Source organism: Cryptomeria japonica, chromosome 6 (genome assembly GCF_030272615.1).
Source record: "Cryptomeria japonica chromosome 6, Sugi_1.0, whole genome shotgun sequence".
NCBI classification, from domain to species: domain Eukaryota; kingdom Viridiplantae; phylum Streptophyta; class Pinopsida; order Cupressales; family Cupressaceae; genus Cryptomeria; species Cryptomeria japonica.
Window position 1 is genome coordinate 559,354,372 of NC_081410.1, and position 288,358 is coordinate 559,642,729.

General features: G+C 36.9%; 1 protein-coding gene across 1 annotated transcript; it reads right to left on the minus strand.

Annotated features, from left to right (window-relative positions):
* Positions 1–121,246: 121,246 nt before the first annotated feature.
* On the minus strand, positions 121,247–123,133 carry LOC131079352 (protein SHORT-ROOT). Its single transcript, XM_058017269.2, has one exon. The coding sequence runs from the start codon at positions 122,811–122,813 to the stop codon at positions 121,524–121,526; it is 1,290 nt and encodes a 429-aa protein (XP_057873252.2). The 5' UTR covers positions 122,814–123,133; the 3' UTR covers positions 121,247–121,523.
* Positions 123,134–288,358: the final 165,225 nt, after the last annotated feature.

Here is a 288,358-nt window from a genome sequence, read left to right on the forward strand (position 1 = left end):
TTTGTGTAACCCAAGAGGGCTTTTTCCATCATACCCGAATTTTTGTAGAATCTTGAATCCTTTGCCATATTTCTCACAGGGTATATTGATCTGATCTTGTGTGTCATCTTCAATGTCTTTGTAGAGCATTTTGTATAAACCTTCCTCTTCCAATTCGCCCCATCTTTGAAAGGTAGTAGGATCCCATTTGAATACCATGATGGATATTTGCTTGTTAGAATGTGGCCTTCCATATTCTTTTGGAGAGCTCATGACTTGTCGTAAATACATGGTCTGATTTAAAGTGTATTCTCCCATGCCTTTGTCCTGAAATTTGCCTTTAAGTTCACCTTGTTTTGATGTCGACGGTTTCAACGACTCAGGGTCAATGTATGCCAAAGAAGGAACAGCTTCACGATTACTGGGAATGATGGTCTCAGTATGTGATCTCAAGTTATTGCAATATATGAACGGATTAGGATCACCGTTAACTGTTACCTCGACTCTGTTGTGAGGAAACTTAATGCATTGATGATATGTCGATGGGACCGCCCTCATTTCATGAATCCAAGGACCTCCTAGAAATATATTATAGGTGAGATCTAGATCTAGGACCTGACAAACCACATCCTTTGTGACTGGCCCAATTCTTAGAGGTAAGGTGACTGTGCCCTTGGATGAGCGCTCTTCATCGTCATATGCCTTGATGGTGATTTGATTTGTTGAATTCACGGCTTTATCAGAATATCCCAATTGTTTAATGGTGCTCAATGTACAAATGTTTAGACCAGCTCCTACATCTATCAGGACTCGCTTTATTCGATGTTTGTGTATGAAGGCTTCAACATGTAGTGGTGCATTATGTGGCTGACTTACGGAGGCGTCATCGGCTTCTGTGAATGTAAGGGAATGTGGAATGGAAAGGTAACCCACCATGGCTTGAAACTGGTCCACGTTCAGATCAGTAGGAACGGCGGTGTCTCTCAAGATTTTGTCAAGAATATCTTTATGAGCGGGGGATATGCGTAAAAGCTCAAGGATGGAGATGAGCGCGGCTGTCTTCCCTAACTGTTCTACAAGGTCATACTCAGGTTTGGTTGATGAAGAAGCGGTATTTTTAGTGGAGGCACCTAGCAACGTAATTTTACCTTGACGAGTTATAACATGACATTCAGAGGTATGTTCGGAAGAAGTTCCAACACCTCTTAGGACAATCTTGGGTCTCTGAGGAGGATTCTCAGGGTTTTTGTTCTTGATGGTAATAGTAGAGATACGATTGTCCATCGAGATATGATTGATAGTTGAATCATAGTTGTAAGGTGCTCTAGTATAGTTGGCCTGATCATATGTGACTTTGGCTTTTCCCTTGTCATGCTTTGGGAATGGTTCCTTAAACATCTCATGTTCTTGATTAGATGAGTGTCCCTCAATCTCAATGTCACCTCTATCAATGAGATCTTTCACAATGTTCTTCAGTCGATGACAATTTCCTGTCTTATGACCCTTGCTTTTATGAAATTCACAATATTCATCATCATTCCACCAATTTGGTTTGACCTTTGGTTCATATGGAGGAAAATCTAGAACTATGATCACTTTGTTTGCCACAAGCTTTTTGAAGACTGATTCAAGTGGTTCTCCCAATGGGGTGTACTTCCTTCGAGGTCTAGAAGTTGTTTGAGTATTCACTTGATTGTTTGTAGAACTTGATCTCGAAAAGATGAATTTGGGTCGCACGGTATTGGCATCAACAACACCATCATTGACTGTGCTCTTGTTTTTATTCCAAAATCTTGGCTTGTCTTTTCGTTTAAAGTCATCTTTATTCTCCTTGAATATCTTAATAAATCCTTGCTCAATTAGGACCTTTTCTGTTGCTAAGCCTTTTTCAATGACGTCCTTGAAGGTGGACAAACAAGATTTCCTTAGATCATAGCCAATGTCCCTGTTAACATTTTGTGTGAACATCTCTACCATTTGTTTTTGTGGAATTTCACAAGAGCATCTGCTAGCTAGATTTCTCCATCTTTGTAAAAATCATGCAAAATATTCTCCCTCTTTTTGCTTAGTGTTGCACAAAGTAGTGATTGATATGTCTGTCTCTATATTGTAGGAGAAATGTTGGATAAATGCCTCTGCTAAGTCACCCCATGATTTAATACCAGGTGGGAGTTGGGAGAACCATTCCATAGCTTGATCGCCTAAGCTTTGTGGGAATAATCTCATCAAATATGTCTCTTCTGCCGCTACCTCAATGCAAGCTAGGAAAAATTGTCTTATGTGTGCCTTGGGGTCCCCTTTTCCTCTATACTTGTCAAATTTAGGCATCACAAAGTGTGCAGGAAATGGAGGCATTGGAATGCTCTTGTCAAATGGATAAGGACATATGTCTCTCATTGTGTATGTTGGCTTTGGTGTATTTATGTCCTCCATTTTCTTTTGTAAATCCCTGATTTGTTGTTCCAAATTGCTCTTAGGTGGAGATCGACTTCTTGAAGCATACCCCATGTTTGAGGCACCAATTGAAGGAGGAGCATATTGCATATATGGATGATATTGATCATACACATGTTCATATGGAGGAGGTCTATATTGATGCGGCATATATGGAGCACTTGGTATAGATTCACGTTGAGGAACCCCATATCTATTTTGTGCATGTATACAATATTCTACAGGCATGTCATGTTCTATTGTGTTGCCCCCAAATTTGACACGGGGTTTTCTTGTGTCCAAATTTTGAGCATGCCTTTGAATGTCCAATTGTTTTGGTTGATCCATAGCTTGAGCATATCTATCTGCATAAGATTTCCATAATGGTCTTCGAAGGTAAGTATCATATGTTTGAGCATGTGTATGTGGGACTTTTGGTTTTTGAAGCAAAGCTGATGGTGATTCAGGTACCATATGTGGTCCTCCATTTCCTCCACTATTAGGTCTCCTTTGATCCATGTTGGAGTGAGTTTGTTGCAAAGGTCAGTTTTCCATTATTTGAGACATGTCAAAATCATGAGGTATCTTGGCTCCACTTTGTGCCATCATGTGTAAGAAGTATTGTCTATCCCTCCTCATTATTTCTTCAACCAACCGATTGAAATGGGGATTCATAATGGATTCTTCTACATCTGCTGAATGTATTGAAAAGTTGTCCACATTGTCATTGTGTGTAGCATTGTTGTTTGTAGTGTCTGCGTTTTCCACATTTGGAATGTTTCTATAAACATCCATGTCAGGTAATGTAGTGTGTTCAGGATTGAAAAATAAATCATTGTCATACTCATAAGAACTCATGTTTGCAGACTCTTGAGCCTCTTTAGTTTCCCTCCTAGATTTTTGAAGACGGGTTTCAACCATGAACCAGGTATTGACCAAGATGTGTGAGACTAGATGAAAATGGAAAGAGTATGGAAGACCAAGAGTTGTATGGAGTGTAAATGAATCTGAGGTGTACTTGCAATGTCCAAAGTGTAAGACCAAGTATGTATGTAGTAGAGTAGGTGTGACTTCCAAAGAGAGGATAGTTTCTTTTGATGAGGTAAGCTGACCTTGACTCCAAGTAAGACCAAATGATACCCAAAGGTAAGAAACCTCGATGAGGGGCCACTTAGCAAAGTGTTGTTGTATGCAATGTGTTGACAAAGTATGATGAGGACAAGCAAGTGACCTTTTGACCCAAGTTTAGACAAGTATGAATGTAAAATGAGATGTGAAGCAATGATGGACTATGTGAGACCCAAAGACAGGTTGAATGCTAGATGAAACCTGAAGAAACAACCTAGGAAGCTCAAGAATTCTGAAATTGATTTCTTTTGTTTGCTGGACTATGAAATTTTTCAATTTTGGACACAGACGCTTCTGTATACTTCACAGATGTGATTCCCAGACACATACGTGTCTCTGTTCGACACAGATGCTTCTAAACACACAAATGCTATTATGCCCTTCACAGACGCGTTTAGATGACCCAAACATGGTTAAAACAGAAATAGACGTGTTTCTGTAAACTTTGTACAATTTTTTTCCAATCTGTGAAGTCATTTTGTTGTGACCAAATCTGACTGTTTGACTATTTTTCGTGACAAGAGGACACAATGTTGATGAGGACTCAGTGTTTGCAAGTGTTTAGACTCCAAATGACTCCAAGAAAAGTGTGTTGTTTGATGTAAATGTTTTGCATACACTTGAAGACACAAAAGACACAATGTTTTGTTGTTTGGTCTTGATTGTTTGAATGTTTAACATAAGTCAAGCACAATTTTTATGGCTGGCCAAGACAATAGTTGTTGATCCCACATGGGGTTTTACCCCCGAGGCTACGCTATTCAGAGTGGATACTTAGATGCTTGACCTCACTAGCTCCACCCTCAGCACTCACTTCTCGGGTCAGCCAAGCATCAGTCCCCATGAAAACTCCCCATGGCGAACTTTGTATCTCTACTAAGAACCGTATGTGTGTGGGCCACTACCAGAGGTCTGACCTCCTGCCCCAACAACTAGAAGGATTTGGGCTTCTAAAACAAAAAGGTGCTACTAAGGGCATCCGCTCGTGTGGCCATACATGTGGCACTTTCAGCTCTGTAAATATAGAAGGCTCCCAGCCAGTAGGGGTTACGCCCTACAAATGGTCAAATAAATTTGATCAAACGGGTTTATGGGGAGACATAGTGTCGGTATGAACTAATGAGCACACGTTATTCATAGTTTTCACCATGAATACATTTGATTATAGTGGTTCGGAAGAGGTGGGTTTTCCTCGCTACCACTTGGGTCGTTCTCTTCTCACTAGTAGTCCTAATGACCACACGGGAAGACAGGCCCTCTAAAGATTAAACAAAAAGAGCCTATTGCTCAAGACACAAAAGACAATGATTCAATTTTGGTGCACCAATGGAAGTGTTTGCTATTCTATGAAAACAAAGCACACAACAAAAATTCAAAACCCTAGCCAAGGACCTACAACAAAAGTTGTTAGTAGTTTGGGTTGTTTGACATAATCAACCCTTCCTACAAACACACAAGTTAGGTACATTTTAAAAACCCAAAAGACTTTGTGACATGGGGGCCTTCAACAAAATGTTTTTACTTCCAAGACAAGCTGCACCAATTTAGTTAGCTAGATCTGAAAGTGTTAGTCCAAAAATAAACCAGATCTGAAACCCTAAGTGCAAAATCCGAAAATTGAATAAATGAAAATTTCAAAATTTCGAAACAGTATATACATAAACACTGTTACCCTCAATGCAGATGCATCTAGATAACACAGATGCAGTTCTGTGATGCATAGACATGCCTAAAAATCACAGATGCTCCTTTCCGATACAGACGCGGGTAGAAATAACACAGACGCGTTTCTGAAACACAGACGCTCCTTTCTGAAACCTGCAAAATAAATTTTTTTGAAAACACAGACGCGATTCCAGATTCCGCAGACGTGCCAGAAAATCAAAGACGCGATCCGAAAGTTCGCAGACACGGAAAAACCTAAAATGCTGTCGAAAATGTCCGATCTGCAATTTCAAAAACGCAAAATCTGTAACAAGGAGGTTAAATGCAAAGGGACAAGAGTCCCACCGGGCATGCCAAAATGTATATGGTGAAAATGGATACAATAATAACAATATTGAAAGGCTAAATGAACTCAACCACAAAACCCTAGCCTAACAACAACAAAGATCCACCATAACATATGAAGATTACCTAAGACATTGTAAATAAAACAAAATCACAAAGATTATACCATCACATGTCCAACAGGGTTTTTGATCTCCATTCTTCCTATCTCCATTGATCTTGCTTGATATATTTGCTCTCAGATTTTATGTGCACAAGAGCTCAACAAAGAATGGAATGTGGTTGCAAGTAGGATCGTTGTGTAGTCAAAATGATCATTAGGGTTTGATAATGAAGGAAGCATCTCCTTAAATAGAAGACACAATATGAAATGGAGGGATAAGATTGAGAGGTGTGAAAAAAAGGAGGTCGACTAGGATTAGAGGGTAGGTAGAAGAAATAATAAAATAATGAAAGAGGTAGGCAGTGTAGGAATTAAGAGATGAATGGCATGTGTCATGTGTAAAAAAAAGATAATGAATTAATTAAATAAATAAAGATTTATTTAATTAATAGAAGAAATGGGATAATTAAATAAATAAAATATTTATTTAATTTAGGAAAAGGATAATTTAAATAAATAAATGTATTTATTTAAATGAGAAATAACGCTAGAAGAGGATAAATGAATTAATTAAATAAATAAATATTTATTTAATTAATAGAAGAATTAGGCTTAAATAATTAAATAAATAAAATATTTATTTAATTAGACTGGACAATTTTGAGTGTCTACAGTATTAACCAGCTAGAGTATATAGGATGACTTTGGATATAAAACTAATGACAACTTAGTAAATAGTAACAATCTCTCCTTTTGACATTAGTTTTGAAATGTTTGACAAAACTCCTTTCAAAGTCATAACTCAAAATCTATATACTTACAAAATTTGACTAAACTGACAGTATATACAATAGTCAATACATAGTATACTCATATATACTCCCCTTATCAATATACTGTACATAATTCTGATTTTGCATGCTCGATGATCAATGTTCTGTGTTTACTGCACTTGTTCTTTGCTCTTTGATCACTACTCGGTGTTTACTGCTCCCCTATCAAATTCAACTGTGCATATGGATACTCTGTTCTTCTTGGTATACTCCCCCTATATACTACACTCCCCCTTTGATACTTTACTATACTCCCCCTTTTTGACAAACATCAAAACTAGTTACGATTTGGTGGAGGCAACTGGTCAAAAATGGATTTATACTTTGTCTTTGCATCAGTGAGACCGATAGAGAGGGCATCCTTGACACTATCCATGAGTGAATTTTGAGCTATAATGTCAACTAGGAGTGAGATTAGACCATCTAGTGTGCTTCCCTCTAGTTGAGTGGATAAATGAGTGGCTCAGTTGATCTGCTCTTGAACAAATGAGAGATGAGGAATGAATAATGTCTAAAGAGTCATTATATCCATCCTGATCTTGTGCTCTTCATTTTGAAGTTCCAACTGTTGAGCCATAAGAGTTTGCAATTTGGTGTAGAAATTTTGAATAGAATTTGGCTCAGTAGTCAATGTATTGGAGAGATTGGTGATCTCTTGTTCAATGACTTTGGTTTTATTTTTGATATCCTTAATGAATGAAGAGAATGTACAGAGCTTTTGAAATAAATAAAGAATATGCTAAAGTTGAGGGGACAACTCAGCTATGAATTTGACTAGTTTGACTTTACCGATAGCAATCGCTTTCTGTACCTCTTCAATCATTTTTGCAATGAGCTCTTTATCCTTCAGCTTGCTGAGGTATTCAGATGCATCTACTCCTAATGCTTCTAATTGAGTGAGGAGTTCATCCAGTTGCATATGGATGGTAGCATCTTTATTCATGGTAGCTTCAGGTAGCATGTCTGACAATAATGCCTTAACCTTCTAAAGTACACGGTTCTTTTTCTGAATAGTCATCTGTCTTTCCTGTTCAGCTTTGGCTTTGCATAGCTCACCAAATTCAATAAGTGCTTGCCCTTTTAATTTAGAAATGTTAACATTTGACAGCATAATGGGCTTAGACATATCTATCTTGGAACTATGCCTTTTCATTTTCTTTTCTTTAGAGGAGGAGGCTTTCACTGGTTGAACTAGTACAATGGCTTGGGAGGCTTGTTTACCCTCAGTAGGTTGCTCGGTAGAGGCAACACTTTTGTCAGTTCCTATAGCCTCTGTTGTGTCCTTCGGTGCTTCTATGCTTGGGGTCTTGGTGGCAACAGTTTATGTGCTTGCAGGTGCTTGAGAAGTCTATTCCCTAGTGGTCTCAAAAGTAGATTCTCCTTCGGTAGATTGTTGACCCCCTTTCCCTTGATCATTATCCTTAGGATGCTCGGTTGGGACTTGTTGAGTGACTGGAGGATATGACTTGACTTGTTCCAAAACTGATTCACTGGATACCAGTTTCGCATAGGCATTGCCTTCTATCATTTCTTGTCCCTGATCCTTAGAAGCCATGACATCCTCATCTAATTGAATAGTTTTAGCAGGATCTTGTTCGGTGATGTCAACTATTTCAACTTCACATTGAGGTTCAGCATGAGGTTCATCATTCTTGAGTCGGAATATTTCTTGTCATTTTTCCTTAGTTTCATTCTCGACTTCAAGATAAAGACCGCTCATCATTTTTAATGCTCTCTGCTTTACTTGAAATTTTGTCTGTGAGGTCTTTAAATGTTCTTTGATGTCATCTACCGACATGTTTGGAAGAGATGTACCAAAACTCTTTCTCTAACCTATTTCTCTGAGTCAATAGCATATTGCCACCTGGTGTCAATATGTCAATACAATATTTTAGGAAGGAAATCAGTCACTTCCAATGGGACTATTCAGAATTTAAGTAGTGTACATACTACTTCTTCTTCTATTTGCTTCTTTTCATCTTCATTTCTGGAATCATATTTCACATATCTAAAAGCTCCAAATCCACCATATTGTTTCAGATTAGCACAAAAATTATCAATGGTATGTACATCTTCCTTTTGACTCTTAACAATTTGAAATTTGCTTGCGTCTTCAGATTCGGGGTCACTAGACTCTTTACTCGGAATGAGTCTCTGAGGTGTTTTCTTATAAGTCCTTGTGACCTTAGGCATTGCAACATTTTTCTGCTTCTTACTCAGTGACACTACAGATGATCTAGTATTAGGTCACTTTGCTGGAAGAGTCGGTGAAACTTGTGATGAGTCCTATTTCTTCCTTTTCAAAATTTTGCCTTTTGGCAACTTGGTGCTCAAAGTAATAGCAGCTTCATGAGCTTCATATTCCTCCTTAATTGCAAGTAGTTCACTCTTGATAGGAGTGGAGGAAGAACTTTCTCCAAATTTCTCAGTTAACACTTTAATCATTTTCATTGCTTTCCTTGTAGCCTTATGTACTGCAATGCTCATCTTAACTTTTTCTTTAACCTCTTCATAGGTTCCGTACCTGATTTCTTTAGCATGCCTTGGAAGTGCAAGAAAGGCATCTATCTACTATTGTGAAATGTCAAAGTCCATCTCATAACCCATAGGTGGCAAAGATTGAGTTCTTGGTTCTACCGCATTCACATAGTAGTAGTCGGTGTCTACTTCAAAGCATATATTATCCTTGTATTTCTCCACTAACTTGGGTGGAATTCTATACCTGTTATGCATCCTTTCTTGAAACTTGTTGAAGTTATCATCCATAATCTCATTAAAGTTATCACCTAGCTGTTTGATGAAGTCATTGATTTGATGGGTGATTGGTCGGTGTAGCTCCCAAACTACGTTACTGATAGATGGAAAGAATTTCTGAAAATAGAAAAACATGCATATCAAGAGTGATGCAAACTTCAGTGTGTTAGCCGAGTTGTTCTTCTTTGGCTTCCTTATGGTGTTTACATTTTTAAATAGATTCTTCAACAACACTTCACAAAGATCAATCTTCATTCCCTTCTTCACAATTTTATATGCTAAATCAATAGCTACACATGGTACACTGTTTTCCCTTGCCGATTGAAATAAACAATAACCTATTACTCTAATGACAAACTTCAACTCTGCATCTGTGACATTATTCAGTTTTAGACCTCTACAATCGGATTCAACTCCAGTTAAAGTGATCAATTCCTTCTATGAAATCATTTTCTGAGCTCGGGCATGGTCATAAATAGGGTATCCGATTATCAAGTGAATGATTTACTTGGTGATCTTGAATGGTTGCTCCTCTAACCACATGAAATCATCATGAACTTTGCTCAGAACAAACTTGACCCATTGGGGTTTGAAGACACGGGGATAGGTTAGGGCTTCAGTCAATTCCTTGACTTTAATGTGTTCAAACTTGTTATCTAGTTTTCCATTGGTACATAATTCATCATATGTGTCCTTGATCTCAACATGACCTAGTTCCTCAACACAAAATTTGGTGAAAAATCTAATATCCTCAACCAGCAAAACCCTATCTGGAATGAGTGAAAATGTCATTTTATCATCCAGTTCAGATGCTACTTTGGGAGGTAGGGAGTATTTCAATGAGGGCTTCTCAATGGTTTCAACAACAGTGGGTTTCTGAATCTTTGGAGCCATTGCAAACTTAGGATATCTACTAATGAAAAAGGCTTAGGGTTTGAAACTTAACCAACAAACGCTTTCTCTTAGTAAATGTAAAACAGATAATCACACTGATATTTCCCGGTTAGCTAGCTCTTAGAAATGCTTGAGATCGATGTGTAAATACCTTGAAATTCACTTGGAAGTTGTTTGATCGCTTTTGAATCGCTTAGCTCTGCTCTTTGAAAAACTTGGTAAGTGTAAAATGACTGTGCAAAGTGTTTTAAGTACACATTATACCTTGTCGGGCTCTATGTGGTTAGGTCAAAAAATATTAAATGCACTCGGTTCCACTTACTTTTTATGCTTTTACCGAGTAGCCGGACTTCCTGTATTTACCGACTTTACTAGTGCACTAGAAAAAAAACTTTGATAGAATTTCAAACTTGCTAATGCATCTTAGCTATGCAGATTTTGAATTAAGTACATGATAAAATAGGAACTGTTTAAGATTTAACCTTGATAAAATGCAGTCCCTCCATACCTTTACTGATTAATTTGGAATAGGTGCACCTAACTCGGTAGGTAAGGTGCTTTCTTCATTAGTTGATCCATTTTCCTTCTTTTTCCAAATCATCTATAATTTGCTTCTTATTACCTCAGTATATCCTCTGGGTTGATCTCTGCAATCTCCAGCCAAGTGTCCAACTTTGTGACAATGAAAACATGCCATACCAAGATTTCTCCATGATCTTTGGTTGTTCATTCCAAACCTTATAAAGCAGTTGGCACTTATATGTCCATATCTTCCACAGCATTCACACCATATCCTTGTATTGTAATCCCATGGTACTATAGCATATTGTCAGTTAGGATCTATGTGAGTTCAGTAACTTCTAGTATTTGCTCCGTGTGCAGACCACATATAGTTCTATTGCTTAAACCAACACTTCTCTGTACTATGTCCATATCTATTTCAGTTTTTGCAAAACCCCTTGAATTTTGCCTTCTGATAATTGCTAACAAACTTTGTCCTACATTTATTAGATGTGTGACCATACTTATTGCAATTATAACAATAACCATCAGACCTAGTGACATTCGGTTGCTTACCTTTTCTGATTTGGCACATGTTGGCAGTATGAGCTTGATTTCCATAGTAGTTGCAAATAATTTTCTTTCCTTTGTTGTTCTTCTTGTTTCCAGCTTGCTTTGATGATTCTCCTCTCTCAGTGATCAAGATTCCTTTCTCAATAGAGTTCTTTCTGTTGTAACCGAGTCCTGCATCTTTTTTGGGTCTTCTTATATTCAGTTGCTCATCCAACATCCTTGATGCTTCATAACTTTTCATCAGTGATTCTTTGGCTTTCTTCTCTGCTTCAAGTTCATTAGTCAATCTTGATAATTCAAGTTTCAATGCTTGGTTCTCATTATCCTTCAGATTTGCTTCATAATGTGCATAACCCAATTGATTAGACATATTGTGTTGAATTCCAGTCATCCTTGTGATTTCATCATTCTTTTCAGTCACTAATACTTCAAGTTGATGTTTTTCTCTTTCTATATCTCTTATCTTATCCTCAGTTGTTCTCAATGCATCAAGATTTTCAATCATCTGTGTGTTGAAATGTTCATGATCTCTTTTCATTTCTCTTAGCTATTCAATCAGTGCTTTGTTCTTTTCTTTCAATTCTCCAATCATCTCTTCAGTCTCTTCAGATATACTATTCTCAGATGATGTCTCAATTTGTTCCACCAACTCTTGTGAGTCCTGTAGATCATCAAATAACCTTCTTCTGACTTTCAATGATTTTTGCATTTGTCTTTGCATGTCTACAATCACTTGATTAGCATGATCCAACTCTTCTTGCAAATATACAATTCTCTGAGATTGTTTATATCCTTTCATTGATAAGATCTTTTTCTTTAGGCTATTAAACCCTTTCCCAAGATTGAAGCTCTGATACCAATTGTTAGGCCCAATATGGAAAGCTAATGTACTGAGAGGGGAGGGGTGAATCAATACTTCAAATCTTTTCTTCAACAATAACTTTACTATTAAGCATAAACCAAAAACTGTTGTAACATAATATAATGCTAAAACAAATAAATAACAATCATACATGATTCACTCCATAACACATATATTTTGGTTACGCAGAAACTCTTGGTTAGAGAGAAAAAATGCGGTGGGGATGGCACCCACAACTTCACTACTACAATAATAAAGGTTGCTCAGTTAGAGCTACATGTTTAGCTATTTCTGATAGCTTACCCTGTTAGGAGTATCAAGATCTTTAGATCTACCTTGCTAAAGGATTTTACAACACTTAAACTAAATGGTGCACCTGGTTAAAGGCTTTACAATTTATAGACTTTGTTAGAGTCTTTTACCATGTTAAAGGTTTCTCTTACAACTCAAAATATTACAATAAAATCTTTACAAATATCTGCAACTTTACATCTAAAATGTTATAGCAGATTATATGTGCTCAAAATGAGATTACCTTGCTTATAGCATACCTTGGTAATCCATAGATTAACTCGGTAAACCCTTCTATTTACTCTGTTCCTTTACTGTTCTCTAAAATCCTTCTCGGTGACCTCTGTGTCTCTAACAGTCACAATACTCAGTGCTTCCTTATCTATTACACATGTCTTGCTTCATACAACTCTATATCTGATCCTTAAATCATTCTGCATATAAATAGATCTCTTAGGACAGTGATCTTGTTCATGCATCGATCTTACAAACAAGATTCATAGAATGAATAACTATACAGAATATTTCATTAGATAGATGACCTCAAAATCATACACAATCTAGAAGTGCAATTTCCTATGTGATAATGGTTCTTTGTTCCTCGATCTTGTAACACGTTTCCACATATGTGTCCAGGTTCAATGAATCTGGTAACACATTTTTACTCAATGTGTGTTCACTCAGTATATCATTTTTTCTGCTTGGTAGACATATAGTGTTACTTAGTAGACAGCTCAGTGTATACTAGACTCTGTGACTTCTATCTTCTGTAACTTAGGATATACAACTAATGACAACTTAGTAAATAGTAACAACCATCACTTCATCACCGACTTCAAATTCCTTATGTCTCCTCTTCTCATCTGCCTTCTCCTTATACATTCTATTCATGTCCTCTAAATGTTTCTTAACTTTAATATGTAAGTCCTTCATGTGATCTGCAAATTCTTCTTCTAGTGAACTTTTCCAGTCTTGACTGCTAATATCTCTTAATTTTGATAGACGTCTAGGATGTACTTCGGTAACAATCTCAAAACGTGTTCTTCCGATACTCCTTTTTACTGAATTATTGTAGGAAAAATCTACTTGTACAAGAATCAAATCCCAACTTCTGGTTTTATCTCCAACTAAACATTTTAACAAATTTCCCAAGCTTTGGTTAACTACTTTTGTTTGTCCATCAGTCTGTGGATGAAAAGTAGAACTGAACTTCAAATCTGTTTTCATCTTCTTCCAAAGTGTTCTCCAAAAGTAGCCAACAAATTTAGTGTCTCTGTCTAAAACAATTCTCTTAGGTAATCTATGTAATCTCACTACTTCCTTGAAAAATAGGTCTGCTATATGTAATGCATTTGATATCTTCTTACAAGGTATGAAATGTGCTATCTTTGAGAATCTATCCACTATCATAAATATAGAATCATTCCCTCTTAGTATTTTAGTCAATCATGTATGAATTCCATGCTTATATCCTCCCAAGGTCTTACCAGTACTCTCAAAGGTTTATACAATCCCACATTTTGACTACTACCCTTTGCAACTTGACACACTCTACAACTTTGCACATATTTCCTAACATCCTTATGAATTTGGGGCCAAAATCAAGGCTCACTCACCAATGCTATTGTTTTGTCAATACCAAAATGTTCGACTAATCCTCCATTGTGTTTCTCCTTTATCAGATTCTCCCTTATAGAACTCTTAGGTACGCACAACTGAACTCCTCTGAATAACATCCCATCCTGGATGAAGTAATCCAACCACTTTCTTCTATCTACTGTAACCAGTTCTCTACATGCTCTCCAAGGTTTTGCAAAATCTAGGTCATCATCATACAAGGTCTTCAATTCCTCAAATCCTAATATTGTCACTCTCATCTCTATCAGAAAATTCCTTCTCCTACTCAATGCATAAGCAACTTTGTTAGATTTACCACTTCTATGCTTCAACACAAAGGTGTAACTCTGTAAATATTCTACCCATCTCATATGTCTCTGATTCAACTTACTTTGACTGTTCAAATACCGCAAAGCTTGATGATCCATATATAACACAAACTCCTTAGGTAATAGGTAATGTCCCCACTTCTTCAAGGCTTGAACTATGGCATACATCTCCTAATCATACACTGAATATCTTATTCGAGCATCATTCAATTTCACACTGAAATAAGCTATTTCTCTCCCTTCCTAACTCAAGACTACTCCTATTGATGTTCCACTTGAAATACTTTATTGAAATCCAAGAAAGCTAACGTAGGCTACTCAGTCACTTTTTGTTTCAACAGATCAAAAAATTTGTTTCCTCCAGTGGTCCACTTTAATTCCTTCTGATCTCCCCTTGTGGTCTTAGTCATAGGGTTATAAAATGAACTAAAATTTCTAATGAACTTCCAATAGAAAATAGTCGATCCATGAAATGATCTTACCTCTCCAATGCTTTCTGGTGTAGGCCACTCAAAAATTTCTTTTACTTTCTCAAGGGCCATCTTCAAACCATCTTCAGATATCACAAATCCCAAATAGACTAACTCATCTTTCATGAAAGTACACTTCTTAAGATTTATTAGCAACTTTACTTCTCTCAACCTTTGTAAAACTTGTCTCAAATGCAACAAATGCTTCTCTTTTGTCTTACTAAAAATCAGAATGTCATCCAAATATACAATAACAAACTTACCCAATAATTTATTCAATATCTCATTCATCAGCCTCATGAATTACTCGGTGCATTAGTTAACTCAAAAGGCATCACCAACCATTCATGCAGTCCTTCATATGTCTTGAATGTTGTCTTCCACTCATCTCCTTCTCTGATCCTGATCTGATGATATCCACTTTTCAAATATATCTTTAAGTATTTGGCTCTACTCAAATAGTCCATTATGTCATCCATCCTAGGCAAAGGAAGCTGGTATTTCACTAAGATCTTTTTTATTGCTGTGGAATCGGTGCACATTCTCCACTCTCCATTCTTCTTAGGTGCTAATACTACCGGTACTACACAAGGGCTTAGACTTTCTCTGATCAAACCTTTCTTCAATAGCTCCTGCACTTGTCTATTTATTTATTCATTCTCTGTTAGTATCATCTGGTGTGCAGCTTTATTAGGCAAACTAGCCCTGGGAACTAGGTCCATGCAATGACTGATACTTCTCATAGGTGGCAATCCATCAGGCACATTATCTAAAATGATGTCTTCATATTCTACTAGAAAATCTTTTATCTCTTCCGGTTGTTTCTCTTCATGCTCTAGTTTCTTAGTCTTCCTATGAACTAAAGAAAAACACACATTCTCATGTCTCAATCCATCTAGGAATTTCCTTCCATCCACAAAATAGATTCTAGAATTTGTATAGACTTCACTCTTCAAAGGTTCCTCCAAGGGCAACAAGGTTTGCTTCACCCCATTGGCCATAGTAGTGTATGTATTCTTCCTCCCATCATGTATTTCCTGTCTATCAAACTGCCAAGGTCTACCCAACAAAAGATGACAAATATCTATAGGCATAATATCACACAAGACTTCATCATGATAATTCCCAATTTTCAATTTCACCAAACATTGCTCACTTACTCACAACTTATGTTCATCCTAAATCCATGCTATCTGATAAGGCTTAGGGTATTTCAATCTTTCCAAATTTAACTTATTCACCATCTCTTTTGAAACAAGATTATTTGAACTACCACTATCAATAATAACTTTACAGAACTTACTGGATACCTTACATCTGGTCTTGAACAAATTCTTCCTCTGCAAGGGCTCTTCATCTCTCCCGATATGACACAAAGCTCTCCTCATCATCAATAGTTCTCCATATTTTGGTTTATTATCTGATCTGGTGGGGTTTTCTTCCACCACTACTTCTCTTCTAGTATTCTCTTCCTTCTTACACTCAAAAGAACGATGTCCTTCTCCTCCGCACTTATAGAAATTTCCTATAAATGCTCTCATGTCTTGTCCTCCAATATTCTCATTCTAGTAGCCATCCAGTTCTCTCCTTTAGTAGAAATTTCTATCATCTTTCTGGTATGAATTACCTTCATTGTTCACTTGTTTGTCCTTGTTCTAATCTGTATAGGGTTCCTCTACCTCTGGTATATCCTCTTCCTCCTTGAAATCTTCATCTAGAAAACCTTCCACCTCTGCTCATGTCTTTTGTGTAGCTTCTCTTATGCTTTCATGGCATATTGGAAAGCCTCTTCAACACTCTATAATTTGATCAAACTGAGTTCATATTGTATAAACACCCGCAATCCATTCAAATATCTTGAAACTTGTTCAACTTCATCGTCAACATGTCCGGATCTGATATTCAACTTCTAAAATGCTTCGGTGTATTCCTTCACACTGGATTCCTTCTGTCTCAAATTCTGAAACTTTCAAAACAGATTCACTTGATAATCAGTTGGCATAAATTTTTATTTCAACTTAGCAACCATCTGATCCTATGTCTTTATCTTCTCTTTACCTCTTCTCTATCTATCAACCTGCAAATGCTCCCACCAAAGAGATGTGTGACCTTTCAACTGGGTATAGGCATATTTCACCTTCCTTTCTTGTGCAGTGTTTTAAAAATCATAATATTTCTCCATCTGCGAGATCAAATCCATCAATTCATCTGAATCCAACTTTCCATCATATTCGGTGAGGTAAAATGAGGTTTAGTATTCACCCTACTCAAAACCCTCAAAAACCTTTCCTAATCTGGATCAACCGCCAATGGATTTACTTGTTCTACTGAGGCTTCTTCTCCTTCATCTTCACTTACATCTTGAATTTTTTGGCCTCTTCTCTGGGCTGGCTCCACGACTTCCAACCAAGATGCTATTCCTCACATCATTTCCATCACAACAGAGTCTGCATTCCCATGCACTCCACCATTTCTAGTTCCTCTTCATGCCATCTTTATGCTAGTCCTCTGTAGCTGGAGGTTGGATCCAGAGTTTGCCACCCTACAACAAAATTCTCAGGACACACAATCTCCAAAATGAAAGCTTGCTTTGATACCACTTGAAGTAGTCACCGGCTAGGAGGGACCTCAAAGATATCAGTCCAAACCGGTCAGCAAGAGTAAACACAATGAAAACACATGGACATGATGGAGGTAATCTAGAACTGATTGAATTATAACATGAAAACTAATTACAACCAACCGGTAACAACTGGGTTATAGAAAATGGCTCACAGGCCTGGTAAAACATGCCCAAAATACATAACAAGTCACAACCAGGACCTCAAATCTTAAGACCTATCTTCTATGCTCAGTCTAACTTCTTGGTTACATTCTAATACTCTATTAAAATAATTTAGATGATCCAAGAGGATCCGATCGGCCCAAAATGGGATCAAAACCCAAAGAACAAGACCTAACTTGCAAAACCAACAAGGTCTGCCTCTGCCAAATAAATTCCTCTGAAAAATCCAAAGGATGAAGTGTAGATAATGGTGAAAGGGTGGCCACATGCCAAGAAAAATCATAATCAACACCCAGGGCTCCACAAGATATGGAAGGGGATTTGGTAGATCACCAATGCAAATAGGTCCAAGCAACTGGTAATAGTAAACTGTCTCAAAAACCAGTAACAAAAAACTGTCTCGAAAATAGGTAGCGGTAACATGCTAGAAAATGATCCAAATGCTCCATGGTTTGGGAATGAAGAAGATGATCAATTTTTCAAGTAAAATCCAACTCCACAGGTTCCGATGAGCCAAATCTGGGACACGTAGAAAGAAATGTTGAAACTACAAATAGAAAGAAAAATAGAAAGGAAATGTTTTTGGTTGATGCAAGATTTCTATGAACCGAGGATGCTCCTACATCAAAAAGAGAAAGAATCCACCACTGGTGCACTTCTACCACTTTAAGAGCTATAGATACCTTTGACTCACTGTGTCTAGTAGATAACACATGAAAGTTCACACTACTCAACACTTTTCACAAAATTAAAACACCAGTCATCAAACAATCAAGAAGATAGATCCTCTTTCATACACCTTCATCACATTTCACTTTCTTTCACATACATACACATATTATCTTTTCATATACCTTTATTTATATCATCCACACATATGCAAAGTCTCCCATGGTTGGCAAAGCATCTCAATTGAACACAATTTAAATTAGGATGGCACTAAACATTCTCATAGTGGAAAATAATGTAAAGCAGACCACAACACATTTTAATTAGGACCAAAATAAACATCAAACATGTTATACAATGATCCATAATCATCGATGAAATATATGAAGTGTAAACACCATCAAACTTTGAAACCATGCTTCCAAAGATTGATAACATGTGCCAACTAAATAGAATGAATCTACAAACATTATCAACTTAACTCCAAAACAACAACCCCATAAACCATAACATGGGGAAATGTGGAGCATGCATTTCATAAGGAATTGTCAAACACTATCAAACATCCTATAAACACAATTTTCTTATCACAATAATCTGGAGCACCAAATCCAAAATATAACATCTCTAAACATACCTTAAAAACATATCCAAACTACATGAATAGATGTACAATAGAAGATATGTGGAGAAAATCTCTCAACATAACTACATAGAAAACTCAACATCACTTATACCAACCAATCATTAACGATAACCAATGTTGTTGACTATGTTGAAGGGATCAAAATACTAAGATGGGGGGTGAATAAGTATTCCCACATATATATCTATATATATTTTACCAAACTTTAATCTTCCGCTTAAATATTGAACTTCATCAACTATGCTTAACAAATGTAAAACAACAATTGTAGAATGGACATGAAAAAGCACAGCCACAAGAGAAACATTGAATTTTATATGTGGAAAACCCAAATGGGAAAAAATATAGAGAGTGTTACCTCTTGGGATAATATAACTAGTTATATGGTGGTTTACAAAAGGGTGGCTCACCATTGAGTGGCTCACTACCAGATTGCAAAAACAACTCACTGCAAGATACAAAAGATGACTCACTATTGGAATGCTCACAACAATAGAAAAGATTGAACTGAAAAGGGTTGCATCTCCAAATTCATGAGATTGGTTCTAAGGTTAATCTTAGATCACAATTCACAAACCCTATAGAATATCCAGTTAAGATCTTTGTGCATCTCTCCTACGGTGGGTCCGATGAAGGACTACTGCACCACTATAACACTAACTGCACTTTGTTTTTACCTTCACCATCTACAACTCACACTTTACACTCTGCTTCTCTGCTATCTTCATTTCTATTTCTCTTTCACATACACACCTCATATACTTCTGTAATCTCTTGTATATCCCACAACACATTCTACTACATATATATACCAAAGGACAAAAACACGGAATAGTGTGTGGGCCAAGCCCAACATGTTATCCAATAAAAAATAAATAAGATAACCACATCAGCCTCCACATGTTGGAAATTGGTTGATGTGTTGTCATTGATGTCAATATATTCTTTTGTGTATTCTAGTGTTGCAGTTTGGTTGGATGATTTGGTTTTGTAGATGAGGTTGATGCAATTTAATGGGTTTTGAGATATGTATGTCTAGTTAATTCAACAAAAGTTTTAGAGGTCCACATATTGATGTGTTCAAGTTATGAGATCTGGTATTGAGGATGTTATTCATTTGTTCATGTTATTCAGTATTCTGGTTTGTACTATGTATTGCTCCAGAATTGTTATATCTTTAGTTGTGGATGTGTAGGATGTGTCCTAGATGTTGATGTGTGTCCTCAGTTTGACTGGTTCATGATTTGGAAATCCACAAGCGAATCCACAATCGGTTATGTTGGTGTTCTCGAGATTCGGTAGTGAGATGATGATGATCTGAGTTGTTGTGGTTATTGTGGTGCAATTCATGTTGCTTGTGAATATCTCTAGATCATGTTCTATGTGTATTGGTGGTCCTCATTGATTATTGTGCACGTTATTGAAGATTTTATTTTTATAGTGATGTTCTTTATGTTATGCGACATTCTTGGAGGTTGTAGCATCTTGTGGATGATTGAGGTGTAATTCTTGGAGGTGTTGCATTTTTGTGGTATTGATTTGGGTCTAGACTATGTCTTGGTCGACATTGTTTTAGTCCACATGTATTGTTGTAGCGTGTGAGGTTATTATTTTGTTATTTGTTTTAAAGGTTTAGTTGAACTTGTAATATAGGTTGATGACTTGTATAAATGAATGAAATAATCATTGAGAGATATGATGCTATGTGTGAATATTGTATAAATTATTCATTAGCAGGGAATTTGTGTGAAAGTGTGTGAAGGAATGTGTTGCAGAGAAGATTTGACAGTGAGTTTAATAGAAACTATACTCAAGCATATGGAGATGTTATTTTCAGAGTTCATGTAACCCAGATTGTTGTCTAAATTATTTTGTAACTCAATACAACTTCTTGTAAGGCATTGAGCCTTCCCTAAAGTTTGTAGCCTTTCAGGGTTTCTTGTTTGAGCAATGAGCTCTAGGTAGTGTGCCTAAATTCATGTGCATTCCCTTTTATAATATTTACATTTACTCCCAACAGGGTATTATCTCATTGTGGGTAGGTTCCCACCATGGTTTTTCCCTTAACTGGGTTTTCCATGTCAAAAATCTTGGTGTTATGTGTGTCATTGATGTGGTGTTGTTTCATGCTTTAACTGTTAACTATCAGATCTGATTTGTGGTTTAAGTTGCAATAAGTTTTTGTGCAAACTAATTCACCCCCCCTCTTAGTTTGTTGAATTGTTGCCAACAATTGGCATTAGAGCTAGATCCTCCAGAAGAAGCTTAATCATTGGAGGAGATTCGGGATGGCAACCTTTTCTTTCAAGAAGGATAGTCTGAGATTTGATAGAATGAACTACACTCTTTGGAAAAGCTAGATGCAATGTCATTTGAGATGCATTGGAGAAGAGTACTAGAATATTACTAAGAATGCATATAATATTCCTCAGAATGGTGCTACTACTCCAGATGAGTTAAAGGAAGAAGAATACAATATTGGAGCTAAGGAAGCATTGTTGAGTGCCTTGTCAAATTCTGAAATAACTAATGTGATAGACTTAGAAACTGCTCATGAGATTTGGATTAAATTGGAGACCTTGCATGAAGGTGATAGCCATGTGATCAAGATTGCTAAGTTACAAAGCTTGAAGGGTAAATATGAGAACTTGAAGATGAGAGAAGATGAGAACATTACTTCTTTTATGCAAAAAGTGAATGAGCTTGTGTGTGGAATCTAATGTGTCATTGGAGTATTAGAAGAATCTAAGATTGTTACTAAAGTGTTGAGATCCTTGTCCCCTACTTACAAACATAAAGTTGTTGTTATTGATGAGATCCAGACTATGACAAATGTGACAAGAGACATGTTGATTGGTAAGTTTGTTGCTTTTGAGATGAGTGAGTTTGGAGACTCTCTTCCTAAGACTAAATTTGCATTCAAAGCTATTATTTTTGGGAAGCAGAGATATGATTTGGGAGAAATTTCTATAAGAGTATCTAGATATGAGAAAGATATGGAAGATGAAGAAAGAGAACTTGAGGAGCTTGAAGAACTTATTGCCAGAAGATTGCCTAAAGGTGTCAGTATGTATGAAGGAAAGTTACCTCTTAATGGTTTTTCATGTAATAAGATAGGACATTTTGCATCAAGGTGTCTGAAAAGAGAGAGAAATACTAAGAAGCCATTTAAGCCATATAAACCTAAATATTGGAAGAAGTTCTATTATGCTATTGATTAAGGTGTGATAGATGATGAGTCAGCTAAGGTAAATTCAGGAGATGAATTTGTGTTCATTGCTATCAAGGATGATGATCCTGCAATTACATATTCTACAAGCTACATTAATGAGGAGAAATATTTGGCTGCTAAATTTGAGGAGAAAGATGAATGGGTAATTGACAATGGTTTCTCTCATCATATGATAGGTGATAAGAGTAAATCTATAAACTTTGAAAAGTATGATGGTGGTATAGTAATATTTGGTGATAACAAAGCTTGTGTAATCTATGGTAGAGGTTCTATTTCTCTTGATGGTAAGCACAATATTGATGATGTGTTGTATATTGAAGGTTTAAAGAAGAATATTTTGATTGTTGGTCAAATGGTTGATAAGGGATATAACTTGCAATTCAAGAATGGAAAATGTGAGATCTTGGGTAGCTCCGGAATTGAGATTGCATCAGGGACAAAGACTAAGGGTAATTAATATCTTTCACTTGAATGTTGGTGGTAAAAGTTATTTGATTGTTTAGATAGATGAAAGTTAGTTATGGCATAGAAGGATGTGTCATGTAAATTTTGATTGCATGGTTAAGATAAGTTCTACTCAAGCATTAAGAGATATTCCAAAGTTAAAAATGCCTTCTAATCTGGTATGTAAGGAATGCCAATTAGGGAAGCAAACAAGAGTTACTTATAAGAGAAAACAGTATCACTCTAATGGATTTTTGGATCTTGTACATACTGATTTGTGTGGTCTTCCTAGAGTGAGAAACTTTCATGGTGACAGTTATTTCATGTTGTTGATTGATGATTATTCAAGAATTGTGTGGGTTACCTTCTTAAGGGAGAAGTTTAAAGCAATGGAGAAGTTCACAATTTTCAAAGCTAGAGTTAAAACTGAGATTGGATTGAAGATGAAGTGTTTGAGATCTGACAGAGGTGGAGAATTCACTTCAGGTGAGTTTAATGCATATTGTGAAGAGCATAGATTTAAGAGATAGTTACCTGCTCCTAGGACACCACAGTAGAATGGTGTTGTGGAAAGAAAGAATAGAACAATTCAAGAAGCTACTAGAATCATGATGATTGAAGGAAATGTTTCACATGTGTTTTGGAGAGAAGTTGTGAGTACTACAGTATACACTCTTAATCGGGTAAATGTCAAAGGTGATACTAGTAAGACTCCTTATGAGTTATGGTTTGGTCATGCTCCTACTGTTAGATATTTTAGAATTTTAGATAGTAAATGCTATATCAAAAGAGATGAAGATCTTGGAAAGTTTGATGCTAGATGTGACAAAGGAATATTTCTTGGTTATTATACAAAGAGTAAGGCCTACCAATGTTATAATAAGATTAATAAATATATTTGAAAGTGCTAATGTGAAGGTTCATGAAGGTAATATAAGACAGATCAGATCTTGTAGATATGATTCTGATGATCCAGATGCCAAATCGATAAAGGAAAGTAAGTGCAAACCCAAAGTCAAGTTTTGATTGCTCCAAAATGCCTAAGAATGAAGGTGCAGATGCTAATGCAGAAGAAAGAGTTAAAGAGCTTGAAATTCAAGAAAATCCTGAAACTCTCAGGTATGTAAGGTTGAATTATTCAAAAAATCATTTTATTGGTGATAAGAATCAATGTGTGATGACTAGGAGAAGACTTGCTGAAGAAATTTGTTTGATTTCTAAGATTGAGCCTAAAAATGTTGATGAAGCATGTAAAGATGAAAATTGGATTAAAGCTATGGAAGAAGAATTGAATTGGATTGAGAAAAATGATACATGGATTCTTGTTCATAAACCTAAGGATGAAAATGTAATAGGAGCTAAATGGGTATTTCAGAATAAGTTGAATGAATAGTGTGAAGTTGTTCAGAATAAATCTAGACTTGTGTGTAAGGGTTATTCATAGATGGAAGGAATTGATTATGAGGAGACTTTTCTCTGGTAGCTAGAATTGAAGTTGTTAGATTATTTCTTTCCTATGTTGCTCACAAAGATTTCAAGGTTTATCAAATGGATGTCAAATCAACCTTTCTTAATGGTGAGTTGGAAGAATTCTACATTGAGCAACCAGATGGATTTTGTAAGGAAGTTGAGTAGTGGAACAACTTCCTACACTAACCTTGAGAGGGTAATGCAAAAAAAATTACAGATCATCACAATAGTTACAGAATACATAATTGACATAATAGCATTCAAACCATAACATAATGATTTATGTGGGGAAAACCCTTTCAGGAGAAAAATCCCACACTCTAAAGGTCACCCAATATATTATTCAGTAATCAAAGTAGATTACAATATACTTGCAGAGAAAACTCTTCATTGGAGTAAAACTAATCAAAGATTCATAGGTAACTCAATAGCCATAAGAATCTTACACACAACCTCTATCTCGCGCACCTCATATATAGGAAATACAATACAAGAAATTGTCAAACGGTATTACAACACTATGGGCTAAAACCACCCAATAAGGTGTAGCCGACCTTATCTCCCTTCTAGATGCCCTATGATGTGTCCCTCCCTTTTTACAGCTCATTTATGTGTCTGATGTATTTTATATTTCCTATTTCAGGAGTACAAACTTCCAAAGGCCATAACTTGAGAACCGTGTGTCCTATTGACGAACCATTTGAAGCACCAAAACGCTCACAAAGTGCTATGTTGCCTCATAAACCACTATATCATTTATGCCCACTTTTCAAGGTGTTTTGGGCCTCTCAATTCCTCAAAATTAAATTTAAACCTTTCATTGGACCCCTCCAAAAAGAAAAAAATTAATATCTTCAAAACCAGCTCTGATCTTGCGATGTAACTTTACCAGAATGCTTATCTAGCCAACCAGAAGATTTGGGGAGAATTTCACACCATTTCATGACCAAATGAAAACTTACTATAAATAGTAACCTTATGTAAATACAAGGTTGAGACAACATTTCCCAACAGATTTCACCTGTCAGATGAAAAGGACATGGTTTGTCGGTTGAATAAAGCATTGTATGGATTAAAGCAAGCCCCTAGAGCCTGGTATGCCATATTGGATAAGTATTTGATGAAGCTTGGATTCAATAAAGGTGCTACTGATAGTAATTTTTATTTCAAGATTGGTTAGAATAACATCTTGATCGTTGAATTTTTTCTTGATGATATTACATTTGGAGGAAATGATTGCCTATGTAATAAATTTGTTGAAGAGATGCAAAATAAATTTGAGATGTCTATGATTGGTGAAATGAAATTCTTTCTGGGATTGCAAATTAATCAGTTGGATAAAGGTATTTTCATATCTCGGTCCAAGTATGTGAAGGAAATGTTGAGTAAATTTGGTTTTGAGGACTCTAACCCAGTTGGTACACCTATGGTGACCAAATGTAAGTTGACAAAAGATGATGATTCTCCAAAAGATAATCAGACCAGATATAGATTTATGATTGGTGGTTTGTTGTATTTGACTCAGACTAGACCTGATATAATGAATGTTGTATGTCATGTTTCTAGATTTCAAGCTGATCCTAAGGAGTCTCATGTTACTACTATAAAAATGATATTCAGATATTTGAAAGGGATAATTGATTTTGGTTTGTGGTATTCTAAGAATGATGACTCTACCTTGAGTGTTTTTACAGATGTTGATTGGGTAGGTGATGTTGATGACTAGAAGAGTACTATTGGTGGTGCATTATTTTTGGGTTAGAATTTGGTCTCTTGGGAAAGTAAGAAGCATAATTCTATTTGTTTATCTACTGCAGAGGCTAAATACATTGCTGCTACTAGCAATTGTACTCAGGTAATTTGGATGAAGCAGATGTTAAAGGATATAGGAGTTATATATGATTAGCCTATTTCTATATACTATGATAATTGAAGTGCTACCAATATTTCAAAGAATCTGGTGTTGCATTCCAAAACAAAGCATATATCAATCAAGTTTCATTTCTTGAGAGAGAAGGGGAATGAGAAATAAGTTAGATTGGAGTATGTATCTACAAAGGAACAAATTGCAAATATCTTTACGAAGCCTTTTCCTAAAGATACTTTTGAGTATCTGAGAGATAAGTTAGGGGTAATTTCCCCTCTTGATGAGAACTAAGATGCATGGAATTTCATTAGTCTACTGAACTTCGCAAAGATATTTTGTGATCCGGATTGATGAGTGACGCTGCTACTTAGGGGGAGTAGTCAGTATTGGTGTTCAATTGCTTAGATGTACAAATTTGTAGGGGAGGGAATACTGATTCTTGAGCCTTTGTCATTAATGTCAAAGGGGGAGAGAAGCATGTGAAAAAATCTATGGGAAAGAAGAGCATTTTGAGATTTGGTATTTGAGTTGTGTGTCTAAGGGGGAGATGATCCTTGTGATTGCTAAGAGTTGATTTATTTCTTTGCATTGATTTTTTTCATATTCATATGTTTCCATCAATGCCAAAGGGGGAGATTATTGAACATTGGTTGATGTGTTCTCATTGATGTCAACATATTCTTCTGTGTATTATAGTGTTGCAGTTTGGTTGGATGAGTTGGTTTTGCAAATGAGCTGATGTAGTTTAATAGGTTTTGAGATATGTATGTCTAGCTGATTCTGTAGAAGTTTCAAAGGTCCGCATATTGATGAGATCAAGTTACGAGATCTAGTATTAAGAATGTTATTTAGTTGTTCGTGTTATTCGATATTTTGGTTTGTTCTTTGTATTACTCTGGAATTGCTATATATTCATCTGTGAATGTGTGGGATGTGTTCTGGATGTTGATGTGTGTCCTCAATTCAACTGGTTCATGATTTGGAAATCCACAAGCGAATCTTTCAGGTTGATAGTCAATTATGTTGGTGTTCTTGAGATCTAGTAGTGAGATGATGATGATTCGAGTTGTTGTGGTGCAATTTGTGTTTCTTGTGAATATCTCTAGATCATGTTCTATGTGTATTGGTGGTCCGCATTGATTATTGTGCGTGTTATTGAATATTTTCTTTGTTCGGTGATGTTCTTTGTGTTATGTGACATTCTTGGTGGTTTTAGTGTGTTGTGTATGATTGAGGCGTAATTATTGGAGGTTTTGCATGTTTGTGATATTGATTTGGGTCCAGACTATGACTTAGCCGACATTGTTTTGGTCAGCATGTATTGTTGTAGCGTGTGAGGTCATTATTTTATTTGTTGTGTTGAGGGTTTAGCCGACCTTGTAATACAGGTTGATGAATTGTAGGGAAGCTGTGTGAAAGTGTGTGGATTGTGTTGTAGAGAAGATTTTACAGTGAGCTTAACTAGAACTATACTCAGGCATATGGAGATGCTATTTTCACAGTTCATGTAGCCCAGATTGTTGTCTAAATGCTTTTGTAAGTCAGTGAGACTTCTTGTAAGGTAGCGAGCCTTCCCTAAAGGTTGTAGCCTTTGTGGGTTTCTTGTTTGAGTAGTGAGCTCTAGGCAATGTATTTGAATGCATGTGCATTCCCCATTATAATATTTAGATTTACTCCTAACAGGGTGTTATCTCATTATGGGTAGGTTCTCACCTTAGTGTTTCCCTTAACCAGGTTTTCCACGTCAAAAATCTTGGTGTTATGTGTGTCATTGATGTGTTGTTTCATGCTTTAACTATTAATTTTCAGATATGATTTGTGGTTTAAATTGTAGTAAGTTTTTGTGCAAACTGATTCACCCCCCTCCTCTCAGTTTGTTGCATTGTTGCCAACACTGCAAGATCTCTACATGCTTCCTTTTTCACACTTCATTTGTCAATGCATATACTAATATTACTGGAATGGGATAGGGTCATTCAGACCCAAGATACTAAACCATTATCAAAAAACTTAAGCATGACATCTTCAAACTCCAAAGATAGAGAATCCATGCATACCAAGAATACCACATCATGAAACATGAAGAGATACAACTGACATGACCAAAACAGCTTATATTGGAACACATAACTCATACTAGAACCAATGTAAACTTAGAATTTCAAAACAAAGATAAATCACTTCATAAGTCACTTCACAAATTATATCACCTCCATCTTACTACATCGTAACATTTACCCATAACAAAAACATCTATCCATAACCAAAAATACACATACCGACTACATACAACATCCAAACCAATCCGGATAACACTGAACTACATATACTTTCTGATCCAAACTAGAAAATTGGTTTGACATCAATGACAACAATATTCACACAAGTCTAACAATCCCCCCCTTTGTCATTGATGGCAAAACATATCCAAAATATATCTGCATATGACTCAACTCCCCCTTACTCATGCAACTCCTCAAATCCAAAAACCACATTCTTTTCTCCCCCTTTTGACATCAAGGATAAAGGATTCCTTTGATAAAAAAGAAAAAGAATATAATATATACATAATTGTAAAAATGTCAAAAACTGAATTGAACTAGTCACCGCTTAGGAGGGACCTCAAAGAGATCAGTCTAAACCAATTATAAAGACTAGTAAACAAAATGGAAACATAAAGACATGATGGAGGCAATGCAGATTAGAGTGAATTATAATATGAAAAGTGATTACAAGCAACGGGTAACAACTGGGTTACAAAAACCAGCTCATGGGCCTGCTAAAACATGCTCAAAATATAGAACAGGTCACAACCGAGACCTCAAATCTTAATATCTATATTCTATGCTTAGTCTAACTTCTTGGTTACATTATAATGCTCTATTAGAATGATTTATATGATCCAAGAGGTTCCAGTCGGCCCAAAAGGGGATCAAAACCTGAAGAACAAGATCTAATGTGCAAAACCAACAAGGTGCACCTTCGCCAAGGAAATTCCTCCAAAAAATCCAAAGGATGAAGTTAAGATCACAGGAAAAGGTTGGCCACATGCCAAGAAACATCAAAATTAATACTCAGGGATCCACAAGCTACAGAAGGGATCTGGTAGATCACCAATGCATATAGGTCCAAGCAACTGGTAACTGGAAACTATCAACCGGTAACAGGGAAATGGTCTCAAAAATTGATAGCGATAACTTGCCGAAAAATAATCCAAATGCTCCATGCTTTGGGAATAAGGAAGATGATCAAGTCTTCAAGTAAAATCTAACTCCATAGGATCTAGTGAGCCAAATCTGGGACAAACATAAATAAATGTTGAAACCGCAAATAGAAAGCAAAACAAAATAGAAAGGAAATATTTTTGGTTGATACAAGATTGCTATGAACCGGGGATGCTCTTGCATCAGACATCTTGGGTTGTTGAAAAAGTGAGTCTCTCACTTTGTTGGGGTTGGAGGAAAACCAAGATGGTCTACCTCTACCTAAGAAATCCAAGATGAATCTTCAAGTGGTATGTCCTTCCCCTTCACAAGATACTCCTTATACTGACTGCTCTGGGTACTATTCCCAATCTTACTATTCAAACTATCTTCAATCTGGTCAGGTTTCTTCCAAGGAAACTATTTCTCCAAGTCTCCAATATGGTCCTCATTGAATTTTGGTTCATGATACTAATGAAGATCTGCAATGTTACACATAGGTGAAATACTTAGACTATCCTGTAACTCCACTTCATATGCATTCCCAGAACTAAACTTTCTCAAAATCCTGCAAGATCCAAACTTTCTCATCTGCAATTTGTTATCAGTTCCAACTGGGAATCTTTATTTTCTTAGATACATCATCACTTCATCGCCAACTTCAAATTACTTATGTCTCCTTTTATCATCTCCCTTCTCCTTATACTTTCTATTCATGACCTCAAAATGTTGCTTAACTTGAATATGTAAGTCCTTCATGTGATCTGCAAATTCTTCTGCTTCCAAACTTCTCTGGTCTTCACTGCTAATATCTCTTAATTCTGATATACCTATAGGATGTACTCTGGTAAGAATCTCAAAAGGTGTTCTTTTGATACTCCTATTTATTGAATTATTGTAGGCAAACTCTTCTTGTGCAAGAATCAAATCTTAACTTTCAGTTTTATCCCCAACTAAACATCTCAACAAATTTCCTAAGCTCGGGTTAACTATTAACGTTTGTCCATCAATCTGTGGGTGAAAAGTAGAATTGAACTTCAAATTTTTTTTCATTTTCTTCCAAAGTGTTCTCTAAAAATAGCCAACAAACTTAGTGTCTCTGTCTCAAACTATGCTCTTAGGTAACCCATGCAATCTCACTATGTCCTTGAAAAATATCTCTGCTACATGTAATGCATCTATTATCATTCTTACAAGGTATGGAATGATCCATCTTCCTGAATCTATCCACTGCTACAAATATAGAATCATTCCCTCTTGGTGTTTTAGGCAATCCAAGTATGAAATCCATGCTTATATCTATTGGCAATTGACACTCATTGGATTCATTTTGTTGTCATTAATGGCAACAAGATTGGATGGAAGTCTTATACTAGCACTAGGAGGCATATACTAGCAATCACCAGCATTGGAGTATCCAAGATTTTGCCAGCACTGACATCGACACCGACACCGACATCAGTACTTGAAGGAAGCTGACATCAAGAAGGATTTATTTGGTAAATCATTTTGTAATTATTGTTGAGGCTGACATTGAATAACTTTTGTAATACATTGTAAGCTGACATAAGGCATATGGTTTGTAATGGGTATATAGGTCAAACTAATAGGTCATTTTGAATATAATAGATGATAGACGATGTGACATAAGTGTGATAGAATATAGCAGAACTGCATAATGCAAAGTATATGTATGTAGATCATTTGTATGTGAATGTCATATCATGCAATGATCTGTAGATAGTTTGGGAAGCATTCTTGGAGGAGAAAAGATACTGCTATTAGTGTTTAGGGTTTATGAACTGGTACAAAGAAGAGCTATAACCAAAACTCTATTTAGCATAGCATATGCATTTTGTGAGTTCATTTTCATTGTTTTACTTCAACGAAAGCTTTTAGTTAGTGAGGCTCTTTAGTGATGAGCAGTGTGCTCTAGGCAATGTGCCTTCCTGCAAGTGCAAGCCCCCATTATATGTAATATCCTTTCATATGGCCAATGAATTGATATTGTGGGTCACAAATCCCACCGTGATTTTTCCTCTTTGAGGTTTTCCATGTATAAATTATGTGTTATGGCATTCAGTAATGTGGATGGTTTATTTGCTTCAAGTTATATGTTTATTTGTTTACCGGTTTATATGTGTTCGGTATAAAGGCATAAAATTTTATTTTACCGACAGAACACTAATTCACCCCCCTCTCTCAGTGTTCTTGGATCCTAACAATTGGTATCAGAGTTTGGTACCTCAGAACAAGTTTAACAGCTTGAGGAAGATCCTAAAACTAGAATCTTTGAACATGGCTATGGAGAAGCAACTTGAGATGGCTCTTGAGGATTATGATGCTGAAAGGATGAAGAACTTGAAATTGCAAGAAGAATTGAATTTTTCTAATGAGTTCATTCTTATCCTACAAGAAAGGTTATCATAAACTCAAGCCAAGAGAAAAGAACTTTTGCAAAACCCGAATGACGAGGAGAAGAATGCACTTAAGAAACAATGTCATAAACTAAGTCAAGAAAACATGCTCATGAAGAATGAAATGCAAGATCTGATTATGAGGTTATCAAAAGATATTGAGGACAGAAAGAAGAAGGAAGATACTCTTGTTATATCTCTAAAGAACAAATTTGATGAATGTGGTAGATTGACTCATGAGAATAATCTGTTGAGAACTAATTTGCCACACTCCCAGAACAATGAACAAGAACTTGAAAGACAAATAACTACTCTGGGAGATTATCTAACTATTGCAAGTGAGTATAAAGAAAAGTTCAAGAGTAGTGCTGCATAGTTGGATGGCTTATTGAAAAGACAAAGGTAGGTTGATGATTCTAGAGGACTTGGATTTGTACAAGGGGAAAGCTTTGGTACTACAAATGAAGATCAGATAACCGGTATGCAGAACTCATCAAAACAGAGGAAACCGGTAAGGCAATCTAATGCTTATAAATTTAATGGTAGATGTTTTGTTTGCAATAAATTTGGGCATATGGCTAAACAATGTAGAAATAAAGCAAATCAAAACTACAATTTTGTTCCTGATCAATGCACAAATTGTAAGAAATATGGTCATAAATCAGAAGATTCTAGAATGAATGTTAAATGTCATGCATGTGGAAAGTTTGGACATTTTTCTAATCATTGTAGGTCAAGGAATGACATCAGATTTGTCAAAGAAATTTAGAAGAACAATATTACATGTTATGCATGTAACAAAATAGGTCATATTGCTAAATACTACAAAAGCAAGAATCAATCGATTAGCAATGATAAAGATAATGAAAAAGGAAAGCAGAAGGTAGATGAAATACAAAACAATCACACCAAGAGATGGTTTAGAAAATCTGAAGAGCCAAGTGAAGATGGATCTACACTGGTAACTCTAGTGGTAAGGCATAAGCCTTAGGGGTTGTCAAATTCATTGCAAAATTTTGCATATTACCTCATAGGAGATCTAAGGAGATCTGGAAGAGATCTGGAGAATCATTGTTGAAAGTTCACCCAACACAAGACTATGAAACTGGCATCCATAGGGTTGTTCGTGAAGCATTTATTACAAAGAAAGATTAGGATTTTATTCAGTGATAAAAAGGGTAAGTGAATTCATTTTCACTCACCAAGCATTCAAACATTTAGAGTGAAGAAAAGGCAAATTTTAGGCAAATTAAGAGTGTGCAAAGGCATTGTGAAAGAATTTCGAGCAGTTATCTGAGAAGCACTCAATCTTCCAACCGGCATTCACTTTCAGGTATTCTTCAAAATGGCATCTAGATCTTCAGCTCCTACTTTCATTGCAAATCTCACCATTGTTGAAGTCAAGGATAGGTTAAGCCCCGTATTCAAGGAGGTTCCCAAAATTGCTAAGAAAGAAGACTCTGCGAGAGTATTTTCTAGGGTTCCTGACGGTGTGATGTATGTTGAAGATGTGAGGGCATACATTCACTACACCCTAGAGGATCTAGGCATAGAGGACATCAAAAGCATGTATCAATCTGTGATACTGGGAGACTCCAAAACCATCAAACTAGAATTCAAAGCAATTGAGGATCTAGGGTTAATCGATATTCTGTACATACTAGAACTCAAGGATGAAGTCATTAGATACGTTCTAAGAAGGGTTCACAATGAATTTATCTAGTTGGATGGACCTTACAAGATCATGAAGGAGGCTATTCAAGTAGTCATCGACTTACCCAAAGTCGGACAAGAACCTGGCAAGAAAATTTCCAACATAGAGGTCGAGAAACTCACCGGTGCAACTCTTGATAATAGATCAATGAGGATCAGCACAATCACCAATACTGATGTGAAATTTGCAAGTATGGTAATAGGTTATAAGGTAGCTCAATCTAATTGATTGAATTTTGTTTCTAGTTCATGCATTCATGATGCATATCAGATGTTGAGGAATAATGAAAAATATGATTTATGTGAATGGATGAGGAGTGAATTGATGTTGAACCTTGGAAAGATCAAGGAAATTAAGAAAGGAACTTTTAGATATGGTAATATCATTGTATGTTTGATGCTTTACTTCCTAAATGAGATACCTGGTCTTGGAAAGAAGCATTAGGCTCATGACATACCAGTAGGTATGTAGATCAAGAAAGCAATCACTGGTCTTGGTACCGGCAGAGATGAGAACTTTGGGGGTACTTAAAACAATTCCAAGAAAACATGAGGCAAAGGGAGAGAATATCAAAGAACATTGTGGAAGCAGTTGAACCTAGGACCATATGGGTTACTGAGCTTTGATATGAAGTGGATGATAGCAGTTTTAAACTCTATGCAAAAATGCTACTTGAAGCTCCATTGGATGACAAAACAGAGCATTTTGGTACAAAAAAAGAGAAGGCCTTTAAGGTCAAAACTGGCCTCAACAAGAAGAGAAGAGAGAAGAAAATAGAAAAGATGTTTGCATATATACAGGATGTAATTCATAAGAGAGACACTCAACTAGGTTCTGGATCCAAACCGATATAAAAACTAACAATGACCAGTACTATAGAGGTGAAGAAGCCTGAAGCTTACATTTCTACCATCACTTCTGATTCTGACCCTGAGGACAATGAACCTCTAGCTTTCAGAAGAGTACAAAGGAAGAAAGTAGATCAACCACCAGTAGAGCAGAAGAAAGCAGAGCCTAGGAGGAGACTTGTCAGAAAGGCAACTAAACCGACTACACCTCCACCTCCAAAAAGGAAGCCTATACAAAAGAGGAAACCAGTCACATCTACTCCGACAATCACAAGCAAAAAGAAGAAGAATGATGACATTGAGTCTGGTAAGACTAAAATGACTTGTGTTGAGCTAATTGATGAAATTACAAAAGATAGAATTTTGAAAAATATATCTAAGTATTATGAAGATTTAGAAGAAAATGAGCAAAATTAAATAGAAGAGGCTATTTTGTTACATATAGACATTTATAAGAAAGCCTTAGTAGAAATTTTGAAGGAGATATCTCTATCTTTGTATAATAAACTTGATGCTAGAAGACTTGACGCTGTTAAGAGGGATAGGGAGATTAAGGAAGTAGCACTTTTGGAAATGTGTGGTTCAATAAACAATGAGGAAATGAAAAGATGCATAAATGTTGCAAATAGAATAGTTTTCAATAGAAAACCTCGACAGATAAGCCTTATGATAGGCAGAGTAAATGAGGTGATAAATGAGACCAGTATGGGATGGACCAAATTATTCCAGAAGAATCTATATTTTCTCACATCTCATGAAGAATTTTTTAAGGATACATCTTCCACCATTCTTGACAAATCAAAAGGGAAAGGTATTTTGGGTAGTTCAACTCCAATTTTGACTAAACCAGCAGTAACTATAGATATACAAACACAACCAGCAGTAAAGGAAAGTGTACAATCTATACCAGCACAAACTAGTTTTTATGAAGGAAATGTACATGATACTGTAAATATTGTGGATAATACTCCACCGGCAATAATTGACACTACACCTAGTGGTGAAGCCACTGGTGCAAAAGAGGTTGTAAAGGATAAGGTAACGGAAACTGAATCTATACCAGCAGAGGTTTTGGCAATTGATACTTATCAAATTGAGAAGAAATTTGTCTCTGAGTTAAGTCCAACTAAATTGATGATGATGGCTACTCATAAATTATTGAAGGAGGGTACTACAGATAAGGGAATAATAGATCAATTAGTTACAGTATTGCATAATTTAATCCTTGATTGTCGGTTTGAGAGTGGAAAAAGCTCTTCCGGCAAGCTCAAAACTCTAACATAGCATATTTCTAACAACTTTCAATCTCTGAGGTAGATTGCAGACCAACAAGCTTTAGAAAGATTTATTGTGGCTAAGAAAGCCACCTTTGACCATATCATAGAAATGGAGAAAAAGAAAATTGAAGCTAAACTCATTCTTATTGAGAATTATTTGAAACAAGGTACAAATATTTACAGGATCTGTTGCAACATAGGAATTCTTACATAAAATGTAGATAGCAGTTTAAAGAAGTTACATGATAAGATAGCTAACATTGCTAATTCTTTTGATGGATTAACCACACTAACCACATCTGTTGATGGACAAATTTTGTCCTTGGAGAACCAATTTTTTTCTTTTGAGAAGGAGAGAGATAAAGTCATTTGGAGAGTAAGAAGTCTTAGAGGACTTGTGAGTCCTAGATTGGATTCACTAAGTTTACATAAAAGAGAGTGCATGGACATGATTGCTAAACCCAAACTGACAGAAGTCAAAGAGAAGGAAACACTTGCCCACTTACTTAGTAGAGTAGCATCCATATCCGACACCTTCAAAACTAGTTGGGATACATAACTTCATTTGTTGGATAAGGCTTACCTTGAAATTTTGAATTTGGTCAAGCTCCAGTGAAATTAATAGTATTCATTTATTCTTTTATTCTGAATTATTTCAATTCTTTCACCAGTCTTTGGCATTGATGCCAAAGGGGGAGTATGTATATATGTGAAAAATATCAGAAAAATCAAACAAGATCACATGGAAAGGATATCATGATATCGAAAGGAGTGTATTGCTCAAGGGGAGCATATTTCAATTGAATTGGTAGGGAATCCATTTTTCATATGAGTGTTGCCATCAATGCCAAAGGGGGAGATTTTTGGCAATTGACACTCATCGGATTCATTTTGTTGTCATTGATGGAAACAAGTGTTGGCATTTTGATGATGTTGTGATTGTTATTGATGGACACACACTTGTTTTGTGATCACTTTCTTTATGTATGAGTTATGCTCAACCGGTATTTGTTCCAACCAGTATTATGTATTATAGTCTTTAGACTATCAGTGTTTTGCAGAAGGTGTTTACCGGTCACAAGCTGACTAAAGTCCCAAAGCGGTATGAAGACCTCAAGCGGTACAAGGATCTCTAAGTGGTATGAAGGAAAAAAGCGGTAGTTAACATTTTTCCAGTCTTCACTTTTGACAACCAGTAATTAGTAAATTGTATGAACCGGTATTACTCTGCGATGAGTTACCAACCGATATTTCTGTGATGAGTTACCAACCGATATTTCTGTGATGAGTTATCATCCACTGACACTTTGGCGGTGATTTTGTGTCATGTTACCAAATGTGACTAGATGCACTGAACCTAGGAACTTGTAAATGTAATCCTATTGCACCGACATGAAATCGAACTCCTTTATAAGGACATCATGTCTAGGGTTTTAGATGATGAGGTTTTTGTATGTGCGATTATAGAAGAGAAGATTAGGTCTGTGTGAAGAAACAGAGTGTGGAGATATTGAAGACTGAAGTAATGCTAAATGTGCATTAACAATGAGCTATCAAGGATCTAACCAAGCATACTGTGCTAGTATATAGATCATCTACTTGTTGATTACTCAGATTTTTGACAAGTCTGAAACCCTTAACCGGGTAGGCCCAGCAAAGCCTTTGTAAATCCTCTAACAAGGTGGTTCACAACTGTGAATCTGAAATCCTCTCACAAGGTAGTCTTTAACATGACTTATCTCCTAACAGAGATCTATATTCCTAACAGGATCTGTTCTTGTGAAGAACATTGTATGACCTTAACCGGTCTGACCTTAACTAGTCTGGTTTCTATTCTACAGATAGTTACTTGTGAGTTTCTACTCACTATGGTTTTTCCCATTTGGGTTTCCATGTCAAAACATCTTGTGTTATGGTGATTGTGCTCTTGTGGGTGAATGCTTTATTTGTTGTTTGGTTTGCATTTGTCTTAACTAGTTTGTTAGTAAATCTGTTATACCAGTTAACTGCTAAACTATTTAAGAGTTTGAGTTCAATATTTTTTGGTATACTAATTCACCCCCCCCTCTTAGTATTCATCAACAAGATTGGATGGAAGTCATATACCAACACTAGGAGGCATATACTGATAGTCAACGGCATTGGAGTATCCATGATTTCACTGACACCGACACCGACACTAGCATCAGTACTTGAAGGAAGCTAACATCAAGAAGGATTTATTTAGTAAATCATTTTGTAATTATTGTCGAGGCTAACACTGAATAACTTTTGTAATACATTGTAAGCTAACATAAGGCATTTGGTTTGTAATGGGTATATAGGTCAGTTTGCTAGGTCATTTTGAATATAATAGATGATAGAGGATGCGACATAAGTGTGATAGAATATAGCAGAACTGCATAATGTGAAGTATATGTATGTAGATCATTTGTATGCGAATACCATATCATGCAATGATCTATAGATAGTTTGGGAAGCATTCTTGGAGGAGAAAAGATACTGGTAGTATTGTTCAGGGTTTATGAACCAGTACAGAGTAGAGCTATAATAAGAACTCTATTTGGCATAGCAAATGCATTTTGTGAGTTCATTTTCATTGTTTTAATTCAACATAAGCTTGTAGTCAGTGAGGCTCTTTAGTGATGAGCAGTGTGCCCTAGGCAGTGTGCCTTCTTGCAAGTGCAGGCCCCCATTATATGTAATATCCTTTCATATGGCCAATGAATTGATATTGTGGGTCACAAATCCCATTGTGGTTTTTCCTCTTTGAGGTTTTCCACATATAGATTTTGTGTGTTATGGTGTTCATTAATGTGAATGGTTTATTTTCTTCAAGTTATATGTTTATTTGTTTACCAGTTTATATGTGTTTGGTATAAATGCATAAAATCTTATTTTATCAATAGAACATTGATTCACCCCCCCTCCCAGTGTTCTTGGATCCTAACAATATCCTCCAAAGGTCTTACCGATACTATCAAAGGTTTATATAATCCCACATTATGACTACTACCCTTTGAAACTTGACAAACTCTACAACTTTGCACATTTTTCCTAACATCCTTATGAAGCTGGGGCCAAAATTAATGCTCACTCACCAATGCTACTATTTTGTCAATACCAAAATATCTGGCTAATCCTCCACTGTGTTTCTCCTTTATCATATTCTCCCTCATAGAACTCCTAGGTATGCACATCTGAACTCCTCTGAACAACATCCCATCCTGAATGAAGTAATGCAACCACTTGCTTCTATCTATTGTAATCGGTCCTCTACATGCTCTCCAAGGTTCTGCAAAATCCAAGTCATCATCATACAAGGTCTTCAATTCCTCAAATCCTAATACTATCACTCTCATTTCTGTCAACAAACTCCTTCTCCTACTCAATGCATCAACAACTTTTTTAGATTTCCCACTTCTATGCTTCAACACAAAGGTGTAACTCTACAAAAATTCTACCCATCTCATATGTCTTTGATTCAACTTACTCTGACTATTCAAATACTGCAAAGCTTAATTATTCGTATACAACATAAATTATTACTACTTATCAAGTTGCCATTAGTTTTTATATTCAAAGTCATACTATATATTCTAGTCGGTTAGCACTACCGAATCATGCAGTCAGTATAAACAGAGAAGTCAGTATGCACAGTCTAGTCGGTTACAGAAGAAAGTAGTCACAGAATGCAGTATACATTGAGCTCTCTACAGAGTATCTTTTTGAGACTACCGACCAGTAAAGTTAACACACCGAGTTGATATTCATCGAGTGAAATGTGTTACTAGATACATTGAACCTGGACATGCATATGAAAACATGTTACAAGATCAAGGCACATCTAACCGTTATTACATTGGAAATTGCACTAGAAGATTGTGTATGATTACAAGGTCAATCTAACCAATGAAATATTTTGTTTAGTTATTCATTCAATAAATCTTGTTTTTAAGATAGAAGCAATGAATTGGATCACCATTTTATGAGATCTATTTATACATCATGAGTTAAGAGTTAAAGGTGTGTGTGCATGCATGAAGGAAGATTGTTACAGAGACACAGAGGTCATCAAGAAGGTTTTCAGAGAACAGTCAAAGAACAGAGTAAACAGAAGGGTTTACCAAGCTACTATATGGGTTCCCGAGGTATGCTATAAGCAAGGTAAACTTATTCTGAGCACATAAAATCTACTATAACATTTCAGATGTAAAGTTGCAGATCTTTGTAATGATTTTATTGTAATATTGTGAACTTGAAAGAGAAACCTTTAATAGGGTAAAAGACTCTAACCAAGTCTATAAATTGTAAAGCCTCTAACCAGGTGCAGCATTCAAATTAAATATTGTAAAATCCTTTAGCAAGGTAGATCTAATAGATCTTGTTACTCCTAACAGGGTAAGCTATCAGAAATAGCTAAATGTAGCTCTAACCGAGCATTCTTTATTATTGCAGTAGTCAAGTTGTGAGTGCCATCCCCACCGCAGTTTTTCTCTCTAACCAAGAGTTTTTGCGTAACCAAAATATATGTGTTATGGAATGAATCATTGTTATCTATTTGTATTAACTTTATTTTATGTTACTGCACTATTCTATTTATGCATAATAGTAAAGTTATTATTCAAGAAAAGTTTTGGAGTACTGATTCACCCCTCCCCTCTCAGTACATTAGCTTTCCATATTGGGCCTAACAATTGGTATCAGAGCTTGAATCTTGGAAAAGGGTTTAACTACCTAAAGAGAAAGATCTTATTAATGGAAGGCTATAAACAATCTCGGAGGATTGTGTATCTGCAAGAAGAGATGGATCATGCAAATCAAGTGATTGTAGACATGCAAAGGCAAATGCAAAAATCTCTGAAAGTAAGAAGAAGATTATCTGATGACTTGCAGGATTATCAAGAGTTAGTGGAGAAAATTGAGACATCATCTGAGAACAGTATATTTGAAGAAACTGAAGAAATGATTGGAGTATTGAAAGAAAAGAACAAAGCATTGGCTGATCAACTAAAAGCAATGAAAAGAGAACATGAACATTTCAATACACAGATGACTGAAAATCTAGATGCATTGAGGATAGTTCAGGATAAAGTAAGAGATCTACAAAGAGAGAAACAACAACTTGAAGTCTTAGTATCTAATAAGAATGATGAAATCATAAGGTTAAATAGGATTCAACAAAATACGATAGATCAACTAGGTTATGCACATCATGAAGCAATTCTAAAGAATGATGAAAATCAAGCATTGAGACTTGAAGTATCAAGGTTGACCAATGAACTTGAAATAAAGAAGAAATACAAAGAAGCATTGAAGAAGAGTTATGATGCATCAAAGATGTTGGATGAGCAAATAAATACAAGAAGACCCAACAAAGATGAAGGACTCAGTTACAAAGGAAAAGAATCTACCGAGAAAGGAATTCATACTACCGAGAGAGGAGAATCATCAAAGCAAGCTGGAAAAAGGAATAACATCAAAAGGAAGAAGCCTATTTGCTACTACTGTGGAAATCAAGGTCATACTACCAACATATGCTAGATTAGAAAAGGTAAGCAATCGAATATCACAAAGTCCAATGGTTATTGTTACAATTGCAATAAATATGGTCACACATCTAATCAATGTAGGACAAAGTCTATTAACAACTATCAGAAGGCAAAATTCAAAGGGTTTTGTAAAAACTACAATAGATATGGACATAGTACCAAGAAGTGCTGGGTTAAGCAAAATAATTACATGTAGTCTGCACACCAAGCAAATGCTAGAGGTTACCGAACTCACACAGATCCTTACTGACAATATGCAGCAATACCATGGGATTACAATACAAGGATATGGTGTGAATGTTGTGGAAGATATGGACATATAAGTGCCAACTATTTTATAAGGTTTGGAATGAACAACCAAAGATCATGGAGAAATCCTAGTATGGCATGTTTTCATTGTCACAAAGCTAGACATTTAGCTGGAGATTGCAGAGATCAACCTAGAAGAGACACTGAAGAGATAAAAGAAAAATTTAAGTTGGAAAAAGAAGGAAATCATGTCAGATGAAGAAAGCACCTTACCTACCAAGTTAGGTGCACCTATTCCAAATTAATCAGAAAAGGTATGAAGGGACTGCATTCTCTAAAGGTTAAATCATAACAGTTCCTATTCTATTATGTACAAAATTCAAAATCTGCATAGTTAAGATGCATTAGTAAGTTTGAAATTCTATCAAAAGTACTTTACAAGAAACCTATCAAGTCAGTGTATACAGGAAGCCTGTCAAGTCGATAAACAAAGGAAATTTGGTTACTCGGTTAAAATAAAAAAAAGAGTAAATTGGTTAAAGGCAAACTGAGTGCATTTAATGTTTTGACCTAACTTGCACGGAGCCCGATAAGGTATTTTGTGTACTTAAAGGTATTTTCGAGGTCATTTTCATTCACCAAGTTTTCAAGAGAGCAGAGCAGAGAAAATCAAGGTGATCAAACTTCATTCAGAGTGAATTTCAAGGTATTTACATCAAATCTCATCACACTGTTAAGCTGGTTTCAGATCTTGTCAATTGCTATTATCTACCGAGTGTGAAGCGTCAGTCATTTGTAAACCGTTAAACCCTAAGGATAGTTTGCTAGTTTTATCTGAAATTTACAAATGGCGCCCAAGATCCAAGATCCCATAGTTGTCAAGAATGTGGAGAAGCCCTCACTGAAGTACTCTTTGACTCCTAAAGTTTCCTCTGAACCAGATGACAAAACTGCATTTTCACTCATCCTGAATCGAGTCTTGTTAGTCGAAGATGTTAGATTCTTCACCAAATGTCATGTTGAAGAACTCGGTCATGTTGAGATTAGTGACACATATGATGAACTTTGTACCAATAGCAAACTGGATAGCAAGTACGAGCATATCAAAATCAAAGGATTAACTGAAGCCCTAGTCTATCCCCGTGTGTTCAAACCCCAGTGGGTTAAGTTTGTCTTGAGCAGAGTACATGATGATTTTATGTGGCTAGGAGAGCAACCATTCAAAATCACTAAGGAAATCATTCATCTGATCATCGGGTATCCTATCTATGATCATGCATGAGCACAGAAAATGATATCACAAAAGGAGTTAATCAGTCTAACTGGAGTAGAATTTGATTACCGAGGACTGAAATTGAATAATTTCACTGATGTAGAACTTAAATTTGCAATTAGAGTAATTGGTTGTTGTTTCTTCCAATCAACAAGGGAAAATAGTGTACCATGTGCAGTAGTTGACTTAGCCTACAAAATAGTGAAAAAGGGAATGAAAGTAGATTTATGTGAAGTTCTACTGAAGAACTTGGTTGAGAACCTAAACACAATAAGGAAGCCGAAGAAGAACAACTCGGCAAATACACTGAAGTCTGGTTCACTTCTTGTATGCATGTTTTTCTACTTTGATAAGTTCTTTCCCTCAATTGGTAAAGTAGTTTGGGAGCTACACCGACCTATCACCCATCAAATCAATGATTTTATCAAGAAACTGGGAGATAATTTTAATGATATCATGGATGACTATTTCAGCAAATTTCAAGAGAAGATGCACAACAGGTACCGTATTCCACCACAGCTGGTAGAGAAGTATAAGGATGATATATGTTTTGAGGTAGACACCAATTACTATTATGTGAATGTTGTAGAACCAAGGACTCAATCTTTGCCACCAATGGGTTATGAGATTGACTATGATATCACTCAACAACAAATTGATGCCTATCTTTCACTGCCAAGGCATGCTACCGAACTAAGATATGGAACTTATGAAGAAGTTAAGGAAAAGGTGAAAATGAGCATTGTAGTACCCAAAGCTACAAGAAAGGCTACAAAGATGATAAAGGTTTTATCTGAGAAATTCAGAGAAGAATCCTCCTCTACACCTTTTAAAGGCACTCTTGCCATTACCGAAGAGGAATCTGAAGCTCAAGAGGCAGCAATAACATTAAGTACCGAGTTGCCTAAGGGTAAAGTTCTAAAAAGAAAGAAACAGGACATTTCAAAGGCCCTCCTGACTCCACCAACAAAGAGACCTAACACTAGAGCATCAGCTGCATCACCGAGTAAGAAACAAAAGAGTGTTACTGTTCCCAAGGTAACCAAGACCTACAAGAAATCTATACAGAGACTCATTCTGGCAAAAGAGTCTAGTGATACAGAATCCAATGATGCAAACAAATTTCTAATTGTAAAAAGCAAGAAGAGAGCATTAAAATTGATGAATGGGCTATACATTGATGTGGAAATGGAGACAAAAGCTAAATGGCAGGAAATCTTCAAACTAAAGGATGTCGGTGAACAATCTCAAGTTGAAATTGTTGATGTCACCGAGCAAGATCTTGATGTCACTGAGCAAGGTCCTGATGCTACCAAGCAAGACCCAGCTGACACTATTCAAATTGATGAAGATGTCATGGATGCAAAAGCACCGGAGTAGGAAATGATAGAAGGCACTACCTATGCAAAACTTGTATCTAGTGAATCTGTGATAGTACAAGTTCAGCCTTATCCACTGGTCAAGCCACTTGTCTCTACCGAAGCTCCTAAGGATACAGAACAAGGCACTGAAGGTCACAAGTCTGAAGCAGTAGAAGATACAACTAAAGATCAGATGTCTCAAGCACCGTCAAGCATTGAAAATGTTACAGCAGAGACCCCTAGTACCAAGACACCCAAGGACACCACAACGGCTACAGGAACCAACCAAAGTGTTGCATCTACCAAGCAACCTACCGAGGATTAGCAAGCCTCACAAGCACTTGTATTGGTACAACCAACCAAGGGTAAAGAGAAGAAGGTGAGAAAGCATAGTTTCAAAGCTGATTTAACTAAACTGATAGTGTTGCCCAATGTGGATATCTCAAAATTAAAAGGGCAAGCACTTATTGATTTCGATGAACTATGCAAAGCAAAGGCTGAACAGGAAAAGTAATTGGCTATTCAAAAGAAGAATAAAGTACTACAGAAGGTAAAGACACTACTAATAGATATGCTACCTTCAGCAATAGTGTCAACCGATGCAGCCATCCACATTCAACTGGATGAACTCCTTGCTCAAATAGAAACATCTAGAGTTGATTCATCTGAGTACTTGGGCAAGCTAAAAGATAAAGAGCTTACTGCAAAGATGATAGAAGAGGTACAAAAAGCTCTCGCTATAGGAAAAGTAAAGCTTCTCAAATTTATTGCTGAGTTGTCCTCTCAACTCAAGCAATATTCTTCATTTATTTCAAAAACTTTGTACATTTTCCTTATTCATTAAAGATATTAAGAATAAAACTGATGCAATTGAGAAAGAGATCATCGATCTCTCAACTTAAGTTGACCACCGAGCCTAATTTAGTTCAGAATTTTTACACCAAGCTTCAACAGCTCATGGCTCAATAGTTAGAACTCATAAATGAAGAGCATAAGATTAGGATAGATATAATGATCCTTCAGACATTATTCCTTCCTCATCTCTCATTAGTTCTGGAGTATATTAACCAAGCTACATGCCTATCAGCTACACAAGAGGGAAGCACTATTGATGGCTTAATATCACTATTGGCTGATATTCAAGCACACAATTCTTTAATGGAAAGTGTAAAGGATGCACTCTCAGTCGCCCTCACCGACGCCCGGAACAAGTATAAATCTATTTTTGATCAGTTACCGCCCCCAGATGGAAATTAAGTTTTTGATGTTTGTCAAAAAGGGGGAATAACACTACATGGGGGAGTAATAACATAATACTTATAGGGGGAGTAATACCAGACAAAGGGGGAGTAATACTATATTTGGAGAGTGACATAGTTTTGGTAATACAGTTTTGAGTATTGTATACAGGGGAGTATACCGAGCAGGATATACAAAGCATGTAGAGCAAGCAGAGCACTCAAGCATAGAACAGAACCGAGCATGCAAAATCTGAGTTATATACAGAATAATGATAAGGGGAGTATATCTGCATATGCTATTTCATTGACTATTGTATATATTGTCAAGTGTAGTCATTTTGCAAAGTATATAGATTTTTTGAGTTATGACTTTGAAAGTAGTTTTTGTCAAACATCTCAACTAATGTCAAAAGGGGAGATTGTTACTACTTATCAAGTTGCCATTAGTTTTTATATTCAAAGTCATACTATATATTCTAGTCAGTTAGCACTACCGAATCATGCAGTTGGTATAAACAGAGAAGTCGGTATGCATAGTCTAGTCGATTACAAAAGAAAATAGTCACAGAACGCAGTATACACCGAGTTGTCTACCGAGTATCTTTTTGAGACTACCGAGTAGTAAAGTTAACACACCAAGTTGATATTCACTGAGTGAAATGTGTTACCAGATACATTGAACCTGGACATGCATATGAAAATGTGTTACAAGATCAAGGCACGTCTAACCGTTATTACATTGGAAATTGCACTAGAAGATTGTGTATGATTACAAGGTCAATCTAATCAATGAAATATTTTGTTTAGTTATTCATTCGATAAATCTTGTTTGTAAGATCGAAGCAATGAATTGGATCACCGTTTTATGAGATCTATTTATATAGCATGAGTTAAGAGTTAAAGGTGTGTGTGCATGCATGAAGGAAGACTGTTATAGAGACACAAAGGTCACCGAGAAGGTTTTCAGAGAACAGTCAAAGAACAGAGTAAGTAGAAGGGTTTACCGATTTACTATATGGGTTCCCGAGGTATGCTATAAGCAAGGTAATCTTATTCTGAGCACATAAAATCTGCTATAACATTTTAGATGTAAAGTTGCAGATGTTTGTAATGATTTTATTGTAATATTGTGAAGTTGAAAGAGAAACCTTTAACAGGGTAAAAGACTCTAACCAAGTCTATAAATTGTAAAGCCTCTAACCAGGTGTAGCATTTAGATTAAATGTTGTAAAATCCTTTAGCAAGGTAGATCTAATAGATCTTGTTACTCCTAACAGGGTAAGCTATCAGAAATAGCTAAATGTAGCTCTAACTGAGCATTCTTTATTATTGCAGTAGTGAAGTTGTGGGTGCCATCCCCACCGTAGTTTTTCTCTCTAACCAAGAGTTTCTACGTAACCAAAATATATGTGTTATGGAGTGAATCATTGTTATCTGTTTGTCTTAACTTTATTTTATGTTACTAAACTATTTTGTTTATGCATAATAGTAAAGTTATTATTCAAGAAAAGTTTTGGAGTACTAATTCACCCCTCCCCTCTCAGTACATTAGCTTTCCATATTGGGCCTAACATAAACTCCTTAGGCAACAGGTAATGTCTCCACTTCTTGAAGGCTTGAAATATGGCATAAAACTCTTGATCATGAATTGAATATCTCCTCTGGGCATTATTTAATTTCTCACTAAAATAAGCTACTTCTCTCCCTTCCTGACTCAAGACTACTCCTATTGTTGTTCCACTTGCATCACAATCCACTTGAAATACTTTATTGAAATCTGATAAAGCTAACACAACTTGCACAATAAGTTTCCATTTCAACAGTTCAAAATGTTTGTTTGCTCTAGTGGTCCATGAATTCCTTCTGATCTCCCCTCGTGGTCTCAGTCATAGGGTTACAAACTGAACTGAAATTTCTGATGAATTTTCGGTAGAAACTAGTCAATCCATGAAATTATCTTACCTCTCCAATTCTTTCTGGTGTAGGCCACTCAACAATTGCATTTAATTTCTCTGGGTCCATCTTCAAACCATCCTCTGATATCACAAATCCCAAATAGACTAGCTCATCTTTCATAAAATTACACTTCTTAAGATTTATCAAAAAATTTTCTTCTCTCAACCTCTGCAAAACTTGTCTCAAATGCAATAAATGCTCCTCTCTTGTCTTACTGAAAATCAAAATGTCATCCAAATATAAAATAACAAACTTACCCAAGAATTTATTCAATACCTCATTCTTCAGTCTCATGAAAGTACTCGGTGCATTAGTTAGCCCAAAAGGCATCACCAACCATTTGTATAGTCCTTCATTTGTCTTGAATGTTGTCTTCCACTTACCTCCTTCTTTGATCCTGATCCGATGATATCCACTCTTCAAATATATCTTTGTAAAGTATTTGGCTCTGCTCAAATAGTCCATTATGTCATCCATCTTAGGTAAAGGAAACTGATATTTCACTGTGATCTTGTTTATTTCTCTGGAATCAGTGCACATTCTCCAGTCTCCATTCTTCTTATGTTCTAATACTGTTGGTACTACACAAGGGATCAAACTTCATCTGATCAAACCTTTCTTCAACAACTCCTGCACTTGTGTATCTAGTTCTTCATTCTCTGTCGATGTCATCCAATGTGTAGCTTTGTTAGGAAAACTAGCTCTGGGAACTAGGTCCATGCAATGACTGATACTTCTCACAGGTGGCAATCCATCAGGCACATTATTTGAAATCATGTCTTCATATCCTATCAGCAAATATTTTATCTCTTTCGGTTGTTCTTCTTCATGATCTAGATTCTTAGTTGGTGCATGAGAACCCCAACAATGAATCCCCTTTTCCATTTTTCATGTTTGTTGTAATAAAGATCCATTTTTGTAAGACCAATTGTCAAGTTGGTACACCTATAAACCACTTGGTCAAACTTGGTCAACAGATCTATGGTAGATTAGGAAGAGTCAATTTTGTGTGTCTTGTGTGCTTAGGGTTCATTTGGAAACTTTTGGAGTGCACTAAAGTGCATAAATGGTCGATAGACCAAATGTTGCCAAAAGTTGTAAAAGTTGCACTATTAGCATAACTTAACCCGATAGAGTCACCTTCTTGAAGAGTTGTCATCAGATATCTATGTAGTTATTTTGAGCACCACCCGATAACCCGATAGAGGGGCGACATTCTGAAAAAGTTTTCATCAGGTATCGGTGTAGTTGTTTTGCTTAACTCGTGATGACTTGATAGAGTAGCAAATGGAAGGAGTCAACATCGGGGATCCGAAGTCGAGGATCTTGACTTACCCCGATGACCCGATAAGTCAACACACTTGGAGTTTTGGCGTCGGCTATCAGAGAAACTATCTAGAAGTCATCCCGATGACCTGATGGAAAAGCAGAATTGTGTACACTAGTTATCAGGCATCGACAAAGCGGTGTTTAAGTTATCCCGAACAGCTAATGGAAAAGTGCACCACCTTCAAGACATTTCATCGGACATCGGGTGGAGAGTTTTTGAGCTACTCCAAAGACCCAATAGGAGCACACCATTGGTAGAGTTTGTGATCGGACATCGGGATGACTATTTTTGAGTTAACCTAATGGCCCGATAGAACCACATGATTGTAAGACATTTCATCAACCATCAAGGATCATGTTTTTGACCTATGTTGATGACCCGATGGAAGTTACCAACTGGCAGAAAATGTAACCAAATAGGAATTCGGTCTCCCAACTCCTCCCAACAGCTAGGCCAGTTTGAATTTCAGTTGAGGATGTTGGTGGAGACTTGTTTGAACATGTTTGAATTATTTCCAATGGGGAGAAGATTGATTCAATGAATGTAATTGATCTATTAGTACGGACAGAAATACAGTTGCAAGTTTCTCAGAACATCTTTTGTGTTGAAAAAAATCAATAAACTGCATTGATAGGACTTGGCATGGCATGAATGTTTAGATTTGTGTAATTCCATTTCTTTTCAATTGGCTTAGGATCTGGGTGGACACTCTGAATCAAAAAATCTTCTGCTCTAGTCTGACAACTAGGGTGAAGTGAAATCAGGGTTTCATCCAGTAATGGCTCTAACTTGAGATTCATGCATTGGACCACAACGGCCATTAGGGGAGTTCAAGTTAGAGAAATTTACATTAGGACACTAGTAGTTGCAGCCTAGGAAGTGTCAGCACTTAGGTTCCACACCATACCCTAGGCCAAGCATGCCCATGTGCTTGGTCTCAGAATTTAGGAAGTAGGAGTGCATAAGGACTCCAGGAGTGGACTGAACCAATCCAAGGTTGGATTGTGTGTGTAGGAGCATCCTTAGACCTGAACCCAATGTTTTTTTAGCCTTTTGAATTCATTTGCAGTTTGTTGCTTAAGGACCAAACCTAGTTACCCCTATTAGGCCTGTCTGGTCAAGAGGAGTTCAGTGGTGTACAAAAGGAGTTGGAGCCTATCCCTTGGGAATCTAAAAGTACTCGATAAAGGGTATTTAGATCTGAAGTTTTTTTTCTTCATCGTTAGGAGAAGTTGAGGCTGGTTTGCAGAAAATAGTGTTTGGAGGGCTACAAGCTGAATTTAGTCTGGTATGACAGTATGGTAGCACTTGGGTGTTGTGAGTCTAGGAGTTGTTGGGGATCAACTTGGTTGATCAAAACAAGTCTGAACCAAGATAGGGGAATCTTGTCCACTCCCTAAACCAAAGGGTTCAAGTATTTCCACATTTTGCTAATTTGGCTTGTCAGCCATTAGCCTTAGCATGCTGAGTAAGGAGACATTGTTCACTGGGTCAGAGTGAACAAAAGGGTTGATCATCTATAGAAGGTTGGAGTTAGGGATTAATTGTTCTTCCCCTACTAACCTCTGCATCAAGTTGTATCGGAGCTTAGGTGAAGCCTAAGGGAAGAGATAATTGAACATGTCTGACCAAAACCAAGAAGGAGAAGAGGAGATCCTTAGGATCCCTTTGAAGGTGACCAATGTTGAGCTTGAAAAGATAGTGCAAGGATTGAGCACTGAACTACAAATTTTGAAAGGCAAGCTTGCAAGGAGGGAAGAAGGTCTAGTGGAAGAAAGGGGAGAAGAAGAGGAGACCTCAGAGCAGGAAGAAGAGGAAGAAGAAATTCTTGCAGACCAAAGACACCTTGTGAATGTCCTCAAGTCTGTGGCTAGAAGGACTTCAAACAGTAAGTCGGACTTGCCCATGTTCAGTGGAAAGATGGACCCAGACCTAGTCATGGAATGGGTAGATGCATTGGAAAGTTTCTTTGAATGTGATGAGATCCCTGAGATCCAGAGGGTCAAGATAGCAAAGAAAAAATTGAAAGGTGCAACATTGACTTGGTGGAACTTCACTTAAGGGGAAAGGGTGAAGGTAGGAAAGAACATGATCACTTCATGGAAGGTGATGGTTGCCAAGATCAAAGAAGCTTATGTACCTGAAGATTATGAAGTACAAATTCATAAAAAGAGATAAAAATTGAGACAAAAGGAGATGGATGTCAGTAGCTATACTGAGGAATTCCAAAGGCTATGTCTAGAATCCAAGACAATGGAAGGTGAAAATGAGAAGGTACCTAGATACCTGAATGGCATGAGAATAAACATTCAGGATGAACTGAACCTTTGCAACCCAGAGACGGTGCAAAAGTGCTATCAATTGGCACTGAAGGTTGAAGAAAATCTCAAAAGGAGGAAAGACCAGAACAGAAGGGGCAGAGACAAAAAGGACTTCAATAATAGAGGTAAAGGAATGTCTAGTGGAAAGGGACAGAACTTCAGACCCCAAGGAGAGTCAAACCAAGAGAACTCACAAGGAGAGAGTAGTTCTAGAGGTGGATATAGAGGCAGGAGGTCCAATAGAAGAGGTAGATCTGGTGGGAGAAATGAAGGCCCTATGTGGTGCTTTAATTGCAACCAAACATGCCACCATGCCAATAGATGTCCGGAGAAGACATGATCAAGCATGCAAGGGGATAGGAGAACAAACTTGATCCATGATGATGCACAAAGTTCTCACTCACCCTCAAAGGATTTGGATCCAGAAGAAGGAGTATGCCTAATGATGAAGAGGACATTACTGAAGACACCAACACCACAAGAACCAGAACAAAGGAAGACGTTGTTCAAGACCCATTGCAAGAGCCATGGTAAGGTCTGTAAACTTGTTATTGATTCTAGTTCAATTGAGAATTTACTATCTAAAGAAATGGTGTATCTTGGCTTAACAAAGGCCAACAAACCCTCATAAATGAACATGCTTGGGTCGATTTCTCTATAGGAGAATATAAGGATAGAGTACTATGTGATGTTGTAGAGATGGATGTGTGTCATTTGCTATTAGGTCACCCTTGGCAGGTATAACCTCAAGGCACAACATGATGGGATGAAAAACACTTATACCATTAACAAGGATGGAGATGTATACACCATGAAATCACTGCCTGACCTGAGGAATGAAAAGAAAAAAGAACCAATGGTATTATTGGTAGGAGAAAGGGAGATGGTAGAAACCATAAAAGAAGCCAAAGGAGCCTATGCCTTAATCTTAAAGCCCAAGGAGCAGGAAAACCCTAAGGAGGTACCTAAAGAAGTGTAAGAACTCCTCAACATTAACAAAGATGTAGTTGTAGGAGACATGCCAGATGCCCTACCACCTTTAGGAGATGTATGTCATCACATTGACTTCATACTTGGTGCTTCACTACCTAACAAAGCATCTTATAAGCTTACCCCTGATCAGACTGTGGAAGTCTCAAGACAAGTCTAGGATATACTAGATAAAGGGTTGATTCAAAAGAGTAAGAGCCCATGTGCAATCCCTAGTGTATTAGCCCCTAAAAAGGATGACAAATGGAGGCTATGTATTGATTCTAGGGCAGTGATCAAAATCACAATCAGATATAGATTCCCAATTCCAAGGATTAAAGATCTAATGGATCAGTTAGGAGGTGCATGTTACTTTCCAAAGATAGACCTTAAATCAGGCTATCACCAGATCTAGAAAAGGCTAGGAGAAGAGTGGAAAACTGCATTTAAAACCATAGAGGGATTATACGAATGGCTTGTCATGCCATTTGGCCTTAGTAATGCACCTAGCACATTCATGAGATTGATGAATCAAGTTCTTCAGGACTTCAATGGAAATTTTGTGGTTGTATATACTAATGATATACTTATTTTTAGTAAGACCAAGGTAGAACACTTGGAACATCTCAGTGAAGTCTTAAAAAGACTTCATGAATATAAACTGTTGATAAATCTGGAAAAATGGGTTTTCATGTAGGAAGAACTAATATTTTTGGGATTTGTGATATCCAAAGGTACTTTGAAGATGGATCCAGAGAAGGTAGATGCCATCTTGACTTGGCCAACACCAAGGACACTGGGAGAAGTGAGAATCTTTCATGGGTTGGCAACATTCTATAGGAAATTCATTAAAAAATTTAGTCACATCTGTTAACCACACCTTGACACCATCAAGGGAGGAAGAAAGGTAAAGTTTGAATGGACAACCAAAGAAGAGGAAGCATTTGAATACCTGAAAGGTAGAGTGGCACAATTTCCTATTCTTACTCTTCCTGATTTCAATAAATTGTTCACAGTAGAAGTAGATGCAAGTAATTTGGCCATTAGAGCAACCTTAGCCAAGAAGATAGGCTAGTTGTATTCTTTTCTAAAAAATTGAACGAAGCTAAACAAAAGTATAATACATATGAATTGGAACTATATGCAATGGTGCAAGCACTTAGAAAGTGGAGGAATTGTCTTTTGCCCAAAGAATTTATTGTTATCACTGACAACCAAGCATTAAGCTTCTTGAATGGGCAGGAGAAACTAAGTTGCAGACATATGAAGTGGGTTGACCAGTCACAGGCCTATACCTTCACTATAAAACAAAAGAAGGGAACACAAAACAAAGTGGCATATGCACTCAATAGGAGAGTCCATTTAGTGTAGGAGGTTCAGATCTAGAGTATTGGGATAGAGGCCCTCAAAGACCTATATAAAGGTGATGCAGATTTTGGTGGGATATATGAGGTTTGCATTACTCTTTCTGATGCATATCATACTTTGTATTCTGATTATATGATTTAGAATGGCTTATTGTTCAAAGGGGGATAGTTGTGTATTCCAAAGTTTTCAATGAGAAGAAATATCATTATGGAGAAACATTGTGGTCCTATGGGAGGTCATTTTGGTATTGATAAAACACTAGAGTTGGTTAGGAGGCACTACTTTTGGCCTAAAATGCAGACAAACATTAGGAAGTTTGTAGAGTCTTCCACAATTTGTCAAAGAGCTAAGGGAGTTAGCACAAATCAAGGCCTTTACCAACCATTGCAAATACCTACAAAACTATGGGATAGTGTGAGTATGGACTTTGTTATGGGTTTGCCTAGGACAAGACAAGGGTTTGACAACATTTTTGTCATTGTAGACAGATTTAGTAAAATGGCACATTTTGTACCCTGCAAGTCCAAAAATGAGACATCTCACATTGCAAATTTATTCTTTAAGGAAGTAGTCAGAATCCATGGATTGCCTTCCTCAATCATCTCAAACAAAGATGTAAAGTTTCAAGGCCATTTTTGGCGAACTCTTTGGAAGAAGTTAGGCAAAAAAAATTCTTTCAGTTTTGTCTACCATCATCAGACAGATGGGCAGACTAAATTCATAAATAGGTCTCTTGGAAACCTACTCAGATGTCTAACCAAGCAGTATGCACAAGCTTGGGATTCAATTCTTCCACAGGCAGAATTTGCATTTAATGATACTATTAACAGGAGCAATGGAAAAACTCCTTTTTAGATCAACTATGGTATTCATCCTAGAGAGGTGATGGAGTTAAGAGAGCTACCAAATGATTTCAAACAAAGTTCCCATGGAGAAGATTTGTGGTGCAGAGGCACCTAAGCACACAAGCATAGCAGGAGGTCAAAAGTCATAATATGAACAATTTATTGTATTTGAGTCATTCATAATGTATTAAGGTTATTTGAGTCAATTAAATCATAATATGTAAGGCTAAATGAGCCATTTTGTCCAAAGATATCATATTTGGTCCATATTGAAGTTTTAAAAGTGTCCATGTAAGAGTTAGAGTCATTTATGTCAAAAATTGTAAAAATTGCAAAGTTACAATATTGCCAAAAGTGCAACAAAAGTGTAAAAATGAAATCCATTGGTTATGAGGTGGTTGGAGAAGTTAGAAAGGAGTTGGAAATGGTTTATAAAACCATGTTTGGTTGAAATCAAGAGGGGAGATCAGTTTGGAGGGGATTTGACAAAGATTATCCATCAAACCCTCAAACTGTCATGAGGTTTTAAGGAATCTATGGCTGTCATAGATCCATGGAGGATCACATTTGATGTAATTTTTATATGTAGATGTTATTTAATGATAGATTGATGAAATATCTTTCAGATAAATCCTTTCTTGTGCATTTTTGTGGAGTATTTGGCAAGATATGTTTGTTTTTTCAATGATTGTCAAAACCCTGCCAAGGGTTACCCAGTTTTGGGAAAATGATCATATCTTTTTATTTAACCGTTGGATCTGGCTAAAATTTTGAGAGAACTTGTCTAACTCAGTGATATAAATTTTGACCGAAGCGATTGTCTTTATGAGAAGTATGTAAAATGTTATTGATGACTGTTTGTTACAGTTCACAGTGAAAAGCAGATTGGTGAAGGCAGCAACAACCCGGTTGTAGCATTTGGTGTGGTCACATGAGGGATAATATTGAAGAAAGCATATATGTGTTGGAAATTTCTCTGAATCTTGTTTCCAGTTCTTTTGGTCTTACTTTATTTGGTTGAGAATTGAATATTTTGTGATCATTTTGGTGAAAACAATTGTTAAGGGATGAAACCCTAAATTAGGGTATTCCATGGCAATAAATAATTTGTTCTCTCATGTTATGGTGAATGTTATGATCTGAAATATTGAATGGATGTTTTCAAGGATGTAATATAACCTTTGAAGTTGGTTTGAAGTTGAGAAGAGTGATTTATCTTGTTATATGTCTCTTGATTCAAGTTTAAAGTTTACCCTTGAATGAAGGTTTTATGGATTTTCATGATGCTCTGCATCAAATTGGTATCAGAGCTAGAAGAGCCTGAGTGTGTGGGTAGAGCGCCAAAGGAGGCAATCCACACCAGGACCTAGCCATGAAGGATTTGTTATTTGGTTTTTGATGATGATTTTTTTGGTTGCAAGGTGCTCATCCATCTAGCTGCAAGACGGCAGACAAGGAAGGTCTGTCAAGGGCCAAAGGGATGGTCCATTGATTGCCAAAAGACTGGGGAGAGAGGCTAAGAGGAGAACTCCTGGGTGAGGCATAGAGGTTGTTGGTGAGGTGATGCAGCATGGAGAGGTGGACTTATGGTTGGTAAAAGCACTTGGGTGGCAGCCACTACAAAATCCATTGGTAGGAGTCACAAAGAGATTGTTTGAGAAGGAAGAAGCAACATAAAGAAGATGAGAGAAGAAGCATAAAGAGGCATAAAGAGGTAAAGATGAAGACAAAGGTGAAAATTTCACTCAAATTTTTTTCCTTGCAGGTCATTGTACCCACGTTTCCAAGGGACTTGGAAACTTTTCAAGGTCGGGAGTATGGTGCAGAGGCACCTAAGCACACAAGCATAGCAGGAGGTCAAAAGTCATAATATGAACAATTTATTGTATTTGAGTCATTCATACTGTATTAAGGTTATTTGAGTCAATTAAATCATAATATGTAAGGCTAAATGAGCCATTTTGTCCAAAGATATCATATTTGGTCCATATTGAAGTTTTAAAAGTGTCCATGTAAGAGTTAGAGTCATTTATGTCAAAAATTGTAAAAATTGCAAAGTTACAATATTGCCAAAAGTGCAACAAAAGTGTAAAAATGAAATCCATTGGTTATGAGGTGGTTGGAGAAGTTATAAAGGAGTTGGAAATGGTTTATAAAACCATGTTTGGTTGAAATCAAGAGGGGAGATCAGTTTGGAGGGGATTTGACAAAGATTATCCATCAAACCCTCAAACTGTCATGAGGTTTTAAGGAATCTATGGCTGTCATAGATCCATGGAGGATCACATTTGATGTAATTTTTATATGTAGATGTTATTTAATGATAGATTGATGAAATATCTTTCAGATAAATCCTTTCTTGTGCATTTTTGTGGAGTATTTGGCAAGATATGTTTGTTTTTTCAATGATTGTCAAAACCCTGCCAAGGGTTACCCAGTTTTGGGAAAATGATCATATCTTTTTATTTAACCGTTGGATCTGGCTGAAATTTTGAGAGAACTTGTTTAACTCAGTGATATAAATTCTGACCGAAGAGATTGTCTTTATGAGAAGTATGTAAAATGTTATTGATGACTATTTGTTACAGTTCACGGTGAAAAGCAGATTGGTGAAGGCAGCAACAACCCGGTTGTAGCATTTGGTGTGGTCACATGAGGGATAATATTGAAGAAAGGATATATGTGTTGGAAATTTCTCTGAATCTTGTTTCCAGTTCTTTTGGTCTTACTTTATTTGGTTGAGAATTGAATATTTTGTGATCATTTTGGTGAAAACAATTGTTAAGGGATGAAACCCTAAATTAGGGTATTCCATGGCAATAAATAATTTGTTCTCTCATGTTATGGTGAATGTTATGATCTGAAATATTGAATGGATGTTTTCAAGGATGTAATATAACCTTTGAAGTTGGTTTGAAGTTGAGAAGAGTGATTTATCTTGTTATATGTCTCTTGATTCAAGTTTAAAGTTTACCCTTGAATGAAGGTTTTATGGATTTTCATGATGCTCTGCATCAAATTGGTATCAGAGCTAGAAGAGCCTGAGTGTGTGGGTAGAGCGCCGAAGGAGGCAATCCACACCAGGACCTAGCCATGAATGATTTGTTATTTGGTTTTTGATGATGATTTTTTTGGTTGCAAGGTGCTCATCCATCTAGCTGCAAGAAGGCAGACAAGGAAGGTCTGTCAAGGGCCAAAGGGATGGTCCATTGATTGCCAAAAGACTGGGGAGAGAGGCTAAGAGGAGAACTCCTGGGTGAGGCATAGAGGTTGTTGGTGAGGTGATGCAGCATGGAGAGGTGGACTTATGGTTGGTAAAAGCACTTGGGTGGCAGCCACTACAAAATCCATTGGTAGGAGTCACAAAGAGATTGTTTGAGAAGGAAGAAGCAACATAAAGAAGATGAGAGAAGAAGCATAAAGAGGCATAAAGAGGTAAAGATGAAGACAAAGGTGAAAATTTCACTCAAATTTTTTTCCTTGCAGGTCATTGTACCCACGTTTCCAAGGGACTTGGAAACTTTTCAAGGTCGGGAGTATGGTGCAGAGGCACCTAAGCACACAAGCATAGCAGGAGGTCAAAAGTCATAATATGAACAATTTATTGTATTTGAGTCATTCATACTGTATTAAGGTTATTTGAGTCAATTAAATCATAATATGTAAGGCTAAATGAGCCATTTTGTCCAAAGATATCATATTTGGTCCATATTGAAGTTTTAAAAGTGTCCATGTAAGAGTTAGAGTCATTTATGTCAAAAATTGTAAAAATTGCAAAGTTACAATATTGCCAAGAGTGCAACAAAAGTGTAAAAATGAAATCCATTGGTTATGAGGTGGTTGGAGAAGTTAGAAAGGAGTTGGAAATGGTTTATAAAACCATGTTTGGTTGAAATCAAGAGGGGAGATCAGTTTGGAGGGGATTTGACAAAGATTATCCATCAAACCCTCAAACTGTCATGAGGTTTTAAGGAATCTATGGCTGTCATAGATCCATGGAGGATCACATTTGATGTAATTTTTATATGTAGATGTTATTTAATGATAGATTGATGAAATATCTTTCAGATAAATCCTTTCTTGTGCATTTTTGTGGAGTATTTGGCAAGATATGTTTGTTTTTTCAATGATTGTCAAAACCCTGCCAAGGGTTACCCAGTTTTGGGAAAATGATCATATCTTTTTATTTAACCGTTGGATCTGGCTGAAATTTTGAGAGAACTTGTTTAACTCAGTGATATAAATTCTGACCGAAGAGATTGTCTTTATGAGAAGTATGTAAAATGTTATTGATGACTATTTGTTACAGTTCACGGTGAAAAGCAGATTGGTGAAGGCAGCAACAACCCGGTTGTAGCATTTGGTGTGGTCACATGAGGGATAATATTGAAGAAAGGATATATGTGTTGGAAAGTTCTCTGAATCTTGTCTCCATTTCTTTTGGTCTTACTTTATTTGGTTGAGAATTGAATATTTTGTGATCATTTTGGTGAAAACAATTGTTAAGGGATGAAACCCTAAATTAGGGTATTCCATGGCAATAAATAATTTGTTCTCTCATGTTATGGTGAATGTTATGATCTGAAATATTGAATGGATGTTTTCAAGGATGTAATATAACCTTTGAAGTTGGTTTGAAGTTGAGAAGAGTGATTTATCTTGTTATATGTCTCTTGATTCAAGTTTAAAGTTTACCCTTGAATGAAGGTTTTATGGATTTTCATGATGCTCTGCATCAAATTGGTATCAGAGCTAGAAGAGCCTGAGTGTGTGGGTAGAGCGCCGAAGGAGGCAATCCACACCAGGACCTAGCCATGAAGGATTTGTTATTTGGTTTTTGATGATGAATTTTTTGGTTGCAAGGTGCTCATCCATCTAGCTGCAAGAAGGCAGACAAGGAAGGTCTGTCAAGGGCCAAAGGGATGGTCCATTGATTGCCAAAAGACTGGGGAGAGAGGCAAAGAGGAGAACTCCTGGGTGAAGCATAGAGGTTGTTGGTGAGGTGATGCAGCATGGAGAGGTGGACTTATGGTTGGTAAAAGCACTTGGGTGGCAGCCACTACAAAATCCATTGGTAGGAGTCACAAAGAGATTGTTTGAGAAGGAAGAAGCAACATAAAGAAGATGAGAGAAGAAGCATAAAGAGGCATAAAGAGGTAAAGATGAAGACAAAGGTGAAAATTTCACTCAAATTTTTTTCCTTGCAGGTCATTGTACCCACATTTCCAAGGGACTTGGAAACTTTTCAAGGTCGGGAGTATGGTGCAGAGGCACCTAAGCACACAAGCATAGCAGGAGGTCAAAAGTCATAATATGAACAATTTATTGTATTTGAGTCATTCATAATGTATTAAGGTTATTTGAGTCAATTAAATAATAATATGTAAGGCTAAATGAGCCATTTTGTCCAAAGATATCATATTTGGTCCATATTGAAGTTTTAAAAGTGTCCATGTAAGAGTTAGAGTCATTTATGTCAAAAATTGTAAAAATTACAAAGTTACAATATTGCCAAAAGTGCAACAAAAGTGTAAAAATGAAATCCATTGGTTATGAGGTGGTTGGAGAAGTTAGAAAGGAGTTGTAAATGGTTTATAAAACCATGTTTGGTTGAAATCAAGAGGGGAGATCAGTTTGGAGGGGATTTGACAAAGATTATCCATCAAACCCTCAAACTGTCATGAGGTTTTAAGGAATCTATGGATGTCATAGATCCATGGAGGATCACATTTGATGTAATTTTTATATGTAGATGTTATTTAATGATAGATTGATGAAATATATTTCAAATAAATCCTTTCTTGTGCATGTTTGTGGAGTATTTGGCAAGATATGTTTGTTTTTTCAATGATTGTCAAAACCCTGCCAAGGGTTACCCAGTTTTGGGAAAATGATCATATCTTTTTATTTATCTGTTGGATCTGGCTGAAATTTTGAGAGAACTTGTTTAACTCAGTGATATAAATTCTGACTGAAGAGATTGTCTTTATGAGAAGTATGTAAAATGTTATTGATGACTGTTTGTTACAGTTCACGGTGAAAAGCAGATTGGTGAAGGCAGCAACAACCCGGTTGTAGCATTTGGTGTGGTCACATGAGGGATAATATTGAAGAAAGGATATATGTGTTGGAAATTTCTCTGAATCTTGTTTCCAGTTCTTTTGGTCTTACTTTATTTGGTTGAGAATTGAATATTTTGTGATCATTTTGGTGAAAACAATTGTTAAGGGATGAAACCCTAAATTAGGGTATTCCATGGCAATAAATAATTTGTTCTCTCATGTTATGGTGAATGTTATGATCTGAAATATTGAATGGATGTTTTCAAGGATGTAATATAACCTTTGAAGTTGGTTTGAAGTTGAGAAGAGTGATTTATCTTGTTATATGTCTCTTGATTCAAGTTTAAAGTTTACCCTTGAATGAAGGTTTTATGGATTTTCATGATGCTCTGCATCAATTTGGCAGAGTTTATCAAACAAGTTCATGAATAGGTGAAAGAAACTTTGAAATTTATTGCAGAGAATTATAAGGTACATGCAGATCACAGGAAAAGATATGTCAGTTTCAAAATAGGAGATCAAGTGTGGGCTTATTTTAACAAAGGTGGATTGCGTAAAGGAAAGTACACCAAGTTGCAGATGAGGAAGATTGGTCCTTGCCAAATCATCCATAAGTTTGGAGATAATGCATATGAAATCTCTCTACCACCTAATCTTGCTATTTCTCCTATTTTTAATCTTTGTGATCTCACTCCATTCAAGAGTATTGCAAGTGATAACAATTCTTTGCAGGAAGCTGGTGATGGATAGGTTGAATGGTTGAAGGACCTTCCACCTAGCCAACCACTCCAGTTGGAGAAAGTGTTGGATAGTAAAGTGGTAAAACAGACTAGGAAGAACACTTACAAGGAATATCTGGTCAAGTTGAGAGGTTTACCAGACTTGGATGCCACTTGAATGGATGAGAAAACAATCCTCAAGCAAGGCACCACATTGCAAGAGATACTCTCAAGTAGGAACTTGAGTTCAAAGCAATAGGGGGAGTATGGTGCAGGAGCACCCCAACAATGAAGCCCCTTTTCCATTTTTCATGTTTTTTGTAATAAAGATCCATTTTTGTAAGACCAATTGTCAAGTTGGTACACCTATAAACTACTTGGTCAAACTTGGTCAACGGATCTATGGTAGACTAGGAATAGTCAATTTTGTGTGTCTTGTGTGCTTAGGGTTCATTTGGAAACCTTTGGAGTGCAGAAAAGTGCATAAATGGTCGATAGACCAAATGTTGCCAAAGTTGTAAAAGTTGCACTATCAACATAACTTATCCCGATAGAGTCATCTTCTTGAAGAGTTGTCATTAGATACGGTGTAGTTATTTTGAGCACTGCCCAATAACTTGATGGAGGTGCGACATTCCAAAGGAGTTTTCATCGGGTATCAGTGTAGCTATTTTGCTTCACTTGCAATGACTCGATAGAGTAGCAAACGGAAGGAGTCAGCATCGGGGATCGGAAGTCAAGGATCTTGACTTACCCTGACGACTCGATAAGTCAACACACTTGGATTTTTGGCGTCAGCCATCAAAGAAACTATCTGGAAGTCATCCTGATGACCTGATGGAAAAGCAGACTTGTGTACACTAGTTATCGGGCATCAACAAAGCGATGTTCAAGTTATCCCGAAGAGCCGATGGAAAAGTGCACCACCTTCAGGACATTTCATCAGACATCAGGTGGAGAGTTTTTGAGCTACTCCAAAGACCTGATAGGAGGGCACCACTGGCAGAGTTTGTGATCGGACATCAGGATGACTATTTTTGAGTTAACCTGATGGCCTGAAAGAACCGCACGATTGTAAAACATTTCATCGGCCATCGAGGGTCATGTTTTCAACCTATGTTGATGACCCGATGGAAGTTACCAACTGCCAGAAAATGTAACCGAATAGGAATTTGGTCTCACAAATCCTCCCAATGGCTAGGCCAATTTGAATTTTGGTTGAGGAAGTTGGTGGAGACCTATTTGAACATGTTTGAATCATTTCCAATGGGGAGCAGATTGATTCAACAAATGTAATTGATCTATTGGTGCGGACAGAAATACAGTTGCAGGTTTCTCAGAACATCTTTTGTGTTGAAAAAAATCAATAAGTTGCATTGATAGGACTTGTCATGGCATGAATGTTTAGAATTGTGTAGTTCCATTTATTTTCAATTGGCATAGGATCTGGGTGGACACATCTGAATCAGAAATTCTTCTACTCTAGTTTGACAACCAGGGTGAAGTGAAATCAAGGTTTCATCCAGCAATGGCTCTAACTTGAGATTCCTGCATTGGACCACAATGGCCATTAGGGGAGTTCAAGTTAGATCAATTTATGTTAGGACACTAGTAGTTGCAGCCTGGGAAGTGTCATCACTTAGGTTCCACACCATACCCTAGGCCAAGCATGCCCATGTGCTTTGTCTTAGAATTTAGGAAGTAGGAGTGTAGAAGGACTCCGGGAGTGGACTGAACCAATCCAAGGTTGAATTGTGTGTGTAAGAGCATCCTTAGACCTAAAACCAATGTTTTTTTAGCCTTGTGAATTCATTTGCAGTTTGTTGCTTTAGGACCAAACCTAGTTACCCCTAGTAGGCCTGTTTGGTCAAGAGGAGTTCAGAGGTGTACAAAAGGAGTTGGAGTCTGTCCTTTTGGAATCCAAAAGTACTCAATAAAGGGTACTTAGATTTGAAGTTTTTTTTCTTCATCCTTTGGAGAAGTTGAGGCTGGTTTGCAAAAATCAGCGTTTAGAGGGCTACAAGTTGAATTCAGTCTGGTATGATAGTATAGTAGCACTTGGGTGTTGTGAGTCTAGGAGTTGTTGGGGATCAAATTGGTTGATCAAAACAAGTCTGAATAAAGATAGGGGAACCCTATCCACTCCCTAAGCTAAAGGGTTTGAGTATTTCCATGTTTTGCTAGTCAGCCATTAGCCTTAGTGGTGCAGGAGCACCTGAGCACCTGAATGCTCAAATCACAGCAGGTATAGCATTTTGTTGCAAATTAAGCATGTGTGTTTATTTTATGCTTCTAGTAGGTTTAATAGGTTTTTTTTGTGGTGTAATGAGGTTTGGAACTCATTTTGTTTAAGAGTTTCCAAGATTTTTGGCTTTTGCTCAGTGGGCCAAAAATTGTCAATTTCGGGTCCAAATGAGCATTTTTGAATTTTTTGATGTTGTAAATCCTTGAAAGGAATTGGAGCATGTTTATTTAGTGTTTATAAATGATTTTGATTCATTGGTTTGAGTGCCAAGTCACCGGAAGTCAAAATGCAATTTTTGAGCAACAAAAGTTGTCAAAAAGTTGTCAAAAGTTGTCAAAAAAGTGGTTTTTGGTGGTTTTGGTTAGTTCCAGCCTGTACCTATCTGTACAAGGGATTCAACAAGTTGGCACATGTATATAAACCATGTTCCAATCATTGTATGGGTTGTTCATTTTGGAAAATTAAGAGAAATACTTATTTTGCTCTCATTTTTGTGAGTTTTTAACTAATTTTCTGCACTTTTGAGAGTACAGTCTGTACCATGGCTCCATGAGTCCGTACTACTCCTATTTTTCATTGCTATGATCTCTCTTGATGTTTTAGTAGTGATCTCTGATCTTTTCTTGGGGTTTGGAACAAGTTTTGTTTGAAGTGCTCTTGAGAAAGGCATTGTTTTGTGGTTCCAATGGAAGATCATTCATGGTCCAACTAATTTCTTCAAAGTCTCTTCATCCATGGCTTTGAGGGAATTTGTTGGATATGTACATACTGTACCATACATCCATTTTCCTTTTCTATCAATGTACAAGTGTTTGTAAGCCCATGGCAAGTGTGTGAAGTGAGCAACTTGGCTTGGGTATTCTCAAATTTGTTTAAATGGTACTTTGCTGTTCATAGCACTGTACCTTGAAATGTTAAAGAAGAAACAAGTTGGCAAGAGACAGCATTGTGCTTTACCATCCTTGTCTCTCTCATGACTTGGTTGGAAGCAAGAGGCAAAGGTGTAAAACGGACTACAAAATAGTGAGTCACTATTTCATTGTTAGATCCTCATTGCCAACCTCTCTAAATGGATAGTATGGAATGATGTATTCCTCTTTCTTGCATCATGAAAATGTATTTGCAATTGGTTTCAATGTGGAGAAGATAAGATACACCATTTGACTGTAAAGGACCTAAATAAGGATCCTAGAAAAAGTGTATTTTTTTGTCACAGTCTTATAAGGCTGTCATGTTTTGTGGCATCCCTTGAGTGTTCAACTTTTAACATCTTTAAGAGGCTATATGTATTGTTTTTGCCTTTCCATTAACACCCCTTTGTAGGCTAGTGACAAATTGAAGAAATAAATTAAAACAAAGAAAGAAAGTGCAAACAGTTTTAAGACTGTTAAAAGTGCAGTGATGGCAGTGTATGACCAACAGTCATAAAAAACTCCTTTCCTACTTGTTTTCAGGTTGCTCCAACTTCTATCAAGTCTTTATTGCATCTAGATTTGACAGTATTACATTGTATTTGGTGTACAAATGTTGAAATGTATGCAAAAACATTAAAATCATTGCTGTCCCAGTCCTCTAGACTATTTTTTCTGTGTAAGGGCAGCAGTGTGGCATTTATTTGACATAATGTCAGTGTTCTAAGATAAGGTTTGAATCTTTGGGAGTGCTTGGTATATGTCAAAGCAAGGTTTAAAATGTTTAATTGGGTCTAGTAAAATGGAGAAGAATTTTAAATTGCAAACCCTCACTAAAACCTTCATAAACCCTTGAAAAGTGCCTATTTTGTGGGGCAGCCCTAAAACAGTCCGTACAGTACTTGCCATAGCAAAAATCCTTGAGCTTTCATCATCAAATGACCACATCTCCAAGGGTTTTCCATGAAGTTTAGCAGATTGAGCAGGGTGAACAAATTTCACTAAAAACTAGGGCTAATTCTAGTAGCCTTTTTGGAGCAAATTTGACAATTGCATGAAATCGGTAAGGAAGGAGAAGTAAATGATTGTTTCAAATCATCAAAACTGATCAGTTAAGACCTAAGACACCCTACTAAAAGCTCCATAGCATTTCATTAAGTCATTTGATCAAAATGACCACTTGAACCTAGAAGTTGCCTTGAGTCAACCAACGTTCTTTGCATCCAATTTGGATATTTTCACTATTGAAGGGTAAAGGACAGTCATCATACTTTGCAGACCTATTTAGATGCTTAGTCAACACATTAATATGATTGAAATCCTTAAAGATGCAAACAAGGTTAGGTAAACCATGGTTCTCCAACAGTTGCCCATTCCTGGAAGAGAGGAGATTCAACCAGTTGGACAACCAAACTTGTTCATTTTTGGTGACACACAAGAGGACCTCATTTCAGACTTGAATGCCTTAGCATGGAAGGTTAGGAGGAATGATGTCCAATACAATAGGGTGCAAACAATGTTGAATAGAGAGGAGGAGATAGGGGAAAGGTTTGGAAGAATCCCATTTGTGCCTAGGGATTGATTGCACATTGAGAACAAAGCCCACCAACCTCAGAAGAAGACTAACTTCTATTCTACCTCCTCATCATAGTGGTATCAGAGCCAATTTAGATTTGGGTTGAGAGATTAGCATATGTTTGGTAGTGAGTCAGTGGGAGACAACACTGACAACATGGTGACCAATGCAGAGTTAGCAAAGAGGATGGAGGATCAGGGTGAAGAAAATAGACTCCTTAGGGAAAGATTACAACAACTTGAAAGAAAGTTGAACCAAGTAGAAGTCAAGACTGAAGAAGTCAGTGAGAGAGTAGAAAATGCTGAAGATAAGAAGGAAACCTTAGAGGAAGAAGTCCCAGAACCAGATCCAATCTTGGATAAAGAACAAGAAACCTTTTTACAAGCTTTGAAAGCTTTGACTGGAAAGGCCCTAGATGGAGTGTCCCTTTTTAGTGGCAAGATGGAACTAGAAGCACTAATGGAGTGGATAGAGGGTCTAGAGAATCACTTTGAATGTGATGGCATTACTGAAGCACAGAAAGTGAAGGTAGCCAAATCCAGAATGAGACGGGCAGCCTTGACCTGGTGGAAATTCATCCAAGAGGAAAGGGTGAAAGAGGGAAAGAAACCCATAACCACCTGGAAGACAATGGTAACTAAGATCAAAGACACCTACATGCCTGAAGATTATGAAATCCAGTTACATAGGAAGAGAAAAAACTTGAGACAGAAGGACCTAGATGTCAGTAGTTACACTAAAGAATTCCAAAAACTAAGCCTTAGATCTAAGGTACAAGAAGATGAAAATGTCAGAGTAGCTAGGTATCTCAATGGGTTAAGATGGAATATTCAGGAAGAGTTAAGTCTATGGTGTCCCAACACATTACAGAAGTGTTATCAATTAGCATTGAAGGTAGAAGAGAGAAACAAGAAGAAACAAGAACATAATGGTAGAGGCAAAGGTAGAGGAAACAGAGGCAATCATAGAGGCAGTTTTGGGGGAAGGTACACAGATCATAGGTCCTAGGGAGAGTTTAAGCTTATTGAGAAAAGCGGGGATGCTCAGAGCAGACCCAACTATAGGGGTAGGGGATCAGGCAACCCAGGAAGGGGTAGATCTAATGGACCTGGAAGAGGTTCATACTTCTCCACCATGAAGTGTTACAACTGTCAGAAACTAGGCCATCCAGCATATAGATGCCCAGAAAAGCCAAGCTCATCTCAAGGAGGTGATAAGAGAGTCCATTTTGTGCAAGAGGAAACCACACCAAATGAAAGGTGTCTACCATCAGAAGAAGGGGAAAACCTCATGATCAGGAGGACCCTCATGAAAGAGCCATCCCAGAAAGATATGTCTCAAAGGAAAGCTCTTTTCAGGATCAAATGTAAGATCCAAGGAAAGGTGTGCAAAGTTATCATTGACTCAGGATCAACTGATAACATCATATCAGAAGAAGCTGCTACAAAACTTCATCTACCTAGAATACAACATAATGAGCCCTACAAGGTCACATGGTTGGAAAAAGGGTAGCATGTATTGGTGAGTGAACAAACATGGGTAGAGTTTAACATAGGTGAGTACCAAGATAAGATTTTGTGTGATATACTACCTATGGATGCTTGTCATTTGCTTTTAGGAAGACCTTGACAATTTGACAGGAAAGCACAATATGATGGAGAAAAGAACTCATACTCATTTTTCAAGAATGGTATCAACTATAAAATTCAGTCCATTAATGAAGGAAGTGAGGGCAGAAAACCACAAGTTCCCAACACTTTATTAGTTGGTGAAAAAGAGTTCATCCATACCCTAAAAGAAGGTGATGGCATAGGTTTTGCATTGGTAACGAAACCAGTTGATGAAAAGAAAGAAAGGAAGATAGAAATCCCAAATGAGGTGCAGCAACTTCTAGATCAGTTTAAGTCAATTGTTAATGATGGTCAACCAACCTCTCTACCTCCTCAGAGAGCCATTAGCCACCAGATAGACTTCATCCCAGGTGCATCCTTACCAAACAAAGCTGCTTACAAAATGACACCTGAACAAAATTAGGAAGTGGCAAGACAAATCCAAGAGCTATTAGACCAAGGAATGATTAGAAAAAGTATTAGTCCATGTGCAATACCCACAGTGTTAGCACCTAAGAAAGGTGGGGCTTGGAGACTTTGTATAGATTCAAGAGCAATAAATAGGATCACAATCAGGTATAGATTCCCCATCCCTAGGATAGAAGATCTTATGGATTGTTTAGGGGCAGCCAAATATTTCAGTAAGATAGACCTAAAGAGTGGCTATCATCAAATCCGCATCAAAGAGGGGGATGAATGGAAAACAACTTTCAAGACAAATGAGGGGTTGTATGAATGGCTAGTCATGCCATTTGGGTTAATGAATGCACCCAGTACATTTATGAGATTGATGAATGAGGTGTTACATGACTTCATAGGTAGGTTTGTAGTTGTGTACCTTGATGACATCTTAATTTTCAGTCAAACCAAGGAAGAACACCTCCAACATTTGCAGATTGTCTTACAAAGATTGAATGATGAACAACTTACTATCAACCTAGAAAAATGTGATTTCCTTAAGCAAGAGCTGGTCTATTTGGGTTTTGTTGTTTCAGGGGGTGATTTGAAGATGGATCTAGATAAGGTAGAAGCCATAGTTAATTGGCCAACCCCTAAGAATGCTAGTGATGTCAGGAGTTTTCATGGACTTGCTCAATTTTATAGGAAATTTATTAGAGGTTTCAGTGAAATATGTGCACCTATGTTGGAAACCATTAAGGGTGGTGTGAAAGTGAAATTTTAGTGGATAGAAGCAGCCAACAAGGGATTTGAATTGCTGAAAGTCAGAGTTGCTACCCAACCAGTGTTGATTCTACCTAGTTTTGATAAATTGTTTACCTTATAGTGTGATGCAAGTAATATTGCTATTGGTGCTGTTTTGAGTCAAGATAATAGACCTGTTGCATTTTTCAGTGAGAAGCTTAATGATGCTAAGAAGAAATATTCTTCATATGATCTTGAAATGTATGCTTTGGTTCAAGCACTTAGGAAATGGAGGCATTATCTTCTTCCTAAAGAATTTGTGGTTTACACTGACAACTAGGCACTTAGTTTTCTCAATTCATAGGATAAGCTTAGTCACAGACATGTTAAATGGGTAGAGTCTTTACAAGCATATACCTTTACTTTGAAGCATAAGAAAGGATAGTGCAATAAAGTAGCTGATGCATTGAGTAGAAGGTTACTTACTGTTCAAGAAATTCAGATTAGAAGTATTGCTATAGAATGTTTTAAGGATTTATATCCACATGATTCTGATTTTGCTGATATTTACAAAGTTTGTCAAGATTTTCAGGATACTTTTCATAGTGAATATGCTGACTATACTTTGCAGAATGGATTGTTATTCAGGGGTAGACAACTGTGTGTGCCAAAAGGTTCAATGAGGGAGAATCTGATACGGGAAAAGCACAATGGTTGCTTGAGTGGTCACTTTGGTCTTAATAAGACTTTGGAATTGGTTCAGAGGCACTATTTTTGGCCTAAGATGCAGGCAGATGTCAAGAAATATGTTGAGCAATGCATGGTATGTTAGAAAGCCAAGGGTACTAGCTCTAATGCTGGTTTGTATCAGCCTCTTCCCATACCTTCTAGGCCTTGGAATTGCATCAGTATGGATTTTGTGGTAGGTTTGCCCAAAACAAAAATAGGATGTGAGAGTATTTTTGTGGTTGTTGACAGGTTCAGTAAAATGGCACATTTCATATCTTGCAAAACTACTAATGATGCTAGTCACATTGCTTTTCTTTTCTTTAAGGAAGTTGTAAGAATTCATGGTTTGCCATCCAGTATTGTATCTGATAGAGATGCTAAGTTTTTGGGTCATTTTTGGAAAACTTTATGGAAGAAATTGGGTACTAACTTGTCTTTTGGCTCAGCTTACCATCCACAGACAGATGGCCAAACAAAAGTGGTGAACAGAACATTGGGTAACCTACTCAGATGTCTTACCAAAGAATATGGGCAAAGTTGGGATCAACTCATCCATCAGGCAGAGTTTGCATACAATGACAGTGTAAACAGATCCACTAGTAAGAGCCCATTTCAGATTATTTATGGAATGCATCCTAGAGGTGTTTTTGAGTTAAATGATGTCACTAATTTGTAGCAAGTGAGTGGTACAACAAAAGATATGGCACAATCTATGAAAGAAATTCATGAGCAGGTACAGAAGTCTTTACAGGAAACTACTCAAAAAGTTAAGGAGAGAGTTGATGCTTCAAAGAGAGATGTTCAATTTTCAGTGGGTGATTATGTGATGGTCCATCTCAACAAGTCACGGTTACAGAAAGGAGTGCCTACTAAGTTACAAATGAGAAGAGTAGGACCATGCAAAATCTTGGCTAAATATGGCCATAATGCTTACAAAGTTGATTTGCCTAATGAAGTTTCTATGTCTCCTATTTTCAATGTTGCAGATTTAGTGCCATTCAAAGGGGAGCTACCATCAGATTCACAAAGAGTTTTAGATCTTTCTCATTCCCTTTCTGATCTTTCTCTCCCCTCTTCTTCTACTCCCATTCCTCAGCAGGTACTAGATTCAAGAATCATAAAAAAGACAAGACACCATACATACATGGAGCATCTCATCAAATGGAAGGATAAACCAGCTTCTGAAGCCACATGGATACCTAAAAGTGACTTTCTCAAAGCTAGAATTCCTCTTTCTTTACTGCCCAAAGGAGTCACATGACTTCTTTGTCCTTAGGGGAGTATGGTGCAGGAGCACCTGAGCACCTAAATGCTCAAATCACAGCAGGTATAGCATTTTGTTGCAAATTAAGCATGTGTGTTTATTTTATGCTTCTAGTAGGTTTAATAGGTTTTTGTTGTGGTGTAATGAGGTTTGGAACTCATTTTGTTTAAGAGTTTCCAAGATTTTTGGTTTTTGCTCAGTGGGCCAAAAATTGTCAATTTCGGGTCCAAATGAGCATTTTTGAATTTTTTGATGTTGTAAAGCCTTGAAAGGAATTGGAGAATGTTTATTTAGTGTTTCTAAATGATTTTTATTCATTGGTTTGAGCGCCAAGTCACCGGAAGTCAAAATGCAATTTTTGAGCAACAAAAGTTGTCAAAAAAGTGGTTTTTGGTGGTTTTGGTTAGTTCTAGCCTATACCTGTCTATACAAGGGCTTCAAAAAGTTTGCACATGTATATAAACCATGTTCCAATCATTGTATGGGTTGTTCATTTTGGAAAATTAAGAGAAATACTTATTTTGCTCTCATTTTTGTGAGTTTTTAACTAATTTTCTGCACTTTTGAGAGTACAGTCCGTACCATGCCTCCATGAGTCCGTACTACTCCTATTTTTCATTTTTTTGATCTCTCTTGATTTTTTAGTAGTGATCTCTGATCTTTTCTTGGGGTTTGGAACAAGTTTTGTTTGAAGTGCTCTTGAGAAAGGCATTGTTTTGTGGTTCCAATGGAAGATCATTCATGGTCCAACTAATTTCTTCAAAGTCTCTTCATCCATGGCTTTGAGGGAATTTTTTGGATCTGTACATACTGTACCATACATCCATTTTCTTTTTCTAGCAATGTACAAGTGTTTGTAAGCCCATGGCAAGTGTGTGAAGTGAGCAACTTGGCTTGGGTATTCTCAAATTTGTTTAAATGGTACTTTGTTGTTCATAGCACTGTACCTTGAAATGTTAAAGAAGAAACAAGTTGGCAAGATACAGCATTTTTCTTTACCATCCTTTTCTCTCTCATGACTTGGTTGGAAGCAAGAGGCAAAGGTGTAAAACGGACTACAAAACAGTGAGTCACTGTTTCATTGTTAGATCCTCATTGCCAACCTCTCTAAATGGATAGTATGGAATGATGTATTCCTCTTTCTTGCATCATGAAAATGTATTTGCAAGTGGTTTCAATGTGGAGAAGATAAGATACACCATTTGATTGTAAAGGACCTAAATAAGGATCCTAGAAAAAGTGTATTTCTTTGTCACAGTCTTATAAGGCTGTCATGTTTTGTGGCATCCCTTGAGTGTTCAACTTTTAAGATCTTTAAGAGACTATATGTATTGTTTTTTCCTTTCCATTAACACGCCTTTGCAAGCCAGCGACAGATTGAAGAAATTAATTAAAACAAAGAAAGAAAGTGCAAACAGTTTTAAGACTGTTAAAAGTGTAGTGATGGCAGTGTATGACCAACAGTCATAAAAAACTCCTTTCCTACTTGTTTGTAGGTTGCTCCAACTTCTATCAAGTCTTTATTGCATCTAGATTTGATAGTATTACATTGTATTTGGTGTACAAATGTTGAAATGTATGCAAAAACATTAAAATCATTGCTGTCCCAGTCCTCTAGACTATTTTTTCTGTGTAAGGGCAGCAGTATGGTATTTATTTGACATAATGTCAGTGTTCTAAGATAAGGTTTGAATATTTTGGAGTGCTTGGTATATGTCAAAGCAAGGTTTAAAACATTTAATTGGGTCTAGTAACATGGAGAAGACTTTTAAATTGCAAACCCTCACTAAAACCTTCATAAACCCTTGAAAAGTGCCTATTTTGTGGGGCAGTCCTAAAACAGTCTGTACAGTACTTGCCATAGAAAAAATCCTTGAGATTTCATCATCAAATGACCACATCTCCAAGGGTTTTCCATGAAGTTTAGCAGATTGAGCAGGGTGAACAAATTTCACTAAAAACTAGGGCTAATTCTAGTAGCCTTTTTGGAGCAAATTTGACAATTTCATGAAATTGGTAAGGAAGGAGAAGTAAATGATTGTTTCAAATCATCAAAACTGATCAGTTAAGACCTGAGACACCCTACTACAAGCTCCATAGCATTGCATTAAGTCATTTGATCAAAATGACCACTTGAACCTAGAAGTTGCCTTGAGTAAACCAACGTTCTTCGCATCCAATTTGGATATTTTCACTATTGAAGGGTAAAGGACAATCATCATACTTTGCAGACTTGTTTAGATGCTCATTCAACACATTAATATGATTGAAATCCTTAAAGGTGCAAACAAGGTTAGGTAAACCATGGTTCTCCAACAGTTGCCCATTCCTGGAAGAGAGGAGATTCAGCCAGTTGGACAACCAAACTTGTTCATTTTTTGTGACACATAGGAGGACCTCATTTCAGACTTGAATGCCTTAGCATGGAAGGTTAGGAGGATTGATGTCCAATACAATAGGGTGCAAATAGTGTTGAATAGAGAGGAGGAGATAGGAGAAAGGTTTGGAAGAATCCCATTTGTGCCTAGGGATTGATTGCACATTGAGAACAAAGCCCACCAACCTCAGAAGAAGACTAACTTCTATTCTACCTCCTCATTACTTAGCATGCTCAGTAAGGAGACATTGTTGACTAGATCAAAGTGAATAAAAGGATTGATCATCTACAGAAGGTTGGAGTTAGGGCTTAATTGTGCTTCCCCTATCGACCTCTGCATCATTAGTCTTCCTAGGAATTAAGGCAAAACACATATTCTCATGTCTCAATCCATCTAATAATTTCCTCTCATCCACCAAACAAATTCCAGCATTCGTACAGACTTCATTCTTCAAAGGTTCCTCCAAGGGAAACAAGGTTTTCTTTATCCCATTGGCAACAATAGTGTGTGTATTCTTCCTCCCATCATGTATTGCCTGTCCATCAAACTGCCAAGGTCTACCCAACAAAAGATGACAAATATCTAAAGGCATAATATCACACAAGATTTCATCATGATAATTCCCAATTTTCAATTTCACCAAACATTGCTCACTTACTAACAACTTATGTTCATCCTGAATCTAGGCTATCTAATAAAGCTTAGGGTGTTTCAATTTTTCCAAATTCAACTTATTCACCATATATTCTGAAACAAGATTATTTGAATTGCCACTATCAATAACAACTTTACAACACTTACCAGATACCTTACATCTAGTCTTGAACAAATTCTTCCTCTGTAAGGGCTCTTCATCTCTCCTAGTATGACACAAAGCTCTCCTCATCATCAACAATTCTCCATCTTCTTGTTTATTATCTGATCTGGTGGAGTTTTCTTCCACCACTACTTCTCTTCTAGCATTCTCCATCTTCTTACACTCTAAAGCACAATGTCCTTCTCCTCCACACTTAAAGAAAGTTCCTCTAAATGTTCTCTTATCATGTCTTCCAAAATTCGCATTCCGATAGCCATCTAATTCTCTCCTCTAATAGAAATTTCGATCATCTTCCTAGTATGAATTACCTTCTTTTCTTACTTCCTTGTCCTTGTTTTGATTTGTACAGGTTCCTCTACCTCTGGTATATCCTCTTCCTCCTTGAAATCTTCCTCCAGAAAACCTTCCACCTCTGCCTATCTGCCTCTACTCATGTCTTTTGTTTAGCTTTTCTTTTTCCTTTAGGGCACATTGGTAAGCCACTTCAACACTCTGTAATTTGAGCAAACTGAGTTTACATTGTATAGACATCCGCAATCCATTCAAATATCTTACACATTGTTCAACTTCATCATCAACATGTCCCAATTTGATTTTCAACTTGTAAAATGCTTCGGTGTATTCCTTCACACTAGATTCCTTCTGACTCAAATTCTGCAACTTACGGAACAAATTCACCTGATATTCAGCTAGCATAAATTTTGATTTCAACTTAGCAATCATCTGATCCCATGTCTTGATCTTCTCTTTACCTCTTCTTTGTCTATCAACCTGCAAATGCTCCCACCAAAGAGATGCATGACCTTTCAATCGGGTACAGGCATATTTCACCTTCCTTTTTTCTGCACTATTTTCAAAATCAAAATATTTCTCCATCTCCGAGTTCCAATCTGTCAATTCATCCAAATCCAACTTTCCATCATATTTTGATGGGCTAAAATGAGGTTTAGTATTTTCTCTACTCAAAACCCTCAAAAAAATTTCCTTATCCAAATCAACTCCCGGTTGGTTTACTTGTTCTACAGGGGCTTCTTCTTCTTCATCTTCACTTACATCTTCAATGTGTCAGCCTCTTCTTTGGGTTGTCTCCATGGCTTCCAATTGGGCTGCTATTCCTCACAATATTTCCATCACAACAGGGTTTGCATTCCCATGAGCTCCACTATTCCTAGTTCCTCTTCACACCATATTTACACCAGTCCTCTACAGCTGTAGGTCAGATCCATAGTCTATCACCCTACAACAAAATTCTTAGGACACATAATCTCTGGAATGAAAAATCACTCTCATACCACTTGAAGTAGTCACCGGTTAGGAGGGACCTCAAAGAGATCAGTCCAAACTGGTCAACAAGAGTAAACACAACAAAAACACAAAGACATGATGGAGGCAATGCAGAACGGACATAATTATAACATGAAACTGATTACAACCAATCGATAATAACCAGGTTACAAAAATTGGCTCACAAGCCTGCTAAATCATGCTCAAAATATAGAACAAGTCACAATCGAGACCTCAAATCTTAAGATCTATCTTCTATGCTCAGTCTAACTTCTTGGTTACATTATAATGCTCTATTATAATGATTTATATGATCCAAGAGTATCCAATCAGCCCAAAAAGGGATCAAAACCTGAAGAACAAGACCTAATGTGAAAAACCAACAAGATCGGCCTCCGCCAAGGAAATTCCTCCAGAAAATCCAAAGGATGAAGTGAAGATCATGGGAAAAGGTTGGACACATGCCATGGTACATAAAAATCAACTCTTAGGGCTCCACAAGCTATGAAAGGGCTCCAGTAGATCACCAATGCAAATAGGTCCAGGCAACTAGTAATAGGAAACTGTCAACCGGTAGCAAAAACTTGTCGTGGAAACTGGTAGCATAACTTGCAGGAAAACAATCCAAATGCTCCATGGTTTGGGAATAAGGAATATGATCAAGTCTTCAAGTAAAATCCAACTCCATAGGATCCGGTGAGCCAAATTTGGAACACGTAGAAAGAAATGTTGAAACTACAAACAGAAAGCAAAAAAATAGAAAGGAAATATTTTTGGTTGATGCAAGAATGCTATAAACTGGGGATGCTCTTGCATCATGAATACAATACCAAAAAGAACCTTCAACTACTCTTCTTTGGAAAGATAAGCTTGTATTTCTCATTCAAATCTAGAAGAAGAACTTCCCAAGAATTTATGGCCAATTTAATGCTAATTAAAATGCTTCCGCATTCCACCAATGAATCAACATGATGAGAAAAAGTATCTAGAGAAGATGGGTTTTGTTGATACTCAACTGCACTTCCAAGCAACACTCAAAAATGATTCAATTTCACCTCAACAATCTTCTTGACTTTCCAAAACATATTCACAAAGTCTTCTTTCTGCCTTTGCAAGAATAAGAGTTTAACTTGAAGAGAATTGATTATTTTCCTCTACTCACCATCCTTATCATCCAGAAAATCAAATTTTTTTCCTAAAGTGATCAACTCATCTTCAATAGCATCAATTTTGTTTTTGTGCTTCACTGCAGTTGTCGCCCAAGAGATATAGTACCTGTAGACTCTATTAACATTGTGGATATAGTTCCTCAATTCCTGAATTCATGTTGATAAAGCCATTTGCACATCAACACATTCATTCAACAGATTTCCCATATCAAAACCTTTTTCTTCAGATATTCTACGCTCAACAGATTGTTTACAGAACTTTTAAAAAAAAACTTCATGCAGGGATTCCAGAAGCAAATTAATGATATCTTCAATCCTCATGCTATTCTAGATCAAATCGTTCAACAAAATACTTTCAATTCAATTTGACTCAGCTGAAGTCAGCCACATCACACAAATTTTCTTGATACCATCCACACTGTCAACTAATTCCAACAAATGAGATTCATCATCTAATTCTCCACCTTCTTGCTTTGCAACCATCAAATCTCCTCCATCTACAGGAGACTCTAGATCTTCAATCACCATAATATATTCTACCTTTCTTTTCTTTGACTTCAAAACACTAATAGGAATAGACTGTCTTCTTTTCTTCTTTTTAGAGGAAGAACCTCTAGAATGAGAAACAAAGGATATCATGTCAACACTCCATATGTCTAGAAAAGATTTTAAATAAGCATTAAAAATTTCCTCTTTATTATCCAAACTATTCAAATATCTAAATATTTGCCTCGTAATTGGAACACCAAAATCCCATATAATATTGTCTTTTGTTGGAAGGGATCCCACACAATACATAGCCAAAATTACAAGCAATGAACAAAACTAGAAAGGATAATTCTTTTCTTTTGTCATCTTAACATTCTCTAACAACAATACTCTCAACAATTCACACAATTTGAATGATTTATTTTCCATCACAAGCATATGTGCCATATATACTGCAATTGCCAAAGTGGAACATTCCCTATTCCTAAAATAGATTTTATAAGAGATGTCACAGGGAACATACCTCACCATAGGGTTGATGATTGTGTTAATGATCAATGCTTTCTAATCACTGTTAATGTTTTTTTGGAATGGTTTGTGTGCGACATTTTGATAAAGTTTTGGCCCCTTCCTTTATTTATTGGCTCGCTCTTTCAATTGCTTGTGTGTGTGCCAAGTGGTGTCTCAGTGTCACTCTAAGCGGCTCGCTCTTCTCGCCCAATTTTGAGAGGGCTCAAAGCTTCCGCATGGCACTGGTATTTTCTTCGGTGTATTCTTCCTGGCCCCACCATCTCCTATGTGCTGGCAATGACACTTGGTGCCCCCATGTTGCATGTTCTAGTTCTCTTTTTGTGCTTGACTTCGAGTCTCCCTCGAGTCATCACGTGTCTTCCATGATGGTTCGTGAATTAGAATGTTGTTTGCGCCACGATTTTCTTGTTTGGCAGGTGTAGGGGTTGCCATGATAAGGTTGAGGTAACAACATTGAAGGTCATTTTCACTGGGTAGAATCTCACGGAGTTCCACACTGGGAGATTCATGTTCATAAGTGGTTTCTATTATTTTGATAATGATTTTGTGTTGGTTTGCTAAAGGCCGAGGGATTTATATAGGCCTTCTTTTCTTCTTTAAAAGGGGTTCAGACTTTCAAAAGAAAGGATTAGACTTTGGCTCATTGAAAAGCCTTTATGTTAATTAAATTAGGTGAATGATAGTCATATCAGATTGTCCCTATGGCCTCTATGGTTCTTTTATTTGAAGCTTAGTAAATTGACTGATGTGTTGTATTCAGATTCATTAACTTCTATGATATATGTTGTGAGACTCTACAGATTAAACTATGTTTTAGTACTTGTTATCTCTTGGATGAATGGTGAATGTTATATCATGTTGAATGGAGTGTAGTTTGATCTTCTTCTCTAACAATACTGAGCATGTCGATTGTTAAATGAACTTTAAAATTGCATGTATTTGGGTTTTATATGTTGTTAGTTGTCCAAAAATATTCTATTGTATCGCTTAAGTAGTGTAGCTTTTTAAGTTTTCCTCTGCCCATTTTCTCCCCCAATTGTATGAAGAGTTGACTTCTCAAACCCAAAATTCATTCAGTGAATCTCATGCAAAAGGTCCCCCATCACTGAATTTCTCATAAGGCTGTCAGCGTTTAATGTAAAATTAAGAGTCAACATTTCTTTTTCTAGCATGTCCAGTGGGACTTAAATTTTGAACAAAGCCTAAGCAAGTTTATGAGCCAGAGACCTCTTACCAAGAGTCAAACAACTTTAAATCCCAGTTTTCTTCTCCCACCACTGGTAAACATCCATTTGCCCACAACTACTTCTTCTTAAAATCCACCTATTATTCCTGCAGTACCTATTCCCATAGTAATGGCTCAAGTTCCTCCTAGAAACTTCATGACTTGGAATTGTGGTAGCCCTCTCATTCCTCTTATTCCACCTAGAGTATGGGGGGAAATTCCTACCTCCACTAAAAGTTGTCCCTAAATTCACTACAGAATGTTCCAAGACACTTGGGGAACACCTACAAGATGTGGCCGATGTCTGCACCATCCATAACATTACATAGTAAAATGTAGCACTGAGATTTCCTGCAACTTCATTCAAAGGAAGAGCTTTAGAATGGTACATATCTCTTGGGCCAAGCTCTATAACCGATTGGGACTAGCTGGGTGACCACTTCTTTGAGAGATTTTCTTACAAGGTTAATAGATCATCTCTAATGTAGCAATTGATTAGCATCAAAAGGGCTCCTCAGGAAGCAATGAAAAAATTCAATATGAGTTTTTAGAGAACTTTGCAAAGGATACCGTTATATGCTCATCCTGCTATAGATATGGATTTTCTTTTTTATCTAAAATCCTTCAATTCAGATATATATACATATGATGATCCATTCTCTCAGAGGAAATACTCTTTGGGATGCATATGACTTGGCAGTCTGAGCAGAAAACAATTTAATTGATGCTGGAAAGCTTGCGCCATGACTACTCATGTCGGTCTTCCCTGAGTTATCAAATCAAGTTCCTAAGCCAGTCGTGCCTAGCACATATGCACCCCAATCTATGTATGTGTATCCCGGATCCCAACAAGCAAGCACTTCTTCCCCCTCATCTCTGGCTACGGAAGTCAATGATATGAAAAATTTGTTGAGATCTTTCTCAAATGAAATCATTAATTTGAAAAGATCCCAAATCCCCCCTGCTAGACCTCTTTTCCAACAAAATTTCCAAGGAAATAGACCCACATATCAACAAACCAATATGTGAATAATCAAGCTTCCTCAAGTCATCCAAATGGCCAGATAGTTCCAGTGCCCACTCCTCTATAAACTATCTATCCTAGCACTAATATAGAGTTGGTTGTAGGATAAAATAATCTAGCGGATGACACCAATTCTTGGTGTTTTCCATGTAACAATGCTCATGCCCCAAGAAATTGGCTGAAAGGCAATTTGCAACAAAAAAATGCAGATCAATGAAGCCAAGGTGTTGCCTTGAATGATTTGGTTTATGCTTCCTCTGGCATGGACAATGTGGCTCTCATCATGCAGATGCAAGGTATGTCAATACAGTAGCAAACAGAGATAGCTCCAGACCATGCTTTATTCTCCTGGATGGAGGATGAGGACGTCGTTATCACAAACGACGCAATTGCATCAAGCTTGGGAGCTCCTCAAGAGAAGTCAGATTACAACCTCCGGTCAAAAAGAAATTTTAAGGGAGAGAATGTAGGCATGCAGGGGAGGTTCATCTCAGATAAAGTTCTTGAACAATCCATGGTTGCTACCACATATCTGAGAAAGGAGTTTATTCCCTATAAGTTGAGAGAAGCAAAAACATCAGTGCCATCAGTATTGGACGTGATGGAGAAGCTAAAGAAAGCCCTGAATAATGTCTCCCTATGGGATCTCCTTAGCATCCCCGAACAAAAGAGTCATTTAAAAGAATCTTTTTTAGAGGTGGAGAAACCTGCTGACAGGAACGTTGCTAGTTCTTCATAGGCTTATGAAGAAATGTTTGCGACCCCTGTAGCACAAACACACTCACCAATGGTTTTGACAAATGAGGCAGTACCACCTAGATCGCAAGTGGAAGGTAAGCCTAAACCAAACCCTTTCTATTTGATCCTCATAGTAGGAAACAAGCTATTACATAATTCTATGATAGATTCCTGTGCTAGCACTACCGTCATGCCTAACCAAATTGTTGAGGTTTTGGACAACAAATATCATGAGCCTCTAAATAGGGGTGTTATGCAACTAGATGGAAATAAAGTCTAGATTGTGGGTCTTATTAAAAGCCTTTCACTGACATTGTTCGTGTGTCCTAGTGTTACCGTTACCTAGGAAATAGTAGTTATTGATATCCCACCTATCTTCGGCCTCTGCCTCTCTCAAAATTTTACCACCAAAATACGAGGTTACCTATCTTTAGATTGGTCCCACCTCATCCTCCAAACCTAGCATGGTGCTAAGCTCAAAATTCTTTTAGAACCCCTACACATAGAGCACATAGCTGATCAAGCTATGCTCAACTTTGAGACTACTCTTACCTCTATCTCTAATGAGGAGAGAAAGATGGTAGAACTTCTAGAGGATGAAGAGGTGACCGAGGATATTACACTAGAGCAAGAAGTTGTATGCGGGAAAAGCGGGTCGATAGAACTTAATATGTGAAAAATGTTCCAAAATACCTGTCCACACACACACACAAGACTTCTTGGTGCAAGCTATGGAGTAATGAGGTATTACTCAACTTCCCAAGTTTGGTCCCATGGTTCTCTATCTTACAATGTCCCTCAAACCAATGTTTTTTCTCTCAGATCACTAAGCAAAATGGTTTAGGGATGGAAAATGCAAGAACGAGGGATGCTTTGATAGATTTTAGTATGAGATGCATCCTAAGCTATGCATGATTCTACAAATGCAATAAAATAGCTATAAGATGACAAGGTTAGTATAAATACTATCCTAACATGATATATTAGTCTATGATTGAGCTAAATGATAAAGAAATTATTCTAAACATGCATATTTAGACTAGTTCCTGATTTAAAAGAGGCTAAAATGATGAGCATAAAAATGATATGGAAGCTTGAATGTATTTGAGCATAAGTGTGATACTATAAATTTGGAGGATGATTCAAAATGGAGGAATGAGAGCTTTATTTATAGCAAAAACAGGGCAATGGATGGTCAGGATTAAAAGAGTTGATCAAGGGTTGAGTTTGAAAGTTGGGGATCCATGTTTGTAATTGGCACCAATGAAATGGTGACAAATGTCAACATAGGGTTGGGTTGAGAGAAGGGGTTGGAGGTATTAAATGCTTGAGATGACCTTATGGTTATCTAGAGAGTAAGGGTCAAGTCTAAATTAAGATTACCCATTGGATTAAGAGTTAATCCAAGGATAAACCCTTGTGCAAATGATTAAGAGATAATCATGGTCAAAGCATTAAATGCTTGATGAGACCCTTGGGTTGGATGAAGGTTGAGTTAAAAGAAATTCTTTAACCATGTAAGAGGGTTTGAGTTAACCATTAATGGTTATGAAGACTTTGGGGATTTAAGTGGTTGAAGGTTTGAAGCCTTTAATGGTTGTCAAAGACTTTGAGGAATTAATTGGTTGAAGGTTGGAAGCCTTTAATGGTTATCAAAGACTTTGAGGAATTTGAAAAGTGACCTCCTCTTTCTTAGGGATGTGACAAAGTTTAGAAGATGGGTTAGGCTAATTAGAAGCGATTAGAAGAGTCTAGAAGGGATTAGAAAGGGGTTTAGGAAGGCAAGTGGGAGATGTAGGATTTAATCGAATTAAATGATTAATTCAATTTGGTTGTAATTTGGGGAAATTAAATAAATTAGATTTATTCAATTTAGGATAATTATTTAATTAAATTTGAATTTAATTAAAAGTGGATAGGGGGATTTAATTGAATAAAATGATTTATTCATTAAATGGGTATAGTGAATTTAATTTAAATAAATTAAATAATTTACTTAATTAAATAGAGGAATGCGGGTAATTTAATTAAATTGGATTTAATTAAATAGAGACATGAACATAAAATATTCATTTAGGAATATGGTCATTTTTATACATCTACAGAAGTTTTTCTCAACAAATTTATAAATTTTGATCCATATTCTAATTACCATGCCACAAGTCTCGGTACCTACTATATTTTTGATGAGGATCAAATTATCCCAAAACTAACTAAAGGTCCACTATCCAAGGAAGAGTTAACTTCTACACTCTGGACCTTGCACTTTGATGGTGCAAGATGCAAGGTAGGTTCAGGCATTGGAATTTTCCTTACTTCACCTTCATATGAACAAATCCTAAGATCTTTCTGCCTGCAATTTGCTTGCTCCAACAATGAAGTGGAATATGAAGGGTTGATCCAAGGCCTAAGTTTGGCAGAAAGGATGGGCATAAAACAACTGAAAGTTTTGGGTGATTTTGAGCTGATAGTGCACCAGGTCTGAGGAATATCAAGTGCCAAGTGCATTCGCATGAGGTCCTTGTTAGGACTCGAAGGCAACTAAGAGGGGGGGTGAATCAGTTGTCTATTAATTTCAACCCAAATATAACCTAATCAAACTTGATACTTAATACTGGTAAACCAAACTTAATGTCGATAGACACATTAGCAGTTAATATTAATACCAGTGAAACTTAAAGCATAGAACATGATGAATACTAAGATGGGGGGGTGAATTAGTATACCCAATAATTTAAACAAATACTTAAGTAGTTTAACTACAGACTAGTGTAGCAGGTTAAACAATAAATTGATTAGAACATAAACAAGACAAATAGCAAATAAAGCATTCACCCACAGAAGTGCAATCACCATAACACAAGATGTTTTGGCATGGAAACCCAAATGGGAAAAACCACAGTGAGTAAAAATCACAAGTCAACTATCTGTGGAATAGTAACCAGACTGGTTAAGGTCAGACCAGTTAAGGTCTTACAATGTTCTTCACTAGAAAAAATCGTATTAGGAATCCAGATCTCTGTTAGGAGATAAGTCCTATTAGAGATTACCCTATTAAAGGATTTCAGATTCACAACTATGAACCACCTTGTTAGAGGATTTACAATAGGCTTAGTTGGGCCTACCTGGTTAAGGGTTTCAAACATGTTGAAGATATTAGTAATCAACAAGTGAATGATCTAGATAGTAGCACAAAATGCTTGATTAGATCCTTGACAACTCCTTGTTAATGCATTCAAGCATTACTTCAGTCTTCTATGTTTTGCACTCTCAATCTCAGTCACGAGATACCTTTTCTCGATCAGACCTAATCTTCTCTCAAAAACTTCACACACATCATCTTATCTTATATATCAAAAACCCTAGACATGATGTCCTTATATAGGAACTTGATTTCATGTCGGTCCAATAAGATTAGACTACAATTTCCTAGGTACAGTGCACCTAGACACATTTGGTAACATGACATAGAAACACTGCCATAGTGTCGGTGGATGATAACTCATCACACATTACATACAATACAAAGACTATACATACAATACTGGTTAGAAGAGCTATCGGTTGAGAATAATTCATACATCAAATAAGTGTATGTCCATCAATGACAATCACAACTAAACATCATCAAAATACCAACAATCTCCCCCTTTGGCATTGATGGCAACACTTAGGAAAATTTTTGACATCTAAGTGCTTTTGCAAAACAAAAATAGATGCCATAAGCAAAATTACTCCCCCTAAGCATATACACTACTCCCTTTGCAAAAATTACAAGTATGTGCAGGAATTTGTAATACTCGCCAAAATTTGAAGATACACTACTCCCCCTTTGCCAACAATGACAAAGTAATGCAAAATATTGCCATTTTGTATAATATAAAAATAGAGTATGTGTTCATGACAATAAAGAATAAAAATTCCCAAAAAGAGATTTAAAGTTTCGCATGAAATTCTTCATATCTAAAGACCATGACTCAAGAAGCAATGCGGCAATTTCACTCTCGGTCTTCATTTGGAAGGATAATTCTTCCATCGCATCTATGGTGCTCAATTCCTGTGTCACAGTGATAGCCTCTAAGTTCAAGAAGCACTTCTAAAGAACCTGCAATTTTCGTGATAGGAGCAACTAAAGCTCCTGTAGATCTTGAGTCCAATTGCAGATCTTTGAGTCAAGCTTTGCAATCTGATGCTAATAATGATGAACAATGTGTCCATAGGCTGTGAATAGATCATAGGGAAATTTGAAGTTGCCGATGTACTTCTGTAACTCTGTTTGTAATAGTGTCTTCTATTTCTGAGCATCTTCACAAAATAGGTGAGGTTGGCAGATTTTACTCAAGAGTAGGTGACCTTCACCCATAGCTAAACTTATATCACCTTTTTGTTTAAGCAATTTTTCCCAGTCTTCATTCATGTGCTGTACTAAGGCAACTGCGAGTGCCTTTTCATAGCTTTTCTTTGTTGTGGCCTAGGCAACATCTTCCAAACATTGTACCTGGTCATCAACTACTATGCAAAGAAATTTGAGCTTAGCTGCGAGGAATCGATACTGGGGAGGTTAGTACTGGGGATTAGATTGGAGAGGGTGTCAACAAGAAACTGAATGACATCCTGCTCTTTCTTTTTCCTCAGTTCTTCCAATCTCTCCTATGCTAATTGAATGTTTCGTAGTAGCTCAGTTTGATCAATCGATTGGGTCAGACAAGCAAGAGTCAAATTAGTGGAACCGATGGAATCAACCTACTTGGCTTGATCTCCAGTTGCCTTAGGAATTTGTTCTCCTTCTTTGGCCTTGACCTCTGCTCATCTTCTTTTTCTTGGGCTACCTTGGCAGCCTTCACTTTCTCCTCTTGTTTCTTCCTTCTTCTTCTTTTCCTCTTCTTCCTTCTTCTTCTCTTGTTGGGCTTTCTTCACTTGCTCTTTCTCTTGTTTTTATTTCTCCACTTTCTCTTTTTCCCCTTTCTCTTCCTTTTCTTTCTCTACTCTTTCTTTTTCAACTTCCTCCTTATTTGAAGTGGTATCCTCCATATCTAGTGCATCAATATCAATGGGGTCCTTTTGTTCTACTATTCTTTCACCCATACTATCAAAGACTACATCCAGTTTGGCTGTGGATAGGTTGGGCTCTTTCTCAGCCAACCGATTAGCTTTGTATACTTTTTGTATGTTGGAAATAGTTTTAACCTTCAAATGGGTGTCTTTTTCCACTTCAGAAGATTTTCCTTCGAGTAGCTAAAGTCTCCTTCGCATGAAGAAAATGCCTTTGTTCTTGTCAATGATTTCAAACAATTCTGAATTAAAGGCATCTGGAAAGTATTGAGCAAAAACTTTCTCCCTGATGTCTTGCTCTTTTTCAATGGCAATATGCCATTTGTTGTCCAAAGAATCATACAAAGATTTATAAGTAACTGATTTAATTTCAGAAGGTGACTGATCATTAATACATAGATATTTAATAAATTCTTGTTCAACATCCTCCTTTTCACTATCATTGAAATCATCAAAATAGTCTTTTAAATCATCAAGAACTTTTCTTCTAATATTCTTTATGGTCCTTTGACAATGTGTCATAGGTTTGTAAGAAGAAATATCTATATTTAACGATGCAGAGGTTGCTCGTGTTGGCATTATGTGAACCGGTATGAGGACATAATAACATTGTATAATTGTCATTGATGTCAATATGCTAAAGAGGTGAGAACTAGCATATGTGAGAACCGGTATAACACTGTGAACCGACATTTGTGCCAAAGTGAAGTGGTATGTTTGTTCAAGGTGAACTGGCATATGGTTATGGGAACCGGCACATGGAAGCATTGTATGACTACTGGTTGGTAGTCTCAACTTCAGGGTTTCCAATTGAAGTGCTTCAAGCCTGTGTGGCTCAACCTGTGACTTTGTGTGATGAGTTAGCATGGCAACGAAGAACAAATTTTGTTGTCACGTAAGCCTCGTGCGCATGAAGGATCTTGCATGAAGGAGATTGTTCCTATCTACCTCGGGAATGTGCAAAGTCTATAAAATGGTGATAATGTGTGATGGGTTATCAACCGTCATGAAATCGGTGGAAATGGACGATAGAGAATGTCTTGAGATTGGATTAAGAACTATTGCATTTAATACAGTGTGCTCAATGGTCAGGATTGAACCATTTGAATTCCTTAACCTAACAGGTTTAGGGTTTAGGGTTTATGCTACCGACCTATCTATTTTCCTATAAGGTCGATGTTGTGTCTCTTTCTGAGGTTGTTGGCAAAAGTTGTGTGTGTGTATCCAAGAGAAGGGATACGTGATTCTTGCCAGACCAAAAGGAGAGAAGTGATACCTGCAGAGTGTAAGTGAAGAAGGTGAAGAGGAGCTTAAGTGGATCTACATTGGCATTGAGTGTTGTTACCATATCATTGTAATACCTATTGATCTCTAACCACCTCAACAGTTGAAAAATCCCTTAACATGGTAGCTTTAACTGGCTTGTTGTAAATCCTTTAACAGGGTGACTCAAAACAATTGAGTTCTTGAAATCCTCTAACAAGGTAACCTTTCACAGGGTTTAACCCTTAACCAAGTATTCTTGCCATCCCTTAACCAAGTGATCCCTAACAAGATTAGTTCCTAATAGAACCTATTGTATCAGTCTTTAACCGGACAAGGCTCCTAATAGAGCAAAATTATAAAGAGTTCAAAAACAAGCTTGTGGGTATTCATCACCACCGTGGTTTTTCCGTATTGGGTTTCCACGTGAAAAATATGTGTGTCATGTGTGATGTCTTCTTCATGTGATGCTTTGTTGTTTTCTGTCAAGCGGTGAATCATGTTGATCTAGTTGGTCATATGTATATCTTTGATGGTAGATTACTTGTTCATGTATTAGGGTGAAATGGAAATGAAGTGTTAGAGTATATGAGAAGATAGGTATTAATCAGTTTATACTTGTCTTAGCTACTCTAGGTTTTTACCAGTTGTACTCTATTTTAGGACTGGTGTTACTATTTGTCTGTCAATGCACAGTGTCTGCTGACAAACTAGTTTAAGAGTGTATTTTTGTCTATACTGATTCACCCCCCCCTCTCAGTACCTATTTGGTACTATTCTTTCATCATTGAGTTATCAATTGGTATCAGAGCATCCTCCACGTCCTCTGTATTATAAGCTTAACCGCTTGAGGTAAAGATCCCAGTCTAATGATGAAGAGGGAAGGTCCAAAGTTTAACAGAGAAAATTTCAGTATATGGAAAGATAGAATGAAGATATACATCAGAAGCATGGGTGCTCAACACTGGAGCTATGTTGAGAATGCCTATGTTGCCCCTACCGGTACTCTCACCAATGACCAAAAGAGAGAGATACAGGAGAATGGGCAAGTCATGGAAGCCCCAATTAATAGTTTATCTGACATTGAGTTTACTAATGTCCAAGATAAGGAAAATCCCAAAGAGGTATGGGATACTCTTGAAAATATCTATGGTGGTGATGAGCATGTAAAACAGGGTAAGGAAGAAAGCCTTAGAGGGAAGTTTGAAGATATGCGGATGGCTGAAGGTGAGACCATTGAACAGTATGGAATAAGAATCAAAACCATTGTTGGAGATATCAAGAGTGCAAGTGCTAAAATAGAAGATTCCACTGTGGTAAGCAAAATCCTGAGATCCCTATTGTCGGTCTATGCAATAAGGGTTGTTGCTATTCAGGAGTTGAGATCAATAGACAAGACTAAGGTATCCCTAGACTCCATCATTGCAAAGTTGACAGCCTATGAGCTAAATAGTTTTGATGGTAGTGTTCAAAAGACTGAATCAGCTTTTAAAGCTTTTGCTATACCATCCAAAAAAGGAAAAGAAGCTAGCACTAGTGGTGAACCAAGACAGAGCAGAGAAATGGATGATGAGGAGATTCTGATGGCATTTGAAGCTCTCCTTGCTAGGAAACTTCCTAAAGGAACGGGAAAATACAAAGTTAAGCTACCTTTGAAATGCTTTTCTTGCAACCAGATAGGACATATTGTTGTAAACTGTCCTAATGGCGACAACAAAGACAAACCGGAAAAGTTCAAGAAATCCAAAGGAGGAAACTGGAGAAACTATTTTGTGGTAGTTGATGAAGGTGTCACAAATGAGGAATCGGAGGATGAAGAAAATGAAGATATTATGTTTGTTGCTGTCAAGGAAGATGTGTCAGACAAGAAGGCTCTTGTCTCCTGGTTTGATAATTCCAATGAGTGGATCATTGACAGTGGCTATTCTCACCATATAACTGGCAATCAGAGCAAGTTTCTATCCTTGGAAGAGTATGATGGTGGTGTGGTTCACTTTGGTAATGATGCACCATGCATGGTCAAAGGTAGAGGGTCCATCTCTCTGAATGGAAAGAGTAGTGCTGACAATGTGTATTGGGTTGATGGTCTCAGACACAACCTTCTGAGTGTTGCCCAGCTGAATGATAGTGGCCTCATTCTGGAATTCAAGAATGGAGTTTGCAGAATCAAAGGAAAGAATGGTGAATTGGTGGCCATCGACATGCAGACCAAAGGTAACCTATTTCAGCTGAATACAAATATAAGTACATGTCTTATGGCTAAATTTGATGATAGCTAGATATGGCATAGGACACTCTGCCATGTAAACTTTGATAACATTGTGAAGGCTAGTAAGATCAAGGTAGTTAGAGGGTTGCCGATGCTAAGCAAACCAGATAATACCTTGTGCTGAGAGTGTCAATTGGGAAAAATGTCTTCCTGAACCTTTAAAGGTAAATCTTTCACTGCTGACAACTTGCTTGATCTTGTGCATACTGATTTGTGTGGTCCTATGAAAACTAGAAGTGTGCAGGGTGATAGGTACTTCATGATTCTCACTGATGATTGCTCAAGAATGATGTGGGTCACATTCTTGAAAGACAAGTCTGAAGCCTTTGTAAAGTTCAAATCTTTCAGAGCATTAGTGGAGAAGGAAAGTGGTAAAAGGATCAAGTGCCTGAGAACTGATCAAGGAGGGGAATTCACTTTTGATGAATTCAACAAGTACTATGAAGAACATGGCATCAAGAGGCAACTGTTTGCCCCCCAGACTCCATAGCAGAATGGCCTAGCAGAAAGGAATAATTAGACTATGGTTGAAGCAGCTAGAACCATGTTAATTCAAGGAAAAGTAGATCACACCTTTTGGAGAGAAGCGGTGAGCATTGCAGTCTACACAATGAATCGGGTACTCATCAAGAAAGGTAAGGATAAAACTCCTTATGAGTATTGGACCGGTAAGACACCTATGGTTAGCTACTTTAGAGTGTTTGGTAGCAAATGTTACATCAAGAGGAGTGAACACTAGAGAAAATTTGAAGCAAAATGTGATGAGGGAATATTCCTAGGATATTCCACCAAGAGCAAAGCTCTCAAGTGTTTCAACAATAGGACTCAAAGAATTTGGAAAGCATCAATGTAAGTGTTGATGAAACCTCTAAGAAAACTGAGGAAACCAGTAGTGAGCAAGCGGTAAATGAACCGGTTGTAACCTTCTGGGAACCAGTTGTTAGTCAACCAAGTACCAGTAATAGTGTTCCTACACCGGTAGATGTAGATGTTGATACTGATGGAGATGAGGATGAAGAAGAAAAATGAGAGGAATCCATTAAGACCATTCCTCGGTATGTCAAGATGAATCATGATCCTAAGCAGATCATAGGAGATAAGGATGCAGAAATCCTTACAAGAAGAAAGGGCAAAGAAAACTCATGTATGATCTCTGAATTTGAGCCTAAATCATTCAAAGAGGCTCATAAAGATGAAGATTGGATCAAGGAAATGGAAGAAGAACTTGACCCGATAGAGAAAAATGGTACATGGTCTTTGGTACCCAGACCGAAGCATAAAAATGTCATTGGTACCAAATGGGTTTTCAAAAATAAGTTGAATGAGGATGGCATAGTGATTAGGAACAAAGCCAGATTAGTGTACAAAGGATATGCTCAAGAAGAAGGAGAAGACAATGGAGAAACCTTTGCTCCTATAGCTAGATTGGAATGAGTCTGTATGCTTCTTGCATATGCAGCTTTTAAAGGTTTCAAAGTATATCAAATGGATGTAAAATTTGCATTCCTAAATGGTGTACTTGAAGAGGAGGTGTATATTGAGCAACCAAATGGGTTTTCCCTATCTGAAGACAGTGACATGGTATGTAGGCTACATAAAGACTTATATGGTCTAAAGCAGGCACCTAGAGCATGATATGAGTGTCTACATTCCCATCTTGTGAAGATTGGATTTGATAGAACAAGTGAAGATAGCAATATCTACTTGAAGTCTGAAGGAGATCAGATCCTGATCTGTGAGGTATTTGTTGATGACATTATCTTTGGTGTAGATGACATAATGAGTCATGAGTTTGTTGATGAGATGAAGAAAGAGTTTGAGATGTCACTCATAGGGGAGATTAAATTCTTCATTAGACTACAGATCCAGCAGATGAAAGATGGAATCTTTATCACTTAATCCAAGTATATCAAAGAGGTGTTGAAGACCTTTGGCATGGAAGATAGCAAATCGGTTGGTACTCCGATGGTGACTAGTTGTAAACTATCCAAAGAAGATGACTCAGCATTAGTCGATAAGAAGGAATACCGATCAATGATTGGTAAGTTGCATTATGTAGTGCATAGCAGACCGGATATTGCACATGCAGTTGGCATTACTGCAAGATTCCAAAGCCCAAGAGAATCGCACTTGGTTGTTGTCAAGCAGATTCTTAGGTATCTGAAGGGAACTATTGACTATGGATTGTGGTATCCATATAGCAAGGATTTCAACTTGAAAGTATACACAGATGCTGATTGGGCAGGCAATATAGATGACCGGAAAAGCACAACCGGTGGTGCATTCTTTCTCGGTGGTACACTAGTCTCATGGATGAGTAGGAAGCAGAGTTGTATCTCTCAATCTATAGTGGAAGCAGAGTATGTTGTAGCTTTCATGAACTACACTCAGATAATTTGGATGAAGCATGTATTAAATGGCTTCAAAGTTCCTGTATCTGAACCAGTAAGTATATTTTGTGACAATACTAGTGCAATTAATATCTCCAAGAATCTGGTTTTACATTCTAGAACCAAGCACTTTGAGCTTAAGTATCATTTCTTAAGGGAAAAGGTTCAGAACAAAGAGATTGCACTAGAACATGTTTCCAGTCAGGAGCAATTAGCAGACATATTCACCAAGCCTCTCCCAAAGGCTACATTTATGTACTTAAGAGGTGAATTAGGGGTGTTGCCCCTTCAGGAGGTAAACTAAAGGTATATGCTCCACATCAGTCAGGTATTGCATAGTCAAATTTTTCTTCGGGATTGATGTGTTCAAGGATGCTACTCCTCAGGGGGAGCAGCATAATGGAACAGGGCAGCTTGTGCCTCCACTTTGGCATTGTTGTCAAAGGGGGAGAAGATGTGAAGCGGAGAGATATCTTTGTATATTGCCATCAATGCCAAAAGGGGAGATTGTTGGCATTATGTGAACCAATATGAGGACATAATAACATTGTATGATTGTCATTGATGTCAATATGCTAAAGAGGTGAGAACCGACATATGTGAGAACCGGTATAACACTATGAATTGACATTTGTGCCAAAGTGAAGCGGTATGTTTGTTCAAGGTGAACCGGCATATGGTTATGGGAACTAGCACATGGAAGCATTGTATGACTACCGGTTGGTAGTCTCAACTTCAGGGTTTCCGATTGAAGTGCTTCAAGCCTATGTGGCTCAATCGATGACTTTGTGTGATGAGTTAGCATGGTAATGAAGAACAGATTGTGTTGCCACATAAGCCTTGTGCGTGTGAAGGATCTTCCATGAAGGAGATTGTTCCTATCTACCTCGGGAATGTGTGAAGTCTATAAAATGGTGATAATGTGTGATGGGTTATCAGCCACCATGAAATCGGTGAAATGGATGGTGGAGAATGTCTTGAGATTGGATCAAGAACCATTGAATTTAATACAGTGTGCTCAACGATCAGGATTGAACCATTTGAATTCCTTAATCTAATAGGTTTAGGATTTAGGGTTTATGCTACCGACCTATCTGTTATCCTATAAGGTCGATGTTGTGTCTCTTTCTGAGGTTGTTGGCAAAAGTTATGTGTGTGTATCCAAGAGAAGGGATACATGATTCTTGCCAGACCAAAAGGAGAGAAGTGATACCTGCACAATGTAAGTGTAGAAGGTGAAGAGTAGCTTAAGCGGATCTGCATTGGCATTGAGTGTTGTTACCAGATCATTGTAATACCTGTTGATCTCTAACCACCTCAACAGTTGGAAAATCCCTTAATAGGGTAGCTTTAATCGGCTTGTTGTAAATCCTTTAACAGGGTGACTCAAAACAATTGAGTTCTTGAAATCCTCTAACAAGGTAACCTTTCACAGGGTTTAACCCTTAACCAAGTATTTTTGCCATCCCTTAACCGGGTGATCCCTAATGGGATTGGTTCCTAACAGAACCTATTGTGTCAGTCTTTAACCGGACAAGGTTCCTAACAGAGCGGACTTCTAAAGAGTTCAAAAACAAGCTTGTGGGTATTCATCCCCATCGTGGTTTTTCTCTATTGGGTTTCCACGTGAAAAATATGTGTGTCATGTGTGATGTCTTCTTCATGTGATGCTTTGTTGTTTTCTATCAAGCAGTGAATCATGTTGATCTAGTTTCTCATATGTATATCTTTAATGGTAGATTACTTGTTCATGTATTAGGGTGAAATGGAAATGAAGTGTTAGAGTATATGAGAAGATAGGTATTAACCAGTTTATACTTGTCTTAGCTATTCTCAGTTTACCGGTTGTACTCTATTTTAGGACCAGTGTTACTGTTTGTCTGTCAATGCACAGTGTCTATTGACAAACTAGTTTAAGAGTGTATTTTTGTCTGTATTGATTCACCCCCCCCTCTCTTAGTACTTGTTTGGTACTATTCTTTCATCATTGAGTTATCAGCTAGTACATTACCGGTTGACTTCATCTTCTTGGTAGATTGCCTTGTCTTCTTTACTTCTACCTCTAGTTCAGAGTCTTTTGGATCTAGTGAGTTATTCCTGGTTTTCCTCTTCCATTTGAATACCTTTTTTGGAATAGCCTCCGGTTTCTTTTTAGTAGGTGACCTTTTGGTCACTTTAGGACTAGCAGCAGATGTAACCGGTGCCGATGTTGATGGCACTGCTTTACCCTTTATCTGCTTTGGTACCTCAGTAGGTTTGATCCTCTCTAAATAAGTACCAATCCTCTTCTTCTTGGGCTCCAATGGTGAAGCTAGTAGGGTAGAGGCATACCCTGTCAATATATCATTTACCACTTCATATCCCATAGGCCTAACTACATATTTTCTGGGTTCGACCGCTTCCATTATGCAATGATCTATTTTGATGGTGAAACAAATGTCATCTTCATATTTCTTAACTAATTCACCATATATTCTCATTCTCTGGTTCATCTTTAGTTTGAATTCATCAAAATACCTGTTCAGAGTCTCCGGATATGCAGTTCCTACTACTTGTAGACTCTCTTTTATTTGTCTAGAAATTGGTACGTTAGTTGACCATTGAAAATCACCGACTCCAAGAAAATATCTTTGAAAGTAGAAAAATAAACCAACAAGTAGTCGACCAGACTTAAACCTCTGAGTTTTGTCCGATTTGATCAACTTCAGGTTATCTATGAGTTGTTTCTGCATACTAGTACATAAGTCACATTCTGCATTTTACTTTATCATCCTGTAAGCGACATGCACCACAGCTAAAGGAACATAATTTATTCTGCTAGCAAAGAATATTCTATACCCAATTACCCTACATGCATATTTCACCAAATCATCTATAATGGTGTTGACCATCATTGCCCGTTGATCACTCACAGAACTGGTGATCTTTGTTACTTTAGTTTTGGGGATCTTTCGAAGAACTGGGACTTCCCCAACATTGCAAAATCCAGCCTTGACATGAATTGCCTCCGGTGTAATGTCATCGGTTTGTTCAAGGTACATTTTCTCACCGTGAACCCTACTAAGGATGATCTTGATGCGTTCCTCTGTAAATTCTTTGAGAAAGTATACTGCATTATGCAATTCCTTCTTCTCTATTATGCTATATTCAGGTTTAATCTTTTTATCCTCTCCACACAACATGCTCAATTGGGAGTGAATTATTAGGGACCCTCGGTCTTCTAGTTTGCAATCAATAAATCTTGAAACATCACCTTCGACAATGACTCCAGTGGGAATTTGAGATAGGGCATTATATCTCATCTTAAGAAGCTCTGGTGTGTCCTCAGGTTCAATATAACTGGAGGGGATATTAGATATAGATGCCATATCAAATGGATTCCAAATGATAAGAATTTTTCAACGAGAAATACCTTTACTCTCCAAACTTAGGGTTTGCCGAGGTCGAGCAAAACACACTTCTTTGGATGCTTGATTACCACTTTGACTTTCACACTGATACCACGAAGTGGCTGCAAGATCTTGTGCAAGATTCCTTTCTGAATTCTTTCGAATGCAAGATGAATTGCTCTGGTTGTGCTGCTCAAGCTAAAAAAAATCTTCTCTGAAAATAGGTAAGTATAAATGATGACAAAAGTCACTTTTAAACATGCTCCCACCTACCATAATAAATGCATCACTATTAGGGTTCAAACCCTAATTTTACCTTTTACTGCTTCAATTCTTTTGTCAGTTGATAGGTAACAAATACCAATAAAGGTGCTTTACCGATATACTCTAAGGGTTTCAAAATATTTATACCGATATGTTCCCCCTAAGCTTTTTGAAGCTTAGTTTACTAGTTCGGGTATTTCCACACTTGGTGCAGAAACTGGTACATCATGTGGCTTCTCTTCAGATTTCTTTTTCTAGGTTTTGTCCATATTTGCTTGAATGGTTTCAACATCAATCTTCCCTTCAGTGTTGATCGTTATGTCTCTCGATGGATTCTTTCTCATTCTACATTCTCTCACAGTGAGCCTTGGTTTGTTATAGTGATAGAATACCATTCCAAGTGTAATCCATGGTCCAGTGTTCACATTTCCATTCTTACTTCTGCATGTTGTAGTAGTGTGACCGCTACCACGACAAATTAGACAGGTTTCTCTCCAACTGGTTGTCGCTTCATAACCATTTGTTTGGTGGTCATGGGTTTTGTACTGGTTTGGGTTCTGGTTCATAGGAGGTTCAGGGAAAACTCCATTGGATCTTGGTGGATAATTCCTAGAGTTGTTCATAACCGACCTGCACTCAAAAGCTCTATGCCCAAACTTGTTGCATGCATAACAGTGACCATTAAATCTACCAGGTCTAGCCACATTGTTTTGAAAATAAGGAAAGTTATTGTAAGGCTTGCTCCTACATACATTGGCAGTATGTCCTTCCTTAAGACAGTTAAAGTAAACAGGTTCAAAATTTTGCTTACCTTTACTTTCACTGTTGTTCTTAGGTGTTGATTACTTCTTTAGTACATCACTCTTGGTTCCAGAGGTCTCACCATCCTTGTATCTAGATAAACCTAGTCCAGTGATATCCTTTGATGGCTTTACCGATTCCAGCTTTTTCTCTAACTTGGCAGCACTTCGGTTTAACTTAGCAAGCATCTCTTTTGTCTCAACAAGTTCCTTGGAAAGAGCATCATTGGTCTTCATCAAGGTTTCATTTTGAGAGATATTTGCATTCAGTTCATCTTACATTTCTTCTTTCTCTTCTTTACCCTCCTGTAGATAGGCGGTAATGGTACCGATTTCTTGCTTCAATTTAGAGATCTCATGCTCCTTGTCCTTTACCAAATCTTCAGATTTTCTTTTGTTTTCTAGTTCTTGACTCGTCCTGATAGTCAGTCCTTCCAACTCCCTCCTTGGGTTAGTTTTGGATTCATTTAATTTCTCCACTTCTCCAACTAGGGCATCCATGTTTGCTTCATCAGAAGAGTTGTTTTCAATACGTTCCATCAACTACTCAGCAAGATCTCTTCTCTTGGCTAAAGAGGCCTTCAACTTGATCTTGAGTTCATCATAGGCTCTCTCAGATTCAGCCAAACGGTGAGTGATTTCCCTCATGCTATATTCCCCCATATCTCCTTCCAAGTGGTTAGACTTATAGAAAGGTTGGCTCTGATACCAATTGATGAATACTAAGAGGGGGGGTGAACTAGTATACCCGATAATTTAAACAAACACCTAAGTAGTTTAACTCCATACCGGTGTAGTAGGTTAAACAATAAACTAATTAGAACATAAACAAGCCAAATAGAAAATAAAGCATTCACCCATAGAAGTGCAATCACCATAACACAAGATGTTTTGACATGGAAACACAAATGGGAAAAACAAGGTGAGTAAAACTCACAAGTCAACTATCTGCAGAATAGTAACTAGGCCGGTTAAGGTCTTACAATTTTCTTCACCAGAACAGATCCTATTAGGAATCCAGATCTCTTTTAGGAGATAAGTCCTATTAGAGACTACCCTATTAAAGGATTTCAGATTCACAACTCTGAACCACCTTGTTAGAGGATTTACAATAGGCTTGGTTGGGCCTACCTGGTTAAGGGTTTCAGACTTGTCAAAGATATTAGTAATCAACAAGTGAATGATCTAGATAGTAGCATAAAATGCTTGATTAGATCCTTGACAACTCCTTGTTAATGCATTCAAGCAATACTTCAATCTTCTATGTTTTGCACTCTCAATCTCAGTCGCGAGATACCTTTTCTTGATCAGACCTAATCTTCTCTCAAAAACTTCACACACATCAACTTCTCTTCTATATAGAAAACCCTAGACATGATGTCCTTATATAGGAACTTGATTTCATGTCAGTCCAATCAGATTAGACTACAATTTCCTAGGTACAGTGCATCTAGACACATTTGGTAACATGACATAGAAACACCACCATAGTGTCGGTGGATGATAACTCATCACACATTACATGTATACCAGTTAACTAAATATACCAATCATCAGTCAACAAGTGAAGACTGGAAAACTGGAACATAGTTTTTTGATCAAAAGATTAAATGTCGCTCAGGGTCTTCGTTCATCTTGAGATCTTCATACCACTTGGGGTCTTCGATCATACTAAGACCGATAAGCATTTTCTACACAATACTAATAGTCTTCAACAAACAAAGACTATACATACAATACCGGTTAGAATAGCTACCAGCTGAGAATAATTCATACATCAAATAAGTGTGTGTCCATCAATGACAATCACAACTAAACATCATCAAAATACCAACAGAACAGAACGAGAAACAACATCCACAACACATATCATAGAGATTTGTACATGGAAACCCTGTAAGGGTTAAAAACACGGTGGGAAACCTTACCCACAATCAAATGATACTATTGCAAAAAGTATGTGTATTCAAATGGGGTCTACACATGTAGAAAGGCCAACCGCCTAGAGCTCACTACTCAATCACAAAATAGGAGTCACACTAACTACTATTGAATGATTAAATCCAATAATAATGTACTGCTCAAAGTAGCATCTCCAATGGTAAATTAGTAACAGTTAAGCTCTGATAATCACCTTCAAACCTTCCTTGAACCTTCTCTATGGTCTTCTCATATGATCTTCAATATTCTCACATACCTTGTTATAATACCATAACCATATACTATCTCTCTATTTTCTTACTGCTTCATCTCACAATTGAGATCTTACATATATACCAAAACCTAAGACCAAATGTGTAGGTCAGCTTACTAAGAGTATTACAATTAAATCAATTCCAAATAAGTCAAGATGTGATACATCATTTCATCTCAATACATTTACAACAATATCCAATTAATTAATCATCTCCATAACATGTTGTGTTGATCTAGAATAGATAATGCATGTCGGTCCATAACCTAGACCAATTTGTTGGTAACAACAAATATGTCAACCCGATTAGACCAATAACCAAACTACCAAGACCAAGTGTCCAAACCATGTCTTTGACACAACCAAGTGATCTCCAGATGCTAACAAGTCATCCTCGGTGCCGGTGAACAATATAACCTACCGGTGAACAATATACCGATGACTATGCATAAGTAACTGAACATGTCGGTGAACATAATGTGTCGGTTCAGCATAATCAAAGATCTCCAGAAGGATAAGTGTTGACAAGTGTTGACATCAATGACAAAACAAATGCAACACATCCATAATACCAACAATCTACCCCTTTGGCATTGATGGAAACACAAGATGGAAAAAAACATCGAAGTGCCAAACAGAAATGCCAAAAACCAAAAACCAACAATCTCCAGAATAGATCAATACTAGAAATCAAAATACAAATGTAGAGAGTATATATCACTCCCCCAATGAATAATCTCTCCCCCTTTGACATCAAATGCCAAAGTGATACAAATACCAAAACATAGAACCAATTTATAGAACCAATTACAATAACCAACTGTTATAACCAACTACTCCCCCTGAGAAGTAGGTCTCCTCCATCAAGGCCGGAAAAAGATTTCTCTGTTAATTCTGTCAGTTTGATGCCAATCATCAATTGTCAAAGTCTCTACCAGTGAGGGTATAACGCCAAGGTTCTCTCTAAGATATTCAAAAGTTTTCTTAGGCAAAGGCTTAGTAAAGATATCCTCAATCTGCTCTTTAGTATTCACATAAACCAATCTCACTTCTTTTGTTTCAACATTCTCTTTCATAAAATTATATTTGATAGAAACTTGTTTAGTCTTAGAGTGAAATACTGGATTCTTAGATATATCAATTGCTACTAAATTATCACAATAAATGATTATAGGTTCTTTTCATTTTACCTTTATGTCCTTCGACATTTTCTTAATCCATAATACCTGAGTACAGTTAGTTGTTGCTGCAACATATTCTGATTCTGCTGTTGATAATGATGTACAAATTTGTTTCTTTCTCAACCATGAAATCAATCTGCTACCAAGAAAGAATGCCCTGCTGGTGGTTCTTTTTCTGTCATCAAGATCTTCTGCCCAATTTGTATCGATGTATGCATATAAATCAAAATTTTCATCTTTAGAATATCATAAACCAAGATTTGTTGTGCCTTGTAGATACCAAACAGTCTTTTTCACTGTTGATTCATGATTTTCTCTAGGATTACTCTGAAATCTTGAAACAATACATACTGCATTCATTATATCAGGTCTTGTTTGTGTCAAATACAATAAACCTCCAATCATGGATTTATATCTTGTTGGATTAACAGGAGCTTAATCATCCTTCAATGTCAATTTATCAGTTGTAGTCATAGGAGTACTCACCGGATTAGAGTTTTCCATACCAAATTTCTTCAATAGTTCCTTCAAGTACTTTGTTCGACATATGAATATACCTTCATCAGTCTGTGAAATCTACAATCCTAAAAAGAATTTTATCTCCCTAATCATAGACATTTCAAATTCTTCCTGCATCTTATTAGCAAAGTCTTTACACAATCCATCTTCTCCTCCAAAAATGATATCATCAACAAAGACTTCAACAACCAAGATGTCTTCATTAGTCACTTTGAAATATAAGTTGTTGTCAACATTACATTTAGTGTAACCAAGCTTCAAAAGATATTAGTCCAATCTAGCATACCAAGCTCTAGGAGCTTGCTTCAATCTATATAAAGCTTTCCTTAATCTGCAAACCATATCTTTATCATTTGTTAGTGAAAATCCATCAGGTTGTTCAATGTAAACTTCTTCTTCAAGATCACCATTCAGAAATGCACATTTTACATCCATTTGATATACTTTATAGTTCTTGTGTGCTGCAAATGCAAGAAATAATCTAACCACCTCAATTCTAGCTATCGGTACAAAGGTTTCATTGTAATCAATTCCCTCTTTATGTGAATATCCTTTACACACTAATCTTGGTTTGTTTCTAATTACCTTACCATCTTCATTAAGTTTGTTTCTGAATACCCATTTAGTTCCAATTACATTTTTGTATTTAGGCTGGGGAACTAATGTTCATATATTATTCTTTTCAATTTGTTCTAATTTATCTTCCATAGCTTTAATCCAATATTTATCTTCACATGCCTCAATAACAGATATTGGTTCTGATGCTCTGCAAAAAGGATTAGAAAATCTTTTTGATGGCAACACACACGAGCACAAGAAACAAACGTTAGTGTTAGCAACAAAAAATTATCCTAAACAGGCATATCAAGAGAGATATTAAGCATGAAATAGAAAGCATATAAACATAGAATAAAATAGCTAATCAAGATGCTCATAGTTGCTCCTCCCTTGTTCCTCTCCTCTCCAAGTCCCAAATGAGTGTAGCTCTCAGCTTTTAGCACTAGCCATGGATGCCATATGGAGATTCAAGATGGTTGAATATGATAAGCAAATACTATGCAAGAGTAGATAGTGATGCTATGAAAAAGCTCTATGCTAATGCCAATATAACAACAATACTCTAATGCTTCCCTTTTGCTTGAGGAGAAGGGTTCTATTTATAGAAGAAATGGGGAAATGAAGGGTTAAGATTGAATGGTTTAATCAAGGGCCAAGTTTGAAAGTTGGGGATCCATATGCACAACTGGCACCAATAAAATGGTGACAAGTGTCAACATAGGATTGGGTTGAGAGAAGAGGTTGGAGGCATTAAAGGCTTGAGAAGACCTCATGGTTATCTAGAGGCTAAGGGTCAAGTCCAAATTAAGATTACCCACTGGATTAAGAGTTAATCCAAGGATAAACCTTTGTGCAAATATTTAAGAGATAATCATGGTCAAAGCATTAATGGCCTAATGAGACCTTTGGGTTGGGTAGAGGTTGAGTCAAAACAAATGTTTTAACCATGTGGGAGGGTTTGAGGTAACCATTAATGGTTATTGGAGACTTTGGGGATTAAGTGGTTGAAGGTTGAAAGCCTTCAATGGTTATCAAAGACTTTGAGCCATTTAGTGGTTGAAGGTTGAAAGCCTTTAATGGTTATCAAAGACTTTGAGGGTTTGAGAAGTGACTTCCCTTTTGCTTAGGAATGTGACAAAGTTTAGAGAAGGGGTTAGGTTATTTAGAAGTGATTAGAAAATTCTAGAAGGGGTTTAGGCATGCAAGTGGATTTTGTAGGAAAATGCAAGTGGGAGAAATTTTGGTATTTTCAATTAAAATAAAATCATTTATTTCAATTAAATGGTGTAATTTGCATTTGGATAAATATTCAAATAAATATTAATTTATTTAAATGAGAAAAATGAAGATAAAGCATTAAAATTCTTGAAGACTTTGAGGGAAACCATTAAAGGCTTGAAGACTTGAAGGAAAACCATTAAAGTCTTAAGAAGACTTTAAGGGAAGCCATTAAGTTTGAAGACTTTAAAGCCATCAAGTTTGAAGACTTTAAAGCCATCAAGTTTGAATACTTTAAGGGAAACCATTAAAGGTTTCAAGTGGGTGAGGATAAATAGGATTTTAAATAAATAATTTATTTAAAATAGTTGTGCAACTTGCTTTTGTAGGAAAATACAAGTGGGTGGAGGATAAAGGTGATTTAAATAAATTATTTATTTAAAATAATTGTGCAACTTGCTTTTGTAGGAAAATACAAGTGGGTGGAGGATAAAGGTGATTTAAATAAATTATTTATTTAAAATAATTGTGCAACTTGCATTTGTAGGAAAATGTAAGTGGGTAGAGGATAAAGGTGATTTAAATAAATGTTAATTTATTTAAATGTGAGAGGTGGGATTTTGGGGGATTTAAATAAATATTAATTTATTTAAATGTGAGAGAATATTTAATTAAATAAATATGATTTATTTATTTATTTAATGGTCTGAATTTGGTTAAGTGAATTAAATCAAATAAATTGAATAATTTATTTAATTAATAGGAGAAGAGGGTTAAGATGAATTAATTAAATATTAATTTAATTAATTATTAATTGATGGTTAAATAATCAAATAAATACTAAGTATTCATTTAATTAAGTGGACAAATTTATGTGACTATAGGTTCAATTTGAGAAATTAAACATACCTCTTCGTTTTCCAGTCTCCCTCTTGTCATAACTCCTTGATACTTATTTCCAATTATCTGACTTTCAGAGTGATTCGGTCTTACATACTGGGGTGTGTTTACTTGCTGCTATTCTTCAGTCACTGTGGAATTCTCTGATGATGCCGGTGTGACAGGATCCACATTTTGTATCGGTGCACTCTATATAGGTTCATTTATGATCATCTCAACTACCGGTTCAAAATCCATAGACCTTGAATTTCATCTAAATTGTTCATCTATCTTCACATTTGCACTCTCAATGATTGTCTGCAATCTTTTATTAAAACATCTATGTGTCTTTCTCTTAGATGAATAACCAAGAAATATTCCTTCATCACTTCTAGGATCAAATTTACCAATATACTCATCTCTCCTAATGTAACATTTGCTTCCAAATATTTTGAAGTATTTAAGAGTAGGAGTATTACCAAACCATAGTTCATAAGGGGTCTTACCGGTTTCACCTTTGATGTGAACTCTGTTGAAAGTGTAAACTGTTGTATTCACTACTTCTCTCCAGTAGACATGAGGTAGATTTTCTTCTAATATCATGCTTTTGGCTGCATCCAGAATATTTTTGTTCTTCCTTTCCACAACTCCATTTTGCTGAGGTGTCTGGGGTGCTAATAGTTGTCTTCTAATTCCATTCACTTCACAAAATGTATTAAACTCCTTATATGTAAATTGACCTCCTTGATATGATCTTAAACATTTGATTTTCTTACCGATTTCATTCTCTACCATTGCCTTGAATAATTTGAATTTTCCAAAAGCTTCTGATTTCTCCCTGAGAAAAGTAACCCAACACATTCTAGAATAATCATCAATGATTAGCATAAAGTATCTATCTCCCTGTAGACTTCTTGTTCTTATCAGACCACATAAGTCAGTATGAATTAAATCAAGAACATTATTGGATTTCTCATAAATACTCTTAAAAGTTGTTCTAACTTGCTTTCCCATTTGACATTCCTTACATACCAAATTATGAGGTTTTATAATCTTAGGTAAATCCCTTACTGCCTTAGATGAACTAATCTTTATAATGCAATCAAAATTCACATGACAGAGTCTTTTATGCCATAACCAGCTTCCATCAATATGTGCAATCAAGCATGTCTTTTCATTGTTGCTCAAAAGAAAGATATTACCTCTAGTTTGATTTCTGGTTGCAATCTCCAAACTAGTTCTATTCAAGATTTTGCATTTACCATTCTTGAACTGTAACTTAAATCCCTTTTCAACTAATTGACCAACACTCAAAAAATTATTCTTCAAACCTTCAACATAGTAAACTTTGTCAGTATTGTGCTTACCATCAAAAGATATAGTCCCTTTTCCTCTGATCAAATAAGCTTTGTCATCCCCAAATCTTACTAGACCTCCATTGTATTCCTGAAAAGATAAGAATTTACTTTTATCACCAGTCATATGATGTGAACATCCAGAATGTATAATCCATTCATCAGTTTCTTCAAGTTTAGCTGTCAGGGCCTGCTCTACCGGTGGAACAGTAGGTATTGGTTGATCTTCTTTTATTGCAAAAAAGTCCATCCATTGTCTATCGGTTCTTCATTAGAATCATCAGTAACTCCTTAATCAACATAGTAACATGATTTGTCTGTATTCTTCTTAAATCTGTATCTCTGATATTCAGGGTTAGGCTTATATGTTCTTTTAGCTTCTTCTCTCAATCTTGCATGTCCAGCGGGACATCTATATGCCATATGAAATTTATTGCAGTTAAAACATTTAAATGGTGTTTTACCTTCATACTTACTTCCAATAGGACCTTTAGGAATTTTCCTTGCAAATAGTGCTTCAAGCTCTTCCAATTCCTCATTTTCCCTCCTGATATCTTCAAGTTCACTTGCATAAAGTGCTTTCCAATCATATTTATCAGATGATGATGATGATGATGATGATGATGATGATTCTTTGAAGGCTAAATTTGTCTTAATTGTAGCAACAAGACCAAATTCCTCAAGCTCAAATGTTGAAAGTTTTCCAACCAAGGTATCTCTAGATACTGATGTATTAGCATTGTTCTCAACTCATTAATAGTAGTTACTTTCATTTTGTATGCCAGTGGCAAAGCTCTTAAAAATTTAGAAACAATTTCATCTTCACTCAAGGAACCTCCACAACATTGTATTCCCAAAACAATTTCATTAACCCTTTCCATAAAAGCAAAAATTCTTTCATCTTCTTCCATTTTCAGATTTTCATATCTAACTCAGAAGCATTCCAGTTTTGCAATTTTGACAGTGGTATCTCCTTCATTCAATATCTCCAATTTATCCCAAATAGCTTTAGCAGTAGATCAGTCTGATAATCCCATGATTTGTTGATCTGACAAGGCACTCAAAAGTGTTTTTCTTACTTTGCAATCATTCTCTTGATCCTTACCCAATGTTGGTGGATTAGTTTGATTCAGTGTAGGACCAACATAGCCATTCTTTGGAACATCTCATATGCCTCTTCCAATGCAATTCAGATGTGTCTCCATTCTGATCTTCCATATACCATAGTTAGTTCCATCAAGTTTCAGACTGTCCTTCTTGAAAAAATTAGTTGCCATAGAATCTCCTCAAGTTGTTAAACTTCTGCAAAAAGAGGACTTGGCTCTGATACCAATTGTTAGGACCTGGAGGAAACTGAGAGGGGGGGGGGGGGGGGGGGGTGAATCAGTTGTCTATTAATTTCAACCCAAATATAACTTAATCAAACTTGATACTTAATATTGGTAAACCAAACTTAATGTCAGTAGACAGATTAGCAGTTAATATTAATACCGATGAAACTTAATGCATACAACAGAAAGAAAAACAACATCCACAACACATAACACCAAGATTTGTATGTGGAAACCTTGTAAGGGGAAAAACCACGCTAGAAAACCTTACCCACAATCACATGATACTACTGCAGATAGTATGTGTATACAAATGGGATCTGCACATGCATAAAGGCCAACCGCATAGAGCTCATTGTTTAATCACAAAATAGGAGTCACACTGACTACAATTGGATGATTAAATCCAATGATAATGTACTACTCAAAGTAGCATCTCTAATGCTAGATTTAGTACCGGTTAAGCTCTAATAATCACCTTCAAACCTTCCTTGAACCTTTTCTATGGTCTACTCATATGATCTTCAATATTCACACATACCATGTTACAATACCATAACCATATACCATCTCTCTATTTTCTTACTGCTTCATCTCACAAATGAGATCTTACATATATACCAAAACCTAAGACCAAATGTGTAGGTCGGCTTACTAAGAATATTAAAATTAAATCAATTACAAATAAGTCAAGATGCGATGCATCATGTTGGCTCAATACATTTACAACAATATCCAATTAATTAATCATCTCCATAACATGTCATCCTGATCTGGAATAGATAGTGCATGCCGGTCCATAACCTAGACCAATTTGTTGGTAACAACAAATATGTCGACCTGATTAGATCGATAACCAAAATACCAAGACCAAGTGTCCAAATCATGTCTTTGACATAACCAAGTGATCTTCAGATGATAACAAGTCATCCTCAGTGTTGGTGAACAATATACCGATGACTATGCATAAGTCATTGAACATGTCGGTGAACATAATGTGTTGGTTCAACATAACCAAAGATCTCCAAAAGGATATGTGTTGACAAGTGTTGACATCAATGACAAAACAAATGCAACACATCCATAATACCAACAGTTATACCATCATAGGACATGGTATTTGATTGAAATATTTGATGCCTTCAACATCCAGAGGATTCCTTGAAAGACAAATTCATCCGCTAATCGGATGACCACTATTGGGTCGCAATTCAACCCTGCTATGGACTTGCTCGCCAACCCCCAGGTGGTCCGCATGATTGTTTGACTAGCTATTCTAGACAATGACACTCACTAGCAATTTTTTGAGAGTGATGAGAAAATTTCTCTATTCATTCAAAACTCTAGAGATTTTGTTGATTAAATCTAGTCTAAAGTAAAGGAGGCTTATGGAGATCAAATAATTCAATTGAAATCCAACAAGCTCCCAAATGGATTGATCACCCTGGAGAAATTCTTTGACCATGATGATGCTAAAAATGACAAGAGAAAACTCACGGTCGATAAGGGTGACTATGCCGAAATTTCAGTAGGGAATGGGAGAACACTTAAGGTCAGAAAGGAAGTTCCTCGAGAAGACTGAGAAAGGTTGGCTTGATATTGTGATGAATACATGGGCATTCTAGCATGGTCATATGAGGATTTGAAAGGTTACAATTCTAGCATCATTCGCCACACCATTGAGCTTACTGATGGGGCCAACATGGTTTGACAGAAACATAGACCTGTCAATCCGAAGATTGAGGTTCTCATGGCACAAGAACTGAAGAAATTGATAGAGTCCAAGACTATCTACCCCATCAAGCATAGTACATGCGTATCAAATTTGGTACCAGTCAGAAAGAAGAATGGGGATATCCGGCTCTGTGTGGACTTTCATGACTTGAACCAAGCCTTTCTAAAAGACCATTACCCTTTGCCACCAGTGGAACAATTGTTAAGCATTGTGGCAAGGTCGGAGATGTTTTTTATGCTAGATGGATTCTTAGGTTATAACCGAGTGTTGGTAAAGGCAGAAGACCAACATAAGACAACCTTCACAACCAAATGGGGAACATTTCCTTATTAGAAAATGGCGCCTTTCAAAGGGCTATGGATCTATCTTTTAAGGAGATAATTGATAAAATCATTCTTGTCTACTTGGACAACTTTTGGTGTTTTTAAAGCATAAAGAAGATCATTTCGATCATCTTGAGCTAGTTTTCCAGAAGTGTTTGGAATTCAACATTTCATTAAACCCAAAGAAATTTATCTTTGGGGTCCCGCAAGGGAAATTATTGGGACACGTAGTGTCCAAAGGAGTCTCCATAGATCCAAATCGAATGAAGGAAATAAAAGAGCTTCCCCTTCTTGTCAACAAGAAGGGCATTCAGTCCTTCTTAGGCAAGGTCAACTTTGTTAGCCGTTTCATCTTAGACTTTGCTAGAATGGTGAGGCCTTTCATGCTAATGCTTAAAAGGGAAATACATTTTAAATGGATTCCTAAAGCAAAAGAGGCATCTAAGAAAATCAAAGACTCCATCTCTTCCACTCCAGTACTCTCAAACCCTAATATGTCTAAGGATTTTATAATTTATGTTTTCTCTAGCGATTATAGCATTGTCCTAATACTAACCCAGAAAGATGCAGACAAAAAGGGTGAGCATCCCATTGCTTTTCATTCGAAAACTTTAAAGGAGTAATGCGGCTAAATACAACTTTGTTGAAAAACAAGCACTGGCCATTGTCAAAGGCCTCAAAAAGTTTAGGCATTTCATTGCCTGCAATAAGACTACTGTGTATGTTGCTCATCCTTCAGTCAGGGAATATATAATGAAGGGTGACATTACAGAGAAAAGGGCAAACTAGATTACCAAGATCTTAGAATATGACATTGATGTCAAGCCCACTAAGGTAGTTCACAGAAAAGGCCTTTGCGAATATATAGTCCAAGAATCTAACCCTTGCGAATATATCCTCTTCGTCGTCATCATCTCCCATCCATTTGTGGTCAGACTCACTGTTAGATTCCTGAGATATCGACACAAGAACTAGGTTTAGAAGAATGTGCAAACAATGAAATACTCTTCAAGTTGCCTATAAGTGGATACAAAGTCACCTCCTCTCCTAGGATGATGAAACATTGCAGGTTCGAGGCCAAGGGAAAACCTCTGAAAGGGACAAAGTATTCCGTGACATCATCAAGGCTGCCCAGATACTTTGACAGGAACAACATCTTGGTTAGATCCGTCATCAGGTAGTTGCCTATCCCAACATCCAGTAATGAAGCCACAAAGCGAGAGAAGATATCGGTGTTGACACAATATCTATCAACGTCATCAATAAAATCCTCCCCTAGCACCCATTTAATTGCAGCAGTGATCAACGGATTTCTTTATCGTGTCATTCCTTGCAACCTCTAATATGAAATGTTGCCAAGAAAAGTGACTTGTGCCTTGCTGCTGGTAAGCTTGATGAGAGTATCCATAACTCAATAAACTTTGTCATTGAGCTAACTTCAATGCAAAGGAATGTATAAAAAGACATATTTATAGTTGATTTCCAACTTTGAATAATAAAATCAAATTAAGAGCCAACGCCATCAATCTCCAATGTGGTTGTCCTTCCTCATTACTCGCACAAGTGAATGGAGTCAGGCATGAAGGTTGCATATGTCCTGTCCATAGCCTTGAAGACAAAAACAATATATCTAGATGCCACACATATTTTTTAGTACGTCCTGCCTTAACCCAATAGTCCACAAAGTTTGTTTTGGTTCGTGCGAGCATCACTGGCTGTGTATTTTCACTTAAATAAGGAGATTCATCTAGATAGGCAAATCATCCCTAGTGGATTGGAATGATAGTGTAGTGGGCTAATGTCTTTTCAAAAATGCAAGTGGCGACACTTCTTCCCATTTTAGCATTAATGTTGTCTGGAAAATGAAGTGGCATATGTGTCGGCAGATGCATATCATGAATGCTTCCTTTTCATGCACAAATCTAGGCATGTGATACACTTAAAGAAGAGAGCTTCAAAAGTGCATGTCATATTTGCGGTTTGCATTTTGAGTGCCAAAAGTAATAGTGTCAGAAAAGCTCACTTGCAAAAATGGAGATGGATACCATAGCCTCAAGTCCTGCCCAGGGTGAAATGTGGGTAGACATATATAGGAAAGTTTCATACTTGTCTCACACCATGCCCCCCAAGCCACAATATCCTAGAACAAAACCCAGATCCAAGATAGTCACCCGTGATTCCATGGCATGATTGATTCCTTAGAAGAGGTCATTGAGCCCAAAATACACAAACAATCAATAGCTCTTAGGAAGGCTGCATTCGAAAGAATGCTAAATCACAGAAGCGAGCAGCAGTCTACGGTGTTCAAATTTTGGCATTCCAGCACTCCTCAGTTCATGGTCCCTATGGTTCCACATTGTCTAAAATTTGTGGTTGCATGCGCAAGCAGATTAATGCCAGAATCTCTTTCGATACAGGGCTTCTCTTTGTAAGTCGTCATACCCCAGAAGCTATTCAGGATATGGTGTATTGCCCCATAATTGATAGCACGAAGGTGTTTGATAAAGATGCTATGGAACACTATTGGCATCAAAGGCGGGATATTGACTCATTTTGTCAAACTAATCTGAACTGGGTTTTGGCGGTCGAGCCTCCAAATCTCCCTATCCACTATGGCAATTTAAAGAATGACGATCTCAAAGATATCTCCTCTACCATTGCGTTCCTGTGCAGTCATGACAATGACCCAGAGATCATTGCTTCTATGATGGGTTTCTTGTTCAAATGCTGGAAGTAGAAGGAGCCATTCCATTTTGACTTCTGTGTTGATAGCGAGAGAAATGGTGAGGTAGTTGATTGAATTTGAGCAATCACGGCGGTTCAGGTTTGCCTCATTCCTAGTTCATTTGTTTATACACCAAAATGTCACTTTCTTTAGTCAATTTATGTCATTAGCTACTCATGATGAGTTAGGAAATTGAATTCCTATGTCCACCTGGACCCTCGTACTATTAGCCACTTATGATGTATACCTATTTTCAAATTATTTCTTGGCTCTCATCCTTCTCGATCTTGGTGTCATCCCTAAGGAGCCTCTCGCTCATTTTTTCCCAAATTCAAATAAATTGGATGAGTAATGAACGCCCCTGCTGCAACTGGTTCTTGGGTAAGGATTTCTCTTTTGTCTGAGTACCTGGCTTCTCTGAAGAACTCTTTCATCTTCCTACTTATGTTACTGAGAGAACTCTAGCTCTTGAGATGTCCCAATAGCTAGTAGAAGTTGAAAAAGGCTATAGGGGCAAGAAAGCATGATACATCTATTCCTGAGGACCACAAAGTTATTGGCCCTATTATTCTTGAGTGAAGAAGTCTCGCAGAGAGGGTCATGACCTCCAAGCTATTGCAACTAGGCTTGGTAGGCTTGGTAGCATTGGATGATGTATGGAGCTATGACTCAGATAGTTGTTTGTCCAATAAACACAAGAAAAATGCTATTAAGCATGTACTATAGAACTCATGGGAGGGATGCAACTGCCCACTGGTGAATGATTCAAGACTTTATGTGGGTCCTAGTGACTTTTCTGTCCTTGAGCGGCCCCCATGGTTAGCTTTTTACCATATCTTTCAAAAGCACAATCTAGATAAGCCTATTCCTTAGAACATGTGACAAGCCATGGAAATTGATCATTGGCTGAAAAGAAGAGAAGTGATTTCTGGATCTACCGCCAGGAGACTAATCAGCCTAGGGCTAATATGGGAAGCGCCCATTTTGATGAGTTTTTTGAGAAATAATGGCATAATCATAACAAGTCAGAAGAAGAGACAAGTGACGAGTCCTTGTGTAATAACTCCTCCCTTGAGGAGGTCCGACCTCAGGAGGACAAGATTATAAATATAGAAGAGAAAGATACCGAAACTAAAATTTCAGTTTCTCTCGTTCGCTCAATTCAGAAGCCCCATTCCCAATCCACCAAGAGATCAACTAAGAAAATACCTGATTCCCTTTCCAGGAAGAAACAATATTTGGGTTCATCGAAGAAGGGTTCATCTTCTCAAGCCCATGTGGTTACTCTAGCCCCTTCAACCGATGGCTTCTACGGGTCAAGTACACTCTACTCTTCCCCTCACCTCTACTCAATCTATGGTTTCCTCAGCTCCCCAAGTTGCATCGATGTCTGCTCAGGTCACCACTTCTCTTACATTATCCCCCGATGGAACACCGATTTAGCCTCAAGTTGCATCATCGCAGGTCCTTTCTTCGCTCCCTGCCCCCAATGTTGTATTTCCTGCGATGATTTTACCGCAGATTTCAGCTATAGCCACTGTTTTGCATAGGCTTGGTTTTGGAGAGTCCACTCCTCCCCCAAATGTCAGTGTAGCATCCGTTGATCCTACTCTTTCAAGAGCCTCTCCCTTTGTACCATTGTTTTCTCTGACCACATTAGCGCAACCCATTCAAACTACTTTCACCGACCATGTTTCCTATTTCCCCTATGTCATCCCTCCTGGTGCAACATTTGCAGGGCAAGCAATTCTCATCCCAGATACTTTTTATCAGCAAGTTTCCTTTTCCAAATCTATGCGGGTTAGCTCGGTACGCAAGAGAAAGGAGAAAGATGGTGCTAAGCTAGCCCGACCACATGTGCAAACACATTTCAGCGAGGAAAGTGATAATCTCCTCTTTGTAACCATGTTCCCAAAGGTCAACAAGCCAAAGGCCCAAATGAAGCCCAATGATTACACTCTACATGTTGTCGAGGTTAATCTCTCCAATGCCACGACTATGGATAAAGTAGAAATGATGGAAGAAACTTTGAAGGTGGTGTGTTTGGATTTCATCAAGAAGAGTCATCGTCTGGACAAGATGCAAGAAGAGATTGTCCACCTCAGAGAACAATTGGATACTCAGAGGAAAGAGGACAAAGCTTGAAGTGCTGAGATAAATCGCTTGTAGGGCTTGTTAACTCAAGCCAACTCTAAAAAAGGGAAGTTGCAGTCTGCCCTAAACAACATGAGCTTTCAATTGAAAAGGCAAGAAGCAACGAGGAATGTGGCACTGAAAGAATTGGAGGAGAGGGAGCAAGAGATACAGTAGCTAAAAGAAACTTCCAAAGATTCTAACCAAATTCATAATCAACCACGAGAGGAGGTCTACCTAAAGGAAGAATACGATCAGTAGCTGAGCGAAGCATAGGTCACACTTTCTGAAGAGAGAGAAAAGTTTGAAAAAGAAACGTGTGAGATGCAGAGTGACTTGGAACAAACTGAGAATAAATTCCAGGATATAAAGAGATTATTACACCTAGAGCAGGATTGCACAATGCAGCTTCAAGAGGCTTTTCAAGATGGAGGTACTAAGATCCTCACTTTGGAACATCAAATGTCTCATGAGCAGGACAAGTGCAAAAATATCTAGAATGAGATAAGAGCGAAAGATGATAAAATCACACGCTTATCTCAGCTTCCTCCCCCTCTAGAAGTTCCTCAAGATCTATCCCCGATCATGGAAAAATTATATGTTTCTCATTGGGAAAAGATCAAGCAGTATTGCCCTTCGCTGCTGCTGAGGTTCCTGGGTGAGGTGCAATTTCTCTGTACCAGAGTGGGCACTCTTACTGATAACATTACGCTTTTCATTGGTGCTAAACTCCCCATGGCCTAGAGTTTGATTCAGTTGTTGTATGCTGCTTCAGATGAGGAATGAAAAGAAAAAGGGGTGGCAAATCACAAATAATTGATCAGGAAGGCCAACATTTTCATTAACCAACACGGGGCAACCATGCAATTATCAGCAGCACTTGAGTCTTTGAAGATTTTGGTTCCAGATATCAAGTGGCATGTAGAGAAGTTTGTGTTCTAGGGTCTTCCTTCACCTTTTCCCACAAATGGTTTCATGCTAGGGATTGAGAAAGTCATGAATCAAATTGAGCAATTACAGCAAGATCAAACTTTCCTACAGTGCCTTAGCAGTCCTATTTCAGTAGAGGAAGTTGAGAGTCTCTTGCACCCCTTGGCCTAGCTCTACGTTCTCTTGAAGATGGTCCATGATGAACCGGCGAGCTTGCCATTTGATGAAGTGATCTATTTGGACCAGAATTGTCAAAATTTGGAAGCTCGGGTGTTACCCTCGGAAGATGATTGGTTTTCATTGCAGCAAGTCTTTGATCTTCTTTTTCTTGTTCAAGCATGAAGTCTAGTCTCTGAACCAACAATTCTGGGTCCTAGCATTCCGCAGGAAGAATTCCCCATTAAGTCCCCAAGAAATGTTAATATTCTTTTGGAATGGTTTGTGTGCAGCATTTTGGTAAATTTTTGGCCCCTTCCTTTAGTTTTTGGCCCACTCTTCTGATCGCTCGTGCATGTGCCAAGTGGTGTCTCAACGTTTCTCTAAGTGGCTCTCTCTTCTCGCTCGATGTTGAGAGGATGCGGAGCTGCCGCGTGGCTTTGGTCTTTTCTTCAGCGTATGCTTCCTGGCCCCACCATCTTTTATGTGCTAGCAGTGACACTTGGTTCCCCCGTGTTGCATGTTCCAATTCTCTTTTTGTGCTCGACTTCAAGTCTCCCCCGATTCACCGTGTGTCTTTCATGATGGTTTGTGAACCAGAATGTTGTTTGCATCATGATTTTCTTTTTTGGCAAGTGCAGGGGTTGCCATGATGCGGTTGAGGTAACAACATTGAAGATTGTTTTCATTGGGTAGGATCTCACGGAGTGCCACACTAGGAGATTCATGTTCAGAAGTGGTTTCTAGGATTTTATTGATGCTTTTGTGTTGTTTTGTTAAAGGCTGAGGGATCTATATAGGCCTTCTTTTTTTCTTTAAAAGGGGTTCAGACTTTCAAAAGAAAAGATTAGAATTTGGCTCATTGAAAAGCCTTTATGTTAGTTAAATTAGGTGAATTATAGACATATCAGATTGTGCCTATGGCCTTTGTGGTTGTTTTATTTGAAGCTTAGTAAATTTACTGATGCGCTATATTCAGATTCATTAACTTCTATGATATATGTTGTGAGACTCTACAGATTAAACTATGTTTTAGTACTTGTTATCTGTTGGATTAATGGTGAATGTCATATTATGTTAAATGGAGTGTATTTTGATTTTCTCTAATGATGCCAAGCATGTAGATTGTTAAATGAGCTTTAAAACTAAATGTATCTGGGTTTTATATGTTGTTAGTGTTCCAAAAATATTCTGGCGTATCGCCTAAGGAGTCTAACTTTTTAAGTTTTCCTCTTCCCCTTTTCTCCCCGAATTGTATGAAGAGTCAACTTCTCAAACCTGGAGGTCATTTAGTGAATCTCACGCAAAAGGTCCCTCGTCATTGAATTTCCCATAAGGTTGTTAGCGTTTAATGTAAAATTAAGAGTCAACAATCACCCTTCACATTGGTTAGGGATTCCACTTCTTTGTTCAATATTGACTTATTTGCCAAAATCTCTCCACTATCGCACAAACCGGTGATCATAGAGATAACGTCCTTCATGATTGGATAGGGTTTATCCAACACAATGTTGTCATCTCATACACGGCTAATGATCATCCTGATAACCTCTATATTATCAAACCAAGGGAAGTTTGTCCATAGATTCAAACCTTTACTTTCCAATCCTTTGACCCTCTACAATTCAATATCACTCATACTAGCTTCAACATCTCTAATTTTCTCTGGGTTTAATTCATCTAGGAACACCTTGTCCAAAACCTGAAATTCCTTGCTGCTAGATTCTTCGACAATCATTTTTCCTTCCATGATTGCTTGTACTTCTCTCTTGATCTATTGCTCCTCTACTATTCAAAATATTCTTAATCACAAATGAAAGAATGAATTCAAAAAGTGTTGCCAACAATGCAGCAAATTGAGAGGGGGGTGAATTATTTTGCACACAAACACTACACAACTCAAAATCAAAATTGGATATGATAATTAGCAATGAAAGCACAAATCAGCACCACATCAATAACACACATAATACCAAGATTTTTGATGTGGAAAACCTAGTTAAGGGAAAAACCATGGTGGGAACCTACCCACAATGAGATAATTTACCCTACTAGGAGTAAATGAAATATTACAATGGGGAATGCACATGCATTCAAAAACACTGCCTAGAGCTCACTACTCAAATCACAAAACAAGAAGGGCTACAACCCTAAGGAAGACTCATTGTCTTACAAAAACATTCAGATTACATCCGAAGGATCATCAATTGATGAAATAGCATCCTCTCATGCTTGGTTACAGTTCTGGTTTAAGCATAATATGATCTACTCCACCACACACTTCCTCTACACACTTCCAAAAGATCAAAACACTTGCTCGCACACTTACTCAATTACACACTCGCAGATACAATGCAGATACATCTCACAAATGAATATACATAATTTTATAGAAATCATCAACCCATATTTCAAGGTTGGCTCAACCCTCAACACAAATTACAAAGCATTAACCTCACACGCTACAACAACACATGTGGACCAAAATAATGTTGGCTAAGGCATATTTTGGACCTAAATCAATATCACACACAAGAAAAACCTCCAAGAATTACGCCTCGAACATCCACAACATGCTACACTCATCATGAATGTCGCATAACACGAAGAATGCCACTAGATCAAGAAAATAATCAATAACGCGCACAACAATCAATGTGAACCATCAACATAGATAGAACATGATCTAGAAACATCCACAAGCAACGTAAATCACCATAGAAACAACCCCAACATCACCACTTACTAGAATCTTCATCATCATTATGCAAGAACACACACTGAACTGACTGTCAAGATGAAAGATTCACTTGCAAACCTCAAAATCATGAACTATCTGAATTGAGGACACATATGAACGTTCCAAATACTCTAAAAAATATGCAAACCAAGATATTGTGATTCTGGAGCAATGCGGAGCAGAAACCAGAACACTAAACAACCAACCTCAATACTGGATTTCATAACTCGATCAAATCATCATGCAAACCACTAAAACTTTAGTTGAATCAACTAGAGATACTTATCTCAAAACCCATTAAACTGCAACAACTCATTTGCAACACACTAGCCAAACCAACTCATTTAATCTGATTGCAACACTGAAATACACAGAAGTATATATTAACATCAATGACAACACATCATTCTAGAAAACTTCTCAACAATATCCAAAAAAAATCCAATACTTATCTTGCCAAAAACACTTCCCTTAGGGTTTTGCCACCAAGAGTTGTCTTATTGACGATGTCAACAAAATACCTTTGATTACTGGATAGCCTCTAAAGCACTTAAAGTACAGTCATGCCAAATCAATGACATGGTCCACATAGACAAGAGAGGATAAAATATTTTTCTTTCAAAAAAGGAACTCCCCCTGACCCAAAGCACTATACTTAATTACCGGAGGAAGAGGTGCCTACACCAAATTTCGGTACACTAGGCTCACTTCCCTTGTTCTCACTCTTCTTTCTCTAGGCCAAATTTTCTTTCTTTTTTGCTTCATCATTCTGCATCAAACTCTTCATAGTAGATTTCTCCACATTTCCATTTCTACATTTATTAGCATAATATCCGGACTACTTGCACTTGAAACAACTAATAACCTTCCTTTTAGATCTTACTAGATGATATCTATATCTGCAAAGATTAGCCTTATGTCCATAGCCATTGCAAGTATAATAACATCCAAGAAAATTGCAATTCATCTTGTTTGCTTCAACTGGATTATGATTCTAACTCATAACATGATTTCTATAATGATTTTCTTTATGACCAAACCTCTTGCAACTATAACATTGAATGCTTCTACAGTTTACTATCTTATGTCCAAATTTATTGCATTGAAAACAATAACCATTAAAAGATGGGTACCTTTGCACATTAGGTTGTCGAATTGATGGTCTTCTTGCATTAGAATTTTGATTTTGGGATTTTTTCTCTTCTTCTAACTTCTTCTCCACTTCAACTTTAATTTCTTTGTTTTTATCTTTACATTCTAATTTGAATATATACCGAGTTGAAAACCAAGTCCGGTCTTGTCCAAATGAGCTTGTTGCATACTAATCAAATCTTCCAAGAGCTTGCTACTATCAAGGACCTTATTTTCTACCTTCAAATTCTTTACTTCTTGCTCTAGATTTTCATATTCTTCAAAAAATTTCTTGATTGTTTCTTTCAGGGATTGCTCTATCTTGTCTTTCTCCTCAATCATCTGCATCAGATCTTTAATAGTCTTATTCGCCTACTTCAACTGATTGTTAACCTCCTTATGCCTCAATTTGAATTTTTGGATTTTCTCCCTCAACTTCTGCACACATTCATTTGCTAGCTTCACATTCTCTTTCAATTCTTCATTCGCTAATTCAACACTTTCCAAATCTTCAGTCATGCATATAGGTGCCATGATCAACCAACATGGATCTCCCTCAAGCGGTTAAGCTTCCAATCAAGGGACCAAAGCTCTAATACCAATTGTTGACTAGGTTGAAGGGACCAGAATACTGAGAGGAGGGGTGAATCAGTATTACCATAGATATAAAAACTTTTACCAAACTTTAATTTTCCATTAAAATAACAAACTTCATCAAATATGCTTAATAGATGTAAAACAACAAATGTAGAATAAAAATAAAGAATACAACCACAAAAGAAACACTGAATTTTATACCTGGAAAACCCAAATGGGAAAAACCACAGAGAGTGTTAAATCTTAGGAGAATGTAACTAGTTATATGGTGTTTTACAAAGGGTAGCTCATTGCCAGATTACAAAAATGGCTCACTACAAGATACAAAAGATGGCTCACTGTTGGAATGCTTACTACAATAGAAAAGGTTGAACTGAAATAGATTGCATCTCCAAATACATGAGATCACTTCTAAGGTTAAGCTCAGATCACAATTCACAAACCCTACAACAAATCTGGTTAAATATATTTGTACATCTATCCTGCAGTAGGTCCGGTGAAGGACTACTGCACCACTACAACACTAACTACACTCTAATTTTGCCTTAGTTGTCCACAACTCACACTTCACACTCTGCTTCTCTGCTATCCTTGCTGCTATGTCTCTTTCACATACACACCTCACATACTTCCTTAATCTCTTGTATATCCCACAACACATGCTACTACATATATATATATATCGGAGGACACAAACACATAATAGTGTGTTGGTCAAGCCCAACATATTATCTAATAAAACATAAACAAGATAACTATGTTGGCATATGCAAGATCTCTACATGCTTCTTTTTTCACACTTCATTTACCAGTGCATATACCGAGACAGGGTCATTCGAACCCAAACATACTGACCCATTATCACAAAACTTAAGCACAACATCTCCAAACTCCAAAGATATAGACTCCATGCATACCAAGAATACCACATCATGAAACTTAAAGAGATAAACCTGACTGACCAAAACAACTGATACCGAAACACATAACTGATACTGGGACAAATGTGAACATAGAATTCCAGAACAAAGATAAATCACTTCAGAAGTCACTTTAGACATAATATCACCTCATCTTACTGCATCATAACATCTTCACATAACAAAAACTACACATACCAACTACATACAACATCCAGACCAATCCAGATAACACTTAATTGCACATACTGTTCGGTCCAAGCTAAATAATTGGTTTGACATCAATGACAACAATATTCACACAAGTCTAACAAAAGCATGTTGACATCAATGACAACACATAAGCAGCTCATTCTGATCAACCTTGCAACAAGCACATCAAAAGTGGTTGGGCCCCTTGTGAACCACATCAACTTTCATTACTTATCATTAGTAAAGTTATTTGATGGAATTTAAAATTAGGAGTTACTTCGACATTAAAATTTTGTCCATGTTTATAACAATTTTTTTAATGCATTTCAAGCTGCAAAGATGCATCAACAATAAGATTTAATCAACATTACATTTGATCCTTTTAATACTCTAATACTAATGACAAAGAACAATAAAAAATTAATTTGACAACTATCATAATAGCATGTCCTATAATATATATTATAATATTAAAATTTATTCCTAGTTTATTTTAATTATAATTTCTAATTGGTCTAGTTCATTTTTTATGTGGTTTATTTGGGTTTTTAGCTCGGTCTAAGTTCTAAGAGACCACTTATGGGGAATCTCTTCTTAATGAATTTATTGTGAAGACCACTACATAGAAGCCTTCATCACCAAGGCATCATCACCTTGTTAAAACTCATGAGCTCAATATCCTAGAGAAGGCCCACATGTAAGCAATATTTCCAAGTTATAGTAGACATTTTGTGAGCACATTAGCCCAATGAAAGAACGTGACTTATGAGCTTAGTAGACCAGTGGAAATTTGAACCTTGGTTTCCACTATAATAATGTTATGATTTGACCACTACACTCACGGGAGCTTCACTTAGTGAACCTGGGTTATAGCACGTGCATTCATGGCATACAGAAGAATCCCCCTATTTCCAAAAAAATATTGTTTTAAAATCCTTTTTTGTCACCCCCTCCTAATATGCGGTTTGAACTAAAAGCCCCCCTATTTTCACCAAATGTTGTATTTTTTCATAGCCGGAATTAAAAATTCCCCTATTTCCACCGATAGACAATATATTGCACCCTCATTTTTGGGATATTAAACCCCCCAATATGAATGCACGCGATATAATATTGCCCAGCTAGTGAAGCCCCCATAACTACACTATGCCTTTATTAACAATCTCTAAGTTTATTTTAGGATAGGTTCTATACTATGCTAAATATTTTGTATGACAACTTATCATGTGCTAATTTAGTTAAGTAAAAGTACACAAACTTAATTCAAATAATGGACTTATCTAGATGAATTAGAGGATTATGGCAATAATTAATCCATATTCAAGTACTTATTGATGATGTCAAATAGATGAGTTATGTAGAGACTCCTAATAAAATTATTTCAATCAATCAATCGTTAAGTCTCATCTCAATCACATCATAATAGACATCCTAATGTTATCATTATAATATAATCAAATAGAGTTTATTTTCTAGATTTCTTCTTAGACATATCAAATTTACCTAATGTAGCCCTAATTTTGAGGGGTTTAAATTCCTCTTCTTAATATATAAAGGACTAAGGGACTTATATCATCATGTCATAGTTTTCATATCAAATTAAGAGATTCAGAAGTTCATGAATAACCACAATGTTGTAACTTGTAAGGTCAAAGAGTCTTACCATCATGAACCATAACTCTAACATTTGTAACACCAGTTATACAATAGTTGATACAAATCATAAAACTAGAAAATTTCGTACTTAATGATAATTGATGATAGAGAAACTAGACTATTGTAAAAGTAGTATAAGTTTATGGTAGTCATATTTAAAATTGGGTCAAAAGGATTCAAATGATAGTTATTTATAAGGACATCGACAACCATAGTTTTACAAGTTTAAGATTTAATGATTTTATTAAAATCATTATAAGGCTAGATGTCTTTATCCTTATAAGACTTGAAAGAAAATTGTAATAGTCAATATCATAATAATAGAAGGATCGGCTTGACTCACTTATATATCACAAGAAGTAAAAAAATGTGACTTGATAAACTCTAAATTGATTGTGTGAGTGATTTTTGCATCAACATTTTGGATCACACTTTGTGATCCATAATTATGATGATAAGAGAGCATAAGGAGAAAATTACTATTGTTGCAAGCCCAAGACAAACCTAAACAAGCTTTTCTCTCTTTTTAGTCTATTTAAGTATGCAACAATAACCATTTTCTCTTTATGCTCTAAAATCATCGTGATGATGGATTACAAAGTGTGATCTGAAACGTTGATGGAAAAACCACTTACACAATAAAATCCAAAAGTAACATATAGACATTCTCATAGTTAATGGAAATCTATAACTTTAATATCTAAATTATCACATTATATAATGACTTATATTCTTCCTAGAAAATAAATCTTGAATAATTAAATAAAACAAATTTATTTGAAAAATAAAATAACCATTAAAATTTCATAAATAATCAAAATTTAAAATTAAATGTATATTTAAAAACTTGAATTACAATAACAAAAAAAATAAAAAATTCTAAAATTTTAAAAATATTATCCAAAAAATTATATTAGTTATCTGTTATTCTAAATACATTTTTTTTATCATTTTTATTAATTTAATGAAACTTAAATTTAATATAAATTTCAATTCCAAATACAAACAAATATCCTTAATATACATCCGCCTGCCAAAAAGAAACCGCTTAATACCCTAAGACTCTGTATCACAAAACCACCCACCTTATCAGATTGATATAATTTACTTTTTATATTAAATTCGAATATAATAATAATTAAAAAAATTCAATGTACACAAATAAAACAAAATTAAAATATTCTTTACTGATTTTTTTAATTATTTTTAAGAAACGAGTACATACATATACAGGAGCGTTTTCCTAAGCTTACGTCGACAACCTACTTCACTGCACCGTAATTGTAGCCAATATTCTCTGTCATTTATATTCTCTGGAATAATTTTACCAGTTTGTTGATTTCTGTGTCATATGATATGATTGATGATACAGAGAACGAAATAATTTAAATGCCGTTCTCGGAGATTTACGTTTGAGCACATTATTCACCTGTTTATAAACGAGAGAATGAAATGCTGTAAGGATCAGCACAGAAAATTGATTCAGCACTGCCATTCATAACCATACAGAAAGCTTCCATAGATTTAGAGATTTTTAAAAATTCCTGTTTTGATCTTTGGCTCACAATTAGAGAGATTCATAATTAAGACGAGAAAAAAAAATTACAGTCAAGAATTTACCAGTGCGATCCTAAAACAGGTTATAAAGAGAACTGTGATTTTAACCCTATTTACTGTGATTTTAACATTACGGATCTCAATTCATTTGTTTTGAGACAGATAAACCCAAGAATTCGGAAAATTTCCAAGATTTAAGAGCTGTAAATTCTGAAATTGAAAGCTAAAAATCAAAGCAGTGAAAAGGACTACAAAAGATTGTAATTTTAGGGTACGAAGTTTGAATCTGATGGTCCATGAGGCGTTACTGTAAACCCCATGAAAAACCCGGAGAAAATCTATTTAGGTTTCCAGGCAGAAACCCAGACGGCAGACTGTTCCTTCCATGTCAAAAAGAGCCCCTGGGAATTGACGGTGTTCAAACCCCAGCCTTCCTTATATCTTTTGAGCAGCGCCCTGACATCGTCCACGGCATCATCGCTGAAGGGCCAGGGTTCGAACCCTGCGCCGTCGAATCTGACAGCCCACTGTGCGCTCTTCTCCCTGTGTTCACAGTTGTCAGGGCACGCCAAGATGTTGACAAGGCTTCTTCCCATCTCCCTCTCCAACATCAGCCTCTCATTACTCGTACGGCCAAAGCTCTCCTCAAGCGAAACGAAATACAGGCTGAAAAACCGATGGCATTCACAAAATCTCTCATAGAAATCCCCGGACTCCAGGTCGACTTCCTCCTCCACAACAGTCACAATTTTAGGGTTCATATTTCTGAGAGCAGAGAGCAAAGAATCCTTGTGCTTTAACCTCTGTAGCGAATAAACACAGTTAACGGCAAGCACCTCATCGGGCCTGAGTTCGATTCTCTTCAAGTCCAATTCCTCATCTTCCTCCTTATACACCACACTGAACTCAAATGGCACTCCCATAAGCCTTGCAAATTTCTCCATCCGCTGCCCTATTTCCTTCATAACAGAATTGCAATTACTCATCCCCCGCAGAATAACCGTCGTCAGACGAAGAGTCGGCGTGCCGTCATTTCTGGTCGCTAGGGATTCCAACAGCATGGGCCACTGAGTACACAGAGTAGTACTCATGTCCACAATATGCAGACAATTTTCTCCGTCAAATGCCTCCAAAATCGCACTGTTAGCCGCAACATGGCCAAAAGTTGTCCAGGGACTAGCCTCCTGGAATTTCAGTATCATTTTCCGCATGGAATCAAAGCAGCAACTTCTCTCAACCGCTGCGCACAGAGTTTTGTGACAGCGGGGCCCTGTCTCCATCATTTTACAGAAAAGCGCCTGTAAAAAATAAGCCGCAACCCTCTGTTCGCAGTCTCCATAAGGTGAAGCCAATTCGTTGAGCATCCACAGCAATTGCTGTATTTTCCCCATTTCCTTCTCCATTATAGCCTTTGCACAGTCCAGCAGCAAATTGGAAGCCCAAGGTCCCGGGTTCGACCCCACGCCCTGTTCAAAGCTCCCTGTGTCGATCGAGCTCAGCATATTAACTGGATCAATATTCGAGATGTTTCGGTTCCGGGTTCGAATCTGGGGAAGCAACTCCAGCTCTCCTTTATTACTCTCCATGTCCTTTATTGCTGTAGAATGGGTATAAAAACTATATGACATCCTTTCGCCTCAGCTCTCAATCCATTCACAGGGTTGCTTCTGCCTGTAAATTAACCAAACTCTAAGCAAACCATTTGTCCATTCTCTTGACAACAGATGAAGAAAGTTTTATTCTTCTTACTGGTTTATAGAATTCTGCCCCGATAGATTATATGATTGCCACACTCTACCCTATGTAGATATTCATATTATATTGGGCTTAACAGTTACAGGAATAATAAGAAAAAGAATGGAGACATCGATGACTCAGGAATTATCTCAGCATCTCGACCAAACCGAAGACCAGTTCTGGTTGCCGACAAATTATTCCTGCTTTGTTTATTCCATTAATATTCTAGGGTGGTAGGGTTCACGCCTGTATTTTATTGTAATGTGTATTGAATTCAGAGCGAAATTGTTATTTATGAGCGCAAAATCATTCCTAAGTAGAATATTTTACTTAAATGAGGAGTAAGTACATTTTATATGTAAATGGATATTCCAGACAACAGTACAAGGTCGGACTTTAAGGCAGAATGTAAGCGTTTGGAGGCAAAGAGCTGGGAACAAAAAGGAAATGTATTCTTGAGATGAGTCCATAAGAGAAATCTAATGATATAAAACAAAACATGAGATCTAGATCTTCAAATTGGGAATCTTCAAAATCAAAAAAATTATAAAAAATTATAAAGTGTGTCAGTGAATATGATATAATGGTTGTGGGTTGTATTGCTGTTGTGTTAATTAAGGTTGGAGTTTCTATATTATTAGTATAGTTTACTAATAGTTATTTAAATATATTGAGGACATGATATAATGGATGTGGGCAGTATTGTTGTTGCGTTTATTTAGGTTGGAGTTTCTATAAGATTAGTATAGTTTGTAGGCTTTTTATTTATGTCGGATTGTTATGTTCATGAATTTGGATTGTTCTTTAGTAGAATTTGATGGATCACTCATTTGTGTTTCCATTATCTAGACTCAATTAATGCATAGATTTAAGATCAAAGGTCGATTGACACCCTCGTGTAATCTAATAAGAAAAATATAGCAAGCATCCATATCCCCTATTGAGATAATGTTGCATAAACATGTGGCTACCAATCTAGAGGCATTTTGATAGGAATGGTTTAAATGGCTTTCATCTTTTCATAACATAGGACTAAGTTACATTTCATAATCTTGTCTAATCCTATCTCTCAACTTTGTCCTTATAAGCAAGACATCCAATACACATTTCATAGTCAATCCATCATTCAAGAATCCATAATCAAGAATGTTAATCTTGCCATTTTCTCTCTGGTGGAAGGTTATTTTCCTTGCATAGGTAATCCTAATGAGTGGGGAATTCACTATCCAATTCCTATAGGACTTACACAATAAAATCAAGATCTCTTCATAAATGAGGAGAGTTCATAGACATGGTTGAAAAATACCATGATAGAAAAACTCCCATCTATGGGATAAAAAGACTTGAATTCATGAAATATATAGAGATCAAAATGAATAAGACATTAAGAGACCTTATGATCTATAAGCCATGTCTATAAGGTTTAGAGATGGTGGACTATGAAATTCCTTAATAAGATGATGTAATAATTGTAGACACATAAAATTGGCCTTTAATTAAAATAATATTTATTATTTAATTAATTATTTTATCCTAATGTCTTCTATTAATTAAATAGATATATTTATTTAATTCATCCATTCATTAGCCTATTCCACTAATTAAATAAACATTTCTATTTATTTATTTAATTCACTAAGCCTCTTCTTTCTAATCTACATAAATATTTATTATTTATTTAGATTCCTCATTCCTAAATTAAATAAATATTTTATTTATTTAATTTATCTAGCCCTTTCCTCTATTGATTGAATATATAGTTGTATTTATTTAATTAATTCACTTACCTTTTTCCTCTTTGGATCCTATCCCTCCAACTTGTTCACATGGATCATAATGTAAAATCATAGGCATGTGACAAGTGTCAATTGTCTCTTCATTCACTTTGTGTTTTCTCCAAAGCCAACCCACCTCTTAATCTCCTCCCTTCATCTCTACCTACCATAAAATCCTATTGAGTCTCTTTTAACTATGTGATCTTGACCATTCACAATCTAAACCCTTGATTCTCTTGGAGATCTCTATAAAAGTGGCTTCCTCCACTCATTCCTAATCAACACATTGCTTATCATACTTACATAATGTCAAAATCATTCTAGAGCATACCTCATCACAAGCATAAGAGTAATACCTCATCGCAACCACATACATCCTTTCCTGAGCTCTTGTGCAAGTGCAACACAAATCTGAGAAAAAATCATCAATACAAGATTATGAAGGATAGGAGAACAATGGAGACAATCCTCTCTTGCATGTAAATGTATAAATTTGGTTATTTTGTGTTCTTGCATGCATTTGTAGTTTCTCTATCAAGTTCTGTTGAATTGGTTTGTAGATCTAGGATTAGTGATTGGCTTCGTTAGGGTCTACAAATAGGTTCAAATTTGACATAAACATTTTGGTACTCTCGGTGGGACTCTTTTCCCCTCATACTAATCATTTTCTTGAATTTGTGAAGCAGTTTTGGAAGTTGTAGGTCAAATCTATGACAATTTTGTGTATCGATAATTTTCTAGGGTTTCGACATATTTTTGCATCATCTTTTGACATTTTTGTTAACTAATCTTATGTTTTTGTTTCCCGCATTTAGGGTTTTATTTTTGTGGCATCTTTCCATTTCTTCATATTTGTCTATTCTTGCTATGTATTTGCAGTGTCTTTCTACATATTTGCCAGTTAGTTAATGTGTTTTTGTAAGTTTAGTATTTGATAGGTTGTTTGATCTTTTTGCATATTTTCTTGTTCTTCTTGTGTATTTGTAGGATATTTATGCATATCTATCATTCTATTATGAATTTATTAGTTAGTTGTTGTGTATTTGTTAGTCTTCTTGTATGTTTCCGCATTTCTAGATTTGAAGTTGGTTTTGAAATAACCCTTGTTGGTACTAACAAAGTGGTGCAACTTGTTCTTCGGTTGTGCAAGGCCTCCTAGACTACTAATACCTTTCATGCAAGACCTAGCATGGAAAAAGGGGTTATTTTTGTAACTACTAACTTGTTGTTTTGTAGGGGTAGCTAGTTGTGCTTGTTCTTTTTAAAATAGCTCATATTTGAATTTGATACTTTGAAAAGAACCCTTTATTTGTCATATAGAGACCTTGTGCACTTGCATGCTTTGTGTTTATATTAGAACCTAAGGTGTTGTGAAAGTATCTTCTCCCCTCACCTTCATGGATCTTGGGTGTGTTGGCAATTGACACTCATTTGATTGGTTTCAATATGTTGTCATTGATGGCAACATGTTCTGGATTTCATATTTTGGTTTGGTTGTTTACCTGCAGACACTTCATCGACACCGATAGGTATCTTCACCGGTAGGAGGAATTCTATGGGTACCGACATTGGAGGCTGACATGACGTCATCAGGTTACTGGTCAGACCGACATCATTTGGGAAATCTAGTAATTGGCAATTGATTTTGATATTTATGTATATATGTAATTGAGCCGACTTGTATATTCATTTTGTAATTATCTATGTAAGCCAACATAAGGCATGAAGGATTGTAAGGGTATATAGGTCAGTTGATTAGATCATTTTCTGATATATGCAAGAGATGATGTAATATGAGTGAGAGAGAAATAATTGTAATATGGTGAATGTTGATTATGTAAGAAGTTATTCTGGTAAGGGTTTAGGGTATTAAAACCAAAATAGACAGAGCTTGCACCAAAACTTTATCAGGCATAGCAGATTCAGTTTATGAGTTCAATTTTATGTTTTCTTATTCAGAGCAACTGTAGTCAGTGAGACTCTTTTGTGATGAGCAATGTGCTCTATGATATAAGCCTTTCTGCATGTGCAAGCCCTCATATTTTGTAATATCTCTTCATATGGCCAGTGGATTGATATTGTGGTTCACAAATTCCTCTGTGGTTTTTCCTCTTTGAGGTTTTCCACATATAATTCTATGTTATGGTATTCATTTGTGTGATTGGCTTATTGATTGCTTTACTTCTTTCATTTATATATGTACCGGTTTACCAGTTGGTGAATGCATGTTTTAATAAGGTTAAAATTGATCATTTTGGTAGAACACTGATTCACCCCCCCCTCTCAATGTTCTTGGATTCCAACAATTGGTATCAGAGCGTTGTGCCTCGAAGGAAGTTTAACAACTTGAGGGAGATCCTGAATCTGGAATCCATGGATATGAGTTTGGAGAAGCAACTTGGGGTAGCACTTGAAGATTATGATGCTGAAAGGATGAAGAACTTGAAGTTACAAGATGAATTGAATTATGCTCATGAATTATTATCCTACAAGAGAGGTTGTCATCTGTTCAAGCTAGGCGGAAGGAACTTCTGCAAAATCAAGATAATGATGAGAAAGATGCCCTTAATGAAAGATATCAAAAGCTGAGCTAGGAGAACATGGTCATGAGGAATGAAATGCAAGCCCTAACTATGAGGATGTCAAAGGAGATTGAAGATCGGAAGACGAATGAAGAAAACTGTGGGAGATCCCTGAAAGATAGATCTAAAGAGTGCATCAGGTTGGTTCATGAAAATGATATGTTGAGAACAGATTTAGTGCAATCCTGGAGTAATGAACAAGAACTTGAAAGACAAATGATAATTCTAAGAGATGATCAGACTGTTGTAAGTGAGTAAAAGGACAAATTCAAGGTTAGTTCAACACAACCTAATGAATTATTGAAAAGTCAAAGATAGAATGGAGATTCCAATGGACTTGGATTTGAACAAGGCTAGAGATTTGGTGCTGCAAATGAAGATCAAAATCAGAAGGCACTGGTAAGGTAGATTAATGCTTACAAATTTAATGGTAGATGCTTTGTTTTTAATAAATTTGGTCACATGGCTAGGCAATGTAGAAATAGAGAAAATCACAACTATAATTCTGCTCCCGGTAAATGTTCTAAATGCAATAAGTATGGTCATAAGACAAAATATTGTAGAATGAATGTTAAATGCTATGCATGTGGAAAATTTGGACATATGGCTAATCACTGCAGGTCAAGCAATTATATCAATTTTAGCAAAGCAATTCAAAAGAACAATGTTACATGTTGTGCATGCAACAAGATTGGACACATAGCTAAGTTTTGTAGAAGCAGAAATCCACTAGTTAACAATGATGGATAAAATGATAAAGGAAAAGAGAAAGTCAATGAAATCAAGCAAGATGATATCAAGAAATGGGTCAGGAAGTCAGATGATCAATCAGTAGATGGGAATGCTCGGGTTACTCAATCGGCAGAGGAGGTTGCTCTTGCACCAGCAGGAATCTCATCTGGTAACTGAGGCAGATGCCTTAGGGATAGGAAAAATTCATGATAATACTGCTTAAGCCCCGGGAAGGAGATTTCGAAGATGTTCCAAATATTGGAAATGCTTATCCAGCATGGAGATGTTCAAGCGAGATCTGGTATCCTTCACCGGAATTCATTCATATCAATGACGAATTAGGGTTTCTTTGAGGTTAAGAAGTTGAATCCACTTCATTTCTGATCGCCTTGCATTCAGAGCAATTAAGAGCGATTAAGAGCGAGTCTAAGGCAATTCAGTGTGATCCGATATCTTCTTCAGCAATTTCACTAGCGATCGGAAGAGTTCTTTAGGGTTTCACCGACAACTATTTCTCAGGTACTTATCAAAATTATCTTTCATCATGGAAGCAAGATCATCCTCTACACCTATTTTTATTGCAAATACTACTATTGTTGAGGTTAAGGACCATCCTAGGCCAATTTTCAAGCAATGTCCATAAATTGCCACCTTGGATGATGCAGTTGGCGCTTTTTACTATGTCCTAGAAGGAGTTGTATATGTGGAAGATGTCAGACCATACATTCACTACCACATTGAGGATTTGGGTACCAGTGATATTAAGATCATGTATATGAGCGAGGTAATGGGAGACTCCAGAAAGATCAAGCCCGAGTACAAGCACATTGGGGATCTAGGGTTTATCGGAATTATGGTATTCCTAAATTTGAGGATGAGATTGTCAGATATGTTTTGAGCAGAGTGCATTGAGAATTCACTTGGTTGGACAGACCTTATAAGATCTCGAAGGAGGCCATTTGTTCCATCACCAATTTGTCGTAGATTGGTCAGTGTCTAGAGAAGAAGATTTCTAATGATCAAGTTAACAAGCTCATCGGTGCAACTTTGGACCGACGATTGATGAGGGTTATCACCATCATAAAGAGAGACATCAGATTCAATAGCATGATTATTGGATACAAGGTAACTCAATCCAATCATCTTAACTCTGTTTCTAGCTCCTGCATTTATGCTGCACATAAGATCATGAGGGAAAATGAGAAGTTAGATCTCTATGGATGGATGTTAGATGAGTTGTTAATTAACCTAGGGAAGATCAAAGGAGAGAAGAAGGGGACATTCCGGTATGGAAATATTATTATCTGTTTGATGCTATTTTTTATTAATGAAACTCCCGGTTTTGGGAAGAGACAGTGGGCATTTGATATCTCGGTAGGAAGGCAATTGAAACAATCTATTGCTACATTGGGTAGTTAGTGAGATGACAAGGTATGGGGTTACTTCAAGGCATTCCAAAAGGCTATGAATTCTAGAGAGAAGGTTCCAAAGAAAAATGTTGATAAATACTCAACTGAGATATGCTTCATGGTTAAAAAAGATGAAACCTTGATGAAAGCAATCAAACCCCAAAAGATATGGATTGAAGAGATGGATTATGAAGTTGATGTACAAATTTTTGATGCTTATGCAAAGATGTCAATTGATGCACCTATTGATGAAGCTGAGAAATCCTTTGGTACTGCAAAACAAAAGAAGCAAGAGGTTGAAACTGAGTTTAATTGGAAGAAGAGGGAGAAACAGCAAGGCAATGCAAGTAAATTTGTTGAACAAATATCTCAGGACATCAAAGCATTAATGGATGTTGTTCCAGAAAAAGGAATGAAGAGAAAAGAACTTGAAATTTTTATTGAGCCTATTCCATCAAACTTTGGAATTGAGGATAACATACCCTTAGCATTCAAGAGGGTATTGAGGAAGAAAAGTGATGATTCTAAGGAGGAAGCAAGGAAGCAATCGGTTAAGAAGGTTACAATCAAGGTACCAACACATAAGAGAGCTCCAAAGGAAACACCTTTTGCTTCATCTGGTACTGGAAGAAGAAAGAAGATGGATGACATAGACCTGGAAATGGTATCCGGTAATGTAACTATTATTCCACCTAAGTATTGTGCAAAATTGGTAGATGAAATAACTAAGGATGGTATGTTGGAAGATATATATTTTTATTATGAGCTTTTAGATGATTATTAGCAGAGAGAAGTTGAGGAAGCAGTTTTATTATATTTGGATATATATAAGAAAGTTTTGTTGGAAATTGAGAATCAAATACCGGCACATCTATATGATAATTTAGATGCTAGAAGATTATACTCTATGGAGGAGGACAGGCAGATAAAGATTCATGAGTTGTTAACTACATGTCGATCCATTACTCTAGAGGAGTTGGATAGGACACTTGGGGTTGTAGACAGAAAAATATTTCAAAACAATCATGGGATAGTTAGTCTTATGTTAGGAAGGGTTAATGAGATAATCAAGGAGACCCACACGGCATGCGTTCAATTCTTTGCAACAAACCTTGGTTTTTACACTTCACCGAAGGCTAAAACTGACACTACATACATCTCAATTGAAGGGAAAGGTAAAGGTATAGTGGGTACCTCTTCTACAATTTTGAAAGATATTATGATATTGGATATAGAGCCCTTGGTAGAATCTAATGTATAGGACACAGAAGTGATACTATCAAATGTTTAGATACCGACAGATTAAGAGAGTGTAAAGGTTGCAAATTTTGAGGACATTAGTCCTCCGAATCAGAATGTACAAGTTGAGAACATAGTTCATAAGGAGAAACCGACACTAACTAATACTACACCAAGTGGTGAAGCCATTGATGCAAAAGAGGAAGCTATAAAAGTTAATAAACCATCAGAGGAGAAGGGAGAGGAATCCGGCACGGACCCGGTAGTGAGCACATCATTGTTGTCAATTGATACCTCACAGGAAAAGCAGAAAATCTTAACTGAGATGAGTTCTACTGAGCTCATGATGATGGCTGCATAGAAGATGATGAAGGAACGATCTGTGGACAAAGGAGTTATTGATCAGTCTATCCCTATTTTTCATAGACTTGTCCTGGAGTGTAAATTTGACAAAGGAGCAAGCCCATCCGACAAGCTTAAAGAAATCACAGAGCACATTTCTAAGGACTTTCCAACTTTATAGCATATATCAAATCGATAGGCACTGTAGAGGCTTACACAAGCCAAGAGAGCAAAATTTGATCAGATGATTGAATCAAAGAAGAAGGAGATTAATGATAAGTTGAAGTTGATTGATAAAGCCTGTTCACATTAAAACCCCTAGTTTAAGGTTTGCCACTGGTTTCCCCTGTTGGGTTTGTCTCTTTAGTTTTCCAGCAGCACAGGGCACGTAGGACAATTGTCGACACGATGTTGCTCCCTCGGTCCATATTTGGCGCCCAATTCTTGGAGCAACGCGATAGTGACAAATGGAAAGGCGTGTTGACTGGTTTCTTTTTGGGCCCACCTCTTAGCGCAATACGCGAGCGGTTACCTACTTTTTTGTATTTTTTTCTGGCAGCCTGTCTGTAGTTAGTAAAATATTTTTGCTTCGAGGCAATATGCGGACCGTTGCAGGAAAGAAGTGGAATTCCAGGGGCCGTTTTGTTGGGTGCAATCTCTAGGGCGAAATGACATGTTTTTCAGTTCAGGGAGGTTTTTCCCTTTTGGCGTGTTTTGGGAGCTGTTTTCAGGAGCCGAGTGCTCTATTTATGCTAGTTTTTTTCCTGTTGCAAGGGGTTCAAAACTTTTGGAAAAAGAACAATTAAGTTTGCTAAGTAGAAGTTTCTTTACAGCCTTTGAAACTATTAGTGTTTGTCTAAAGAAGGTTATTCAAATTGTGCCTGTGGCCTTTATGACACCTCTTTTAGTATGATTTTGATGGTCTTTTCTATGCTATTTTGTTAGAACTCTAATAACTTTGGGAATATAACTATCTAAGATTTTGTCGATTAAACTATGTTTCGCACTTGTTATCTAGTAAATGCATGATGAGTATTTCCTTATGTCACAAATAAATTTGATTGTATCTTTGCTTATGTTCTTGATCTGGACTTGTAGATTATTGAATGGGCTTACGAAAGTCATATGTTTTTTGGGATTTTGTATGCTCATGTCTTTTAATGATCTGGCACATCGCCTCAGTAGTTTAGTTTCTTTTGTTGTTTTATAGGTATTTCTTTCTTCCCCTTTCCTCAAACATCGAGGAAGAGTCAGCTTCTCAATCTCGGAGGTCATTCAATGGAACCTGCACAATCGGTCCCCTGCCACTGAATTTCCCATAAGGTTGTTTGTTTCCAAGGTAAAATTTAGAGTCAACAGTTCTTTTTCTAGCTCGCTCGGTGGGACCAATTACTTAAACATATATTTCTGAGCTAGTTTATGAGTCATAGGCCTATCACCAGGAGTCAAACAACTTCAAACCCTCACCTTCTTTTTCCTCCATTGGTCACCGTCCATTCAGCCACAATTTCGCCTTCTCAAGGTTTTCCCACAATCATACACGCTGTGATGGCACAAGTTCCTCCCCAAAATTTTGTGACTTGGGATAATGGTAGCCCCCTCATTCCCCCTGTTCCACTTGTGGTTTGGGGAGCCATCCCAATAGCCGCACTTAAGGTCGTTCCTAAGTTCACAGGAGAATGTCATAAAACCCCCGGGGAGCATCTGCAAGATGTAGCTATTGTCTGCACTGTCCATGGCATCACCAAGCAGAACGTAGCTTTGAGGTTGCTCGTAGCATCTTTCAAAGGAAAAGCTTTGGACTGGTTTAGATCCTTAGGTCCTAGTACTATAGGAGATTGGGATCAGCTGGGAGATCATTTCTTTAAGAGATTCTCAAATAAAGTTGGCAGATCGTCCTTAATGCACCAACTCATTACAATCAAGAGAGCTCCTACTGAAGCATTAACCGATTTTAATCTGAGCTTTCAGCGAGCCTGGCAAAGGATACCATTGTTCGCTCATCCTTCGGTGGATATGGCTTTTGTATTCTATCTAAAATCTTTCAATTCTGACATATCAGTGATGATTCAATCTTTAGGAGGTAACACTCTTCTGCAAGCATTTGATATAGCATTCCAAGCTGAAAATAACCTTAGTGATGTTGTAAAGCTAGCCCCTTGCCCTATAATGCCAGTATTCCTTGAAATATCTACCCAAGTTGTGGAGGAGAGCGCTCCTAGTACATCCGCTCCACAGTCTATGTACTCATTCCCTACTCCCCAAACCGCTTCTTTGCCTATTGAAGTTAGTGATATGAAAAATCTCCTGAGATCCTTCTCCAATAAAATTGTCAACCTAAAAAGAGTCCAGGTCTCGCCCACCAAGCCCCCTTTACAGAAAAATTTCCAAGGGAACCGACCTCCATACCAACATACGAATCATTGTGCTGAAAAACCTCTTCCGACAAATGGCCAAATAGTCCCAGTCCCCAATCCATTGTAGGTCGTCTACCCAACCACTGGTAGAGAACTGACGGTAGGTCAAAATAACTTGGTGGATGACACCAACTCTTGATTTTTCCCGTGCAACAATTCTCATACTCCGAGGAATTGCCCAAGGGGGAATTTGCAGCAGAAGGTTGCAGAGAAAAGGAACTCAGGCATGACGCCGGATGAATCTGCATATACATCTTCAGGTATGGACAATGCGGCTTTTGTCACTCAGATGCAAGGGATGTCATTACAACAAGAAGCAGAGATCGCCCCTGACCATGCACTTTTTTCATGGATGGAGGATGAAGATGCAATATTGACCAATGGTGTAATCACCCCAAAGGATGGAACCCCTCTTGTGCACCCAGATTACAATCTTCGCTCTAAAAGGTGTTTGACCAGGGAAGACGCCAACAATATGAGATTAGTGCCCGTGGATAGGCCCCCGGAACCACCGGTCATCAATTCTGCCTATCTGAGGAAAGAGTTCATCCCTTATAAGCCAAAAGAGCCAAAGGTCCTCACGCCCCAGGTGCTAGATGTCATTGAACAATTGAAGAAATCTCCGGCTCATGTCTCTCTGTGGGATCTTCTGAGTATCCCAAAGAAAAAGAATAGACTAAGAGAGGCATTGTCTCGAGACCAGAGGGACGCAAGTGTGATGGCTCCATCATCCTTTCAGACTAACGGAATGGGTCCCCGACCAACAACTGGTAAAGCGTGCTCCCCGACCGTATTGACAAATGAAATCTCACCCCTGCTACCCCAGGAGAAGGTAAGCCTAAGCCAAACCCTTTTTACCTTACCCTTATAGTAGGAGATAAAATTTTGCATAACTCCATGATATATTGCGAGGCTAGCACTACTGTCATGCCTAAGCAAATTGCTAAAGTGTTAAACATCAGATATGATCCTTTGAATAAAGGAGTCATGCAGCTCAATGGGAACAGGGTCTAGACGGTAGGTCTCATCAAAAGCCTCCACTTAACATTATTTGTATGTCCAAATTTAACAGTATCCCAAGAAGTAGTAGTCATCAATATCCCCCCTGTCTTTGGACTTTGTCTTTCTCGAGATTTTACTACTAAAATAGGAGGCTATATGTCCCTAGATTGGTCCCATCTTATCCTCCATACCCGACATGGTGCCAAGATGAAAATTCTTTCAGAACCCCTCCATGCGGAGCACATAGCTGACTAGGCCTTGATTAATTTTGAGCCTACCCACACCTCTATATCCAATGATGAACGAAAGGTGGTAGAGCTTTTAGAGGATGAAGAAGTAACAGGAGAGATTCCACCTAAGTAGGAAGCTTTCCTAAATGAGTTCATAGATTCAGACCCCTTCTCTAATTACCATGCCACCGGCCTGGGTATCTATTGCATTTTTGAATAAAATCAGATCATCCCAAAGCTCACCAAGGATCCATTCTCTGAAGACCAGTTGTCTTCAAAATTATGGACCCTACACTTCGATGACACTAAATGCAAAATGGGCTCCAAAGCCGGAGTTTGTCTCACCCCCCCTTTGGGCGATCAAATCAAAAAGCCTTTCCGGTTCAGTTTGCATGCTCAAATAATGAAGCAGAGTATGAAGGACTGATTCAAGGTTTAAACATGGCAGAAAAGATGGGCATTAAAAAATTAAAAGTTCTTGGTGATTCTGAGCTAGTGGTCCACCAAGTTTGAGGGATATCTAGTGCTAAGCATGTCCACATGAGGTCTTATCGTGCCAAAGTGTGGGATCTAATAGAAAGTTTTGATTCTTTCAATATCATAAGCATTTCTCGAAAACTAAATACCATAGCAGATCACATGGCCACCATAGGAGCACATTTTGACCCTGATGTGGACTTCATAACCGGCTCCCAAACAGTCAGCGTGGTGGTCTGCCTGGCTATTCCCGATAATGATACATATTGGCAAGTGTTCGAAAGTGATGAACATATCGCTTTGTTCATCCAAAGCTCAGGAGAATTTGTCATCCAACTGCAACCTAAGATAAAAGCATCTTATGGGGATCAAGTCATTCAGTTAAAATCCAGTAAGCTCCCTAATGGCTTGATCACCTTGGAGAACTTATTTGACCATGAAGATGCTAAAAAGGATAAGCAGAAACTCACAGCAAATAAAGAAGATTATGCCGAGATGTCAGCCGGCAGTGGAAGAATTCTCAAGGTAGGAAAAGGTGTCTCCTCCAAAGACAAAAAGAAGTTGGCCCGATACTGTGATGAATATGAAGGTGTCATGGCTTGGTCTTATGAGGACTTAAAGGGTTACGATCCTAACATCATCCAGCATACCATCAAGCTTGCAAATGAGGCCAAGTCAATTTGGCAGAAGCAAAGACCAGTCAACCCAAAAATTGAATCCCTCATGGCTCAAGAATTGAAAAAGCTGATTGAATCAAGGATTATTTACCCCATAAAGCACAGTACATGGGTGTCCAATTTGGTCCCTATTAGGAAGAAAAATAGAGATATTTGGCTTTGTGTAGACTTCCGAGATCTGAATCGAGCATCGCTCAAGGACCACTATCCCCTGCCATCAATGGAACAACTACTGAGCACAATGGCCAGATCAGAAATGTTCTCAATGCTTGATGGTTTCTCAGGATATAACCAGGTAAGTGTGAAAGAAGAGGACCAATACAAGATGACTTTCACTACTAAGTGGGGAACGTTTGCATACCAGAAGATGCCTTTTGGCTTGTCAAATGCTAGAGAAACTTTTCAAAGGGCCATGGATTTAGATTTCAAAGAGCTAATTAATAAGATCATCTTAATATACCTAGATGACCTGACCGTGTTTTCCAAACATCGGGAGGATCATTTTGACCATCTTGAGTTAGTCCTCCAAAAATGTCTTGAATTTGGGATCTCCTTGAACCCAAAGAAATGTATCTTTGGGGTTCCTCAAGGTAAATTACTTGGGCATATAGTTTCAAAAGAGGGTGTCTCCATTGATCCAGACTGGTTCAAGGTTCTTTAAGACCTTCCCCTTTCGGTTAACAAAAAAAGAGTCTAGAGGTTTAAGGCAAGGGGATCCTATCTCCCCCATCCTCTTCATCATTATGGCAGAATGCTTTGGAAGGACTATGGAAAAAGTGGTGTTGCAAGGCTCCTTTAAGGGCCTCCAACCATCTTCTACTGACCTTATCTATTCCCACCAATAGTTTGTTGATGATACTATTATTGTGGGGGAATCAAGTATTTCAGAAGCTAAATTCTTGAAGAGCATCCTATGTAAATTTGCCTCTGCTTTTGATCAGCTTATCAATTGGGCTAAAAGTGAATTTTTTTTCATTAATACTCCTGAGAGAAGACAACAAAGGATCAGCAGAATCCTAGAGTGTAGGATTGTTGATCTTCCTGCTACCTACCTTGGTCTCCCCATGGGCATTGCACCTCTTGATCCCTTCTAGAGTTCTCTTGTGGACAAATTTCATAAAAAAATTGCAGGTTGGAAAGGAGCCCTCTTAAGTCAAGCTGGCAAGCTCCAAATCCTTAAGGCTACTCTTCAAAGTATTTCGATTTATGCTCTAAGTGTTTTCAAAATTCCAGTTAAGTATGATGATGTAATCGAGAAAATTTAAAGAAGATTCCTATGGTCTGGGGTTGAGGATAAGAAAAGAATGTCTTTGGTGGCTTGGGACCAGGTCTGTAAGCCAAAAAGCAAAGGTGGGCTGGACCTCAGAAGGATTCGTACCCTAAATGAAGCTCTCCTATCCAAACAAGTCTAGAGAATGTTTCATTCAGACTCTGAATGGTGTAAAATTTGGTGAAGTAAGTACTCTCTTCTGTCCTCCTCTCTCTCCTCTTTTATCCATTTAGACCTTTGTATTAATGGATCCCACATATGGAATCATGCCTCTAAATGTAAAGAAGATATAGCCAAAGGAGTGATCTAGAAACTAGGAAATGGTAGGAAAGTTAAATTCTAGGAGGATCCTTGGCTTTTTTATAAACCCTTGAATGATATCAATGAATGGGCCCCCTATGCTCCCTCTTGTATTAGAACTTTTGGCTCCTTAGTTGCTGAGTACTGGGTTGGTAATGAATGGTAGAACATTGAAAGCATCCACCCTAGCCTTTCTAAGCTCAAGATCTACCTGTCTGTAAAAAAGAAGACTCCCTGATTTAGAAACATGATCCTAAAGGTACTTTATCTGTTTCCTCTATGTATTGTGTCCTTCCCCCCCCCCCCCCCCCTCTCAATCAACACTTATTGGTCTAAAGCCTGGATTAAGGGTCTCACCCCCAAAATCAATCTTTTCTTCTAGACCAACCTCCAAAATAAGATTCTGACCCTTGACAACCTCAAAGGCAGAGGCTTTGCCCTCCCTAATAGATGTGTGTTGTGCCTTCAAGAGGAAGAATCTGTGGACCACCTTTCTCTCCACTGTTCCTTCTCAACCTCTATTTGGGAAAGTTTTCTCAAGAGTTTTAGTATGCCTGGGTGTTTCCGAATAACATCAGTGACCTGTTCTCCTCTTGGAATATTAAATGGACTAACTCTTTTTTGAGATGTTTGCAGCAGCCCTCTCTTCCTCACATCTTGTGGGGTCTATGGAAAGAAAGAAATAATTGAATCTTCAGGGATGTCTCCCTTAATCAGGATATTGTGTTCCAGAAAATTCAATGGTCGATTCAGGAAAATATAAGGATCATTGAGGGTCCTTTTTACTCGAACAACTCACTGGAATCAAACATCTTGAGGGTATGGAATATGAAGATTACTGATGGTCCTAACAACCACAATAAAAGGCTTGAAGCTAAATGGAAAACCCCTCCTCAAGGTTGGTTCAAAGTTAATTTTGGTGGTGTTGCCAAAGGTAACCCTGGTCCTTCAGGTTGTGGATCTATACTGAGAGATGATAGAGGAATTTGCAAGGAAATGGTTGCTATCCCTATTGGAACCCAAACCAACCATAAAGTTGAAGCAATGGCAACTCTTCAAGGCATTCTCCTAGCTAAAAAGTGGAATTTCCCCTATCTGTGGATTGAAGGGGATTCAAATAATATTATAAAGTGTCTTAAGGGGACTTCAAAACCTTCATGGTCGATTCACAACATAATCACCTCTACTATTGATCTTATTAGCACCTTTAAAAATTGCCATATATCCCACATCTACCGGGAGGCCAACGGCTCTGCTGACTGGGCTGCCAATGTGGTGGTTAAAAGTGAGGAAATTACCACGTGGATGGGTGAACGTAGACTCCTCAAAGACGTCATACAAATCATTAGTAATGAGAGATATAGAAGCACTCCAAAGATTCTTGATGGACAGGATAATTATGAAAAGCACTAATGTGAGTACTTCGAGTTACTATAATAATGAGAATATCACTCATGCTAACATCAATGCCATTAACTCTCATGCTTTCTGGGCAACTATTATAGTTCTGAAAAGCTCTCTGGTTTATCTGCTCTGCAAGCTTCAAAATTTGACCATGGGCAGCGACAACATGGGTGGAAATAGGAGGAGATATGAACCAAGTAGTTGTAAAGAATGGAAACAAAAGGAAGGGGTTTGGGGTATACTGCAGCAGGGTGGTCTCTCAAACTCCATGGAGGGACTCCATGGTCAAGATAGTATGGTTACCAGTCTTTTCTGCAAGAACTGGAAGAAGGGCATGTTAAAAATGGGCGATCAAATGGTTGAAATCGATGAAGGCTTAATTGCTCAAGCTATGGGCCTCACAAGGGAAGGCTGCAACTTCTATAGAGATAGGAAGGTTAGCAGGGAAGCTATTGAAAGGTACCTGAAAATGGAGAAAGAGAAAAAATGATTGGTAAAGTTGAGCAAAGCCTACTACCCACCCAGGGCTTTTGCCAAACCCTGGAGGAAAATCCTCTTTGTTTTAATTCGTTATATCACTTTAGATGGTAGGTTTACGGAAGTTTATGGTTATCACTTTGTTCTGTTAAACCACTTTAGGCACAATGATAAGGTTAATTTCCCTTGTTTCCTGCTTTGCTCGATGAATGCATCCCTCAAGGCCTATAAGGAGAATCCTCTGGGCGATTCTGCTATGCACCAAGGCCTAATGGTCCTAATTTATGACCATTTAAAAGCCAACCAAATAGCTCGGATGCAGTCATTCGTGGACTCTGAGGAAGAGATGTTTGATTCTACCTTTTCTGAGGAGGAGGAATCCAACAGTGACTCTTCAACTGACACAAAGGATAGCACTGATGTCTCAGAGTATGAAAGTGGGAAGAAGTGGAAATATAGTAAAACAAGACCCTCTTCCTCTAAGGGCAAAAAGCCAAAAAGCAAACCCTTGATCAGCATCTCTTCAAAAGAGGAGTACTCGGATGACTCTGAAAAGGAGAACCCTAAAGGGTTGCCGAAGAAGAAAATAAAAGACCATACCCAGACCAAGAAAAAGCACAAGAAGAAAGAGGAGACTGGTAAGGACCCGACAACCGACAAGCAAGCTAAGGCCCTGGAAGCTGATCGGAGTCTGAAAAAGGAGACCATGGAAGAGACTCTTAGGGCAGCTGATAAAATTTCCACCCTCCATATTCCTAAAGAGGAACAGGTTACCCCTGGAAAAACTGCCCCCCCATCTGGTCCTCCTCCTGAGGGTTTGCATGGTTTCATGGAAACTATGGAGTGGCTCATTAATGGCTACAAGAAAACTGATGATGAAAACAAAAAACTCCGCAACAGAGTCTTGATCTTGGAAACCATTAATACTGGGGAAGGGAACACTATGGCTGACTATATTGAGGACCTGAAAAACACCATTGCCAAAGTTGAAGACATCAGAGATGCTTTTAACCCCAGGTTTGAGAAGATTGAGAAGGATTTGCTGGAAAGGAAGAGCCTTGCTGACACTAGAGATAAAACCCTCTTGGATACCGTTACCAAAATTGGTAAAATTGAGGAGTGTCTGAAGAACATTGATGAACATAGCCTAAGTATCCTAAAGATCTCAGCTAACAACACCCACACCCTCATTAGCAAACTGGATGAAGAAAAGGAAATCCAGGACATAGACCTGGAAGCTAAAGGAATAGGGGAAGCTCAACATTCCAGAACCCACACTAGAGGCAAGAGGAAGGAAAAGAAACCGAACAAGGATCTGGAAGACCTGAAAGTTGTTGGGGCCACCTACAATGAGCTGGTGATTAAGGCGAAGGATTTGCTAAAGAAAATTACTGTGTAGTGCCTTCTCTGTTTCTTTGTTGTTTTTTGTTGTTAAGTTGTTCTTTCTGTCTGCTGGTCTTTTGGCCAGTCTTTTTGTATGCGGACTTTAAAGCACTGTTCTTCTTAGTGCTTTTTCTCTATCTATATTGTAAAGGTTTTGGGTCCTGAAAACCTATTTTTTAATTAATCAAAACAAAAAAGGAGTCCAATCCTTTTTAGGAAAGGTTAACTTTGTTAGTCGTTTTATCTCTGACTTTGCTGGAATAATAAGACCCATCACTCTCATGCTAAAAAAAGATACATTTCAAATGGACTGCTGAAGCCAAGAAAGCTTTTGATGAAATAAAAAATGTCATATGTTCCACTCCCGTATTGTCTAACCCAGACATATTTAAGGATTTCATAATGTACGTTTATTCTGGTCAACATAGCATCACCATGGTTCTAACCCAAAAAGATGCCCAAAGAGGAGGAGAGAATCCCATAGCTTTCCATTCAAAGACTCTTAAGGATTATGAGGTCTGATACAACTTTGTTGAAAAGAAAGCCTTAGCCACTGTAAAAGGACTGAAGAAATTAAGGGATTTTATTGCCTGTAATAAAATCACGGTGTACGTCCATCTCGCAGTAAGAGATTACATCATGGAGGGTGACATCACCAAAAAGAGGGCAAATTGGATCACTAAGATTCTAGAATATGATGTCGATATCAAGCCAACAAAGCTTGTTCGCGGGAGAGGCATGTGTGAATATATAGTGTAGGACTGTGAACCCCGTGGTGATGAAGCGGTCGTAGAGGAAATGGTTATGTTTGTGCTCAATGTTCCCAGTGACAGTTGGATTGACAAAAGGAAGCATTTTATGAAGACTAGGATCTTTCCCAAAAATCTTCCCTCGGCTAAGAGGAGGTTCTACAGACTCCAAAATAGTGGTTTCCGCTTAATAGATGGAACTCTTTTCAAAAGTAATTTTGATGGAGTTCTGCTCCGCTATGTGGACTGGAACCAAGCTGATAAAATCCTACATGAGTTTCACTAGGGCTCCTTAGGAGTCCACTTCTCCGCACCCACAACCGCTATCAAGATTACCCAAGCTGGATATTTTTGGCTGTCCATGTTCAAAGATACACGTGATTTAGTAAGAGGATGTAAAGAGTGCCAATATTACATAGGATGAGGTAAGAAAGTTGCAATGCCACTCAGGCCTTTGTCAGTATAAGAGATTTTTTCTCAATGGGGCCTTGATTTTATTAGAATGATCAACCCCCCAACTTTAGCTGGACATAAGTGGATCCTGACTGCTATTGATTATTTCACCAGATGGTCCGAAGTCGTCCCTTTGTGGAATTCATCCAAAAGGGAGGTGTTGGCTTTCCTAGAAGATCTGACGTACCGGTACGGTCCCCCAAAAGTCATTATATCAAATAATGCATGCGCATTCACAGGCTCGCGAATTACCCAATTCGCCTTCAGTAGAGGTATTTATCTCAAAACCTCTTCCAACTACTACCCCCAAGGGAATGGACTTGCCAAATCTACTAACAAGAACCTAATCAGACTTATCAAAAGGATTGGTTCTGAATGCAAGGAGGAGTGGCACCACCACCTGAGAAGCACACTATGGGCAGACCGCATAACGCCTAAATAGATTCTGAAAAAATCCCCAAACAAAATGGTATATGAAAAAAATGCACTTTTCCCCATGTCACTAGAGATCTTGACGTTGCAATTACTAAAATCAATGGAGGTTGCCGAAAATGGCCCCATGGTCGTAAGATTAGCAAAGATTATGGAGCTAGAGGAAGCGAGGGAGGCAACTTTCACGGCTCTCCAAGATAGACAGGAAGTTGTCAAAAGATGGTTTGATAGCAAAAAGAGTTCTCATTTGATTTTCGCCCTCAAAGACCTTATATTGAAATATAACGAGAGGATGGTGAAACCCGACCAGCATGACAAGTTCGACGACCTATGGGAGGGACCTTTTTGCATTATAAGTTGCAAAGGTTTCAATGCTTTCGAGTTAGAAGACATGAATGGGGACCCCCTCTCCATCCCGGTTAATAGTTTCCATCTCAAACCTTTTCATTAAGGGTTCCCTACCCTTTTGAAGGTATATAATATATATCATGTTCATAATGTATATAATGCCTATTTAATTATTTATTTTTAGTTAGAATCAAGCAAGCCAAAAAAATAAAATAAGAGAAGACAGAGATAGGAGAGGAGCAAAACAAAAGAAATCGATTATATTAAGAGCTTTTTATATTTTCGTTACAAAATGAGTAGGCTCTTAGCCTCTCCTTTTTTCTAAAATCCTTTTGGTTCAAGTCCAGGCCTATGGTTCATTACCACTTCAATGGCTCTCCTTAGTCTCTCCCTTGTCAGTATCCATGTTTTCTTCTTCCCCCAGCCACTCCAAGTCAGAAGAGCTCTCGAGCTCCCTGGGCATGAAAATGACAACCAGGTTTGGCTTTTGTTCTGGCATTAAGATTCTTGGGAAGATATAGTCTCTAAACCCATTATACCAGTCTGTGCCTTTTGGAACTGGGATTATCAAATGGATGCGTAGAAGAAATTATGTGGCAAGTTCGGCGTGGTATCGATGAGAAGACAACATCATGGTTTTCAGCCCACTGATGAGTGGATACCAGGCCACCTCCTTGTTGAGTGTGATGAACCACTCCAAGTTAGACACCATAGGGAGCCCTCAGAAGGGTACATAGTATGCAACTACATTCTCCAGTCCACCCAAGTAATCCTCAAGAAAAAGAGCCTAAGTCAGCTGCACTGCTAGCACCCTAAACTGACCACAATCCAACAGAGAGGCTATGAATCGTGAGCAGATGTCCGTATTCACTCGATAGTGGTCTGGTTACCAACAAAGTCCTCTCCAAGTATCCATTTAATTGTGGCTATTATTAAAGGGTTTTTCCTACGCGTCATCCCTTGCAATCTCCAGTCTGAAATATTTCCCAAGAAAGTGACCTGTGCTTTCTTGCTGACAAGCCTAACAGGAGTATCCATCTCTTCAGAAGCTCCACCATTAAATATTGCATTATGGTAAAAGAGTGTCTGAAAAGACACATTTATAGTAGAATTTCAGCAAATAGATGATCAATACTCAGAGCTCGGGCCTTCCCAATTCCAATATTTCTATCATGTCTTCATTAATTCATGTCATGTGAATGGGATTGTCTTCAGGGTACCATGACCTTATCAGTTACCTCGAGGAAATAGATGGAGGTGAGCAAGGAGTCATATGTACTTTCAGGTACGTCGCACTTTAAATATTAGGTTCTGCCAGACTATTTCAGCCTAGGTGATCATTATTTTTGATTGATCCCCTCGATCAAAGAAAAGATTTGCTTGAGAAACGTCCCTCGAGTAATATCGAATGAGCCAAAGGTTTTCTAGGGAAGTGGGAATGGCAGTGCCCTTCATTCGTGGGGGTTTATTGCAGCAACTTTCTGAGCTGGTGCACGTGTAAGACAGCCCTTACCATTAAGCACTTGGCTTCCATGAAAATCAAGGCGTTACACATTAAAAGATCGAAGTTTTTCCCTCCTATCGGTCTGTTTTTCTATTTTTGAAGAGCGAGGGAAAAGAAAGATGAGCAAGGTTTTATCTCCCATCTTTAGTTTTTCCAAGAAAAAGAAGGAAGAGTTTGCTGCCTCTAATGAATTCTGAGGCCGCATCCACAAGTGCTATTCCTAGAGGTTTCTGGGTTAATGTTTTCAAAGAAATATCTTATTATGCACATGCTATCCCTCCAAAGAAGGAGTATCTGAAGACGAAGGCCAAGGCTAAAATAACAACTCAAAATGCGCTCGTTGCTCTAGATTCTTTGGAAAATATTTTCGAGCCCAAAATCCATAAGCAACCCAAGAACCTTAGAGAGGCTGCTTGCTCAAGGATGTTGCATCACAGAAATGATCCTCAATTCATGACAGTGCATTTCTTGAAAAGTGGTGCTCCTCAATCCTTGGTTCCCGTAGTCTCGTATTGCCTTGAGCTCATAGCAGCTTATGTGGAGGTTTTTGATCCCACCTTATGCTTTGTTAGCGGTTCCCTCCTGAGATTGGTTGTATCTCCAGAAGCTATAAGGGAGATGCTGCGCTTCCCAATTTTTGAAATAACAGAGGTTTTCTCATAAAGATCCATGGAGGAGTTATGGAACACCCGGAGAGACGCTTTGACTTTTTGTCAAAATACCCTCAATCGAAGTCTGTCGGTTGGACTTCCGAAGTTCCCTTTGTCCTATAGTGACCTAAAGCAAGACGATCTCAAGGATATCTCGTCTACCCTGGCATGGCTATGTGGTCATGACAGCGACAGGGATATCACAACTCTTCCATGATGGGTTTTCTCTTCAAATATAAGAAGCAAAGGGAGTCTTTTCACTTTGACTTCTCTGTAACTATCGCTAGGGCCATCATTAAGCAATTGTCTGAGTTCCAGTAATTGCGGTGCTTCAGATTCTCTTCGGTATTGGTACAGCTTCTTTTGCACCAAAATGAAGCCTTCTTCGTGCAGTTCATGCGCTTGGACACTTACAACGAGTCAGGAAATGTAATTTTGGTGTCCTACTGGACACCCTTACTGCTAGCCTCCTATGATTCCTATCAGTTTATATATCTATTCATGGCCCATCCTCAAGGACTTTGGAGTGATCCCCAATGAGCCATTAGCTCGTTTCTCTTAGATCTAGATGAACTGGATGCAAAATGAATGCCCTCCTTGTGACTGGTTCGTGGGTCCTGATTTTTCTTTCATCCACGTGCATGGATTCTCTTAGGAACCTTTCTGACTGCCCACCTACGTAACTGACCAAACCCTGGCCCTTGAAATGGCAAGAATCAAGCAGGCCATCAGTGCTGGAAAGCATGATACCTCCATCACCGAAGATAACAAGGCCATTGGCCTAATCACTCTACTAAGGAGAAAAATTGCAAAGGAAATCCTGACGTAAAAAATGGTGTAGCTTGGTTTTGTAGTAATTGATGACTCTTGGAGTTATGACCTCGATGGTTGCTTAAGAAAAAGAAAGAATGTCATCAAATATGAGCCTCAGAATTGATGGGTAGAGCACACGAACCTCCAGGTTGATGACCCAAATCTATATGTGGGCCTTGACGATTTTCCTGTTTTAGAATGTCCCCATGGCTAAATTTCTATTCTCCTATGCAAAGGTTCAATCCCACAAAGCCTATTCCTTGGGCGTTGTTGGAAAACATGAAGACTTTAGCTTGGTCCAGAAAGAAAAGGGAGGATTTTTGGGTTTATTGTCAGGAGGTAAATCAGCCTAGAGCCATTATTGGGAATGCATCCCTGGATAAGCGTTTTGAGCAAGAGTGGTGTAGGGTAAATAAATCTTATGATGAGATAGGTGACAATTCCTCATGTGGAGACTCATCTCCCAAGGTAGTAGCGCGACAGGAGGTTGAGGTTATAAATATTGAAGGGCAGGAGCCAGAACTACAAACTCTTCTTCCTTTAGATAGCGCAGCTCGCAGGCCTTGTTCGTAGGCTAGTAAGAGGTGGTCTGAGAAGCATTCCTTCGAGAGCCCTCCCAAGAAGAAGCCATATCCTAGCGCGTCAGGAGGAAATCCGCCCTCTCAATTTTTGGCAACATCTTCGGATCTTCAGCAACCATCGCCTTCTGCTGTCTAGGTACGTCCTTTTTTCCCTTCATCTCTAGCTTAGGATATTATTTCAGATATCCCCATGACTGCAATGCAAAACTTATTTCCTACCACTCTCACTCTAGCCCCAATGGGTATGTTGATTGGTCCCCAAGATGTGCTCCTGTAGTCTTCTATCCCTTTCCCAGACACAGCTTTCATATCTGCAACATTTCCATGATCCGCATTAGAAGCAACCCCTATGTCATGTAGGCTAGGTTTTGAAGAGTCATCTCCCCAGGCTATGGGTGCAGTGTCCTCAGGTCCTTTCCCATTAGGGGGTCCCCCTTTTGTCCCACTATTTTTCCCATTGGCTATGGCCCATCCCATCCAACCTATTTTTGCCAGACCCATTTCGCATTTCCCCTTTGCAATCCCTCCTAGTGCAGCTTTTGCAGGTCAAGCCATCGATCATCTAGACAATTTCAAGCAGTAGGTCATTTATGATAAAACCGCTAGCCTAAGTAAGATGAGAAAGTGGAAGGAAAAGGAAGGTGCTCATCTAGCCTGCCCTCATTTACAAACACACTTCAGTGAGCAAAGGGATTGCCTCTACTTTGCAAATCTAGTTCCCAAGGTTGACAAACCGAAATCTCAGATGAGACTAGATGATTACGCACTACAAGCCATTGGTGTTAGTCTTCAAAGCGCCATGACATCTGACAAGGTTGGAATGATGGAGGAGACTTGAAAAGAAGTGTCCACAAATTTTATCAAGAAAAGTCATCATCTGGAAAATCTCCAAGCAGAGAATATTAATCTCCAAGATTCCCTTACCCAGCAAAGGAAGGAATATAAAGCCCGAGGCTCAGAAATCAATTGTCTGCAAATTTTGCTAGGACGGGCTAATTTAGGGAAAGGGAAGTTGTAGTCGGCTTTTAACAATGTGAACTCTGAGCTAAGAGGCCAAGAAGCGACCTGGAATGTGGCTTTGAAGAAATTGCAAGAGAGGGATGCAGAAATACAACAGCTAAAGGCTGCCTCTAGGGATGTTGCCCAGGTCCAGATGTAGCTACGTGAAGAAATCCTTCTTAAAGAGGATTATGCCCATCAACTAAGTGAAGCCCAAGTATCATGGTCTGAGGAAAAGATAAATTTCAAAACAGAGCCGAGGCTGAGAGAGGCTAGTCTTGGACAATCTGGTGAGCACATTTCAAAGTTGAAAACTCTTTTGCGACATGAACAAGATCATACCTTGCAGCTACAGCAAGTTGTTAGGATTGGGGAGGCAAAGATCCTTACTTTGGAGAATCAAGTGGCAATTGAATAAAGAAAATGTAATCGGCTCCAGCAGGAGATGATTGTGAAAGATAATGAAATTTCGCGATTACTGAACGTTCCACCTCCGCAACAGATTTCTCCAGATTTTTCTACCATGCTGACAAATTTGTATATTTCTCATTAGGAAAAGGCAAAACAGTACGGTCCATCCCTGCAGCCTGTGTTAAGATTCCTTAGTGATGCGCAGTCCCTCTGTGTTGAGGCTGATGCCCTTATTAGCAGTTCCATGCCTGTTATTGGTCCTAAATTCCTAGTAGCCCAAGGTCTTATTCAATTGTTGTATTCCACTTAGGATGAGAGACTAAAAGAGAAAGGGATTGCTGACCGCCAGCAATTGATCAAAAAAACTAATGTTTTCATGAACCGACACAGGATAATCATGCAGGATTCAACGGCCCTGACACCTTTGCAACTTTTAGTTCTAGATATCAAGCAATGTTTAGAGAGGTTCATCTCTTTGGGCCTACCCTCTCCTTTTCCTGCAGATGATACTATGCTAGGGGTGGAAAAAGTATTATAGCGGGTCAAGTATTTGCAACAAGATAAAGCTTTCCTGCAACGCCTGGGGAGTCCTATTTTGGCAACAGAGGTGGAGTGTCTTTTGTACCCTCTGGCCCAGCTCTCTGCTCTCCTGAAGCAAGTCTAGGATGAGCCTATACCCCTACCTTTTGATGAAGTAATTTGCCTAGATCAATATTTTCAAGATTTAGAGGCGCAAGCTATGCTTTCTGAGGAGGAATGGTTCCCTTTGCAACAGGCCTTCGATCTGCTTCGTTCCGTTGTGACATGAAATCTGGTTTGCGAGCTAGTAATTTTGGGTTCTCCCTTTCTGCAAGCAGAATTTTCCCTATTAGTCGCTAAGAAATGTTCACATTAAAAGCCTTGGTTTAAGGTTTGTCACTGGTTTCCCCTATTGGGTTTGTCTCTTTAGTTTTCCAACAGCGTAGGGCACATAGGACAACTGTCAGCATGATGTTGCTCCCTTGGTCCGTATTTGGCACCCAATTTTTGGATCAGAGCGATAGTGACAAATGGAAAGGTGTGCTAACTATTTTTTTTTGGAGCCCACCTCTTAGTGCAGTATGCAAGCGGTTACCCAGTTTTTTGTATTTTTTTCTGGCAACCTGTCCGCAGTTAGTAAAATCTTTTCGGTTTGAGGCAATATACGGCTCGTTGCAGGCGAGAAGTGGAATTCCAGGGGCCATTTTGCTGGGTGCGATCTCTAGGGTGACACAACATGTTTTTCAGTTCAGGGAGGTTTTTCCCTTTTGGCATGTTTTGGGAGTTGTTTTCAAGAGCCGAGTGCTCTATTTATGCTGGTTTTTCCCCTGTTGCAGGGGGTTCAAAACTTTTGGAAAAAGAACAATTAAGTTTGCTAAGTAGAAGTTTCTTTCCAGCCTTTGAAACTATTATTGTTTGTCTGAAGAAGGTTATTCAAATTGTGCCTGCAGCCTTTATGAAACCTCTTTTAGTATGCTTTTGATGGTCTTTTCTGTGCTATTTTGTTAGAACTCTTATAACTTTGGGAATATAACTATCTAAGATTTTGCTGATTAAACTATGTTTTGCACTTGTTATCTGGTAAATGCATGATGTGTATTTCCTTATGTCACAAAGAAATTTGATTATATCTTTGGTTATGTTCTTGATCCAGACTTGTAGATTGTTGAATGGTCTTACGAAAGTCATATATTTTTTGTGATTTTGTATGCTCATGTCTTTTAATGATCGGGCGCATCGCCTCAATAGTTTATTTTCTTTTTCTATTTCATAGGTATTTCTTTCTTCCCCTTTCCTCAAACATCAAGGAAGAGCCAACTTCTCAATCCCGGAGGTTATTCAGTGGAACTTTTGCAATCGGTCCCCCGCTACTAAATTTCCCATAAGGCTGTTTGTTTCCAAGGTAAAATTCAGAGTCAACAAAGCCTTAAGGCAATGTACACATATTTATAGAGTATGTTGTAACACAGGTTTACTTACAACAGATTTAGATAAAAGGATTAAGGATACTCAGGAGAAGATTGTAGGTATAGTCAATTATTTTGATGGTTCAAATTTTTTGACTACATCTATTGATGGCCATATTTTGGTATTGGAAGCTCAAGTTTTAGCTCTTGAGAGGGACAAAGAGAAAATCATAAGAAGAGCTACAGGTCTTAGAGGATTGGTGAGTCCCCGATTGGACTCATTAAGTGTACAGAAGGAGTGTATTGATATGACCTTGGTAGGCCCACACCGACATAACTTAAGGATAAAGAGTCATATGCTCACATTATTAATGGACTTGTATCTTTTTTCCACACATTCAAATCAGGTTGGGATACCTATCTAGAGCTTTTGGAGAAAGCCTATCCAAAAATTTTCAAATATATTTAGCTCTAGTAAGCTATTTTGGGACATTCTTTGTATAATCTTTCATTCTTCGTCCTGATTATTTTTTGGCATTGATGTCAAAGGGGGGGGTATAGGTGAAAAATATATTCTTGAAATCAAGAGATATGGAGGTATGAAGTATTTTGTTTAGGTCATGATCACATATGGATATTCAGCTCAAGGGGAGTAGTCTCAGAGTGAAACCGGCATATGGAAACCATTATCATTTTTCACATGAGTGTTGCCATCAATGCCAAAAGGGGATATTGTTGGAAATTGACACTCATTTGATTGGTTTCAATATGTTGTCATTGATGGCAATATGTTCCAACTTTCATAATTTAGTTTGGTTGTTTACTGACAGACACTTCACTAACATCAACATGTATCTTCATCGGTAGGAGGATTTATATGGGTATTAGTATTGGAGGCCGACATGACTTCATCAGGTTACTAGTATAGGAGGCTAACATCATTTGGGAAATCCAGCAATTGGCAATTGATTTTGATATTTATGTATATATGTAATTGAGTTAACTTGTATATTCATTTTGTAATTATCTATGTAAGCCGACATAAGGCATGAAGGATTGTAAGGGTATATATGTCAGTTGATTAGATCATTTTGTGATATATGCAAGAGATGATGTAATATGAGTGAGAGAGATATAATTGTAATGTGAGGAATGTTGATTATGTAAGAGGTTATTCCAGTAAGGGTTTAGGGTATCAGAACTGAAACAAACAGAGCTTGAACCGAAACTCAATTAGGCATAGCAGATGCAGTTTATGAGTTCAGTTTTATATTTTCTTATTCAGAGTAACTGTAGTCAGTGGGACTCTTTTGTGATGAGCAATGTACTCTAGGTTGTAAGCCTTCCTGCATGTGCAGGCCCCCATATTTTTTAATATCTCTTCATATGGCCAGTGGATTGATATTGTGGGTCACAAATCCCATCGTGGTTTTTCCTCTTTGGGGTTTTCCAGGTATAATTATCTGTGTTATGGTATTAATTTGTGTGATTGGCTTATTGATTGTTTTACTTCATTCATTTATATATGTATCAGTTAACCGATTGGTGAATGCATGTTTTAATAAGGTTAAAATTGATCATTCTGGTAGAACACTGATTCATCCCCCCTCTTGGTGTTCTTGGATTCCAACAAGGTGTAATTCTAAAGTATAATATCTTTATTTTCTTCTTAGAAGGATTATGATTAGACAAGTGATCACTCAAAGGGGAATGACCCAAAGTGGCATTTCCTTCGAGCCGCTATATAAAAAGGAAAAAAGTTAAATCTAGAGCTCAAACCTATGATTACATGATGATAGTGTCAATTAAGATATGGTATAAGGCCATGTTGGGTTGACTAGAGACTTAAGTATCTTAACAATAAATGTGTGTATGTAGGTGTCCTTGAATTGGGACTGGACACTTTGTTGTAGTAGCCTACCCTTTTTGTTTGAGTGCTTGTGGTGATTTTAGTGCAAGGGATGTACATTGTACCCTAAAGTTACTCAGCATTTGTACTTCCTTGTGTTGAGAGAGAAATTTTTGGGTTATATGAGCTAATTGTGGCTTCTTAAAAGAGGGTGATTGGATTATGCCTCCAATCCTAGGGGGGCCTATGTGTCCTCTCACAAAAAAAGAGTGTAAAGCACCCCTTAAGGTGTTAAGCATTTAAATTGATGAAGTACCAAGTGTGGACTTGACTTGACTGCAATAAGTAGCTTGACTTTTAGGTTGTGAAGAGTTCTTGAAGTGTCGTATATTGTGTTAAACCAATGGAAATTTGGGCTTTGTGGAGCCTTATCCATACACTTATTTTTTAATCAAACAATCAATAGCCATTGTATTTTTTTTTTGGAGTGTTTTCTTGCCACATTGATTATCAAACATTCCAACCTGGTCAGGATTTTGATAGCCAAGACAAGTTTAGGCAAACATTTACTAGATTTGCATATTTGTGGGTGTCCTATTACATTTTTAATTGCAAATTAAAATTAATTTAGACCTACAAATTGATTTGGCACCATTCAGGTTTACTTCAATCCCATCAAACCCATGTTTCAAACACTTTAGATTAGATCATAAGTTAGCACCTTAAAAATCTTGAATGACATTAGTTCATCTTTCAACATTAGGGTTTCTTGGCTTTCAAATTTTCAGAGGTCTTGGACTTGTTGTCTGTTGTATTGGAAAGTATTGAACCAGTACTTGGGTGCATAGATTTGGGTTGGCTGATGTTGTGTTCATTCTGCATATTCATGGCCATCCTGTATTTTTTATACCTTCTACTACATTTTTTAATGGGGGAAATAATATTTTTGTAGTATTCTACTACACATATATTGTTTTATGATATGTATTTGACTTCTCTTCCTATGTATTTGTTTCATTTTATTGTATATATGCCATCTATTCTTGTGTATCTATTCTAGTAGGGTTCCCAAGTAGTCGTCAATTAGTTTCGCCATAGGCTCTATTTCGTTTCCAGTCATCTCATTAACTAAAAGTTGTCTTTTGTCCTCATAATATTATATCAACCTAAACATCACTAGGTGGTTTTATACTTAGATCTATCATCCACAAGCAAGATCATCTTAGTCTCTTGAGTTAGATTAGATTTCCTTAAAACTAATCATCTTCTTGGGAGTCACATCCTTCTTGAGTCGGCAATTTGTGCCTATACATCATAATCAGAGATTACTTTAGTGGCGAATATTCGCCAATGGCGAATTTTTCACGTCGGCCATGTCAGAAATGGCGAATATTTTGTACCGTTTGGGGGTGGCCATGTCGCTAGAATATTATCAATTTCCGTCAAAGTCACGACTTGATCGCCATATGTTTTATGCAATTAAATGTTTCTATGCGATGATTTCGCCAATATAATATATGGTGGACACACGGTAAATTTAATTGTTTCACCTACACTCTCCGAGGTTACCTTAATAGATGACTTTAATTCGCCTATAGGCATGTGAAGATTTGTTAGCCAGGGGGACCCAATTCACCCAACATCTTGCCGATGTGTGTCTCCATTCACCCCAACTTTCGCCAACTATATTGTATTCGCCTATTATTTGGACGACCTATAATCACCTTGAAAATTACATAAGTCGTATTTGGACGACCTATAATCACCTCAAAAATTATATAAGTCATGTTATAGTTATGCGGGATTCCCCAAATATTTGTATACCATATAAAATTCCAGCGGAATTCACCATATAAGGATTAGTATAAATACATGCAAAAATCAAATCTATCTCAACACAATTTGGTGGGTTCTAGGCTCTGAATTTTGATCAATAGCGAAGTTTCAAACTAAGAACAATCATTGTTGTTGACTGTATTGGCGACTGCTAGTGACCTAAATCCTAAAGGTGAGCGATCATATTTTTGAAGTGGTATATTATACATTATAGTCTATTATTGCTTCTTCAACAAATTGATATTTTTTTGGCAGCCTTTATTTCATTGGAGATGTCAAACAAGGAAGAGGGGTAGGAAACCTGAATGTGGGGAAGGCCAAGAGAGGCCAACAAAAAGAAGAACGTTGTCTTCGTACTTTGGCATTGGAAAAGATTGTGGTACTGGTGAAAATCAGGAAGGTACATCATCACAAGTACAAGTACAAAATTTGCCACCTGCACCGCATGTTGAAGATGACGGCGAACCTGATATCTCAGATCAGGATGATCTTGAAGAAGATTATCTGGTAGATACCCAAGTTAGCCAGAATGATATAATCAACTTGGGTGATAACGCCATTGATGATAATGCACGGAAGGGGAAAAGAAAAGCCATATCAAAAAAGGGTGAACCACAATCAAAAAAGGATCAGGAGTGGGATATGTCAGTGAGGAATTTTCAAATTAATTGGGCATCAAAGTATCCATTCATTGAACCAGTCGAGAATCCAATTGAAGGAAAGCCTCAAATAGAATGCAGGTGTAAGATTTGCACTTGGAAACATAACAAGGAAATTAGGTTGTAGCTAAAATTTGACACCATAGAAAAGCATATGGGTAAAGTTTATGAAAAACAAATGATAGACGGGGTTGAAAAATTAGTGATAAGATGGAAAACAAAGGATGAATGTAAGCATGTGAGGAATGCCAAAGAGTATTATTTTTATGAGAAATTAGAGACGAAGCTTGCTAAAGTTAAAGGTTCTATTGAAGCTATTTTTGGAAAAGCAATGCAAATAGAACAACTGGGAAAAGCTATTCAGTTAAGTGTTGTTTTTCATATTTTGAGCAGAGGGCATGCTATGATAGATTTCCCATCAATTAGTGGTTTATTACACTTTTTGAAAGTTCCTAACTATCCTAATAGACACTGGTCAGTAAATAGTGGATGGGAATGGGCAAGTTGTCTTGCTGAGGTTGAAAAAGAAGATGTACAGGAAAAAATAAGAGAGTCAAACTTCATTGCATTTTCTTTAGATGAAGTTACGACAGTAGACAATACTTCATGGGTATGCATGCATGTTTATACTGTAGAGAATCATACCCGCCAACCTCATCTACTATCTATTGCTAAAATGAAGGAGAGTGCGACAGTAGAAAATTTGTTTCAACTAGTAAAGAGAAGTTTAATTGAATATGGAGGTATGGATGACATGACAGTAGCCAAATAATTGGTTTGTGTTGGAGCAGATGGAGCTTCGGTAATGGAAGGTCATAGGAATGGTCTTTGTACAAAGATTGAAACTTCATTTGCACCGTACATTACTGTGATTCACTGCATGGCTCACAGAATGAATCTAGCTTTTGGAATTGTGAGCAAGTTTGCTTCAGTTAAAAAAATTGAAATTTTAATCAGAGAGCTCTACTCACACTTCTATCGAAGTCCCAAATGATTTATGGATTTTCAACACTTTGTTGATGGATTAACTGATGGGAACAAGCTTCTCAAGGATAATGATACCAGATGGATCTCTTTGGATGGTCCAGCACATCGAGTGTTTTTAGAATATCCATCCTTGATTGGACTATTTCACACAACTCGCAATGAATCAGATCAATCAAAATTTCCTAAACTTCTTGGCAGGTTAAGTAATTTAGAGACACTCTTAACTTTAGCAGCTCTTCTGCCCATGCTAGAGGAAATGAGGAATATTATGAAGGCTACCCAAAAAAGAGCTTTGTATATTGCAGAATATGCTACGCTGCGTAAGATGACATGCATGACCCTCAACAATCTCTATCAAAATCAACCAACACTATCTGATGAAAAATTTGTTAAGTGGCGAACACTCATAGATTTGAACAATCTTGATAATTTTTTACAAATCGTTGTAGACGGGGAGGTATGTGCTAATGTATGGGGAGTTGAGATACCAATGCACTTCTATGCCATGGTCGACCCCGAGGAACCAGGAAAGTGCTCCAAGAAGAAACTAGCAAGAGTTACAAAGGAAGTTTCAACAAGATTGTTGAGACTGTAACTACTTCTGTGAAGAAAATTGCATATGATCTTTCCTCACAAATTAGAAGTAGATTCCCTCCTAACAACCTACTCGAAGCCATGTCTATTGTGTTTCCTCATTATTGGAGCCTCAATAGTGCATCTGATTTTTGAAGTAAGCTACTGACTTTGATAAAACAATTTTGCATATCCAGAGAATTTAATGGAGTAACTATAAATGAAATATTAGACGAAACTCATCTTCGAGAGCAATCATCTCATTTTGCATACACTATGAAAGAACAATATGCCAAAATGGAGAACCCCCACGAAGAGGGATCAATAACAAGGCTTTGGAAATATATAGCTGAGAACCCATCCTTGCGTGATTCAATGACAGAATATGTGAAGCCTGCTGATTTATGTCTTACCATGATATTGGGTTCAGTGGAAGATGAGAGAGTTTCCAGTGCTTTGGGGTTCCTAAAATCAAAGCTAAGAAACAAACTAAACAAAAATTTGGAAAATTCCTTGAGGCTCTATACATCTAGGTATGATGTCCACACTTTTCCTTACGATAGGGCACTGCAAATCTAGAGGTCCAAATGTGAAAGAAGAGGTTTGGGCAACACTTCAAACCAAAGTGCCAGTGGGACTACTAGACCTAATGGTAGCATTGAGATGCAGTGCGGTGAAGATATGTAGACTTAGACTCAGAGTGAAGAAACCATAGATGAGAATCAAAATCAAGAAAGCACTGAATTTGATGAGGATGAATGGCAACTGTAAGAGATTGGTATTTATTAATCTTATTACTGTATCTCATCATTCATATTACAAAATCATATTACTTTTTGCAATTAGAATTTAATATTGATTTGTAATTGTATTTTTCAACTTTCTATTTCCAAATTTAAAATAGCATAATAAAAAAATCCATAATGTGTTTATTGATACAAAGATGTTTATTGTTTATTTATACATGTTTGAGTCTCAAATCTGTGTGATACATTTCAGAACCATATGATACAATTCATTCAATAGTAATACACATGTAGAGAACTTAGATTTTCATTAATTCTTTCAAAATATAGCCATATGATACAATTCATTCAATAGTAATACACCAATCTGTGTGATTCTCCATGCCAATTGCAAAAGTGAATACAAAGTTTCAGAACCCTTTGCAAAAGACCCTGAATTCCCTTTTATAGAAACAAGAGAGAAACAAGAACTCCTGTGTGATTCTCCAATGTCCATGCAAAAGTGAATACAAAGTTTCAAAACCCTTTGCAAAATTGCAAATGACCCTGAATTCCCTTTTATAGAAACAAGGGAGCAACAACAGCTTCAGGTCAAATTGCAAGTTTGCAACATGTGAACACTAAACATCAAAATCACAAACTCAGCACATATTTATATGGCCATCACAGGCCGTATTAGCAATTTAACATCTGGTACATGTTTGATGTCTCCTGTTCAAAAAATAGAGTTCAAAATTAAATATTAATTCACGCCATGACAAATCAAACATAGATAATAGCAGTGCCTAAAACCTACTAATCAGAAATAGAGAAATGAATAAATGTTAAAGGGAGAATTTGAGAATACAAATTTACTGGCTGAAGTTTTGCACTGTGCATCATAGATTCATAGGCTGGATTAGCAAAATAGCAATAGAGAGTGCTATTTTTTTCCTATTCATAAAATAGATTCATAGGCTAGATTAGCAAAATAGCAATAGCGAGTGCATCATAGATTCATAGGTTGGATTAGCAAAATAGCAAACAGAAAAAACATAAAACCTTGAAATTAAGAATAAAAGAAGAAAATTGTGCAATACATACTATGATTCTTAAGAATTCTATGCCAGTTTTTGTAGGGTGCTCCACTCTTCATCTGATGGAAGATCAATATTCTGTAGACTATGGAAAGTCAACTCCAACTTTGTCAACATTCCATATTTAGAAGATTTACTTGACATCACTGTTTCATCCAATACCAAATTTAGAGTTGTAAATGGTTGGATGAATTCCAGAAAGCTTTTGGGAGTTGTGTCCTTTGGAAGCAAGTCTAAATCAGACTTCATTTTTATCTCCATGATTTTTTTGTAAGCTTCTTCTCCAATGAATTTATTTGATGTGTCAACAAGCTTAGGCAAACCAATTTTAATCAAATTATTTTTCTTTTCTTGCAGCTTCGCTATCTTTTTTCCACAACTTTCCATAACTTATGGTGTTTCCTTTAGCTACTAGCATTTTTTAATGATAGATGATGTCTTAACTATGGCATCAATGCGGCTCTTAATTCCCTTGGATGCCAAGTAGCTATCACTGGAACTGTAGACTACTTTCAAAAAAAAATTTGCCATTTCCTCTTTTGAATAAACATGTGTGCTCTTCTCATAGTGCCCTTTGATTTTTATAAAAAATTGTCTCATACTTTTAGTGAATTGAAACCATTCACACAACTTCTCAGTCCTCTGTATTATTTGCCGCCAAATGTTTTCTTGTATATACTTCATTATATTTTTCATGTTATCTTTCAATCTATCCTCCAAAGTTTTTATTTTATCATTTGCATTGTGCAGGTCTTCTTTCATTTGTGCACATTTTTTTCTTTCTTCCTCTACTTCCTCTTGCAAATGTTTTTCTTTTTCCTTCCCATGATCCAATAGATCTTGTAATTTTCTCATTTCAGCGGTAGTACACTCATAACTTTTGCATAATTTTTGAAAACTGGCTTTTTCCTCAACAAGTTTTTTACTGCTTTTAGCCAGTTTTTCTGCTATGTCCTTCAATTCTACATCCATCTTCTCCTGCTCTGCAATTTCTACTGTAGAGCCCAAATTTTTTATCCTTTTCTGTAAATCATTGCACTTGCTATCTGTTGCTTTCCTCCTTGATTTTTTTGTTTTCTAGGTCTGCCTGTAACTTTTCTATTTGTTTCTCTAGTTTTTTTTTTTTCTCTCTCCACCTTTAGCAGTGAAGTGTAGACCACTTCATTAGTCCTTTTTGACACACTAATTTTGTCCACATTATGTACTTTGGAAAAATCCATTTGGAGGGTGCTAGCTTGAAATTGAGAGGGATCTATTTGACTATGTGGTGGATTTTTATCTTTAGATGGGCCCAGGGGCATAACAACAATGAACTCCATCATATCTTTCTGTGGGTCATATGTTGGAAATACCCTGTTCCTTGCAGGTTGTTCGTTTACAACTTCAGACATAGAATTCCTATGAAATGCTTTCTTTTTTTCTTTATTTTCTTTTGTTGTGTGTTCATATTTTTCATAGTAATCACGAAATTGAAAATTTGGGCTTGCTGAAGCAATTGAATGTTTGAAAGGTAACATAGGAATACCATAGTCTCCAATTCCACTTATTCCTGTGGTTTTAACTAATGCTTGACCAGGATTACCAACAATAGTTCGTGATGTTGTCCCACTCCCACTGACACTTTCATGTGTAGTTTTCATAGTCTTTTGAGGTGTGTGATCTGAAGCTGCAAATGATTGATTCCTAGTGTCAGTGGAACTTGATATAGGATTCTCAATAGTATGAGATTGAGTATATACCTCTAGTGGCCTCTTGCAAGAGATATTTTGATGTTGCCCTTGTCCAACACCAAGACAACTAGTATCAGTAGTAGTACCCATGCCAACCCCACCAATCACGGTGGAACTTGACTGAACAATAATAGAAATACTATCCCCAAATTCCCCACCAGTGGCAGTGGCACTTGATTCACCACCAATGGGAATACCATGATGTGGTGGTGGACCTGGTGGTTGTGGATTTGAACTTGAAACAAATGTAGGTGGACCCTGAGGGTAATGAGTAGTACCTATCTATGATGAACCTGAAGAATCAAGTCCAATGACTGGTTTAAGATGACCTTTTGATTTTGACTGTGATGGAAGTTGTACCTAAAGTGGATACCAAATGCCATCTCCTTTGGCACCTAGACCATCACCTTCAAAACCCATTTTTTCCACAAGGTTTTCCCCTTTGCTATATTTTTCTTTCATGGACTCACTAACTCCACCTAATATTTTCGGGACTATATTAGTTGTTGGAGGGGGCTCAACAACAACCTCATGCTCATCATCATCACCTTCAGTTCCTCCATGCTCCATATCCCACAATTTTCTAAACTCTGCATCCTCGTCGATGCTCTCAAATTCTGCACTTGTCTTTGGTTCACCGAGATTCTCCTCATATTCCAAAAATCATTTATTTTGGTTTGAGTGAAATAATTCTATTTACATTCATGCAGAATTGATTTGGGAATAGATTTGTTAGATGGATTAGCAGATTTTAGGTAGAAATTGTAGGACCTCCTATTTTGGATGCCCTAGCCCTCCTCTATTGTCCTCTTTGTGTGCATTTGCAATGCCATAATTTGTGATGAAATTTCTTCTGTTGAAATATTTTTGTCAGCTGCAATTTTCTCCATCTCTTTTTTAACCTTATCCCAGGAGTCCATGTTTCTAAGGTTTTCTAGCAATGGTTTACTTTCATGTTGACATAACGCTAAAGAATTCCCATTTTTCTTAAGCCTTGCTTAAACTACACCGATTGGATCATACTACCAGAGACCCTCATCACCAAAGTTAAAAACTCTCAAAAAATCATGTGCCACATTGAATGCTTTTCTCTCAAATGTGAACCCTCCACATGAGAAAGGCAAGGAAGGAAATATGCTCTTCTTTTGCTGACCATGGAAGTTCCTATCTGTGCTCTCCAATTGCCATACATACTCTAATGCATATACCCTGTCTGTCACATGTATTGGAAGTCTGTATGGTTTTACTGTCGATCCGTAAAACCTTAACACGGTGAATTCTTCCATGAAGAACCAGTCAGCCAATTGTATTTGACTTCCAAGTTGAATGCAATCTCTACAAGACACAGGCAACCTAGGCATTGGAGTCCTTGTAATTTCATTATACATTGGTGCCAAAAAGAAGTCTAAAAAATGGTTGTAGTTCTTCCTGTTATCCTGCATCCTTATCTTTGGCGTCCAATCATATATTGGACACTCTGTTCTCTTCCTAGTCTTCTCATCAATCTTATAGCTCACAATTTGAAGCTTGTTGGTCTTGAATATTGCATGATACTTGGATAGAAGGAGATAGCACAAGTAGGATGAGAACCTAAATGTCTTACATGAACCTTTTTTGATAATTAGTAATTGTTTTTGCATGGATTGAACAACGTGCTCAACAAAATTATATCTTACTAGTTGACCTACACAATGAATATTATAATTTATTTCAAGAAGGCTTGCACCCACTTCCCTATCATTTTCCAATCCTAGGCAAAACAATAGCAAGGAAATAGTATCCCCAACCCATGGAACAAAAATGTTAGAATCATAAGGAGGCTTATGATTCTGATCCAACACAATACCAGTACCACTCTTTATTAGAGCTTTGATAAATGAATCTTTGCGACTTGGATCGAGACTCTCATAATTCCCTGCCAGCTTTTCAAGGTGAATTTGGACGTTTGAGTTTTTGGCTTCAAATCCTAGGTTCAACAAACGAGCAAATTCTCCCTCGTTTATGGATAGAATTTCCTCTTTTGTATTTTTGTTGAGAATTGCTTTTTTATCTTCATCATAATTTTCGGCGCAGACCATGACAAAATTAGGGCAAGGGAATACTTCAGGAAACACCATGCTTCCCAATCCAACATCCCATGATGCAATTTTATTTGTTTTTTGTTGTAACATTGGATTGAAAACAGTAAATTTTACCCTGTTTGCATCTCCCGCCTTACTAGACAATGTATATCTAATATCTATGATACGCTTTTCACCATGGATAACAGGGTCATAAATATCATGGTATTCATCAGTGAAACCTGGTGTTTTAACCAGTTTGGTTAGGTACATTTTGTTTTTCACTTGGCTTCTTGTTGAACTACTGCTTCCCGTTTTCCCCATCACTATTATTGTCAATAATTCAAAATAATGCTAGATAAAAACCTAAAAATGCTAACCCTCAAATTGGACCACGAGATTACCAAAAGAAAAAAAGGCGGGATGCAGGTGTTCTAGATTTTACCCAGAAATTGGATTTTCTATTTCACTAGATTGGCGCAAACAGTCTCTATTACAACTTGCATTCCTCAATCTAGTAGTTGTTTCTGAATCTCCCTCGATTCACAGGTTTGTCCAAGAAATGAAAGATGATTATGATTTATGAGTCTCTTATTTTGAAAACTCTGAAAAGTAGAAAAGTAGAAAAGTAAAACCTAAAGGGCAAAATATATAGAATCATGTTGTAATTTTATTAATTACTAAAAACAACTATTCAATGCCGAAGGACAAAATTAATTACTATTAATAAGTATTCAATGCCGAAGGACAAAACATTCATTACTTCAGTATAAATTCCGAGGGCATTAAGAATCATGTTGTAATTTTATTAATTATTATTAATAACTATTCGATGCTGAAGAACAAAACATTCACTACTTCGTAACTTCAGTATAAATTCTGAGGACATTAAATGTAATACGTTCAATTCCAGGCGAAGTTCTCCCAAATGTGTTCACTTCCCACATTCGGGCTGAAATCCACCCTAAGCCGTTGATCTTTGCTCATCCAATGGACGAGGGACCAAGGTACTTGTTGTGACTTTACGGGTCTGTTTTTTAAGTTTGTTTAATAATTTTAAACTTCCGCCCAAAAAAGTGCTTTATAGAGTTACTTATATTTTATTAAATTTAAAACGTTTCAATTTCGGGCGAAGTTCTCCCAAATGTGTTCACTTCCCACATTCGGGCCGAAATCCACCATAAGTCATTGATCTTTGCTCATCCAACGGATGAGGGACCAAGGTACCTATTGTGACTTTACGGGTCTGATTTTTTAAGTCTGTTAAAAAAAATTTTAAACTTCCGCCCGAAAAAGTGCTTTAATGGCTTAATTATATTTAATTAAATTTAAAACGTTTCAATTCTGGGTGAAGTTCTCCCAAATGTGTTCGCTTCCCACATTTGGGCCGAATTCCACCCTAAGCCATTGATCTTTGCTCATCTAATAGACGATGGTACCTGTTGTCAGTTGTCATGGGTCCCATGACTTCTGCTAGTTTTCAGGCATGTCACCATACTCGTGTCACTTTTCCAGGCAAAGTTCTCAGAAATTTGTTCACTTCCCACATTCACCCCGCAATCCACCCTAAGTCGTTGATCTTTGTTCATCCGACGGTCGATGGTACCAGTTTTAAGATGTAGTGGGTCCCACGACTTGTGCCATTTTTCTAGCACGTCACCATAATCGTGTCACTTTTCGAGTTTGATTTGTAGTCTATTTAATCATTTTAAACCTCTGCCTGAAAAATAATTAAATATAATTTAGGCTATAGACTTAATTATATTTAATTACATTTAAAATGTCCAATTCTGGGTGACATTCTCAGAAAGGTGTTCACTTCCCACATTGGGGCCGAAATCCACCCTAGCCGTTGATCTTTGTTCACCCAACGGTCCATAGTAGTATGGTACTTGTTTTAAGATGAAGTGGGTCCCATGACTTCTGCCATTTCTCTGGCACGTCAACATACTCATGTTACTTTTCAGGTCTATTTTTAAAGTCTATTTAATCATTTTGAAATTATGCCCGAAAAAAAGATTTATAGTCTATAGACTATAGACTTAATTCAATTTAATTAAATTTAAAATGTTCAATTCCGGGCAATAGTTTGAGATAACAATTAAATATAATGTTAATATTATTTGTAATTAAAGATGTGCAATAGTTTGAGATAACTATTAAATATAATGTTAATATTATTTGTAAAAATTTGAAATTCAAAAATAGTATAAAACATGAAACTTAGTTTCTAGAATAAAACAAATAACTAAATAAAAATATAAATTTTGATATATAATTTGAAAGGTAAAAGTTTAATATTAAAAAGAAAACATTCAATATTAAATCTAAAATATTAATTTAAAGTTTAACAAAATTCTTTGAAAATATGTTTATGATATATAATTTTCAAAAATAGTTTTAAAATATATATAAAAGTTCAACATAAATTTAGTGTATTAATTTAAAAAAATGTGCAACTTCAGTCCTCAACCTGTTAAGGTGAGCAAATTTGGAAAGTACAAATGCCAATGTGGCGATTAATTGTTGCCGAAGGAGTTGCCTGCAGCATGTTGCATGAAGGAAGGAAGGGGAGGATGGCAGGAAATCTTTTTCCTGATCTCATGGCATTAATGTCTTATCGTGCACATTCATTACCCGACCTATAAGACGGAGGCAGATTTTTTTACCTTTTGATCTGTGTAGTGTGTACCACTTTTTGCTTTGAAGCAGCTGCAGAACAAATCTATAGTTCGTAGAATCATACCTTCTGTAAGACATTTTTTGCAGGAAGTGATTTTGAAATTGCAAGTGACAATGGAGGCCAATTTCACACTTCAAACAGACAAGAAGTTGGTGCCCTTTTTGGGCAAAGTATCTGATAAATGAATGCAAGGACTATTCAGGTTTAAGGAGGAGAAGTTGTGGCCAGAAGATTGACTGATGCTTGCAGAAGAGGTGGCACATATCAGTCACCGATATTGAACTAACATGGAGGTTTACTCTCTGATTATGGTGTGGGCCTGTGAATTCGAACTGGAGGTGGAAAAGGTAAAACTCACATTGGTCAAATTGATTGATGGGGAGTTTTTGATTAACCTGGATTCAATCTTGGAGTGGGTGGTGCCGAGAGTTGGCATTCAAATTAAGGAAGGGGACGACCAGGAGGAATTGCTTCCTTTTATTCGTGGCCCAAAGGATGAAATCAAATACCAGTGCCATGATCGAGCCTGAGTGGGGTGGGAAGCGATGAAACTCTTTATGAAATTAACAAGGGTGGATGAAGTCCTGAAGGCTTTGCATGTGGTAGCAAGGATGGAGGTTGGTAGGGCATTGAGAGATAGGGCTGAAGAAGGAAGGGCCATACAACTACTGGCAAGCTTGGAGGGCGACCCCGACTTCGGGTGCCTAAACTACATTCCTAAAATGAAAGTTGAAGTGGAAAAAGGGAAAGCCAAAGCATCGACCTCCGAGGAGGGAAGGGACTGGGAGGAGGCGACCCAGGGGGATAGTGAGACTGAGTGAGGAGCCTATCGGCAATGAACTAGTTTTTTTGTCTGCTTGCTATAAGCTGTGGGCAAATTTTGTATCTTGAAACTTTTGAATTAATAGAATGAAAAAACCTTTACCGATAAACTTTTGTATCTTGATACTTTTGAAATTTTGTATTTTGAATGACTATATAGTATATATTTATAAAATTATAATCAACCATAATTACAAATAATTAATGGAACGAATTAAAAAAAAATTTTATAGCATTACATAAAATTAAATTTATTTCCATTGTTTAACAAATAATTGAAATAAAGTAGCTCATATACAAAAAGCATTTGAAAAAAATTAATTAATAAAAATGAAATAAAATTATAGAAAACATTTTTATATCCATAAGACTGTAAGAGGCAAACTGAAACAAACTGGAATTTGAAATTTTTCATTAATATTTATGCTTTTGAAATTTACAATTTTTTTGTCAGAGACTTGAGTCCCCCAAAAATTTAAAAGCCAAAATGAGTGAGCCACTGGCACTCAGCCTGTTAGGGTTCGAGGACATAAGAAAAAAAACTACATGTAGTGGAATTGTTTACAATTTTGCCCTAAGAATCTGGCCCTCCTTCCATGTAGAATTCTTTAGATAGCATAAGCTAAGAGAATTCTTCAAGCCACATGTAGTTTGGAAAGTTGTCCAGGAGGAACCATTTCCGGAGGAAGTCCCTACCAATCCGCGCCCATTTTCTGTGACGCGTCAGCTGCTCCGCATTCAGGTTTAGGAGAAACGGTTGCCTTGCCATTAGCAATCTTTGGTCAGGGAGGAGAAGCTTGGATAGATCACTTTCCCAAGGGATCCCCACCCCTAATTCTGTAAGAATGACAAGAGTAATGTCGTCTACAAGGAAGTCTTCCTTAAAAACCTTCCTCAACAGCATCAGCATATCCACCTTGTCTCCTCCCAAGTCCAGAAGAGACGCTAAGAAGCGGGATGTAAGGTCCGTGTTAACACGGTAACTATTTTTTGTTTCACAAAAATTCTCTACCCAGCACCATCTGCATAGCCTAATTAGTGAACGACCCAACCTCCATGCAGACTGATTGGAGGGTTGGGTCTCTAACGGAGCCTAGAAAGGCCCTCTAGTCCTCTATAGAAATGCTTCTCAAGCAGATGGGAGTGTCCATCTTGAGAAAACAGATTAACAAATTAAACAACCTGAGGAGTGAGCCTATAAACCTAAAATATCGTGAGCTCTGATGATTTATCTACCAAATGGCAAAGACTAATTGAAGATGAAAGAAGCAGATATCACATATAAATTGTTGAAGCTCTTGATTGTAATAATTACTTCTTTAACAGTATTAACTACTATAATTTTTTTTAAATCTTTCGTATCTCTGCAAATCTTTCCCATAAATGCATGAGTGTGCGAAATTGGAAACAGCTATGAACCAATACCAAATTGCCAAGTATCACATTGGAAGTCGTGGGGACAAAGTGGATTGACGTAAGTGAATAGATATATATTAAATGAATGAAATTATCGATCGTGATTCGTGACATTTGATACATGTCTATTGAATCCAATTCCATTCTGGGCACTTTCTGGTGAGCTATGTTCTCTTCAGAAAATTGGGCCGAAATAAAACTTCAGCCATTGATCTACGATCATCAAACAGTTTAAAATCATAGATTTTAGGTATGTGTCACCCTTTACGTGTCAAAGAGGTTGCACTTATTGATACATCGTGCAAAGTCCGGACTCAATGTATTATGTGATGTGATGTACTAATGTGATGTGATGTGCCTTGTCTATTAATGGCAATGAATATATGAAATCGCCAATGAATTATATATTGTACCATAAATAACAAAATATTCACCAAAAAAAAAAATTCAAGCGGTGGATAAAAATCGCCAATACATTTAAATAATTTTTCCTTCGGAGTAAAATTTTTCGCTCATACAATTATATATTTGTTCCTTTTAACAATAATTATTCGCCTCCCACAATAAATATTTTCCCCATAGAACAAGGTATTATTCGCCAAAAATTTATGGCATTTTCGTACCCTAGAAAAAAAATCGCCAATACAAAATAATTTTTTCCTCATTTAAAAAAAAAAATTCGCCATCGATAAGAAAATTTCCCCTCGAAAATAATGTCTGATTCGCCAAGATTTTACACAGTTGCCCGGGGGGGTTTCTTAAAGTTATCCCTGATCATAATCCTAATTTGATCTTGTCATCATTGGAGTTTAAATTTAGGAACTTAGAGGTAAATTTTGACTTTGCTTCACCCCAAGCAGTTGTTGGACATTGCTGCTAGTAGGATATGTTGTTGTCATTGATTCTTTGTCCCTTATAAAAACGAAGTGTGTTCAAGTGGTTTTTACTTATTGATCCTCTATTTTCTCATGTGAACTAATTTTCACATTGAATTTCCTTAAATGCCAAAAATAGCAATAGGTCACACAAATGTGTGTTAATTCACAATAGCTAGCAAAAAGAGGGAATAAAATTAAAATTTAAAATTTTAGGTTTAATCTCCCATGCCTTTAGATTAAACTAGGTTCAATTCTAAGTGGCATAGAAGTGAACTACATAGGGAGATAAATGAATGAATAATAGATGACAAATGTGGGAATATGTGTAAAAAGGGATGAAATAGCTATAAATGAGTATCTATCCATGGATAAAACTAAACACAAAAGTATGTCACTTATCAATAGGTAATTAAATTAAGACATCATTAAAATGGATTGAAAACTACTTTAAACATGGATGTAAAATTTACCATTTCAAGAGTATGCTACATCTTATGGTTAGATTATGGAATTCTTATTTCTTCTTTCATCTCTTATCCCTCTTCCTTTAAGGTAGAATGATCATTTTTGCACTCATAGGGTTGCTTAAATTTTTTTACTTGTTTTGTCTTTCTATAAACCAGTTTGTTAAGGGGCTTAAGATTCTTTGTACAATCCTTAAAACTAATAATTTTTATATAGGAATTAAACAATTATTAAAATGACATAATAAACATCTATCTATTTTTTTATTATGCCAAAGACGTATTACAATCACATAATGGATGCAAAAACCTTCGTAAAAAAAAACTAGAAGCATTAAATTTGACAGCCTTGTTGAATGTGATCATCCCACTTCAATAGTTTTTTTTTTAGTTTTTTTTTCACCCACCAATATAATAATAATTTAGCCTTAATAGATTTTATTTCTTTTGTTAAGAGTTTAATAGAAATATAATAAAATAATAATAATAATTTTGTACTAAAAGTTTAAACTTTCCTAAAGATTTCAAAGGAATATAGAAAAATAATAACAAAAATATATTAAAACTTAATAACATCATCATATCTTTATAATAATTTAAAATTAATTACAATATCATAATATAATAATGATTTAATATTAAGCTTGCATGGGTAGCATAGTTGGCTAAAGGCTTTGAGTTCTTCCCATGTAGGTCTTAAGCCCAATTCTCATTGGTCTAGGTTAAACCGATGTGTAAGGTTTGCGAGTGATTGTGCACATCCTAAGAAAATATCAATTTAATATAAATTATAATATAATGATCTTGAGGTCAATTCTCGTTGGTCTAGGTTAAACCGATGTGTAAGGTTTGCGAGTGATTGTGCACATCCTAAGAAAATATCAATTTAATATAAATTATAATATAATGATCTTGAGGTCAATTCTCGTTGGTCTAGGTTAAACCGATGTATAAAGTTTGTGAGTGATTGTGCACATCCTAAAAAAATAATAATTTAATATAAATTATAAAATAATGATTTTTTTAAACTAGTAATAAATTTCTTACATCATTTTTATTATACTTAAATATCTACTAAACTCAGTCAACACTTCATTATTATAATCATAAATTTAAAAATATTTTAATTAAAATTAAATTAATTTTAAGCTCGCTTGTGATGAAGTTTATGTGTTGTATGAAAGCAATTTTTTTTAAAACCATTTAAAAAAAGATTTTATTAAATTTATGAACTTTTGCAATCCCCGAGTGGTCAAGATATTCTTGGGAAAGAAAAAAAGACTAATATAGATTCCTGAGTGAACCTCTACTTAAGCCATGGTCCATAATATACATTAATAAATTCTTATGGATAACAATGGTATTTTTTATTATTATTTTCATTTCTCAATGCTTTGTGCCGACCCTCCACTTAAAATATTACTTGAATTTATTTGAAGCAAACTTAGATAAGAAATTGACAAATGTCAATTATATATATATATATGACACATGAAACTTTCTTTATATTCATTTTTATAGTCATCAGTTGACCTAGTCAAAATGGAAGGTATGCATCAAATTGAATTATTTTAATGAAAAGGTTTTAGTTGGATGTATACCAATTATAAGATGTTTTTCATGAATAGAAAATTTGAACAACAAATATACAAAACACAAATCAGAATTAAAAATATTTTTGCATAGATTATTTCAAACATTTATTATTTCTACAAATTCTTTGAGTGCCAATTGTCCTTAATTTGGAAAGGCCATCACATAGTGTTTCCATGTTGAGTGGATTACAATTCACTTTTGATGTTAATGCAATATTATCATTTTATTTATTTATTTGTGTCTATACCAATCAAGAAGTGATAATGATCATATGTCCTCATGTAATTTTATATTTAAGTTTTTGTGATTTTATTAATAGCGATATTTTGAATAATTAAAAATAATAATAATGATAAGGATAAATAATAAATAATAAATAATTACCTTACTTATTATTTCATATTGTTTTAATAATACTTTGATTTTCTTGGTTATATATATATATATATATATATATATATATATATATATATATATATATATATATATATATATATATATATATATATATATAAAAGTTTATTATATTGCTTTGTGAAGAGGGAAATATATTTCAAATCATATATTTCTATTGGCTAATGGGAAGGCTAGGTTTTCATTATTTCTCTTTGGCTTTTATATGCTTGTCGTGAAAAACATTTTTGGGGGCTCCTCCTTCTGCAAATTTCTCTTCGGCATTCATTTTGGTTTGCAGATCTTTGGTTTGGAATTTTGTTTTGGATCTTGAATTGTTGTTGTTGCTGGAAGTAGTGAGCAAGCTCTCCATCAAAGATTTCTCTTCCATCACACAGGGAAGAGGTTGGTCTCTGGTTTCTTTTCCTCTCTCTATATTTTCAAAATAAAAAAAACAAAACAAAAAAAACTTGATATGCATTCTCTGTGACTATGTGGTTTATGCCTTATAATGTGAATTGAATTTTTTTTTTTTTTTTTTTTTTGGGGGGGGGGGGGGGGGTGTTGCTATCATGTGTGTGTTTCCAGTAATTTTAATGGTAATTGGGTGAATACACGGTATATGGAATCTACAAATTGGTTATGGTTTCTCTGTTTAAGTTTTGAATTGATGAAATTGGGAAATTAAGGGCTTTCTTTTACCCTGGTAGGTGTAAATTTTTTATTGGTTGATTGAGAAATACCTGGTAAATGTGTTTCAATTGCATATTATTTTACACATGTTTAATGGGTTGAGTTTCAAATTTATCTGTTTACCATAGCAAAATTGCTATTGTTTAAAACTTTGATAGGGCAGATTGATTCATTATGCACCCATGTTTATTTTGTTTCATGGGTTGTTAATTTTTGTTAATCCTACCCCCCTCCCTCTATTCTTTTATTTTTGTTTGTTGTTGTTGTTGTTGGGAAAACCCACGTTGTGGGTTTGGTGCAAGGCACCACCCCATGACATGGGGGGTGCAGTAGGACCACCCATGTTGTGATGGCACAAGGTACCACTCCACAACATGGTGGGTGTTGCGGCACCATCAATATCATGGTGGTGCAAGGCGCCACCCTACAACATGGTGTGGTGTTGCACCAACCATGTCATAGTGGTGCAAGCACCATCCACGGCATGGGGGCTACAACACCACCACCATGTCGTGGTGAGTGCACAGCACCACCCATGGCATGGGGGGAGTGCAACAACACCACCAATAATGTGTCATGTGCACTACACCTCCCATGTCATGGTGGGTGCATAACATAGCAACCGCACCACATGCATAACACAATAGTCGCACCACAATTTGGTGTTGGGAGTTATCTAGTATTGTTGTTGTTCGATAATTGTCATATTCAATGGGGTTAAAAACCCCTTTCGATGGGTTCGATATACTCATCAGTCATCATTAGTGTGTTGGGCATGTGTGTGTGTGTGTGTGTGTGTGTGTGTGTGTACTCAGTAATTTTTGAATGTTGTAATATGATGTTTATTTGACCATTATATTTCTGAGAATATGAGTCCATGTAATGGCTGTATACAAATTTAAGGTTTGGATTATGTGTTTCACTGTGAATTGGGGTGAAGCCCACGAGTTACAATGCGGGCCAAGTATAATGTAAACGGTGCCCCAACTTGATTTATTGTCTTCTTTTGTGGATGTCATTTAATGTGTTATGTTATGTTGTGTTTTGGTACCAGTGGTTGTCTTAAGTGTGTTGTGTTTTAGACTGATTTTAATTTCAATTTTGATGCCTTTGCTTGGATGAAAAACTTGTATTGTTATTTGGATATGTCTCATGATGTTTTTCCATGAGAGTATGCTACTAATTTTAAGGACAACAAGTGTAAATACCTTCTTGGGTTTATATTTAATTGGTTGTAGTTGTATTATGATTTGATTTATGCACTTCATTGGTCAAGAAGCTCATTTCTCTTGTTTATTGATGTTAACTTTTATGAGTATGTGTTATGCACTATTTGGTATTGCATGATGTTTCATTCAGATTTACTTGTTTAACTTAGAACTCCTTGTAATGTTGATTTTGGGTCCATGTAAGGGAGTGGGCTCCTTTGCGACACCCAAGGGCACGAGAGATGGACTATCATGAGGTTCCTTGTAAGGATGCATGAAGTCCAGACCTCTTGAGCGTAAGGGAGTTTACCTTGTTCTAATCAAGTGATAATTAATTAATGATTGGGAATGGGTAGATAGTTAATTAAAAAGATAACAAATGATAGTTCCTCATGACTCATTCCTAAGGAGGATGTTTTAGGCTAAGTATAAGAAGACCGTGGAGATGGTAAGCCAACCTTCCTTGGTCTCTCAAAGGTTGAGATGGCTCTACATGCCCTTAGGCTAGAGCCTTGTTTTGGTATGACATGTGATGACAGTCCCTTGTACATGTGATTCCCCTATGTTTACATTCACACTTAGGTTTTGATGTTTAGTTGGTCTCTGGGCATTACCTCGGTTGTTAATTACATTGGTGTCTGGTCCATGTGTATGGAAGTCCTTCTTGGTTTGAGTCCCTTTGGTCTTAAGCGTCAACCTAGGTGTAGGGTGTGTGTTGGGACCTAGTGACATCTCCTAGCTTGGGGGTTGGTTCCTTATAGGTTCCACATTGGTTGGGTGGATGGAGCTTTTTTCCATTGGGGTTTTTTCCTTCTTGTCGATGTGCTTCTTGTGCGTGGACTTGGATCTTTCTACATGATGGCTATGGATTCTATGGAGCAGATTTATGTACTAAAAATTCATGTCATTTGAGATGTACTTGTTATGTAATAGTGTAGGAACCATTTGAAATGATGAGTAAACCTCATGTACACATGATTATGTAATAATACCATGTAGTGTATTCATGATAATACATTAGATAGGCATTTAATGAAGTTCATATTTTGGTTGTTATGTAATGGTTCATATTTATCATTAGTTTGGAAATGGCTATGCCACCTTTTGGGCAACATTGTAATCATGTGAAAGAGTATAGAATTTTGGATGTTTTATCATTAGGACAACATTGTAAAGCATGTGTAAAGGCTCAAACACTTGTGTTGTAAATTTCCGTATGTTGTAATGTACTCAACAAGTTGTATCTTATGTGTTTATAATGGAAATAGCTTTGGGTAGCAAGTTAAAGATTTATGTAATATTATCATGACATGTAATGGATATTTATACATATAGATGTATCCATGTTATAATATAGAAAGATGTAATTATTTACTCTAATCATGTTATATTCAAAACTATGTAAGGAACCTTGTATGGAAATGATGTACTTTCATGTATAAGTGAGTGCAATATAGTTAGATGTTAGATCATGTTTATGAGACGCTAAAACTTATATAGTGACTATTATCAAAGAACTTGTTAAACCATAAATGTTAGAGAAATGAAATATGGCATACACAATAGTAGAATTAGCTAGCATCATAGAAACTAAATCAGCAATGAGGCTGTAATCTATTATAAAACTTAGAAGTCTGAAAATGTATAGAAACACAATTGATTATGAACTCATTAGTAACATGGCTGCAAACAAACATTTGATGCGTGGATGATGCAATAATCAGTAAAGAGCATAAGTGGTTATGTATGCATTAGTAAGGTGGCAGCATTAAAACAATCATTGTGTAGACAGTGTCAATGTTCATAATGAAGTATAAATAAGTTAGTATGCATGTATTTTATGACAGCGGTAGCTAGAATGTCTTATAGGTAATGCATTATGCTTATGGGCAGAAATAGCATAGTTGTCATCATAGTAGCACTAGGTTGTATGTCATTTAAGTGTTGCATTTTTCTTGAGGGCAGCGATAAGAACATTATGATAATAGTGGTAGGAGCTCTTCCTTAGCATATTAAGATACAAGTATCTTGTAGATTGAGAGTTGATGGTTATGCATTGGATTGTGTGATAGATCATCTAGTTGAATACATTATAATCATGTAAGCATAAGGATGTGTAATCATAAGTATGGTGCATATGGTAGAAGCTCTCATTTAAAGTCATGCACTTGTAAGAGTATGAAGTGCCAAGGCATTATATAGGCTAAGGCATGTAGACTTGTAGGATTGATGGTTTGGGATATTAGAAGGAGCTAGTGCATAGAAAGGTTTACTTCCACATTTAGTTAGGTAGTTGCTAAGCATTATGGATAGTAGAATGCATTAGATATTATAGGGCAGCCTATATAATATGTTGGCATTGACAAACCGGTCAATCCTGAGAACCGATATATGAATTAAGATTTGTCATTGATGTCTAACACTGAGCGCTAAAGTGGTATCAGTAGAGTGGTGTATTTCAGCAAGCAAAGGTGAACACTTGTAAAAACATGAAAACAACATAAGATACAGATGCCCAAAGTTCAATCAGCTCAAAGGAAAACAAACTAAGCTAACCGGTCTGTCACTCAAGAAGTTCGATGTTGAGGCCAGTCTGATGATGATGAAGTCACAAAAGGTGACCTAGGCAAGAAGGCCTGAGGTTGTATACAAACCGGAACCTCATTGGCAAACATAGAAAGAGACTTGATGACAGCACCACAAACCAACAATCAAAGGATGAACTAGTAATATAGAAGTGCAATGACTTACCCATACACCGGTATGACAAAAATAAGATAGGTGATCACCATAAATCTCGAAGCAGTGATCAGTTAATCAGTTGTGGTGGCAAAAGGTGAGCTGGTGAGTTTGGTGAGCTTGTGTCTATACCAAATCACAAGTCGGTGAGGTCAACTTTAGTTATCATGCAGTCAAGCCATGACTACCTGCGAATTTTCTGGTTCTCACCTTAATGACTGAACTTGACCCAGAAGTTACTATTTTTAGGGGATGCGGTGGCAGAATTAGTTGGACAATTGGCGGAATTGTTGCAGGCTACATAGAGAAAGAGTGAGAGATTTTTGAATTTGAAATCTACCGAAATATGTGATTGCTTTGATTGAGGGAACACCTTGTTAGATACTTGATCAGTCCCAAAGACACTGATAGGGGGGGCTGAATCAGTGTCCAACCGGTAAACAAAATATTTAAACTTGTTTGCAACTTTATAACTCAAATTAATATACTGGTAAGAAAAGAATAATGCAGTAAAAAAAAACAAAAGTATAACCATCAATGTACACCATAACACATATATTTTTGGTGAGGAAACCTAGTAGGGGAAAAACCTTAGTGGGATTTGTGACCCACAATATTTACTCACTCACCAATATGAATAAATATTACTTATACAATAGGGGCCTGCACATGCAGGAAGGCCAACAGCCTAGAGCTCACCGCTCAATAACAAAATGGAGTCCCACTGACTACAATTGGATGGTTAAATCCAATGACAATGTACTACTCAAAATAGCATCTGCAATGTTGGATTGAGTACCAGTTTAAGCTCTGTCAGATACCTCTTCCATAAACCTTGCTTCACTCTGCTCTGCTCTTATATGCTCATAAAATAGTTACATCATAATGCATATATAGTTATTTTCTCTCATATACTTCTTACATCCATTACCTAATTACATTTCAAAATGACCTACAGGATCTCATACATATATGAGTCTTTACAATACATCATGTCATCTATACAATATAATTACAATACAAAACAATATTATTTCCATGTCGGCTTAGAGTGCTAGTGTGATTTACTGTCGGTGTAGACTGGATGCTGGTGTGAATAAACTTGTAGTGCCTGCCGGTGTCGATAAATGATGTATATTTCTGGTGTAACCTGTGAACCATGTTACCAGTTGGTTGCCATCAATGAAAACATCAACCATTCTCATCTAAGTGTATAATGCCAACACACCTGAAGGTGTCGACAGAAAATGTATAAAGTATTTTTGAGTTCTTTCAGAAAAACTTGATTGTAAAATTTGCAGAAAGCAGATCTTGTAGAAGGCAATCCAAAGTGAAGAGAAAAGTGAGAGGAAGTGCTAAAAGGATTTAGCAGAGTAGAGGGTTTTTGAGGTAGACCGGCTGAGTGCAGAACTGAGAGACAGAGAACCGACAGAGTGCAGAGCCGAAGAAGAAAATTGGTGTTGTGCAGTGCAAACACAACCAGTGTAGATAGAGTGTGATTCTCATTGTGATATGATCAAGCTATCAATAGTTAAGTCAGCGGATCATCTATCTATTTCTTTCTAACCATTGCAACTTAAATCCCTTAACCGGGTGGACTTTAAAAGATGCCTTTTGTAAAATCCCTTAACCGAGTGACATCTTAATTGATGTTCTTAAGTCCTTTAATCAAGCTACCTTTAACAGGGTTAAGGAACTAACTGACCTTAAACAAAATCCCTTAACTGAGTGGCACCTAACAAGTATCTTTGTAATATCCTATCAGGGATGGCTCCTCACCGGGCGTACTCTAGAAGAGTACAAATTTTGTGAGTTCCTACTCACACCATGGTTTTCTCCCATTTGATTTTCTGCAAGATAAATCTTGCTCACTATCAACTTTTCATGCATGCATATTCTACTTTAGTGATTAAGTATATTGATGAATATTAAATAAATGCATATTAGAGTTAAATGTTTTTGTATATGGTGAAAATGGATAACAACAATGTTGAAAGACTAAATAGATTCAACCACAAAACCCTAGCCTAACAACAACAAAGATCCACCATAACATATGAAGATTACCTAAGACAATGCAAATCAAATGAAATCATAAAGATTATACCATCACAAGTCCAATAGGGTTTGGATCTCCATTCTTCCTATCTCCATTGATCTTGCTTGATATATTTGCTCTCAGATTTTATATGTGCACAAGAGCTCAACAAAGAACGGAAATGTGGTTGCAAGTAGGCTTGATTGCATATGCAAGTTCAAAAGTGTAGTCGGGGCTGAATGCATAGTATTGATTGGTAGTTTATTAGATTGATTAGGGTTGATAATGAAGGAAGTATCCTCTTATATAGAAGACACTATAAGAAATGGAGGGATAAGATTGAGAGGTGTAAAAGATAAATGGTCGGTTATGATTAAAGGGTAGGTAGAAGAAATAATAAAATAATGAGAGGGTAGGTAGTGTATGAATTAAGAGATGAATGACATGTGTCATAGGTGGAAAAAGCTAATGAATTAATTAAATAAATAAAGATTTATTTAATTAATAGAAGAAGTGAGATAATTAAATAAATAAAATATTTATTTAATTTAGGAAAAGGATAATTTAAATAAACAAATGTATTTATTTAAATGAGAAATAAGGCTAGAAGAGGATAAATGAATTAATTAAATAAATAAATATTTATTTAATTAACAGAAGAATTAGGCTAAAGTAATTAAATAAATAAAATATTTATTTAATTAGACTGGACAATTTTAGGTGTCTACATTTTGCCCCTCTTTGAGACAATGCAGCTTGTCGTGTTGTTTCAAAGAAGATAATATGAACTGATACAAAGTTTCCCCAAGATGGGAATGATATGCCCCCTCGAGAGATTGGATGAAAATGTCTGAAAAGATCACAGACAATCTCTCGATAAGAAAGAAAGGCTAGAATGGATTGACCGGATAGAGTGACAGAGTCACGGGATAATGAAGACTAACTTGGGAAATGAGGGCTAGGGTAGTATATAAAATAGACCACAAGGGGAAAACATCCTCATTATCATCCACACATCCAAGAGATCAGAGTGCAGAGAGAGAATAGAGCAGCAGCAGTCAGCAGCGATGGCATTGGTTCACAGGTTCGATCGCGTTCGCCGATTTCAAAGGCCAGCAGATGCAAGAGAGCCGGTAAGTACCACAAAACCTCCTTGTACTTTGTCGCAATAAATGTTGTCATTAATGCATCTTAGGTAGAGAAATAAATGCATTTTAGAATATGTCAAACAATGTCAAAAAACCTCGAGACGCGGTTGTGTTAAAAATGTGCATTTATGTCTCCTAGGTTAAATCGACAGTTTTGTGATGAACATACGTTGTTGATTGGATAAGTTGCTGAGAGGATACACTCAAGAAGGTCCTCTAGGGAAGACTAGGATAGATTGAGGCACTTTGTGATGAACAGTGAGTACCAAGATAGCATACTTTGTGATGAAGAAGGAGTACTAAAAAGAGCAGCACTTTGTGATGAACAGGGAGTGCAAAAACACGTAGTACTTTGTGATGAACATGGAATACCACTAGGATAAAATAGCAACACTTTGTGATGAACAGTGAGTGTCACTAGAATAGAAGCAACACTTTGTGATGAACAGTAAGTGTCACTAGGATAGAAGCAACACTTTGTGATTAATAGTAAGTGTCACTAGGCTATAGTATAATAAGCACTTAAGATAAAAAGCAGCATTTTGTGATGAACAGGGAATGCCACTATGACTGACATGATTGATTTGTTTGACTACAAGAGTATCTACCTATGCTAGAGTCATGGGAGAGATTCCCATCGACTTAGAGTTTGCGAGCAGAGTTGACATTCGAGGATAGAGCGATAGTTGAGGCCATGTGCTTGCGATACATTATGTATGTGTTTGAATTCGGGCGAACATGGGATTGTTGACTTCATTAGCTGAGAGATGGCACTCAGAGATTTGTAGTTTTCATTTGTTGATGGGTAAGATGATAGTCACCTTAAAGGATGTGTACAGGATTTTGAGGATACTGATCAATGGGGAGTTGATACCCTATGACCGAGACGGAGACAGGGATGCACTGAGACGAGTGTTCAAGGATCCAAGACTGGAGATGAGGGCTGGACACGTGGCTTGGGACACAATGACATAGACAGGATTAGTGCTAGTGGCGGTGCTAGTAGGAGTGATCAGTGGGTTCCTTTGTCCGAATAGGGCGACACGAGGGTTGGCAGTGTAGCCATATGTATTTTGACATCATTGTATCATGACACTTATGATTTTGATATATATATGAGATGATTTATCCTTGCAGCAGCTATATGCATGTGTAACTATGTGATGTATGTTTCTATGTGATTCTTATGATATGGATGCAAATATGTACATGAGGAAATGCAATATTTTTGTTCTTTCATGTTTTTATATGTTATGCAAATGCAAATGTGAATGTATGAAATGCAGATGAATATGATAATGCAAATAACTATTTACATGATGAGAATGTAAAATGTGCTAACATGTGTTGTGTGCAAGATTTGATTCAATTATAATATTTGATGCCCTGCAAAATGGACAAGGTTAGTCTAAGAGACAAACAACACAAGACACACAAGAAAATTGTTAGTGTTATTTAATCAAAGACTAATCTAAATAGGCATACCAAGAGAGACACTAAAAACATGAAAGCATATTTAACTAAAGAAGCAAATATGATGAGGCATCTCCAAATACCTCCTAACATGCTTTTAGCTCTTTCTCCCTTGTTCCTCTCCTCTCCAAGTTCCAAAATAGTGTAGCTCTCAGCAGCTTTTTGCACTATGGATGCTTATGGAGGATTGAGATTGTAGTGTTGTGTTCCAAATGTAAAGTGAAAAGCTAATATCAAGCTATTGATGCTAAAATGATTTATTTTAACCAAAATGACAAGATATTAGTTTTCTATGCTAAATGCTCTCTAAAAATGCCTATAGGTTAAATGCATACAAGTTTTCAGGATCTGGATTATGAACAAATGGGCTCTATTTATAGAAAAAATGGAGCAATGGATGGTTGAGATTGAGTAATCTCAACAAGGGTCAGGATTGAATGATTTCAAATCCATGTGAAGGCTTTCAACCCAATCCCAAGATGACAAGTGTCAATGTGAGATAGGTTGAGAGGAGAGGGAATAAGCATTAAATGCCTGATATGACTTTGAGATTTAGAGTCAAGGTTGGTTGAATGAGTAAACTCTTTATTCAAAGAATAAAGTTTTTATCCAATGGATAAACTCTTGTGCAAATGTGAAATGGATGAATATGGTCAAAACAATAAATGTTTGGGGGGACAAGTTTGAAATAACCATAAATGGTTATGTAAGAGTCATAAATGGTCATGTAAGAGCCATTAGTGGTCTTGGAAGACTTTGGGGGTTAATTTGTTGAACACACAAAGCATTAAATGCTTTTCAAAGACTTTGGAGTCTTTGAGAAGTGACTCCATTTTGCTTAGGAATGTGACAATAATTAGGGGATGGATTAGGCTAATTAGGAAGGTGTTAGAAGAATCTAGAAGGGGATTAGATTTTGCAAGTGGATTTGGTGGGTGAGGGAAAATAGGATTTTATTAAAATAAAAATTCATTTATTTTAATAAATGTGTGCAAGTTGCATTTGTAGGAAAATGCAAGTGGGGTGGGGATAATGATTTAAATAAATGTTTTATTTAATTTATTTAAAAGAGGAAAAAGGGATTTTTAATTAAATAAATAGATTTTATTTATTTAATTGATTGAAATTTGATTTAATGAATTAATTAAAATAAATTGAATAATTTATTTAATTAATAGAAGAATGTTTGGGGATGAATTAAAATATTAATTTAATTAATTGGTGGCTAGTGGATTTTTAATCAAATAAATAGCGAATATTTATTTAATTAAGTCGGACAGATTTGTGTGACTACATTTGCCCCTCTTTGAGACAGTGTGGTTTATCGCGTCGTTTCAAAGAAAGAAAAATAGGTGTGAAGAAAATGTCCCATAAAATGTAAATTTAATGGGTGGTATGCCCCCTTAAGAGATGGGCTAAAAAATTTTGAAAAATCGGGCGATCTCTCGAAAAAGAATGAAAATTGGCGAGGTGGTAGAAGAGAAGAAGTTAGCCATACGGGTGAAAAATAGAAGAGAACGGGGGAAAAATGGAGAAACAGGGGGCTCAGGAAGTTCACGGGGACCACAATGATGAGCGGGGGGAAGTTACGGGGACAGTGAAGGGTATAAATGGAGTGAAAGGGGTGAAAACAGGATCATTTGGGACCGCGACCATTTGGAAATCAGAGCTCTGATAGGGACATTTGGAGGAGCGAGTAGCAGTCAGGATGCCGATTCCGATCACTGAGCACAGATTTGAGCGAGTTCGACGGTTCCAGCGCCCAAATGACTACGGACCAGCGGTACGCAAATTCGAATTTTTAATTTTTATGCATTTTTGATAGGTTTTTAGCTGAGTCCAAGTCAAGTCGGAGCAAGAGTGCTGGAACTACGATTTTAGCGCTTTTGCTCCATAAACTAGCACTACTACACCACAATGGCGCTATTGCCCCATTGTTTGAGTGCGTTTGTTTTGTTGTAGCGCTATTGTAGGCAAGTTTAAGCGTTGTTGCTCAATAAGTGCTATTGAGGGGTTGTTTGAGCGCTTTTGAACTTAATTAGCGCTACTGTATAGTTGTTTGAGCACATTTGTAGGTTGAGCGCTATGGGATAGCTAATTGAGTGCTTTTGTTAAGGTTGTAGCGCTATTGTTTGTAAACTAGCATTTTTGATGGTTTAATAGCACTTTTGCCTTAGGATAAAGAGATGCCCCAGTTTGGATGAAGAAAATCTCTCGATGCCAATGATTGATGGATGGCGAGGTGAAGTGGGAGTTGTTTTGAACCATAGCAGCCTGATGAGACTTAGGTCATTTGTTAGGATAAATGTCCATTGAAGTCTAGGTGGCCATGATTGCTTACTTGTTGAGACCCGAAGATACTTGATCAAAGTATCTATTGATAGTCTAGGTTTAAACTTAAGAAAGTTTGAAAATAAAACAACTGATGGTGATTGATGAATGTCCATGTGCAGGAGGAGCTACGCGTGTTGCAATTACGTGAGCGACATCCTGCGACACAGGGGTTGCGGGACCAATTGACACAAGCAGAGATAGATTGCATTGCCGCGACTGGTCTATATGAGGTGATGCACATGCCCGTGATTCGTATGAATCATAGATTGATCACAGCACTAGCAGAGCGGTGGTACAGCGAGACGTGCACCTTCCATCTGGCATAGGGGGAGATGACAGTGACCCTAGAGGATGTGTGGCGCATCCTACGGATTTCGATTCGGGGGGAGCTAGTCACATACGACAAATCCTGGGGGACTCTTGCGGTGCAGAGGATTTTTGATGAGGACATTTATATTGATGATGGCTCTGTTGCTTGGGAGGATATAGCGGCATTATATGAGCCTCTACCAGCAGTTTTGTCAGGTATTGTGGGAGGACTTCTTTGTCCAGACAGGCGATCACATGGTTTGGCCTTCAGATGGGGATATGTTATCGAGATGATGATGACCGAGGGGACCCGATTTGTGTGGGGGCCGTGCGTGCTGGCACACATGTACTAGGAGCTCCATGAGGTGGTTTATCGGGGGAGGGGTTCCTTAGCAGTGGGCATGACACTGCTGCATATTTGGGCTTGGGAGCACCTACCAGTGACTCGACCGGTGAGTCTTAGATTCTGTGCAGTAGAACAACCGTATATGTTTATGTATAGCGGTATGATGAGTCAGCCCCACTTGGGGAAGTTAGAGTGGTGGCGGCGGCCTTTAGACGATCTGGATGCAGTGATATGGTGGCCATACTTGGAGTGTGAGCCATGGGATGATGACGCAGAGGCACTGCCTTATGTGTTTATGACTCGATTCCCCATTGGGAGGACCTCATACCATGTGGAGAGACAGGTGCCTGGGCGAGTGATGAGGCAGTTGGATGGCAACAGGGACTGCCCAGTGGATCAGGAGAGTATGCTTGGGTTATTCAGGAGAGGTATGCATGGGGTCCAGTGCTACCGTGTGATCAGGCACTGGCAAAGTTTCAGACACCACAGGCGAGACCATGGGACATACGACCGAGGGTCGTTGATGCAGGGGTGACAGATGAGTATACGCAATACCGGGTAGGGCACCCGATCCCATGGATATTGGATCCAGTAGAGCCGATCCCAGCGTTTGAGGATGAGAGGGGATTGAGACGGAGGAGGACAGGAGGTCGAGGAGGAGGAGTAGAAGGAGGTGGAGGTGGTGGTGGAGGAGATGGAGGAGATGGAGGAGGAGGTGGAGGAGGTGGAGGAGGAGATGGAGGAGGTGGTGGAGGATTGGAGATGCGGAGTCAGCGGAGAGGGAGAGGTGGACTGCCTCTAAAGATATCATAGGGACCATTGATACCAGGAGGAGTTCAGCTGAGTGGGAGGGGGATGGAGAGAGAGATCCCGATGGATAGAGGGGAGGGGACTACTCGAGAGGGTGGTGCAGGGGAGGCAGCTATGGATACCGAGGAGGGAGCCACTGGAGATCTCCGGGATCACATGATAGTACGCTTGCAGACCCGGATAGAGGATTTGGAGGCGAAGGTGGCAGCTAGGGATGTGCAGCTATTTGCATGGGAGTCAGAGCTGGCAGTGGTGCTACGGGAGAGGGATAGTGCAGTGGAGAGATTGGCAGAGCTGCAGGAGAGAGTGCGGGTTGGAGTAGGAGCACAGGGGCCTACGGGGGAGGTGATGAGGGAGATGCGACGAGCACAGATAGAGATAGACTACTAGTGGGGTTTATATGAGCAGGTTGTGCCAGTTAGTCAGCAAGCTCTTAGCTATTCGCAGATGCGGTAGGCCAGATCAGAGCGATCGCAGAGGATGCAGAGCAGTGGGGGTGTGATGGGTCCTTTGAGGAGGGAGAGATCAGGGGATGCAGGAGGGAGTGGCGGTTCGATGAGGCCTCCACGGAGAGATGGATCAGGTGGTGCAGGCACCAGTGGTGGAGCAGGTGGAGGTGTTGGGACAGCATTTGGCCAGAGTGGCATTTGAGAGAGCATTTTTTTTTGCATATATGTATTATATCATTGTCTATTTTTTTGGACTGTATCTTGGATGGCTCTTGGTAGCCGATTTTGTAGACTTCATTGTACTCTGATATATGAGATGAGATATATGAGGAGATCCCATATTTTGATGATATGCATTTGATTTATGTGGATGTTTATGCAGGATGATGAGTTTATTGCTTAGATGGATATGTGAACATGTATGCATTTGATGAGATGTTTCTTATATGCATGTTTTTATGATGATTCATGATGTGGGATACTAACATATGAATGCAGGTTTGTATATGTATGATTTTTTTGATTTTTTTGATGTAATGCTTTATGTATGTAATGCCATGATGATGATGTATGCTTATGATAATTTATGAACAGGATTTTGGTGTTTCCTATTTTGATATAATGATGAGATGATTTATGTGATGATGTTAATGCAATGGTCGAATGAATGATGTTATGTATGGATATGCATCTAGATGTTTTTAGATGAATAAATATGGATAAACAAAATGTAAAGTACAAATGTTTATATGATAATGTTTAAATGAATGCATATATATAATGGATATAAAATGTTAAAAACCAATGTTTTGTAAACAAAGGGATTTATGATTCTAAATGCTTAAATATGATTTGAGTATAAATGATAATGTGATGATACTATAGCTAATGTTTTAATAACTGCACCTTAATGTAATTAAAAAGAGGATAAATGAATGCAATTTGAATGAATCCTAAAATGAGCATAATAAGATACTTAGTTATGAATGAATGCATCTTTTAACTATAAATGAATGTATGCAATAATAAATGATAAAGGAAAATAAAATGATGATGGATAATCGACACTATATGAATGCCTAGTAAATGACTTAATATAATCAAAGACAATTTTGATCCCACGAATGAATCTAATTATTTATGATTGATGCAATGATGCAAATGTTTAATGAAAACTAATGTCCAAAATGAACTATATGCAATGTTAAGTTAAAAATGACATGAATGTACTTAATGCAAGATGCAACTAAATGTGATGATGATATGACCATGAGGAATGCAAGGTTTTGAAGACTTTGCATGATGCATTGATGATGTATCAAAGTACTCGGTCATGATTGTATCCAAGACCAGCTTTTATGGTCACTTTTGCATATAAAGCCTACATATGAATGAGTGAATGGGTGATATGCAATGGAATGCAAGATATAAACAGATGAGATGAAATGACGATCCATAGTGCTCTATTTTCATCATTGAGCTTTAAAATGTTGGAAGAGAATACAAGCATCTTGACATAATGATTCAAGATGACCTGAGTATTCCTTTCATGGATTTTATATAGCAAGTTAATACAAACAACTTGATATAAGGGTCAAGTCGACCAGAGTATTGCTTGCAGAACAGACAAGGATTATCTCCGTTCATGCATGACATGGATCATCCTCCTTGATCTTAGGATGATCATATCCTGAGACAAGTGCATACCGTACTAATAGATAAAAACCTTTATCCAGTTTGGATGAGGTAGGAGGAACCAAAGAAAGAGCATTTGAACCTGCAAACAAACAGTATATACATAAAGAATAAAGAATAAGGATCCTTGGTAATGGTTCATGCTCATATGGTCGAGGTATACGCTGTAGTCAGCAAGACATAATGATCCATGACTACATTTGGCATAAGATCATGTAGCTTGGTGAACTTCCCACATAGACACCATTAGTACATGCCCCAGAACTTCATCGGAATTAATGCACAAATGATACAAAACAATACTGAAAGATCCCGATACAGATAAATGAATGATTGTACTCACAAATCAACCAAGTATTTGATAGCTTAACATAATTTTCTTGTCAAAGAAAGCGTCACTTTTGTCTTTGTTTTGGTAAGGAAGGATGCATCCTTGTTAAAGACAGTTTTGAGTGTTGATGTTGATTGTGTGGTTTGATTGGTAAATGGTCATCGTGTGAGTATTTTGTCAATGCTTGTTTTTGGTATCTGCATGGATGAGAATGTACAAGGTGTTGCCATGTTTTTGTTTATTTTCGATGGTTTTTCATTGTTTTTGGATTTTGTATTGTTTTTAAATGTTTTTGATATTTTGTTGAGACGTTTTCCAATGTTTTTTTGGTATTTTGATGATTGCTTGAATGAAGAACTTAATGAATCATAAGACAATGTAGAATCCACTTCCATCAATAGGTTAAAGGCATTGCCCCCAGTTTTAGACAGGACTATGAAAAAGCGGGATGCAAGATGTATGGAGTACTATCGTAATTGCAGAGGAATAACAAGCCATGGTTTTGGATGGATGGATGTGTGTATGTATGAGTGTGATCGCGACGAGATTGAAAGATACTGGAGCCATTGCCTTTTACGAGTGGTGCCTATTTGCCAGGTTTTCACCATCGCACTTACCCAAGGTGCCACCAGAGTGGTTGTTCATCATTTGGATGCATGATTTTTCTTTACTTTTTTTAATGTTTTTGTATTTTCTTCAAGACATTTTTCTGAATGTTTTTGGTATTTTCTGGTATGTAGAGGAGCCTGATGCTCTGTACACCTTAGGTATAAAACTGTTTGAGGTGCATGTTGTTGATGGGATCTGCAAGCGGTTCTCCTTCTGATGTAGTCAACTGATATGCCCCGGACCTGAACACAGCAGTGGCAACATATGGGCCTAGCCAGTTTGATTCAAACTTGCCCTGATGTTCTCTGTTTGGTTGGTTGCAAGGATTCTCTCGAAGAACAAGATCACCTACCTCAAATGTACGAGGTCTAACTCGGTGATTATAGCTTCTGCTCATGCGTTGCTAATAGGCTTTGAGGTGATTGTATGCAGCTTGTCGCTTCTCATCGAGTAGCTCTAAGTCCTGAAGACAGGATACTCTATATGCTTCATCATTGATGAGTTTGTGCAAGGAAACTCGTAATGATGGTATCTCAACCTCAATAGGCAAGATAGCTTCTGCACCATAGACCAATGAGTAGGGAGTTGCGCCTGTAGGGGTTCGAATGCTAGTTCGATATGCCCATAGTGCTGGATTCAGTTGAATATGCCAATCATGACCAGTATCATTGATTGTCTTCTTGAGGATTCTTAATATGTTTTTATTGGATGCTTCGGCCTGACCATTGCCTTGTGGGTAGTAGGGAGTGGAAAAGCGATGTTGGATGTGAAATTTCTCACAAAGTTTGCGGACATCCTGATTTTTGAAAGGAAGACCGTTATCTGTGATGATGGACATGGGCACACCATACCGGCAGATGATGTAGTTGAGGATGAATGAGGCGATCTTCTTGTCGATGACTTGGGTAAGTGGGACAGCTTCGATCAACTTTGTGAAATATTCAGTGGCGGTAATAATGAATTTATGGCCATTGGATGAGGATGGATGGATTTTACCCACGAGGTCAAGGCCCCATTGACAAAAAGGCCATGGTGTTGTGATTGGTTGCAGTTCCTAGGCTGGTGCATGTATCAGGTCACCATGAACTTGACATTTCTTGCATTTTCTGACGAAGTAGTAGGAATCTTTTTCCATAGATGGCCAATAGTATCCATTGCGCAGGAGTTTCTTGGCTAGTGATGGACCACTTGAGTGAGTCTTGCAAATTCCTTCATGGACTTCTTCCAAAGCCTTTGTTATCTCACCTTGTTCCAGACATCGAAGGAGAGTACCATCAAGACCGCGTCGGTATAGGGTTTCGGCAATAATGGTATATCGAGCAGTTTGGCGAATGAAGGTTTTATGTTGGTTATTCAATTGGTTGGGAGGAAGGGTGTGATCATGGAGATAGGTGTAGAATTCACCATACCATGGGGATTCAGAACCGACAAGGTGACATATCATCTCGGATTCGAGGATATCATAAGCGGGGATCCAAAGTTGTTCTACCAAGAACTCGTAGCATGTTGAATTTTGTGGTAGATCTAGTAGAGATGCGATGTTAGCCATAGCGTTAGCAGCTTGATTCTGATCTCTTGGTATCTGCTCAAAAGTGATAGTAGTAAATGATGTCTTTAGAGTGTCCACCATTTGCTTATATGGAATGAGTTTATCATCCTTTGTCTGATATTCATCTGTTGCTTGTCGAATGACCAATTGAGAGTCGCCATATACTTGTAGTTCTTGGAAGTGGATTTTTGAACATTAGATGATCATTATTGGTTGTTTTTGGGTCATGTCCTTCAATCTCAATTTCTCCTCGGTCAATAAGATCCTGAATAAGATCTTTCAATCAGTGACAATTACTTGTCTTGTGTCCTCTTCCTTGATGGAATTCATAGTGTTCAGTGTCTCTCCACCATGTTGGTTTGACCTGAGGCTCATAGTTTGATAGTTTAGGTAGAGTGACCAAATTTTGAGAAATGAGTTGTCGCAATACTGTTTCAATGGGTTCCCCTAAGGGAGTGTATGTTCGTTTCTATTTTTGCTGATGAGGTCTAGGTTCATCATGAGATGTGATGCGACCTTGATTGGAAGGAACATTTGTGTTATTCTGAGGTGGAGGATTTTGTCCTGCAAACCGAACCACAGATTGTGCATTCTGGATAGTCCGGGCATCCACAACCCCATCATTGACAATATTCTTGTTTTTATTCTAGAAGTTTGGTTTATCACTATTGAAGCATGGGCGAGGACCATCTTTTGGTTCATTAAAGATTTTGATGAGTCCTTTCTTGATAAGTGCCCTTTCACACTTCAAACCCTTGGTGATCATATCATTAAAAGAGTCTGTGTCTTTGACATCCAGGTGAAATTCCATTTCTTCGTTTAAGTTGGAAATGAATATTTCCACTAGTTCTCATTCAGTTAACTGAAGAGAACGTCTACTAGACATTTGGCACCATAGTTGTAGGAATACTGAGAATAGTTCACCTGGTTTTTGTTTGGTGTTGCACAGATCAGCCATGGTAATGTCGCGTTCAATGTTATGAGAGTAATGAGCTAGAAACTTCTGGATGAGTTCCTCAAATGTTCTAATGCCACCTGGTAGTCGAGAAAACCATGATGTGGTTGTTCCTCCCAGGCTTTGGGGAAAAAGGTGCATTAGGTATGTGTCTTCATATGCCACTTCAAGACAAGCAGAATGAAATTCTCTAACATGATCACGGGGATCTCCCTTTCCTCTATATTTTTCAAATTTGGGTGTTTCGAATCCTCATGGAAAGGGTGGCATATAAAGATTCCTATCAAAAGGATAGGGATAGATGTCATTGAGTGAGAATTGGTTAGTCTTGACACCACTATGAAGCTGTTGGGCGAGATTCTCAACTTGTTGCCGCAACATCTCTATTTTGTTTGGAGGAGGAGGTGGTGGGTTACCTCAAGGAATGTTATATCTGATGGGATCTCTACCTCTTTCCTCTTCATGGCGACTTTTTCTTTCTGATGCTTGTCTTAATTGGGCCAGATCAAAGTTAGAGGGGAGTTTGGCTCCTTCTTGAGCAAGTTTTAAGAAGTGAGCATCCGCATTGCTCCTGAGTATTTCGTCAAATAGTCTGTTAAAGAGAGGGTTATGTTGAGCCCTTTCTATTGTTGCAGGAGTAGGAGTACTTGGGTTTTCGTCATTTGCATTTCCTCCAAGTGCTTCTTGAAATTCATTGAGATTTTCCTCTTCTTCTTCTTCTATTTCTATTTCTCGTTGCCTTGACTGTGATTGGGTTTGAGCCATTTTGTTTATGAGTCTTTGTTGAAGTTGAGTGAAAATGATGATGAGTTTTTGATGAAATGAGAGGTTGATGATTGGTGAATTGTGTTGCATGTGGATCTCTAGCACTTTTAAGGTAGATGTAACCGAAATTCCTTCTTTGAATTGCTTGTTTATTTTGATAAGATTTGATGTGATAAGGTGTAGATAAATCTGAGATGTGTTACAGATCGAACTACCTAGTAATGAGAGGATTCACTTATGAACTAGTTTTAACCTGTGTAGATGTGTCTCTTAGGATGAGCTTATCCTAGATGTAGAAACAATCTAAAAAGTGATGCGAAGTGTTTGATTCAAGCAATATCTAAAAAGAGAAATTAGGGACAAGAACCTCTTAATGTTTTGAGAGTTGGAACGGATTGAGGATGAAGTGATGATGTATGAAAAAGATGATGGATGAAAATGTTTTGAACTTCAATAAAAACTTTGTGTCACAAATGGGACAAACTCTACCTCTTCCCTTTCAGGTGTTGATGGTATTTCTCGAGCTATGTTATAGGTGATACAGATGTTTGGGAAAAAGTTGGGATTAATCTTACCTCCTTGGTTTTTGTGATAACTTAGAGCTCTATATTGCATGAAAGCTCTGCGGTTCAATGATTCTGAATCAAATTTGTTTATTTTGCCTTGAAGGTAGACATGCATGTGATGCAGAAAAACTCTATGGGAGACAGATTTGTCTATTGATATAGAAGAATTTCCTCCTTTTGATCAAAGCCTTTGAGCTTAATGGTCTTCTTTTCAAGTTGATATTCTGATGACGCTTCTTCTTTTGCAAGATGTGAAGAATGGTCATAAAATTTTGACTCTTTGTTGTTTGTACTTTGTTTTTGATGGGTTTGGTTGTTTTGTAAGATGTTGGATGAATACTTTGTTCTTGGGATTGATTTTCTAATTTGATGTTTCTTTGACAAGAAAACAAAGCAAGCACACAAACACAAGAATGTAGCCTCAAAGGCACAAATGAGTATGGGTCTAGATCAACCCAATCCTTGGACTTGTATATAACCCTTCCTTTTAGATGTATTTCCAAAGCCGGAAGTCGGCTCAATTTGCACTTGGTCTTTAAAACGAACACACTTCAAACACTTTTTATCCCTAAGGTCAAATGGCCAGTTGTGATAAATTTAGCCCACATCTTGATATTTCTTCGACTTTGATACTACATACCTTATGAATCCCGTCGTGGCAGGTAAGGATGTGATATACTAAGTCTTGCACAAGCATAACAAATAGATGATCCCTATGATGGGGGAGTCACCACTTTTATCAAGCCACAAGTGACTTTTCAAAAAGCTATGTTTCTACTCAAGGAAATATGTATGGTGAGTATCTTGGGAGCAAAACCATTTATGCTCTTGCACTAAATTATATCGCAAATATCCTCAATCAATAGAACCGGTGGGCTACTACTTAAAGGTGTTTAGTCATGTTCGATGTTTTTGGACATAAGTTCATTCTGCAGTGACTCACTTAAGAGCCTTGTAACTGGTGGTGGGGCCCATTTGTCCTTTCAGCTAGTTACACTGTAGGAACAGCTATACCCAAGGCTACAACTTTCGCTCTCACCTGATTTCTATAGCGGCTCAAAGGATTTACCGCTCGAGGTCGTTCCCAAGAGTATCGATCCCTTGGCAGGCCTCTCTTAAAAAGATAAAATTTGAGTGTTACTAACACTTTTCTCTTGCACCTAGGACCACGAAAGCCAAGGGAGAGGATAGTGTGTGTTAGAGGTAGGACCACTCGACTGACTTTTTGCACAAGTGTGCCAAGCACGAAAGACACTTGTTCTTTTTAATCCACCATTTGCAATGTGATCTAACTATTTGGAGATGATGCTCCAACAGCCATAGTGTTCTTTTTAACTTCAAAGGCAATGTGTTTTGTAATCTAGAATTGGGAAATCCTGGTCAACTTAATGAAAAACACATTTTTTGCTTGAAGTAAAATTTGTTTGCAAAAATCAAAACAAATGGATTGTGTATTTTATGTGCACCAAAATTGGAAGTGTGGATTGTAAATCTTTTTAGTTTGATGCAAGGAAATCAAATTTTGCTTGTTGATTTTAAGCACCAAAAGACAAGTTATCCTAACTAAAAAACAATGAAATTTTGTTTTTTTCAAGTTTTTTTCAAGTTTTTATGCACCAAAAGACAAGTTTGTGATTTTTAATGGTGAGTTTTTAACCTACACAAACAACAATGTGTTAGTAAAATTGATGTCCAAGGGGGGGCTTCCACAAGCCTAAAATTTCCACGTTTTTGGTTACAAGGTGATTTTTACGACATTCTGTTGCAATAGCGCTAGTCTGCGTTTGAACAAAAGCGCTATTTAACACAGAAGCGCTGAAAGAAGGGGAAAGACAGAAAAGTCAAAAGCGCTGAAAGAGGGTCAATAGCGCCAAAATAACGACAAACGCACCAAAACAAGTCCAAAAGCACTGAAATTTTGACAATAGCGCTATTGTAAAAACAATAGCGCTAAAAGAATAAGTGTCGGTAGTGCTAGAATGTGTTCAATAGCGCCAAAACGCAACCTGTGTGACATTTTCAACATTCAGACATGTTAGTTTGCTAAAAAGATGATTTTTTTTGGTGTTTCGATTCACGTCGGGTTCACCAAATGATGCCTTGCAAAATGGACAAGGTTAGTCTAAGAGACAAACAACACAAGACACACAAGAAAATCGTTAGTGTTATTTAATCAAAGACTAATCTAAATAGGCATACCAAGAGAGACACTAAAAATATGAAAGCATATTTAACTAAAGAAGCAAATATGATGAGGCATCTCCAAATACCTCCTAACATGCTCTTAGCTCTTTCTCCCTTGTTCCTCTCCTCTCCAAGTTCCAAAATAGTGTAGCTCTCAGCAGCTTTTTGCACTATGGATGCTTATGGAGGATTGAGATTGTAGTGTTGTGCTCCAAATGTAAAATGAAAAGCTAATATCAAGCTATTGATGCTAAAATGATTTATTTTAACCAAAATGACAAGATATTAGTTTTCCATGCTAAATGCTCTCTAAAATCCCTATAGGTTAAATGCATACAAGTTTTCAGGATCTGGATTATGAACAAATGGGCTCTATTTATAGAAAAAATGGAGCAATGGATGGTTGAGATTGAGTAATCTCAACAAGGGTTAGGATTGAATGATTTCAAATCCATGTGAGGGCTTTCAACCCAATCCCAAGATGACAAGTGTCAATGTGAGATAGGTTGAGAGGAGAGGGAATAAGCATTAAATGCCTGATATGACTTTGAGATTTAGAGTCAAGGTTGGTTGAATGAATAAACTCTTTATTCAAAGAATAAAGTTTTTATCCAATGGATAAACTCTCGTGCAAATGTGAAATTGATGAATATGGTCAAAACAATAAATGTTTGGGGGGACAAGTTTGAAATAACCATAAATGGTTATGTAAGAGCCATAAATGGTCATGTAAGAGCCATTAGTGGTCTTGGAAGACTTTGGGGGTTAATTTGTTGAACACGCAAAGCATTAAATGCTTTTCAAAGACTTTGGAGTCTTTGAGAAGTGACTCCATTTTGCTTAGGAATGTGACAATAATTAGGGGATGGATTAGGCTAATTAGGAAGGGGTTAGAAGAATCTAGAAGGGGATTAGATTTTGCAAGTGGATTTGGTGGGTGAGGGAAAATAGGATTTTATTAAAATAAAAATTCATTTATTTTAATAAATGTGTGCAAGTTGCATTTGTAGGAAAATGCAAGTGGGGTGGGGATAATGATTTAAATAAATGTTTTATTTAATTTATTTAAAAGAGGAAAAAGGGATTTTTAATTAAATAAATAGATTTTATTTATTTAATTGATTGAAATTTGATTTAATGAATTAATTAAAATAAATTGAATAATTTATTTAATTAATAGAAGAATGTTTGGGGATGAATTAAAATATTAATTTAATTAATTGGTGGCTAGTAGATTTTTAATCAAATAAATAGTGAATATTTATTTAATTAAGCCGGACAGATTTGTGTGACTACAATATCTATATGTATGTATGGAATGCTAATAAGTGGTAATGTAGGTGAAAACTACATGAGATGCAAATGTTTTTGGTGTGTCATTATACTCAGTCATGTGATAGTAGGCTACACAGACTCTAAAAGGACGATGGAAGTCAATCAAGAAAGGGGGACGAAAGATAGAAGATATGAAAGTGAAAGAGCTTCTTGTGCATTATCGTCATTGAGCTTTATTATGGCAAAATAGGTTATGACAATCGAGGCATATGTTCAACCCAGAAAGTCATTGTACCTGTTTGAATGGAGATAAGACAGTTGCAAACAAAGAATTCCCTAGTTCATACTAGACTCACAGTGTCCTCATATCCTTGGACAAGTCATAGCATTACTAAGAGACATTCCACAGACAGCAAAGAAAAATAGGTGATGATACCCCATCCTCGCCTTTCTAGTCAAAGACATCCAAGAGATAAAAATCTCTAGTCAGAGACATCCTGGAAAAGCTAAAAGACATGTCACCAAAAAGATAAAATCAAAAGAAAACCAAGACTCGACACCAACATCCACTATAGTCCTCAAGTTTAGTGTCTCTTGTCACTTGTATAAGTCTTATTTGATTGTGGTCACAATGTTTACTTTCACAAAAAGGATACATAGCACTAAACCATATTGTTGTCTGAGTCTGTTGAAATATTTGATTTGTTGGAGCCCATTGTTGCTGTTGTGTCTCATCTGAAACTAACTGAATCCATGAAACTGATACTTTATTGCGGAGAAGACAAAACTTTATTGCAGATTGGCGATGCAGATACTGCTTTATTGCGAATTGTGCGCGAATAGACTAAAGAAAAGTGGAAGAAACTGTACTCCTCAAAACATGTGATGCTCTCAGTTCCACACCCATTACTAGACGTAGGATTTGTCTTAGCCACAGATAGGATCTGATTTATTATGGATGAAAAAGGATGAAAAGGAATGTTTATTATGTATTGTGAACCAATCTTGGGTAGATCAATAAAAGCCATGATGGGAATGTGTAATGTTTATTATGAATGTATATGTTGTGAGTGTGTGCAAAGTGAAGGATGAAATGGAATCCTGAAGAAGGGAGGAGCAATGTCTCTACGCATGGCGTCGGTGACCCAATTTTCACCATGGTACTTGCCTAGGGTGCCACCGAAGTGGTTTTCACCATTGGACGGATTTATTTCTCTTCATTTTTTTGATTTTTTTGATTTTTTTGATTTTTTTGTTGTCACAAGGTGCCTATTTGCCAGGTTTTCACCAAGTATCGATTTTTATGTTTTTTTATGATTTTTTTGTATTTTGAATTTTTGGAATTTTTTTTTTTTTTTTAAATTTTTGAAGTAGGATACTCTAAAGAGCTATGTGTAAAACCTACGAAGGTGCATGTTGTTGATAGGATCCTCCAAAGGTTCACCCTCTGTGGTTGAGAGCTGATATGCACTATATCCATATGTTGTTGTGATGATGTAAGGACCAAGCCAATTTGGTTCGAACTTGCCTTTCTTCTCTCTGTCTTGCTGATTTTTAGGATTTTCTCTGAGAACCAAATCATCTACCTCAAATGTGTGAAGCTTGACTTTATGATTGTAGCTGCAACTTATTCGTTGTTGATAAGCCTTGAGATGATTAAAAGCAATTTGTCTTTGTTCATCCAATAGTTCAAGTTCTTGCAAGCGAGAGACCTTGTAGTCTTCATCACTGGTAATGTTTTGTAAAGAGACTCGTAAAGAGGGTAACTAGACCTCAATAGGCAAGATAGCTTCAGTGCCATAGACAAGTGAATATGGTGTAGCTCCTGTAGGTGTATGGATGCTTGTACGGTAGGCCCAAAGTGCGGGATTAAGTTGGATATGCCAATTACGGTCAGTGTCATCGACTGTCTTTTTTAAGATTATAAGAATTGTTTTATTAGATGCCTCAGCTTGACCATTACCTTGGGGGTAATATGGTGTGGAGAAATGATGGGAAATATGGAAGCGGTCACAGAGTTCACAAACATCCTAATTTTTTAAGGGACGCCCATTATCAGTGATAATGGAAACAGGAATACCGTATCGACAAATGATATAGTTGAGAATGAATGTAGCAATTTGTTTTCCAGTGACTTGCATGAGAGGCATGGCTTCGATCCATTTTGTGAAATACTTTGTGGCAGTGATAATGAATTTATGACCGTTGGAAGAAGGAGGGTGAATCTTGCCTATGAGATCGAGTCCCCACTGACAGAAGGGCCAAGGAGTCGCAATTGGTTGAAGTTCTTACGCTGGCGCATGGATGAGGTCTCCATGAAGTTGACACTACTTACATTTCTTAACAAACTGATATGAGTCTTTTTCCATATTGGGCCAGTAATGTCCAGTCCTGATGAGTTTCTTGGCTAAGGTAGGACCACTTGAATCTGGACCACATATCCCTTCATGTACTTCACATAATGCAATATGAGCTTCGTCTCTTTCTAAACATCTAAGAAGAGTGCCATCTAGACCTCGATGGTATAGGATATCGGCTAAAATGACATATCAAGAAGATTGGCGAATGAAAGTGTGGCGTTGGTTATTGGATAGGTCAGGAGGAAAGGTATTATCATGAAGGTATGTGAAATGGAACCATATAACTAGGACTTAGCACCGACGACACATATTATCTCAGTAGGAGTGATTTCATATGAAGAAACCAAAAGGTTATCCACCAAGAACTCATAGTGGGTCTCATTCGGAGGTAGATCGATCAGTGAAGCAATTGTAGCCATGGCATCTGCGACTCGATTCTGCTCTCTTGGTATCTGCTCAAAGTCTAACTTCGTGAAATGTTGTTTCAGTTCATCCACCATTCTTTTGTAAGGCATTAATTTCTCATCCTTTGTTTGGTAGTCATCAGTTGCTTGACGAATTACAAGTTGAGAATCCCCTAAAACATGAAGTTCCTGGATCTTCCACTGAGCTGCTATTCGTAATCTAGTTTTTAATGCCTCGTATTCTGCTATGTTATTAGTGCAGGGAAATGATAATCGATATTATTTTGGTATAGAATCCTCTTGAGGAGCTATGAAAAGGATGCCAGCTCCTACCCCATGCTGTGTGTATGAGCCGTCAAAGTATAGTTGCCATGGCTTTGCATGTGACACTGTTAAGATGGATTCGTCTAGAAATTCTAAAATTAGAGGAACATCATCTATCATGGGGGCATCTGCTAACTAATCTGCGATGGCTTGTCCTTTTATTGCTTTTATGCCCACATACTCAATGTCGAATTCACTCAAGAGCATCACCCATTTGGCTAGTCGCCTAGTAAGTGTTGCTTTATTGAGAAGGTATTTCAATGGATCGATCCTTGCAACCAACTTAGTTTTATGAGTTAGCATGTAATGTCATAATTTCTATGAAGCAAAGACCATAGCGAGACATGCACGCTCAATTGGTGTGTAATTTAGCTCATATCCCACCAATGTGTGACTGATGTAATATACTGCCTTTTCTTTACCCTCAACAACCTGTTGTGCTAAGAGTGCCCCAGTGCTGTTGAAGTACCTGATATGTATAGTATTAAAGGTTGATCTGGAACTGGTGGCATCAAAACTGGCAGATTCAAAAGATAATCTTTGAGTATCTGGAAAGCCTGTTGACAGTTATCATCCCATTTGAATTTGATTTTTTTATATAGCAAGTGTTGAAAAGGATTACACTTATCTGCAAGTTGTGCTATGAATCTTCGTATGGACTAGAGTCTCCCTTGCAAAGATCGAAGCTAACTGATGTTTCATGGTGGTTGCATCTCTAGGATGGCCTTGACTTTTGCTGGATCGGCTTCAATTCCTCTTTTTGATACAATGAATCCCAGGAGCTTCCCGGAGGTTACTCCAAAGACACATTTCTTGGGGTTTAATCTTACTTTATACTTTTCCAACCGATCAAAGATGATTGAAAGTATGTCCAAATGTGTATCTCTGTCTATTGATTTATCCAAGAGGTCGTCAACATAATCTTCCACAGTTACGTGCATGAGATCATGAAAGATAGTAGTCATGGCTCTTTGATATGTAGCGCCTACATTTTTTAGCCCAAAGGGCATGACATTCCAACAAAAATTTCCCCAAGGATAAGTGAATGCTATTTTGTGGTGGTCTTCGAATGCAATTTTTATTTGATTGTAACCAGAGAATCCATCCATCAAGGATAACATCGCATGACCTATTGTGAGATCGACAATCAAGTCAATATTTGGTAACGGAAAATCATCCTTAGGACAAGCTTTGTTGATGTCTCTGAAATCTATACGTATTCTAGTACTATGATCTGGTTTACTAATAGGCACTAAGCTGGAGATCCATTCTGGATAATCAATTGGGCGCATGAATCCGACATCCAATAATTTCTCAAGCTCTGCTTTGACTAATAATGCGACTTATGGATGCATCTTTCTTAATTTTTGTTTCACTGGTTTTGCCCCCCCCGGTTTAACTGTCAAATGGTGCATTACCAAATCTGGATCCAATCCAGGCATATCAGTGTATGACCATGCAAAGTTGATTTGTCATTCCGTGAAGAAACTTATGAATTTTGACCTTTCTAACTCTGTCAAAGATTGAGCTAGAAATATGTTGTGTGGAACTTCTTCTGTACCAATGTTTGTTTTGATAGTCTCCTCTACCAACATGGATGACTTTTCCTCATATGATGCTAGGAGAATGTTGAGCCTTCCATCTTTAGGTGCCTCAGAGAGGTTTTCACCCTCAGATACATCCTTTCTTTTTACTTTTTTGGGGTTAGACAGCACCATAGTGTGGTTTTCGCCATAAGACCCTTGGTTTGTTTTTAAATTTTATATTTTTACGACTAGAAGGCTCGACACCCTTACCAAAATATGCCACGCTATTGAGTTCTATAATGTATCATGCTTTACGGTCCCCAGGGGGAAGATCATCTCGTATGCCAAGATAGTCAATAAAAGATTCATCATTTTGGAATGTGTCAAACTGTGCAGGTCCATCATGGTCCCAATCAATGAGTTGGTGGTGAACAAGGGGAAGGCCTTTGATGTCTTCAAAGTTAGCAGGACTAAGAGTGAAGATGTGGTTATATTCAGGTATGTCAAGGTAGTTATCAAGGTCATTGTTGGCACTCTCCTCATCAGTCTCGATCGTGAATGAATCCAAATTATCATTACTAGTAGCACATTCTGGGATAGGTGTTCTCATTCTATGTCATTTCAACCTAGGACCTAGAGGCAAGGATTGTATGGGATCCTTCGGGGTTGTTTCTTGACCAACTTTGAAATTTTCATAAAATTCATCTTCTTTTGTGGGTTCATCTGGCTCTCTGAATGTCTTGGTGAGTTTTTAGTCACTGGAGGATTTGTCTTAACCCCATTCCCATTCATTGGAGTCTATGGAATAGCGATTCTCTTGTTGAATTTTGGCAGCTTTAATTTGTAATGCTTCTTCTATCCTTTGAGTGTGGACCTTGGAAGTCATGAAACCAAGTCCCTTCGAGTGTTCCTTTTTGAATGTCAATTCAGGTTGTAAAGGTTCAATGATGCCTTCCTTTCTTAACCCAAGAGGGCTTTTGCCATCATACCCAAATTTTTGTAGAATCTTGAACCCTTTGCCATACTTCTCACATGGTATACTGATGTGATCTTATGTATCATTTTCAAGGTCTTTGTAAAGAATTTTGTATAAGTCTTCCTCTTCCAGTTCACCTCACTTTGAAAGATAGTAGGGTCCCATTTGAGTATAATGATAGATACCTGCTTATTAGGATGCGGTCTTCCATATTCTTTTGGTGAACTCATAACTTGTTGTAAGTACATGGTCTGATTCAAAGTGTATTCACCCATGCCCTTGTCTTAGAATTTTCCCTTAAGTTCACCTTGTTTTGATGTCGAAGGTTTTAATGACTTAGGATCAATGTATGCAGAAGAAGGAACAGCTTCGTGATTACTGGGAATGATGGTCTCAATTTTTGGTCTCAAGTTATTGCAATATATGAATGGATTAGGATCTCCATTAACTGTTATTTCAACTCCATTGTGAGGAAACTTAATGCATTGGTGGTATGTAGATGGGACTACCCTCATTTCATGAATCCAAGGACATCCTAGTAATATGTTGTATGTGAGATCTAGGTCTAGGACTTGACAAACCACATCCTTTGTAACTGGCCCAACTTTGAGAGGCAAGGTGACTGTGCCTTTGGATGAACGCTCTTCATCATCATATGCCTTGATGGTAATTTTGTTTGTAGAATTCACAGCTTTATCAGAATATCCCAATTGTTTAATAGGCTCAATGTTCAGACTTGCTCCTCCATCTATCAGGACTCATTTTATTCGATGTTTGTGTATGAAGGCTTCAATGTGTAAAGGTGCATTATGTGGCTGACTTACGGAGGCGTCATCGACTTCTGTGAATGTAAGGGAGTGTGGAATGGAAAGGTATCCCACCATGGCTTGAAACTAGTCCACGTTCAGATCAGTAGGAACAACAGTTTCTCTCAAGATTTTATCAAGAATGGCTTTATGTGCGGGGGATATGAGTAGGAGCTCAAGGATGGAGATGAGCGCGGGTGTCTTCCCTAACTATTCTACAAGGTCATACTCAGGCTTGGTTGATGAGGAAGCCATGTTTTTGGCTGGAGCACCTTGCAAAGTGAATTTACCTCGACGGGTTGTAACGTGACATTCAGAGGTAGGTTCGGAAGAAGATCCAATTCCTTTCAGAATGATCTTGGGTCTCTAGGTAGAATTCTCAGGGGTTTTGTCCTTGATGATAATAGTAGAGACATAATTATCCATTGAAATGTGATTGATAGTCGAATCATAGTTATAGGATGCTCTTGTATAGTTGGTTTGGTCATATGTGGCTTTAGCTTTTCCTTTGTCATGTTTTGGGAATGGTTCCTTAAACATCTCATGTTCTTGATTGGATGAGTGTCCTTCAATCTCAATGTCACCTCTATCAATGAGATCTTGTATGATGTTCTTTAGTCGATGACAATTTCCTATTTTATGACCCTTGCTCTTATGAAATTCACAATATTCATCATCATTCCACCAATTTGGTTTAACCTTTGGTTCATATGGAGGCAAATCTAGAATTGTTATTATCTTGTTTGCCACTAGCTTTTTGAAAACGGACTCAAGTGGTTCTCCCAATGGGGTGTACTTCCTTCATGATTTGGAAGTTGTTTGAGTATTCACTTGATTGTTTGTAGAGCTTGATCCAGAAAAAATGATTTTTGGTTGTACTGTATTGGCATCAACAACACCATCATTGACTATGTTCTTGTTTTTGTTCCAAAATCTTGGCTTATCTTTTCCTTTAAAGTCATCTTTGTTTACTTTGAATATCTTAATGACTCCTTGTTCAATTAGGACCTTCTCTATTGCTAAGCCTTTCTCAATGACATCTTTGAAGGTGGACAAACAAGCTTTTCTTAGATCATAGCCAATGTCTTTGTTAATATTTTGGGTGAATATCTCTACCACTTGTTTTTGTGGAATTTCCCAAGAGCATCTGCTGGCTAAATTCCTCCATCTTTGTAAAAATGATGAAAAAGACTCTCCATCTTTTTGCTTGGTGTTGCACAAAGTAGTGACTGATATGTTTGTCTCTATGTTGTAGGAGAAATGTTGAATAAATGCCTCTACTAAGTCACCCCATGACTTAATACCAGGTGGAAGTTGGGAGAACCATTCCATAGCTTGATCACCTAGGATTTGTGGGAATAATCTCATCAAATATGTCTCTTCTGAAGCTACCTCAATGCAAGATGTGAAAAATTGTCTTATGTGTGCCTTAGGATCCCCTTTTCCTCTATACTTATCAAACTTAGGTGTCACAAAGTGTGTCTGAAATGGAGGCATTGGGATGCTCTTGTCAAATGGATAAGGACATATGTCTCTCATTGTGTAAGTTGGCTTCGGTGTATTTATGTCCTCCATTTTCTTTTGTAAATCCTTGATTTGCTGTTCCAAATTGCTCTTAAGTGGAGATCGACTTCTTGGACCATACCCCATGCTTGTGGCACCAATTGGAGGAGGAGCATGTTGCATATATGGATGATATTGATCATACACATGTTTATATGGAGGAGGTCTATAATGATGCTACGTATATGGACCACTTGGTATAGAGTCATGTTGAGGAATGGAATATCTTCTTTGTCCATGTATACCATACTCTACAGGCATGTCATGAGTTTTTTCTAGTGTGTTGCCCCCAAATTTGACATGGGGTTTCCTTGTGTCCAAATTTTGAGCATGCCTTTGAATATCCAATTGCTTTGGTGGTTGATCCTTAGCATTGGTATGTGGTTGAACATATTTCTCTGCATAAGACTTCCATGATGGTTTGCGAATATGAGTATCATATGCTTGACCATGTGTGTATGGGACCTCTGGTTTTTGAAACAAAGATGATGGTGATTCAGGCACCATATGTAGTCCTCTATTGCCTCCACTATTAGGCCTCCTTTGATCCATGTTGGAGTGAGGTTGTTGCAAAGGTCAATTTTCCATTATTTGAGATATGTCAAAATCATGAGGGATCTTGGTTCCACTTTGTACCATCACTTGTAGAAAATATTGTCTATCTCTCTTCATTATTTCCTCAACCAATCGATTGAAATGAGGATTCATAATGGTGTCTTCCACTTCTACTAAATGTATTGAAATGTTGTCAATATTGTCATTGTGTGTATCATTATTGTTTATAGTGTCCATGTGCTCAACATTTGGAAAGTTTCTATAGGCATCCATGTCAAGTAATGTAGTATGATCAAAATTGAAAAAGACATCATTGTCATACCCATAGGCACTCATGTTTGTGGACTCTTGAGCCTCTTTAGCTTCTCTCCTAGATTTTTGGGAATGGGTTTCAACCATGAACTAGGTATTGACCAAGATGTGTGAGACTAGATGAAAATGGAAAAGAGTATGGAAGACCAAGAGTTGGATGGAATGTAAATGAATCTGAGGTTTACTTGCAATGTCCAAAATGTAAGACCAAGTATGTATGTAGTAGAGTAGGTGTGACTTCCAAAGAGAGGATAGTTTCTCTTGATGAGGTAAGTTGACCTTGACTCTAAGTCAGACCAAATGAGACCCAAAGGTGATAGACCTTGATGAGGGACCACTTAGCAAAATGTTGTTGTATGTAGTGTGTTGACAAAGTATGATGAGGACAAGCAATTGACCTTTTGACTCAAGTTTAGACAAATGTGAATGTAATGTAAGGTGTAAAGTAATGATGGACTTTGTGAGACCCAAAGATAGGTTGAATGCTAGATGAAAACCTGAAGAGATAGCTTAGGAAGCTTAAGAATTCTGAAACTGATTGCTCTTGTTTGTTGGACTGTAAATTTTTCCAATTTGTGAAGTTGTTTGTTGTGACCAAATCTGAATGTTTGACTGTTTTTCGTGACAAGAGGACACAATGTTGATGAAGACTCAATGTTTGCAAGTGTTTAGACTCAAAATGACTCAAAGAAAAATGTGTTGTTTGATGTAATAATGTTTTCCATACACTTTAAGACACAAAAGACACAATGTTTTGTTGTTTGATCTTGAATGTTTGATTGTTCAAAATAGGATTGACTGTCATACCTCATGAATCACTTGTTGAACCGGTGAGCTTGGTCATTTCTATTTTGCTTACCGTTCTTAGGGCTAGTACCTCTCTTGTGTTGCTGAAACCGGTGACTGCATGAATTGCCTCAGGCGTGATATCATGCGTTCTCTCTAGATACATCTTGTCACCATGGACTCTGCTCAAGATGATCCTGATGTGGTCCTCTGTGAAGTCTTCCAGAAAATATGCTGCATTATGGAGTTTCTTCTTCTCCAAGATACTGAACTCTGGTTTGATCCTTTTTTCCTTTCCACAAAATACATCTAGCTGAGTATGAATGGCTAAAGACCCTAGGTCTTCTATTTTGCAATCAATATAATTAGAAATTCCTTCTTCGACTATGACTCCAGCTGGGACTTGTGACAAAGCATTATATTTTGACTTCCTCTGAATAAAACCTTCTGACTCAATTGATGTACTTGAACTGGTATGAGATGCAGAAGCCATTGAAGAGTATTTCAAGAACACGAAAAAATACCTTTCAAACGCGAATTTAGGGCTTCCTGATTCTGCTTCACTTTACTCTCCGTCGGATGCCAAATCACCACTTTGTGTTCTCTACTACCGCTTGCAAACTGGATTTGAATCTCTTTCAAGGTTATTCAATTTCTTGAAATCTAAGCTCAAATCACCTTTTCTTTGCTTTGCACTTGAAAACTTTTCTTTGCTCGAAAACAGATAGTGAGAAATGATTTAAAAAATGCATTTATGCATGTCTCTCACCTACCATCATTAATGCTCCTCTATTAGGGCGTAAACCCTAATTTGCCTTTTTATCATTTCCGGTCTTTTGCCAAGCGACGGGTATCTCATACCGGTTAAGGTCTTTTACCAGTGTTAACCGAGGGTTCGAAAGCATTTCGCCGTTTGCTCCCCCTAAGCCTTTGAGGCTTAGTTTGCCGGTTTTGATATTTCCACACTAGGTGCAGAAACTGGTTCCTCTTCTGACATTGTTGGTTTCTTCCTCCATGTTTTCTTCATGTCCCCTTGAACTTTTTCAACATCGATTTCTCCTTCCTAAGTGATCGATATATCATCAGATATACTTTTTCTGCTTCTGCAAAATCTTGCAATGTGACCCGGTTTGTTGCAGTGATAGCAAACAAGTTTAGGTGCTCTCAAAGGTCCATTGTACATGCTTCCATTCTTCCTTCTGCATGTTGCAGCAGTGTGACCATGACCATGACAGATCATACAACTTTCTCTCCATCTAGTTGCCGCTTGATGACCACCGCTTCTTGACTGATGATTCAAGATATTAAACCGGTTGTGGTTTCGGTTCATAAAAGATTCAGGACCAGTTCCTTGGGTCCTCTGAGGATATCTTCCAGTGTTATCCACTACAGACCTACATTCAAATGCTCTATGCCCAAACTTGTTGCATGCATAACAATGACCATTGAACTTATTGAATCTAGGTACATTGTTGATAAAATAAGGAAAGTTATTGTAGGCTTTGCTCCTACATACATTGGCAGTGTATCCTTCTTTAAGATAGTTAAAGCAAATAGGTTTGAATTTTTTCTTACCTTTTCCTTTTAGTGTCGGTTGCTTCTTTGATGCTTCAGCATTTATTCCTGAGGATTCTCCTTCCTCATGTCCAGAAAAACCAAGACCATTGGTATTCTTTGCTAGTCTAGATGACTCAAGCTTTTTCTCTAGCTTGACTGTACTTTTGCCAAACTTAGCAAGTATTTCCTTTGACTCAAAGAGTTCTTTGGAAATAGCAGTGTTTGTCTCCATAAGACTTGCATTTTCAAAGATGGCAATGTTCAGTTCTCCTTGCATGTCTTCTTTTTCCATTCTACTCTCATGAAGGCGAGCAGTTAGTGCACTAATCTCATGTTTCAACTTGGAGATCTCATGATCTTTGTCTTTTACCAGATCTTCAGCTTTTCTCCAGTTCTCAAGCTCTTTACTAAACCAAATAGTCAGTCCTTCCAACTCCTTTCTTAGATTGGAGTTTGAATCATCCAACTTATTCACTTCAGAAATCATGGCTTCCATGTTAGCTTCATCTTCAGAACTACTTTCAGATAGTTCCATCAGCCTCTCTACATGTTCTCTCCTTTTTGCTTGAGATGCCTTGTATTTGACCATAAGATCATCATAGGCTTGCTCAGACTTAGTGAGCCATTGAGTAAGTTCCCTCAAGGTGTATTCCCCCATATCTCTTTCCAAGTAGTTAAACTTATAGAAACGTTGGCTCTGATACCAATTGATGAATACTAAGGGGGGGTGAATTAGTATGCCAAAAATCTCTGCACTAAAACACTTACATAGTTTGAAGATAAACCGGTAAAGCAGTCTAATAGTCAAACTGGTTACCACACATGAAAACCAAAATGCGAATAAAGAATTCACCCACAAAAGCAATAAAACCATAACACAAGATATTTGACGTGGAAACCCAACAGGGAAAAAACCACGGTGAGATGGAACTCACAAGTCACTATCTGTAGAGTAGAAACTAGACTAGTTAAGGTCAGACCGGTTAAGGTCTTACAATGTTCTTCACCAGAATAGATCCTGTTAGGAATCTCAATCTCTATTAGGAGATAAGTCCGATTAAAGACTACCTTGTTAGAGGATTTTAGATTCACATGTGTGAACCACCTTGTTAGAGGATTTTACAAAGGCTTTGAGGCCTACCCGGTTAAGGGCTACAGACTTGTCAAAGATGTAAGTAATCAACAAGTGTTTGATCTATCTAAAAGCACAAACTACTTGGTTAGATCCAGTATTCCTCACAGCTAATGCATTCTAGCATTACTTCAGTCTTCTCTCTCTCTCTCATAATTACAACTTGATCTTCTCAGATAAGATCATTCTCAACTTCCACCTTAAACCCTAGCTCAACATTAACCCTTTCAGCAATAGCAACAACAACTCGAAAACCCTAGACATGATGTCCTTTTAAAGGAATCTGATTTCATGTCAATCCAATAGGATTCATTACAATTTCCTAGGTTCAATGAATCTAGACATACTTAGTAACATGACACAAGAATCACCATCAATGTGTCGGCACCGTCAGACAATCAGTGGATTGGTAACTCATCACAAAATGTCGGTTGGTAACTCATCATAGAGTATTACTAGTTCATACAAAATACCGGTTGCCGGTTTGACAAAAATGAAGACTGGTAAGAATGTGTTGTGTTGCTTTGCTCCCTCGTGCCGCTTGTGATCTGCGAACCGCTTGGGGTCGACATGTCGCTTCAGATTGGGAAACACATTCTTCAAAATCACCACTAGTCTAAAGACTAGAATACAACATATCGGTTGAGCATAAGCTCATACATATAAAGGGGATCTCAATAGAAGTGTGTGTCCATCAATGACAATCACAGCATAAACCACAAAAATGCCAACAGAAGAAATAATAAAATAATGAGAGGGTAGGTAGTGTATGAATTAAGAGATGAATGACATGTGTCATAGGTGGAAAAAGCTAATGAATTAATTAAATAAATAAAGATTTATTTAATTAATAGAAGAAGTGGGATAATTAAATAAATAAAATATTTATTTAATTTAGGAAAAGGATAATTTAAATAAACAAATGTATTTATTTAAATGAGAAATAAGGCTAGAAGAGGATAAATGAATTAATTAAATAAATAAAGATTTATTTAATTAATAGAAGAATTAGGCTAAGTAATTAAATAAATAAAATATTTATTTAATTAGACTGGACAATTTTAGGTGTCTACAGATTAATTGTGAAAAATTGATCAAGTGTTGATTCACCCCTCCCCTCTCAGCACCGGTTGGGAATAACAATTGGTATCAGAGCATCAGGTCCTTAGAATCAGAAGAAGCTTAATCAGCTTAAGGAAAGATCCAAGATGATGCGAAAGGAGGGTCCTAAGTTCTCTAAGGAGAATTACACCTTGTGGTGTGGAAGAATGAAACTTTATCTAAGATCCCTAGGAGAACATTACTGGAATCATGTAATCACAGAGTACATTGATCCTTCAGGGACTCTCACTCCAGATTAGATCAAGGAAAGGCAAGATAATACTACTGCTATGGATTTTATTGTCAGCACTCTTTCTAACAATGAATTTGTTGAGGTTCAAGATTTGAAAATAGATTTTCATATATGGAATAAGTTGAAGACAGTTTATGGGGGAGATTCTCATATTCAAAAGGCTAAAGTAGACAGCCTGAGAGGAAAATATGATGAGATGAGGATGTAGGAAAGAGAAAACATAGAGCAGTATAGCAAGATAATAAAGGATGTAGTACACTCCATTAAAAGTGCTAGAGGAAAGCTTGAGGAGGATGATGTGGTTAGAAAAATCCTGAGAAGCTTGCTACCACAATATGCCATAAGGGTCTCTGCTATCCAGGAACTCAGATCCTTGGGAATAGTTAATGTATCTCATGACACACTGATCAATAAATTGACTGCTTTTGAATTGATTAATTATGACAACAATGTACCAAAGATTGATCAAAGCTTCCATGATGCATGCAACAACAAGGAGAAGGAAAGAAACCAGAAGTAGTTCTACTACTAGAACCGGTCATTCCCATGAAAGTGGCAATCTGTTATCTGAGGAACAGGAGCAAGATAAAATTGAAGCTCTATTGGAAAGAAGATTTCCAAGAGGAAAAGGAAAGTATAAAGGTAAATTACCCTTAAAGTGTTCCTCCTGTAATAAGATAGGTCATATTGCTTCAAGATGTCCTGAAAATGATAGAGATAGGAAGGATAATTTCATAAGCTACAAGGACAAGAGCAAGAAGGAGTCACTGATGAAGAATTAGAAGGATCTGATGGAGATGGAATTGCATTTGTAGTGGTCAAGGAGGATAGCACAGAGGAAAGAGATATGGCACTGATTTTTAGTACAAACCTGTGTGGAGAATGGGTGATTGATAGTGGTTGCACTCACCACATGACCGGTGACAGAAACAAATTCCTCAGCATGGAGGATTGCAATGGAGGAACTGTGAGATTTAGAAATGATGCTCCTTGTGTAGTAAAAGGTAAGGGATCTATACAATTTAACAACAAGGGTTACCAATTAGAATTCAATGAAGGGATATGTAAACTAAATGACAAATCAGGAAGTCTAATTGCTACCGGTAAACAGTCAAGAGGCAATCTATTTCACCTAGACACCACCATAGGTAGTAGTCTAATGGCTAAGGTAGAAGACACTTGGTTGTGGCACAAAAGATTGTGTCATGTTAACTTTGATAGCATAGAAAAATTCAATAAGACAAAGCCTGTCAGAGGTATGCCTAACATAGTAAAACCTAAAAAATGTTATGTGCAAAGAGTGTCAACTAGGAAAGTTGACCGAGTCTAGTTTCAACAGAAAATCCTTTTCATCTAAAAATGTGTTGGACTTAGTTCATACATACCTGTGCGGTCCCATGACAACCAAGAGTTTCTATGGAGATCGGTATTTTATGTTGTTTGTGGATGACTTCTCAAGAATTATGTGGGTTGTATTCTTGAAGGAAAAATTTGAAGCCTTTCACATGTTTAAAGTTTTTAAGGCTCGAGTAGAAAGAGGAACCGGTAAGAATATGAAGTGTCTAAGATCAAATAGAGGAGGAGAGTTCACCTTTCAAGAGTTCATGAATTACTGCGAGGAATATGGGATTATGAGACAAATGTCTGCACCCATAACACCCCAATAGAATGGGGTTGTTGAAAGAAGAAACAAAACTCGTATTGATTGTGCAAGGACTCTGATGATACAGAAGGACATTTCACATATTTTCTTGAGGGAAGCAATAAGCACAACTGTATACACCTTGAACCAGATAGAGGTAAAGAAAGGGACAAATAAAACTCCCTATGAATTATGGTGTGGATATTGACCTAATGTTTGTTATTTCAAAGTATTTGGAAGCAGGTGTTATATCAAGAGGGATGAGTACACTGGAAAATTTGATCCCAAGAGTGGTCAAGGGACCTTCTTAGGTTACTCCACAAAGATTAAGGTATACTGGTGTTTGAACATAAGGACCGGTAAGATTGTAGAAAGTGCAAATGTTAGAGTAGATGAGTACTCTGAGAAAAATGAAAAGGTTAGTAAGAGTGAATCGAGGGACTATAAAGGGTTCAAGTACAATGTACCAATGGAAGTGAACCGGTATTGGCTAAGTATGTTAGAAACAATCACTCTGCGGAAAATATCATCGGTGACAAAGATGCAGGAGTTCTAACCAAAAGAAGAGAAAGAGAGAATGGTTGTATGCTCTCCATATTTGATCCCAAAATAGAAAAGGAAGCTCTAAAAGATGATGACTGGGTCAAAGCCATGGAAGAAGAACTGGAGTAAATTGAGAAAAATGAAACATGGACTCTAAAGCCTAGACCGGAAAACAAAAATGTGATAGGCACTAAGTGGGTGTTGAGAAATAAAATGGATGAAACTAATAAAGTGATAAGAAACAAAGAAATATTAGTTTGTAAGGGCTATGCTCAAGAACAAGGTTTGGACTATGGAGAAACCTTCACACCGGTGGCCAGGCTAGAAGGGATCAGAATTTTGTTGGCCTATGCTATTTATAAAAAATTTAAAGTTTACCAAATGGATGTCAAATCAGTATTCTTAAATGGGGTGTTAGAAGGAGAAGTGTACATAGAGCAACCAGAAGGGTTTGCATCTGAAGATGGAAGAAATATGGTATGCAGATTGCAGAAAGCTCTATATGGGCTAAAACAAGCACCAAGAGCTTGGTATGAGAGGCAGCACTCATACCTACTAAGCATAGGGTTCAAAAGAACTAGTGATAATAGTAACCTATATCTGAAGAGTGGAGCTGAAAGTAAACATCTAATTGTTGAGATCTTTGTAGATGACATCATCTTTGGAAGAGATGATGAGATGAGTAGAAGTTTTGTAGAACAAATGAAGCAATAATTTGACATGTCCATGATTGGTGAGATAAAAAAAAATATTGGCCTGCAAGTCTCATAGCTAAAGAATGGCATTTTCATCAATCAGACTAAGTACATAAGGGAAATTCTGAAATTTTTTGAAATGGAAGATTGCAAACCTATTGGAACTCCAATGGTTACAGGCTGCAAGCTCTCTAAATATGATGAGGCTAAAGAAGTAAATGAGACACTTTAGCAGTCCATGATCGGTAAGTCACAGTATGCAGTCCATAGTAGACCGGACATAGTACAAGTTGTTGGCTTAGTTGCTAGATTCTCTGCAAATCCGAAAGAGACTCACATGGTGGCAGCCAATAGAATATTTAGATACCTCAAGGGGACTGATGAGTATGGTCTCTAGTATCCACATAAGGGATACTTCAGCTTAAGTGTCTTCACTAATTTAGATTGGGCAGGAAACATTGATGATAGAAAGAGCACTAGTGGAGGTGAATTCTTTCTTCAAGATAGGATTGTATCTTGGACAAGCAAGAAACAAAATTGCATATCTCAATCTACAGCCGAGGCTGAGTATGTAGCTACTGTAATCAACTGCACACAGATAGTTTGGTTCAAGCAATTATTGGAAAGTATCCAAGAAAAGGTGATTCATCGTGACAACACCAGTACCATTGATATATCCAAGAATTCAGTGATGCATTCCAAAACAAATCATATAGCTATCAAATATCACTATCTAAGGGAACAAGTTCAGGAAAAGGAAGTGATGTTGGAGCATATCCCAACAAAAATGCACGTGGTTGATATCTTCACCAAGTCACTATAGAAGGACACCTTTGAATATCTCAGAGGTAAGTTGATGGTGATGCCCCTACCTATAGTAAAGTAAGAAAAAAGAGCTCTATATCAATCTGGTATGATTTCACAAAAAAATTCTAAGACTAGATTGATAAGTGTGGAATACTCCGGTTAGGGGGAGCAATCTTGTGAGTGTACTAAAATGAAACTTTGGCATTGTTGTCAAAGGGAGAGACATGATTATAATATTTTAAGTATTGGTATGCAGTGGTTGAGCTAAAGTTGCAAGTTGCTAAAACAGAGTTTTACCAGTGTTGGGGGGAGATATTCATTACTTAGGGCAGAAGTAATGAGTGGTACTGAAATGAGTGGTATTGAAATGAAACTGATAAGACAAATTCTGAAGTGTTGCCATCAATGCCAAAGGGGGAGATTGTTGGCATTGACAAAATTGGTCAATCCTAAGAACCAGTATATGAACTAAGATTTTTCATTGATGTATAACATTGATTGGTGAAGTGGTATCGGTATAGTGGTGTATTTAACCAAGAAAAGGTGAACACTTGTAAACACATAAAAGCAACATAAGAGAAAAATGGCCGAAGTTCAATCAGCTCAAGGGAAAACATACTAAGCTAACCAGTCTGTCACTCAAGAAGATCGGTGTTGAGGCTAGTCTAATGATGATGAAGTCACAAAAGGTGACTTAGGCAAGAAGGCCTAAGGTTGTATACAAATCGGAACCTCATTGGAAAACATAAAAAGAGATTAATGATAGCACCACAAACTGGAAATCAAAGGATGAACCGGTAATATAGAAGTGCAATAACTTACTAGTACACCGGTATGACAAAAAGAAGATAGGTGATCACCATAAATCTCAGAGCGGTGATCGGTTATTTAGATGTGGTGGAAAAAGGTGAGTTGGTGAGTTTGGTGAGTTTGGTGAGCTTGTGTCTATGCTAAATCACAAGTCGGTGTGGTCAACTTCAATTATCATGCAGTCAAGCCATGATTACCTACAAATTTTTTGGTTCACACATTAATGACTAAACTTGACCTAGAAGTTACTATTTTTAGGGGATGTGGTGGCAGAATTAGTTGGACAGTTTGCGGAATTGTTCCAAGGTGCGTAGAAAAAGAGTGGGAGATTTTTGAATTTGAAATCTTCTGAAATATGTGATTGCTTTGATTGAGGGAACACCTGAAGGTGTCAATAGAAAATGTATAAAGTAGTTTTGATTTCTTTTAGAAAAACTTGATCGTAAAATTTGCAAAAAGAAGATCTTGTAGAAGGCAATCCAAAGTGAAGAGCAGAGTGAGAGGAAGTGCTAAAAGGATTTAGCAGAGAAGAGGGTGTTAGAGGTAGACTGGTTGAGTGCAGAGCTGAGAGACAGAGAACCAGCAGAGTGTAGAGTCAAAGATCAGAGGACTGACAGAGTACAGAGCCGAAGGTCAGAGGATCGGCAAAGTATAGAGACAAAGGTTAGAGGACTGGCAAAGTGCAGAGTCAAAGAAGAAAATTGATGTTGTGTAGTGGAGACACAACTGGTGTAGATAGAGTGTGATTCTCATTGTGATCTGATCAAGCTATCAGTAGCTAAGTCAGTAGATCATCCATTTGTTTCTTTCTAACCATTGCAACTTAAATCCCTCAATTGGGTGGACTTTAGCAGGTCCCTTTTGTAGAATCCCTTAACCAGGTGACATCTTAATTGATGTTCTTAAGTCCTTTAATCAAGATGCCTTTAATAGGGTAAAGGCACTAATCGACATTAAACAAAATCCCTTAACCGATTGGCACCTAAAAAGTATCTTTGTAATCTCCTAATAGGGGTGTCTCCTCACTAGGCGTACTCTAGAAGAGTAAAAATTTTGTGAGTTCTTACTCACACTGTGGTTTTCGCCCATTTAGGTTTCCACGAGATAAATCTTGTTGTCAGTGTCAACTTTTCATGGATGCATATTCTACTTCACTGATTAAGTATATTGATGAATATTAAATAAATGCAAATTAGAGTTAAATGTTTTAATTGTGAAAAATTGATCAAGTGTTGATTCACCCCTCCCCTCTCAGCACCGGTTGGGACTAACATAATATAGCTTTGTGTGGAGGCATTATGTTAGCTAGATCATTAAGTGCATATATGCACTGTCATGTTGATTATGAATCTAATGTATGGATTAAGAATCACAAAGTTAGTATGTAAGTATGTGGTGGCATCAATATACCCTAGGGAGCTATAAGAGATAATGTAATCATGTTTCTGCTTATGTCAAGAACATAATTAGACAATTAATGTTTAAGATTCAATACTAAAGATAAGATTAAGTGTATTAATTCATAACCACATTACCTAGATAATGTTAAATGGAAACTTAATTAGCAAACAAAATTATTTCTACTCCATTTCTAGGTTGTTAGTGTGAGTTCCCTGGGGTTTGTTGGCGGGTGCTACATAGTTTGGTGTTAGAGCATAACTTATGAGTTCCAAGTTCTATGCTGGGTACTCTGTTTATGCATGAGCTTATTATGTTGTTTACATGTTTAGCATGGGATAGCCCAATGGCCTTATCCCTACTATTTATTTGTTGTAATTCTTAGTTTAGAGGCTTATAGTATTCCATTGCGTCTTGTCCAGTTAGGATTCCTGCTAGACATAGAGGACATGGACCGGGATGTGGATGTGATTCTGGAAATTGCATGGGAACTCAGAAATCCTCACCGCGAGATTTTAGAGGAGTCACACCACAAGCAGCCATGCCAGGAATAGCCTAGTGGTGAGGGATACCACAATTAGTGGTAGCATTGTAGGAGCTTCTTGGCTATTTAGGGCCAAGGAAGGAGGAGGATAGATAGGATGAGGATAGTGTTAGACAGTTCAAATAACCAAAAGACAACTGAGAGGGGGGCGTTGAATCAGTTGTCTCATATTACCGAAACATTCAACAATTAAAATTATAATATCAGAACCCAAAACAGTAATACCAGAATGCTTAAATCAAATACAAGAATAATAGTTAAACCAATTAAGAAAAAACAATAATCAAAGAATAAATGCCATCCACATGACACCAAGATTTATACGTGGAAAAATCGGTAAAGAGGAAAACCATGGTGGGAAGCCTACCCACAGTCAGATAATACTTTTGCAGTAAGTATGTGAATTACAATTGAGGGGCATGCATTTGAAGGAAGGCCAACAACCTAGATCACACTTCTAATCACAAAAAGAGTGCCACTGACTACATAGAAATCTAGACTACAATCTGGAGAAATGATTGAACTGCTAACAATAACATCTTCTATGCCTGAATACAGTTTCAGTTAAGCTCAATATCGGAGGACTAAATCCTCTTACATAAACCCAACTCGATCTCCAGTGGTCACCCAAATCCTCTACATGAATGATATTACATTATTCACACATTACATATCCTTATCCCATACCTATATCATGATGATCTACAATGAGATCTTACATCATATATATACAAACTCTCGACCATAAGCAAACAGTTCGGCCACCAAAAAATAAACCAATTACATAATTACAAAAATGTCAGCCTTATGCCAAACTCATAATATCCAACTCATAAGACATCTCGAAAATACATTGAGAGGTCCAATCCACATGTTACATTAAGTTGGTCCATAACTTAGATCAATCGGGACCAAATATAGGTCCACATGCTAAAGCAATGATCTCCATCCGCCAAGTCTCGAACATGATCACCATTAGCATCCTGAATCCATACTAGAAGCTGCACCAACACCACTTATGCATATCATCAACGATCTTCATCAAAGCTCTACCAGTGAAACCCTCGTTGGAACCACAAACCAAGCTTCCAAGCAGACATTATAGCATCTGATCAATAGACCAAAACCAACTTACTCAATATGAACATGAGTAGCATGAATAAGCCATTTCCATAACCAAATCATACCAGATCATATCGGATCATCTCGGATCCAAACCAACTGAAAACCATACAACATACTGGGACCAGAAGGGTCCTAATAAAGCATCCAAAATAAGTAGTGTTGATGCATAAATGAAAAAACATCAATGCAACACATAATCAATTCCTCCAAATGGCCAACAATATCCCCCTTTAGTATTGATGGCAACACTAGATGTGAAAAACATCTAAGTACCAAGAAATGCCAAACAAGTCTCCCCCAATGGAAGACAACCAACAATCTCCCACTCAAAGATATAGCAATGAGATTTTGAAATAAATACCAAACTCCCCCTTTGAATAATATCTTTGTAAATCTCTAAAGTACACATGTATCTCTCCAAGTATCTCTCCTCCTAATGTATACAGCTCCTTAAGTTTTTCACATCAATATATTTCCCCCTTTGAAATCAATGCCAGAAATATGACATCAATATCAAAGAAAAAACATAAACCACTGAAACACAAAGCTAACTCCTCCCCCTGAGTAGCAACATACTCACACCAGTGCCGAAATGAGTAATATTTCTGATAATGCATACCAGATTGATGCCAATTAACATCAGTCAGTTCTCTGTTGGAGGGGTAGAAACCCCTAACCTGTCTCTCAGGTAATCAAATGATTCTTTAGGCAAAGGTTTAGTGAAAATATCTACAATTTGTTCTTTAGTGTTCACATAAACTAGTCTAACCTCATTTTCTTCCACCTTCTCCTTCAAAAAGTTATACTTGATAGATATATACTTTGTCTTAGAGTGAAATATTGGATTCTTTGAAATGTCAATAGCAACAGAGTGATCATAGTGAATAACTACTGGTCCAATGTAATGCACTTTGATAGCCTTCAACATTTGCTTCATCCATAGAACCTATGTACAATTAGTAGCATCAACAACATACTCAGCTTCAATAGTAGATAAAGAAGTACATGATTTCTTCTTGTTGATCCATGAAAACAATTTCTTTCCAAGAAACAAAGCTCCATCGGAAGTGCTTTTCCAGCCCAAACAACATCTGTATATGCACATAAAGTAAAGTCATCATCCTTAGGGTACCAAAAACCATATTTAGATGTACCTTGCAAGTATCTAAAAATCATTTTCACCACACTCTCATAATTTTCTTTAGGATCACTCTGATATCTAGATGCAATACAAACAACATTCATTATGTTAGGCCTAGTCTGAGACAACTAATGCAGACCTCCAATCATAGATTTATATCTTGTAGGATTTACCAGTGCAGAAACATCTTTTCTTGTCAATTTCTCACTTGTAACCATAGGAGTACTTAACGATTTAGAGTCTCCCATACCAAATTTATTCAATAATTCGCTAGCATACTTAGTTTGATAGATGAAAATGCCTTTATCAATTTGAGTAATCTGCAAACCTAAGAAAAAATTCATTTCCCCAATCATAGACATTTCAAATTATTTCTCCATATTCTTAGAAAATTCCATGCATAACTTATCTTCACCTCCAAAAATAATGTCATCAAAAAACACTTCAATAATAAGTATATCATCATCAGTGATCTTATAATATAAATTACTGTCAACATTTCCCTTAGTAAAACCAAGCTTCAAAAGATATTTATCCAATCTTGCATACCAAGCTCTAGGTGCCTGTTTCAATCCATATAAACATTTCCTTAACCTGCAGACCATGTTTGTATCATCAAGCTCTTATGGATGTGGATCTCCAAGGGATTAATTATACCAAGACCAATCGCAGAACTGGATCTGATCTTATTCAAGTAAGGTTAGATAGATCCCTAATTTCTCCTAAGTGGTTATCTAAGTATAGTTGTTCTTTGGCGTCAATTATTAAGACTGGATCTGATCATTACCCTATTTCTTTTACGGATAATTCTTTTCTTGCTAAGAGAAATTTCCCCTTTAGATTTGAAAAAGCATGGTTATCCCACCCATCTCTAGAAGTTTGCATCGCTGATTGGTGGAGTTCTGAGGTTGAGGGAATGGTTTTATTCAAAATAGCCAAAAAGCTCAACATTATAAAGGCCAAAATCAAAATATGGAACAAAGAGATATTTAGTGATATCTTCAAAAGCAAAGCCCAAATTAAGACTAAAATAAAGGAAGTCCAAGATAAAATCCAAGAGGAAGGGCTTTCAGAGGACTTCAGATCTATTGAAAATCAGTTGTTGTCTAAATACCACACAATTATCTCTAATGAAGAGACTTTTTGGAGACAAAGATCAAGAGCCTTGTATTTGAAGGAAGGTGATAAAAACACCCAGTTTTTCCATTTGATAGATCTAAAGCACAGGGCAGTTAATAGGATTTCAAGGTTATCTTCTAATGGGGGGATTTTATCAGATGAAAATGACATAATAAAGGAAGCTTTGGATTTTTTCAACAATCTCTTGGGAGAGGTGGATGATCTAGATTTCAGAAATCAAGACCTTCTTATGCAGGCTATCCCTCCCATTTTGAATGAGGATGACAACAAAAAACTCTCTCGGATACCTTCTATTCAGGAAATCAAAAAGCCGGTGTTTTCTTTTCAGGGAGATAAGTTTCCTGGTCCGGATGGATTTCCAATGTTCTTCTTCCAATCCTTTTGGCATATTGTAGAGACTGATATCTATAATGGAGTTAAAGAATTCTTTGGTTCAAGAAGGCTTTTAAAAGAATTGAATGCGACCTTCATCATTCTTGTTCTGAAGATTTCAGGAGCTGACTCTCTTAATAAGTTCAGACCTATTAGTCTTTGTAATTTTGTTTACAAGATTATGTCTAAGGTTCTTACTTCTAGAATGTTGGATATTCTTCCCAGAATTATTTCAGCTCAGCAAAATGGTTTCGTCCTTGGTAGATAGATTCTGGATTCCATTATTTTAGTTCATGAAAATATTCACTCTCTAACGGCTACTAAAAATCAAGGTTTTTTTCTTAAGTTGGATATGTCTAAAGCCTATGATAGAGTGAATCGGCAATTCCTTTTTAGAATTATGAAATCTTTTGGGTTTGGGGAAAAAGTGATTCAGCTCTACTCCCAGTTGATGGAAACTTCCTCCTCTGTCATTATTGTTAATGGATCCCCTTCTAGTTTCTTCAAAAGCTCTAGAGGTTTAAGACAAGGGGATCCCATCTCCCCTATCTTGTTTACTATTTTAGCTGAAAGTTTGGGTAGATTTATTATAAAAAATGTGGAAGAAGGTATACTCAAAGGCCTGAAACTTTTTTCTTCCAACTTAACTTGTACTCATGAACAATTTGTTGATGATTCGATTACTATAGGGGAAGCTACTATTAGGGAAGCAAGAAATATGAAGAATGTTATGGATACTTATGAATCTGCTTCCAGCCAAAAAATTAATTGGGCTAAGAGCTCTTTGTTCTTCATCAATACCCCTATTGAAAGACAAACAAGGATTGAAAGAATCCTTGGATGTAAAATTGTTGAGTTTCCCTCTACTTATTTGGGGCTTCCTCTTTGTATTAAGCCTTTGAATAATTTTTGGATAAAGTTGGTTGATAGATTTAACTATAAATTGGTTGGATAAAAAAAAGCTATCATTAGTCAAGCGGGCAAGGTAATGCTGCTTAAAGCTACTCTTCAAAATTTGCCTATTTATGCTCTTAGTTTGTTTAAAATCCCTAGAAAGTTTGTGGAGACAATTGAAAGAATCCAAAAAAAGTTTCTTTGGTCGAGAGTGGAAGACAAGAATAGAATTCCCCTTATTGCTTGGAACAAAATTTGTTCTCCTAAGGCTTCTGGGGGACTGGGTTTAAGGAATATTATTTCTATGAATAATGCCTTGTTAGCTAAACAAATCTAGAGAATGAAAGGGGAGGAAAGAGAATGGAATTTAATCTGGAAAAAGAAATATCTTTATAAGTAACCTTCTAAGGAAGAATTTCTTGATAACTCTTTTTTTGTTGAAGGCTCTACAATTTGGAATGCAGTTCAAACGGCTAAAAGTTGGGTTGTTGCTGGAAGAATGTGGAAATTAGGGAATGGAAGAATTATCAATTTTTGGGAAGATATATGGTGCTATTGGATAAACCTTTGGAGGATATTCCAATCCTTAAGGAATGGAAATATTGGTTCAAAAATAGGTATGGTGGCTCTATTAGAGACTATTGGAGAAATGGGAAATGGACTGAGTTCAACCAACAATGTCTGGGATTAAAGTTTCTTGAGATTCTGCTTTCTTCTAAAATTTTGAGGAGGATAGTTTAATTTGGAGGGAGACTTCGGATGGGAATTACTCTGTGTCTTCGGCATTGGCTATCCACAACAAATTTCTAGAAGAGATTCCTATTTGGGCTAAAGTGTGGATAAAGAAGTTAATACCCAAAGTTAATATCTTCTTTTGGATTTTTATCCAAAATAAGGTGCTGACTCTTGATAACCTCCAAAAGTGTGGATTTGTATTTCCTAACAGGTGTTCTCTTTGTTGCAGGGAAGAGGATTCTGCTTGTCACATCCTCTACCAGTGTACTTTCAGCCAGGAAATTTGGAAAATTATTTTTAGTAGGTGGAATCTGAGCTGGGTTTTCCTGAACTTTGCGGGGGAGTTCTGGCAACTATGGTACTATCCTAATTCCAACTCTAAGAATGTTGAGCTATGGAAACTTACTCTCCCTAATGTTATTTGTCATATCTAGAAGGAGCATAACAATAGGATTTTTAGGGATAAAAGTGCTAACCCTGAAGTTGTGGTGGATAAATCTATAGAGGAATATTTGAATGTTTAAATGGTATTGATCATGGTTTAGTTGCTAAAGAAGACTTTAATGATAGATGAAACCTTTCTAATATCAAATCAAGTAACGATAAGGGTAGGGATGGTCTTGTGTGGTGCTTTCCGTCTTAGGGATGGATTAAGGCCAACTTTGATGTGGCGTCTAAGGTGAATCCGGGTAAAGCTAGTTATGGGGGCATTGTTAGGAATTTTGCTGGAAGTTGTCGTGTGGAAGTTGTTGGCCCTCTGGGTAATCAAACTAGTCATTATGCAGAAGCCTCTACAACTTTGAATACTTTAATTATTGCTAAAAATCTAAATCATGATAACTTATGGCTAGAGGGAGACTCTCAAAACATTATCAAGTACCCGAAGGGTGAAACTGAGCCATCGTGGTCTATAGAAAATATAATTTCTAAAGCTAGAGAAATTATTGCTAGCTTTAAAGTTATTATAATTGAACGTGCCTTTAGAGAAAAAAAATTGGTTGTGGATGGCTTGGCAAACCTAGGCGTTAATTTCGAAGCTCAAAGTATTTGGTACGGGGAAGGTAATATTAATTTTAATATTAAAGATCTTCTAAGAAAGGACAGCTTCATGAGGAAAGATGGATCATGCAATCAATTATGAAAGTTGTAATGAGTAATCTACACATTTATAGAAAGGTTATGATTACTTGGTAAAGTGGTAGAATCCTAATCAAATATATTAATCCTCTGCACACTTTGTGGGTTAACATTTTCAAAATTTCAAGAGGCAACTGGAAGGAAGCTCCGAAATTGCAGAAGAATAGAGTTGGTATTTGGAACCTAAAAATGGGAGGGGATCTAAAGAGAGAGGGACCAGATAACATCTCCAGATGGAAGGAAATTCCAAAGGTATGGACTAAGTTGGAAAAAGGATTCATGATGAATTTCGTGGAGAAGTTGGTCGATTGTGATAAAGGTAGGGTTAATCCTGTAGTCACCAAAATCACTGAAAACTGGATTAACAGGTCATTCAAAATTCATGGTTTGAGGTTTAAGTTGGATGCGGACCTCATAGCAATAGTAACAGGTATGACCCACTCAGGTCTTAATTTTTTTAGATATTTGAAAGTTTCTAATAATGCGGTTAAGGTTTTTCTGAGCAAAGAGAAGGAGAGGGCAAAAATTGGTAAAGCTACGGGGGGATATTATGATGCTTCCAACATTAAGAAAATTTGGTGCTATGTGTTGAATGCTATCATGGAATACATTACAATGGAGGGTCATTTTACTAGGGCCCACACATACCATTTTGTGTTGTTAAATCATTTCAGGCATGAGAAAAGGGTTTCACTGCCCTACTACATCTTCAAGTCTCTGTCGAGGTCTCTTAATAAGCACAACAAGAATCCTTCGACTCCAGTGCTTCATTGTGGCCTCATTTTACTCATCTATGAGCACTGCAAAATCCTTGCTATCCAGGAAAATAAGAGATTGTTTGTGTCTCTAGGGAAAGGTAAGAGAAAGTTGGAGGAAGGAGGGCCCAGCAAGGAAAAGTCGACTCAGAGCAAAAGTGCTACTGGGATGAAAATTCAAGAGGACAAGAATGATTCAAAGGTTACCAGAAAAGATGGTAGTGAGATGGAAATGGATGAGTCTGGAGGGGAGGAAAGTTGGAAAGAAGAGGATGTGGGTGAAGAGGAAGGAGAAGTTGAGGATGTGTCTGACCAAGATTGTCCTACCCACAGTGTTAGTTTAGGCAATGACAATAGCCAGCCAATGGAGGAGAAGGATGATAAGATTAATGAGGAAAAATAAATGGATATTGAGAAGGAGAAGAATAAGGAATTTGAGAAGGAAATGGACAAGGAGAATCTGAGCAAGGATAAGGAGTATGTTGGAGAAGGGTTATTTTTGGATAATCTCAAAAACCTATCTGAGGCTAGATTGGGTTTTGACAGGTGGACTTATGAAGTTACTAAGAATCTGGAAAAAAATGGGAAGTAGTTGGAAGAGAAAAGGAAGAAAGATGAAAGGGAGCAGAAGCAATGGAAGCAGGACATGGAGAAAAAAGCTAAGAAGATGGAAGCTCAGATTGATAATCTGGAGGAAGGAAAAACTGCAATGAAAAACCTATTGGTAATGATTCCGGATATCTTGACAGTTGTTACTAAGAACCTAGAGGAAATCTCTAAGGTCCTTGAAAGCTCCATCACTCCCAAACCCATTGTGGACCTTGAGTTTGATGAAGATGCCATCGAGACTAGGACTACAGAAATTTCTTCTAGTGGAGTGACAAAGAGAACAAGGGCGAGCATGAAGAAAGTTGATGTGGCCTCTTCTAAGGAAATCCCTAAACTCAGGGATAATATTAAAGAATTGCATGGGATTAGTGGAAATTTGGCTAATGCACTGAAAAACATTAAGTACTTCCTTTTCTATGTTTTGTCTGACGCCATCGAGACTGAGACTGCGGAAAGTTCTACTGGTGGAGCAGCAAAGAGAACAAGGGCGAGCATGAAGAAAGCTGATGTGACCTCTTCTAAGAAAATCCCTAAACTTGGGGATAATATTAAAGAATTGCATGGGATTAGTGTAAATTTGGCTAATATCCTAAAAAAAATTAAGTAGTTCCTTTTCTATGTTTTGTCTATTTTGGCTAGTCATTGCTGGTTCCGTGAGGCTTTTTTGCTAGATTTTGTTAGCATCTATACTGGTTTTTTAGTTGTTTGTTCCTTCTTGTTCCTTAATGCTCTTTTTTCTTAAGGATATTTTGTAAAGGGTTTTGAGGCCCCTTCAAAACCTTCTTTTACCATAATCAAAAACTTCCTCATCAAGAACCCCATTCAAAATGCAAACTTAATATCCATCTGATAAACCTTGTAGTTTTTATGGGCAGCATAGGCAAGAAATAATCTTACAGCTTCAATCCTAGCTACAAGTGCAAAATTTTCTCCATAATCAATTCCTTCCTTCTGAGAATATCCTTTACAAACCAATCTATCCCTAATCCTTACAACTTGACCATCCTCATTCAATTTATTCCTAAAAACCCATTTAGTTCCAATAGCATTCTTATTTTTAGGCTAGGGAACTAAAGTCCATGTGCTATTCTTCTCAATCTGATCTAATTCTTCTTCCATAGCTTTCAAATATTGGTAATTGACACTCAATTGGTTGGTTTCAATATCTTGTCATTGAAGGCAACATGGTATCTTGTTTCGGCTTCATGTTTTGGTTCAATTGTGTACCGGCAGGCACTTCATAGACACTTCACCCGGCACCGACAGGATGGAAAGAATTTATTTGGTTACCAGCAATGCAGGACGACATGGTTTAGAATAAGGTTATCGGTATTGGAGGCCGGCATCATTTGGAGATCCGACATTGGCAATTGATTTTAGTATTCATGTATTTATGTTATCTAGTCGACATTTATACTGATATTGCAATTATCTTTGTAAGGCGACATAAGGCATGATGATTTGTAAAGGGTATATAGGTCATTGGTTAGATCATTTTGATACGTTGATGGATAGATGGATAGGAGAACATGATAATGTTATGTAATGTGAAATATATCAGAGAGATCATGTATGTGAGGATATTTATGTAAAGGGGTATTCTGGTAAGGGTTTAGGGTTTCAAACCATAACGGGCAGAGCTTAACTAGAACTGTATTCAAGCATATAAGATGCTATCTTAGTAGTTCATTCATTTCTCCTCATTGTAGTCTGAATTTATATGTAGTCAGTGAGGCTCCTTTTGTGATTGAGCAGTGTGCTCTAGGCTATAAGCCTTCCTACAAGTGCAGGCCCCTATATTTTGTAATATCTCTTCATATGACCGATGAATTGATATTGTGAGTTACAAATCCAACTGTGGTTTTTCCTCTTTGAGGTTTTCCACGTATAATTTTGTGTGTTATGGTATTCATTTATGTGATTGTCTTATTAGCTTCTTTACTTCTTTCAATTCTATATGTACTGGTATACTAGTTGGTGTATGCATATTTTAATAAGGTTAAAATTGATCATACTAGTAGAACATTGATTCACCCCCACCTCTCAGTGTTCTTGGATTCCAATAATTGGTATCAGAGCCTTATTCCTCAGAGGAATTTTAATATCTTGAGGAAGATCCTGAATCTAGAATCCGTGGATATGAGTTTGGAAAAGCAACTTGAGGTAGAACTTGAAGATTATGATGTTGAAAGGATAAAGAACCTAAAGTTACAAAATGAATTGAATTCTGCTCAGGAATTCATTCTTGTCCTACATGAGAGGTTGTCATCTGTTCAAGCTAGGAGGAAGGAACTTTTACAAAATCAAGATGATGAAGTGAAAGATGCACTTAAGGAACAGTGTCAGAAGTTGAGTCAGGAGAAGATGGTCATGGGGAATGAAATGCAAGCTATAACTATGATAATGTCTAACGAGATTGAAGACCAAAAGAAAAAGGAAGAAATTCTTTCTATATCTCTAAAGAACAAATTTTAAGAATGTGGTAGGCCGGTTCATGAGAATGATATGTTGAGAACTGATTTAGTAAAATCCCAAAGTAATGAACAAGAGCTTGAGAGACAAATGATAATTCTGAGAGATGACCTGACTATTGCAAGTGAGTATAAAGACAAATTCAAGATTAGTTCAGCACAACTAGATGAGTTATTAAAGAGACAAAGGCAAAATGGAGATTCTAGTAAACTTGGATTTGAACAAGGATAGAGTTCCGGTACTGCAAATGAAGATCAAAACCATAAGGCACCAGTAAGGCAATTTAATGCTTACAAATTTAATGGTAGATGCTTTGTTTGTAATAAATCTGGTCACATGGCTAGGCAATGTAGAAATAGAGAAAATCAGGACAATAATTCTGCTCTCGGTCAATGTTCTAAATGCAATAAGAATGATAATATAACAAAAGATTGCAGAATGAATGTAAAATGTTATGCATGTGGAAAATTTGGACATATGGATAATCAGTACAGGTCAGGCAATTATACTAGTTTTAGTAAAGAAATTCAAAAGAAAAATGTTATATGTAATGAGGTTGGACATATTGGTAAATTTTGTAGAAGCAGAAATCCACTAGTTAGTAATGGAGGGAAAGAAAAGGTTAATGAAATTTGGCAAGATCATACCCAAATATGGGTCAGGAAGTCGGTGTTAGAATAACTGGTGGACAAATGAGAGGGGGGGAGTGAATTAGTTCTCAAATAGATTATATCAATCAAACCACTTTATAACCTTTAACTGGAGCACATAAACATTGAATACCGGAATAGCAGAAATAGATACTGATAAGTAATAAAACTTAAGTATGAAATAGAGAATCAACACAATGCAACCGTACCACATAACATCATGATTTTTAAGTGGAAAAACTGGTAAAGGAAAAAAACACGGTGGGAAGCCTACCCACAGTCAAATAATACTTCTGCAGAAAGTATGTGATACAATAAGGGGCTTGCACATGCAGGAAGGAACACTACCTAGAGCGTACTGCCCATTATAAAGGAGTCTCGCTGACTACAGAGAGGTTATGACCACCTCAATATAATTGTACAACAATTCAAAAGAATGAACTACCAATGATAGCATCTACCATGCCTGATTACAATTTCGTTTAAACTCAATATCGGAGGCCTTTGACCTCTTACATAAACCCAATTCGATCGCCTATGATTGACCAAATCTCCTTCGCATATGATCTTTTCATTATTTGCACATTTTATTCCATGACCATGACCACGATATACAATGAGATCTTACATCAATTTATACAAACCCTAAGGCCTAAACCAATTAGGCCAGCCATCTAAAAGATATTACAATAAGATCATTACATACTGTAGACATCTAAAAATGGTCAACACTTGCGGAGTCATACTTTAACATTTGCGCATTGCCTTATTTTAGGGTTTTTGCGTCGCATTAACATTTCTTCTATGTTGCGTACTTGGTCTTTATCATTTGCGAGCATCGAGTCCTTCTTTTGTATTCTTCATTTTTCTCGCTTTTGAATTAGATCTTGTCGATAGCAATCTTTAATCATGATTTTGCTCGATCTTGTCAATCTCTTATCAACTTGTCAATCTCGTCATTTTATGATCGATTCGTCATCGATCCTTGTCCTCTTCAATCATGTCAATTGGCGCATATCAATTTGGTATCTTTATCAATATTGGTAAATTTGTCAACCAATTTCAATTGTTTATCAATCAAATCATTTATCAAGTCAGAATCATGATCAAATTGAATCTACATCAATTATCTTTTGTCAAGACCTAATCTTCTAAGGTTTTATGATTTATTCATTTAATCTTGTTTGGCATTTTCCCTCTAGGTTAAATAATTTATTTATTTATCCTAAGTCTTCATGTCACAATTAAATATTTGTTTAATTGGCAAATTAATTCCTCCTCTTTTTGTGAATAAATTAATGAATGAAAATTGTTAATTAATTCACTTATTTTTCTAATTTCATCAATTTCTAATTTCCTAATTTCCAATTCATCATTTCCACCTCATTTTCTAATTTGCTAAATTCAATTTCCACCTAATCAATTTCTCTCTAGTCTCTCCCTATTTTTGTGCTTCGGTGGAAGCATGAATTTCTCATGCGTCATACTATTGGCATAGCAAGATGTCATAAGCTTCTAGTCCTCTAACCTTTGCATTGGCAATATGTCATAATTCATGACATAGAAGGTGTCATAACCTTCTTCCTTCAACTCAATTTTGCCATTTTGAAATCAATTGCCTCTAATATCAATTTCATGCTAATCTTGTCTTTTCTCCAATTTATCTATAAATTGGATGAATTTCTTCAATCAAGACTAATCACATTATCGAATTAATCACTTTTTCTAATCACTTTGTCGAATCAATCACGCTTTGAGTACTCTTGCGCTAATTGTCAATCTTGATTTCACATTAGGTTTATGCACTTGAAGGTGAGATCCACAAACAAAAGTTATTTGAAGAAGAAAGAAGGACAATGGAGCCACATGAAGGAGATATTCAGATCTGCATTTGGTTTGCTTAGCTTTTAATCTTGAATGTTTTGCTTTCATGTCTTTATTGAGTGTGTTTAGGATTGATCATTGCATTTGAGCTTTCGTGATTGAGCTAGATTAGTATTTTGATTTGCTTGTGATGATTTCCGATTTCCTAAGCTACATTAATTGGTGAACCTGACGTGAACTAACCCCCTAATCATGCTTTTGAGTGCTTTTGAGTTGATTTGCAGGTCAAAAACCCAAGAAACAGGGTAGTGCAGTGTTTTCTGGGAACTTTTGTGCCTGTGTCAAGCATTCTGCGCCTGTGTCAGACATTATGCGCCTGTTTCAAGGACATTCTATGCCTGTGTTAGACATTCTCTGCCTGTGTCAGACATTCTGCACCTGTGTAGGGCCAAAAACAGAGGTACAAGACAGTGTTTTTCACTTGCAAATTATTTTCTTTTGCATTTTGTTTCTGCTTTTTTGGTTTTGTTGGTACTGATTCTCTGTGCAGAACCTTGTCATACGCATGACAAAGACAACAAATGAAACTACTAACACATTTTATGCAGGTTCGATAGTCAAAGACTAAACATATCAAACTTCTGACTTGGGTTTTGCAGGTTGCCTTGGACTACAACTAAACTTTGTGTTTGCAATTAATGTTTAGGCACCTAGTATGATTTCTAAATAGGATGGAATGAATATATGTTTTCTTTTATTATTGAGTTTGACATTGGAGTAGGAGAGTATGCTCTCATCCTTCTTAGGGTGATCAGAAATCCAGATCTTCAATACCATGCTCATGTTTTTGATTGTGTGTCACCTTTAGAGGGCCTGCCTTCCCGACCATTTGCTTTCGCAAGCAAGTGATAATCGTGAGAAGGGAATGACCCAAAATGAGTACGGCTAGAATACCTTGGCATTCTAACTCACGATAAACAAATACTTGATGGGCAAAAGCTTTGAAGGAAGGGTTACATGGGAATTGCAGTTACTTGGGAAGTGATGACCCTTGGACTCTTTCTCATATCAACATCTAAGTAGGGCCTCATGGTCTAAATCATGCTTGCGCAACTACATTTGTTTGGTACCTTGATGGGCTTAATGTCTCAATCACGCTTAAGTGACATCAAGGAGTAACGCTTAACAGAAATCCTTACTAAACACCTTGTATTTAGAGGCCAAAAATCCTTCTAGTTGCTTGAGAAGGACAAGTTCAGATACTTGGAAGAGATACTAAGTTCGCCATGGGGACTGATGCTTGGCTGCCCTGAGAAGTGAGTGCTATGGAGGGGAGCCCGTGGGGTCAAGCATCTATGTATTCTCCTTGAATCTCATAACGAGTCTACCTCTCAAGTACCTACTGTCCTTGCCATCCATAAGAAATGTGTGAATGAGCATGATTGTCTTGAGTCTAAGTTGAAGTATCTTGTCTTCTTTGCTTGTCAAAATTTGAATTGCATCTCAAGACAAATTGATTCAAAATAAGGTTAAACACAAGAACATTTGATCCAACAAAGTTCAAAACACCTTCAAACATGTTTGTCAAACATTTTTCAAAATCTTGTCTCAACATTCATGTCACTTAGATTTAGGTTCATCTTAGGTTTGCATTTTGCAAAGTCATTGTCAAGTACCAAGTTTAGGTTTCACCTAAGTCATACTCCTTTGCATATCAATAAGGGTCATCCATTTGCATGTGTCCTCTTGCATTAAAGTCATACCATTGTCATACATTCATATTTTCATACCCTAGGTTTCTTCATTAAGCTTAGGTCATTATCATATCATATTAGGGTCACTTGCATAGTAATTGTCCCTTAGCATATAGTGTCAAAACTAGGTTTTGTCATACTTGAGTAATCCAAATCTTTGATAAACCCTAAGTCATTATTAGGAGGTCTAGACCTTATCAAACCTTTTCTCTTTTCGTCATCAATGTCATTTGGTCAAACCTAGCTTAATATCCAAGCATATAGGGGAGATATTGTCATTTTGTCCTTTGAGGTCTAGACATCATTTCAATTTCCTAAGGGTCTCATTTTTAGAATTGCATTCATAAGTTTGTCAAAATCTTGAAGAAAGAACAAAAAACAATAGGTTTCATTCTTGCCATAGATTGCATTTTCATCTATTTAGTTTGCATTTAGTTGCATATCATACATCATCCTTTTAAAATTAAAAAATCCCAAAAACATTGCATAGTGACATGTCTATTGAAACAAGGTTCCAAGCACCAATGATGCAACAAATTTTGACATATCAACCGACAATGCAATCACAATTATATCCAACCCAAAAACAAGGCAATATCGGTCAAACTTTTTATGATGAAACAAGTCTCCAAATACAAAAACTAGAGGAGAAGCTAGCTCAAGAAAATGAGATATTGGAACAAAGAGTGAAAAACATTGAGAAGAATAGATCACAAATGTCCAAAATGTTTTGAAAATTTCCAGGTCAAAATCCAAAAATTGAGCCAATTGATGTAAGATCTCTTCTTGAACGATCAGACATACCAGCTCTCCTCTCCCAAATAGAGATGATGAAACAATTTCAAGAAAGGAGACAACATCAATTTCAACATTATGTGCCTCCACAACAAGAACAAGAAGGTGTTTACTATCAATCATATTTTCAACCAATACAACCAATGGTTCAACCAATTGTTCAACATATACAACCAATACAACCAATGGTCCAATTTCAACAATATGTCCAACCAACTATACAATGTCCACAAATGGTTCAACCAATGGTGGAATATCAATGTCAACAACCACAACCAAAAATTCAAAAACAAAGGTTGCAGCACACACCAACCCAAGTTTCAAACATGTCAGAACAATTGAACCAAGTCCAATATCAAAACATGACATTAGATTAGAATCAACTCCTTGCCAAACAAGTTCAAATTCCAGATACAACCATGTCAAAACCTCGAAAGAAAAGTGGCTTTATTGCAAGGCTCTTAAGGAACCTACCAAGTGAGTTCTTTGAAGAAGATTAAGATAATACACTTATGTCTAGCAATGCCTCATCCCCCCACAAACAAATGGACTCTCCAGTGGCATCTATCCCTACACCTTTAGAAGTTTCACAGGAACCTTCCATATTGTCCTCATCAAACAATACACCCAAGGATGAAATTATCCAAGGGCTATCCATAATTTATTGCCAAGAGAATCCAATTCATGATGCACATCCTTATCATGTTTTAGAAATACAAGACCCAATGCCACCATGCACTTTATTGCCATTACCTATTTTAGAGGACCCCATTCGAAGTCCTTCTTCCTCATGTTCAAGCATTGATTCCTTGCTAGAATCCATCACAAATGTTCAAAGTGCATTTCCTTCATGTCAAAACATTGATCCCTTGTTAGAATCCCCCATGCTTATCCAAAGTCCAACCTCATGTCAAGAGGATAATTTAGAGCATGAAGAAATGTGTTTTAAAAAATATCAAGATCAAGATCCCAAAACCTTATCATCCCATCCAATTGTTGACCAAGACCCCTTGTTCCCAGACACTCACGATGATTCCCCTATTCTTGTCCATCCTATCCAAAGCCCTATTGACACTCCATTCCCCAAGCAAGATCAAGATATCCCAGTCCATCCAATCCCAAATGATCCCCTTCCATTTCATGAAAAAAATGTCCTTTCAAATCCCATTGACATTCCACTTCCTAAGAAGGATCAGGATATCCCTTCCATTCTTTCCAATGATCCCATTAAAAGTCCAAAGCAAAGCACCTTTAAAGAGGATTCCAATGATCTTCCTCCTTGTCAAGATCAAATTATTCCTTTAAATCCTCCACAAGATCCTTTTTTTCCTCCATCTCCTTGTCTTAATACTCCATATACACTCCAAGATCACATTTCTTTTGATGATCCCATTATTTCTCCCATTTCATCTCTTGAAGAGCCTATCATTGAACCATGTCCACTACACAATCCTAGTCCCCCTCATGATCCTAATCCCCCTCATGATTCTAACATGTTAGTGCAAGATGTTCATGAACCCTCGACATGCATAATGGGTTCTTCCACTTTTGTGCAATCCGATCCACTTCAAGATCTCATTATTTCTCTCATATCATATCCACCTCATAATGGACTCATGTCTTCTTCCCAAAGAAAAGAGTATCCTACAAGGCAAGATATTCATCAAGGCAAAGGAGTAGATCTCCACAAGCAAGAATCCCTCCATATCAAAGAAGATCTTAAGGCTCATGTCTACACAAATCACTCTCAAGACGTTGGTATCCCTCCATCAAAATCAAAACATACACCTTCCCCATCATACTTTCCATCCATCTTAGGTCCTTATATCCCTTTGTCCTCTATGCAAGGTCAGCAAAGGCACGCATCCTTGAGTAAATTTCATCAATCCAAAAGAACTCCATTTCATTCATATCCATCCATGCATTCCTTTCCCCCTCCAAGCAATTTGGATGCCAAGCATAAAAGTCATAAGTCTAGAAATCCACATGTATTCAAGGATCAACATGTCCAATATAATCGACATGTCAAAACAAAGAACAGTATGATCTATAAAGAAAAAGAAATATCCAAAAGGCCACAAAGGCCCACTGAGCAAAATAAAGAAAATTCAAAATATATATGGGTTCCTAAATCCCTTATGCAAGCAATGCACTCCAAGGAACCACAAAAGCATGAAAAATCAAAAACCATGTGGATCCCTAAGAAGCTCCTTGAAGCACAAAAAGAAACATCCAACTTGGCATCCAAAATTGCTATTCCTCCATCCAAACCTTCCAAGTCTATTCCTTCATCACCTTCTTCATCCATTTTGGGCCCTTATGTCCCAAAATCCCAAGCTATTCCTCCATCCAAATCTCCATATCCAAAACCCACTCTTCCTCCATCAGTCTACCACCCATCAAGGTGTGTGCCAATTTTGATCTTGCCTTCATTTCCATCCACTCAAGCACAATTCTTCCAATACCCTACCCATTATCCAATTCATATTTTCCATCCTTCGATCCCTTTGGTCCAATCCTTTGCATTAATCCTTGCCTTAGTTTCATCTCATTTTCCATGTCCTCATCCTACCAACGTCTTTGAGCATACTTTCAAAGGTCATGGTCCATTTATTTCAAGGTTACTATCCAAAAAAAAAAGACGCTTGAGTCCTTCTTCCATCCCCTATCATGTGTCCATCTCCTATTGAAAAAGTCAAAATCCAAAAAAAAAAAGTAAAAAAAAAAAAAGTGAAAAAAAAGAAAAAGAAAAAAAAAAGTAAAGCAAAAATAATTCGTCCACTGGTGAAAACCTGGCAAACATGCGCTTTGGGCAAGTACCGTGATGAAAACCTGGCAAATAGGCATCATGTGTAATTTATGAACTTCTTGCAGACCACACTTGGGGGCCGGTTTCCTCCTTCATATCCTATTACCCTTCATTATCCTATTGAACCCCTGTCATTACCCTTCATATCCTATTGTCCCTCATGTCCAGTTTCCCTTTCCACCTTTGATCTTGACAAGGCTAAAGATCATCATGAGCATCATGCATCTTGTTTTGCAACTTTTAGTCCATCATAGCTTTTGGTCTTCATCCATTTACTTATTACAACTTTTCATCCATATTCCCTGTCTTATTGCAACTTTCTGCCACTATCCCGTATCCTATCCTGACCTTCAGTCCATGTCCCTTATCCATTCTTGGTCTTGCTTATCCTATCCATATCTTATCACTATCCATACACTCTTTTTCATTCCTTGATCTTGATCTGACATAAGGACGCAAAATTTAAACATAGTTTCAAAAACCTCTTGACATGTCCCTCATGCCATGTCACTGCTTTACATTGTCATATCCAGTCTCTTGTCCCATCACGCCATTGCCCTTGAAAATTGCATCTGCATTGTCTCCATGATAAAAGGCCTTTGTCTTCCCTCTATCCACCATCATTTCAGAAAGCCTATATATTCACCTGTCATATTCCTTGCCTTGCTAGACACTGGAGGCAAAATCCCTAAAAATCAAATAACATCCTGAAATAATCAAAAATCAAATCAAATCAAATAATGTCCTGAAAAAATCATAAAAAATTGAAAAATGTCTTGAAATAATCCCTAAAAATTGAAAAATGTCCTGAACAAATCATAAAAATTGAAAAATGTCCTGAAAAAAAAAAATCCCTAAAAAGTCAAATAAAGTCCTAAAAAAATGAACACAAAAAAATTTCAAAATATTAAAATCCAAAAACAAGCATTTTGTAATAATTGATCCCTTTGTGCATAGATAGATCCCTAAGCATCCCTCCAATGACACGCAATCATACACTATGCTTTAATGAAATCACGCTTAAACAGATGAACTTTTCACTCAAACCAGACATTCAAACTGGTCGCACTTGTCATATCAATCAACCGCAAATTTATTTGTCCTTGTCACTAATATCATGGGTCTTATATAGGGTGTGGTATACTTGAAACCAGACTGTGTCCTGTCTTAGACGGGGTACCGCATGTCCTGAAACCAGACAGCATGATCGTCCTATCAGCACTTTCAACTTTTGATAATGAAGATCGAGATGTTTGTTTGATTTGTTGGAATTTGTGCATCTTATCTTTTTACTGATTTATCTTTGGCTTCAGTCATGTTCCTATGTTGCTTGATGATGTCACTAAGTGATTTCGAGTGACCGGGATGGTTCATGGTCCTTTTTTTTTTGTTGTGATTGTTGTTTGTCTGCGATGTGTCTGTCTTTTGCAAAAAGGGTTGCATTTCAGCTCTGGCCTTCAATGCCATGATAATCTGCATCCGCTTTGCTACATTAAATAAAGGTTCTCACCTACTTATGTGCATTTGTGAAAGCAAGTTTTCCTTCATCTCTAACTATCCTCTGTCTAATTTCTTCTTACTAACATTTCTTTTGTCAGTCTTGGCAGTCCGTTTGAACCTATCGTCTTTTGTCATTCTGATCGATCACTTGGCCTCTTTTCTGGATTTTTCTGGCCAATTCCTCGAGGGGGCATGCATATGTCATTGTTATTGTCTGGGGAATTTTCATTATTGTTCTTTGAAACAACGCTTAAAATCGGATTGTCTCAAAGAGGGGCAAAATGTAGACATCTAAAAATGGTCAACGCTTGTGGAGTCATACTTTAACATTTACACATTGCCTTATTTTAGGGTTTTTGCATCGCATTAACATTTCTTCTATGTTGCATACTTGGTCTTTATGATTTGCGAGCATCGAGTCCTTCTTCTGTATTCTTCATTTTTCTCGCTTTCGAATTAGGTCTTGTCGATAGAAATCTTTAATCATGATTTTGGTCGATCTTGTCAATCTCTTATCAACTTGTCAATCTCCTCGTTTTACGATCAATTCGTCATCGACCCTTGTCCTCTTCAATCATGTCAATTGGCGCATATCAATTTGGTATCTTTATCAATATTGGTAAATTTGTCAACCAATTTCAATTGTTTATCAATCAAATCATTTATCAAGTCAGAATCATGATCAAATTGAATCTACATCAATTATCTTTTGTCAAGACCTAATCTTCTAAGGTTTTATGATTTATTCATTTAATCTTGTTTGGCATTTTCCCTCTAGGTTAAATAATTTATTTATTTATCCTAAGTCTTCTTGTCACAATTAAATATTTGTTTAATTGGCAAATTAATTCCTCCTCTTTTTGTGAATAAATTAATGAATGAAAAATTGTTAATTAATTCACTTATTTTTCTAATTTCATCAATTTCTAATTTCCTAATTTCCAATTCATCATTTCCACCTCATTTTCTAATTTGCTAAATTCAATTTCCACCTAATCAATTTCTCTCTAGTCTCTCCCTATTTTTGTGCTTCGGTGGAAGCATGAATTTCTCATGCGTCATACTATTGGCATAGCAAGATGTCATAAGCTTCTAGTCCTCTAACCTTTGCATTGGCAATATGTCATAATTCATGGCATAGAAGGTGTCATAACCTTCTTCCTTCAACTCAATTGCCTCTAATATCAATTTCATGCTAATCTTGTCTTTTCTCCAATCTATCTATAAATTGGATGAATTTCTTCAATCAAGACTAATCACATTATCAAATTAATCACTTTTTCTAATCACTTTGTCGAATCAATCACGCTTTGAGTACTCTTGCGCTAATTGTCAATCTTGCTTTCACATTAGGTTTATGCACTTGAAGGTGAGATCCACAAATAAAAGTTATTTGAAGAAGAAAGAAGGACAATGGAGCCACATGAAGGAGATATTCAAATCTGCATTTGGTTTGCTTAGCTTTTAATCTTGAATGTTTTGCTTTCATGTCTTTATTGAGTGTGTTTAGGATTGATCATTGCATTTGAGCTTTCATGATTGAGTTAGATTAGTATTTTGATTTGCTTGTGATGATTTCCGATTTCCTAAGCTACACATACATCCATATTAAAATGATATACCATGTCAGCTTTTAAACCAAACCAATATTAAACAATCCATAAATCATCCCAGTAACATGTAGAGAACACTTAATAACATGTTACATGATATCGGTCCATAACCTAGATAGATATCGGACCCAAATAGATCCACAATGCCAAAGCGATGTCTCCAATCAGTCGAGACACGAACAAAGATCACCTTTTGCATCGTAAATTCCATCTAGAAGCCATACCAACACCATTTATGCATCCTATCAAAGATTCTCAATAAAAGCTTTGTCGATAAAACCCTAAACCCTTACCGATATAGGCTCACTAGAATGTATGATAGCATATGATCATCAACTCAATACCAACTAACCAAAACATACCCCATAAACATGCAACACATCAAACCAGACATATTCTATTGATCCAAACATGTCGTTAGTATCCAACTGATAGTCCCTTGTGCCAGTAACACTAGTTCTTCTAACGGTAATCAAAATTTGTTTGTCGGTAACCAATCATAATAGCTAGTGTTGACATCAATGATGAAACATCAATGCAACACATAATAAATTCCTTCATATTGCCAACAATCTCCCCCTTTGTCATTGATGGCAACACTAGATGTGAAAAAGAAAACATCTAAGTGCCAAGAAATGCCAAAAATTTCTCATAGAAGATATAACAATGAAAAACTGAAAAATCCCAGCAACTCACCCTGAGGAGTGCAGTCCAATCTGAAACTAATCTGAATCTCTCCCCCATATGACATATTATGATAATTTTTCACATCATATATCTCTCCCTCTTTTACATCAATGCTAAAGATATGACATAGATATCAAAATCATGTGAATCTCAAAGCTAACTACTCCCCCCAAGTAGTAGCACCACTACATCAATCCGGAGAAAAGGATAAAGTTGATGTTGCATATCAGACTGATGCTCTTCTCAATCAATTAAGTTTATGTCGGAGGGGTAGATACCCCTAACCCATCTCTCAAATATTCAAATGATTCCCGAGACAGCGGTTTAGTGAATATATCTGCAATCTACTCTTTAGTATTCACATAAACCAATTTGACTTCCTTTTATTCCACCTTTTCCTTCAAAAAGTTATATTTTATTGATATGTGCTTAGTCTTAAAGTGAAATACCAAATTCTTAGACATTTCAATAGCTACAGAGTTATCAAAATAGATAACTACCAGTTCTCTCCAATTTACCTTGACATCCTTCAACATTTTCTTCATCCACAAGACTTGTGTACAATTAGTTATTACTGCAACATATTCAGCTTCTACAGTAGATAAAGAAATGCATGATTATTTTTTGTTGATCCTTGAAACCAATTTCTTTCCAAGAAAGAAAGCTCCACCAGAAGTGCTCTTTTGGTCATCAGTATCTCCTGCCCAATCTATGTCTGTATATGCACATAAAGTTAAGTTATCATCTCTAGAGTACCATAATTTGTATTTTGTTGTTCCTTGCAAATACCAAAATATCCTCTTTACTGCACATTCATGATTTTCTTTAGGATTACTTTGATATCTTGAAACAATACTTACTACATTAATAATATCTGGTCTAGTCTGAGTTAGATATAACAAGCCACCAATCATAGACTTTACCTTATCAAATTTACTGGTGCAGATGTGTCTTTGATAGATAATTTCTCACTTGTCACCATAGGAGTACTTACCAGTTTGGAATTATCTATACCAAACTTCTTCTAAAATTCCCTTAGATACTTAGTTTGACAGATAAAAATGCCTTTGTTAGTTTGAGTAATCTACAAACCTAAGAAAAATCTCATCTCACCAGTCATAGACATTTCAAATTCATCTTTCATATTATTAGAGAATTTCTTGCACAATTTATCTTCACCTCCAAAAATGATATCATCAACAAATACTTCAATAATTAGAATATCATCATCAGTTATTTTATAATATAAATTACTATCAGCACTACCTTTTGTATAACCCATCTTCAAAATATATTTATCCAACCTTGCATACCAAGCTCTAGGAGCTTGTTTCAATCCATATAATTCTTTCTTTAACCTGAAAACCATATCTTTGTCATTTGTCAGTGAAAATCCATCAGGTTGCTCAATGTATACTTCTTCCTTAGGTTCACCATTCAAAAATGCACATTTAACATTCATTTGATAGACCTTATAGTTATCGTATGTTGCATAGGAAATAAATAGTCTAACAGCTTCAATTCTAGCTACTGGTGCAAATGTCTCATCATAATCGATTCCTTCCATTTGAGAATATCCTTTACAAACCAGTCTAGCCTTGTTTCTTACAAATTGACCATCCAAATTTAGTTTATTTATAAAAACCCATTTAGTTCCAATAACATTCTTATTTTTAGGCCAGGGAACTAAAGTCCAAGTCTTATTCTTCTCTATCTGATCTAATTCATCTTCTGTAGGCTTTAACCAATATTCATCTTTACAAGCTTCAATAACAGACATCGGTTCATTTTGACAAGTAAGACATACCTCTTCATTTTCCAATCTTCTTCTTGTCATAACTCCCTTGTTCATGTCTCCAATGATTTGATCTTTAGAATTATTTAATCTTACATACCTTGGTGTCTTCTGAACTTCAAGTTCTCTATTCTGATCATCAGTCATAGTTGAATTTTTTGATTGTACCAGTGTAACTGTCTCAGTGTTTTGTACTGGTTGATGCATAGTTATGATCATTTCCACTATTGGTTCTCTGTCATATGATATAGATTGATCTTTGTATTGCTCATTCACTTTCACATTTGTGCTCTCCATAGTTTTTTGCAATGTTTTCTTATAACATCTATATGCTTTTCTCTGAATTGAATATCCAAGAAATACCCCTTCATCACATCTAGGATCAAACTTCCCAATTGAATCATCCCTTTTGATATAATATTTACTTCCAAAAATTCTGAAATATTTAAGAATAGGTGTATTTCTAAACCATAATTCATAAGGAGTCTTACCAATTTCACCTTTGATATTAACTCTGTTGAATGTGTAGACTGTTGTACTCATTGCTTCTCTCTAGTAGATGTGAGACAATTTGGCTTCCATTATCATGGTTCTTGTTGCACCCAAAATGGTTCTATTTTTCCTTTCCACTAGTCCATTCTGCTAAGGACTCTAGGGTGCAAATAACTATCTCCTAATTCTATTTATCTCACAATTATTGTTAAATTCATGAGATGTGAACTCACCGCCTTGATCTGATCTCAGACATTTGATTTTCAATCTAGTTTTTGTTTCCACCATTTCTTTAAAGATCTTGAATTTCTTAAAAGCTTCAGACTTCTCCCTTAGAAAAGTCACCCACATCATTCTAGAATAATCATGAATTATTATCATGAAGTACCTATCACCTTGAAATCTTTTGGTCCTTGCTGGACCACATAAGTCAATATGAATCAAATCAAGCACATCATTAGATTTATCATGTACGCTTTTAAAATAAGTTCTTACTTGCTTTCCCAATTGACATTCCTTATATACCAGATTATGAGGATTTATAATCTTAGTTATATCTCTAACTCCCTTTGTTGAACTCATCTTAATAATACAATCAAAATTAACATGACACGACCTCTTATGCCATAACCAACTCTCATCAATATGAGAAATTAAAAATGTCTTATCACCGGTGTTCAAGTGAAATATATTATCTCCAATCTGAGTACTAGTTGCAATCTCCAAGCCAGTTCTGTTAATGATTTTGTATTTTCTATCTTTGAACCCAAGTTGGAATCCCTTATCCACCGATTGACCAACACTTAAAAGATTATTCTTTAAACCTTCTACATAATAAACATTATCAGTATTATTCTTACCATCCAGAGAAATAATACCTCTACCTTTGATCATACTAATGAATACTAAAAGGGAGGGGGGTGAATTAGTATAACAAAAAATACTGTAATCAATCTTTTAAATAGTTTAGCAGATAACCAGTGAAATAGATTCACTAATAAACCAGTTAAGATAAACGAAAACCAAATAGCAAACAAAGCATTCACCCACAAAAGAACAATCACATATTTGACGTGGAAACCCAAATGGGAAAAACCACGATAAGCAGAAACTCACAAGTAACTATCTACAAAATAGAAACTAGACCGGTTAAGGTCATACAATGTTCTTCACCAGAACAAATCCTGTTAGGAATATAGATATCTGTTAGGAGATAAGCCCTGTTAAAGACTACCTTGTTAAAGGGTTTCAGATCCACAGTTGTGAACCACCTTGTTAGAGGATTTACAAAGGCTTTGTTGGACCTACCCGATCAAGGGTTTCAGACTTGTCAAAGATATTAGTAATCAACAAGTGAATGATCTAGATAATAGCACAGTATGCTTAATTAGATCCTTGATAGCTCATTATTAATGCATTTCAACGTTACTTCAGTCTTCAATATCTCCACACTTTGTCTCTTCATACAGACCTAATCTTATCTTCAATGATCGTACATAACCTTTTCTATTCTATCTCATACATGCAAACCCTAGACATGATGTCCTTATAAAGGAATCTGATTTCATGTCGGTCCAATAGAATGACTACAAGCTCCTAGGTACAGTGCATCTAGACCCATTTGGTAACATGACACAATCACACTGCCAAAGTGTCGGTGGATGATATCTCATCACACATTACATTATTACTAGTTGGTAACTCATCACAGATATATACCGATTGGTAACTCATCACAGATATATACTGGTTGGTAACTCATCACAGATATATATCAACTAATACAATATACCGATTACCAATTGTCAAGAATGAAGACTGGAAGATCGAAGTGTCCCAATCAAAATTTAACTACCACTTGGGTCCTTCGTATCGCTTGAGATCCTCGAACTGCTTGGGGTCTTCATACCGCTTGGGATCTTTAGTTTATCTGTGACTGGTAAACTATCTTCTGCAAAATACCGATAATCTAAAGACTATACATTCAATAATACACAATACCAGTTGGAGTAATTACCGGTTGAGCATAACTCATACATCAAGAAAGTGTGTGTCCATCAATGACAATCAAAACATCATCAAAATGCCAACAATCTTCCCCTTTGGCATTGATGGCAACACTTAGGAAAATTTTGACATCTAAGTGTTTTTACAACAATAACACAAAAAATGCTACAATCAAAATTACTCCCCCTAAACATATACACTACTCCCTTTGCAAAAATTACAAGTGCATGCAATGGTAAAATTCACCAAACTTTTAATGTACACTACTCCCCCTTTGCCAACAATGACAAAGTAATGCAAAGTAACCCCTTTTTCCTTATATAATAAAATAGATTAGATGTTCATGACAATAAGGAATGAAATTTCTCGAAAACAAATTTAAAGTTTTGCACAAAAGTTTTCATGTACAATGTCCATGACTCAAGTAATGAGGTAGCAACCTCACTTTTAGTCTTCATCTAGAATGCCAGTTCTTCCATTGCATCCATGGTACTCATCTCTTGAGTTACCATGATGGTTTTCAAGTTGAGAAAACATCTCTAAAGAACCTGCAGTTTTGGCAATAGGAGCAGTTGAAGCTCTTGCAAATATTTAGTCTAGTTGTTGATCTCTTAGTCCATCATGGCAGTTTGATGTTGAAAATGATGAACGGTTTGCCCATAGGTAGTGAATAAGTCATAGGGCATCTTGAATGTGCTGATATATCCCTGTAACTTCGATTGGAGTTGAGCTTTTTGTTTGAGCACATCTTCACAAAATAGATGGGGTTGGCAGATTTTACTCAAGAGTAATTTACCCTCATCCATAGCAACACTGATATCATTCTATTGCTTCAGTAGTTGCATCCTGAATTCATTCATTTTCTTGACTAAGGCAGTATTGAGTGCCTTTTCATGGTTATTTCTTGCAGTTGCTTCAGCAACATCTTACAAGCATTGTACCTGGTCCTCTACTACGATACAAAGAAGTTTGAGCTTGGATAGAGAGAAGTCGGTACTGGGGAGGTTAGTACTAAGAATTAGAATGGTAAGGGTGTCAACTACAATTTGTATGACATCCTGTTCTTTCTTCCTCCACAATTCTTCCAGTCTCTCCTGTGCAAGTTTGATGCCTCGAAGTAGCTCAGACTCATCTTGAGATTGAGTCAAACATGCAAGAGTTAGATCAATAGGACTGGTGGAATCAACTTGCTTGGTTTGATCATTGGTTGCCTTAGGAGTCTGCCCTCCTTCTTCGGTTTGGATCTCTGCTTGTTTTCTCTTCTCTTCTTCCTTCTCCTCTTCCATTATTTTCTTTTCTTCCTCCTTCTCCTCTGACTCTTTCTTTTGCACCTCTTCTTGTTTCTTCTCCATTTCTTCCTTCTTCTTGTCCTCTTCCTGCTTTTTCTTCTCTTCCTCCTTCTTCCTTTCTTCTTCCTTCCTCTTGTCTTCTTCTTTCTTCTTCTCTTATTCTTTTCTCTTATCTTCTTCTCTCTTCTTCTCTTCTTCTTTTCTCTTATCTTCTTCTCTCTTCTTCTCTTCTTCTTTTCTCTTATCTCTTCTCTCTTCTTCCCTTCTTCTTTTCTCTTCTCTTCTTCTTGCTTTGCTTTTTCCTCATGTTCTTTCTCTACTTTCTCTTTGTCCTGTTTCTCTTTTTCATCTTTTTCTTTGTCAAGAGTGACATCCTCTAATGCATCAACATCAATAGTGTCAACTTTTTCTATCACTCTTTCACCTTGACTGTCAAATACCTCATCCGATTGGCCTGAGGATAGGTCAGGTTCTTGATCAGCCTTCTTGGTGGCTTCAGATACTCGGTGTATTTCAATGGCAGCTTTAACATGTATGTGTGTATCCTTTTCTACTTTAGAAGTTTTACCTTCTAATATCCTGAGTCACCTCCTTCTCATAAAGAAGATGCCTTTGTTCTTGTCCATAATTTCAAATAATTCAGAATTTGAAGCATCAGGAAAGTATTGTGCACAAAATTTCTCCCTGATCTCTTGTTCTCTTTCAATGGAAATGCGCCATTTATTATCCAAAGAATTATACAAAGAATTAGGAGTAACAGATTTAATCTCAGAAGACGACCAATCATTAATACATAAGTATCTATTGACTTCATGTTCTACCTCCTCTTTCTCACTATCACTAAAGCCATCAAAATGTTCCTTTAAATCATCAAGCAATTTCCTCCTAATATTCTTTATTGTCCTCTGACAATGTATCATTGGTTTATAAGAAAAAATATCTATATTTACCAATGCAAAAGTTGCTGGTGCATTACAGGTAGACTTTGGCTTTTTTGCTTGATTGCCTTGTCTTCTTTGTTTGAATCTTTGGTTCAGTGTTTTCTTCCTCCGGTGAGTGATTTCTGGATTTCTACTTCCTCTCGAATACTTTTGCTGGAATGATCTCAGATTTATTTTTGGCTGGTGATCACTTGGTCACTTTCAGACTGGTAAATGTAACTGGTGCAAACACCAATGGCACTGCTTTTCTCTTTTTTTGCTTCAGTTCCTCAGTCAGTGTGACCCTCTCCAAATAGGTACCAGTTCTTTTCTTCTTTGCTTCCAGTGGTGAGGCAAGTAGGGTAGAGGCATACCCGATCAATAGATCATTCACCACTTCATACCCCATAGGGCCAACTACTTCCTTTCTAGGTTTCACCGCTTCCATTATGCAGTCATCTGTCCTTATTGTGAAGCAGATGTCATCTTCATACTTCTTCACTATATCACCAGATATCCTCATTCTCTGGCTCATCTTTCATTTGAATTCATCAAAATACTTACCTAGAACCTCAGGATATGCAGTTCCCACTGCTTGTAGACTCTCCTTAATCTATCTGGAAACCAGTAGGTCAGTAGACCATTGAACATCACCTACTCTAGGGAAATAACCTTGAAAATAGAAGAATAGGCCGACCAGAAGTTGGTGAAACTTGAACCTTAGTGATTTGTCATGTTTGATAGATTTCAGTTTCACCAATAATTGCTTCTGTAAATACGTACATAGGTCAAATTTAGTATCTTCCTTCATCATCCTATAAGCAGCATTCACCGCAGCAGCAGGGACAAAATTCATTCTGCTGGCATAAAATGTCCTCTAACCAATCACCATGCAAGCATATTTTACCAGATCATTTGTAATGGTGTTGACAGTCATTGCTCATTGCTCACCCACAAAACTGGTGAGCTCTGTCATTTTAGTTCTGGTGACCTTCCGTAGAGCAGGTACTTCTCCAATATTGCATAATCCAGTGACAGCATGAACTGCTTCTGATGTCATGTCATGGGTCTACTTGAGATACATCTTGTCACCATGCACTCTGCTGAGGATAATGTGAATATGTTCTTTTGTAAATTCTTCCAAAAAGTATACTGCATTGTGTAGTTTCATCTTCTCGAGGATGTTATACTCTGGTTTGATCTTCTTGTCATCTCCACAGAACAGACTTAGCTGGGAGTGAATACTAGGGATCCTAGGTCTTCCAACTTATAGTCTATATACCTTGAAATATCTTCCTCCACAATAACTCTAGCAGGAATTTGAGATAGGGCATTTCTATCTCATTTTCTTTTGAAGAAACTCAGGCGATTCTTCAGGTGCACTAGAACTACAATGTGATGCGGAAGCCATAACCAAATGATAAGAAAGACTTTCGGAAAATACCTTCACAATCTGAAATTTAGGTTTTCCAATATCGCGCATGGTACACCACTTCAGTTGCTTGCTCACCACTTAGTGTTCTTCACTTATTGCTTGAAGATGATTTAAGATTTTGCACACAATTTCTCCAAATGTTAAACAAATTGCTCTGGTTGCTCTACTCTTGAAGATTCTTCTTTCAAAAACAGATAAGTGAAAATGATGACGAAAACCCTTTTAAACAAACTCTCACCTACCATAATAAATGCATCACCGCTAGGGCACAAACCCTAATTTTTCCTTTTACCGCTTTAAATCTTCTTCCGACTGATAGGTAACATATACCGGTAAAGGTCTTTACTAATATAAACCAGGGGTTAGAAATATTTAACCGATATGTTCCCCCTAAGCTTTTCTGAAGCTCAATTTGTCGATTAAGAGACTTCCACACTACAAGCAGAAGCAGGTTCATCATGTGACTCTTCTTCATATTTATTTTTCCAAGTTTTATTCATTTCCACTTGAATGGTTTCAACATCAATCTTCCCTTCTGGAGTGATTGGTATATCATCTGATAGGTTCTTTCTCAGTCTGCAAGTTCTGGCAGTGTGTCCCGGTTTGTTGCAATGATAGCATACCATTCCAAGCATTCTCCATGGTCCATTATTCATACTTCCATTCTTCCTTCTACATGTTGTAGTAGTGTGACCACTACCATGACAGATCAAACAAGTTGTTCTCCAACTAGTTTCCACTTGATAATCAACTGACCTATGGTCATAGGTATTGTACCAGTTGGGATTTTGGTTCACAGGAAGTTCCGAAATAACTCCTTGAGTTCTTGGAGAATATCTCCCAGTGTTGTGAAAAACTGACCTGCATTCAAATGCTCTATGCCCAAACTTGTTGCATGCATAACAATTTCCATTTAATCTATTGGATCTAGTCATATTGTTTTGAAAATAAGGAAAATTGTTGTAGGCCTTGCTTCTACACACATTGGTAGTATGTCCTTCTTTGAGACAATTAAAGAAAATAGGTTTAAATTTTTTCTTACCTTTATCCTTGGATGTCGATTGCTTCTTTGATGTTTCATCTTGTGTTCTAGAGGTCTCACCTTCCTCATACCCAGAGAAACCAAGTCCAGTGCTATTCTTTATTGGCTTTACCGATTCCAGCTTTTTCTCTAGCTTAGCAGTACTTTGGTTGAATTTGGCAAGTATTTCCTTTGACTCAGTAAGTTCCTTGGAAATAGCAGCATTATATCCCATCAAGGTTGCATTCTCAGAAATAGCCATGTTTAGTTGACCTTGCATTTCTTCTTTTTCCACTTTACTCTCTTGGAGATGAGTGGTAAGGGTACTGATTTCTTGCTTTATCTTGGAGATCTCATGATCTTTGTCTTTTACCAGATCTTCAGCTTTCCTTATGTTCTCAATCTCTTGACACATTCTGATAGTCAGTCCTTCCAACTCCCTTCTCAGGTTGGTATTAGATTCATTCAGTTTTTCAACTTCTTTAACTAGGGCATCCATGTCTACTTCATCAGAGGAGCTATTTTAAGTAAGTTCCATCAGTTTCTCAGCATTCTCTCTTCTCTTGGCCAAAGAGGCTTTATACTTGACTTTGAATTCATCATAGGCTCTCTCAGTCTGAGTAAGACGATGAGTAAGTTCCCTCACACTGTATTCCCCCATATCTCCTTCCAAGTGGTTAGACTTATAGAAAGGTTGGCTCTGATACCAATTGATGAATACTAAGAAGGGGGGGGTGAAGTAGTATACCAAAAAATACTGTAATCAATCTTTTAAATAGTTTAGCAGATAACTGGTGAAACATATTCACTAATAAACCAGTTAAGATAAATGCAAACCAAATAGCAAACAAAGCATTCACCCACAAAAGCACAATCACCATAACACAAGATATTTGACATGGAAACCCAAATGGGAAAACCCGCGGTGAGCAGAAACTCACAAGTAACTGTCTGCAGAATAGAAACCAGACCGATTAAGGTCATACAATGTTCTTCACTAGAACAGATCCTGTTAGGAATGTAGATCTCTGTTAGGAGATAAGTCCTGTTAAAGACTACCTTGTTAAAGGATTTCAGATCCACAGTTGTGAACCACCTTGTTAGAGGATTTACAAAGGCTTTGTTGGGCCTACCCAGTTAAGGGTTTCAGACTTATCGCAGATATTAGTAATCAACAAGTGAATGATCTAGATAATAGCACAATATTCTTAATTAGATCCTTGACAACTCATTGTTAATGCATCTCAGCATTACTTCAGTCTTCAATATCTCCACACTTTGTCTCTTCATACAAACCTAATCTTATCTTCAATGATCGCACATAACCTTTTCTATTATATCTCATACATGCAAACCCTAGACATGATGTCCTTATAAAGGAATCTAATTTCATGTCGGTCCAATAGAATTAGACTACAAGTTCCTAGGTATAGTGCATCTAGACACATTTGGTAACATGACACAAACACACCACCAAAGTGTCTGTGGATGATAACTCATCACACATTAAAGTAATACCGGTTGGTAACTCATCAGAGATATATGTCGGTTGGTAACTCATCATAGATATATACCGGTTAATACAATATACTGATTACCGGTTGTCAAGAATGAATACTAGAAGATCAAAGTATCATGATCAAAAGTTAACTACCGCTTGGGTCCTTTGTAGTGCTTGAGATCCTCGAACCGCTTGGGGTCTTCATACCGCTTGGGATCTTCAGTCTATCTATGATAGGTAAACCACCGTCTACAAAATACCGATAGTCTAAAGACTATACATTCAATAATACATAATATCGGTTGGAGTAATTACCGGTTGAGCATAACTCATACATCAAGAAAGTATGTGTCCATCAATGACAATCAAAACATCATCAAAATGCAAACACATACATGCTTTGTCATCCCCAAATCTAACTTGACCGCCATTGTATTCTTGCAGGGACAAAAATTTTCTTTTATCTCCAGTCATATGATGTAAGAATCCACTATCAATTACACATTCATCCTTGTCTTCAAATTTTGCTGCTAGGGCCTTTTATTCATTCTTGATAACCGGTTTCAGTTCATCTTCCTTTATAGCTTAGAACACCCTTTCCTTCACATTGTCGGATCCCCTAGCAGAGTCTTCTACCGGTTCATCATCTGAATCAGTAATGCCTTCCTCATCTGCTATGTAGCATAGTTTGTTTTTCTTGAATCTAAATTTGTTCTTATTAGGCTTAAATGATTTCTTAACTCTTTCTTCAAATCTTGAATTCCTTTCAGGACATCTAGATGCAAAATGACCAATCTTATAACATGCAAAACATTTAAAAGGTGCTTTTCCTTCATACTTACTTCTCGTCGTTCCTTTACATACTCTTCTAGCAAATAAGACTTCAAGTTGTTCAAATTATTCATCCTCTTTCCTCATATCTTCCAATTCTTTTGCATATAGGACTTTCCAATCACTTTTTCTGGTAGATGATGATGCATGAAAAGTAGGTTCAGACTTTGCAGCTCCAGAGGGTCCAAATTCTTCAAGCTCAAAAGTAGATAGTTTCCCAATCATAATGTCTCTGTTAACTAAAGTGTTTGCCATTGTTCTCAATTCATTAATTGCAATAGCCTTCATATTGTAAGCTGATGGTAGGGCTCTCAAAACTTTAGAAACTATTTCATCTTCACTCAGAGATCCTCCACAACATTGAATTCCCATGACAATCTCATTTACTCTATCCATAAATGTAGCAATTCTTTCATTATCTTCCAACTTCAAGTTCTCATATCTTACCTGGTAACCATCAAGTTTAGCAATTTTGACAGTAGGGTCACCTTCATTAAGAGTTTTCAATTTATCCCACATAACCTTTTCAAATGATTTATCAGTTAGTCCCATGATTTGTTGATCAGTGAGTGCACACAAGAGGGCTTCTCTAGCTCTGCAATCATTTTCAATGTTTTATTCCAAGTCTGCTGGAGTAGGATTTCCAGATGCCAGATCATAAGGTGTATATCCTTTTTCAATGATCTCCCAAATATCCTTGCTAAGACATCTAAGATGAGTCTCCATTCGTATTTTCCATATCCCATAGTTTGTTCCATCAAGCTTAGGGATTTCTCTTCTGAAAATAGCTACTGGTGGATTTGAATTATTAGTTGCCATAGGATCTACCTCAAGCGGTTAAGCTTCTACAAAAGAGGACCAAAGCTCTGATACCAATTGTTAGAATAATCGGTGGACAACTGAGAGGGGGGGAGGGGTGAATCGATTGTCAATAGATTATATCAGTCAAACCACTTTATAACCTTTAACCGGAGCACATAAACATTGAATATCGGAATAGAAGAAATAGATACCGATAAGTAATAAAACTTAAGTATGAAACAAAGAATCAACACAATGCAACCATACCACATAACACCATGATTTGTATGCGGAAAACCTGGTAAAGAGAAAAGCCACAGCGGGAAGCCTACCCACAATCAAATAATACTTTCGTAGAAAGTATGTGATACAATAAGTGGCATGCACATGCAAGAAGGAACACTACCTAGAGCATACTACTCATTATAAAGGAGTCTTGCTGACTACAGAGAGGTTATGACCACCTCAATATAATTATACAACAATTTAGAAGAATGAACTGCCAATGATAGCATCTACAATGCCTGATTATAGTCTCGGTTAAGCTCAATAGAAGAGGCCTTTGACCTCTTACATAAACCCAATTCGATCACTTATGATCGACCAAATCTCCTTCGCATATGATCTTTTCATTATTCACACATTTTATTCCATGACCATGACTATGATCTACAATGAGATCTTACATCAATGTATACAAATCCTAATGCCTAAACTAATTAGGTCAACCATCTAAAAGATATTACAATAAGATCATTACATACATCCATATTACAATGATATACCATGTCAGCTTTTAGACCAAAACAACACTAACCGATCCATAAATCATCCCAGTAATGTGTAGAGAACACTTAATAGCATGTTACATGATACCGATACATAACCTAGATAGATACCAGACCCAAATAGATCCACCACACCAAAGTGATGTCTCCAATCAGTCAAGGCATGAACAAAGATCACCTTCTGCATCCTTAAGTCCATCTAGAAGCCACACCAACACCATTTATGCATCCTGTCAAAGATTCTCAGGAAAAGCTCTGCCAGTAAAACCCTAAACCCTTACCAGTATAGGCTTACTAGAATGTATGATAGCATCCGATCATGAAGTCAATACCAACTAACCAAAACATACTCCAGAAACAAGCAACACATCAAGCCAAACATATTCCATTGGTCCAAACATGTCGGTAGTATCCAACTGATAGTCCCTTCTACCAGTAACACTAGTTCTTCTACCGGTAATCAAATTCTGTTTGTCGGTAACCAATCATAACAACTAAAGTTCACATCAATGCAACACATAATCAATTCCTTCGTATTACCAACAGTTAGAAGATCAATCTGCAGATGGGAATGCTCTGATTACTTATCTGACAGAAGAGGTTGCTCCTGCACTAACAAGAATCTCTACCGGTAACTGAGGTAGATGCCTTAGGGGTATGCAAATTCATAAAGATGTTGCATATGCCCTGGGAAGAGGTTCTAGAAGATGTTCTAGACATTGGAGATGCTTATCCAGCATAGAGATGTTTTATCAAGATTCGGTATCTTCCACCGGAAGTCATTTATATCAATGATGGATTAGGGTTTTTCTTGGAGGATAAAAGGTTGAATCTACTTCATTTTTATCACCATGCATTTAGAGAGATTAAGAGAGATTCAGACGATTAAGAGAGATTCAAATGGATTAAGGGCGATTCAGTGCGATCAGATATCTTCTTGAAGCAATTTCACCAACGATTGGAAGAAGTCTTTAGGGTCTTTCACCGGTAGTGATTCTTTGGGGTCATCAATTGTACCTATATTTTTTGCAAATCTGATTATTATTGAGGTTAAGGACCATCTTAGGCTAACTTTCAAATGATATCCGCATGTTGCCACCTCGGACTATTTGGTTAGCGCAATTTCTCATGTTCTGGAAGGAGTAGTATATGTTGAAGATGTTAGAGTGTACATACACTATAATATTGAGGATTTGGGAATGTTTGATATCAAGATAATGTACATGAGAAATCTCATGGGAGATTCTAGAAAGATCAAACCTAAATACAAGCATATTGAGGATTTAGGGTTTATCGGCATTTTGGACATTCCAAAATTCAAAGATGAAATTGTTAGGTATATTTTGAGCAGAGTGCATGGAGAGTTTATCTACTTGGATAGACCATACAAGATTATGAAGGAGGCCATCAGGGAAATCAATAGTTTACCGTAGGTTATGAAGCATCCGGATAAGAAGGTTTCTAATGATCATGTCAACAAAATCACCGATGCAACTTTGGACAGTCAATTGTTGGTATTTTGGTATGGTTTTGTCATTGATGTCAACACCTACTAAACACTTATCAACTCTGGCACTTTGGAGAATCAGCAACATTCACCGGCAAGCAAATGACTCATGCACAGTCACCGATATCTTGTACACCGGCAAGATATAATGATCACCGACACTTGGAATGATATGGACAACACATGGTTATGTCGAAGACATCATGTGGACACTTTGTCTTGGAGTTTTGTTTATTGGTATATTCATATTTGTATATTTGTTGTTATCGGTAAATAGGTCTAGGTTACACCAACAGGTTTATCTTTTCCAGATCAGCACAGCACGCTATGGAGATGATTAATTATTGTTGTAAATGCATTAAGCCGACATGTTGAATCGGTTATTACATCAGATATAGTATTGTTTGTAAAATGTTTTTATTGTAATATCTTGTAGAGCCGACCTACTAAAATTGGTCTTAGGTTATGGTATAAATGTAAGATCTTATTTGTAAGATCAAATGTGAAATGCGAAAAAGGATTGTGTGAAGGTATATGCAAGAATAAGCAGAGCTATACATGTAGACATCATTTGAAGATTGAAGGAGGGTTTTTGTGAAGACAATCAGAACTACACTGGTACTGAATCCAACATATGAAGATGCTATTTTGTGTAGTACATTCTTATTGGATTTAACCATCCAACTGTAGTCAGTGTGACTCCCATTTTGTGATTCAGCAATGAGCTCTAGGCGCTTGGCCTTTCTGCATTTGTAGACCCCATTTATGTACACTTACTATCTGCAATAGTATCATCTAATTGTGGGTAAAGTTTCCCACCATGATTTTTCCCCTTACGGGGTTTCCACGTACAAATATTGGTGTTATGTGTTGTGGATGACTTCGTCTTTATGTTTCATGCACTAATCCTTACCGGTATAGCAATTAACTGTTAAAATTGTCTACTGGCATATTAAACTGGTTTACCGGTATTAATTATTAAGTTGGTTAAGTTGTTTTTGGTTTTAATTTATTAAACAACTGATTCACCCTCCCCCCTCTTAGTTGTCTCTGGGACCTAACAATTGGTATCAAAGCTTAATCCTCTTTTGTAGAAGTTTAGCAGCTTGAGGAGATCTAATGTCTAATAACTATTTCAAGAAGGACAGTCCTAAACTTGATGGAACCAACTATGGCATATGGAAGATCAGAATGGAGACACATCTAAATTGCATTGGAAAAGACATCTGGGATGTTACAAAGAATGGTTATATTACTCCTACTCAGAGTCAGCCCACTCCACCCAACTTAACTAAAGATGAGGAAAATGATTGCAAAGCAAGAGAAGCACTTTTGAGTGCATTATCAGATCAACAAATCATGGGACTATCAGATAGGTCTACTGCTAAAGCTATTTGGGATCATTTGGAAACACTAAATGAAGGAGATTCCATAGTCAAAATTGCAAACTTGAAAGCTTTCAGGTCAAGTATGAACATCTGAAAATGGAAGAAGATTAAAGGATTTCTACTTTTATGGAAAGAGTAAATGAGATTTTTTGGGGTATTAAATGTTGTGGAGGAACCTTAAGTGAGGATGAAATTATTTCAAAAATTTTAAGAGGATTGCCACTGGCATATAAAATGAAAGTAACTGCTATAAAAGAGTTAAGAACAATGCCTAATACATCAATAACTAGGGATACATTGATTGGGAAACTTTCAGCTTTTGAAATTGAAGAATTTGGTCATGTTGCTACTATAAAGACAGATTTGGCCTTTAAAGCATCAACATCATCTGCTCCATCATTTGACAAATCTAATTGGAAAGCCTTTTATGCAAGAGAATTTGAAGAAAGCAGGAAAGAAAATGAAGAACTTGAAGCACTACTTGCAAGGAAAATGCCTAAAGGTCCAGTTGGAAGTAAGTATGAAGGTAAAGAACCCTTTAAATGTTTTAACTGCAATAAGATTGGTCATATGGCTTCAAGATGCCCTTATAGATTTGCTAGACTAAGAGAAGAAGCTAGAAGAACATACAAGCCTAACCCTGAATATCAAAGATATAGATTTAAGAAGAATAAAGACAAATCTTGTTACATTGTTGATGAAGGTGTGACTGATGATTCTGATGAGGATCTGGCAGACAATGGATGGGTTTTTGTTGCTATAACAGAATATCAACCGACACCTACTGCTCAACTAGTAGAACAGACCTTGGCAGCTAAAGTTGAAGTAAAGGATGAATGGATCATTGATTCAGGATGCTCACATCATATGACAAGAGACAAAGGTAAATTCTTGAACTTTCAAGAATACAATGGAGGCTTAGTGAGATTTGGAGATGACAAAGATTGTTTAATCAAAGGTAAGGGTACAATATCTCTTGATGGTAAGCATAACACTGACAATGTTTACTATGTTGAAGGATTAAAGCATAATCTTTTGAGTGTTGGTCAATTAGTCGAGAAAGGATTTCAGTTACAATTTAAAAATGCAAAATGCAAAATCATGAATAGAACTGGTTTGGAAATTGCAATCGGTAATCAAACTAGAGGTAATATCTTTCATTTGAATAACAGTGAAAAGATATGCTTGATTGCACATATAGATGAAAGTTGGTTATGGCATAAGAGACTCTGTCATGTAAAATTTGATTGCATGGTGAAAATCAGTACTACTAAGGTAGTTAGAGATTTACCTAAAATTGTCAAACCTCAGAATACGGTATGTAAGGAATGTCAATTTGGAAAACAAGTTAGAGCTAGTTTCAAAAGTATTCCAGAAAAATCCAATAATGTTCTTGATTTAATTCACACTGATTTATGTGGTCCAGCCAGAACTAAAAGCTTACAAGGTGATAGATATTTCATGCTAATCATTGATGACTACTCTAGAATGTGTTGGGTTACTTTTCTTAGAGAAAAATCAGAAGCACTTGGAAAGCTTAAATTGTTCAAAGCAATGGTAGAAAATGAAATTGGTAAGAAAATCAAATGTCTAATATCAAATCAAGGAGGAGAATTTACATCTAAGGAGTCTAATACATTCTATGAAGTGAATGGAATCAGAAGACAGCTATCAGCACCTCGAACACCATAGCAGAATGGAGTTGTTAAAAGGAAAAACAGAACTATCTTGGATGCAGCAAGAAGTAGGTTATCAGAAGCAAACCTACAACATGTATATTGGAGAGAGGCAATCAGTACAGTGGTCTATACATTCAACAAAGTTCACATCAAAGGTGAAACTGGTTAGACCCCTCATGAACTATGGTTTGGTAATACTCCTACTCTTAAATTTTTTAGAATATTTGGAAGCAAATGTTACATTAGAAGAGATGAGTATATTGGGAAATTTGATCCTAGAAGTGATGAAGGAATATTTCTTGGTTATTTATCCAAGAGCAAGGCATATAGATATTTTAACAAAAGATTGCAGAAAATTGTTGAAAGTAAAAATGTAAAGATTGATGAACAATTCAGAGGAACTTCAAGGTATATAGACTCTGAACTAGCAACATAAATCTTAACAAATGAACCTACTCTAAATCCACTGGTAGAGAATGAAGATCCAGTTACCCCGGTATCATCTGAGGATTCCACAGTAACTGAGGAACGGCAGCAAACAAAGACACCTCGGTATGTAAGACTAAATCATTTTGAAGATCAAATAATTGGAAACAAGTTTAAAGGAGTTATGACAAGAGGAAGATTGGCAAATGAAGAGGTATGTCTTATTTCTCAAATTGAACCATAATCTGTTAATGAGGCATGTGAAGATAAATTTTGGATTAACGCTATGGAAGAAGAATTAGAACAAATTGAGAAAAATAACACTTGGACATTAGTTCCCTGGCCTAAAGATAAAAATGTAATTGGAACCAAATGGATTTTTAGAAACAAACTTAATGAAGATGGTAAGGTTGTCAGAAATAAAGCAAGACTGGTGTGTAAGGGATATTCTCAAAAGGAAGGAGTTGATTACAATGAAATCTTTGCACCGGTAGCTAGAATTGAGGCAGTCAAATTATTTTTGGCTTTTGTAGCACATAAGAACTACAAAGTATATCAAATGGATATTAAATGTGCATTTTTGAATGGAGATCTTGAAGAGGAAGTCTACATTGAACAACCTGATGGATTTTCTTTGACAGATGACAATGATATGGTTTGCAGGTTAAGAAAAGCTTTGTATGGATTGAAACAAGCTCCAAGAGCTTGGTATGCAAGATTGGATAAGTATCTTTTGAAGATTGGTTTTACTAAAGGAAATGCAGACATCAATTTATATTATAAAGTGACTAATGATGATATATTGATTATAGAAGTATTTGTTGATGATATAATCTTTGGAGGAGAAGATGGATTATGTAAAAAAAAATCTATTAAGATGCAACAAGAATTTGAAATGTCTATGATTGGAGAAATAAAATTCTTTTTAGGATTGTAGATTTCACAGATTGATAAAGGTATATTCTTAAGTCAATCCAAGTACTTAAAAGAGTTACTTAAGAAATTTGGGATGGAGAACTCTAAACCGATAAGCACACCTATGACTACAAATGACAAATTATCACAAAGGGATGAATCTACACCTGTTAATCCAACTAGATACAAATCTATGATAGGAGGTTTACTATATTTAACAAAAACCAGACTTGATTTTATGAATGTAGTATGTATTGTTTCAATATTTCAAAGTAATCCTAGAGAAAATCATGAATTAGCAATAAAAAGGATTTTCTGGTACTTACACGGCACTATAAATCTTGGGTTATGGTATCCTAGAGATAAAAACTTTGAATTATATGCGTACACAGATCCAAATTGGGTAGGAGATGTGGATGATAGAAAAAGCACTACTGGTGGAGCATTCTTTCTTGGAAACAAACTAGTTTCTTGGTTGAGTAAGAAACAAACTTGTACATCTTTATCAACAGCAGAATCAGAATATGTTGCAGTAGCAACTAACTGTACACGGGTACTATGGCTTAAGCAAATGTTGAAAGACATAAAGGTAAAATGCAAGGAACCTATTACTATCTATTGTGATAACACTGCAGCAATTGATATATCTAAGAATCTGGTATTACATTCTAAAACCAAACATGTTTCTATCAAACTAAATTTTCTAAGGGAAAATGTTGAAGCAAAGGAAATAAAACTAGTTTATCTGAATACTAAAGAGCAGATTGAAGATATCTTTACTAAACCTCTACCTAAGGAGACTTTTGAATATCTCAGAGATCAGCTTGGGGTCATACCCTCACTGGTAGAGACTTAGGAAGTTGATGATTGTCATCAACCGGCAGAAGTAACAGAGAAATCTTTTTTCCGGCTTTGATGGGAAGCTACTTCTCAGGAGGAGTAGTTGGTATACTAAATTGATTGATATTTTGTATATGAACCTGGTTTTTGTAACTTTGGCATTGATGTCAAAGGGGAAGAGATTGGTATGGAAAAACACAAGGAAAACACATGTTGCTCCTAGGGGGAGAGATAGGGGGAGAGATTGTTGTTTGGGAGAGATTATTACTCTCTGTATATGTATTTTGATTTCTGGTTATAATCTATTTTTGGAGATTGTTAGTTTTTGGTATTTGGCATTTTTGTTTTGGCACTTTGATGGTTTTTCCATCTTTTGTTGCCATCAATGCCAAAGGGGGAGATTGTTGGTATTTTGGTATGGTTTTGTCATTGATGTCAACACCTACTAAACACTTATCAACTCTGGCACTTTGGAGAATTAGCAACATTCACCGGCAAGCAAATGACTCATGCACAGTCACCGATATCTGGTACACTGGCAAGATATAATGATCACTGACACTTGGAATGATATGGAAAACACATGGTTATGTCAAAGACATCGTGTGGACACTTTGTCTTGGAGTTTTGTTTATTGGTATATTCATATTTGCATATTTGTTGTTACCGGCAAATAGGTCTAGGTTACACCGATAGGTTTATCTTTTCCAGATCAACACGGCACGCTATGGGGATGATTAATTATTGTTGTAAATGCATTAAGCCGACATGTTGAATCGGTTATTACATCAGATATAGTATTGTTTGTAAAAATTTTTTATTGTAATATCTTGTAGAGCCGACCTACTAAAATTGGTCTTAGGTTATGGTATAAATGTAAGATCTTATTTGTAAGATCAAATGTGAAATGCGAAAAAGGATTGTGTGAAGGTATACGTGAGAATAAGCAGAGCTATACATGTAGACATCATTTGAAGATTGAAGGAGGGTTTTTGTGAAGACAATCAAAACTACATCGGTACTGAATCCAACATATGAAGATGCTATTTTGTGCAGTACATTCTTATTGGATTTAACCATCCAACTATAGTCAGTGTGACTCCCATTTTGTGATTGAGCAGTGAGCTCTAGGCGCTTGGCCTTTCTGCATGTGCAGACCCCATTTGTGTACACTTACTATCTGCAATAGTATCATCTGATTGTGGGTAAGGTTTCCCACCATGGTTTTTCCCCTTACAGGGTTTCCATGTATAAATATTGGTGTTATGTGTTGTGGATGACTTTGTCTTTATGTTTCATGCACTAATCCTTACCAGTATAGCAATTAACTGTTAAAACTGTCTACCGGCATATTAAACTGGTTTACCGGTATTAAGTATTAAGTTGGTTAAGTTGTTTTTGGTTTGAATTTATTAGACAATAGATTCACCCCCCCCCTCTCTCAGTTGTCTCTGGGACCTAACATCGATCAATGAGAATCATGACTATCACCAACACAGACATTAGATTTGGAAGCATGATTATTGGGTATAAGGTACTTCAATCAAACCGACTGAATTTTGTATCTAGCTCATGAATTTATGCAGCTTATAAGATGATGAGAGAAAATGAGAAATTCGATCTATGTGGTTGGATGTTGGATGAACTGTTGATAAATCTAGGAAAGATTAAAGGAGAAAAGAAAGGAAATTTTCAGTATGGTAACCTAATTGTCTTTTTAATGATCATTTTCATCAATGAGACTCCTAATTTTGGGAAGAGGCAATGATAATTTGATATCCTAATAGGGAGGCAACTGAAATAGTCAATTGCTTTGTTGGGTAGTCAGAGAGATGACAAAGTATGGGATTATTTTAAGGCATTTCAAAAGGCTATGAAATCTAGAGAGAGGGTTCCTAAGCACATTGTTGATAAATACTCAACTGACATATGCTTCATGGTTAAGAAAGATGAAACACTCATGGAAGCGATCAAACCCCGAAAGATCTGGATTATGAAGTTGATGCACAAATTTTAGATGCTTATGCAAAGATGTTAATTGATGCATCGATAGATAAAACTATCAAAATGTTTGGTACTGCAAGGCAAGAGACACAAGAGGTTGAAATTGAGTCAACCGGAAGAAGAGAGAGAAGCAGGAAGGAAAGGAAAGTAAGTTTATTGAAAAGGTTTCACATGACATTAAAGAATTGGTTGATGTTGTCCCAGAGAATGGTGGGAAGAGAAAAGAACCAGAAATGTTTATTGAACCTATTATAGCTGAATCTGCATCTGAAGATGACACAGCCCTGGAATTTAAAAGGGTAATAAGGAAGAAAACTAAAGAAACCAAGGTAGAGGCTAAGAAGCAACCAATTAAGAAAGTTACATTCAAGTTACTAGCATAGAGAAGACCTCCTAAAGAAACACCTTTAGGCCCATCCGGTACGGGAAGGAGAAAGAAGAAGGATGACATTGATATGGCAATTGAATGTGGTAATGTAACTATCATTCCACCAAAGACTTTTGCAGAGTTAGTTGATGAGATTATTAAGGATGGTATATTAAAGAATGTAAAATTTTATTATGAACTTTTAGAGGATGATGAACAAAGAGAAGTAGAGGAAGAAGTTTTGTTATATTTGGGTATTTATAAGAAAGTCTTGATAGAAATTGAAAACCAAATAGCGACAAAATTGTATGATATGTTATATGTAAGGAGACTATCAACAATGCAAGAGGACAAGCATATAAAGATACAAGAGTTCCTATATGTTTGTGTTTCTATTGCTCCAGAGGAGATGGATAAAACACTTGAGGTTGTAGATAGGAAAATCTTTAACAACAAACATAGAATAATCAGTCTTATGTTAGGTAGAGTAAATGAAATAATCAAGGAGACCCACAAGGCATGGGTTAAGTTATTTGAAGAGAACCGTGGTTCTTATACTTCACCAGAATCAAAAATAGATATTGCAAACATCTCGGTTGAAGGAAAAGGAAAGGGTATTATGGGTACTTCACCCTCAATTTTGAAAAACGTTAACATAGTGGAAATTGAGCCCCTAGTAGATATAAATGTACAACAAATGTTGAGATACCAACAAATACAGAGAGTGTAAAGGTTGATAATGTACATGATACTAATATTGAGGATAACACTCCTCTGAATACAAATGTATAGGATGAGGTTATAGTTCCTAGGGAGGAACCAATAGTTATTGAGACTGCACCAAGTGGCAAAGCCACCAGTGTAAGTGAGGAACTGGTAGTGAGTCCATTATTGTTGTCAATTGACACCTCACAGGTTGAAAAGAAAAGCATAACCGAGATGAGTTCTATTGAACTCATGATGATGGCTGCACAAAAAATGTTGAAGGAGGGATCTATGGATAAAGGGATTATTGATTAGTCTATCACTGTTTTGCATAGACTAGTCCCGGAGTGCACTAGAGAGATTCATGCAGGCAAAGAGAGCTACATTTGATCAAATGATTGAGTCTGAGAGGAAGTAAATTAATGATAAGTTGAAATTGATAAATATTTATTTTAAGTAGTGTACAAATATTTACAAAGTATGTTGTAACACAAATGTTCTTACATTTAATTTGGAAAAGAAGATTAACGAATCTCAGGAGAAAATTGCAAGTATAGCCAATTATTTTGATGAATTGAATTCATTAACTACATCCATCAATGGTCAGATTTTGGTTTTGGAAGCCCAAGTTCTTGCTCTTGAGCAAGAAAAAGACAAAATCATAAGAAGAGTTAGAACTCTTAGAGGTTTGGTGAGTCCCCAATTGGATTCACTCAGTGTACATAAGAAGGAGTGTATAGATATGGTTGGCAATCCCACACCAACAGAGTTAAATTGAAAAGAGTCATTTTCCCATATGCTAAATGGAATTGTATCTATTTTTGGTACTTTGAAATCTAGTTGGGATAACTATCTTGAGCTATTGGAGAAGGCCTATCCGGATATTTTTAAATATATCAAGCTCCAACAAGGTATTTTGGGGATATTCATTATACAGTATCTTTCATTCTTCATCTCGGTTTCGGATTTTTGGTATTTTTTTTTTTTAATTATGGTATTGATTTCAAAGGGGGAGTGATATAGATGTGAAAAAGAAAAGGGATTTGTATACATTAGGGGGAGTATAGATAGAAAACTATGGAAGCATGTAGTAGTTTGTATTGATTGATATTCATCTCAAGGGGAGCAGGCTCGGGATGAAACCGGCAGATGAAACCATGATCATTTTTCACATGATTTTTGTCATCAATGCCAAAGGGGGAGATTGTTTTGGTTCAGTTATATACCGGCAGGCACTTCACAAACACTTCACTGGCACCGACACTGGCAGGATGGAAAGAATTTCTTTGGCTACTGACAATGCAGGCTGACATTGTTTAGAATAAGGTTATCGGTATTGGAGGCCGACATAATTTGGAGATTTGACATCGGCAATTGATTTTGGTATTCATGTATTTATGTTATCTAGCTGACATGTATATGATATTGTAATTATCTTTGTAAGTCGGCATAAGGCATGATGATTTGTAAAGGGTATATAGGTTAGCTGGCTAGATCATTTTGATACGTTGATGGATAGATGGATAGGAGAACATGATAATGTTATGTAATGTAAAATATATCAGAGAGGTTATGTATGTGAGGACATTTATGTAAAGGGGTATTCCAGTAAGGGTTTAGGGTTTCAGACCGGAATAGACAGAGCTTAACTGAAACTATATTCAGGCATAGAAGATGTTATCTTAGTAGTTCATTCATTTCTCTAGATTGTAGTTGGATTTATATGTAGTCGGTGATGTTCCTTTTGTGATTGAGCAGTGGGCTCTAGACTGTAAGCCTTCCTGCAAGTACAAGCCCCTATATTTTGTAATATCTCTTCATATGGCCAGTGAATTGATATTGTGGATCACAAATCCCACTGTTGTTTTTCCTGTTTGAGGTTTTCCATGTATAATTATGTGTGTTATGGTATTTATTTATGTGACTGGCTTATTGGCTGCTTTACTTCTTTCAATTCTATATGTATCAGTATACTGGTTGGTGTATGCATGTTTTAATAAGGTTAAAATTGATCATATGGGTAGAAAACTGATTCACCCCCCCTTTCAGTGTTCTTGGATTCCAACATCAACCACTAATCATCTTTACATGCTTCAATTACTAAAACCATATCAACTTGAGGAATTAAACATACCTCATTAGTTGTCAGTTTTTTTCTTGGCATCACTACATTGTTCTTATCCCTAATGATTTGATCTTCAGAATGATTCAATGTCACATACCTAGGAGCCTTCTGACTGGTTGTTCCTCTTCTCAATTCTTTACTTACTGTTGAGTTTTCTAATACTGTCGGAGTAACTGGTTCAACACTCCTTTTTGGTAAAGGTACTATTGGTTTAGATAATCATTTCAACCGCTGGTTATTGCTCATAAACTCTAATTTGACTTATGTTTATCGCATCCACCTTGACATTAGCACTCTCCACAATCTCTTGTTATAACATCTATATGCTTTTTTTTCATTAGAATAATGAAGAAATATGCCTTCATCACATCTAGAATCAAATTTGCCAATGACATCATCTCTCATGATATAACATTTACTACCAAAGATTCTAAAATACTTAACTGTAGGTGTATTGCCAAACCATAATTCATAAGGTGTCTTATCGTTTTATCCTTTGATATGTACTCAGTTGAATGTATAAACCACTATGCTCAGTACTTCTCTCCAGTAGATATGAGGTATACTAGCTTCCATCATAATTGTTCTAGCAGCATACAAGATAGTTTCGTTCTTCCTTTCCACAACTCCCTTGTGCTGAGGTGTCTAGGGAGCAGAAAATTGTCTCCTTATACCATGATTCTCATAAAAGCTATTAAACTCACCAGATGTGAATTCTCCACCATGATCTTCCCTCAAAAATTTAATCTCCAATCTTGTCTGAGTTTCCGCTTTAGCCTTAAAGATTTTAAACTTTTCAAAAGCCTCATATTTCTCCATTAGAAAAGTAACCCACATCATTCTAGAATAATCATCAATTATTAGCATAAAATATCTATCACCTTGAAAAAATTTAACTCTAGCAGGGGCACACAAATCAATATGAATAAGATCAAGAACATCATTAGATTTATCTTGTATACTCCTAAAAGAGGTTCTAACCTATTTACCCATTTGACATTATTTACATACCAGATTATAGGGCTTCACAATATTAGGTATATCTCTAACTGCTTTAGTTGAACTAATCTTTACAATGCAATCAAAATTTACATGGCATATCCATTTATGCCATATCCAACTCTAATAAATTTGTGCAATCAAACATGTCTTCTCACTAGAATTCAAATGAAATGTATTACCTTTTGTCTGTGTATCGATTGCAATCTACAAACCAAATCTATTAATGATTTTGCATTTTCCATCCTTGAACTGTAATTGAAATCCCTTATCCACCAATTGTCCTACACTCAAAAGAGTATTCTTCAAACCTTCAACAAAATAAACATTATCAGTATTGTTCTTACCATCCAAAGATATAGTTCCTTTTCCTTTGATCATACATGCTTTTTCATCTCCAAATCTAACAAGACTTCCATCAAAATCATGCAAAGATAGAAACTTCCCTTTATCTCCAGTCATATGATGTGAACATCCACTATCAATTACCCATTCATCCTTGTCTTCAATTTTAGCAGCAAGTTCCTTCTATTTAGGTACATTCTCTTTGAGTGCCAGAACATCTTCCTTGATAGCCAAGAACACCCATTCTTTCCCATTGCCAAAACCACTAGCAGAGTCTTCTATAGGTTCATCATCAGAGTCAGTAATACCTTCCTCATTTGCTATGTAGCATGATTTGTCTATGTTTTTCTTGTACTTATACTTGTTCTGATATCCAAGATTAGTTTTAAAAGATCTTCTCACTCTTCCTTCAAATCTTGAATTCCTTTCAGGACATCTAGATGTAAAATGACCAATCTTATTACATGAAAAACATTTAAAAGGTGATTTTCCTTCATACTTACTTCCTACCGGTCCTTTAGGTACTCTTCTAGAAAATAGTGCTTCAAGTTGCTCAAACTCACCATCTTTTCTCTTCATTTCGTCTAATTCCTTTGCATATAAAGCTTTCCAATCTCACTTACCACTTGATGATGCAGATGCATGAAAAGTTAGTTCAGACTTCACAGCTCCAGAAGGTCCAAATTCTTCAAGCTCAAAAGAAGATAATTTCCTAACAAAGGTATCTTTGTTGATAGAAGTATTAGCCATTATTCTCAATACATTAATTGAAATAGCCTTCATCTTATAAGCCAGGGGAAGGACTCTCAGAACTTTAGAAATAATTTCATTTTCACTTAGAGTTTCACCACAACATTGAATTCCCATAACACTCTCATTTACCCTTTCTATGAATACAGTAATCATTTCATCTTCTTCCATCTTTAGTTTTTCATATCTCACCTAGTAACCATCAAGTTTAGCAATCTTCACAATAGGGTCACCTTCATTAAGAGTCTCCAACTTATCCCATATAGCCTTTCCAGATGATTTGTCAGTTAATCCCATTATTTGTTGATCAAAAAGTGCACACAAGAGGGCTCCTCTTGCTCTAAAATCATTCTCAAGCTCCTTATCCAAGTTTGTCGGAGGAAGATTTCTAGATGCCAGATTATAAGGTGTAACACCATTTCTGTGTGATCTCCCCAATTTATTTGTCAAGACATCTCAGATGAGTCTCCATCTGAATCTTCCATACTGTATAATTTGTGTTAGACAGTTCAAATAATCGGAAGAGAACTAAGAGGGGGGGGGTGAATCAATTGTCACAAATTACAGGAACATTCAACAATTAAACTTTAAAAATGGAACCAAAAACTATCATACTAGATTAGCAATTAATCAATTAAGAATAAAAAATAATCACAGAATAAAAGCTATCCACACAACACCAAGATTTGTACATGGAAAACCCGGTAAAGGGAAAAACCACGATGGGAAGCCTACCCACAGTCATATAATACTTCTACAGTAAGTATGTGAATTATAATGAAGGGTCCTACACTTGCTGGAAGGCCAATAGCCTAGAGTATACTGCTCATCACAAAAGGAGCCTCACTAACTACATATAAATCCAGACTACAATCTGGAGAAGTGTTGAACCTCAAAAGATAGCATCGACTATGCCTAACTATAGTTCTGGTTAAGCTCAATCCTGAAGGACTAAATCCTCTTACGTAAACCCAGTTTGATCTCCAATGACCAACCAACTCCTCTACCTGAATGATATTATATTATTTGCACATTATATTCCTTGACCATGATGATCGACAATGAGATCTTACATCAATTTATACAAACCCTCGGCCATAAACCATCAGGTCGGCCACCAGATAATAAACCAATTACATAATTACAAACCATGTCGGCCTTAGACCAAACAAGTTATACCAACACATAAGACATCCCAGAAATGAATCAATAGGTCCTATCCACAACTTACATTAAAGGCGGTCCATAACCTAGATCAACCAGGACCAAGTATAGGTCCACACGCTTCAACAATGATCTCCAACCGCCAAGTCTCAAACATGATCACCAACAGCATCTTGAAACTCCATCAGAAGCTGCACCAACACCACTTATGCAATTCATTAAAAATCTCCATCAAAAGCTCTGCCGGTGAAACCCTCACCGGAACCAAAAACCAATCTTATAAGGAAGTAGGATAGTGTAGAATTTCCAGACCAGAACCAACTGACCAAGTATGAGTATAAGTATCATGAACAAGCCAATCCTATCACCATACTATACCGAATCATACCAGATCCAAGTTAACCAAAAACCACTCAACCTACTGGGACTAGAAGGGTGTCGGAAAAGCATCCAAATAGCTAGTGTTGACATCAATGATAAAACATCAATTCAACACATAATCATTTCCACCAAATGGCCAACAATCTCCCCCTTTGGCATTGATGGCAACACTAGATGTGAAAAACATCTAAGTACTAAGAAATGCCAAACAAGTCTCCCCCTGTGGAAGACAGCCAAAATTCATCCACATATAGCTCTGAACATCTCTCCCTTTTACTTTTCATATCTCTCCCCCTTTGAAATTTATTATTTTCTTTCTTTGACTTTTTCACATCAATATCTCTCCCCCTTTGACATCAATGCCCAAAATCTAACAGAAATATCAAAGAAAAATACTAACTACTCCCCCTGAGTAGTAGCATCCCACATCAGTGCCAGAATGAATAGTATCTCTGATAATTCATGTTGGACTGATGCCAAACCACATCAATAAAGTCTCTACCAGAGGGGCAGAAACTCCCAATCTATCTCTCAGGTACTCAAATGATTCCTTGGATAAGGTTTAGTGAAAATATTTGCAATCTTCTCTTTAGTGTTCACATAAACCAGTTTAACTTCATTTGCTTCCACCTTCTCCTTCAAAAAGTTATACTTGATAGATATGTGTTTTGTCTTATAATGAAATACCAGATTCTTTGATATATCAATAGCAACGGAGTTATCACAGTGAATAAATTTTGGTGCATCACAATCTACTTTTACATACTTCAACATTTGCTTCATCCATAAAACTTGTGTACAATTAATAGCAGCAACAACATACTCGGCTTCAATAGTAGATAAAGAAGTACATGATTGTTTCTTGTTGATCCATGAAACCAACTTCTTTCCAAGAAAGAAAACTCCACCAGAAGTACGTTTCCAGTCAGCAACATCTCCAACCCAATCAGCATCTATATATGTACATAAAGTAAAGTTATCATCCTTAGGGTACCATAAGCCATATTTTGATGTACCTTGCAAGTATCTAAAAATCCTTTTCACCGCCATCTCATTATTTTCTCTAGGATCACTCTAAAATATTGAAATAATACAAACAACATTCATAATGTTAGGCCTAGTCTGAGTCAAATAAAGCAGACCTCCAATCATAGATTTGTATCTTGTAGGATTTACTGGTGCAAAAACATCTTTTCTTGTCAATCTCTCACTTGCAACCATAGGTGTACTTACCGATTTAGAATCTCCCATACCAAATTTCTTCAATAATTCCTTAGCGTATTTAGTTTGACAGATAAAAATGTCTTTGTCAGTCTGAGTAATCTGCAAACCTAAGAAAAATTTCATCTCACCAATCATAGACATCTCAAATTATTTCTCCATATTCATAGATAATAATATGCATAATTTATCTTCACCTCCAAAAATAATATCATCAATAAATACTTCAACAATCAGTATATCATCATAATATAAATTACTGTCAGCGCTGCCCTTAGTAAAACCAAGCTTCAAAAGATATTTATCCAACCTTGCATACCAAGCTCTAGATGCTTGTTTCAATCCATATAAAGCTTTTCTTAACCTGAAAACCATATCTGTATCATCTTGTATTGAAAAACCATCAAGTTTCTCAATATAAACTTCCTCATCAAGATCCCCATTCAAAAATGCACATTTAACATCCATTTAATAAACCTTGTAATTTTTATAAGCAGCATAGGCAAGAAATAATCTTACAGCTTCAATCCTAGCTATAGGTGCAAAAGTCTTTGCATAATCAATTCCTTCCTTATGAGAATATCCTTTACAAACCAATCTAGCCTTATTCCTTATAAATTGACCATCCTCATTCAATTTATTCCTAAAAACCCATTTAGTTCCAATAACATTTTTATTTTTAGGTCGGGGAACCAAAGTCCATGTGTTATTTTTCTCAATCTTATCTAATTCTTCTTCCATAGCTTTCAACCAATGTTCATCTTTACATGCCTCAATTACCGATACCGGTTCAACTAGTGAAATTAAACATACCTCATTAGTTGCTATTATTTTTCTTTTCATTACTCTAGTGTTCTTATCCCCAACGATTTGATCTTCAGAATGATTCAATCTCACATACTTAGGAATCTTCTGACTCTCTGTTCCTCTTCCATGTTCTTTAGTTACTGTAGAATCTTCTAATGTTGTCGGAGTAACTGGTTCAACTCTTTGTTTTGGTAAAGGTGCTATAGGTTCAGCTATAATCAATTCCACTATCATTTCCTTCTCATATGCTCTGATTTGACTTTTGTTTAGCTCATCTACTTTGACATTAGCACTCTCCACAATTCTCTGCAATCTCTTGTTATAACATATATATGCTTTAATTTCATTAGAATAACCAAGAAATATGCCTTCATCACTTCTAGGATCAAATTTCCCAATAATATCATCTCTTCTAATATAACATTTACTACCAAAAATTCTGAAATACTTAACTATAGGTGTATTGCCAAACCATAACTCATAGGGTGTCTTACCAGTTTCTCCTTTGATATGTACTTTGTTGAATGTGTAAACCATTGTACTCACTTCTTCTCTCTAGTAGATATGAGGTATATTAGCTTCCATCATCATTGTTCTAGCAACATCCAAGATAGTTTTGTTCTTCCTTTTCATAACTCCATTCTACTGAGGTGTCTGGGGAGCAGAAAATTGTCTTCTTATACAATGCTTGTCACAAAAGTTATTAAAATTACCGGATGTGAATTCTCCACCATGATCTGATCAAACATTTAATCTTCAATCTTGTCTTAGTTTCCACTTTAGCCTTAAATATTTTAAACTTTTCAAATGCTTCATATTTTTCTCTCAAAAAAGTATCCCACATCATTCTAGAATAATCATCAATGATTAGCATGAAATATCTATCACCATGAAAACTTTTAACTCTAGTAGGGCCACATAAATTAGTATGAATAAGATCAAGAACATCATTTGATTCATATTTTATACTCCTAAAAGAAGTTTTAACTTGTTTAACCATTTGACATTCTTCACATACCGAATTATAGGGCTTCATAATCTTAGGTATATCCCTAGCTACCTTAGTTGAACTAATCTTCACAATGCAATCGAAATTCACATGACTCAACCTTTTATGCCATAGCCAACTCTCATCAATCTATGTAATCAAACATGTCTTCTCACTGGAGTTCAAATGAAATATATTACCTTTTGTCAGTGTACTCATTGCAATCTCCAAGCCAAATATGTTAATGATTTTGCATTTTCCATCCTTGAACTCTAGTTGAAATCCCTTATCTACCAATTGTTCTACACTCAAAATATTATGCTTCAAAACTTCAACATAATAAACATTATCAGTATTGTTATTACCATCCAATGATATAGATCCTTTTCCTTTAATCATACATGCCTTGTCATCTCCAAATCTAACTAGTCCACCATCAAATTCTTGTAAAGACATAAACTTCCCTTTATATCCAGTCACATGATGTGAACAACCACTGTCAATTGCCCATTCATCCTTGTCTTCAATTTTAGTAGACAATGCCTTCCCTTTAGGTACATTCTCTTCCAATGCCGAATCATCTTCCTTGATAGCCAAGAATACCCATTCTTTCCCATTGCCAGATCCACTAGCAGAGTCTTCTGTCGGTTCATCATCTGAATCATTAATGCCTTCCTCACCCACTATGTAGCATGATTTGTCTTTGTTTTTCTTGTATTTATACTTTTTCTGATATCCAGGGTTAGGCTTAAATGATCTTTTAACTCTTTCTTCAAATCTTAAATTCCTTTCAGGACATCTAGATGCAAAATGACCAATCTTATTACATTCAAAACATTTGAAAGGTGTTTTTCCTTCATACTAACTTCCTACTAGTCTTTTAGGTACTCTTCTAGAAAATAGTGCTTCAAGTTTCTCAAACTCGTCATTTTCTCTCTTCATATATTCTAATTCCTTTGCATATAAAGCTTTCCAATCTTGCTTACCAGTTGCAGATGTAGATGCATAAAAAGTAGGTTCAGTCTTCATAGCTCCAGAAGGTCCAAATTCTTCAAACTCAAAAGAAGATAGTTTTCCAACCAAGGTATCTCTGTTGATAGATGTATTAGCCATTGTTCTCAATTCATTAATAGAAGTAGCCTTCATTTTGTAATCCAGTGGTAGGGCTCTCATGACTTTAGAAATAAATTCATCCTCGCTCAGAGTTCCACCACAACATTGAATTCCCATAACAATCTCATTTACCCTTTCCATGAATGCAGTAATCCTTTCATCTTCTTCCATCTTCAGGTTTTCATATCTCACCCAATAACCATCAAGTTTAGCAATATTTACTATAGGGTCATCTTCATTAAGAGTCTCCAACTTATCCCATATAGTCTTTCTAGATGATTTGTTAGTTAATCCCATTATTTGTTGATCATAAAGTGCACACAAGAGGGCTTATCTTGCTCTACAATCATTCTCAAGCTCCTTGTCCATGTTATCCAGAGGAGGATTTCCAGATCCCGAATTAAAGGGTGTGACACCATTGCGTGTGATCTCCCAAATCTCCTTGCCAAGACATCTCAGATGAGTCTCCATCTAAATCTTCTATACTATGTAATTTGTTCCATCAAACCTCAAAATATCCCTTTGAAAGATAGCTCCAGAAGAACTGGATGAACTTGAACTGTTAGTTGCCATAGGTTCTTCCTCAAGTGGCTAATCTTTCTATGGAGAGGGCCAAAGCTCTGATACCAATTGTTAGATAGTTCATATAATCGGAAGACAACTGAGAAGAGGGGTGAATCAGCTGTCATAGATCATAGGAACATTCAACAATTAAACTTTAATATCGGAACCCAAAACAATCATACCAAAATAATATTTAATCAATTAAGGATAAATAATAATCGCATAATAAAAGTCATCCACACAACTCCAAGATTTGTATGTGGAAAACCCGATAAAGGGAAAAACCATGGTGGGAAGCCTACCCACAGTCATATAATACTTCTACAGTAAGTATGTGAATTGCAATGAAGGGCCCTGCATTTGTAGGAAGGTCAATAACTTGGAGCACACTGCTCATCACAAAAGGAGCCTCACTAACTACATATAAATCCAGACTACAATCTGGAGAAGTGTTGAACTGCAAAAGATAGCATCTCCTATGCCTGATTACAGTTCCGTTTAAGTTCAATACTGGAGGACTAAATCCTCTTACATTAACCCAATTCGATCTCCAATGATCGACCAACTCCTCTACCTAAATGATATTACATTATTCGTACATTACATTTCTTGACCATGACCTCTTACATTAACCATGATGATCTACAATGAGATCTTACATCAATTTATACAAACCCTCGACCATAAACAATTAGGTCAGCCACCAGATAATAAAACAATTACATAATTACAAGCCATGTCAGCCTTAGACCAAACAAGTAATATCAACACATAAGACATCCTGAAAATGCATCAATAGGTCCTATCCACACATTACATTAAAGTCGGTCTATAACCTAGATCAAACGAGACCAAGAATAGGTCCACACGCTTTAGCAATGATCTCCAACCACCAAGTCTCAAACATGATCACCAACAACATCCTGAAACTCCATCAGAAACTACACCAACACCACTTATTCAATTCATCAAAGATCTCCATCAAAAGCTCTACCGATGAAACCCTCGCCGAAACCAAAAACCAATCTTCTAAGCAAGTAGGATAGCATCCAATCTCCAGACCAAAACCAATTGACCAAGTATGAGTATAAGTATCATGAACAATCCAATTCCATCACCAGACTATACCGAAGCCTACTAGATCATACCGAATCCAAGTTAACCAGAAACCACTCAACCTACCAGGACCAAAAGGGTGTCAGTAAAGCATCCAAACAACTAGTGTTGACATCAATGACAAAACATCAATGCAAGAAATAATCAATTCCACCAAATAGCCACCAATTTGTTCCATTAAGCCTAGGAATATCTCTCTGAAAGATAGCTCTAGAACAACTAGATGAACTTGAAATGTAAGTCGCCATAGGATCTTCCTCAAGCAGTTAAGCTTTTTGCAGAGAGGGCCATATCTTTGATACCAATTGTTAGAAAGCTCAAATAACCAAAAGACAACTAAGAGGGGGGCATGAATACCAGAAAACATTAATACCAGAATGCTTAAATGAAATACCATAATAACAGTTAAACCAATTTTGCATAAACAATAATCAAAGAATAAATACCATCCACATGACGCCAAGATTTGTACGTGGAAAACTCGGTAAAGGGAAAAACAACAATGGGAAGCCTACCCATAGTCATCTAATACTTCTATAGTAAGTATGTGAATTACAATTAAGGGGCCTACACTTGCAGGAATTCCAACAACCTAGAGCATACTGCTCATCACAAAAGGAGTCTCACTGACTACATAGAAATCCGAACTACAATCCAAATAAATGATTGAACTGCTAAGATAGCATCTTCTATGCCTGAATACAGTTCTGGTTAAGCTCAATACCAGAGGACTAAATCCTCTTACATAAACCCAATGCAATCTCCAATGATCAACCAAATCCTCTACCTGAATGATATTACACTATTTGCATATTACATATCCTTATCCCATACCTATATCTTGATGATCTACAATGAGATCTTGCATCATATATATACAAACCCTCAACCATAAACAATCAAGTCAGCCACCAGACAATAAACTAATTACATAATTACAAAACATGTTGGCCTTCAGCCAAACAAATAATATCCAACTCATAAGACATCCCAAAAACACATCGAGAGGTCCAATCCACACATTACATTAAGTTGTTCCATATCCTAGATCAACCGTGACCAAATATAGGTCCACATGCTAAAGTAATGATCTCCATCCACTAAGTCTCGAACATGATCACCATCATCATTCTGAATCCATACTAGAAGCTGCACCAATGCCAATTATGCATATCATCAAAGATCTTCATCAAAGCTCTGCCAGTGAAACCCTCGTCGGAACCACAAACCAAGCTTCCAAGCAAACAGGATAGCATCCGATCACCAGACCAAAACCAACTTACTCAATATGAACATGAGTAGCATTAATAAGCCAATTCCATAACCAAATCATACCGGAGCATACCGGATCATGCCGGATCCAAACCAACCAAAACCCATACAACCTACCGGGACCAGAAGGGTGCCGGTAAAGCATCCAACATAGCTAGTGTTGACATCAATGAGAAAAAATCAATGAAACACATAATCAATTTCTTGAAATGGCCAACAATCTCCCCCTTTGGAATTGATGGCAATACTAGATGTGAAAAACATCTAAGTACCAAGAAATGCCAAACAAGTCTCCCCCAATGGAAGACAACCAACAATATTCCACTCAAAGATATAGCAATGAAGCTATGAAATAAAGACCAAACTCCCCCTTTGAATAATATCTCTGTAAAACTCTGAATTACACATGTATCTCTCCAAGTATCTCTCTGCCTAATGTATACAACTCCTTAAGTTTTTCACATCAATATATCTCCCTCTTTGACATCAATGCCAAAAATCTGACATAAATATCAAAGCAAAAACATAAATCACTGAAACACAAAGCTAACTACTCCCTCTGATCAGTAGCATCCCCGCATCAGTGTTGAAATGAATAATATTTATGATAATGAATATCGGACTGATGACAAATAACATCAATCAGTTCTCTGTCGGAGGAGCAAAAATCCCTAACCTGTCTCTCAGGTACTCAAATGATTCTTTAGGCAAAGGTTTAGTTAAAATATCTGCAATTTGATCTTTAGTGTTCACATAAACCATTCTAACTTCATTTTCTTCCACCTTCTCCTTCAAAAAGTTATACTTGATAGATATATGCTTTGTCTTAGAGTGAAATACCAGATTCTTTGATATGTCAATAGCAACAGCGTTATCATAGTGAATAACTACTGGTCCAATGTAATGCAATTTGATATCCTTCAACATTTGCTTCATCCATAGAACTTGTGTACAATTAGTAGCAATGGCAACATACTTAGCTTCAACAGTAGATAAAAAAGTACATGATTTCTTCTTGATGATCCATGAAACCAATTTCTTTCCAAGAAACAAAGCTCCACCAAAAGTACTTTTCCGGTCATCAACATCTCCAACCTAATCAACATCTATATATGCACATAAACTAAATTCATCATCCTTAGGGTAACACAAACCATATTGAGATGTACCTTGCAAGTATCTAAAAATCCTTTTCACCGCACTCTCATGATTTTCTTTAGGATCACTCTGATCTCTAGATGCAATACAAACAACATTAATTATGTCAGGCCTAGTCTGAGTCAAATAAAGGAGACCTTCAATCATAGATTTGTATCTTGTAGGATTTACCAGTATAGAAACATCTTTCCTTGTCAATTTATCACTTGTAACCATAGGAGTACTTACCGATTTAGAGTCTTCCATACCAAATTTTTATTTGTATTGCATGAAGATTCCATTGAAGAAGTATAGTGTTGTCATTGATGTCAATAGCAACCGGTAATGAAGCAGCAAGGCAATTGGTAATGATGGAGTAAAGCAACCGGTAATGATGCAGTGACAGCAACTGGTATTAAAGTAGTAAAGATCAACCGGTAACCCTAACCAGTTGAGAAGCAGAACCATAATCGATGGAGCTTGGAGATCAGTTTTGATGATCTATGACCGAATCATGATCACTGATGAGTATGCCACGTATGCATGTTGCATGTGATGAGTTTTGAAAATGATTTGGTGCATAAGAGATAACCATTTATCTTGGGAATGATCAATTTCATAGTATGAAGTGACAAACGCGTGATGAGCTACAAGATTCAAAGTATGGTGATCCAGGAGCGGTTGAAGTTGTCTAGAACAATGTGTAGTAATATGGTGGTCAAGATTGAATCGATGTGTTTGTAATCTCTATGAGATTTATAGGGTTTTGTGTTGTGTTACTGACCTAATGTATTTATTTTTAAGGTCAATGAATTGTTTGAAAATGTGTTGGCAAATTTGGCTAAGTGTGATAGTTACTGTTGTCAAACTAGGAGGTGTGTCTATAGAATGTTGTGAAGGCAAATAGGAGTAGTAAAGGATATGATTAAGCAAAGAAGTGTTATTACTAGATCAGGAGAAACCAGCAAAGAGAAATAATAAGAAGAACCTTACACACTAATTTTGGAACCGGAACCGGTAAATAAAAAAGTTGGAGAACTAAATACAAAAGCCCTAGTTCAATTGGAACAGGAAGGTCCAGCAAAAGATGAAGAAAGTGAAGAAGAACAAGAACCTAAAAAATCAAGATCATGTTATTCCAAGGTATATAAGACTCAATCACAGCCTCGATCAGATTATTGGAGACATGAATGCAGGTGTGTTAACTAGAAGAGGGCTAAGAGAAAACTCTTGTATGATCTCCACCATTGAGCCTAGAACAACAAAAGAAGCCTTTGGAGATGAACACTGGATCAAGGCAATGGAATAATAACTTGACCATATAGAGAAGAATAATGCATGGTCACTGGTACCTAGACCGGAGAATAAGAATGTAATAGGTGCAAAGCTGGTATTCAGAAATAAATTGAATGAAGATGGAGTAGTGGTCAAGAATAAAGCTAGACTGGTATGCAAAGGATACGCACAAGAAGAATGTGAAGATTATGGTGAGACTTTTGCACCAGTAGCAAGATTGGAAGGAGTAAGGACTCTACTTGCATCTCCAACATATAGAGGATTTAAGTTATATCAGATGGATGTTAAATCAGTATTCCTAAATGGAATATTGGAAGAGGAAGTCTACATAGAACAGCTAGTTGGTTAGGCATTAACTAAAGAAAAGGATATGGTGTGCAAGCTACATAAGGCACTATATGGTTTGAAACAAGTGCCAAGAGCATGGTATGAAAGATTGAACTCTCACTTAGTAAAGATAGGTTTTCAAAGAACCAGTGAAGATAGTAACATATATCTCAAGACAGAAGGAGATAAAATACTAGTAAGTGAGGTATTTGTGGATGATATCATTTTTGGAGGTAATGATGATATGTGTCATTATTTTGCTAATGAAATGAAGAATAACATAAAAAACTACATATGTTTGCAAATCCAATAGATGAAGGAAGGAATTTTTATCACATAGTCCAAGTATGTGAAGGAAGTATTGAAAACTTTTGGAATGGGAGATTGTAAACCAGTTGGAACACCAATCGTTATAGGCTGCAATTGTCAAAAGAAGATGATTTTGCATCAGTTGATGAAAAAGAATATAGATCCATGATAGGTAACCTACATTATATTGTCTATAGCAAACCAGACATTACTCATGCAGTAGGATTAGTTGCCAGATTTCAAAAAAGTCTGAAGGAGACACACATGATTGCAACCAAAATAATTTTCAGATAATTGAAAGGCACAATAGATTATGGATTATGGTATCCATGTGCAGGTGAATTTGACTTAAAAATCTTTGCCGATGCAGACTGGGTAGGCAATATTGATGACATGAAGAGTACAACCGAAGGAGAATTTTTTCTTGGAGGCAGACTAGTGTCTTGGAGCAGCAAGAAACAGAGTTGTATCTCTCAATCAACAACAAAAGCTGAATATGTTGCAGCTTACATGAATTGTACCCAATAAATTTGGATGAAACACATTTTGGAAGGTTTCAAGTTGAAGATATCATAACCAATAAGAATTTTTTGTGATAACACAAGGGCTATAGATACTTCTAAGAACCCGGTTTTGCATGCTAGAGAAAAGCATATAGAGATAAAGTATCATTTCCTGAGAGAGAAAGTTCAAAGCAAAGATGTATCACTGGAGCATGTTTCTACAAAAGAACAACTACCAAATATCTTTACTAAACCTCTACCTAAGGCTACATTTGAATATCTTATAGGTAAGTTTGGGGTTGTACCCCTACATGAAGTCAATTAAGAAGATAGGGAAGACATCAATCCCGGAGCCTATTGAAAATATTGAAGAAGGATTGGTGTAGTATGGAGCTACTTCATAGGGGGAGTAGCTCATTGCAGATTGGTGAAGCATGGATAAGAAACTATATGGTTTACCTTCACTTTGGCATTGCAATCAAAGGGGGAGAAATGTTTATGCTTGATACCCTTATATGTTAAGGAGCGAAGATAGGTTGATGACCAGTTACCAGCTCAAGATATGAAGATATAGTTGAAGGAGAGTATATGGTGAAAAATGTAAACCAGCATTCCTATACCTATGTATATACTTTACTCTCAATCATGACAATCAAGTGGTATTGATATTTGTATTGCCATCAATGCTAAAGGGGGAGAATATTGGCATTGCATGAAGATTGCATTGAAGAAGTATAGTGTTGTCATTGATGTCAATAGCAACCAGTAATGAAGAAGTAAGGCAACTGGTAACGATGCAGTAAGGTAACCGATAATGATGCAGTGAAGGCAACTAGTATTGAAGCAACAAAGATCAACTAGTAACCCTAACCAATTGAGAACCAGAACCCTAACCAATGGAGCTTGGAGATTGGCTATGATGATCTATGACCAAATGATGATCGGTGATGAGTATGCAATGTATGAATGTTGCACGTGATGATTTTTGAAATGGATTTGGTGCATAAGAGAACTATTTATCTTTGGAATGATCAATTGTATAGTATGAAGTGACAAATATGTGATGAGCTACAAGATTCAAAGTGCGGTGATCTAGGAGCGATTGAAGTTATCTAGAAGAATGTTTAGTTGATTTCAATGTAATCTAACAATCAATAATGAATCAATGTGTTTGTAGTCTCTATGATAATTGTAGGGTTTTGTGTTGTGTTATCGACCTAATGTATTTATTTTTAAGGTCAATGGATTGTTTGAAAATGTGTTGGCAAATTTGGTTGTGTGAGTGATTATTGCAGAACCAGGAGGTGTGTTTGTAGAATATTGTGAAGGTAGATAGGAGCAATAAAGGATCTGATTAAGCAAAGAAGTGCTATTACCATATCAGCCTTAGTTGAACTGATCTTTACAATCCAATCAAAATTTACATGACATAGCCTTTTATGCCATATCCAACTCTCATCAATTTGTGCAATCAAACATGTCTTCTCACCAGAATTTAAATGATGTGTATTACCTTTTGTCTATGTAACGGTTGCAATCTCCAAACCAAATCTATTAATGATTTTACATTTTCCATCCTTGAACTGTAATTGAAATCCCTTATCCACCAATTGTCCTACACTCAAAATATTATGCTTCAAACCTTCAACAAAATAAACATTATCAATATTGTGCTTACCATCCAATGATATAGTTCCTTTTCCTTTGATCATACATTCTTTGTCATCTCCAAATCTAACAAGACCACCATCAGATTCTTACAAAGATAGAAACTTCCCTTTATCTCCAGTCATATGATGTGAACATCCACTATTAATTACCCATTCATCCTTGTCTTCAATTTTAGCAACAAGTGCCTTCTCTTCAGGTACATTCTCTTCTAGTGTCAGAACATCTTTCTTGATAGTCAGGAACACCCATTTCTTCCCATTTCTGGAACCACTAGCAGAGTCTTCTATCGGTTCATCATTAGAGTCAATAATACCTTCCTCATCCACGATATAGGATGATTTGTCTCTAGTTTTTTTGTGCTTATACTTGTTCTAATATCTAGGGTTAGGTTTAAAAGATATCACTCTTTCTTCAAATCTTGAATTCCATTCAGGACATCTAGATGTAAAATGACCAATCTTATTACATGCAAAACATTTAAAAGGTGGCTTTTCTTCATACTTACTTCCTACCAGTCCTTTAGGTACTCTTCTAGCAAATAGTTTTTCAAGTTGCTCAAAATCATCATCTTCTCTCTTCATTTCATCCAATTCCTTTGCATATGAAGCTTTCCAATATTTCTTACCAGTTTATGATGCAGATGCATGAAAAATTGGTTTAGACTTCACAGCTCTAGAAGGTCCAAATTCGTCAAGCTCCAAAGCAGATAATTTCCCAACCAAGGTATCTCTATTGACAGAAGTATTATCCATTGTTCTCAATTCATTAATTGGAGTAGCCTTCATCTTGTAAGTTGGTAGAAGGGCTCTCAAAACTTTAGAAACAATTTCATCTTCACTCAAAGTTCCACTACAACATTGAATTCCCATAAAAATCTCATTTACCCTTTCCATGAATGCTTTAATCCTTCCATCTTCTTCCATCTTCAGGTTTTCATATTTCACCCACTAACCATCAAGTTCAACAATCTTCACAGTAGGGTCACCTTCATTAAGAGTCTCCAACTTATCCTATATAGCCTTTCGAGATGATTTGTCAGTGAATCCCATTTTTTACTAATTAGAAAGTGCACACAAGAGGGCTTCTCTTGCTATAGAATCATTCTCAAGCCCCTTATCCAAGTTTGCTTGAGGAGGATTTCTAGATGCCGAATTATAAGGTGTAACACAATTTTGTGTGATCTCCCAAATTTATTTGTCGAAACATCTCAGATGAGTCTCCATCTAAATTTATTTGTCGAGACATCTCATATGAGTGTCCAGATGATTTGACAGTTCAAATAACTAGAAGACAACTTAGAAGGGGGTGAATAAGTTGTCTCAAATTACCAGAACATTTAGCAAGTAAAATTATAATACTGGAACCCAAAACATTGATAACGGAATGCTTCAAATCAACTACCGAAATAACAGTTAAACCAGTTAAGCATAAACAATAATAAGAGAATAAATACCATCCACATGACACAAAGGTTTATACATGGAAAACCCAGTAAAGGGAAAAACCATGGTGGGAAGCCTACCCATAGTCAGATAATACTTCTACAATAAGTATGTGAATTACAATTTAGGGGCATGCACTTGTAGGAAGGCCAACAGCCTAGAGCACATTTCTCATAACAAAAGGAGTCTCACTGACTACATAGAAATACAGACTAAAATCCGAAGAAATTGTTGAGCTACTAAGATAGCATCTTCTATGCCTGAATACACTTCTGGGTAAGCTCAATACCAGAGGACTAAATCCTCTTACATAAACCCAACTCGATCTCCAATGATTGACCAAATCCTCTACCTAAATGATATTACATTATTTGCACATTACATATCCTTATCCCATACCTATATCATGATGATCTAGAATGAGATCTTACATCATATATATAAAAACCCTTGACCATAAACAATCAGGTTGGCCACCAAACAATAAACCAGATACATAATTTCAAAACATGTTGGCCTTAGGCCAAACAAATAATATACAGCTCATAAGACATCCCAAAAACACATCGAGAGGTCCAATCCACACTTAAGTCAATCCATAACCTAGATAAATCGAGACCCAATATAGATCCAAACTCTAAAGCAATTATCTCCATTAAATATTTTCATCAAAGCTCTATTGGGGAAACCCTCATTGAAACCACAAACCAAGCAAACAGGATAGTATCCAATCATCAAACCAAAAACAACTTACTCAATATTAACATGAGTAGCATGAATAATCCAATTTCATAACTAAATCATATCGGAGCATATTGGATCATGCCAGATCCAAACCAACCAGAAACCATACAACCTATCAGGACCAAAAGGGTGCTGGTAAAGCATCCAAAATAGCTAGTGTTAGCATCAATGACAAAACATCAATGCAACACATAATCGATTTCTCCAAATGGCCAACAGATAGACAGGGTGAGGATAGACAAGAGGAGTCACACTAGTCTGAGTGTCATGAGAGAGAAAGAGTGCTCATGTTCTCCTAGGAGAAGATAGAAGCTAGTCATATGAGGGATTTATTAAGAGATCATCCTCCCACCTTTGATGGTTTAGGTACCAGTATGGAGGTAGAGACCTGGTTACTAGACTTGAGTTGGTGTTTTGCTATGCACTCGTATAGTAGTAACACCAAGGCTAGGTATGCCATCATGTGATGGTATGATGAAAGAATAAGTATCTGGTAGATTACTGAGAGGGGGGTGAATCAGTAAACTAAAAAATTGATACAAACTCCCAAACTCAAAATAAACTTATCAACAAATAACTCTTGTAAAGATAATATCTCAAAGATTACCAACATCAACTAACATCAACACCAACCGGTTTGACTGTTATGACAACTTACCAGTAAACAACTCCAATCTTGTAAACATCAGAAATGCTTAATAAAATGTCAACATATTCATCTTTCAATGCTTCTAGTATCATGCCTTATCAGAATAGTTAAGTAGTTAATCAAATCAATAAATAAGATCATAACCACAAAAGCATTCACCACTTGACACAAATATTTATACGTGGAAAACCCAAATAGATAAAAACCATGGTAAGATAATACACAAGGATAGCTATCTGAACTCTTCTAAAGTTCACCCTGTTAGGAGCCAAGCCTATTAAAGCTTTTACAATAAGTCTTGTTAAGAACTAATTCCGGTTAGGAATCACCTAGTTAAGAGGATTTTACAAATATACCTTGATGAAAAGCACAATACCCTGTTAAGAGTAACCTCGCTAGAGGATTTGAGAATCCAAACTAATGGACCACCTTGTAAGAGGATTTATAAAGTAACCAAGCTTGTTAGAGCTTACCCGGTTAGGGGATTTCAATTTATATTGTAATTGTTAGAAAACAACAAGTTTTCTTGATCTGTCTGAATAGCACTACATCTGCTTGATCAGATCCATCTTAAGCTTCAATCTACCTTTACTCAAACTGCAGATCCATCCACTAGTTTGGAAACCACACACTCAAATGGTTTCTCCAATCTTGCCAACTTTGCCAACACTTAACAAAACAATATCATCAACCTTAAATACAAAATCAATTAGGTCAATAACACAACAAAAACCTAATTCTCATCATCAAGATTACAAACAAGTTGGTACAATGTTAACTGTTAGAAATCATAACAATCTCTTCACATTCTTCAAGAAAATTCCAACCGCTCCATGATCACCACTTCATCAGACTTTGTAACTCATCATGCGCTATGCATTTGATGCAACCCACTTTTCTCCTTTCCAAGATAACAAACACGCCAAAATAATCCAGACTTATCCTCATACAATGAACACACGTGTCTCTATCATTATCGCTCAACATTAGATCTTAAACCAACAAACTTGATCGGTGAGGGTTATGAAAAACAAACGGTAGGGTTTACAGGTTACATAACATAGAAAGGTTTAACCCTTTACACCGGTTCAACTTACAAACTACCATATACCGGTTTACAACATCTTTCACAAAGTTTATGTGGCTTTTTCTTTGATTTGGGATACCCAAGTCCTAATTAATCTTCTTTAGATTGTGTGTGAGGATAAATAGGTTTTGAAATACCTTCTTGTCACTTACCAATTGGTCATTTTCTTTCATATCTCATCTTTTGCATGATCTTATAACCATTGCCCTATTGTCTTGTGGGAATATTAACTTCTGCAGCTATTGCTATAGTTTCATTTTCATCTTTGTACAACCAACTAAGAATGTCTTTGTCTTTAGCTTCTTCTGCAAGTGTTCTAGCTCTAACAAATGCTCCATCAAACATTTCAATTGATTTCTCTAAAATCCATGTGTGAACATTTGTAGGCTTTCCATATGATTTAGGTGAAAGTGGCAAGTTATGCAAAGAATACTTTCTCATTCCTTCATCATTTAATTTAAGCTTTTTCTCAAAAGTTTTCCATAATTTTTCTAGAATTTCTTTGGTGGGATAGACTGATTTTCTATTATGTGGAACTCTTGCATCTTGTGTCATTTTCAAATTATTTCAATATTGACTAGAGTCTACAACTATAGTGACTTTGTGTCCATTATGAGGAAACTTAACATGCACTGGTGGTATGTAGAAGGATCTACTTGCATGTCATGAATCCATGGTCTTCCCAGAAGAATATTATAAGATAAATTCAAGTCTAGAACTTGGCACAATGTATCTCTTTCCACGGGTCCTATTTTAATTGGTAACACCATAGTCCCTTTAGAAGAGAATTCTTCCTCATCATACGCCTTGATAGTTATTTTCTTCTTTGGATTCACTACATTTTCTGAATATGCCAAAGCCTTTATTAAACTTAATGCACAAATGTTTAAGCCAGCTTCACCATCTATGAGTATGCATTTGACACGGGTTTTATGAATGGTGACTTCAACATGTAAAGGAGCATTGTGAGGGTGGTGCAAGGATGCGCCATCATTTTCAGAAAAAGATAAGCAATGAGGGGATATGAGGTGTCCCACCATGTTTTAGAATTGATCCACATCCAGGTCTTTTGAAACTATTGTTTCCATTAGAGATTTCTCCAATATTTCCTTATGCATGGGTGAAACTTTTAGGAGCTCCAAAATTGATATTTGAACGGGTATCTTTTGCAAGTGTTCCACTAAGTTGTATTGTCTTGAAGTGGATGTTGATTCATTTGTTATACCTGAAAATGTAACTTTCACTTTTCTTCTTGTAATGATGTTGATTGGTTCTGAAGGCGTGTTGTCTTTAACAATGATGACATTTACCACACCATCATATTTGTAAGTGTAGTTTACCTTAGCTTTGCCTTTATAATCTTTTGGTTTGGATTGTTTACCTTTTTCATATTTTGGAAGTGGAGTTTTGAATGCTATATGTGATTCATTCATCTTATGACCATCCAGTGTGATAGTTCCATTATCAATTAAATCTTGAATAAGGTGCTTCAATCTTTGACAATCATTGGTTTGGTGTCCTTTTTTTGGATGATAATTGCAAAAATGATTGTCAATCCACCAATTAGGTTTAACTTGAGGTTCTTAATTTCTTGCTTCTCATAAAGTAATCAATTTATTTGCAAGAAGAGTTTTCAGAGATGATTCCAAGGGTTCCCCAATGTTTGTGAATTTCCTCCGAGGATTGGAGAAGAAAGACTTGGATTTACTATTCTCTTGATTTTTGTTGTTTAGTGGTTGACTTGATAAGTTGAAGATTGGTTGTTGTTTGATAGCATTTTTGTCATCATTTCCTCCATTGGTAACATTCCTAATCTTTGACCAAAATTTAGGTTTATCATTGTTTTTGTTTTTGTTGTTGTTGTTGTTGTTGTTGTTGTTGTTGTTGTTGTTGTTGTTGTTGTTGTTGTTTTTGTTGTGATTTTTGTTATTGTAGGAATTGATGTAGAATTTTAACTCTCCTTTCTTTACCATTGCATCTTCTATATTTAGACCATTTTCAATCATTTTAGAAAAAGAAGGAGGACATTGCATTTCAAGATGGTAACTCATTTCACTGATAAGGTTGTCAATGAATATGTCTATTGTCTCTTGATCGGGTACATCTCTTGGATATATATTGAACATTCATTTCCATCGTTGTAAAAAGGCCATGAAAGGTTCACCATTCTTTTGCTTGGTGTTACATAGATCTAGCATTGTTATCTCATTTCTTACATTGTAAGAGTATTGTGAGATAAATATGTTCACAAGTTCTTCAAAAGATTTAATTCCAGATGGTAGTCTTGAGAAACATTCCATTGATTGTCCACTTTAGCTTCTAGGGAATAAACGCATCAAGTAAGTTTCATCGTGTGCAAATTCCATACTTATGGTGCAAAATTCTCTAATGTGATCTTGAGGATCATATTTCCCATCATATTTAGGGATTTCACAATGTTGTGGGAATGGTATCATGTTTAAACTTTTGTCAAAAGGATATGGGCAGATATCCTACAATGAATAGTTCTTGGAGCTCGTTCCATTCTGCATATCTTGTATTTGTTGTTGTAAGGTTTGCATTTGTTGAGCGAGAGTTAACAAAGGAATTATCAATATGAGTTCTCCTTGTATCCTCATAATTTCTTCTGTCACCACACTCTATTCTTGTATCATAATGGTCTTTTCTTGTTTTGTCTCCTCTTGTTTCCTCATAATTTACTCAATTTACATCCTCATTATTGGGATCATCAGTGTTTTGATGCTTACTCATCTTTGCATCTTGTTTCAAACTTTATATGCTAAAGTCTTGTGGAAATTTATCTCCTGATTTTGCCAACATTAGAAGGTATTTTTCCTTTTGTTTTCCCAATAACTTTTCTATTCAAATTTATCATCTTGTTCAAGGTCTCTAATGGTGTTATTGACTGCCTCTTCATCAACATTTGTGTATCCAAAAGTTTGAAACATTGAATTTTATTCTTCCATTTGCCTTTGTTGTCTTTTGAACTGCTCGTGTTGAGCTCTAATCCAAATTGTTATATGATTGATTTGAAAGCTTCCTAAGTTAAGACCTTCTAAATGCAAATCAATAAGTGATTATTGGTTTAGGAAGATAAGTTTTATTGATTTTACCACTATTATTAGTGCGTTGTGATAAAGCATCTTGTTGTTGAAAGGCATGTGCTTGACAAATTTCTTCATCAAATTATGTTCTGTAACCACATAAATAGTGATAAAAATGGTGTAGGAATGTCCTATGTTTTAATAATATTTTGCGATTGATATACAAGAATCTTATCCTCTTTAGATAGCCTTAAAACTGGGTTTTCTTTTCTTAAGGAAATATTTAAAAGTCATATAAGCATATGATGTCTTATAAGTTTGTTTGATTCCAATGTGAGTGCAATCTTTATTTTGATATAACTTAGGTTCAAATAGGAATGATATATCCAAAATAATGAACACAGGTTGATATGATCAAGTTTCGTGATAAAGGATTTGATATATCCTGATGAGAAACTGATAATGATGTTGATTTTTGCACTTGAGATGGTTGAATCACTAACTTGTTGAATGTTTTATACTTATGAAAACCTTTGGAAATAGATTGTTTGATTGGTAACCTGATTATCTGACTAGTTTGAAGACCTGTGATAGTTTTTTGCTCAATTCAAACTGATGATTTTTCAAGTTTTTGACCATTTTTTCGAACATCTTTGTAGACACAAAAGACACGATGTTTTTGGAAATAAAAGTGCAAAAGAAAGCACAAATCCTATGGCAGATCGAGACAATAATTGTTGAATCTCAAATGGGGTTTCCCCCAAGGCTACGCTATTCAAAGCAGATATTTAGGTGCTTGACCCCACTAGATCCACCCTCGGCACTCACTTCTCTAGGGCAGCCAAGTACCAGTATCCATGACAACTCCCCTTGGCAAACTTCATATCTCTACTAAGAACCATATGTTTGTGAGCCACTTCAGAGGTTTGACCTCCTACGCCAACAATTACAAGGATTTTGGCAACTTTAAAAAAGATTTTTAGTAAGGGATTTCGGTCATGTGGCCATACATGCAGCACTTTAAAATCTATAAATACAGAAGGTTCCCAACCTATAAAGGTTACACTCCATAGGGTTTGTCGGAAAACATAGTGTCGGTATGAACTAATCAGCACATGTTGTCTATGAATTTCATCATAGACATGATTTATTTAGAGTGGATCAAAAGGACTCAGTATTAGCCTCTTTCCACTTGGGTCGATCCCCTCTCACTGGCCCCCACAAGGTAGCTTGGGAAGACAGACCCTCTAAAGGTTACTGGTGTAGGGGCACCTCATGACTAAGATGATCAAGGAAATGAAGGCCTAAAGATCACACATGAGAATGTGATCTTTCAATCTATGTAATAAGATAGTTTAGTTTGGTTGATTTTTTTAAAGATCACACATGAGAATGTGATCTTTCAATCTATGTAATAGGATAGTTTAGTTTGGTTGATTTTTTTAATAAACCCCACTTTATTACCCAATGACATGGATTTGGCAAGTTGATAAGCCACCATGGGCATGTGGGCCTAGGGTTATTTAGTTGATTATTTTTATAGGTATTTATGTGTTGGATATGTCTTAGGAAGTTTTAAGACATGTTGGAACAACTCTAGGTATGAGGACTTAACATGTGTCAAAGTTGCTAAACCATGACAACTTTTGGTTACAAAGAGCAACTTCTTTCCAATGGTCACCAAAGTTCAAAAGGTGGTTGATAGCCATTGATTAAGTTATAAAATGTCATTCCCAATCATCATTTGTAGGAGAGAAGAGTTTTGTAAACAATGGGCATCATTGAAGCAATAAAATTATGAGAATCTCTTGTAATTTTGTTATTCTGCATGGTGTATCGTACTGTATGAACATTTTGGAATTAGAAAACTAGTTAGGTGTGTTAGAGTGGCCAATCACCTTTCATATGCATTAAGTCTGAATTCCTAATTCTCCCAAGCAAGGGAGAAACCTACAATTTTTTGGAAGTGGTCTAGATTTGACATTTTTACCTAGGGTTTCACAAAGAAATGGCCTCATCTTGCTGATCCTTCATTGGTGGTCCATGGATTTGGGGGAGATGCAATTATGGCCAATGTATTTTAAGGTTTTGAAAGCCTTTTTTAGGTTAGGACCGGTTGGAGGCAAGGGTTTGATACATTAAGGTGGGCAGCTCCATGTGGCCACCGTGCAAATGCAAGCAAATAGGTCTGACATCAAGTGTTAGGGGTCTGATCATTGCCTAAAACTTAGGAATTGGATGATTTGCCATGTCTTAAGAGTTTTCCTTGTGTTGGTTTGATAAGATAGGGCTTGTGCCTATCCTCTCCTTTGTAAAATAGGCCTAATTGGGGCTATTAGGTCTCCTAACCAAGATAGGGTTCGGGCCTTTGTATTTCCGAACTGCTGGAACCCTTTGGATATGTTTTGTAACTTATTAAAAGGTATCCAAATATGGAATTATTTTTCTAGTTATTTTGGAGAAATAAGGAGTTAATTGTGGAAAACCGGTCTAGCAGGGCTACTAGGATTTGTAAGCCTTATTGCAGCAGTTGTCACAAACCATTAGAGGGAACCTAAATTGGTGATTGAAAAGAGTCTTCCTGGCCTAGGTTAATTCAACCCAAGCTCTAGATAGGCACTGATGAATTGGGGAGAGGACCAAACCTTGTTGGGCTAGAGGGTCCTTAAGAATCACTAGAAGACCTTGTGAAACACTCAAGGTAAGTGACCTTGTGAGGAAGCATTTAGGAAGGTAAGGATGTGGGACTTGTCAAATTGATCTTTCTATACTCCTAAGAGTCTTTTGTGGTTGCTAGATTCCTTGGTTTGTCCTTGGATTGGGGAGACCTATTTGATACCTACACCAGGTTTCTGCATCAAATTGGTATCAGAACGTAGGAGGAATCCTTTTGGGAAGGAGAATAGTACATGTCAGTAGAAGAATCAAAGGGTGAGGCTATAAGCATGCCTCCAAAGGTGAAAAATGTGGAACTTGCCAGGATGGTGCAAGAAAATAGAGAAGAGAATGATCGGCTTAGAAAGTTGATAGAAAACTTGGAAGGCAAACTAGAGAGGAGGACCTAATGGCTTGGAGGAAGTGGTAGAAGAAGAGGAGAACCCACAAGGGAAAGAAGAAGAGGAAGTTCTTGCAGAGAATAGGTACCTGGTCAATGCCTTGAAGTCTATGGAGAGGAGAACCACGGATCAAAAATCAAACCTTCCTATTTTCAGTGGGAAGATGGATGTCGATGGAGTGATGGACTGGATAGAGTCCTTGAACAACTTCTTTGAATGTGAAGACATTGCTGACATTCAAAAGGTGAAGATTGTCAAGTCAAAAATGTAGGGAGCATCCCTGACATGGTATAATTTTGTGCAAGGGGAAAGAGTAAAAGAGGTGAGAGGAATGATCACCACTTGGAAGAAGATGATTGTAGAGATCAAGGGAGTATATGTACCTGAGGACTATGAGGTCCAATTACACAAGAGAAGGCAAAATCTTAGATAGAAAGAGATGGATGTGTGTGCCTACATTGAAGAATTTCAAAAATTGAGTATAAAGTCTAAGAAGGTTGAAGATGAAAGTGAAAGAGTGACAAGGTATCTAAATGGCCTAAGGTGGAACATAAAAGAAGAGTTGAACGTCTTGTGCCTTGACACTGTTCATAAATGCTATCAACTAGCATTGAAGGTAGAGGAGAAGCTTAAAAGAAGACAAGAGAAGAGTAATAGAGGAAGGGGTAAGCAATCAAGAGGAAGGAGCAACTTCAGAGGAAGAGGATCAAATTTTGAGTTCCAAGGAGAGAGCAGTCAAGACTCCTCAAGGAATGAACAACAATAAGGGAAACTTGAGAGGGAGAAGGCCTAATTTCAGAGGTAGATCATCAGGAAGAGGAGCAGGGCCAATATAGTGTTTTAACTGCAACCAAGAGGGACACATTGCCACTAGATGCCCAGAGAAGATGGGGTCTAGTTCTCAAGGAGAAAGGAGAACCAACCTGACTCAAGAATCGGATTACCAAGGTGGGAGTAAACCTGATTCATATGGTTATCCAGAGATAGGAGAGGCATTAATATTGAGGAGAACCCTCTTGAAGGTACCAAAACCTATGGAGCCACCTCAGAGGAAGTCTATCTTCCGCACCACTTGCCAATTAGGAGGAAAGGTATGTAAGGTTTTGATTGACTCAGGGTCTATTGAGAATTTTGTTTCAATAGAAATGGTAGAGAAGTTGAAATTAAGGAGGATACCCCATCCATACCCCTATAAGGTGTCTTGGCTCACAAAGGGGCAACAAACACTTGTAGAGGAGCAGTCATGGGTGGAATTATAGATAGGTTCATATTAAGATAAGATTTTGTTTGATGTTGTTAATATGGATGCTTGCCACCTCTTGTTTGGAAGACCATGGCAATATGACCTCAAAGCACACCATGATGGTATTAGGAATACCTACTCAATCACAAATAATGGTAAGGTCATAGAGCTACTGCCATTGATTGGAAACAATGAAGAACATAAAGAAACTTGAGTCCAAAGTGATGATGATGGAAGGCAAACCTTTCCTCAAGGAGATAAAGATAGAGGATGGAATATGTTTTTCTTTGCTTCCAATACCAATACCAAAGGAGAAGCCTGTTGCAGATGACAAGGCAGAAGGAAAGGAAAAGGATCTCAGTCTGGAAGTGAAGGAGATCATTGGTAGATATCAAGGAATAGTTACAGATGGAGTGCCAAGGAGTTTACTGCCAATGAGAGAGATTAGTCACTGTATTGACTTGATCCCAGGGGCTATATTTCCTAACAAGGCTACATACAAACTCACACCATGACAAAATGAGGAGATGGAAAGGCAAATTCAAGAGTTGCTAGATTCTGACCTGATTGGAAAGAGCCTTAGCCCATGTGCAGTCCCTGTTGTTTTGGCACCCAAAAAGGATGGAACATGGAGGATTTGTACTAATTCAAGAGCTCTCAACAAGATAACCATAAGGTATATATTTCCAATGCCTAGAATATAGGATTTTCTTGATTGTTTGTGGGGTGTTTTTTTCCAGTCAAAGTGAGGTCTCTTTTTTGCACTCCAGGGGATGTAGAATGAACATCCAAACTCCGTTTTTCAAAAAGTTTATATTTTTGGAAAGTGTGTGTTGTGTACTTTCCAGCCATATGAGTTTTATTTCTAGATTATTCTCCATGCATATTTTATTCAATTTTTTGCTTTTCAGCACTCTGGTGGATATCTTGGTTGTTTCAGGTCCTGGTATCTCTTCTCTGAGTAGCATGTCTCTATTTTGGTTCTCATTTCTATTTACAGTCTTCTTATCATTGTAGCATTGTATTTATGCAAATGCACTGAGATAAAGTGCCATCATGCATTGTTTACTTGGGATCATGCACATCTTGTGCCTTATTGTACATGCACTACTTATAAAGTGCCATGAAAGGGTTGATGTTTGCCTTATTTGTTATCTTCCTTTGTCAAGTGAGTGTTCCTTCCATGACATTCACCTCATGTTGTGTGTCAAGTGAGTGTTCCTTCCATGACACTATGTACTTTCTTAGCACCTTTGATGTTCCTGGTTCTTCATCATGCAGTTCTTGTTGGCAATTATTTTCAGTGTACCTATCCCTCTCCCTCTTTAGCATTATGGGGAGGTTTGTCCTATTGGTTCTAATGCTTCCGTGGTTTGATTGATCAGCTCTTCAGGCTTTGGTGTTTTTCATGCCATTTGTATCTTTGATTTCAGATGTTCGC

What these genes read in the sequence shown, in the direction of transcription:
- LOC131079352 (XM_058017269.2), bottom strand. Translation starts at nt 122,813, where the DNA reads ATGTCATATAGTTTTTATACCCATTCTACAGCAATAAAGGACATGGAG.